Raw genomic sequence first — 243793 nt, forward strand, 5'->3', positions numbered from 1 at the left:
CACTCAAGATGACAAAGCAGGGCCTTCATGGTCAGCACTGCAAACCTGGGTGCAGAGCAAAGCCCAGGTCACGCTGGGAGCCCTGAGCAGCCCCGAGGGCATGAGAGGGTCAGGAGGACTGGGACAGAGCACCTCTTGGAGTTTGTTGGAAGGTCGTATTGCTTCTGGCATTCCCTCCACAAGGTGTCAACTTCCTCTGGCGTCTGCTCTCTGGTGATGGAAATCTGGAAGAGCAGATCCACGAGGAGACGGGGGGAATACTTTTTCAATGGCTCTGGGCACTGGAGCACCTGGAGAATCTCCCAAATCACCCTGGTTGCCTGCAAAAGATAAACCACCCGGACACAGCTCTCAGTGCCCAATGTCCATGTGAAAGAGCCCAGGTGTGGGAGGGAGAGGCCAGGGAAGACGCAGGGGCAGCCCCCAGCCTGGTGCCCCTGAACCCGCCCCTAAGCCAGGTTTCCAGCCCAGCGCCTGAGGCAGGGAGATGCAGTGCTCGGGGAGGATGGAGAGCTGCTGGAGAAGCAACCTGTGGGCAAGTCCAGTTCCAGAAACTCACAGCCAGGGCAAAGACATGTGGTGTTTTGTCCCCGCCGGAGGTGGACATGCTGAGCCATGGCCAGTTCTGCATCACACGGAGCAGCGCTGACAGCACCTTCGCCACTGTCCTTCCCGATGAGGTGATGGTCTTCCACAGGGTTGCAGCAGCTCTGTGGGGCCAGAGTTCTGTGTCAGGGGGGTGCTGGCCAAAGTGCCTTGAGGAGCAGGGAGGGACCACGGCAGCAGGATGGAAGCTGACATGGCAGGGCTGGGAAACAGAGGCTCCAGATGGTCCTGGAACTCTCCATCCCTCTGGCACACCATGTGGGACAGGATGGACAGGGTGATGCGCTCTGAAGGCTAGTAAGCCCCCAGCCGTGAAGGCAGGGAGGCCCTGTACCTGTCAGACGATGGGGCACAGCGCAGGAGGGTGAACACAACATCAGCAGGGTGTTCATCAGTCACCCTCAGAAACTCCGCCAGCAGCTTCTCTTCTGGAGTGGCGCTGGCTGTCAGTCTCTGGTGCACGTTCCTGACGAAGGCTGGCACCTGGAGGAGGCGTGGGGGAAGAGCTGCCAGCTTGCCCAGCTTCCCTGACAAGTGCTTCCCTTCCCACCACACTGTGCTGGCCTCAAAGGCTGAGAGGGCCCAGGGGAGCTGGCTTGAGGGGCCACAAGCCCCTGGAGTGGCTTGAGCCTTGGGTGCAGGCTGCTTACTTGCTCTGGACTGGAGACACCATTCTCCTCAACAATATCTGGAGTGGGAACATAATTCACACTCTCCCTGGGCACGAGGTCAGTGTCTGCAGTGCCCTCGGTCATTGCAGTGTCGGCCTCCGCAGTGAGATCGGGCGGTGCAGCACCAGAGTTTGTGGGTTCATCACTCAACGGGATGTCAGAGATTGCAGTGCCATCGATTGATGGGCTGTCAGTGTCTGTTGTAGCATCAGTCATAGCAGGGTCAGACTTTGTTGTGTGAACAGTCGATGGGGTGTCAGTGTCTGTTGTAGCATCAGTCATAGCAGGGTCAGACTTTGTTGTGTGAACAGTCGATGGGGTGTCAGTGTCTGTTGTAGCATCAGTCATAGCAGGGTCAGACTTTGCTGTGTGAACAATCGATGGGGTGTCAGTGTCTGTTGTAGCATCAGTCATAGCAGGGTCAGACTTTGTTGTGTGAACAATTGATGGGGTGTCAGTGTCTGTTGTAGCATCAGTCATAGCAGGGTCAGACTTTGTTGTGTGAACAATCGTCGGGGTATCAGAGTTTCCTGTGCCATCAGTCAGTGTGGTGGTGACATCAGGGTCTTCCTCGAGCTCAGTTGGGCTGGGGTCAGGCTGTGCCATGACCTCGGTTGGTCTGGTTGTGGTCCTTTTACGCCGAATGCCCAAGAATTTCAGAAAGGCCTGCAGAAGAACGGAGAGCAGGGAAGAGAGGGATGTGCCCTGGTGAGATCCGACAGTGGTGCCGGACTGAGCAGGGACAGCAGGTCCAGCCCAGGAGGCCGTGGCTGCAGGTACCTGTGCTGCCCTGCGGAAGCATCCACGGGCGCGGTCCTGTTCCTGTGTCCGGTCCTGGCCTGGATCTGGCAAAGAGCGAGCGCGGTCAGAGCTGAGGGGCTGCGGGACAGGCCAGAGAACACGGCCCAGCCCTGCGCTCCACAGGCAGGGCCAGCCCCGGCATGCCCAGTGCATGGAACTGCTGGGGGAGCAGTCCCGGGCCCTCTTCCCCCCTCCCTTTCCCTGGGCATGTCCACAGGGGACGGGGTGGGATGAGGCAGAGCCGGCTGCAACCACCAGCCCTGTGGCCCAGCTGTGCCACTCACCTTCCTGCAGGGGATGCAACTGCTCCATCTTCTCCGGGTGCTGGGTTGGGGCAGCTCCAGGGCCTTCCTTCTTCTTCCGAAAGGGCTTGAGCAGGCTCAGGCGTCTTCCCGCCATCCCACAGTCTGGCCTTGAAGGCACCTGCAAGAGAGAGACACCTCGGAAGATCTCCGGGTCACCAAGTCCGGCAGGCTGCCCTCGAGGCCACCTACCGCAGGGATTGGAGACTCCGGAAAATTTCCGGGTCCCCAATCCTGCGGTCTGGCCTCGAGGGCACCTGAAAGAGAGAAAAGCCTAACAAACGGTATGGGTCAGCAAGTCCTGCAGTCTGGGCTCAGGGGCACCTGAAAGACAGAAAAGCCTAGCAAACACTAGGGGTTATCAAGTCCTGCAGTGCGGCCTCAAGGGCAGCTGCCACAGGGATTGGGGACACCTCGCAAAAGCTCCGTGTCGCCAAGTCCCGCGGTCTGGCCTTGAGGACGCTCACACCACAGAAAATCCACCAAAATGCTCCGGTTCAGAAAGGAAGGAGTTGGCTGCACGGGGGCTCCGCACAGCACCACTCTGTTCCGTCTGTCCCGTTGCATGCTCCGAGGAGCACTGAGGCGTTGCCACCTCACCACCAGTGCTATGTCCTCACGTGTCACAAAGGGCCCTGTGACACCCTGCCCCGTGCCATCCCACCGTGTCACAAAGGGCCCTGTGACACCCTGCCACGTGCCCTGGGGACTCCCCCAGCCCGGCCAACCTGCCCCAAGCGGGAAGGAGTCCGTTCTCCAAAGCATCCAAGACAGCTGGACACAAACTTTAGGCACAGCTGAAAAACTAAGCAAACCCTCCCCTGCTGTGCCTGCCCACGGCAGCAGAAGGAGCCCCCTCGGCTGCCGAGGCAGCCACAGCGGGAAGGCCACGGGGCCTCCACACGAGCTGGCACGGGCTCCTTGGGAGAAGTGCCAGCTGGTGGCCCTCCCGAACACGGGGCTGTGACACACAGAAGGAACGTGGGGGCGAGGGCACCAGTGCTGCTCCCACCCCATTGCCCGGGGCTGCACCAAAATCAGCAGCTCTGGCAAGTCCTCGCCCAAGGAGACCTGCCACCGCCCCCAGTCCTGGCAGGGCTGGTGCCCGTCTCCTGCCCCACACAGCTGTGTCCCCGGGGCACTTCTCTGCCCCAGGGCAGCCAAAGCCAACGGGCACTGATGTCTGTGCTCTTGCAGGGGGCTGTTGGGAGCGGCAGCTGGAGCAATTGGTGGCCCTGCTCGGCAGCTGTCAGAAGGCAGAAACACTTTCTCCTTGTGGGAATGATTTTTTTCGGGCAAGTGATGAGCTGCAGCACAAAACTCCCCTCAGTTGCTGAGTTTTGCAGGAAGATTAGATTGGTTAGACATCCTGTCAAGTTTCCTCGTGTTATTTGGACTTTTTTTCTTGCATTCTGCAAAATAAAAGCTGCCCAGTCTGATGTTCAAAGCTCCAGGTTCTGCATGTCCAGCTGCGACTCCCAGCTGATAGCCAGGGCATTGGGGAAAGTGGAGGGGGCAGGGAGAACTCAGGGATGCAAACCTGTTCCCTGTCTCTGATTAAGGTGCCGGCCTCCTGAAGGAGCAGCCAAGACAAGTGCTGGCAGCAGACGTCTTTTGCCGGTTGCTGCTCCCACATGGACACAGGGCACACGTGTTGCCACGGGTCCAGAACACTTGATGCAAGAGCAATGGGGGGCCATGCATTGGCAGGGAATGGGCTCCAGCAAGCCCAAGGTAGGATCCTCTAGCAGCAAAACCTGAGCTTGTGAACTGGGCCGTCTTTGCAGCAGACAGCACAATGCTGACTTCCCTCCATCCTGCAACCTGAGCCAGAGGATGCCTTGGTTCAGCTTCTGCTGCTTCTTCCTTCTACTACAGAAAGGCCTGCGTTTTGAGTTCAGAATCCCTGGCCCCCTTGGTTGTGTGCCCACCCTCCTGCCCAGGCCTCCAGGCCTTCTGCCACAGGCATGGGAGATGCCCCCGGCCAGAGCAGCCGGCTGGCAGGGAACCGGGAGGCTGCCTGGGGGCTGCTTATGGCCTCTGCCCCCAGTTGCTCAGCCCTACCCACAGCCTGTCCCCTCAGGGCCTCCTCTGCCCAGCCTGTCCCCTCGCAGCCTCCTGCCACCCACCCCCTCACACATTCCCCTCGCTGCTTCCCACTCCCTTGTCCCGGCAGGGCCTCCGCAGCACCTCAGCCCTTCGGGGCCTCCCAGCGCCCCGTCCCCTCAGGCTCTCCCCCAGCCCTGAAGGAGCTCCACGGGAGCTGGCTCAGGAGGCACCTGCCAGCCCTCAGCAAGCCAGACAGCAACACACGGGCAGGCCACAGATGCTGCTTCCTGGCTGGCACAGGGCTTGTGGCCACCTCCCAGGACCAGCTTCTCAGGGAGCCCCACAGCTCCAGGCTCTGCCCATCCGCTCTGCTGCAAGTGTTGAGGCTCCAGCAGAACCCCCCAAGGCCAAGGGCCTTTGGGGCACTTTCCCCTTCCCCACTGCACCTTTGGGCAAGTGTTGCTGAGCACAAGGGCCCTTTTTCCCCTCTTCCCAGATGCCCCGATGACACCGGGCACCAAAACAAACTCTGTGTATGACAATATTTGTTTAATATTCCGTCACTGGGGTAGAAGGAAGGGCTTACAGAGAAGAGACGTCTTCCCATTAGGCTCTGGTGGCCCCAACAGACAGAGCTGCCTGCATCAACTCTCCACACAGCTACAGCAGCACAGGCACACACAGCCCCACAGAGAGGGCCAGGTACTCCATGCCCTGCAGAGCTGGTCTCGCAGCTGCTGGAACCTGGGGTAGGGAGCTCTAAGAATGTCAGTGTTTTCATGTGTGAGGTCTTGGTTCTTGTCCTCTGTCGTGGCTTGAAGGGCTGGAACAGAGAGAAACAGAGACAAGGTCAGAGCCCGGATCAGTGGGGACGCGAGGAGCCCCTCCTGCCAGGGCCATCCCACCCAGCTCTTGCTGTTGCCAGGAGGGAGCAGGGCCCAACGGGATCAGTCAGAAAGTGCTGGCCACCAAAACCCCCCGTGCCCCTGAAATCTCTCTCTGCTCTGTTGGTGCAGGGAGCAGAGCCCTGCACACTTGGGGCAGGATTGCAGCTCCCTGCTCAGGGTCTGTGCTCCTCTGACAGCCCCTATTGACACCCACACTCTACGAGTCTGCTGTAACTATTTCACAGTCTTTGCTGCCATCCAGCATCCTTTTTTGACAATTGCAGTTGCTGAAACACTTTAGCTTTTGGGTTTTAGTCCATAAATGAATCCTTTATTGTGCTGTATCTTTTTGCTTTGCAGCCTTTAATGCTGATTGGTTGCTTGTCAGTTTGAAGATATTTTCTATCTGTTCGCAAAATTTATGTTCAGTCCTCTTCATCTAGAAGTTATAAAATTCTCAGCAGTTTGAGCAAAAATCATAGAACCATAGAATCAACTGGGTTGGAAAAGACCTCTGAGATCATCAACTCCAACCCTTGATCCAACCCTGCCGTGGTTCCCAGCCCATGGCACTGATGCCACATCCAGTCTCAGCTTCAACACCTCCAGGGATGGGGACTCCACCCCTCCCTGGGCAGCCCATTCCAGTGGCTGATTACTCTGTCAGGAAAAAATTTCTTCCTAATATCCAACCTAACCCTCCCCTAGCACAGCTTAAGACCGAGCTCTCTTGTCCTACTGCTGATTCCTGGGAGAAGAGCCCGACCCCCACCTGGCTACAACCTCCTTTAAGGGAGTCACAGAGAGTGAGGAGGTCTCCCCTGAGCCTCCTCTTCTCCAGGCTGAGCCCTTCCAGCTCCCTCAGCCTCTCCTCACAGCACTTGTGCTCCAGTCCCTTCCCCAGCCTCGCTGCTCTCCTCTGGACCTGCTCCAATCCCTCCATGTCCTTCCTGAGCTGAGGGCCCAGAGCTGGACACAGCAAATGTAAGGTTATACTCATTGTTTGTCACATACATAACTTTAGCCTAAAAAAATTCTACATTAATTCTTTATTAACTATTTCTATTTAAGTGTTAGTAGAAAAATTTAAAAAAACTTATTCATACTGTACATGATTTAACAAACAATGTTTAACAGCCACCTTTCAGTTGTCCCATTTCCAAGTCTTGAAACTGGTTCTTCTTTGTTCTTGGATGGCTAATTTCTGTTTAATTTCTCCTTTTAAGCAATACAAAAACATACATCCTTTCCATCTGCAAACTGTGTGTCTTATCTTAAAGGTTATAGGATTCTCAGGCAGGTTTCTCAAGCAAGCAAAAGTATTAACAACATTATTCTCAGGCAAGTTTTTTTCAGACAAGCAAAAATTTTAGAGCATCAATCCCAGGCAGGGCTCTCAGGTAAACCAAGCAAAACTATTTAATAGTATTAACAACTTCTTCAAGAGTTGCTTTGCTTTTGCACTGCAGTGTAAAATATTCCTGCCTAGAAGGACTGTTTCAGAGCACTGAGACTGTTCAGGACAGATGTGAACACAGCTTTTGGTGTCTCCTTGCAGCAAGCATTTGGTGACTGACAAGTATTTTGAACTTCATTTTTTTTAGGATTAACACGCGATATCTCTGGAAAAGAATCCCTCCTTCCATCAGATCTGTAAGTACTGGATTTACAGCTGTGACACTGCAGAGAAGACATTCTTCTGGATGAACATTTGGGAGGGTTTTTGGTCACAACAGGCAAATGCTGAACATGGTGCAGTTTGGTCAATGGGACAGAGAATCTGACAGAGAGACTTGGAAGCACTCAGAGGTCCAAAGTGACCTTGTGTGGGCAGAAGGGAATTGCCTGAAATGATTCCTGTGTGCTCAAACACCAATTGTGAGAAATGAGAACTGTTGCCAAATTTGTGTAGGTTTTCCTGAAAGGATTTTAGGTATTGGGTGTAAATAAAAACCTCATGACAAAATCTTGTAATAACAAACTAAGTTGTTTGTAGTAGGGTTGTGTCTGTGATTGTATATTCTACATACTGGAATTTCATAAACCACATGGTTTGTTCTGTAACAGCAAAACAGACCATTAGTTACCCAGTTTTGTCAGACTTCTGAGCAGTAATTTAGGGAACTTGGCTTGGCATTTCAGAACCTTGTGACACTCATAAGAAGGTTTATCTGTTACCTGTGACTTGAGACAAACGTTTTAGAGACTGTGAAATGGTAACATGCAAATTCTTGCTACCAGAGGGCAGCACAGACTGCTAAGAAGCCTTCTTATTTGCCATAACAAATTCTCTGTAGCTTTAGAAACAACTGATTTTAGATGCCATTAGTAGTTTAACTCATTGTTTTCCTCAGTTTTTTTCCTGCTTCTGAACTGTTTGACACACAAGCCTATTGCAAGTGGAGAATGCCATCAGACGCAGGGTTTCCTGAAGTGGTTTATGTACTGGTGAGAGTACATAAGATCTGCATTTGGAAGTCAATGTGGTCTCTGAGGGGTTTTGTCCTGGCAGAGCAAGTTGTTGTCTCTGGCTGCTGAGTGAAATGGGTCAGTGGCTTGTGGGAAGGGAGGGGGAACTTTGGAAATGCTCACTTTGGGGCTGGTAGTGGTTTTCCAAAGGCGTCAGAATTGGGAAAATATCCTCAGATTTCCTACCTGTGGAGTTGAGTCTCTGTCTGCTCACAGTGTTTCTGTGTCCTCGGATGGCACCAGGAGATGAGCCCTTGGCCTGGTTTCTCAGGCTCAGACATCGATAGTTGCAGATGATTTTGCAGCTTTCCTTGGGCTTCCTGTGGAAGAGGCTGTGAAAGGTACGTGGCATCTCTTCCCTGAGTAGCTTTGGTACAGGTGAGTGAGATCAGAGAGCTCTAAGTGATGATTAATAAAAATGTGTATACAGATCCTGAGACTGTTATAAAGACAAGTGATGGGGCAGTGAATAGAAATCATGTCTTTGGATAATGGTCGTATTTTTGTAAATTATTTGCCATTACTTATTGTTTATTCTCCCCTTCTATATGTTAAAGCAACTCCATGGTGAGGGAAGAGTGAAAGGTGAAGCTAATTCTGTGTGCTATTGCTTTCCTGATGTTACTTGTTGAACTGCATGTCTAAATATAAGCATTTTAATAAGAAATTTATGTTGGAGTTATGGCACACAGGCAGTGAGCTGAGGTACTTTTCTACTGGCCTTAATGTGCCTCTTTATTTTGCATTTCTAGCAATCATATAAGGAAATGGTTCTTAAAAATGCACAAATGCCCTTCCCGGTGGGCTAGAGCAGGACTGGCCAGTAGACTTTGCAACTCGCACGGCGATGCCTAAAAAGCCAGGTAGGGGGAGCTGTTATTTCATGAAACACCGAGGGCAGCCTTTTCGAGGAATTGGGTGTTAGTTTTGAATTAAAACTGCACAGAATTCTGTTAGGTGTGTTTTGGAGGCTAATGCTGCTTATAAGCATGGGACAGGTATAAAATGTAAGGAAGTACAAAATGGTGGGTTTGGTTTGGACTTCGGAGTGGTTTGGATTAAACTACATCCTCACGTGAACTTTTTTAAACAAAAGCTGTCAGGAGATGTTGTGATTGCTCTGCTCCTCTGCTGCTGGCTCTGACTCAGTGGCACATAAGCTGGATGATCTGCAATGATATGTCTTAATCTAAGAAAGATGAGTAAAAAAATATAGCATTTTGAACCTGAGAATTCTTTCAGGAGAATTAGAGCATTTTTGGGCAGGGATTTAGTGAATCCTTGTGTTCTGAGGAGCCCCAGTGGTTGGTATAATTTCCTTTGCTTTTAAAATTTATTCTGCTGGATCTTATCTTTACTGTCGTGGTGTTGATACCAGAATCTCTGTTCCTGCAAAGCTTGGGCTGCAGAAATACTTGGCTTTTTTTTTTTTTTTTTTTTTTTTTTTTTTTTTTTTTTTTTTCTAAAGCTTTGTCTGTATCTGGCTGAGGCAAAAATAAATGTTAAGCTATGGAAGCAGGATGGAATGACTGGTGTTAAGCTGCTCTGTGCAGCTCTGGAAGAAGGAGCCAAATTCCAGCATATCTAAAAGGGCCAGATGTATTAGACTAAGAATTGGAAGAGGTGCTGATCACCTCATGGAATCACAGGTTGGTTTGGGTTGGAAGGGACCATGAAGACCATCAGGACTCTGGCATCCGAATTCACAGCAAAGAGCACGTCCAGAAGCACCTCCTCACCCTCCTGCATGTCATGAGTGTCTTCCACGGCACCACCCGGCCTCTTTGGGAACGGGAACGGCTGCTGGGAGCTCTGGCAGCAGCACCTGGAGAGCAGGTAAAAAGAGCCGTGGGATTGGTTTGGCTGCTGCTGGATCTGGTTTTCTCTCTTCCAGATGTCCCTCTGATTGATCTATTTCACAGTGGGTTCCTAGGGCACATTGGTGGGTGATTCCAAGAATTTGAAAATAGTGGGAAAGCAGTGGGACAACATGTGAACTTGATCCATTTCTAGTAATTCCAACCTTCTCCCGCAACACAGTGCTGGGGAAACCTGGTTAAAGAGTAAGGATGCAGAGGAACAAGTGATCTAAAACCCCCTGGCTCTCTGTCAGAGCAAACCTGGTCATTCCAGTGGATCTCCCTTCGAAACTGTGAGATCATAGGGTTTTCCAGGAAACAATATCAAGGACAGAGGTGAGGTCATAGGCTTCCAATTCTAATGATTTGATGGATATAGGAATGATTCTTCCACATTTTACACTCTCCTTTTTCTTCCTGGAATAATTTTAAAATGATTCCTTTAACAAACCATCTAAATTTGAGAATTTAAATTTGAGAGGAAACAATGCAAAACAAAAGGCAGGGAGAGCTCACAGAATCCTCATGGAATACTGGAGTGGTTTGGGTTGGAGGGGACCCTGAGGATCATCTCGTGCCACCCCCTGCCATGGGCAGGGACACCTTCCACTAGCCCAGGTTGCTCCAAGCCCATTCCAACCTGGCCTTGGACACTTCCAGGGATGGGGCAGCCACAGCTTCTCTGGGCAACCTGTGCCAGGGTGTCCTCACCCTCCCAGGGAAGAGTCAGAATACACCAAATCCAGCCCTTTGCAAAGGAGGAAACTCCTGGGTACCTGGGCAGACTCTGCTCAGTCCCACAGGGACCCACTCTGTCCATCCCGCCTGCAGAGCCCTTGGCATGGATTTGTGGGAGCACCTCAGGCTTCAGGGACAGCACATGGAATCCAGCCCCACTCCAGCACCCCGAGCTCAGTGCCTCACCCCCTGCGGAGGTAGGGCATGATTTCTGGAATTATTTCATTGTGTCTGAAAGAGATGAAAGTGTAATTGAAACAGAGGAGCAGTTGATCGCTGTGAATTCTGCTCCAGGGGCTACATCCCAAACATCACAAGAGTTGGAGACCTTTGGGAGATGCTGGACATAGAGATCATCCCTGAATGCCCCTGAGCTTGTTGCCTCTCATGAGGATTTATCCAGCTGCCAGGATGATTGCCCTGCCAGGTATCTTGTTACTCCATCATCTCACCATAAACAGTCCTCCCACTGCTCAGGCATGAGCCAGACCAGCCCTGCAGCCATCCCTGCTGCCTGCTCTGAGATGCAGGTCTCAGCAGGGAGTTAGTTCCCATACAACGGCTTTTCCTTCAGCCCACGAGCATCTAATTTGATCCAGGGGCTTGCAGAGCACAGAGCTGGCAAAACTCGACGAGCAGATGTTTTCTGAGGAGGCCTGTGCTCCTCTGTGGCCCAGAGAGGAGGATGTCAGTGGCAGCCCCGCTCAGGGATGCAGATCAGTGCAGAGATCAGTGAGAACACGCTGCTGTCAGCAAGAGCCACGTACACGTTGTACTCTGTGCATCACTGCACGTTCCTGCTCCACCAAAGCCTCCCCCTGCAGTGCAGAGGGGCAGGTCCTGTGACTGAATTCATCCTTTGCAGCCACACAAATCCTTCGGTGTCACTCTCAGCAGGTTGCTCTGCCCCTTGAGCTGGGGGCACCAGCTGGTATTTTCATGCCCGTTAAGTGCCAGGCTTGGGAGCTTTGCAAGGCTGTTGTGGCACCTGGGTTCACCACGGCCCAAAGACTGGACCATGAGCTGCCATGGAGCAAGGCCTCCTCCTTGGTCTGGGCATCATGTGAATTCCCTGTCAGAGCTCACCTTCTAGGGTGTGGACCAAAACTGGGGGGGAAAGGGAAATTTGGAAAAGCTGATGGACTGCCTAGGCCCTCGATGCTGCAGCCTGGGCTGTGTCTTTGAAGGATACAGCCTTTTCCATGGTGCATTAAGGCAGACAAACCTTCCTTAAGAGTCAAAAAAGGACCACATTCACCCAATATATAGCAAAATAATTTTCTGGCTGGTAGTAAACTTACCTTGAAACCAGCACAGCAAGGACGGTTTCGAATAGGCACCCAAAATAAGCATCTTAAATACGTAGCAAAGGTGGCCTTGCCATGAGGCTTCCTCAAAGCCAGGCACTTCCACATCCCTGGAAGTGTTCAAGGCCAGGTTGGAGGAGGCTTGGAGCAACCTGGTCTAGTGGAAGGTGTCCCTGCCATGGCAGGGGGCGGAACTGGATGGGCTTCCTTCCAACCCAGGCCATTCTATGATTCTAAAATAAGGACAAGCTGGCAGTAACTCACCAAACACCTCTCCTCGTTGCTCATACCTCTACATTTTCCTTGGAAATGAAACAAAAGCCGGCAAGGTCCATCTCCCCGTGGTGCCTGTCACCACCTCCCTGCCAAAGCTGTTCCTGTGCTGACAGCAGGTGTCAAGAGAAGACACATCCTCCGTGTGAGATGCTGCTGACATGAGAACCCACAAAACAAAAACATGTGTCACCCGTGGCTGGGCTGGACTTAGGTCCTTCTACTTCAAGAACAGTAAGTCTGATGCATTGAGGAATCAAAGCTGCTGTGCCAGAGGACAAAAAACAAATCTCCCAAAGAATTAGATTGCTCTGAAGGCAGGGAGGAAGCCTAACCCAGATTAACTGTGACCTGAGAGAGGAAACCAGTGAAAGAAATGCTGGTGTTGGTGGATGGTGCTTAAGGGCTGCTTGGCATCCCTCTCCTCTCTGCTTGGAGGACCAGAGACCCCTAAGTGTTAGATAAAACAGGGAAAACCACACACAGAGTAAAGCAAGACAATCCAAGGTTTGGGACCCAGCCCTGAAGAGGAAGAGGAGCTGGCTGGTGGGCAGGCTGAGCCCCACAAGTGCTGATGCACACTGGTGCAGCCCACGGAGGTAAAGCTGGGCTTTGAGCTGGAGCATCAGTTATCTTGGATACAGGACCTTGTCCTGGCATGTGGCTGCCTGGCTGGGCAGCAGCAGTTTGTCAGAGGGACAGGATGGCGAAGGTCACGTTTATTTGGAGGGGCTTGGATGAGACATGCTGCACCTGGACTCGCTCACAGGAGGGTAAAACACCCCCTTGTGAAAGCTGATCAGGCTCGATGCACTCAAAAGCTCTGGTGTCTGAGCTTTGCAGGGCAGGTTCAGATGAAAGGAACACCCTTGGGGTGACAGTGCAGAGGGCCTGTTCACAGCTGGTTTGGGAGCAAGGAGTTAGGACAGACCATCATCCACTGTGAACTCATCCTGTCCGTGTACTTCCTCTCTAGGAGCAGTGATGTGCCAGCCCAGGGGGAAGGGGTCAGCATATGGACCTCAGGGAGCTAGAACACGTCCAGTCAGGCTTTGCTGGCACTCAGGCTCACTCCTCCCAAGTTTTACTCCCACAGACACTCAGACCCATAAAGACCATCCCTGTTCCAGCTTACTTGGAGCTGACAGGTGACTTGCTGCTCGGTAGCACAGGAATTTTTTAGGGACAAGCACACTGTTGTTCCGCCTTGGGGAAATGAAGTGATTTTCACGTGTTCCCACTGCAGGATGAATGAATGAGACATTTGACAAAGGACACATTCGTAAGGCTGGCAAGCCTGCTGGCTCTGGGTTTTATATGGAGAGCTGAAGGCTGTTTTTCCACTCATTTCTGCCATGAGTGGTTGAAAAGGGTGATAAACAGCAACAGTCACCAGGCAAAGCCATCCCCACCTCTTCCTACCCCAGCACAGGTTGATCTTTCACATCCAGGGACATCCCCAGCCTGAGGGGCTGCAGCAGGATCCCGGCACCACGAGAGCTGCAGGTTCTGGTTGCCCAAAGAGATGCCTAAAGGTGGGGAAAGGTTCATTTTCGCAGAGGTTTCCCATTAACTGCGAGATGCTTCCAGCAGCAGCAGGAAGGATAACAACCTCCTGAGCCTCCACAACCAATGTTTGCTCCCCAAAGCTGAGCTACAGGACAAAGAAAGACTCAGCTTCTCCTTTGGCTCTGTAAAACCAGGCTGGCTTCCTCAGCAAAAAACCCAAACAAAACCAAACCAAAACCAACCAAACAACAAACTCACGAAACTTACAAACTTCAGCAAAACATCATCATATTCCCCAGGAAAATAATTTGCTAGTGCTTTTTTTTACCCCTTTTACCCCAGTTGTAAGCAGGAGCTTGCATCTGGTCACGTGAGCAGCTTTAGCAGATGAAATTGGTTTTTTTTCCTCACACTTGAAAATAACTTCAATACCAAATTAGGGTGTCTCACTTTCTTACTGGTTTGTATTTGACTGTGTGGGAATAACCTGGCAGTACCAAGGAACTGATGTTTGCTTAAAGAAAAACTCTCCAATAGAGCTCTCCTGCAGAAAAATCCATTGCTCTGAAAATTGCCTAGGCCAAGTTCAGCTGTGTTTCTAGATGGATTTGGGCAAAACCCTTGGCTTCCAAAGGAGCTCCAGCCATTTACAGGGGGAAAATCCAGCAGCTCCCATATGATGCCTCATCAGCTGTACCCAACACAGTGAACAGCACGGTGGAAACAAAACAGTTTTACCTCCTTGTTAGAAACTCGGGGTCTCCAGGCGCCTCAGACAAACAAACACCTCAAGCACAAGTTGTTCCATATGCTCAGTGTAAATCCTGGAGAAGCCCCTGAGGAATAAATACATACTGGCCACATACATGCTATTTCCTGGTATTTTTTTTTAGTACTAACTCCAAACAAAACAGCCACAATGTGGAGATGCTGTTTATATCAGCTCCCCATCAACTGACAGGATGTTTATAAAGGAGAGAGCAGCATTACATAGCACAGACCCCTGTGCCCACCCAGTGGGACTCCCATGGCTCCAGGGAGACCTCAGAGCCCTTCCAGTGCCTAAAGGGGCTCCAAGAGAGCTGCAGAGGGACTTGGGAACAAGGGATGGAGGGACAGGACAAGGGGGAATGGCTTTAAACTGACAAAGGCTGGGGTTAGATGGGATATTTGGAAGGAATTCTTCCCTGTGAGGGGGAAGATGGGGAGGCCCAGGCACAGGTTGCCCAGAGAAGCTGTGGCTACCCCATCCCTGGAAATGTCCAAGGCCAGGTTGGAATGGGCTTGGAGCAACCTGGGCTAGCGGAAGGTGTCCCTGTCCATGGGAAGGGGTTGGAATGAAATGAGCTTTAAGGTCTCTTCCAACCCAAACCATTCTGTGCTCCTATGGAAAGAGATGGAGTAGGGATTCAACTCCTCAAATCCATGTGCTCACCTTGAGCAGAATGCAGGGTTTCCCCCTCTTTAATTCAGAGCTCTATCAAATCAGGAGAGTGGCCCAGTTTTCACAGCTGAATCAAGCCTATTCAACTTTGCTCCAAAGATTAAAAAGCAGCAACATTTTGGACAGATCACCTGGCAGGATGCCCACAGGGTATTTCAGTATCCAGCATTGCTGCTCTCTGGGCTCCTTCTCACCCTACCCACAAGCAAAAGATCTCACGGCAAACTCTGTTTATCACATAAAAACCCACATGGGCAAGATAAAGTATTTTTTTTCTTATTTCTTTAATAGGGAACCCTAACAAGAACATTCCCCTGTGGCCTGGGATATATGGCACATCAATAGAGAACTCTATATTTCCAGGGCTCTCCTCTCACTTTAATCATAACACACGATTTTTTGCTCTTTGCCACTGGTGCACAATGACCACAGGTTTCCAATGAAGAGGCTGCAGCAAATTCTCAGGTCTTTTTTTCCCCTCCATATCTTCCTGACTAACACAGCACTCATTCATGGGTATAAATAATTCCCTATAATTCCTTTTTGAGAACAAATAATTCCCTATAATTCCTCTTCGGCTCGTCTGCCGTTACATCATCCTGTCCGCGTGGGCAGTGAGTATTTCTGGCTTCTCCCTGACTCCAGCTCTTTTCAAGCCACCTCACCTCTCTCCCTGTAATTAGTAACAGGCTTTTCCATCACAAAACTTGGAAATTTCATTGAACTGTTGAAATTCAGCCCATTTCAAACAGCTCTTATGCAGTACAGGACTTCCAAGTTGCCACAGGACTTGGAGGCCATTTAAAAGATTTTTTTTTTATCCTCTTGTGCAAGGCTTGACCTGGAAGACTCCACAACAAGAAAACAGGAGCAACCCAAAACAACGGCTGGCAAGGTCTGTGTTGGCCCAAAACACGTCTTGTGCTCCCTGAATTATCTTTTATTCTGGAGAAGAGCGTAGTTGTCTTTCACAGAAGGGGAACATCACGGTTCACATCACAGTTTACTGACCTAGAAGATGCACGTTGTGTGAGAGGGGGTAATTCCACATTATTTACATATTTGACAGTAGTTTGTTCCCTGTAATCACAGAAACTGAAAATCCCTTCAAGCAGAAGGGCTTTTTGCAGATGCAGTTGGTCAGGGCTCCAAGTTTCACCTTTTGAATTATGATCTCTCCTACAGGCCGTGGATTAAGACTGTATATATACACTCAGACTGTATATACACACAACCTGGGGCGGGCTTGCTTTTGTTGCTGAGATTTTTAAGAGAGGAAAAGAAATCCCATAGAACCATAAAATCAAAAAATGGTTTGGGTTGGAAGGGAACTGAAAGTCCATCTTGTTCCATCCCCCTGCCATGGCAGGGACACCTGCCACTAGCCCAGGTCGCTCCAAGCCCCGTCCAGCCTGGCCTTGGACACTTCCAGGGATGGGAAGGAGGTTTTGTAGAGGTGTTTTAACATTTTGGCCAGTGCTGCTGGATGGAAAAGGCAGAGCTCTTATCTTTCCTTACTTCCCACTCTGACCTGCCCATCCAGAGATGCTCTTGCCCTTTTCCCTGGCTGTTTCAAAGCCTGGAGTGGTATCGAATGCAACACAAATATATCAAGAAATATTTGCACAGAGGCAGACAGACAAACAGAAAGAGAAGGAGAAAAGCAGAACCAGGAAAAGCTTCAGGAAAATATTTCCTGGACCACTTCCTAACTGGGGTGCTGGTGGAGTGGGAAGCAATTGGATAAAAGCAACAACAAATAGTCTGAAACTAATGAAAACCATCTATTGCGAGCGAAATTAAAATGCAATTTGCAGCCCTGCCCTCGTTCCTGCAGAGCAGCTCTTTGCACTGATTTGCAAGCAGAGAAATAGGGGTGTGAAGGCCCCAGCTGGACCCCACATCTCCAGTCCACTGTGCGGATGCCCAGCCGGGGATGGAAAAGTAACAGAGCAACCCTTGGTTTTGGTGGTACTCCCTGATTTCAGAGTGAGCAGCAGCCCCACCTTGCAGAGGCAGTTTTCACTTGAGGGGAAAAAGATGAATTTGGGTTTGGTGGCTGCCCAAGGGGTCCCTGGAGGAAAAGCCAGCAGATGGTGCTCAAGGATGGAGCCACGGTGGGATGCTCCTGGGTGTCCCCATGCACAGGAACCTGGAGCCAGCCCCCCTGAGCCTGTGTGAATCACACGGGGGAAATCCACAGAGCTGCTTAAATCAGGGGTAGAAACGGCCCAGCTGAAGCATGTCAGCAAAGAACTGCAAAGCTTCACCACTCTCTGCCAGTTCCACTGAAGACTTTTTATGAGGGGCTCAAGCTGGGACCCGTATTCTGGGGATGGGAGGACACCAAGGTCCCCTTTGCATCCAGGCAAGGATGTAGCACACATGGCTTCTTTTTTTTTTTTTTTTTTGTGGGTAGAAAGAGAATTCCTCAAAACCCTTCTGACTCATAGCATTAATCACGTCTAGTTATTACACCAGGGAGAAAATCTTGCTAAACTTAATCCCAGCTGCCTCTACAAATTACCAATGTGATGTGATTCAGTCTTTTACTAATTATCAGAAGGTTTTTTGGTGTCTGGGGCTGGAAAGTAGTCTGTTCCTGCAGATGTCACCCCCTCTCCCCGGGTGTCACTCACCCCCAGAATGTCACAGCAGCCACAGAAGGGACCTGCCTGGGTTCCCTGTCGCTGCCAGGATGGACAGGGAGCGCTTTTCCGGGGGTCACCAACACAAACATGGAGGGAACTGCTAAAGGAAGGATTGGAAAGGATCGTGAGCGAAAGGGGAAAAAAGTAACCCCACCCCAAAATGCCCTGAGCATCCTGGCTGGCTGCTCCCCAACTGTGTGCCAGTGACAAAGCCCCTTTTTGGAAAGGAAAACCTCTCAGCTCGGTTATTACAGCCATAAAGGCAGTCAGATGGGAATTGAACAGCTCTTACAGCCTCATTAATTATTGGAGCACTGGTAAAAGTCATTTCAATATTAAAACCATATTAAGACAAAGAAAAAAAAGGAACAAATGCTAACACCACAACAAGAAATTAATCTAACTTCCAAGTTAAATATGTTCTTAATCGAGCTGCGATAGGCACTCAACACATGTGCACACTTTACTAGTACTGTTGCATTATTTACCTGGAATCCTCTATCTTGGCTGTTTTCACTATGGTTCTGAGGGTGCCTGGAACTTTCCCATGGTTTGTTCTTCTGGGTTTTTTTCAGTCAAACAAAAATGTTTCCCTGTGCTCCTCCATTGCCAAAGGTGCTTCTGAAGTAAAGGCAACAAAGATCCCAGCTGCTATTGAACTAATATGACCAGACCATACTGGTTACCACTGGTGGTGGCAAACTGGAACCACTGGACCCCATTTGGTGGATGTAATTCTTCATACAGGTAACAGCACCCACAGTCGTGAGCTGCTGCTTTACTGGGATGCTGGTGCTGCTGAATCACAGAATGGCCTGTGTTGGAAGGGACCTTAAGCACCATCTCACTCCCAGCCCCTGCCATGGGCAGGGACACCTTCCACTAGACCAGGTTAATCTAGAGCCTGTCCAGCCTGGCCTTGAACACTTCCAGGGGTGGGGCAGCCCACCTGGGCTCTCTGCCTGACATCCAAAATCACCTGGAAAAGCCCTTGGTTTGGATGCTTCTGCTGACATAACGCACCTCCATCGTACGTATTTTATCCTCCAGCAGCTCTCTCTCAACCACTCTGAGTGAAAATAAAAATTTTAAAAATTAAAATAAAATAAAAATAGGCTGCTTGTCAGTGCTTGGCAGCCGCTCCCATTCCCACCACCCCTGTTCGGCACCCACCGACTGACCCCCAGTGAGGAGCTTTAGCTCCCTTCTGCCAGGCACGTCTGTTATTTGGGAACACCCTGTCTTTGAGCTTCAGCCTGACAGATTTGGGGGGGGGACATGACACCCTGCTTGCTTTGAGGCTCGAGGCTGGGGAGGTTCACTCTGGATCCCACTGCGAGGTCGACGTTCAGTCTCTGCCAGCACCAAGACAAGCACCATTTCTAGAACAAGCTGTTGCATCACTCCAAGGGCTCAGCACTTTCCTGAAACATTCCAGCTATTTCTTTATGGGGCTGGTCTTGTGAACAGGACAAAACCAAGAGCAAACATCATAAATCCCTATTTGAAAGGAGAATTTGACTATTTGATTCCAGGGAGTCCATCTCTGTTCCAGCCTTATATGGAACCAAACAAGAGCACGAGATAAGAATTAATGTTTCCATACCACTCTTTCTTGAAAAAAACCACCAAAAACCCACTCCAGGCTGAAATGTTTGACTTTGGCCAGTGATCTGCTCTCGCTAAAGGCAGAGGAATAAAATTAGTCCCAAATTTAATAGGCTCTGCCAAATAAAAAGTTAAAGGTATTTTTTCACATTATATAAGTTTAAAAACTTTCAGACTCGATTTGTTGCCTTTTAAACTTTTCCTTTAAACCTATATGTATTTTAAAATATGTATCCTTATGCTGAGGAACTACCTTTTATTTATAAGTTATGCTGTAACATAAATCCCCCACTTCTTCCTCCGCATCTGGGTAGGTAAAAAGCTCCTGCTGTTTTCAGTAGGAAACAGCAGATTTCAATAGGAAACTGTACGAAGAGACTCTCTCCCGCTGTGTAGATGCTCGTGACTGTTCAGGGGAAGAGGCTGAGCTTCTCGCAGCCTCGAGCATCTCGGAACGGCGCTTCATACCTTAGTATGGTCCTTGGCACGTCCTGGCTCCTGCAAATATCCAAACCTAGCCCTTCCTGACCAAAAGGCATAGTTTAATCGACTCCTTCCATTCCACAGGGCCTTTGTTTTGTTTCGTTTTTTTCTTTTTTTTTATACGTTTCTTCTCACAGATAAGGGGGAAGCACTTCGGATACCGCATGGCCAGCGCGGGAAGGGGAAGCCGCACAGTGCGGAGGCGTCCCCCGAGGCCGGCCGGGGGGGGCAGTGGGGACTGTGTGTGATGAGCAGCTCTGACCTCAGCCCCAGGAACGCCAGCACCAACCATCTGGATCCCATTTGCGGCGCCGGCTGGCCCGGCCCCCCGGCACTGCCGCGCCCGCCACCTCCCCCGGCCCGGCCGCGCTCAGACTCACGGCAGCCGCCGCGGAGGGACCAGCGCATCCCGTCCCGCATCCCGCCGGTGCCCGCACCCCACGGAGCCAGGCAGGCAGCCACCGGGAAGGCTGAGCAGCACCGCATGCCATGAAGCAAGGGTGAGAGGCGCTTCGGAGCAGAAAATCCTGGAATAAGCAACTTTTTTTTGGAGGTTTGCTCAGGGGTAAGTGTTGCTTTCTGCGCGGGAGCCCTTAGCCTGGGCTATAGCCCCAGCCAGCTGCTGTGCCATTTCCCCCCTTCCTCAGTGGGGTGTTAGTACTTGGGGAGTTTTCAAGGAATTTTGGACAAAACCCATTCCCAGGTTTGCATCAGTGTTGGAAAAGTGGAGGTGCGGGTGGGGGGGAGGGCGATTCTGCCGGCTTACTACCCTGGGAGTCTCCTCCCGGAGCCGCTGCACCGCAGTTGTACAGGGACGCTCCTGTCCCTGCCGCTGCAGGTGAATGAATCCATTCGAAAGAACTCAGCAGAGTACTTCCCCTGCTATTACAGGATGGTTTTTGCCTTTGATACCTCGAAATCACTGCAGCAGCAGTCTGATGGGATCAGAGCAGGATGACATGGGAAGCAGTGCCCCAAGGAGGGCATGTAATATTTAGGGGAGCTGCTTAGGCACAAGGAGCATGAATGGGACCCTGCAAGGAGTGTGGCTAAGGTGGTGTCTCAGTGCCTCTTTCCTGCTCCCAGGGCTCGGGGGGTGTTTGATAGCCACCCTCACCCCTCCTGTCCCAAGGTGAGGCAGGATGAACCTGGCAGAGATGCTGATCAGCCCATCTGTGCTGCTCGAGTCCTGCTGCCAGGCATGTCCCCATGGCTCTGGGGTGGGCCAGCGTGTGGCTCCAAGAATAATCCTCATCCTCCTGTGGTCATCCCCAGAGAGGGAAATGAGCCAAACAGCCTTTCCCCTGAGGGAACGGGCTCTCCAGCCTTGCCGTCACCTCCTGTCTCCACAGCTCCCGTCCACACTCCCTCCCGCCTTCCCCAGCCCTCCTGCCCCGTAGCCCCAGTTGCCCTCGGCTCCCTGGGGCTTTGACACAGCAATGCTCTTGCTGAGGGGGCGGCTCTGACTAATGCTGGAGACACCCTGCCACCGTCCCGCTGGGCTCAGCAAAGCCCTCCCTTCCCAGCTGGAGCCTGGAGCAACAAATGGTTGCGGCCAAACTGGTTTCCTGACCAAGAACGGGGGCCAGAACTGGCTGGAGCAGAGGTAGCCAAAGTGCCTCTGGTTCCAGCGGGTGTACTGGGAAACTCTCAGCTCATTTCTGGTTGCTGTGATGATTCATGTGTGCTCTCAGGGGAGGAATCCTGCATTTTTCAAACTTCTGGCTTTACCCCATTACTTACTGGTTTAAGGGGAAAAAAAAAGTCAGTGCTTGTGGTCGGATAATTACTGTGCTTACATAGTGCTGCTTCTGGGGCACAACCACCCAGTTTAGGAGGTTTGTGGAGGACAGACAGATGTCTCCAGCCTGAGTTTGTTGCAGGGAGCTGGGGGATTCCTTCAAGGCCGTGTAGGAATGCAGTGGCAGAGGAGAGACTCTGCACTTCCCTGGCACCATCCCTTAAGTCACCGGTATCAGAGTTCAGGGAAACAGACTTTTCATCCCCAAACTTACACGTTCATTCCGTCCTGCTCTTTGCAGAGAGGTTGACTGTGACCGGGACTGTGATGGCATTTTTAGGACAGGAGTGGAGGGCTTTGTGCTTGTTGCCACCACATTGCCATTCATTCATTCATTCCCTTTCCGTTTTCCAGCACTCTTCCCAGTCCCTCTTTCTGGTTTTTCAAACATCTCTACCATTTTCCATTCAAATGCATTAACTTGCCCTGACTTCAGGGTGAGCTAAACCAGCCCCTGCTTTACTCCCACATGCCAAAGGCGGGGGGAGGCGGGGGGAGTTCCTCCTCTACTTTTGCTACGTGCCTGTCCAGGAACAGAGGGAAGGGAAGGGAACATCTTATTCCTTCCATTAGTACAAACTGTGGTAACTGCACAGCCTTGCCAGTCTTGGACTGTATTCCCCCCAGCCTGGATGCGCTGGATTTCCAGGGGTGAGGCTGTGCCTGTGCTGGGCGTGCACGGCAGAGGGTGGCAGTGCGTGCCTGGTCTCCGCTGTGAATCACAGCCAGCCTTACCCCTCCGCGTGCCCATCACTTTTTCCACGTTTTTAAGTGCTCTGTGTTCCACATTAAGCAGCCGATTTGTTTGGGTGGAGAGGCTCCGGGAGGCTTCAGTTACTATACATAAAGAGTCATTGATCTTTGAGGGAGTTTCCTCTTCTTTTTTAGCAAATACTCCCTTTCCCCTTATTAACGACTCTATTTTAGTCTCAGCCTTAGGATGAAGAAAACAACTAGATTTTAACCCAGCAGCATGCTTAGAAGGACAAAAATGAGTATATGATTCATATCAAACACAGCCAGGGAACTAGCCTGGATAGGATATAAACACAGCCTAACACTGTCACTTTGCTGAATTGGAGCTCACAAGGTTTGCAAAAGCAGGAAAATTTTCCACTTTTTCAGGCTTGTTTGCTCTTAATATTCAGGTGTACCTTTGTAGGAGCCCAACAAGCCTCACCTTCCCAGTGCCACATGGCAGCAACCTTCATGGAAACACTTCAAAAGAGCCCATACAGATTTAAATGGCTCCACCTGTAGCCATGAATAAATCCAGGATCTGTCCTATTCAAGCTCATCCTGAGCCTCTAGAAGTAGTTTTGCTTCTCCTGAATGCTGTGGAGTCAGGTGGGATTCGGTGCTCTGTGATGAAGAGGCAGCCAGGCATGGGACACTTATGTCCCTTGGAAAGGTAACCCAGCTGTTTCACATGGAAAAACCCTGGCATTTAGCCTCACATGTGCCCAAATCACTGCTAGGAGTGGCTTTTGGCTAACAATTTGCCCAGCTGAGAGAAATTTAACAGGGTATTTATCCAGGCAAGAGAGGAGCATGCCATCTGTGCCTCTAAGGCTCCATATCAGGAGTTCAGATTTCTCCTCCCTGCTTGCTCCACAGCGTGACCAGATGCATATCCCACTGCTGGGGGTGCAAACAGCTGTTCTGGGTGGCTGGCACTCACTTTCAAGCCACTGGCAAGGCTTACAGCAGCCTCTTGTCTTCACTGCCAGTTCCTATGGATGTGGATACAGCAGACAACAGGCAAGCCAAGGGGATTTGAGGCCAAGCAGTTTGGTTAGGAAACAGGGTGATGATGAGATCCCCACAAAGCAAATTGAGATGAAAGCAGAAACAACTTGGTTTTGACTCTGACATCCCACGAGACAGACTTTTAGAGGGGTCTGGAGGATGCTCACAGCATCTCATCTCTTGTACCATCTCTGGGATGATGCTTTGCCCTCCCTCATCTCCTTTCAGGAAACCTGTTGGGACCCAGTTGCAAATCCACCTCTTTCTCTCAGTACAACATGATGCACCCTCTGTGCACAAGGAATTTAAGAGATGACATTGTTTCTCAGGTTTTTACTCCATATATTCTTTGGGGATGCTCTAGGGCTGGGCAGGAAAACTGGAGCCCATGTACCACGATTTGAGGCAGTGAGGCATCCCTGGCTGTGACAGGTGGCAAAGCTGCACGAGACCAAGCCCAAACCCAGGCCATTTGCCCCCAGAAAAGCACACCAGTTATAGCTCTGCCTACCATGCTTGCTTTGGGTCCTCTGCCCTTTCCCAGAGGCTGCTCAGCTCTGCACAGCATGAATGTGTCGCTGGGAGGGGGAGACAATGGGAACAAATGTCCCAAATACAATGTCAGTATGGTTTGGACCTTAGAGACCATCTCATTCCACCCTCTGCCATGGGCAGGGACACCTTCCACTAGCCCAGGCTGCTCCAAGCCCCATCCAACCTGGCCTTGGACACTCCCAGGGATGGGGCAGCCACAGCTTCTTTGGGTAACCTGTGCCAGGGCCTCCCCACCCTCCCAGGGAAGGATTTCTTGCCAATATCCCATCTAACCCTGCCCTCTGGCAGTGGGAATCCATTCCCCCTTGTCCTGTCACTCCAGGCCCTTATGAAAATATTAGTCACTGATTTTGGATTTCCTGCTTATCACATGCCAAGAGTCAGCTCTGTCCACCTCAGCCCTTTAACCTTAATAAAAAAAGTATCAAACTACAAAATGCCGGGACAGAAAACCCCTCTGACAGCTTATTACTTTCTCTTAAGAGTCCAGCATGACAGATAATATCAGTACCTGAAGCACTGCCCAGCTGAGAATTCAGATTTAAGAGGGATTTTGCAACATTAGTTATTCCCTCTGCATGCTGTTGCACCTATCTATATCCCTGCATGACACACATCACATTCCCATAGATGCTTCCCCACCTTCCCAAAGCCAGGCAGCCCAGCTCAGAGGCAGATAGAATGAACCAAAGTGGTATGCAACAGCTGCAGTAATTTTTCCCTGCCTTTTATGTTTTGCTTTCTAAGTCTTCTCATCTGCTTTGCACTCTTACAGATTTTCTTTTAAATATACTCTAGTGAAAAAAAACAAAAACAAAAAACCACATACACAGGCAGATGATTGCTTAGAAAGTGAATTTGAAACATTCCCTCGAGGGAAAATAAAGGAAAAAAAGATGTAAAATGTCGAATTTTATGCACAGAGAAATATGTAATATGCAAAAAATAGCTGCTGGGGAAAATATTTAAGGAAATCACTTCATTGTGTCAGGGATAGAAATGATTGCTTTTTGAGAGCATTATTAGGAACAGATGTATTTCTTCTGATGGAGGACATATTGTAATATTAAGAGGTCAGCACACACTATATAAACTCCAAACACACATAAAACCTTCAGATTATTTAAGTCTAACAAGGAGTTAGTGTTTTAGCACATGAATCATGAAGAAACTGGCTCCCCACGTTTTGGTGCTAGTTCTTAACAGTTCAGGAAAACTCTTTCCTTTCCTAAAGACACTCAGCAGCCAGTTTTTTCAGCTTATTTCTCCAACCTGCAGTGTTTATATCAAATGCTTCACCAGAGCTTTCACCCCCTCCCAGGACTGCAAGGGACTTTTCATTTAAAAAATGAAACAAATCCACCATCAAATCGCCTTACTCAAGATATAATATTGAAAATCCAAAAACCCAGGAGAATAAAGTTGCAAAACAGATACCTGCCATAAGAGTGGATGGCTTTGCATGATGCTGAAGCTCATCTCTTGTTGATGAACAAGTCCCTCTGCTTTCACGGGACTATGATGTGACCACGATGGAGGTCACTGAGAAAGCTGGAAATAGATCTGGAGGCCTCCTAAAGGCAAAAATGGGAAAGGAGGTGATTAAAAAGTGTAGCCAATTTATTATTGCTTGGGAAAGGCATTGTATTTCCCAGTCAGGGAGAAGAAATAAAAGCTCACTCTGGGTGTTGGTTTGGTGCACTGTGTTACTGTGTTATCCAGGTTCCTCTCATGGTGCCCGTGGGCTGTGGGAAGGTCACAGGGGATCCCATAGGCAGGGGGGATTTTGTAGCATCAGGGAGTTTCTCTTTTCCCTTCTGCTGCATTTCATGGCTGTAAACAGGCTCTGTGCAGCTGCTCAGTGCAAAAACCCCAAAGCTCCCAAATGTTTGCTTCAGTCCTGTCATTTGTTAGCTGGCAAGACATTAATTATCACTGGTTTATCCTGATGCTCTGCTCGTCCCCAGCTGCTGCTGGGACAGGCTGCCAGCATTCTAATACACAGGATGATAACATAACTTCCTAGGTTCTGGAAAAGAAATATGAGCACTTTGACAGCATACATTATTTTAATGGGCTGTTTTTCCTTTGCATGAATTTTAGTTCGTATTTTTCATTCATTGCTAGCAGCATTTTAAATCTGTGGCATCCCAGTCTAAAGGGGAAGGGAGCACCCAAGATTCTTGGATGCTCAGGGTTGAAAGGAAAGACAAAAGTCAGAGGGTCCACAAAAGCTTACACAGTTTTATTGGTAAATTACACACTTGGCATGGAAATTGGTCTGTCAGACCCTGATCTCTGACACACACATTAGCCTCCTTATCTTAGAACCACAGAATCGTAGAATATCCCGAGTTGGAAGGGACCCACAAAGATCATGGAAGTCCAACTCCTGGCTCTGCATGGGCCACCCCAACAATCCCACCATGTGCCTGAGAGCTCTTCTCGGCTTCTACCCACTCCCAATGGGTGCTGCAAGGCAAACCCCTCTCCAAAAACATGCAGCTCTTCCCTAAACCTCTTCTGCCCCGAGGGGAGATGCTCCAATGGGGTCGGATGGGTGGTTGTCGTGAGCTCAGTGCTTTTTTGCAAATCTCAGCTCTGGGACCTACAGAACTTTCTGTATTTGTGTGCTCAGGGGTCAAACCCCGTGGCTAATCCTGCATCCATGGGGAAGCAGAGGTTTTCCCTCTCCATGTGTCCTTTGGGTGAAACTAGTTTTTCCAAGAGCAAGCTGTCCATCGGGGAAACGGTCCAGCAGAGCAGGTTTGCTCCCAGTGGAGGCATTGGGAGGTTGGGCTTGGAGTGGAACAGCCAGGAGGATGGACCAGTGCCAGCTCACAAATGTGATTTTTTAATTTATTTGTGAATGACAGCGATACCTCTGGGCTGCAGCAGCTGCCTCTGTGGATTGAGGGATTGCCAATAACAGGGAAGACTTGCTGTGTCTTAACTCACATTGTGTGCTAACTGCTGGCTCTGGGTGCCTGTCAAATGTCTCTCCATCTGGCATCATTACTGTTGTTATTATTATCATTATAATTATTATTCACAAATGTGGGGGGAAAGGTAGAAGGTAGCTTTTTCCAAACTCATAAATGCCAGTGTCAGGATCAAGTCAGGTTTTGGGAAAGCAGGTGGAAGTTGTCCCCTCCCTTCCACTAACCTGCCCTATGATAACCCTGAGGAGTGTTTCTTCAATGAAAGTGGGATTAGCTGCTTATTTTTCCAAATTCCCAGCTCTTGGTTCCATTTCCAGCCATGCCAGCAATGGCCATCAGTGTAATTACCATGGCTTTCCTCTTCCCCCTAGCCCTCTGAGGCTCTCGTATTGGTCATAACTCCCTGGATTGATGGAATTGGCAAGGATGGTATTAAGAAAATTGAATTACCTTTTTTTTTTTTATGGTGATGACCTGGTTAACAGTTTGATGTATTTGAGTCACTTTTGGCTGATTTGAGTAATTGAGCTCCTTTTGTGGAATGAAAAGTATTAAATCACTGTGTTCCCTTTTGGGAGGATATTTTCTCAGTTAAGCAAGCCTTGCTGTTTTCTGCTCCGTATGCTTGGAAATGAAGATTAAATAATAAATTGGTCATCTCCATGACAACAGAAACACGGCTTTCCTGACAGAGACATTGTTTCAGAAGGCTTGCCAGGTGGATCACAGATACCAAACTTGCTTAAATTATATTTTTGGCTCCAAGAGATAAAATATTATTCCTGGGGCCTTTCCAAAATACGATCAGCCAGCACAGGCTATTCCACCACCAGGGCTGTGAGCCTGGGGGAGTCCAAGGCCTTTTTGCTGTACAGCCAGATCATGTGGTTCAGTTGGGTCTGGAGTATTTAAATTTCCATTTGTACATTTGGGACAGCTGAAAAGGTGAGCTGAGGCTAAGCGAGAGGTTCAGGGCAATTACTGTGGTGTTTAGAAAAAATAAAATAAGAAATGGCAACAGCAAGAGGGAACATCTTGGCCAAGATGTTTCAGCTGGTCATCCGTGGGTGAGGAGGGCAGGTGAGAGGCAATGACATATTTTGATGGTAGAAATGTAGGCTCAGCAATTTCCCGTGTATTGGGTATTACCTGGGACAGCACAGGCAAGAGGAAAGTCATCTCAGTCCACAGGGGTGATTAAATGTCAATTATGTGAGTGAGGATTCCTCTTGCAAAGGGTTGCTTGCTATGAAGTAGACTGTCCAGCAGTAAAATATTTTCTCTCCTGCCAAAATGCCACAAAAGCCTTGTAAGACCACATGGTTTCGGCTTTTCTATCTCATGCCTCATCCGTGCCTGGCCAGCACTGCTGCTGTTTCTCACTCTCCCTGTTTTTCTCCCTTAGGTCTCACACTGGGTGCTTTGAAACAGAGAGAATAAAAGGAAAGCTCAGATAAAAGACCAAAATGAGGAAACACCGACATTTGCCCTTTGTGGCAATGTTTTGTCTCCTACTCCCAGGATTTTGCTCGGTTCGTGCCCAGCAGCAGGCAGGTAAGACCAGACTGCTTCCCCTGACTTTGGCCCTGTACAAACGAGCCACTAGCTCACCCTGTTTGTTTCTTAACATGCATGTCGATGGTATGTCGTGGATTGATGACCTTCTGCTCCGCAGCTCCCACCTCGCTGAGGGTCCCTGAGGCCCCAGACCTTGCCAGTGCGCACGGTGCCCTCCCGAGCATGTCGCTGGCCCGTGCCGTGCCTTTGAGGATGCTCTGCGGGGGACTGGGCTGTGGGGTGTGCACCCAGGGTGGCCCCGAGAGGGTTTTTTCATGTGGGCAGAGCTGTTCTGCCCTCCTTGCATGTGTAGGAGGGCTTTTAGCAGTGAGAAGAGCACTGCCACTGACCTGCAGGGAGGCTGCTTTAAGAGGAGGTGCTGGTGCCTTTTGGGACCAGAGCTGGTGTCACTGTGGGGGGTGTTAACAGCAGGAAAAATATGGAAAACTCATGCCAGCACCCAGGCTGCTTAAACCAAGGAGCCCTTCCTTCCCTGAGAACCACCACAGAGCCAGCAAAGCCCTGAGTCAGCAAAAAACGTGCAGGAGACCATGGGCAGCTAGAAGTGGAATGAGCCTAAATTCACATGTGGAGCTGCCAGCGTCTTTGTCTGGCTCAGGGCTGGTGTCCAAACCTGTGAGGGGAGGGGAGAAGCACCTCAGCTCCCCCTCCCTGGGAAGGGTAGGTGGCATGCTGTCCCCTCCTGTCCCCCAGCACTGCAGTGTCAGGGTGCTGACGGCTGCCTGGTTGTTCTCCAGCGCTTCTCCTTTTGCTGCGGGCAATGAGGGGAAGCTCAGCTTCACTGTCACCGTGCGGAAGGGGCTGTTGGTTGTTTGTTGGTTGTTTGGGTGAGGAGGAGGAGGTGGAGGAGACGTGCTTGTGCTGATCGTAGAAAATCCTAAACCCCCATCTGTTTTTTTAAAGCTGTCAAAACCGTTGCCGTGGCTGATATAATATTTCTAGTGGATTCCTCCTGGAGCGTTGGGAAGGAACATTTCCAACTTGTTCGAGAGTTTCTGTATGATGTTGTAAAAGCTTTAGATGTGGGAGGAAATGATTTTCGCTTTGCCCTGGTCCAGTTCAGCGGAAACCCCCACACAGAGTTCCAGTTAAATACCTACCCCTCTACCCGAGACGTCCTGTCCCATATTGCCAACATGTCTTACGCGGGGGGAGGCACCAAGCCTGGAAAAGGATTAGAGTACCTAATCGAGAACCATCTCACTAAAGCTGCTGGAAGCAGAGCCAGTGAAGGCGTCCCCCAGGTTATTATAGTGTTAACGGACGGACGGCCCCGGGATGATGTGGCTCTGCCATCATCTGTCCTTAAATCGACCCGTGTAAACATGTTTGCGGTCGGCGTGCAGGATGCAGTGGAAGGGCAGCTAAAGGAAATAGAGAGCGAACGCTTCGATACGCACCGTTTCAACCTAGAGAATTTTACTGCTCTCCACGGCATAGTTGGGGACTTAGTGGCAAGTGTCCGCTCATCCATGACTCCAGAAAAGGCTGGGGCTAAAGGACTGGTTAAAGACATCACAGGTAATGGCTGGCTGGTGGTATCTGCTGGCATTGTGCTGTTTGAAGCCTTTGTAGGGGCAAGACTGAGATGGACGTTCAGAGGTTTAAAAATAAAGGTTTGAAGCATGTGGCCCAGTGTTTGTAGCTACCGAGCGTGCCATTGTTTGCAGACCAAGCTGGCATCCTTGCCAGAGCTGCTGGGAGTTAGCACAGGAGTCCTTGGATGAGCAGCAGCACGTTGTGCCCGTCCTTTGGCCCCCATGGTATGGAAATGCAAATGCAGGGAGCTCTGCAGAGTTATTAAATTGCCCCATGCTATTCACACCAAAGGCAGGGAAATAGGGGATGAACACACCAGACCTGATGGTGAACCTGACTGAAAACCCTCTGGAGACCAGTAAGGTCCCTGCTGATTGCGGGGATACCATGCAGGATGTCACCTTGCAGCTAGTGGGGGGGAGACAGGCAATGTGCCACTCCAGGAAGTCACATTCTTGGCTGAAGACAGCAAAAGAAGTTGGGTGGAGAACTTCTCTGCTGAAAGCCCCAACCCTGAGCTGGCCCTTAGCCCCTCTCCTCATGCACTTGGAGAAGGTGTGTGGTTGGAGAGTCACAGGAATGCCTTCTCTACAAGGCACTGGCTTCCACCTGCTGCAGTGCTGGACCCTTCCCTGAAACCTCCCTCCAGGCCACGTTGGCTCCAACGGATCTGCACTGACCACAAGACAGGGGCCCAATTTTCATGGAAAAAAAATGAGACAGTCTCCCTCTGTCCCTCCTCTGTTTATGAAATTCCAGCATGGGAAGGGCCTTCTGAGCAGCTTTGTTGTGTTTCAAAACAGAAGTCCTGGAGATCAAACCTTTCTTTTTATTCCTGAGACTCCATCTGAAGGTCAATAGCTTGTGGGGTTACGTAAGGCAACGGGAGCGTGATGAGGCAGCGTAACATTAATCTCCCTGTGTTGTCTTGCCTATTAACCCTCACGCCAGCCCCACTGGGTGCTCTCCATCTCTGCATGACACCGAGCAACACCAAAAGGCTGTGCTCATGTGTGTTTTTATTGTGCAAAGCACTTGACAGGGCAACTATCCAGGCCACGTGAAAGCCACAGGGGAGTAGCTGCCCCAGAAAGATGACAAAAGGCTCACCAGTGCTAAGAAAATGATATCAATATACATGGAAAATGGATGTTACACCCAACCTGATGACAGCACTGCAGCGGCTGTTGAGCATCTTCGCCATGAAGGAGCCCAGTGATTCCTTTCTGAAATCAATAAGGAATTGGTCTGTGGCAGCTGGCTGTCCTCCTCTGGGCCATGCCACAGTGTGGAGTCACAGACATTTCTTTAAAAGCATTAGAACCAAAATCCTACTTCGAGTAAATCATGAATTTCCAAGTTTGTTTCTACTCAAAGATATTTTTTGCAAGTATTTCCTTCCCGTCCTATAACGCAAAATTAAAAAATCCTACTATTGTAGTTTTGCCCCCGTGTGACTTCCACGGGCGATACACAGAGTATCACTAAACATGGGAAAAGTTGTTACAGGTCCTAAACCTTGGATGACAGTAGATTGAAAAGCATGGTACAAATAACTGTTTGCATAAGAGTTCAAGAAGTCATTTATTGAGCTGATAACTCCAAGTGGCAATAACACGCATAAAAGTGCCATGGATGTTAAGTTAGAAATGAGCCCTAAGAGGAAGTGGAAATGTAATAAAATCCCAGTCCCATAGTGGTTGCTGTAGAGAGAACCAAAAGTGTTGGTCTGTGGCAGTCCCCAGAGCTGACTCATGTAAGTACAACAGTCAGCCCCAAGTTTGCCCTGATGGATTTGTTAAAGCTGAGCTGTCTGTCTCATCTGACCTTCCTTGCTTAGTTGTGTAACCAGCATGCTTTTATTTGTTCTCCACACCGGCTTGTTCCATAAATGTGCACTGAAATACAAGGTTTTTTTACAGTGATGACAAATTATCCAACCCATCTGTTTCATATCTATTTTCTCTCTGGTGGGAGCTGGTGTGATGGCTCCCATTAGTGGCTGAAATCTTGCTCCTCAAAAGAGATAAGCAGCCCTGGGCACAACCACTTTGAGATTTCCCTTTCATTTGTATGATGAAGTAGGACGTGTACATCCCAACTGATAATGGCACAGTAAAGACAGACCTAAGCAACCCTAAATTTTGTCTCCAGGGAGAAATAAATCCTGGAGCTCTTTGCTGAACCCTGTTGAAGTTCTCCAAGCCAACACTGGCTACTGAGTTGGCCCAGGGGAGTGATGGTGCCCTGGAGTCCTTGTTGCTGGAATTGCACCATTATTTGAATCTCTGGAGGGCATTGCAGTGTATGAAAACATTTACAGAAGAACGATCAAACAGGCAATAAATAAACAAACAAATAAATTACTGGCACTGCTGGTTAATAGCAAAGACCTGAGGTTTATTCCTGGCCCTGCCAAACTCCATGTCAGTTTTTCTACTGGTTTCACCTTTGGCTTTCAAAAGTTGAGAGCTGATTGATATTTCTAAATGCTGCTTGTCATTCATTTGCAAATAGTCTGAAATTTGAGTTCTTCACAAGATTGGAGATCCAATAGCATGGAAATATCCAACCATTCTTTAGGGGTATTCTTCACCCCTTCTTTTTTTCCATGCACACAGCTCTTGGTGATGTTGATGGTAAAATTAGTTGAGCAAAAGGAGTAAGGGCAGACACCAGGGCATTTTGGGTCTGCTTTGGTAAGTCTCACAGCAGAAATGCTCCCCCTCGGCACCATGTTCATGCCATATACAAGCTCTGTTTGGTGTGTGTATATTTTCAGCAAATGCTTGTGATCATCTGGGTATGGTCACAACAAATAGAGTTGGATAATTGTGTCATGACTGATTTCATCACCCTTTTTTAACCTGATTCTGCATTCTTTGATTGAATATCCAGAGTCCATAGGACCAGATATCAGACCAGACTCCTCTTGCAATAATCAATCTTGTGCATAATATTTAAAGCGAGACAATTTTTGCATGGCCCGGGTTGAGAATTGTATGGGTCCACCTTGCTGGACAAATAACACCGGTTGGATGCTGGCAGCTGGTCAAAGAGTTACAGTGCAAGAAAAGCAACCAAAACCTTTTCAATTGTTTCTAACAAATGCATTTCAAATAATAGTCCTTCATGGTGGGAGAAGCCAGTATATTCAGCCGCTGTGTTTAACCAGAAAAGAGCAGAATTGTGACAGAGAGGCTGAAATGTTCCATGAATCCAGTAAATCCTGGCTGTTCAGCTTCCAAAAAATAAGAGACTGTGATGATAAAACTCCCAGTGAATATTACTGTCCTCACCTGCCATCTTTGGTGTGAATTGTCACCAAAATCCACCTTTTTCTTGTGGCTCTGTCTAAACATTTGGACAGTACTGGTGGAATGGATCTTGGTTTCCCAAATTTTTATTTTGCCAAGTTTTCTCCTTGTGTGCCAGCACTGCTGACCCCTGCGTAAGTACAGCCACTGGCTCAGGTTGTGTCCACTGAAGCCCTCTCTTGATGGGTCGTGGATGCTACTGGGAAGGGGCTGGGAGCCTATATTCAATCAGAATGCAGAACTAAGAGGCAAACGTCACCTCCTCAGTGATCACGTGTTTTGTTTTCTCATTTTTGTGTTTCTTACTGGTTTTCCAAGAAACATGTCAGAACACTGTACAACCGCATGTAATCACCCATTTTAATGCTTTCACCTTTTGCATTTCTTTTTTTTAAAGCTCAAGAATCTGCTGACCTTATTTTCCTTATTGATGGATCAAACAACATCGGAAGTGTCAATTTTCAAGCCATACGTGATTTCCTTGTAAATTTGATTGAAAGCCTCAGAGTTGGAGTTCAGCAGATACACATTGGGGTGGTGCAGTATAGTGATCAACCCAGAACCGAGTTCGCTTTGAACAGCTACTCCACAAAAGCGGATGTTCTGGATGCCGTGAAGGCACTCGGCTTCCGCGGTGGCGAGGAAGCGAACACCGGTGCAGCACTGGAGTTTGTGGTGGAGAACCTCTTCACCCAGGCGGGAGGCAGCAGGATAGAGGAAGCGGTGCCTCAGATTTTAGTGCTGATAAGTGGTGGAGAGTCTAGTGATGATATCCGAGAGGGCTTGTTAGCGGTGAAGCAAGCTGGTGTGTTTTCATTTAGCATTGGGGTCCTGAATGCTGACAGTGCAGAGCTGCAGCAGATTGCTACTGATGGAAGCTTCGCATATACTGCCCTGGATATCCGTAACCTTGATGCTCTTCGAGAATTGTTACTGCCCAACATTGTTGGAGTGGCCCAAAGACTCATTTTGTTAGCGGCCCCAACCATTGTGACTGAAGGTATGTATGCCTTTCTAGACCATTGCATTTCCATGAATCGATGAATGAATGAGCTTTTGCACACTTTGCAAACATATTTAGCTCTTTAATTATCTAAAGAATTTTTTTTTCAATTCATCCTTCTTGTCTGGTTATGGACAAACCACGGGAAAGACAAATAGTCCTGTGGCTAATGTGCAGAAACTCGTTGGACCAGTGGGTTATCTTTCAAAAACCATGAGGTTTTGTTGCAATAAATCACATGAAATGGTGTTTTAAAGGACAGAAATGGAGTATAAAAAAAGAGTATAAAAAGGCTCATATAATCCTTATTGGGGTATCTAAACACCATGGGAATAAACACTGCAGCACTGTCAGCTGTGAAACATTTATGTCATGTGAGCTTACATTGTATGTCAGTTGAAAGTGTCACGAGAATAAAATGTGGCTGGGGAAGCTAACAGGGATGTTAGTGGATCCCTGTTTACCAGCGTTGAAGTTATCAGCTTGCTAAAACAGTAAAATTCCATACCTCTTGGGAGCTGTGGGCTGTCCTTGGGAAAAGGGTGAAATTCCTGCACTGTTAACTTTGTTAAAAGGCAAGCAGCCCTTAGTGCTTCTGAAGTGAAATCTCTACCTGGCTGACATACATTTCCCTTTGATCCATTAGCTGAGAAAGTTTACAGCTTTCCACAAGGCCACGGGACATCAAAATGCAGGTGTCAATGTTCCACTTAGGTCACTTTGTCACCCTTAAGCCCCATTGACATTATTTCTGGACTAGCATTAGGTTGGGTGCAGTAGAATAAAGAATACCTGGATTTACTGAGCAAGTAGGTGATTACGAGTTTCTCACCTTCTGGTCTTAGGACTAGTTTAAATTCACTGATGGAGAGGTTTTATGAAAGACACAATATGTCATATTTCAGAGGCCCCTGGAAAGGGCCAGGCTGGAGTTTCTGCACTTCATTAACAGGATGCTTAATGCAAACAACACTTTTGGGATCCCGTTGCCAGTCTGTAGTTCTGTACACACTGTTCCTCATGATGTATGTTGACTTATAAAACTGCATTCCAGATGTCTTCACTGATCTATGTCTAAACATGATTGCTGTCCCATGGCTCAAATCAAAGGGAGGAATTTGCCTAAAAGATCATTTTATGACCTTGGCTTGATTATTCCAGGAAAGACCGTAAAGAGCTTTTCTTGTAGCATCCTACAAGCACCATATTTAGCTAAGTAAGATGAAGTCAGCATGTCTAGCTAAAATGTGCACACCAGGACCCCTGCAAACCTCTCTTTCCTCCCCTCTGATTTTTAACAGTTCGAATGGTGAGATTAAAAATGTGGGTACATTTGGTTTCATCTGCACTTGCCTATTTCTCCCTGAGAATGCCAGCTCATTCGTGGGAGGTGCTACAGCAGCACTGGCTCGTGCAATTACATAGAGATGGATATGCTAAATGGAGGAGTTGCTATTTTCAAAGGAGCTTTAGGGAATGTCCTATCTCTAGCAACCATGGAAATCAATTTTGACTGCTCTGCTTGGTTTGCATCAGCATCTTGGAAGCCTGGAACGTAAAACACTGGTTTGGGAGACGCCACAGCCTGAAGTGGGTGCCAAACCCATTGGGGTGCCACGTGTTCCTGTGAAATACTAAAGTCACCTTAAGCTCTCTGGCTGTGCACTCATCCTCCTGGGATAAATGGGTACCTCAAAGTGACTTTCTGCCTCTCTTCTCCTCCGTCCTTCAACTACTGGGGGAGCCTGGATGATTAAATTAGATGAGGTGCTTCACCAAAGGTAGCTGAGATGGCAATGAGGGGGGAACTATGCAGGGCTGGCTTTGATGCTGACACCCTCTTACATTCCCAGCTTTTGGAGTCACAGATGCAATGCTTTGATCCCAAATCCTTTGAAATTCTTGGGAGACTTGCCATCAGCTTTACAGAGCTTTGGATTAAACACTAGGAGATGTGTACAGCCTTGCTTAAAGGCTTTTGCTCTAATTGTATCCACTGACATTAACATCATATGTTGTTTCTTCCTCTGGGTTTTGGTTTTGGTTCTTGCATTCCTCTAAGGAATCACAGTGCAGGATTTGAGACCTGCAAGAGGAATGAGTAGTGGAGGGAGCTCTTCCTTCCTGACCTCCCAGATCTTTCTAGAGCCCCTTTGATGTTTTCCCCAAACCTCTATATAAAGTCAAAAGCTTCCAGGGTCTCCATTTTTGGGTTTCTAGCTGCTGACAAGCTAAGGACATGCTTTGGACTCTCTTCTGGGTGATGCAAAGCAGAGATTTCGACCCTTGTTATCAATTTGAAAAGTTTCCTGTTTTCAGCCCTCTCCTCCTTGGAGTAACTGATGAGGAAAAAAACCTGGCTGGAGGGATGAATGTCGGAAGTCACGGCTCTGGGAAAGGGATCATAGAAACAAATGCTCATTGCTTTGTGAGTAGCTCTGTTCTGACAGCCTGGGCAGCCAAATGCAGCTCACTGACAACTCACATGAGACTGTGGCTCAGGGAGGGCACCACCACAATCACTTCAGGCTTGTTCTTATCATTTTGTGTCTGACAGCACCACGGTGGGCAATTTTAAACTTCATTTTTTGATAATTGGTCCTTAATGAAACTCTTTCCAGCACGACTCTGGGAGAGGCTTTTGCAAAGGCTTAGGCTTGCTGGTGGAGGCAGGTCTCTCGGGGTCTGAGGGCAGAGGGGCAGCCGAATCACAGGGCTCATGCCAGCTCTAAATCACTCCTTAGGGTAGCCCAGCCTCAGGCACTCACCCCTACTGAGAAACCTGACAGCCACCAGCCTTTGGGAGCACTGCTGTCCGTGGCCAGCTGGTGTGTGGCCAAGGAGGACTGCAGCCAAAGCTTTGTTCTCTGCTGAAATCCAAAGTAAACAGCCTCCAGGCAGTGGAGCCCTGACAGGCTGAGGGGGTGCCCTTCTGCATCCCAGCAGGGCAAGGCAGTGTTTGCTACCGCTTGCCCTGAGGGATGTGAGGTCCCAAACATGCCAGGTCTCCTCTTCCCCCAGGCTCTGTACTGGTCATAGCAGTGAGCCTGGGAGGTGATGGACCTGCCTCCTTGAATATTGACTCCATCTCAGGAGCTCTTATGTAGGTAGGTGATTTAAGGACCCCCCAGGTCCATAACATAATGAGTCATAGTACTCAGCATAACTTGGAAGCAGCACAGGGTTTCCTCTTTGACATCAATGGCATGAAATCAGGGACATGATAATGTGAGTGGGGTCATCTAAAAGATGGTATTAAGATCAGGCCCCGTGATGATCATGTAGAATGCTGTTATCATAATGATATTGGTCTTGCTAATATTTACCTTTTTTAAAATATATTTGCTGTGTTAAATATGATGATGCTTTGGTTCTAATGCTGCACAACAGGGGTTTTTTCCTCCCTAATTATCCTCCTTTAAACTTAGCCAGGGCACTGGAATGCTCTTCCATGATTGGGCTAGCTGTGCCAAGAAAAATCCTTACTTGTTTTTGTTAGATAAGGAATAAAATGTAGGATTTGAAGACCCGAAATCAGGTACGTTAAATGGAGACCGTTCTTTACTTGTGTCATTGGTCTTTGGAACTAATCCTTTTGAGATGCTGAAGCATGATTCAGATGGTTTCACTGCAGATGGAGGGAGCATCAGCTGCTTATTTTATCTCCTGTGCCAGCTAAATGCCAAGATTTCTCTTCACTGTTTGACTTTCATCCTTTGCTTTGATATGTACAGACATTTTAATATTAAAGTGTGTAAACAACAACATTTTTGCCACTCTTCAGCTCTTCTGTGTTTTAGAAAGGGGAAACATTCAAATTTATTATTAGCCCTCTGTTAGAACCTAAAAAGCAATTATGTTTTGAAAGCAGGACCCTTTTAAAGGTATCGAGATTAACAGTACTTCAAGCCAACATTGCTGCACTGTTGATATAGAAATGATGCTGAGTGTGGTGAAGACTTCTGCTAACATGATGTTCATGTGTTACTTGCAGTTATTGAAGTGAACAAGAAGGATATAGTCTTCCTGATAGATGGCTCAACTGCTCTGGGGGCTGCCCCCTTTAACGCAATTCGCGATTTCGTTGCCAAAATTGTCCAGAGGCTGGAGGTTGGACCCGACCTGATCCAAGTGGCAGTGGCGCAGTACGCAGACACGGTGAAGCCAGAGTTCTATTTTAACACCCACCAGACCAGAAAGGATGTGATGACTAATGTGAGGAGGATGAAGCTCATGGGTGGCACGACACTCAACACTGGCTCAGCGCTGGACTTCGTGAGGACCAACTTCTTCACCAGTGCTGCTGGGTGCAGGGTGGAGGAGGGGGTGCTCCCCATGCTGGTGCTCATCACTGGGGGTAAGTCCAGGGATGCTGTTGACCAAGCGGCAGCAGAGATGAAAAGGAACCGGATAGTGACCCTCGCTGTGGGGTCGAGAAACGCCGACCTGGCAGAACTTCAAGAAATTGCCCATGAGAGAGATTTTGTGTTCAACCCAGAGGACTTCCGCCTTCAGTTCATGCAAGCCATTCTACCTCAGGTGCTGTCGCCTATCCGGACACTCTCAGGAGGACTGATTGTCCAAGAACCACCCTCAGGTAATTAATTGCCTTTTTCTAATTAAGGAAATATGGTTTTTACGTTTGTCAACTCTTATTCTATGCCATGTGGAGATAATGGGGGAAAAAAAGCATCAAACACATGTTCCAGCATGGTTAAATGTTGTCTCTCTGTTTAGTAAGTGGATGAACAGGTTGGTGAACTTGGTAGTGTGGTTGTTGTTACAGCTTTATCACCCCTTCCTGAAGATTTTTGTCCCTTTTCATGTTTGTCACCAAGGCCTGGATGTGGAAGATGTGCTTTACTAGTTAGGTACCAAAATTGTTCAACAGAGGCTTTTGCCCTCACTTAGGGTTTGTGTAACCTATTAATGGGACACATGGGGAATGTTAAAATCTCTCCTCAGTTTGAGAATCATTGGTGGTGGGTATTTGCTCAGGAACATAGAAGTTTCTTCGGAGTGTGAAGAACATAAGCCCATTTGTTCATGGAGATGTCCAGAGAAAGCTACCCTGATGCTGTTGGACTGAGACTCACCCTTTAAGAATATATTTACAGTTCCCTTATCATTTACTAAGCTCAAGCCCTAAGAGGTGTAATTGAGAATGCTGCAGTGTTGTTTTTCATTTAGTCAGTTTAGAAGATGATCCAAAGCCCCGTGGAGCCAGTGGGTTCTTTTTAGTTGGTTTTGCCATTGACACCAGTAGACTTTGGAAGCAATCCAACTGCGAGGGTCATGTCTTTTGAGGGAGTCTCCCCTGCACTTCAAGAGATGTTCTGGGTGCAGAGAGATTTTATACCAAATTTCTCAGGATTTCTTCCCCTAGAGAAGCTTGAGGTTGAATCCATGCTGCACTAGGTCAGATTTGAACATTGCATTCCTGTCTCATGGCATTAAAAAACCAGGACTTCTTCCAGCTCCCAGTAAGGTCAATAGTGAGGTTCCCGTTGGCTTAGTGGCTGTTGAACCGTGTCCATATTTTTTCTACTTTATAAAGTAATTTAAAATTATAAACCAAGTGCAAAAGAAATGGAATGTTTGGAAAGAGCCCATAAAGAATTAAAGCCTATGGCTGATCTACATACAGAGCAGACATTTTGAGATCAGTTTACCAATATTTGTCCTTAATTAAGATGAATATCACAGGACTTATCATTTAATAAGCTTTGTTTCAGAGTGTGTTTCCTGCTAATACCGTTTTGCATGGCTATACACCAAATCTTGCATTTTTATTTTTCAACGTAAATTAAAAATGTTCCTATATATCCCTGTTCAAAGCTCATTTTTGTGCAGCTTCTCTTTTTTCCAGTCTTTTTTTCTACTGTTCTCACAGCTATTCACATACATAATAAGCAAGGGATCAGATCCTACTCCTTTAAATTATTAATAGCAGTAAGAAAACTGATTTTGACACTGGGCACTTCCATTTTAACTGGATATTGTCTCGCCCTGAGCCTTGAATGGCACTTTTCTGGGAAAAATTAAAAATACAGGAAGCCAAGACAATCTGTAAAATCTGAGAACAGTTCCTGTATTCTAAACAGTCAGGTTTTTTCCCCTTTTGTTTTCAATATGTCAGTATTTATGTATTTTATATACAGGACAGCATGCTTACAGGGACAAGGCAAGCTAGAGATATGGATGAATATAGTCATAAACACTTTCAATAGAAAGATAATGGGCAGAATTAGCAATGGGCATAAATAAATTTTGAATAACTCTTTGGAGGAAGGCATCCAGGAGGGATGAATTAGATGAGTTGTCAGTTCTATGAGATCTTGTTTAAAATTTTGGTGTTTTGGTCTGTGATCTAGACATGATGTGTTTAGAGCAAAAAAAGCACAGGGTGATAATCCTGTGGTTTCTTGGGGTGTAGATCTGTGTGCTGGGGCACAGATGCCAGAGATACAGCCCGGGGAGGATTTAACCCTAAAAACAAACCGAGAACTGGCTGGTTACTGCCCAAAGTGGGAAATTTCTCCTCCTTCGCCAGCCCACAAATGGATGTCTGTAACTGCCAACATTAAAGTGCATTAAATGCAGAGGTCAGAAGGCAGGTGTCCTCAGGCAGCCACTGCATTGTCATCTGAACCGGCTTCTCTGAGCCTTAGCAAAAGTTATTTGTAATACCCACTCAAAACACCAACCAGTTTGGCTACTTGGCACAACTGTTTCCCCATGCAGGTGGAGCCTGACTCTGCCCCACGGACCAGCCACTGCAGGACTGTGGAAGTCACTGAGGGACAGGACATATCTCTCCACCTCTAGGGATGCACGGGAGCATCCCTGTGGAATGCTCAGTAAGGGGGTGCTAGCACTGGTGCCAGAAAGCCATATAATTCCCTAAAGCTTTGCTGGGAAGCCCCAGGTCTATGTGTGGTGACTTCCAGATGAGCAAGGTGTCTGTAGGTGTAATTTGATGTTGCTCCACCAGAATCAACCAAACTGCTTTCTGCTGGTTAAGGATCTGCCTCAGAGCACACAACTCTGGCATCAGCAGCCATTGGAAATATCTGCCACGGGAGAGGCTGTTGATAAACCCGATATTCAGAAGAGTTTTCAGTACGAGTTAGAATCCTTCCCTGCCCCATTCAGTCATTTCCATCAAGGTCCTCATTTCCTCTGTGCTGATCACACCCTTGCTCTTCTCTCTCTGTCCTAACCAGGTTTACATGCGTGTACGGCGTATGCTGCATGCACACATGAGAAAAAATTTCCGTTTTTGTTTTCTGTGATGTCTCATGTTGTTTTCTGTGCTCTACTGCAGTTCAAGTAACCAAAAGGGATATCATCTTTCTTTTGGATGGATCACTCAACGTTGGAAATGCCAACTTCCCCTTTGTGCGGGACTTTGTTGCCACCCTAGTTAACGACCTTGATGTCGGCAGTGACAAAATCCGAGTTGGCTTAGTGCAATTTAGCGACACTCCCCAAACCGAGTTTTCCCTATACTCCTACCAAACCAAATCAGACATAATTCAACGTATGGGGCAGCTGAGGCCCAAGGGGGGGTCAGTGCTGAACACTGGCTCTGCACTGAACTTTGTGCTTTCGAACCACTTCACGGAAGCTGGTGGGAGCAGAATAAATGAACAAGTGCCACAGGTCCTAGTCCTGGTGACGGCAGGGAGGTCTGCAGATCCCTTCTTGCAAGTTTCCAATGAATTAGCTCGAGCCGGAGTGCTGACTTTTGCTGTTGGCGTTAGGAGTGCGGATAAGGCAGAGCTTGAACAGATTGCCTTTAATCCAAGAATGGTGTATTTTATGGATGATTTCAGTGGTCTGCCAGCTTTACCCCAGGAATTAAATAAACCTATAACAACATATGTTAGTGGAGGTGTGGAAGAGGTTCCACTCGCCCCAACAGGTAATACCTACCTTCCTTCATGTTGACTGCATTAAGTTATTCTTGTTTAAGTTAATTTCTTCTTTCCAATGTACACTTTGACATCTGTCCAAGCCCTGAGTCATCAAAGTGGTTATAGCTGTGCTTAAATAGGTGATCTTTAAGGTCCCTTCCAACCTAAACCATTCTATGAGTCTATGAATACATGGCTTGACACTAGCAGCTCTTCATTTTGTTCAAGTCACTGCTACCATGCTTTAAAAGCACAGTTTTGCGCTTTTTGGTAGGTCAGGACCAAAGGAGGATCCGAGTGAGTCTATGCCCACCAGTCACTGCCTCAGGTGCTCCCTTTCTGTTGCCATAATAGTGCCACAACCTGTAAATGCATCACGTGCACTAAATCAGGCAATGGGAGCACGAGCTTTTGGCCGCAAGGACTGGTGTGGAAAGGTTAAAGTCACACCAAAAGCACAGAGGAGCAGAGGTACAGGTACAGGAGGCCAAATCCATTCCCAGAACCACTTGGTCAAAGTGATGTTACCAGGCTGTTACAGAGGCTGGATTTGACTCCCTATATTCAAAGTTATCCTCCAACGTTAAACCCAAAAGCTGTTGGCAGGTTTAACCCTTTTTAAACAGGTATTTTCTCACTAATTCCATTATTGTGGCTGTGTGCTTATGAAGACATAAGAACAACAAGGATTGGTTAGTATGGAAAGACATCAAGATTATTATGAAAGATGTTAAGACACACAGATACGAGATGCTTGGGTTTATCTTGGGTATTCAATGAGATTAAAAGGGCATCAAATGGAAACAGGTAAAAGTTTTTTTCTCCTCTGAAAGTTATAACTCACCTACGGATTTAGATGTTCCTTGTGATGCAAATGGGAGAAGGTACAGAAAATGCTTTGTGTATGTGTGTATGAACTAATCTCTATTTGTTTTCTACTGAGCCTTTAAATAGAAAAAACCCCCCAACACTGCTGTTTTACTTCATGCTTGTATTATTGACATATTGCTAGACCTTAAACATCACTGGATCAGCCAATTTATGACATGATCTGATGTGATACAATGTGTGGTATGTCTGTCTGGTGCCTGAATTTATTGGATCTTAGGATAGGGGTGTTCTTGCTTAACTTTCTTTCTCAGATAAATAAGTCAAAGGGGCTGTTTAATCCTGTAGACTTTGAATACTTTGGTAAATGAGAATATTGAAAGTTTGAAACCCAGCTGACTTGTAGAGAAGTTTCTAGGTTGCTGTGTAAGGAGAAAAATGCCTTCATATCTCTTTTCCCCCTCTTTTCATTTGTGAATTTATTCTAGAAAGCAAGAAAGATATTTTATTCCTGATTGATGGCTCAGCCAACCTCTTGGGTAGCTTTCCTGCCGTCCGGGATTTTGTACACAAAGTCATTTCTGACCTGAACGTGGGTGCTGATGCCACACGAGTAGCAGTAGCTCAATTCAGTGACACCATCCAAGTTGAATTTGACTTTGCCGAATACACGTCTAAGCAAGATATGCTTCTCAAAGTGAAAAGGATGAAGATTAAAACTGGGAAGCAACTGAACATTGGAGCTGCACTTGATGAAACTATAAGGAGGCTGTTCGTCAAGGAAGCTGGAAGCAGGATCGAAGAAGGGGTTCCTCAGTTTTTGGTCCTCCTCGCTGCTGGGAGATCAACTGACGATGTGGAGGAACCATCAGATGTTCTGAAGCAAGCTGGAGTTGTGAGCTTTGCTATCAAAGCCAAAAATGCCGACCTTGTGGAGCTGGAAAGGATCGTTTCTGCCCCTCAATTCATTGTGAACGTCGAGTCCCTGTCTCGGATTTCAGAGTTTCAGCCAAACGTAGTGAACCTGTTGAAAACTGTCCAGCTTCAGCCAACAGGTATAGGGAGCCCTGGGGTTTCCAAGAAGCTGAAAGAAATTACTTACCTGCCCCATCTCAATTGGCAGCTGAGGCATTTGGGTCTGGTGGTGTTTGAAACAATTATGTAGAAACTGCTATTGCACTTAGATTTTCCTCTCCTCAGACCCTGATCCAGCAAAGTATTAAGGTTCAAATTGAATTTTAAAGATAAGTAAGGAAAATGCCTTTTGTTCAGCTGGAAGAGCTGCAGTTGGTGCTGTTACATGGGTACAAAACTGAAATAAGAAGGAGTCATTGCCTCAGAGACAGTGCGGTAATTGATGTACAGTGCTGGGCAAGGGCTAGAAGAAGCAGATACAGGCTTGTCTTGATTTCTTTTTCCATCCTCCCTTTTCTGGAGGAGTGGTAGTGTGTAAGGAGCACTGCAGAGCACTGGATTCACTCTTGCTCTGTTGTTTCTTACAGGATACGATGGCAGTTTATAGATTTTGTTCCTACGCACCAATAAATAAGATGCTCTCAGCTCTATTATGGTTGAAGCTCAGTAGATGAGATGGATTAATTGAAGAATATTAAAAAAAAGAATCATAAAGAGGATCACACTGCCACAATTATAAATTCAGTCTGTGGTGCTGGAAATTATGAATGTACAGCTGTGTGATTTCCTGAGGCAGCCCTAATTTGAGCATTACCTTGTCTTCGAATAGGGGGTGGAGACAAGGAAAAGTGTAATAACATCCACATCATCTCTTCATAAAAGTCCTGAGCAGATGGACTTAGAATCATAGAAACATAAAAAAGAAATAGGGCTGGAAGGGACCTCAAAGTGCCATCTGCTACATGCCCTTGCCCCCAACAGGATCTTCTTGTCCAGAACCAGCTGACATTGGTCTAATCTGTTCTGGAAACCCTCTGGTGGAGATTTCCCAGCCTCCATAATCAATCTGTTCAATCCCTTTGATCTATATCAATAAACATTTTCCCTTAATGTCAAACTTCTGCCTCCTTAGTCACAGTTTAAGCCTTTTACATCTCCTTGAACTCGAGAAGGATACAGATGTCAGCTCGCTCCCATGTTTTGTGTGCCATGCATGTCTTGTCTCTGTCTTCATGTCACCAGCTCTGTACCCAGCTCATTCAATCTACCCTGGTAGGCCTTGTAGATCTTATTCTGCATTTTTACCCTTTCCTCTCCAACATCAGCCTGCTCCAAATGACCAGAGTGCAACAATCGCATCCCCTGGTCATCTCTTGCCCCACCCTTTCCATGCAGATTCATTACCCCTCTCATATTTGTGCAGTTTCTGCCTCAACAAAGACTTGTGCAGCTAGTGCTCTTGAATTCCACCCTCCCTTTTCAAACCATTTGTGTCGTGTCAAGATCATTTTGAATCCCTTGGACCACCAAGGATAATTGGGCTATTAGCTCACTGATAGCTGCATCCACCCACTTTTCCTAGTATTCTTGGCTAAAAGAGAGACACTTTGTTAGAGTGTCCATATTTTTTTCTTCTTTATCCACTATCTAGACACTTTTAATAGGACTTTTTCCTGCTCCTGAATTTTAGAGGAAGTATATGAAATTGGGACACACCAGGCAACATCTGTTCCCTCTTCCCACCTATATTAATGTTCTAGTCCTAGACATTAATCCACCAGGTTTCCAACAGTCCTCTTAAATAATAAATTTGATCTGAAGTCTGCATTAAGAATTCAACTGCCCTTGTTATTTCTTTATAGGTCTAGCATTCATAAAGCAGATATTTAAGATTTTCTTCAGAGAGACAGATCATGTTCCTGCCAAGATATTTTGGGAATGCTGTCCAGCAGTTGGTGTGTTTGAGAACCAGGGATGTTTTCTGCTTGGTTAAGCCAAAGCTTTGCAATTCTGCTGATCAGTAGCAGAATCCATCAATAATTCTCTGATCTTTGACAATTCATGGTCTTGGAGGTTTTTCTATTTTTTTTTTTTTTTTTTTTTTAAATAAAGAATCTTTGGTCACAATTAACTTTTCTTTTTTCCTGCCTGAAAATAGTAAAAAAAAAAAAATACACCAAGCAAAAAAAACCCAAAACAAACAAACAACAAACTCCTGCCCCCCCCCCCTCCCCAGTATCTAACATTTTAGAAGATAATTTCAGCATTTTCAGCTGGATGTCCTTTCCAGCTATTTCTTATTTTTATTCTGGGCATGTGCAGAAGTATTTATTTCTAAGTCCAGTGGTGCCTCAGAAAAGCTCTTCTCTCCCTCTCTTCACCATCTCCCCATGAGCACTCCCTGCAATATGTCATTTCATCCAGAGACTCAGAGTTTGCTGCGAGAAAAATATTCCTGATGCCCCAGACTCCTCCTGCGTAGTGCAAAGCCAAATATCAACTTCCCAGCTCCCTTGGGAGCAGATGGCTTCTCCCAGCCTCAGGTAGGAGATGGCACCCAGAGTCCCTTTGCATCCTATTTCCTATGAATCTATGATTCTATGACCCGTGGGTAAGGCATGGCATCCACTGCACTGTGGTTTCCACCAACTTCCACCCATCTGCCTCTTCACCAGGGATTGCATCTGATGGCAAAGGAACTGAACCACTTGTCCTGACACCTCGCTTTCTCCTCCCCGAGCTTTTGTACTCCTTTGGTTCAATGTACGCAGAGAATATTAATCACTGCAAAACAGCATCTCACTTATTCCCCCCTCCCCTTACTTGTCTCAAACAGTAGTTGAGAGAGGTGAGAAGAAGGATGTGGTGTTTCTAATCGATGGCTCGGATGGTGTCAGAAGAGGTTTCCCTTTACTGAAGACGTTTGTCCAAAGAGTTATTGAAAGCCTGGACATCGGTCGTGACAAGGTCCGTGTCGCTGTCGTACAGTACAGCAACATCATACAACCTGAGTTCTTGCTCGACACCCACGAGGAGAAAGCAGATCTCATCAGTGCCATCCAGGAGCTGAAGGTTATGGGAGGATCTCCTCTGAACACTGGAGCAGCCCTCGACTATCTCATCAGGAATGTGTTCACGGTGTCGAGTGGCAGCAGGATAGCAGAGGGCGTCCCACAGTTCCTGATTCTGCTGACTGCTGACCGGTCCCAGGACGACGTGAGGAGGCCCTCAGTGGTCCTGAAGACGAGTGGCACAGTGCCCTTCGGCATTGGGATTGGAAATGCTGACCTCACAGAACTGCAGACTATTTCCTTCGTACCGGATTTTGCAATCTCTGTTCCCGACTTCAGCCAGCTGGATTCGGTGCAGCAGGTCGTCTCGAACAGAGTCATCCGGCTGACCAAGAAAGAGATAGAGTCACTTGCCCCTGATCTGGTTTTTACATCTCCCAGCCCAGGTGAGAAGATGTTTGTGTCTGCACCAAGAGCCAGCAGCAAAATATGATGTTTAGTAACATCATGGTTGCAACACAAACCGAGAAAAGCAAAGATGGTCACGGCTAAGACTCCCAGTCAATCTTGGTCTCACTGTTGGTGCACTACTTAGGGTTGTTAGAAGCTCTGTAATTAAGCTGAGCCACCTTTAAGTCCAGTCTCTCAAGGTGGTCCACGATATATCCACATGGAAGACCCAAAAAGTGAATGCTATTTCCTTAATCTTATTTTAAATGGATGGATTTTAAATCCATGCTATTCCTTCTGGAGTGGAAATTGCATCATTTAGATGCTACAGGAACACTATCACACTGCTATAAATCAAGGTCAGCTCTCTGCTATATGTAAGACATGCTGATTTTTCTTATATTTGCCACCCTCATTCACCAGGGGAAGGGAAATTTGAAGTGGGCAACGGGAAAAGGATCAGATCTTCCATTTCTGTTCTCAGAATGAAATACAGCCAGTGTATGCCTGAGAGAAGAGTAACCCAGATCAGTCCCTTAGCAGCTCACCATCCTACTCTGTCTGTTCCTAAGCCAGACCACCTTCCTCTATCTTCATTTATCAGTGAGATATACTTTGATAATTCAAGCTCTGACCTGAATTACCACTGCAAAAAATACTTAATTAGGAATCAAAAAGTCATCCTGGAAAGGCAGAAGCTGAGAGAATAATAGGATAGAAGCTTTCCTAGAGGACAAACCCAAAGAAAGTGGGGTAGTTCTGAGTGTAAAACCATCCCAGGCTGCCTAGCAACCTGCCCTGAGTAAGGACTATCACCAGGATATGTTTCCTTGGGTGGACATCCCACAAGGAGTTATTGTTCCAAGTGTCCCCTGCTCCCTCTTGCTTCCTTTGCTCTGGAAGTTGCTATTCTTGCTCCCTGGGGATGTGCCTAGCAGACTGGCCCTGTCTCTGTCTTGGACCCACAGCTGCCTGCTGGGGCTCCCAGGAGGTAATCACAGGCAACGAGACAAGGAGCATCCTCCCCATGGCCAAAGGCAGTGGTGTAGATGACGAGCTTAGCTGCTTTCCATGAGCAATGCTTGGTGCACCTCCTGACCACTGCCTTCTCTCCCGCAGCGGGTGTGAGGAGGGACGTTGTGTTCATGGTAGACGGCTCCCGCTACGCCGCCCAGGAGTTCTACCTCATCCGCGACCTCATCGGGAGGATAGTGAACAACCTGGACGTGGGCATTGACACCACCAGGATCTCGGTGGTCCAGTTCAGCGAGCATCCCCACGTGGAGTTCCTGCTCAACACCCACTCCACCAAGGACGAGGTGCAGAGTGCTGTGAGGCAGCTGCGGTCCAAGGGTGGCCAGCAGGTGAACGTGGGGGAGGCCCTTGAGTTTGTGGCAAAGACCATCTTCACCCGGCCCTCCGGGAGCCGCATAGAGGAGGGTGTCCCTCAGTTTTTGATCATCCTCTCTTCCCGCAAGTCCGACGATGACTTCGAGAATCCATCGCTCCAAGTCAAACAAGTGGGGGTGGCACCTATGATGATAGCAAAGAATGTGGATACTGAGGAGATGGTACAGATTTCCCTTAGTCCTGATTATGTATTCCAAGTCTCCAGCTTCCAGGAACTGCCCAGCCTCGAGCAGAAGCTGCTGACTCCTATTGAAACCCTGACTGTGGACCAAATCAGGCAGCTGCTGGGAGATGTGCAACCCCCCATAGGTAAGGTGCTGTCAGGACTGGCTGTCTCCAAGTTGCTACTCAAGTAAATGTTGCCCGAAAAAGCCTTCCCTTAAGCTGAGGTTTTCCTTAGACAAAAGCAAATGTGCAGCACATGTACAGTCTTGGAAGGAAACTTCCAGATAGGTGGAAATTCTACTCAAGTTCCTAAAGTACATTATAACTTATAATTTTCAAGTCAATACATTGCTATTTCGGTTTTCAATTCAAATTCTGCAGTGTGTACAGTTGCCTATTCCCATCTAGCAGCTCTCTAGGAAACAGACATAAAGCTGGAAACATTGACAAGTCCAGATTAGAGCATTAATGAACAAAACAGATAAGGCTCTAAGTGATGCCTGCTTCAAAGATCAGGCAGACTGTTAGCACACACATGCCCACTTGCACACAAGCCCTTCTGGAGAGGGCCCCCAGAACACCATGACTAAAGTTGGCTAAAATATGTTGTGTGGCTTTACCTCCCACGAGAGCAGATAGCGCAGAAATCCTCCAGTAAAGCTTTAGCAAAGGCTTTGGCACACCAATAATTTCCTCTCTTCTTGCTTCCCCGCAGATATTTCTGGTGAGGAAAAGGACGTTGTCTTCCTCATTGACAGCTCGGACAGCGTTAGGCCTGAGGGGCTTGCTCACATTCGGGATTTCATCAGCAGGATTGTTCAGCAGCTGGAAGTGGGGCCAAACAAAGTGCGAATCGGGGTGGTACAGTTCAGCAATAATGTCTTTCCTGAGTTCTACCTGAAGACCCACAAGTCCAAAAATGCCGTCCTGCAAGCCATCCGCCGTTTGAGGCTTAGAGGGGGCTCCCCCCTGAACGCTGGCAAAGCCCTGGACTACGTGGTGAAGAACTACTTCATCAAGTCTGCGGGGAGCAGGATAGAAGATGGAGTGCCCCAGCACCTCGTCGTCATCCTCGGAGACCGGTCCCAGGATGACGTGAACAGACCTGCTAATGTGATCACCTCAACAAACATCAAACCCCTGGGTGTTGGAGCCAGGAATGTGGACAGGGACCAGCTGCAGATCATTACCAACGATCCTGAGCGTGTGCTTGTGGTACAGGACTTCACAGGACTCTCAACTTTAGAAAAGAGGGTTCAGAGGATTCTTGAAGAGCTTCCAATACCTACAACAGAAACACCTGGACCATTCTTACCTGGTAAGGCTGCTATTCTTCCTGTAGACTTTTCTGAACAGAGCACAGATTGTATCTGTACAATGTGAAAATGATTCTATGATTACACCTTTTGATTCCCATCCCTTTAGTCACATTGATAAAAAGAACACTTTGAAACACATCTTGCTGAGCGTAGGAAAGAATGGAATTAAATTAGAAATGAGATAAGGGTGTCTATCACAAAAACAAGTAATGCTGTATGAAGTGTTATACAAAATCTTTCTTCTTGTGTGGATGTAAAATCCTGCCAAGGGTTGATGAAACTAAAGTGGTAGAAAGGAGAGAGAAACTTCACCTTGCAAAGTGATGCTTCACAAAGCACTAAGCCACTTAAATATTATAGATGCTGCAAACAATTGTTAACAACTGTGTTTGCTTTGTGATTTTTTCAGGAGGTAAAAAGCAGGCTGACATTGTGTTTTTGCTGGATGGCTCCATCAATCTGGGGAGAGATAACTTCCAAGAAGTTCTTCAGTTTGTCTACTCTGTGGTGGACGCCATTTATAGGGATGGGGACTCTATCCAGGTAGGACTGGCCCAGTACAACTCAGATGTCACCGACGAGTTTTTCCTCAAGGACTACTCCACCAAACCTCAGATTTTAGATGCGATCAACAAAGTCATCTACAAAGGCGGGCGAGTGGCAAACACTGGTGCAGCCATCAAGCACATCCAGGAAAGACACTTTGTGAAGGAGGCCGGCAGCCGAATCGACCAGAGGGTGCCCCAGATCGCCTTCATCGTCACGGGTGGGACGTCTACGGATGACGGGCCAAGGGCCTCCCAGGAAATCACGCAGAAAGGCGTAAAGGTGTTCGCAGTGGGCGTGAGAAACATTGACCTGAAGGAAGTCAGCATGTTGGCCAGTGAGAGTGCCATGAGCTTCAGAGCATCCACAGCCCAGGAGCTGTCTGAGCTCAATGAGCAGGTCCTGGTCACACTGGAAGCCGCTATGGAGGAGACACTGTGCCCGGGAGTAGCAGAGGTGACAAGAGGTAAGCACAATTCTTTTGTAATGTGCTGAGATCATTCCCAAGGGTGGCTTTAAATATCCAAAGTATTTTGATGGACTTATCCATTCTGCTCTTGTGCTTTGCCTACAGCCTGAGGCGCAGCATGGGCTCATTCCTCCTTCATGAGTGTGGTGGGGGACTGCAAACCTTTGGTACAAGAGCTGCTTGTTTGTGTGTGTAACATGGTGTAGTATCACCACAGAGGTGCCATCGTGCTGAAATTCATTTCAGATGTGACAATCAGGCACTAAATCACTGGCTTCCTATCACTGTCTCGAAGGGAGTCCTCTATTTAGCTGCCTTTGGACTAAGTCTCACCTCCTTTCTCCCAGATGTGTAGGGACATGATAACAGTATCATCTTAACAGACAAACTTATTCCGTGCCAAAATGAAAAGTGATGGTCCTTGTTTTGCCCTTGGTGTCTATTACAAGCTAATTGGACTTCTTGGCCATTCGGGCATACAGAGTGTGCTGGAAATCACAGAATCATAGAATTCTAAAATGGTTTGGGTTGGAAGGGACCCCAAAGATCATATAGTTCCAACCTCCCTGTCATAGGACACATTCTGGTAGATGAGGTTGCTCCAAGCATCATCCAACCTGGCCTCGAACAGTTCCAGAAATGGGGCAAACTGTGCCAGTGCCTCACCAGGAAGAATTTCTTCCCAATATCCCATCTAACCCTACCCTCTGGCAGTGGGAAGCCGTTCCCCCTTGCCCTGTCACTCCATGCCCTTGCCCAAAGTCCTTCTCCAGCTCTCTCATAAACCCTTTAGGCACTGGAGGGGGAAAACAATTTTTCTTACCAGACTGTCCAGGGTGCCCACTGGATCTCACAACAAGTACATGAGGGAAAGCCAGCGCGTGAGTGGTTGTAGATTAAGGCAGAATTGCCTTAAGAGGGAATCCCATGATTCGGCTGCTTCAGAAGCCACGCAGGGGAATTGCGGTGAGTAAGTGAGCTGGTATTGCTGTCAGATCTGACTCCCAGCAGCTGGTTTTACTTACTACATTACAGCCAGTCCTACTCCCAGCGTGACTGAACACAGCTCAGCCCTCTGGCATTGAGCAGAGGCGTCACCTGAACTGCTGGAGAAGCTGGAGAGTCACAGCAGCCCTGAGCTGAGCAGCAGCTCCAGCTGAGAATGAAAACTGAGTGCAGGGAAAAGCAAACCACTGCTGGTGGTAACCAGGAGCGCTTCCCAAGTGCAGCACCAGTGGGACTAATATCAAAGAGAATTCAAATACCTCCCTGTTTGAAAGCCTATGTAGGAGAGGAAGATGTTAAATCCTGAGGAAAGGCATCCAGCAGCCTGATTTCCCCATGCTCCAGACCAACGGGCAGCTTGGTGGCTGCAGGGTGATTCCACACCCCCACTAAATATTCCAGCAGAAAGGCAGACTGTGCGTCACCTTGTTGGCTTGGGCTGAGCATCTTCAAATCGTGTTTCTTCTCTAATTCCCAGCTGTCTCATATAAATCCTAGCTACACCTTTCAGGGATTTGGGATCAGTTACCTGGTTGTCACCTCCCTCTGCATCCCTGAGGCTGGAGGACTGTCACTTCAAGCACAGGCAAAGGGTATAGGTACACTGTGCAAGTACTGACAGGTTTTCATGCAGTGGAAAAAAAGGAGCAGTCTTGGCTGCCTGGTGAAAATGAAAATTTCTCTTGGACTTGGTTTAGGCAGCTCCTCCCAATGAAAAGAAAAAAGAAAAAAACTTAAAATTAATAAAAGGCAAATTTTTTTCAGGTTATCATTGCTATGATGAAAGGAAATAGAAGGCGCTTGTGTATCAAGTGCTGGCAGTTCTTGATGCAGAATGTCTTCACTAATGACTAAAAGAGTGACTAAAAAAGCCATTACTTGAAAAACAATCATCACATTGCTCAGTGATGCTCTTCTCTCTCTCTGCATTTCCCTTTCAGATTGTGACTTGGATGTGATACTTGGCTTTGATGTCACGGATGTTGGGCCCGGCCAAAATATATTCAATTCCCAGAGAGGTCTGGAGTCCCGGGTCGAGTCCGTGCTGAACAGGATAACGCAGATGCAGAGGATCAGCTGCACTGGCAACCAGGCACCCAACGTCAGGGTGGCCATCATGGCCCAGGCACAGGGGGGACCCGTGGAGGGACTGGACTTCTCCGAGTACCAGCCCGAGCTGTTCGAGCGGTTCCGGGACATGCGCGGTCGCGGGCCCTACCTCCTCACGGCGGACACGCTGAGATCCTACCTCAGCAAGTTCAGATCCTCGCCCTCCGGCAGCGCCAAGGTGAGTCAAATCCAAGGCCACTGGGGGGGGTGTTGGCCAGGGAAGCTGGCTTCTGGTGTATTTAAAAAAAAAAAAAAAAAGGCGACTGTAAACTCATAACGATTTTTTAAAAATTATTCGTTAAATAAGTAAATTTATTCACCATAAATTCAGTCACCTAAACCCTGCCTGTTTCCTGCGCTCCCACTTCATTGTCAGGGTCCTGTCCTGACAGTTGATTGAGCATCGCTGCAGCCAGTGCCCGTGACCACTGCCTGGCTGCAAACTATTGCTCTCCAGATATTTCCCTGATCGTGCTCTAGCAACAAACACCTGCATGAGACAATGTGCGGGAACCTGGCACAGAAGTCCCTGGAAAAAACATGGCCTGGAAAAGGCATAGCAGTTCCCCCATCTCCTCTCAGACGAAGCATCCCCTGGAAAAAAGGCCCTTCAGGTTGCACTTTGATTGTGTTTCTGAAACTTTCTGATATAAACTTATTTCTCTCCCAGGTCATAATCCATTTTACTGATGGTGCAGATGACCCAATAAGTCAGCTGGAAGCTGCTTCATCTACTTTGCATGCAGAAGGTAAACCTTTTACTCTTCAAGGCAGCGATTACAGTCCATGTTTACATGTGACCCATCTTGCCCCCATTTCTCATGAATCCACTGGCTTTGGGCAGTAAGGAATAAGGATTTCATGAGTTCTACAGGCACGGGCTGTTCTTCACTGCCTTACTGTGATATTTAGCTGCCTGCAGCCACCTAAGCACGTGGGTAACTCGCACTGAATGTGCCCGTTCTCAGTCAAATAAGCTCCTTTTGCAATCAGAGAGGTGGATAAGGATGTGTCATCACCAGGGAGGGTGTGCAGGCTCTGCAGAGCACCTGGCCCCATCCCAAAGCCCCCTCTGCTTCCCCCCTCTCAGGTGTCAGCGCTCTCATCTTCGTCGGGCTGGACCGAGTGAGCAATTTTGACAGAGTGATGCAGCTGGAGTTCGGCCGTGGGTTCACCTACAACAGACCTCTCAGAGTTAATCTGCTGGACCTGGATTTCGAGCTGGCAGAGCAGCTCGTAAGTAACTTGGCACAGGCAGCGCTGCCTTGTAATGCTGGAGGGAAGCCCATGGCTGGATCTCCTGCAGGGCTGAACCGTGGCTGAATTACACCCTCTTGGCTCTGCTCCTCCCCCCTCCCTACCTCACGTCAGCTCTTCTTACAGATGCCACAGCAAACAAAGGGAAGAGCAGATCATGGCACTGCCTGGTCTCCTACTGCTCCAGACGAGTGGGATGGGATAAGACACCATCAAAAGCTGCCGTGCCAAAAATCTGCTCTCTGCCTATATTTATACCGTTGGGGTTTTTAACCTTATGGTAGTGCCCTTCATACCTGGCCAGTGTTAGAGCTTCTTGCAGAAGCACTGCTTTCTAGGTTTCTTTCCCCAAGTTGATTCTGTTTAGTTAGTTTCTACTTAATATTTATGTAATCCGAAAAAGCAAACAAACAGTAAGTCACTGTATTTCAGACACGCTTTTGACAGACAAAGGAGTTATCCTTTAAGATCCCTGTCAATCCAACCCATTCCATGATTCTTTCAAGATTTACTGCTCTCCCCTATACATAGACCCTCTTGAGTCTGTTAGGCTATTTGCTCTCAACCTTGGAATGTCCAGTTCCCCCCAATTTCTCATCTGCTACCAGCATGGTTGAGGTCCTTTTGCAGTAGATTTAATAAGATTGGGCTTAACCACTGATCCCTGTGGTAATCTTGCTAAGCCCTTCTCCGCACATCAAAGTGCAGCCACTTGGGAGTGAACCTTGGGTTTTGGGATAAAAGCTAGTCTTCAGCCCATCCCCAAGTAATTCAGCCTAGGAAAACACTTCCAAAATGTAAATGTGCAAAGCTGGCAGGAAACATTTGCAGCCAGCAATGTACTTGGCAATGAAAGTGATTTTTTTTTTTTCTTTCCATCGGATGATGCAAATACCAGCTGCAATTTCTCTGGGCCCATATCTTTCTTTTGAATTTTTTTTTCTCTTTACTATATACTCACAAATGGTTCTCAGCCTGCATGTTGCTGGTGAGCTACTCACTGCCACAACTTTCTTGTGGCCTATTCCACAACCTGGATTGGTTTCTTTGGAGCTGAGATTTCTCTCTTCAGTGACAGGCACTGCTCTGGGGACTGATCTCCTAGTAAATGCACTCTGTGAATTCTGCCCCACACGGTTCCCATCTAAACCCTCCTTCTGATGTCCAAAATATAGTGTTGGCTTCTTCTTGCTAACCATGTAACCTAACCAGTCTGCCAACACACACCTCCCTCTCTTGCTGTTGGGGGTGTTTCAAGGCAGAGGGACCCCAAAATGCTGCTGGGTCAATGTTATGTTTGTCACAGGAGCAGTCCCACAGCCTTGCAGGAGTTATGGGGCTCTGCCAAGTTTCTTACATCTTCATGTTGTGTCCTGTGTTGTTTGCTGCAGGACAACATTGCAGAGAGGACGTGCTGCAAGGTCCCGTGCAAGTGTTCAGGACAGAGAGGGGACAGAGGTTTGCCAGGCCGCATAGGACCAAAGGTAGGTCATTTCATCTGGGGATAAAGGGTCCCTGTGCAAGGGACCCCGGTGGTGATGGTGAGCGATGGGCAGGTTGTAGTGGGTGGTGTTAACGAGGGGATCATCTCCACTCACAGTGGGTGATGTTAACGAGGGGATCATCCCTCATTTTAAAACTGACCCTGGGCCATGCATGGGGGTTGAGAGCTGCTCTTCTTCCCTTTCCTCACAGCCTCTGTGTTGTAAAACATCCAAGAGGGCAGGGAGAAGTGGCTGGAAGGAGGAGGCGAAGCATCTTGTGGAACGATTTTGGGACATCAAAAGGAGATGGTTTCTCTCATTAGCTTGTTTACTCAGATGACCAAGTAGCTGCTTGGTGCAAATCTAGGGAAATCTGGAATATCAATCACAGAACCATGAAAGAAATGCATAATCCTCTCTGTTGTCTTCTAGGGTGTCACAGGTGATCTTGGATATGGGGGCTATCCTGGTGATGAAGGAGGACCGGTGAGTGGTTGTCCCTGCTCAAGCAGGGACCTCACTATAGCAAAGCATTTAGAGGCTTTTCCACTAAATATTTTCTGCTGGGGATGTGGGTGTGGATTAGAAGAGACAGAAAGCAGAACTTTGAGGTCCCCCCTCCCAATAGCCTGAGTAGCAACTCAGGTCCTAGCTGCTCCTGGGATAAAGTCAGTCAGGAGCTTCTTGAGAGCTAGAGAAGCATGATGGGGGGAAGAACTCCCATTACTTGATGTGATCCAGGTCTGTGCTGTTTCTCCAAGGCAAATAAAATCCCCAGCTTCATCAAAGCTGCAGCCTATGCCAAAGTTTTCCAGCAGCTGAAAGGTTTGAGGTAGTCCAAGGATGGAACCAAGAGGGGTGTTTCCATCACATGGCAGACAACATGAGTCCCATGACTTCTTACTAGCACTGCTTCATCCAAACTCCTCATGAATCCCACGTCAGCCCTGTAACAAACATCCCCGAGGCATCACTCCCGGGAGGTGAAGCCGAGGCCAATGGCACAGGCTGGGGCCAAGTGCTGCAGTGAGACACTGCGTGCAAGGCAGTGTTCTCCTGGGGCCTGGAGGTCAGGGTGGGATTAGACGCCTGTGCAGAGCTCTGGGGGTTTCATCTTGTAATTTTATTTTTGAAAGAGAAGTTTTATAAAGCTCTTTCATAGCTGAGAGTTTGGGAAGGATGTTTCTCTCCCAGTGACAAAGACTTGCAGTTGGTCCCCACGTGAGGAAAGTTGCGGGCAGGAGATGGTGGGGTGATCAGGCAAAACCTGATGTTCCATTTGCTCCTGTGCCTCCAAGCCACCTCCTGTGGCAGTTAGCCACAGAAACTCGCTTAGCAGGCAAACCCTGACCATTGCTTTTTCCCCTGCATGCAACAGGGTGAGCGTGGACCACCGGGTGTGAACGGGACACAAGGTTTCCAGGGATGTCCCGGGCACAGAGGAACGAAGGTATGTGTGGCACCAACCTGCACGGAGCAGACCCAGAGTCCAGTGGGTGGGAGTCCACCAAGGGCAACTCCTGCTGCTTTAGAAGGTCACACAACAGCTGCCATGTCCACTCCAGTGGTGATGTCCACCTGGCCAAGCACCGAGGCTTTCAACACGAGTCGTGGCTTTAGTGTTGCTGTGAAGAGCAAAAAGGAAGCCCAGAGACACCCAGGCTCAATCTAAGACAAGGCTGATCTATTATCTGCAGTCTGGCTCTGGGGGGAAGAGATGAATCTGTTCTTAACACCAAAACATGGCTCAGAGCTGGGACAGTGTATGGATGGAGACAAGTGAGCCATGGCTGTGGCTTTAAAGAGGAATGTTGAGCTAATTGTTCAGAACAGCAGCCAGAAAAGGTGGGGAAACATATAATATTTATGGGAAATATTCAGTGAAATTAAGGGGATGTTTCCTACCATTTGCTCTGACCACAAGATCCTCTGTCAGGGAGAAAAAGAATGCATGAACCAAGCCCATTAGTTGCAGCTGAGATACTGAGTCTCTTTAAAAATCTGTCCAGCCTTGTCAAAGGCACCAGGACTGGCTCTAGATTAATATAAAAATGGATGCAGGGAGAAAAAAAAGTCAGTGGAGAAAGGGTTGTGGCTAAGGAGTGAGCTATTTTACTGGATCAGCTGGATTAACCCCACAATCCACATATTTTATCTTGGCACAAGCCTTGAGGAGGCAGCTGAAGAAAAATATTGGCATAAGAGGAAATAGGCAATGCCCTGGTCCTGGCTCTGGGTCTGCCACCAAGCCCAGCTCTCCTTTCTCCACCACTTCCCACAGCAATGAACTGGACAAAAATGGAGTAACTCCCTTTTCTGATCTCTTTAGGGTTCTCGGGGATTCCCAGGAGAGAAGGTAGGGAGCTATTTCCTCATGCCATGGCGGTGAGCATGAATGTATGGACACATCAGGATCCCCCTCCCTGTTCCCTTTTCCCTCAGTGAGCATTTGCCCTTTGCCTCTCTTCCACAGGGTGAACTGGGAGAAATGGGCCTGGATGGTATTGATGGAGAAGAGGTCAGTCATTTTAATTGCTTTACTCCTTATAACAAGATGCTTCAGTGAAGTGTTTAAGGAGCACTTTGGAAGTGGCAAATATGCTAAAATATTTTTCTTTTTTTAGGGAGACAAGGGTTTGCCCGGCTCCTCTGGAGAGAAGGGATACCCCGGCAGGAGGGTAGGCTTTAATCACAGTGGGGCTAAGGGATGGTGTCAAGGTGGATTTGAGCCAGGGGAGGGGAGAAAGCCATCACGCTGCCCTCAGGGCTGAGGGCCTGGGCAGAGATGCTTTTGACAGGCAAGGGCTGCTCTCCCAACCCTCTGTGTCTTCCTGCAGGGTGATAAGGGAGTTAAAGGTGAACGAGGAGAGCGAGGTGACCGCGGGGTCCGTGGAGATCCGGTAAATACTGCTGAGACATCTGCTTGATTTTCCACCCACTTCCCACCACTCCTGGGGGTCATCAGCTCAGGCTTATTAAATGGTGCTTGACAATGGCAGGTCCAGTGACAGAGCAGGAACTGGGAGGTGACATGTGGGCACCACATGCCTCTTGATACCAACCTGTCAATCACTGTTTCACTATATTAAAATCCCCCTTCCTCCCCTTCTTTGGTATTATTATTTCTCCCTTGAAAAGCTGTGTCTGACTGAAAACAGCAATAATACTTCATCTATTTCAGTCAAAAAAAGAAAAAAAAAAGAAAAGTTGGTCCTGAGCTCTAGCAGAGCAGTTTATGATGCCTGATTTTCATGTCCCACTTACACAGATGTTTCTCATTGCTCTGTTGCTTTCAGGGAGATTCGGGAGCTGATAACACTCAACGGGGCTCCAGGGGCCAAAAGGGTGAAATTGGACCAATGGTAAAATTTCTTTGCTGTCTTGTGTTGTTTTTTGGTTTTTACAATAGGATGGGAAAGAGAAAGTATGAAAAAAGGGTACTGTCAAAACTGTGCAGGTTTCTTAAACTCATCATGCCTTGTCAGATGGAATGGGGTTTTTTCCACTAGAAAATGCTTCTGGTTTGCAACTTTCTCTGTGAAGATGTCAGTTTAGAAAATGTTTTGTGTAAAAGGTGCCTTTTCAAAAAAAATTGTTATTTTACAATGTCTTTTTTGATATTTTCACTGAAAACAACTTTGCAAATGGAAATTAACTTCATATGTTCTTGTAGGTCATATACAGAAATGGAGAACTGTTTAGATGATACCAAATCTGAACTTTCTGATTCACCTGAAACATTGGAAAAAAAACCCCAAAACACACTCTCCTTGGAAACTTTCAAAAATCATGTTTTAAAATCAGCTCAGAATAAAAATGCATCTTAAAATGTCAGAAGGGAGTTCCCAAAGAATGGGGATGTCAGATTGTGCTGGCTCAGAAACTTGATCGAAAGTCTCTGTGACTTGATAGAAGGATTCTCACCAATGCAGGACTATTAAGTAATGTGTGAGAACATGAAAGGATCCAATTTTTGAGCTGAACATATTTTCCCAGTGCCTGCTCATCTCAGGGCTCTCACCTGAGTTTTGTTTTTCCCTTAGGGAGAACCAGGACCGCCAGGGCTCAAGGGCCAAGACGGTGGAGTCGGGAGGAAGGTGAGCTGCCAGACCCCCAGTCAGCAGGGGCCAAGCTTAGATTGACCAAAACTTTTTCCCTCCTGCCCTTCCATGTACTTTGTTTCACAACCATCAGGGATGCAACCACAAAAACCAACAAAGCAAAAAAAAAAACAAACCACCCAAGCTCAAGAAGAAAAAACCTGGGGGGCTTCCCTGCTTGTTGTAGGGATTTTAAAGGTTTACCCCTGAATTTATTCCCATGCAAATAACTCAGTGCTCAGATCAGTGGAGCTACAACTGATTTCTATGTAAGGCCAGGCTGGACGGGGCTTGGAGAAACATGGCAGGGGGAGTGGAATTAGGGTCTTGAAGGTCCCTTCTGACCCAAACCATTCCATGATCCTGTGATATGCATCTGCATTTGGCTGCTGGTTTTGAAAAGGCAAAAACCAAACTGGAGCTGGTGTGACTGGAACATCTGGAGATGCCTTCCCTGCTCCCATCCCAGGGATGGTGACACACTCCTGCATACATGAGGGAGCAACACACTTATGTGGTGGAGTGTTGGGGGATGTGAGGAGGGAGAAAACATGCCAAAGTTTGATTAGAGACAGCTGGCCATCCAGATTTCTCTCTCCCTCTCTCCCCCGTAGTTTAAACAATTCAAATTTAATTTTGGACTCAGAGCAGCATAGATACGTGGACATAAAAGTGATAGAGAACCGTGTGGTTACATACTCCAGTAACAAGCCTCATTGTTTCTCCATTCCAGGGTATGACAGGACGAAGGGGACAGATAGGGGTTAAGGTAAGTGGTGATGGGGACAGCACCTTGGGCTCCTGCCACACCATGGACCATGCAGCCACAGCACCCAAAGACATGTGCCAAGAGATGGGCCCTCTCTGCCTGCTCTCTCCCCCAGATTTCCCTGCTCCTCCTGCTCAGGCTCATCTCCATGTATGCTTCTAGCTGGACTGGGTGCAGAACCAGCCATTCTGGGGCTGCCTGTCCTCTGCAGCATTCCCTGGTCAGATGTTTTGTCTCCATGTGCTGCTGGAGCAGTGTAACAGGGTCAAAGCATAAAGGAGGTTGATGCCCATTGATTGTAGGGGGGCAAATTACCCCACCCATGCTGTGCTTATTCTCTGCTATAACTATATTCTGAAAAAAGAGCCAAACCAAGAAAAGAAACAAACACCACCCCCCCCCAAAAAAAAAATCTGTTCTTCCCTGCTCTTTGTGCAGTTGTAAATGCCCTGAGATCTCCTTTCCCTTTGCATGATGTTGACCATGTCCCCCCATGCCAACCTGCACTGTGCTGTTCTGTACTTCCAGGGCACCGCGGGCGCTCCCGGTCAGGCAGGACCGGCTGGAGAACAAGGCATGCGAGGGCCTCAGGTCAGTGAGTCTGCAGCAGAGCAAATGTCTTGCCTCATGGTACTGCTGTGTTGTTTCATCACAACCACTCACCCAAAGAGTCTCATCAGCAGGGACTGTCAGGGTTTGGGTATTTTTGGGTGTGCTGTGGCCAGGCTGTGCTTCCCAGGGACATCAAGCCTGGAACATTCACACCACCCAACATGTGATGAGTTTACAAACTATCTCTCAGGCGCTGCAGCATTTTCTTTCTTTGGAGTCTTGGTGTGTTTCTGTCTGTGTGTGTTGACAGTGTCTCTTTTCTCTCCGTGCAGGGTCCACCTGGCCAGCTTGGCACACCAGGCATAAGAGGAGAGCAGGGTGTTCCTGGACCCAGGGTAAGCCTGCTGCTGCTTCTCAGACATTGACCCAACTATATCCTTGTTGAACTAACAAGATTCAGCCAATGTGTCTTTCTATTCCCTAGGGCTCCAACTCTGTTCCACTCTCTTATAACACACTCTTCCAGCATGATTCTCCTCTCAACTTACGCTAAAGATTTCTTGATCAAGAGTTATAGAAGAAAAAAGTTAAAAGCAACCACAGAGGGGTCAGGACTTCAGCGTTTGGCCTGTTATGGTTTGCCATTTTAGTTCAAAAACACCCCTGAGTGACTGGCAGGGCATCTTCTGTGACCTTTCACCCTCTGAAGCCAGAGCATAACCATCTCACATGCTTCCTGGGGGGCCCCATGTATTTATTTCTCTCTCCTACTACATGGACATAAAGCCAGACAATCCTGCATTTCCCCATGATTTTTCCCCTCCTGTTTTCCAGGGGGGGTTCTCTAAGGACAATATGAGGTTGCTGCTGACATTTTTGTTGAACTGAGCTGGACATCCAGCTCTTCCCAGCTATGTATTGGACTTCTGAATTTCCTAAGGTGTTTTGAGAGGCACCAGCCCTACTAGTCAATACACGATTTCTGTCGTCACCTCATTCCCTGGTTTCTGGCACTCAAGTTTTCTTGACAACATGCCTCTCCCCATTTCCATTCCAGGCTGGTGGTGGACCTCCAGGAACCCCAGGAGAGCGCGGCAGGATCGGTCCCTTGGGACAGAAGGTATGTCTTCATGAGCACTTGGCATCAGCAACCAAAACAGCATTGAAAGCTTCTGGATTTTGCATGAGCTTAAAAAAATATATGAGACGAACCTCTTGGGCTTGTCCAGTGTGGAGTGAAGCAAGGTCAGTGCTCTGGTTGCCTCATTAGGCTCCTGTTTCATCAAACAGAGAGGCAAAAGTAATCAAGTAACTGGGCAGATTTTCAGATGATGCTCACATGGGAAGGTTGTTGTGCTGGATCTCTCTAGACCCTCCACATGATTTTATCTTTCCTGAAATCACTAAAGGTCCCACTAAAGAGCAAGAATTTGGCAGAATTGCTGGCTGTGTAGGTCCAGCCGTGCCTCTCTGCCACAAGGACCAGTGCAGACTGGTCTATGTAAAGAAACCAGTGCTGATGGGGTGGGAAAGGCTCAGAGCTGCCTGGAGTTCCAGCACATGCTTTAACAGATGCTCCTGTTCACAGGGTGAGCCTGGAAACCCGGGACTCAAAGGGCCGAATGGACAGCCAGGCCCACGAGGAGAGATGGTAAGTGTGGCCACGCCCTCACACCTTTGAGGACACTTAAAGAAGAGTTTCTCAAAGGCCTGTACTTGAGTGGGTTCTTTCTATTGATGCTGTTGGACCTGTGGGGTTTCAGCTATTTATATATGACTTCATATTAACAACTTTGGCTTTCCAATTTTAGGGTGATGACGGACGAGATGGAATTGGTGGCCCAGGTCCTAAAGGCAGAAAGGTAGGTGTATGCTCAGCATGCCCAACTCCTTAACAAAGACAAGGAAGTTGCCAAGGTCTCCAGTGCAGATGGAGAAGGGCATTTTGTAAAACAGATTCAAATAAACCCTTCTGTTGTTTCAGGGAGAACGCGGCTTCATAGGCTACCCGGGGCCCAAGGTAGGGTGCAACCCATGAGCTTTGCATTCCTTTTCCAAGGAATGTAGCCATGATCCTGCAGATTTAGAGCTATAATTTGTGTTTTTCCTCAACCAGGGTGGACCTGGTGACCGTGGTGTTGCTGGAGGCCCCGGCCCAAAAGGAAACAGAGGCCGCAGAGTAAGTTGGATCATGACACAGCTTTCCCCTTCTGCATGAACACCCTGAAAAGATGTACACATCTTTTCCCCCAAGTGCTCCTGGCAATCCTGCAGACGTTCACAGGTAGAACTTCTCTTTGTCTCTAGGGAGATGCAGGAGAACCTGGGGCACCTGGTCAGAAAGGAGAGATTGGATATCCTGGGCCATCGGTAAGTGTTCATGGCATTGCTAATGGAGCCTCTGGCTTCACCCTCAAAGAGAACCCTGACTGAGAAATGTGGTGGTCCCTATTGGTGCCAGGCATTGAAAAATAAGCCCATCACCTCCTCCTCCTGATTTCAAGTTGGGCAAATACCTCTTTATTTGTCTTGGATGTGACTCTAAATTTCTAACTAGCTGTTTATCACTGATAAATATTTACCCATCCTCAAACCGAAGGAAAAATTCAAGAGACACATTCTTACCAGGCACTAGGATTTCCCCATGGCAATATGCCCCTTAAAATTCCTTCTAGGACATTCTCAGCTCCTTATCATTTATCACCCCACACAGGATATGGTCCATGACCAAACCTGGCTAGCACAGAGCATCCTAAAAAGGCCAAGATGACTTGAACTTAGAGCATTATAAATTATAGAAACAAAAAGTCATAAAATGGTCTGGGTTGTAAAGGACTTTAAAGGTCATCTAGTTCAAATCCCCCTTTTGGGTTTGATCTCAGCTATGTTTACTCCCCACATGGGAAAGCACTTCCCCCTGTGCTGGAAACACAGATGAAAACAGACAGATTTTCCCTTGGCTTCTGCATAACCTGTAGTTAAATAATTATTCTGACAGTGTTCACGTGGCACCCTGAAAATACACACTACTCTGAATTTATTTATTTATTTTTTTAAACAGGGGCTTAAGGGCGATAAAGGAGAATCCAGAGATGTAAGTGTGGCATAATTTCTCTTGTTTTGAAATACTCTTTGGTTGGCTGTGTGACATATCTCCTTTTTCCCCCTTCCTCCCTCTCTTTTATTTTGTGAAGCACTGTGCGCTTGTGCGGAACATCAAAGACAAATGCCGTGAGTACATCAGTGCTCTGCTAAGTCCCTTTCTCTACCCTTCTTTGCCCATCATGTTACATGACTGGCACTGACCATGCTGCTTTTTCCCTCCATCTTTTCCACAGCTTGCTGCTATGGTAAGTCACATTCAGCCCTTTAAACCCCAGGGTGACCGTGTGCCAGAATTGTTGCCCTTCCCACATGCATGGTATGAATGATTTACCCCTGCTGAGGATGTGGTCCTTGCACCCTGACAGCTGTTTGAGGCTTGATTTGTTCCCAATGCACATTCCTGGCAGGTCCCAAGGAGTGCCCTGTGTTCCCAACCGAGCTTGCCTTTGCTATCGACACCTCCTCGGGCGTGGGCAGGGAAGTTTTTAACAGGATGAAGCAAACTGTGCTCAGAGTCGTCAACAACTTAACCATCGCTGAGAGCAACTGTCCTCGGGGTGCTCGGGTGGCTTTGGTCACCTACAACAACGAGGTCACCACAGAGATCCGCTTTGCTGATGCCAGGAAGAAATCCAGCCTCCTCCAGCAGATCCAAAACTTCCAGGCAACCCTGACCACAAAGCCACGCAGCCTGGAGACTGCCATGTCCTTCGTGGCCAGGAATACCTTCAAACGTGCCCGAAGTGGCTTCCTTATGAGGAAGGTGGCTGTCTTTTTCAGCAACGGGGACACGAGAGCCTCCCCGCAGCTCAACGACGCCGTGCTGAAACTCTACGATGCTGGGGTCATACCTGTGTTCCTCACCAGCAGGCAGGATGCCGTTCTCAGCAGAGCTCTGGAGGTTTGGGGTCATTCACCCTTTCTTTCCTTTTCTGCTCATGACCTCAGTCTGGTTTGTGGGGGAGACTGATGGCATTGGATCCTACCGGCAGTGAAGGGCTGGCTTCCACAGGCCTCTCAAGTGCTTCAGCACTGAGAAAGCATTGCTGGCAAAACTCATCATAGCATGTCTACTGGGAGAGAAATCCTAATTCCACAATCACCACAGCACGTGCTGTGAAACGCTACTGAGGTTATCATGAGTCATTTGTATTCCAGACCATGGCTCCAGGGTGCCAGGTGTGGTATGAAACAGAAGGAAGGAGTCTCCATAGTGAGAAAGGTCTGGCAGAAAAGGCAAAGGGTGGGAAGACTGGAAGTACATTAGCATAGTTGGCAGAGGGAGAGTGGACATGCAGAGATTTAAAGCCACAAAAAAGCCCCAGACGAGCACACTGAGCACTGGTTCAAGCACTTGATCCTTTTCTTGGAGTTTGTGACTCTAAACTAGTCCCACTAACACACGTCAGGGCCATGAGGCTCCTTCAAATGGGATCCACCAAGGCCACTGTGCTGAGCAGAGAATCTCTCAGAGTTGTGCATTGCCTTCCCTTAGTCTGAGCTGAAAACAGGAGAAGGCAGCATTGCTAACCCTGTGTTTCTGTTTCCATCTACCAGATCAACAACACAGCAGTTGGCCATGCCATTGTTCTTCCAGCCAGCGGCAGTCAGCTGAATGAAACTATCCAAAGGCTCTTGACTTGTCACATTTGTCTGGGTAAGGCATCCAATTTCTCCTCTAGACAGTGCTAAATCCTTCTGGTCACACAGCAGTCAGTTGTAAGTGGTGCAGAAGCGAAGCCCAGCTGGGAGTCAGTCCCTTTGTTGATGAAGAAAAGGGATTCATGTTCTTGGGTTGAGCAAAAAACATTGGCACTGTGAATGAGGCACCTGGGGTTCTCAACTTTGTAAAGAGAAGCTCCTTTTTAGTCTGGTTCCCACTTTTAGCAGCTCAAATACTGGTAGCAAAATGCTCTCAAAGATGGCCTTCTGCCATTTATGACAGAGTGCTTCAGAGATCCTCTTGGACACAGGAGCATGTAAAAATTCTAAGTGCATAACTAAATGTGTTGTGGTGTGAAATGAATTTGGTATCAAGTAATGGACCAGCCAATGTCCATGGCTTGATAGTATTTCATATGATACAAGAGATTTTTACAAAGATAAAAGAGGGTGATTTTTAGCTCCTTCAGGTGAAACCTACTATATTTCTTCCTTAGATGTGTGTGACCCCAATCCAATCTGTGGTGCTGTTACCCAGAGACTTGGATTCAGAGACAGAAGGGCAGCCCCAACAGATGTTGACACTGACATAGCCTTCATCATGGATAGCTCAGAGTCCACCACACCTCTGCAGTTCAGCGAGATGAAGAAGTACATTTCCCACCTTGTAAGTAACCTGGAAATCAGCTCGGAGCCAAAAGTATCCCAGCACCACGCAAGAGTGGCAGTTCTCCAGCAAGCTCCTTACGAACACGAAACCAACTCAAGCTTCCCACCAGTAAAAACTGAGTTCTCACTAACAGATTATGGATCCAAAGAGAAGATCATTAACTACCTTCACAACCAAATGACCCAGCTGCACGGCACGAGGGCTCTGGGCAGTGCAATTGAACACACAATAGCTCATGTTTTCGAGAGTGCACCAAACCGTCGGGATCTCAGAGTCATAGTCCTGATGATGACAGGCAAAGTGAACAAACAAGAACTTGAGTACCTGCAGAGGGTTGTCACCAATGCAAAATGCAAAGGGTACTTCTTTGTTGTCCTGGGCATCGGCAGGAAGGTGGATGCCAAGAATATCTACAGCCTAGCCAGTGAGCCAAGTGACGTGTTCTTCAAGCTGGTCGATAAACCAGCAGAGCTTCACGAAGAGCCCTTACTGCGTTTTGGCAGACTGCTGCCATCTTTTATCAGAAGTAAGTCTAACATCCTGCAGCCAAAGTGTTATGAAAGGGGCAGCTCAGAGGGGTTAATCTCACAGGTCTGGTCTACCTGCCTGTTGATGGCGGGGGGTGGCTCTAGCATGGCCATATCTTTGGGCAGTGGGGCCCACTGAAATTAGTCTCTTTTTATATCTTCTGTACTGTTTGGTGCATTTATGGCTGCTCATAGGTTTACCTAGTTGAGTAAGTCTGGGTTTTGTTCACTTTGGACTCTCCATCCCATCCCATCCCACATTGGCTCACCAAGTAGAGTTTGTACTTCTGTCTGCTTTGACTTGGTCTCCATGGGCTCACCTGTGGGATCTGACCTCATTCTGCATGGCTTGCCACTCACATCTGCAATATATCCCATAGGGTCTGGTCCTGCTGAGGCTCTTGGCCCTTTGCAGTCTGCCAGCACTTCCTTGGAGCTCCTTGAACACCCAGCAAATCTTTCTTCCCAGTATCAGCATAAATAACATGTCTAGCAGGCACTTGTATGGCTCAGGCTGAGATCTGGAGTTGCTGCATGCAGACTTAAGGACCAGATGGATAGGATTCTTTGCTCAGGGATAAACAATGCTGCTGAGTTTGGGATGTGCAGACTATGCCTTGAATATTTGCATCTCAGCTTAGCTGGAGACCCCAGGCTGGATCTCCAGCAGCTAGGGATCCTAAACACACCCAGCCAGCAAGGACAAGAAATGGACCTTCTCTAGGAAAGCTAGTTTTTCTCTAGGAAAACTAGCTTTTAGCAACAATTCCTGAAAATTAGACTAGTGGGCTGATAAACCACTGACTTAGGAATGTCTTGCACTAAATAGAAAGCAAATATCTGGAAATAAATGTTTAGGTTTTCTCAGTTTGCTTTTTCCATTAACTGCATACAGCAGCCCTGGAAACTTCTAACTCTTGAAAAAACATCATCTGTGTGGCTGGAAGTGCCTTGTTACAAGAAGTCTGTTTACACCTGACAAAGACACACAGCCCTCTGGTATCTTGTAGCTATGGCTCTCATGTTTGTAAACTGGAATAACAAATCTCCCAGCCCAGGGTGCTGCAGCAGCCATACCAAACATCAAGAGATATTCCATAGCAAGCAAGAAGAGAGAAGTTGGGGTTTTTTTAAATGAATAAGAAATATATGTAATGCATTGCTGGTGGGTAACCACCATCCTCAACACCAGTGTTTAATGTCTCTCTCTGTCTCCAGGTGACTTTGCTTTCTACCTGTCTCCAGAGATAAGGAAACAGTGTGAGTGGCTCCAGAATGACCAGCAAGCCAGGAGCCAGCACCCCGTGCACACCGGGCAGAAAGCAGTGTAAGTACTGGTTTGTCTGCCAGACAATAAGTGTTGCTTTTTGTCTCCCTCTTTATCTCAGAGAGAAGCCTTCACTTCACAGTTCCTGTTTGGAAAAAGAAAGAAAAAGCAACTTCAATACCAACAATCAGGATTATCTTTTAATTAATATAATTTTAATAATATTTTAATTAATTTTAATAGCTCCCTTAGTGCTGCGTCAAAAGAGCAATAGAGATATCTGACAGAGGGGGTAGACAAGTACACACATAATTTTCAATTTTGGTTCAATTTCATATTTATATATGTATAAAAATATGAAAGACATATATACTCCTTTGATTGCGTAAATCAGGAATTCCAGAAATTACAATTAATTTGGGGGTTTCTACTTAACACATTATTTTCAGAGGCTGGGCTGCCCTGGATTATCTGATATAGAGATTCCATCACAGAATGCATCCTAGTATTTTCTGAAGAGAAGTGAAGGCTTGTGTCACCATGACTCCCTGCTGGCACAGAGCTGTGCTGGCTTTAGAAGGTTGAGCCCCTTGAAATTAGGCATGTTACAGACCTGTCTACTGAATCACAGAACAGTTTGGGTTGGAAGGAACCTGAAAGCTCATCGAGTTCCAAGCCCCTGCCATGGGCAGGGACACCTTCCACTAGACCAGATTGCTCTGAGCCCTGTCCAAGCTGACCTTGAAACACTTGGAACACTCTTACGTGTGTAAAGTTGGTGCATAGATAGACCTGTGCCCTGAGTGACGAGCAGTGCTCTGCAGCACTTTTCAATGCTTGGTTGTGGGCAAACCTAAAGCTGGCAAAGACTATTGACCTTGCGTGGGTTCTTGCCAGTGTTTTTTATGTCCTGTCCTCTCTGCTTCCAAAATCTTGCTCACAAAAAGAAGAGCCATCTCAGCTGCTTTTGCTTCGGCAGGTATGTGGCACCCAACGCGACCCTGAGCCGGACCCTCAGTGCCAGCACCACGCTCAGCGCGACCATCAAGCCAGCGGCGAGCCCCCGTGCCAGAACCACCACTGCCAGCACCACGGCCCAGAGCAGAGCCAGCGAGCAGAGCACGGCCAGTGCCGTGCTGCCAGCGAACGCCACCGCTCCGAGCGCAGCCAGCACCACCGCCCACGCCAAGGCCACCGCCCGCGCCAACGCCACGGCCGGCGGCAGGAGGAGACAGGGTGGTACGTGAGCAGCTCTCCCCACGCCAGCACTGCCTCCCCCTCGGCTGTGCCACTGGGGCTGTGGCTGTTCTTCCTCCCTGGGAGGATCACACCTACGGGAAATGTCAGTAAGAGGCCAGATTTCGTGCTTGCAGAAACAAGTTTTTAGGTGCAAACCTGGAGATCTGCACTGGGGGGTTGACTTGTCAACTTGTGTTGAGAATTTTGTACAAAAATGATTGGGGGAGAGGCTGACCACAGGCAGCCTTATGTTCTTCTTATGTTCTTCATAAGAAGAACATCTAAACCTGGGACAATCCATCCAGCAACAGGGAACTTCTCCTTCTAGTGTGGCCCTTTTGCTTTCTCTGATTTCCTCACAGCATTACCCCTTGGCCAAGCTTCACTATTTATGGTGATTCACACAATGGCATTGTTTGAACTCTGTCAGCTAATGAAAATAATTATTTCATCACTGAATCAGCGTGGAGACCTCTTTGGGAACTCTAAAGCTCTTTCATGTGAGCACAGTTCATGTAAAAGAGACTTCCCACGTATTTTTGCAAGGGGGGTACAGGCAGATCTGTAGTAGCTGAGCAAGTAACAAGAACATGTGTCAAAGCACAGGGATGCTTATCCAGTCACTGAAGGCATGTCTCTGCATAAATAATGAATAAAAAGCAATATATAAAAGAAATCAGCTTTTGCAAGGTTAATGCTTTCAATAAGCTTGAGGAGAACAAATATTGCTGGGTGTTTCTTGCTCTGCTGCTGCTTTCAGCAGCATTTATAAAAGTCTCATTCAGTATTCTGTCAGAGCAGGAAAACCTCTCCCTAATAGCTTCTTTGATCTGTCTAAGGTTGTGTTAAGCTTATCATCCCTGGAAGTGTTGCATGAGTCTTGGAGTGACCTGGCAGAGCGAAAGATGTCCCTCTCCAGAAGGGGGTTGGAATGAGATGGCCTTCAAGGTCCCTTCCAACCCAAACCATTCTGTGATTCCAGGTTCAAGCTTAGGCAGGCTTGGCTTGAAGGTCTTCAGCAGCTGTGAATCCATTGCACCCTAGAGAAGGATCTGACTGGACACATTTATAGTTGTTGGGAAAGTGCTGGGAATTTCAGGCTGTGTAAATCTTGTGAAAAAGAAAAAAAAAACAAACTTTGATTTGCTAGATTGCAACAGATGATTAGAAATAAATAAATCATCTAGGCTATGGAAAACAAAGCCCCTCTGCAGTGTGCTGGGTTGAGCACCTGAGATAGCAAAGTCCCAGCCTTGGTTTCACATGCCTTGGCTGTCAGTGGACTAGGAAGAAGATCCTGCAGCACTGAGGCACTTTTTCCCTGAGACCTTTCCTCCCTCATTCATTGTTTGTTCTGATTTTGCCTTGCAGCAAAGACCCACGACCTCCAGATCACGGATGTCACTGAGAGCAGTGCCAGGCTGCGCTGGGCCAGCCCCGAGCCACACCAGGCCAGCGCCTTCGACATCACTGTCACCTTGGCACACGACCACTCCCTCGTGCAGAAGCAAAACCTGACTGGCACCGAACACGTGATCCGAGGACTCAGAAGTGGACAAAAATACATCGCCGTTGTTACCGGCTACCAGAAATCCCAGCCCAGAGTAACCTACACAGGGACATTCAGCACCAGTGAGTACCTCTTAAAAACACCTTTTTTTTTTCCCATTAAATTGACACAAAAAAATGGGGATAAAAATAAGTAAGGGACAGGGAATCAGTTGGTAGCAACAACCCCAGCCCTGGCAATGCTCAGTTGTGTTACTGCATGTCTGCAGTCCTCTAGACCAGCAGCAGGTTATGAGATGGGGCAAATGTGTTTCTTTGAAAAATGCAAGTTAAACTTCAGTGGGCTTGAATTGACACAGACTGTGGGATAATTAAAGGCAGTCCCAGAGTGGAGTTTGTTTGTACGTGCTGGAGGGTTTGTACAATGGTGCAAAAGGTCCTGGTGGGGGTCCAGACAGCACTGCTGCAATTAATAAGAGTCAAACTGGTAAATTCAGTCCAGCCTGATTGCAAAATAAGCAAGAAAAGCTGCTTCTCCAATTGCCATTTCCATATGCTCCTGTCTACTTCCCATACTATCCAAAAAAACCACAAAGAAGAGATTAAATGGAGGGTTTAGTCCTTTGGGGATCTAAACTCCATGTGTACAGATCTCATGTGAACCTCACCAACCTGAGCCCTCTGGCATGACCAAAAGTTGCTGCTTAAGATACAGTCAGGTTTTTTTGATGCAGTTTGGCAGAGAGGTGACTTGGCTTGGTGGTATGAAGTTTGTGCTGGTTGTGCCAGTGCTGTGTCTGGCTGCTTCTGGCACGTCAGATCCAGTTTCAGTGCCCACAGAGAGCCTTTCCTTTGGCTTCGGTGGGTTTGGACCAGTCTCTTACCTTCACAAGCAATAAACATGCCCACAAAAATGTGGAGAAAAGACATCAGTGTGGAGAAGTAACATTTGCAAGTGCTGAGTTGGAGCTCCTGATGCCTAGGGAAGCTGCATTTCCCATAGAATAAATTTTGAATGGGAACAAATTGAGCAGGCAGTGGTGACACCACATTAGCCCACAAGCTGTGACCTGGATACTGAATAGCATTGTCACCTTACCCACAATCATGCTGTCCACTAAAGAAAAGCAAATCCAGCCCTTCCTGTGGCTGCAGCCCCTTGCTACACTCCAGACCCGTGGGAGATAAACCACAGGAAGGGTCATGATGCAGTGGGGTGCAGCCATGCAGGGCACATTGCAGTATGAACCGTGTTCTTCCCATCACAAGGATTTTCTCCCCCTGTGACAATCCCTAGTGTAGTTCCTAGTGGAAAGGGAGGCGTGATGGGAGGAGTGTGGTCCAGGAGAGCCGTGGAATGCACAAACAGTTCTCGAGGGAACAAGAGAGGACCCATCATGGATTTGCTTGCCTGGAGGATGCCATTTTTATTCTGTTGTCTCTAAGGCCAGAAGAGCAAAGTTAAACTGGCTAAAGAGAGGCCACATGCAGCTCCTGAGCCCCCACCCAGTGAATGCTGTGGGGTGAGAGGGACCCTCCCCAGCGGTCATGTGGGGCCCTGAGGATACTCTTTGGGATGACCCCTAAGGATGAGCTGGGTTGTGCAGCAGAGCCGCTGGCCGGGAGGGAAGGGAAGCCCTCCAGGCACAGCTGGGCGGTTGTGGATGACTCATCCCATCAGCTGCCTCCAATAAACATTGCTGAAATGTATGTGTCCGGTAAACAGACCCAGACCTGACTCCTGCAACTCGTGTGCATCCCCTGCGCCGGAGCTGGGGCCAGGCAGTTTGTTTGTGGCTGAGCTGAGGGCGCTGCTGCAGATGCCCTTCCCTTTGGCTGACCCCCTGCTCCTTCTCCACAGAGGCCTCAGCGCAGACCAAGGTGTCTCTGGCCAACATGATGCTCAACACCGAGCCACTGGAAGGGCCTGACAATGGTGAGTATGGTGGGAGAGCTGGGCTGGGGGGCTCTGGCAGGACCCCACTGAGAGCCAGTCTTCTCCTTGCCTGCTCCTAAATCCGTCCTGTCTCAAAGTCCTCTCAGGACCAGAGGATCTGTGAGTCCTTTGCTTTGCAGAGCCAACAGATCGTGACCTAGATGACATCCTGGGCCATGTGGGTATGAGCCCTGTATGGGGTCTCTGCCCCATGAGGGATCCAGAAAGCCCTGAAGTTGCTGTGGTCTTCATGGGGAACTCAAACCTGGTCCTGTTCCTATAATAAGGATGGGTGATGAGCCACGACCCAAGTGCTGGCCACTCTTCAGGGACAAATTGTGTCCCATGGCCTCCCTGGCATGTGTAGATGAAGGTGTGGATACAGAACATCACCTGATGCTTGCTCATTCCCTCCTTCCTCATGTGGGGCAAAAAACAGGTCTCAGCCTCTTGTTTTGTCACACAGCTCCCAGTAGGGGCTTGGCCAGACTGGACAGGGCTTGGAGCAGCCTGATCTAGTGGAAAGTGTCCCTGCCCATGGCAGGGGGTGGAACTGGATGACCTTTAAGATCCCTTCCAACCCAAAGTGTTCTATGATTCTATGCCCAACAGCCAGAGATTGCCAGGAGTCACATTTGCATAAATTAGACTAACTGGTAGCCTCCCTCCAGTGTCACCCATCTGCCCATCCCCTGCTGCTCTGCCATGGGTGGTGTATGTAGTAAACTGCTAAATGAGTGAGCTGTCAGCTCCTACTCTGTGGTTGATCCCATTAACCTGTGTTAATAACCCGCAATCACTGTAGCTGTTAATCGTCATTTCATCGCTTTGGTTGACATAAAGCTCATTATATCAGCACTATTACACTCAGTTGTACCATCAATGCCAGGCTGCAACTCTTCCTCCAAGGACCTGGAAGGGCTCTCGGCCTTCATCAAGCAGCACATCCAACCATGGAACTGTTGTCCAAAATGCATCCCATGTTTTTCTTTAAACATTTTGCTTGCACTGTGGCTCATTTTCTTCCTGCGGAGATGCTGCTGCTCAGTGTGCTCAGGCAAGAGTTGTGAAGCTGCTGTCGAGCTCTGGCTGCTGCTCGTGCTGAGTGGGACGGACATGGACCTCACACCTGGCTGGTGGCACCACTGGAGGGGCCGGGGGCTTGTGCCAGGCAGGGACCATCTCATTTCTGCCTTCCTGCATGACCCATCATCCCACCCTTCCCGTATGTTCCCGCTCTCCTTTGGTCCCTCTCCCTGGCACTGACATCCCCTCAGAAGCCTTGTCCCCACCCTCGTGGCTTCATTTAAGCTGTTGTGTGCCAGCCCTTTGGAAATAAGGTTTGTAGGCTCTTCCTTCTCGAAGCAAGATGGATGTGCTCGCCCTGTGCTTCCACACAAACCTCTCATTCTCAGCTCCTCTTGATGACCCACTTGCAGCAAACTCCACTGCCTGAGGATTTATGTAGCTGACCATTTGGGGGAAATATTCCCCAAGGATGTTAATATGAAGGTTTTCACCAGGCTGAAGACTTTAAAGAGGGCAGGGAATTTGGGAAGGGTTTAGCCGAGTGTCTGTGCAACAGGAGAGACCCACATGCAAATCTTCTGACAGATGTTGGAGGAAACCCCAAATTCTGCCCTCCTTATATAGGTAAAATAGCATGGGTGGACTAGCATTGCTAATAAAACTCTAGGGTATGGACCTAAATTATCTATTTTGGGGCCAGGAAAGCAGCATATGTTTAAATCTGCACTAAGCCTTCAAGTCCACCAGGTGCAGCTTGCTGTCAGAGATAAACACACTTAAAGATTCAAAGTTGCAGCCAAGACAAACAGCTTTGAGAATAGATGGGGGGGAGTTGTGTGAGGGCTCAATCCTGAGTGCACCAGCAGGGAGTAAGGGGCTCCCACCACGCTGCTCCAATTTGGAGTTTGGATGCATGACAAAATCAAGAGCGAGGAGAGGTAAGCTGGAGGCTGAGGGAGGTTTGCATCCAGCAAGAGAAATCACATGAGAAGGAAATGCCACCAGTCCTGTACTGGGCTTTGTTTTCCTTTTTTTTCTTTTCAATCTCTTTGCTTTTTCAGCTTGTAACCCTTTCAGAGTCACTTAACCTTTGCACCTTTTGACATGCAGATTGGCCAGACCCTTGCTTGCTGGACTTTGACATGGGCATGCAGTGCAAGGACTATCAGGTTGTGTGGTTCTTTGACTACAAACACAAGTTCTGCAGCCAGGGTTGGTATGGTGGCTGCGGAGGTAATGCCAATAGATTTGAGGCCGAAGCTGAGTGCATTAGCAAATGCTTAAAGCCACGTAAGTACCACATGGGGATTAATCCTTCTGTATTTTATCCTGTTGTCGAATGATATTTGGATTGGAGAGAAAACATCGTTTAAATCCTAACCCATGCTCTTTTTCCTCCAGCAGCAGCTGAGAAAGCCATGCAGCAGCATGAGAACAGATTATCGTCAGGTAACACCCAAAAATACCATCAATAATCACAAACCAAGCAAATCCATTCTCTCACCTTGACCATTTCACAGCATGTCCTAGCCTGCCCGGGCTACCACCAATAATACAGACTTAGTTTTCACTTGCTCCCTGACAAGACCATGCCCAACCATCTGCTTTGCATGAGCAAGTCACCTTTGCATGTGTGTTGTCACAGCAAGACATGCTTTGTTTGCACAACATGACTGCAAATCACGGCTCTGTGGCAAAACTACTCGGTAGATTTTGTGCAAAACGTGGGGTTGGTGAACTGGAGCTTGGAACGGGCCCAAACCAGTTTCTGTTTTCATTGCGTGACCGGCCAATGCCACCACTCTGCTGAGATGCAGAGAGTTCCAAACATTTTGCTGCCAGTAACCAGAACACTTGATGGGAAGTGACTCCAAGAGACTCAGGCCTTGCAGGCAGATGTTTTCATTTTGCACCAAAAGATAAAAATCAAGATTGAGGGAGGAGCATGCGGGAAAATGGCAATGACCTCCTCTCCTCAAGGAGCTTCTAAGGTTAAGGGGTTGTGTTTGCAAACCTCTTCAAGACCTGGGAAGGGAGTAGAGACTTCCAGTCACCACTGTGGTGGTTGAGCAAGGTTGAGATGGGAACCTGATCCTAGCAAAGCCTCCTTATCATAGCAGCCTCCCCCTCCCAGTGGTGTTTCAGGGCCCTCTGCAGAGATGGGAGGAAAACCAAGGAGTGAAGACAGCTCCAGTACCTAATAGCAGGGCATTAGTCCTTGAGGGGTCATGGCAAATTAAGGACCTCTCCCACCTTTTTGATTTTCTTAAGTTTATTTTAGTCTCCTTAAAAGGAGGTTGGGAATTTTAGGCTTGGTAATTTTTGTCACTGGCAGCCCAAGTCCAGCTGTGGTTTCCCCTAAAGAAATGTGCAGGCAAGTAAGGAAGAGGCCACCACCAGCCATGGAGATGTCTGGAGTGGAAAAAGGAGATTTGAAGGCGCTTTGGGGATTCAGATGGGCATCATGAATCCCTTGGCTGCAGTTTGAGGAGTTTTCAGCCAGAGGAAGCAGCATACAGCCTGTACAGCAGAAACCCATATCTTCCAACCTAGAGCAGGACTGCACCCTCACAGAGCAGGGAAGCCCCACTGGTGTGGTTTTCTCCAGAGAGCCCTGTTTTTACCAGCCCCAGCCCATGGGCCAGCCCCTTCTGATCATCGTCACATGCCTTGATGGTGTTTCCAGCAACTGTTGTTGAGGCTAAAATGGTATTTCATCAACTTGGCACCGTTCTGCCCCAGGCAGTTAGTCAAGAAAAGCAGCTGAGGGGCCCTGGAGGGACGCTCGTGTCTCTGCCCGCCACGTTCCACTCACCACTTTATCCTCTTCTCTTTTTCTGAAAAACCAGAGCTTGAATCCACCACAGAAAAAGAGACACAGGATTCACGTGCAGCTCAGCTTTAAGATGCTGGGCACTGGGTTGGGCTCTCAGTTCAGCCCATACCAGGCACAACACTGAGAAATGAGTTCTTTCTCAAACCTTAGGGTTCTTGGGGTACAAAAATATGCACAGACCCACCTTCCATTTGAAACCTTTTAAAAGCTGTGATAACCTTTATTTATTGACTTTATATACATATATATATTTCATGTGTAGATGTGGCACTTGGTGGTGTAGTGGTGGACTTGGCAGTGCTGGGGAATGGTTGCACTCAAGGGCTTTTCCAACCTGGATGGTTCTATGATTCATTTATTATTATTTTAATTTTTTACCATGTGCCACTGAGGAGCCCAGGCACATTTACTCCATGGGGTGAATTAAAACCCTGTCTTGCCATGGCTCTCCCCATCTTTTGAACTTGCCAAAGCCCAGCCACAGCTTAAAACACATTTTAACTCCTTAGTTCTTGCTCTCCATCAATTATTTGAAATTTTTGGAGAAGCTTTTTCTTTCATTTCAAACTGAAAGAGGAGAAATTTAGGTTAGATATATAGAAGAAATAAATTCCTGTGAGGGTGGGGAGGCCCTGGCACAGGTTACCCAGAGCAGCTGTGGCTGCCCCTGGATCCCTGGAAGTGTCCAAGGCCAGGTTGGACGGGGCTTGGAGCAACCTGGGCTAGTGGAAGGTGTCCCTGCCCATGGCAGGGAGTGGGATTGGATGAGCTTTAAGTTTGCAACCTAAACCATTCTGGGATTCTGGGGTTCACTGTGTTTTGGGCTTGGGGTTTTTGGTAGGTTTCAGTTGAAATGCCCTCCAGGGGTTGAGCCACACTCGTAGTGATGTGAAACTGGAGAGTGGCACAAGCCACTCATGGGAATATGACAGCAGACAAACTGAAGATTAAAACTTAAGTGAATTTTCCACAGGTTTCCTGAAGCTAGTTCTGCCTCTGAAGTGGTGGTTGAATTTCCCTGTGCATCTGCTGATTCTGAAGGCTGACTCCACCTTCCAAAGGGATGAAGAGGGGAGGGGAAGTTGGGTTGCCTGGACCCCATTCTACAGAGAAAAACTGTATTATACTTCCTGAATGTTTTGGTTACTGGTTGGATTTGATTCCTGTGCAGGGTTTGGGGTAGAGTAATTTCTGTGTTCACATCTGCTGGATTTCAGAGTTTTGGAATGTGTGGAAGAAGGGAGATGAGCTTAGGGGAAAAAGAAATCTGAATATAAAAAAGGCCAAGAGCCTGCCAAAGGCATGGGGAGGCTTTTGGCTGTAGGAGCCCAAAAGCAAAGCTGAACTGGAAGGTCATACCTGAGGATGGGGGGGGTGCAAGGTCTGTGACATTCCGGACATTTCCTGTCCATCCCAGGAGCATCCCAGCCTCGCTGCAGCATTCCTGAGCTCTGAGCAGCTGCCAGCACCAGCTACAATTTCCTTTAAAGTGAACCTGCTGCCCAGGGTCCACTGCCTGACCTACTTTCCAGCTGGGATTTCAGGGATACTCCTCTGCGCCCTTCTTCCTATTAAAATGTTAGAGGGGTTTTGTACACCTTTGCTTTCAGCAGGCACTAAAGAAACTTGCTGGCAAATGCATCTATGTATATATTCACCCTCTATCTATATAGTCTTTCCTATATTCTTTTGTGTAGCAGAGTCCAGGTAAGATCTTACAGATCCTTGCAAAATGCTTTTCCTTATTGCTTGGGACAGGTTGAGTTAACTCTGCTTTTGGGGTGGGAAAAAAAAGGAAAGAAGGTAAAGGCTTTTTTTTTTCTTAAAAAATGGTCCTGGTTGCAAACACCCCTCTAGCAAGAGGAACTCACACTTTGTCTGTTGTGACTCCTCCTCATCCAGGATGGGTATAACCTGCTGAGCAGAGGTGGCACGAGCTCCTGCTGCACCCCTGTGTGCAAGGGAGGTTTCTGACATGGTAAATTAATGGCTAATATCAGATTTCATTTTATTTTTTTAGAAGTTATTTGGAAATTTCATTTTAACACATCCAAGGGCTTTGTTATTTTATTCCCCGCTCACCCAGCAAGGGATGCAGGAAAAAGTGGGCAGTGTGTGGTAGATCCAGGAGCATCTTCACATGGAAGATTTCTCTTTTCAGAGGAAGGCAGGCATTTTAACAGGAAAATGATGGTGCCAATACATTTTCCCTTACAGCCCAGCCAGTCCTCTCCCAGATCTGAGACCTGCCAATCACTTCCTGCAGATCCAGGGGATTTGCAGGCAACTGCTGCTGTGCAGTGCCCTTCCTTCATCTCATCATCACTCCATGGATACATGGCAGCAACATGGATGAGGGCTTTGGATCAGGGCTGATGATTTCCAGGGAAAGACCTTCTCTTTGCAAGGAAAGAGATGGGATTTAGTCACAGAAGACTTGCAAAGTCAATGCCGTGGTTGCCCTGCCTGAGCTTGCATGCCAGCCCTGCTCACAGGCATTTCTCTGCCGTGCAAACGTGGCCAGGAGAGGCTGCGCTTCACCCGGGAGTGCTGTTGCTGACCACTCTTGCTCCTGCTTTTGTCTGCAGCCGTGGATATCTGCTGGCTGCAGAAGGACGTGGGGACCTGCAGGGACTTTGTGCTGATGTGGTACCACGACCCCAACACCAGGAGCTGCGCCCGGTTCTGGTACGGTGGCTGCGGCGGCAACGAGAACAGATTTCATACGCAGAAAGAATGTGAAAATTTTTGCATCTCTGGTAAGAAGGGGTCAGCCAAATCCCTGGCATTCTCAATCCCTCGCGTGGCTGTTGTGGGGTTGCTCGCGATGCCGGACTCCTCAGCAAGCCCTGGCAATTAACTCAATTACCTTCCCCCAGTATCCTGCATGGAATAACCTTATTTATTTCCTCTTTCTCCATCAAACCCCTTTCAGGGAACATCAACTCTGGTGTGATGACGACGATAAAAACATAGAGCCCGGGGCTGGCCAACACATACCTCTGAGACAGCCAGGAGCATCACCATTGCCACCTTGCCCCTATAGAAGCTAAGGGTATAGACGACCTTGCACTGTAATATTTCATGCTTTTAACTTCCAAGCAAACCCTGAAGGAAGGGGTTTGCTGCATGACCTATCAATATGGTGCTAAACTGTTTGTGGACTGAGTGCTACACATGCCAGGGTTATATTGTATAGCTTCAAAATTGCCAAATATTTACCTAATTGCAGACTGTTATTGTCTTTCAACGTGTCTCTAAATTACCCTTTTTATCCTGATTTCGGCAATTTGCCTGTCTAAGGCACCATAAAAATGAGTAAAAAAAAAAGAATCATAATAATTTCACTGCAACTTGCTACCTGCTTGCTTTGAACCTTCTCATAACTGAGTGTACCTTTACAGGAGAAGCCTTTGTGTAAGAGAGCGGCTGATTCAGATAAACAAGTGGTTCCATTTTCACTCTTCTTCTTTTATTGTTTTTCTCCTTTTGCTGGATTAGATCTCAAACTAGATCTCTTGTATACATTTGTTACACATGTGGCCAACCGAACTAGCAAGGAAAAGGAAGCAAAGTTTCCGAATGCAAATGCACTGCTGGGACCAAGGCCTCAGTTAACAAATTTTTAAATTGTGGTGTAGGATGCCTCTGGCATTCTTCTGATGTTGTATGTTTTATAAAATACGAAGCAAAGCAATCTGGGGAGGGGGGAGCGGTGGGTGGGAGAGGGATTTTATTTTTATTGTGAATTCCGTGTCAGGAAGTCTATACAAAGAACTTTTAAATAAAGTCTAATGGAGGTTTTGAGAAACTCATGGGTTTGTCTTTGTTAAAGCCACAGTGGGTATCAGTGGAGTAGTTTTCCAGGGTTTGGAAAGCAGTTATTTGCTGGGAAATCCCCCTGTCCCTTAAAGGCAAGATGGATGTGGTGTGGATATTCAGGGGAGCATCACTGAGATGCTGCTGGTAACCTGGAGTTTTCCAGCTTGGCAAAAGATGGAAACCGAGATGCCTTGGTTGTGAAATCTCCATCCGGGAAGAATTTAAACTCAGCTGGACATGGCATGGAGCAACTTGGCCTCAGCTGGCTTTGAGCAGGGTGTTGGACTTGGATGTCCCTGCAACCTCTGTGATTCAATGACCCCATAAGTATTTTCATCTGTCTCCTTTGCTGTCCACAGCCATGATTTTGACCTTTGGCTATTCCTGTCCTTATCTGAGCTCAGCCAAGGAAGCCAAAATTCACAGAAACAATGCACATTTCCCTGCCTCTCTAAAAATCCCCCCTGAAAAGCATGAAGCAGATGAATGTGACTGCCCCAGGTCACGGGGAAGCTCTGGGCTCTGGGGCTGATGTTCCTCAATGTTCTTCAAGCCCCCATTGTGGTCTGCAGGTGGGGGTGGATAACATTTCCCATTTCCTGCTGGAGGTGCCTGGAAGGAAGAAGTGAGCCTTGCAGGCACATGCCATGGAGAGGGCAACTGAACGCCAAAAGCAGGGCAGGCCCAAGGGAGAGGGCATTGACTTCTGGAGAACTGGGTAGCATTGGTTAAATTTTGGGAAGGAGACCCAGAGCTTCTTACAGTTTAGGTCTTATCCAGTGTTTTCCTCCATGGGTCAGGGTGGAACTGTCACAAGGAGAAGGCAACTTGATGCTCTCCCGCTCCACATTTTGAGGTGATACTTTCTGAAGCACTTCAGGTGGGTCTCCAAGGACCACGACAAGAGACATTCCACGTGTGTTTTATACGATGCCTTTGGAAGCACCTCCCCAACAGGATGATTTGCCCTCCATAGCACCATTTACAAGACTGAATTTAGCTGGTCCAATGCCTCAGGCTCCTTGTTCAATGCTGCACATGATCAACAGGATTCCGAGAGCCTCACCTGGACTTGTCCAGCTGAGTGGGGCTGCAGGTCCCTATGGATCTGCAATCCAACAGGTGGGACAAGGAGAGCTCGCAGGGCTGCTCTGGGCTTTGTCCCCGTGGGGCTATACAGTTTTAGGCACCCCATTCTTGGCATGCAGAGCAGCCCAGATCCCAAAACCTCCCGTCAGTACTAAGCCACTTGAGTGGGGATAGGGCACAGCAGGACAACGCTCGGCTGGGGATGAGCCGAGCCATGGCAGCGGCACTTGGGAAACTGCACTGTTTATTTGGCACCCTGTCCGAGCACATCACAAGGGCTTCATTAAAAAAGAGGGGAATGGGTGAATGTTATTTATTTATTCTTGTAACCGGGTCTTGCAGCGGCTGCTCCCGGCTGCGGCTGCTCCCGAGGACACCGCGGTCCGCCCTGCCTCTCACCGTGAATGGAGCCGTGCTCCAAACCCCCTTTTCTGCTCTCACGGGGGATAAAAGCTGCACTGAGGTTAAAGTGATCCTTCCCTTCGTCCTCCCACTCCTCTGCAGCACGGGAGAGGTTTCCCAGTGCCTGTGCCGCCTCCGTTTCCCGGGAAAGTTGCTTTCAATGAACCGTGCAGACCTCCGGGATGCGAAGGCGCAGCCCGGGCTTTCACAACTTGCCGGGCGGGGGAAGGAGGAGGAGGCTTGGGAAGGGGGCCCCTCATTCCCTCCCATGCCTGGGGCGTTGCATCGCCTCTCCCGAGCCTTTTAAGGAAGCACGTTACGCCCCGGGCCCCAGGCCAGCGGCCACGAGGGGCTACACATGGAAGTCATCTGCAGCTGGGAGCGCATCTGCCAGCGTGGCTGCGGGACCAGACCGGGAGTAAAAATAGCTCAGCGCGCTCTGCTCCCGGCTGCTCATGGGGAGCCCCGAGATCCACGCCCTGCTGCTTTTGGGGTGGCCTTAGAACCCCCTCTAAGCAGGATTTCTTATGCAGACATCCTGTCTAAACTTCCTGCATCAAAAGTGGCATTGCTTCACCCCTGCCCAGGGGTGGGACAGCAAAGACACAAAAGTCAGACTCCAGCCTCGAATTTCCCTGCGAGCTGAGGGCAGGTTGAGGAATAAAAGAGCTTCTCTGGAATTGCTCTAAATCCCCGGAGTTTTACAGGAACGGGTCAGGGAAACCTTCGCAAGGCTGATGGAGGTTGAGTTGACCCTGACTTGGAGACCTGCATAAAGTCCAAGTGAGCCTTGAATTTAATGCTTTGTCTTCAAATCTGTGTTAATTGTGTCCCAGTCATAGAATCATAAAATGGCCTGGGTTGGAAGGAACCTTTAAAATTAACTCGTTCCACCCCCTTCCACCAGCCCAGGTTGCTCCAAGCCCCATCCAACCTGGCCTTGGACACTACTAGAGATGGAGCAGCCATAGCTTCTCTGTGCCAGGGCCTCCCCACCCTCACAGGGAAGGATTTTTTCCTAACACCCAATCTAAACCTACTCTCTGTCAGTTTGAAGCCATCACCCCATGTCCTGTCCCTTCACGGTCTTGTAAATAGTCTCCCTCCATCTTTTTTGTGAGGTCCCTTCAGGTACTGAAGGGAGATGGGTGAATTACAATCAGCAGAGCCAGCAGCCCTTCTTTTACTAGTGACCCTTGTCATGGAGTATTTCACAGTAAGGTTGCCCAGAAGAAGCCACAAAATCCTACATCCCCTCCTGCACCCACACCTCCTCCCTAGAGGGAGTTAAACATTGAAAGCAGACCCTTAAATTTAAGACATCATCAGCATTTAATGCTTGGTTTGGTGCCCTTAATGCTGTAGCTTTGCCTCTCCTTGTAAAGGTCTCCCAAGAAGGCCAGGATTAAATGCAAAGTGGCTTTGACACATTTTATTAGCCAGTATTAAATTTATTACATCAGTAAAGGAAGCCAGTCTAACAGTCCATAGATGTACACATGTACCTGCCTATCCTGTATCCTTCCAGTTAAAGAGGGTTTTTCAGCAATGCCCTACATGGCAAGTGTTGACATTGCAAGGTCAAGAGTTGAAGGAAAAGGATGTCTTCCACGCTGGGTGTTCCTGGAAATTAGGACTGTATCCAAGTGCTTCAGCATAGATGCAGATAAACTTAAAGCAGTTGAGCCTGGAGAAAAGGATCTTCATATAACTGGGGCAGAAATATGGGCATTTTCTTGGCCAGGGGGTCTTCTGTGTGGCCACCACCCTACCCTTGGCCCTTCCTTCTGCTTGTGAAATGGAAGTGCTACATCTCCCAACCCTAAAATCACTAAACTTCTGAGTAACAATAAGCTGGGAGAAAAGGATTTGAAAGATCCTAGATTTTCTAGGTGCTCATTTGCTTTTTGCTTGTGTTTTATAGCCTCATAAGCTCTTCAGGGCAGAGTGGTTTCCCCCTGGGAGCAGCATCTGGCTGCACGAGCAAGCACCATGCCTGCCATCTGAGCCGACCCGAGCCCAGTATCCTGGGTGGCTTTAAATCCTGGGATCATTTTAAATCCATGATAATTTCTCAGCCCTTGCCCAGCAGCTGTGGATCACTCACAAAATGGCAAGAGGGAGCTTGCTGGAAGCACAGCCTTCCCAAAAGCAAAGCCCGTGGCTAAATCGGCCGTGGCGGGACAAACAGCCACGGGAATGGCCGGGACTGTGCTCCAGCTGTGGGATGATTTATGGGACAGCAGGAGCGCGGCTCTTCCTCGGCTGAACGGGGCAGATCCGAACCAGATGTCTAACCTTTATCTTGACTGCTGAGGAGACAGAGGAGCAGACAGGGGAGAGGGAAAGACGTTGGAGTTTCCATTAGCTGCCGCTCCGCTGCCTTCCAAAGCCAGCTCAGAAAGAAAAATGAACACCAGGAGCCAGGAAACTTTGCTTTGGTGAACTATATGTTTTGTTTCGCCCTCCGCTGCTATAGCAACCGCGCCGAAATAAAAGTGCGGCCGGCTGGGGTGACCTCATCCTATTGCTCCACCAAAATCTGGTATTGTAAAGGTATAACTCGGGCACAGGATTGAGGACGTGCCCGCCGCTGTGCTCTCCAGGACAGTGGGGCTGGAAAGGGCAGGAATAGGAGGAACGAGGGCAAGAGGTTGAGGATTTTTCCCGCCTAGGGAGCAAGAGACATAGGGGGAGATGTGGGAGAGTGGTGGGTGCTGCCTTGTGCTCCCAGGGAAGGGGCAGCTTTTGGCCATAGGGGATGAAAAGCTTTTGGGAAGGCTCTGTTGGGGTGGGGGTGGGACAAAATGGGGAGTGCTGCGTCCAGCTCTGGGGTCCCCCAGCACAGGAAAGACATGGACCTGTTGGAGCGAGTCCAGAAGAGGTCACAGAGATGATCAGAGGGATGAAGCACCTCTGCTCTGAGGAAAGGCCAAGAGAATTGGGATTGTTCAGCCTGGAAAAGAGAAGGCTCCAGGGTGACCTAACTGCAGCCTTCCAGTACCTGAAGGGAGCTTGCAAGAAAGGTGGAGAGGGCATGGAATGACAGGACAGGGGGGAATGGCTTCAAACTGCCAGAGGGCAGGGTTAGATGAGATATTAGGAAGAAATACTTCCCTGGGAGGGTGGTAAGGCCCTGGCACAGGTTGCCCAGAGAAGCTGGGGCTTCTCCATCCCTGGAAGTGTCCAAGGCCAGGTTGGACGGGGCTTGGGGTAACCTGGGCTAGTGGAAGGTGTCCCTGCCCATGGCAGGGAATGGGACTGGATGAGTTTTGAGTCCCTTCCAACCCAAACCTAGGGATTCTCTGATTTCCAAACTCCTAGCTCCATGCCTTGCAGCCAAAGAAATACTCTAGGAATAACATCCAGCTCTCACTCATCGAAAATTAGCTTCCAAACCTGGGATGAAAGCACACCAGTGTGCTGCTGGGGATCCCCTCTGAGATGGGAGTGTCTCAATTTTAGGATATCCCAGTGGGCAAAGGCCAAATAAGCCATTGTTCTTGAAAAAAGGTAGAAATCATTTTAAAGTCTGTGAATTTTTATATATATATATATATATATATGTGTGTATATCTATATAATATATATTATATATTATATATAATATATTATATTATATAATTATATAACTATATAATTAATATAACTATATATAATATAATATTATATATTATATATTGTATATTATAATATATAATATTAAAGCTTATAAATAGGTTCTGCAAGATGGTGGGCATGGCCAATGAACTGAAGAGGAACCAAAGGCCTGGAAAAAAAGGTTGCTAGGGACAAAATCAGTAGTTTGTTATTTCTAAAATACCCCTCTAGCTTTCCAGCAGTGATTAATTCGGCAGATGGGGAGGTTGCGTTGGAGGTTAATGAAAAAAATGAGCATTGCATTAGACTGACTGGAATATTGCAGAGGGCATGACACAGCCTTTGGAAACAACTGGAGCACCGTGGCCACTCTTCTATGGCGTTTGGATTTCAGGCTCCCCTGCTGCTTCCCTGCTCCAGCCCTTAGGAGATCCTTATATTTACTGATGGCAAATCTCGGATGACAACGTTCCCACTGACTGTCTAGCAGCTAAAAGTTTAAGTGCCATTTGGAAAGGAAAGTTAAATGCTCTCACTCACTGCTCACACATTTTTTCCCAGAAATCTGGCAATTTTTGGGGCAGGAATGATTTTCTAAGGGAAAAAAAAAAAAAAGAAAAGATAATCAATGGTCTAAAAGGGAAGTTTTGCAGCAGGAAGATTAGTTACAATGAACTTGACCTTTCCCATCAAAACCCACAGCTCCACAGATCTCATGGCATTGCATTTTCCCCCAGTTCATTTTTTTTTTTTAAGGCTGCTAGAAGTGAGAAATGATTTTGGAAAAGCCAGAATCCTGCCCTGGGCGCTGTGCATGGCTCACTGGGTGAAACTCCAGCTTCCAGACTCCCAGCACTTGGAGTTACACAGGGTGGATTTTGGATAAACTGACTGACAGTTTGACACACAGCAAAAAGTTGCCAGATCCCAAAGCATTTTCCAAAATAATTATTCAAAATCCCCACCTGCATTGTACTCCTTCTTTTTCTCTGTGCTTTCTCATCCTTCATCCCTTTTCCTTGGGGTGCAAACCATGGGCAAAGGCACCACAGCTCTGCATCGTCCTCTGTGACCCCCAGCAATAGATGCAGGTGGTCCTGGGCTGGCAGAAGCATTATATTTAATGCTATTTCTCCCTCAGGATGGATTATTTAATGCTATTTCTCCCCCAGGATGGAGAAAGGCAGAGGGGCACCTCCAGAGCAGCCTGGAAGCTGCATCTCCTCTTCCTACCTTAAAAGCCTATAGGTTGTAGGTGTCAATCCAGGAATAAGGCAGCAGGTTGGCCAATGAGACACCTAAAAATGCAAATATTACCTTGGAAAACCACATTGGTCAAGCCCACGAGGTCTCTGAGGACAGCCACAGCTTCTCACACAGGTATAACACAGACTAAGCACCTTAGGGACCTCTGAACTCATGGCAGCTGCCATGAGTGACATTAGGTGACATCTCCAGATTGCCTGTAATTTTGGGAAACATGTGCTAATTGTCCTAGCAAGCAGAATTAGAATTATCTTCCCAAGAAAGGCTTTTTCTTTAAGTCAGCTGACTCAGAGCATTCTGTCAATGCAGCCCAAAGGGCCCCTTTATGCCCACTTCCCAGCAGGACGGGGTGGATCAGCTGGGTTTAACACCTAAATGCAAAAGCCTTGTCAAGTGCTAGAAAAATATCTACAGTTTGGAAGAGTTTAACAAGCTCTGAAGTACTCGGGATTAAAGCCAGCTTCATCCTGGAAGTGGGAGAGGAGCAAAGAAGGCAGGTGTCAATGCCTGAGAAGGGCACAGGCCCTCAGGGATGGGGTTAATCCCAGATTAAACACCTTGATGAGAAGACTGAGGAGAGACCTCATAAGAGGCTAAAACTTCCTCAGGAGGGGAAGTGAAGGGGCAGGCCCTAATCTCTGCTCTTTGTGAGCAGGGATGGGACCTGAGGGAATGGCTGGAGCTGTGTCAGGAAAGGTTTAGGTTGGATCTCAGGGAAAGGTTCTTCCCCCAGAGGGTGGTGGGGCACTGACCAGGCTCCCCAGGGTTTGGTTACGGCCCCAAGGCAGCCAGAGCTCCTGGAGTGTTTGGACAATGCCCTCAGGAACAGGGTGGGATTGTTGGGGTGTCCTGGGCAGGGCCAGGAGCTGGACTGGATGGTCCTTGTGGGTCCCTTCCAGCTCAGGTGGGGGCTACATCCAATTTTTAGTGGTTTTTTTTCCCCAATCTGAACAAAGCCATATCTGCCCTATTTTCCTGCCCCAGCTGCCTTGGGAAGGGATGTAGGCATACAGAAAAGGATAGTTACTCTTTCCACCTAGGGCTTGCATCACCCCACAGCTTCAGAAACCATCAACCATCACCTGCATATCTGCATTTAACAACCCAGGTCTTTTTTCACTTTTCCACAGCTTTTTTAATCCCTCATCCATTTGGCCCCCCTCTATTCAAACCCCCCACTTTGGAGACCCCAGTTCTGCCACAGACATTTGAGCCATTGCTGGACGGGGAAGACTGAAAACGGCACCTCGTTTCCACCCCTCCTCTTCTGCCACTGCAACAGGCAGAGCAGCTGGAATGCTGCATCCTTTTTCTAGTTTTTTTTGGGGGGGAATAAAAAGGCGTTTTTGTTTGCAGTCTGGAACCAAACTCATTGCAAAAGAGCAGCTGTACTCTGGTCAGCCCCGTGCATCGTCCCTGCAGCTGCGTTCCACCGCAGGGACATCTGATGCTGGTGGTCATGTAAAGATGGGCAGGAGAACATCCCCCTCACAAATTTCCTTTGGCAACCTGTGCCCGGGAGTGCTTAGCTCTGCTCTTTTCCAAGGGGACTTGAGGATTTCCCGAAGCAGCACTGTGCTGATCCCTGGATGCCCATGTTCCCAGCTCCCCTCCTTGCAGCGCGGGCTCAAAACTTTTTCCCAGATGGGTTTCCCTATCTGGGGGCAACTCATCCTGAATCACAGAATCTCAGATGGGTTTGGGGTGGAAGGGACCTTAAAAATCATCTCATTCCAACCCTCCTGCCAGAGGGTTTTGCTTTGCTACACGCTCCACAACTGTGCATCCTGCTGAATTCCTCCAGGCCTGTGAGAGGCTGCATGTGATGAGTTTCCCAGCCTCAGCAGCAGCATGGGAGGAGTTGCAGTTCCCAGGCACTGCCAAAATCCACTATCTCCCCATGAGTTTTCATCCCACCTTTGCTCCCTTGACATTTTCAGCAGGCAGGGAGAGGCCCAAGCCCTGTTTGTCAGCCCCCAACCTGCCAGAGGCACGAAGGAGCTGCAGGAACTTGGCGCAGCAGAACTTGAGCCTTCCCTCAGTTCTGGGATACCATGGGGGGAACAACCCTTTGGCAGGTACAGAGTAGAGAGGATGAGTAGCAAGGATTTATTTCTGCAGAAGATACATCTCCTAAATGACCACCTCTTCCTCCCCAGCCCCAGCTCCCTACACGTCTGTCTGCACCAGAAATCTCAGGAATTTCCACAGCACTGCTCTCAGGAAATCTCTGCATTTCTCACAGACATGGCCATGAAGGGACACCGATTGCAAAAGATGGTCCCAGCACGGGGGAAGTGAGAGTTCAGGAAAAAAAAAAAGAGACAAAAATCACAAGCAACAATTGCTCTTGGAAAAAGCAGTCAGAAGTTTGAAGCGTATCCAGACCACTGCTCTGGAAATCAAGTTGAAAAATCTTGTGACATCAGGCTCTCTTAGGGGGTTGCTGCTATTTCCCAGCTGTAAAACCCTGGGAATGTTGCTAGCAGCCCATGGTGGATTTAGAAGAGCTAGAAAGACAATGCTGCAGTGGCCAAGCAGCATCTTATAGAACCATTAAGGTTGGAAAAAGTCATTAAGGTTGGAAAAAGTCATTAAGACTGGAAAACACCTCCAAGATCATTAAGTCCAACCTGATCCCCCATCTTGTCAACTAGACCAGAGTCCAGTCATTCCTTGAACACCTCCAGGGATGGGGACTCCACCATGGGCAGCCCCTTCCAATGCCTGACCACCCTTTCAGCAAAGAAATTCTCCCTAATATCCAGCCTGACCCTGCCCTGGCACAGCTTCAGGCCTTTTCCTCTTGTTCTGTCCCTTGTCCCCAGCAAGCAAGGAGACTCCTCCTGTCAGGGAGTTCAGTGGTCATTGAACACATTGTGGCACCTCTGGCAGCTCAGTTTTGGAAAGCACAAATCACAAATAACTCTCCATAGGTAGCAAATCTCCATGGGTGTGTTCTGAAGGTCCAGCTGCATCCCGGTTTCACCCACCTCTGGCCTCAGAGAGCCTCAGTGGGAACTTTTGCTGTGAGACAAAATTGGCACCTCTGGACACCTGATTTCAGGCCAGGCATCTTGAAGGAGATAAATATTTGCATTTTTGAAACGAGCACACACTTATTCCAAGAAGTGTCGCTGGAAGTTTATGGATATATTAGCAAGTCATATGTAGATGGATAGAGATGGGTATCCCAAAGAAGGCAGCACAATCCTGAATTGGTCAGCGATTGTATCCCCTAGGAATAAGACCCAACTGCCCTATTTTGGAGGTTGGAAATGGAAAAAAAAAAGAAAAAAAGGAAATTTAACAATAAAATATATAAGAGGAGTTTGTCCTGCTTGCTGAGCAGTGGGAGATGATGGATACTCCACGGACATGGAGCAGCAAGAGAGGCACTGGGCTGTGGTTGAGCATCGTCTCCCTGCTTCCCACACAGATCCGGGACCCAGCCGTGAGCTGTGTGAGCTCATCGCTGGGGGGTGCCAGCCTGACCCAGGAGGGAAGGGAAGGAGAGGAAAGGCAGCACGAGGAATAGGAGGATCAAAAAGAAAAAAGGGTTGGGGTAAGAGAAAAGAAAAATGGAAAATATATGTGTATTTAAAAAACTAAACCGAAGGAAAGAGGAGAAAAGAAAGAGGGAAGGTAAAAAAGGAAAATGGGAAGTATACGTATATATGGAAAAGGAAAAAGGGGAAAAGATAAAGGAAAGAGGGAAAGGAGAAAAGGAAAAAGAAAAAGAAAAAATAAGGAAAAAAGGAAACAGACAAAAGGAAAAAGGAGAAAGACGAAAGAAAAAAAGGAAATAGGAAAAATAAAATAAAAAAAAAAAGAAAGAGAAAGAAAAAAAAAAAAAAAAAGAAAGAAAAAGCTTGAGGCTGTGTCCACATGGACCTACAGCAACTCATGGAAGGAACAAGAAGTGGGATGGGGACCAGGGCAGGGCCAAGGGAGTTTTTTCCTGCTGAAAACAGCCTCCCTGCCAGACCCAGAAACGGGGGGGGAAATCTTCTTAACTTCAATGCCTTTTGAGCCCACATGAAATGGAGCTTTGAGCTCTGTGTGTATTTAACACAGGTACAAACAGGGAACTCTCCTGGCCCAAGGGGCTGAAAAGGGGCTGGCTTTGGGATTTCACAGACCTCTTTGCTCTCCGTGAGACTGGCAGGGGGCAACAGCCACAGCACACACTCAGACAAGGAGGGGTGGAAGTAAATAACCCTCTCTGTGGAGAACCAAGTGTATTTTTGAAGACCCTGCTTGGCTGGTCTCCCCTCTGAGCTGGTTGAGACAAGGGGATGATTTGTGGCCACAAATCCCTGCGTGAGATTTGGAAGAGGTCCCTTGCTGACATTACAGCTGCTGTCTCCTGCTCTAAAGGCCAGGCTGGTAGAAAAAAAGGAGAACTTACTTCATCAACAGCCACAGCAACTTTAACACTCATGCAGTTGCCATCGTCTGCTCTGGTTCCTGCATGACTGGGATTGCACCATGGAGCAGGATCCCATGGGAAAGCCTGTGGGGCAACTCATCCCCTGCCTCTCCAACAATACAATTGCATTTTCCCAGGAAGGTTCTACAAATTCTGCAGAAATGTGCTTCAGCCACAGAGGAGCTCAGTTACAAAAACCCCATGTACTCACAGAATCACAGACTGGCTTGAGGTGGAAGGGACCTTCAAGATCATCTACTTCCAACCTCTGCCTTGGGTACTCAAGCCGTCCTCATCTCATCTCACCTCACAATAAGCCACTGATAAAGCCTCTTAACCATCCTCTGGGAATCGTAGAAGCACCTTCAAGGCAGCATTTTATTTGTACTGTCCCTGTGGGAGCCAGCTTGGAGCACACCCACAGGCTGGCTTGGGCAGAGCCTGGCGATGGAGGGGGGTTTGTACACCCAGAGTCAGCAAACTCTGCCAACAAAATTGATGATGCCATCACTGGGGGACTAAGAAGAACTCAGCCCTCGGGTAGCTACAGCCCACCTGCACTGTGACTTTTCTGGAATTATTTTGTTCGCAAGGCCAAGTGGATAAGGAGACTTTCCTCCCAGTGGCAAATCCAGCCCTGCTGACATCCTGAAGGATGTGAGAAGTGAGTGGGGTTCAAGCATGTTTTAAGCTGTTTCCCTTTAGAGTGGGAATCAGATGTGCTGTGGGGAGCTCGGGGTGGAGCAGGGGGCTGCTTCTCCATACAATCCCCCTGGGAATGCAATCCTACCCTAAAGTGGGAGATTGGCACCGAGATGGGGTCTTTCCATCCTTCTGCAGTAATGATCCTTCTCATTGCAGCCTTTCCCCACATTTTTTTAACCCCATGTTCTCACACCATCCCAGTCCTTAACCACTAAACAAGCCTTGATACTGGGTGTCCCTTGCAACCCTACGAACATGGCTAATTCCTCAGGACACAGCAAAAACAAGTCAATAACTCATCCAGCTCTCCAAGCCCTTGGCTTTGCCATTTTTCAGAAACTCAGGGGTGGATACTGGCTGATCCAAGGCAGAAATTCTAGTAATTTCCTCCAATTAGTATCTTTTTCCTTTACTTCACTGACACAATTTTCTGCAGAGAGCTTTACTGCATCATGAGGTGTCTCATGTTTTACAGGGACGGCCAAACACCTCCTTGAAACAGCAACTGACTGCCCAAGCTGGGCTCAAAGAAACTCAGTGCTTTCTAGTAATACTTTAATCTAATAATACCTTAATCTGGGAAAACTTCAAGCTTTGATTTAACTTTGCACCCTCTCATTTCCTGGGGAGTTTACTGGATGAGAAGACAAAACCACTCCTCCGTCCCCCAGTGGCACGGGGTTGGCTGAAAACGTGTCCCCAAAAGCTTTGCTATTTAGCTGCTTTCTCCATAATTTTTTTGGATGAAACAATATTTCTCAGAGAATAAAAGCCAGACGTGAGAGCCCGACATTCCTGGCAGCCACTTGGGGCAGGAAGCTGGCAGGTGACCCCACGCTGCTGGGCCACGCTGGAAAAAGTGTCCTTGTCCCACTTCTGATCCCATTCAGAGCTGAAAACCATGATCATCCCTCCCCTGAAAATCCAGATAGGAGAAAACAAGTTTCTCTATGAAACAGCTTAAAAGAAAGCAAATTAGTGAAAGTCTGAATACCCCACTTCTCACAGGGGCAGGAAAATTCCCAGAGCACAATGTTGAGCTGGCTGGCAACAAGGTTTCCCAGCTCCTTCCACACCATGGCCACATACAGGGAAAAACCAGCACCTAGGGATGTGTTACCAAGGCGTTTCCTGCTTTCCTTCTTCATTTTTAATAAAAGTTCATTATTTCTGGAGCATCCATCCTTTGCTGGGGTCAGCAAATGCACAGGGAGAGATGGACTTACTCAGTCTCACCCCTGATTCCTTATCATCCCGCTTTTCCAAACATCCAGCTCCTTCACTTCCATTATCATCCAACAGCATCCAGGATAAAAACACATTTATTTCCATAATTTTCCTGATGTTATTCTGGCAATCAGTAGGATAAAGACAAGAGACTCCAGGGGGGTGATGGTGGAGGGCAGATTTTGGGTGTGGGAGGAAATCCTGAGGTAAAAAAAAAAAAGCAGATTTAGGGGCTTGGGAGAAAATCCTGAGATTAAAGGGGCAGACTTTGAGGTTAAAAATGCAGATTTTTGGGTGTGGGGCACATTATGGGGTAAAAAAAGGTGGAATTGGGGGTGTGTGGGGAAATCCTGGGGTAAAAAACATGCGGGTTTTGCAGTCTGAGGTAGATTTTGGGGTGGGGGGGGAACTTCTGAAGTAAAAAGAAATAAATGCAGATTTGGGGGGGGAAAGAGCAAATTTTGGAGTGTGGGAGGAAATTTTGAGGTGAAAATGCAGACTCTGGAGGTGTGAGTCAGATTTTGAGGTGTTGAGAAACAATTCCGAGGTAAAAAATTCACATTTTGGGGTCCAAGGCAGATTCTGGGGTGAAAAGGCAGATTTTTGGGGACAGGGGGCGGGTGAAATCCTAAGGTTAAAAAATGCAAATTTGGGTGATCTGGGGCAGATTTGGGGGTAAAAAAAGCATATTTGTGGTTTGTGAGGAAATTTTGAGTTAAAAAATGCTGACTTTGGGATATGAGGCAGATTTTGGAGTGAAAAACTGCCGATTTGGGGATCTGAGGAAGATTTGGGCATTAAAAGAGATTTTGGGGTGCAAAGGGAAATTCTGAGATAAGAAGTGCAGATTTTGGGGTCTGGAGGCAGATTTGGGACTGAAAAGGGTAGATTTTGTGTAGAAGGTGCAGATTGTGGAGCCTGGAGGGATATTTTGAGGTGGGAAAGGCCAATCTGGGGTGAAAAAGGCAGACTTGGGGCTGGGGGATGAGGGCAGAGGTTTCTGGGCCAGCCCAGGAGAAAGGCTGCAAACGCCCTTTGCATCCACCCTTTGCTCTTGCTGTTGCTTCTGACCAGTGCTGGGAAGTGCTGCTGGGTGGTTTGTGTCCCACAGAGAGAAACATCTTTCTCCTGGATTTTTGCCTGAGGTTGCTCATTTTCATCTGATATGCAGAAATCCCTCCTATTTCAGATGCGAGACCTCGGTATTTTCTTCAGTCCTGAACCTCTCACATGATTGCACTGGCACAGAAGCCAGAAAAGTTTAGTCATGGCCTGTGTCCCTCCTGTGCCAAGGAGGACAGAGATGAAAACAACCGCTTTCAAAGACAGTTGATGGACTGAATCCCAGCCAAGAGCTAACGGGCTGGAGACACATTTGTCCCAGGAATCCTGTTAGCCACACACACACCTTCTCAGTCAAATAAAAGGAACCTCCCATTCCAAAAACCTGCAGTTTCAGGCCAAAGGATTGAACACAGGAAAAAAACACAAGTTGAAGACTTTGAAAAGAAGTTTGTGTTAGAGAGTATTTCCCACCTTTCTCAGTTTCCTTGAGCTCTGCCTCAAGGAAATGGCAATGATCCTCCCTTCTCACAGCACCTGATGCTGGAGACCTCAGATCCCTCTGGTCTCCTGCTCCATCCTTGCCACTGCCCCTAGGGAAGCTATTCTTCCACCTCTGCCTCAGCTCTTCCCAAATAAACTGAGTCAAACCTCAGGAAAATCCTGATGTTACCATAAATATAGGGGGGTTTAAGGAAGAACTCATGTCATCTTTCTTTAATTTATTCCCTTCAGTGTTAGGAGTTTCATACTGAATCTCATACTGAATTTGATATCTGTGAATCCTTCCCCAGGAAGGACTGGGAACTCCCTATGGGCTGGGATTTCAGGGCAGATCCCAGACCAGTGTATGAAAAGTGGATAGCTCCACAATCCCAGTGACTGCTGTGGCTTTCACTCTTGTTTTTATTTCTTCTGAAAGAAAGAACAAAGCAAAAGAAAAAGCCACTCAATGCTTCCCTTGTTTTTAAAGCAGAAACTCCTAGTTGGCCTGCTGACACTACCTGAACCTGTCTCTGCTGCATGTAGTGCTCAAAGGGGGCTGAAATGAAGTCTTGTCCCAGAGCAAGGGCAGCCGAAATTCAGGTTTCCGCACACCAAACTTCATTCCTCTGCCCTTCAGCTCCATGCCCAGGTCACTGTGCTGGAAGACACGGCTGCAAATGTCCATTGCATGGATCAGGGTAGGACTTTGCCCCTTTTTTTCTGCTGAAAAACTACACTGACTTTATGTAACGTGTATAAATCTATCCCTGGAGATACATAATGGGTTAATCCATAGAATGACTTCAGTAATCAGGATCAGATGTGCATGAATGACTCAACTAATGTGTTCATGGAACAAATATCCCTGTTCCTGATCCCTGGCCTTAAAATAAGTGGAACCATAAAGTGGAAGCAGTCATGTGGTCCCTCTTGGTCCTGACATCCCTACCTCTGCTCCTTACCTGCACCCTGCTAGAAGCAGCTCAGCTACATCTCTTCAGATTTGCTTGTATTTTGCTCACACATTCAGGACAGGAGTAAATGAGGGCTGTGCAACAGAACAGTGAAACTGGGTGATTTGCTAACTAGCTCTAATTTAGTTGGACATCCATACCTGACATGCCAGAGGACACATCTGTGTGGAAGCATGATGTGCAGCTTAGGCTGGGCTGGTGCCAGATTTGGCTCTGAAACTAAGCTGTGGAGAGAAGCCGTGGACCGGATGCAATTTCCATCAGTTCTGTAAAAACCTCGCTTCTGAAGACTTTTAAAGGTCTTGAAAATCTCCACTGAGCCATGTGGAGGGCCAGACTCTAGGAGGGGTATGAGGTGGGTGATAACAAGCAGGGCTGAGACCCTCGAAGGACTAACAAATATGAAAGGCCAAGCTGAGCTGGACTGTGGGGGCAAGCAGTGAAACTCCACATGATGCATCCCAAAAGAGAGGAGTTTTGCTCCAGAAAGCCAAGACAACAGGTCCACAGATACCATCAAGGAGCTTTTAGGAAGAAAATGTGTGGCAGAGAAAATTCTGAAGTGGTGAGGGGCTGGGCAAGTTGTAATGGGAAAGAACAAATGAATGTGGAAAAAAGTTCACTACAAAGTAAGAGCTTGCATTGGTCAAATGGCTAAAACTATGGGGAAACTCATATGGAAGGAGAAGCAATTCAAGTCCTTAGTCCTTAAATGGATAAAAATGCTCAGATACATTGGAAGCAACATCAGGACAAATGCTGTCCACAAGCTCTGGCAAGGCAGAGGCTGCACGATTAATGCACTGTGAGCAAGACACTGCCAGCTTCAAGGACATCTGGAAGGAACTAGTGTCCAGAGCTACTGCTAAACAAATGTGTTATCTGGCTAAATAACTTACCTGGAAACACCTTCATGATACAATCCTGCTGCAGCCATTTAAGGGGGAGAAAAAAAAAGAGGTAAAAATTGTCATAGAAGAACATGAGCAGCACCTCAGGTTTCAGGAAAGTCATGTTGCCCAAAGTCTTGGGGAAGGCTTAAATGGTGAGTGAAGTTAAAATTAAAATCAAAATAAACCTGCAATCTTAGGATCCCAAACAGAGAGAGGGAGGCTACCTGCTCCTCTGGATGGAATGATGGATCATTCCCAGAGTGAGGAGTCCCCTGGTATATTTGGGTTTCCTCCACTGTCACCTACCAGTCATTTTCCCCACACTGCATGAGTGGACCTTGACTGCTCTCCCCTTTCAAGGAACAGTCTTTTGCTGCTTAACTGTGCAAATAAATTCCAAATATAGGATTTTCCAAGTTCCAATTTTAATTTGTTGTTCTAACAACATGCCCGAAACATTTAAGCCCCAGGGAATCTGGGAGCAATATAAGCAGTAACAGACTAACCAGTAAAAAAAAGAAACAAAAAAAAACCCACCAAACAAAACAAAACAAAAACAACAAGAAGAACTAACCAACAAACAAACAAACAAAAACCCCACAGAACAGTGGCTTCTTTTCAAGGAAGATACACTATTTAGGTTTAAGTCAATTTACTGGCAGTTTCAGGTAAATTACAGGAATTTTATAGGGTGCAAAATGCCCTGATACTTGTCAGATATATGGCAAATAATGCTGTTCTCCTCAGCCAGGAACAAAATGTGAGGATATCTCCATTTTAGGAAGTGAGCTGTTATTTCACTTCTTCTGGCCAACAGAAGCCCTTGCACAACACACTTTACTGTCTCCAGTATTTTCAATTTTCAGCAGATCTCCCTGTTCCCTCTGTGTTCAGTCATGGTTCCTTAAAAACACTTAAAAAGAGAAAGGCAAGATATGAGGACTGATTCTGGTGGAAGGTGTCCCTGTCCAGGGTAGGGGGGTTGGAACTAAAATGATCTTTACAGTCCCTTCCAACCCAAACCATTCTGTGATTCTATGATTTCAGAACCATCTCCTTCATAGAGTGAAAAGATACTGTGCAAATGTGAAATACTGCTTCAAATCATTCACTGGCTGGTGACAAGGTTTTGATCTGAGCTGCATAACGAGCAACCACAAGAAGTTGTACAGAGAAACAGTCCCCCAACAAGGACACAGAATCCCACAGAAGGCTGAGGGACAGTGAATATCACAGGGGCAGGAGGAAATGTGAGTGCCAGTCGCAGCAGCTCCAAACGCAGAGATGTAAGAAGCAGGTAAACCACGTGCATGGCCAGTCCAGGTCAGCCCAGCCCCTTACATCTTCACCTCATCAAGGGTGATATGTCAGGCACTCATTTTATTGCACTTCTGCCTTGCAGTGCTTCTTCAGTGACAAATCACAATCGTTAAGGCTGGAAAAAACCTCCAAGATCGTCAAGTCCAACCATTAACCCAGCACAGCCACGTTCACCACTAAACCATGTGCCCAGGTGCCACATCCACACTCCTTTTGAGCACTTCCAGGGGTGGTGATTCCACCACATCTCTGGGCAGCCTGTTCCAGTGCTGGAATATTGGGTCTGGACAGAACTTGCCACCTTGCAGAGACCCCCCCAAGGGTGCTGCAGCACACAGCCCTGCTCCCCTGCACAGTCACAGCCCCACACAGACTTTCCTCAGGGACATCAGGAAAGCAGGGAGCTGTGACAAGGGTTTCTGCTTGCAGATATCACTTACCAAAACCTGGCTTCATGCCAGTGGCTGGACCAAGCTAACATCAGACCAGTAAACCAACCCCATGGGACAACAAATCTGGCAGAGCCTTCCTAACACACTGGATTAGTTGGGCTGTCCCAAGGCCATCGGTGCTTGGCCACACGCCAGCATTTGTCTCCAAAGGAGGCACCTCAGTGAAGAGTGGTAGCACAGCACATGTGGTATGATGGGACCATCAGAGAAGTACTGCCCTTCCTGCTCTCAACATGGAAAGAAAATCACTCCATCACCCAAAATGGTCCAGCAGCAGATCTGGCTTCCAGGCCAGCAGGACCACGAGGCGTTGGAAGATTTGTCCATCACTTAATGCACTGCCCCAGTGAGCTCCAGAGAGCCTGTGCTCAGCCCCAGGCCCGTAAGGAGGGAGGAATAAAGGGCTGGGAGCTCAGGGCTCAGTGCTGTTTGGAGGTAGGACATCCACATTTGGCCCAAAGCACTCTCAGAGCAGCTGCTTTGATCTCTCTGTGACTGCATTAATGTGCAGAGCAGAAATATCTGGCAGTCAGCTGGGACAACATACAGCACAGCTGGGGGCCCCAGAGGAATCTGAGGCTTTCTGAACTTCTGCAAACACTTCCTTCTTTTTTTTTTCTCCCATCCCTTTTCTTTTTTCCCTAAAAAGTGTGTTTCTTTTCCCAGGGAGAGATATCAAGCTCATGATGTAACAGCTAAAGTGATGGCTGTTCTTTAAGACAGTAGGGATGTGCAGTCACAGAAGTATGAAAAATTATGGGAAAAGTATCTTTAATAAATCAGCCTCCTCTCATCAGCATACAGAATTGATCTTTAAATCCAAAAACTGCCTTCAGATACACACATTAACCCCAAATCTCCAAACATCACTTGTATGTGCCGAGATAATTGTGCCTGGCTTAAAACAAGAAGTTTTACTTTTTTTACTCTGTTCTTGTACTGCATTGCAGAAGGAATTCTTCCCTGGGAGAGTGGAGAAGCCCTGGCACAGGTTGCCCAGAGAAGCTGTGGCTGCCCCTGGATCCCTGGAAGTGTCCAAGGCCAGGTTGGACAGGGCTTGGAGCAACCTGGGATAGAGAAAGGTGTGGTGGAAGGGGGTGGAACTGGATGAGCTTTCTGGTCCCCTCAAACCCAAACCATTCTATGATTCTATGATTTATTTTATGATTAAAGCACAAGTCACTGCTCAGCAGCTGGGCTACTACCAACCCACTGAGGTACCACTCGGCAGTGCAGAGACCCATAATGGGTGAATATATTTGCACTTCTGAGACTTGTCACAGTTATAACAGGTTTTTCCAGCATAACTGAAGACTCCCAAGTCTGGAGTTTCACAAACCAGGGAAGCTTCTACCTGTGCTTCCCTCACAGAGTAGGACTAGTGATACCAGTGTCCCTGGATGCTCATTTTCCGTGCATCTACCCCAGTGGCTGTTTTCTTTCCATCCTCACCCACTAAGCTGAGGAGTCTAAAAAGAACCTGGGCAAGCTCCTAATGCCCTTTACTTCTCTGTGCCTTGTGCTAGGCTGAGCTGAGGCTATGGTTCAGTATTTCTGAACACCCATTTCACACACTATCTGGCTTACAGAGTGCAAACCCTCCTGAAAAGAGAAATTAAGACAGTATAGAGTCCTTCAAAGGTCCTCCAAGTTAAATGCCCACCTAAGCTAGGTATGCAGGACTCTTTATCTGATGGAAAGAGAAAGAAGAAGCCTCACAGGGTGAGTCAATCTGTCCAAAGATAGGTGGGAGGGATGCATATTTCAGACAGCCTGCCATTCCCTTTGGAAGAAAAATCCCACTTTGCAATATTTTGCATTTTTCACCAACAACACAATAATTTCCAGATGACTTTTGTCCTTCTCTGCAACATCTCCAATGTGTTTGGGAGCTTTCTAGAAGAAAGGGCCTCTTATCCCCGTATGCTGTGAGTCATTTGGAGGAAAGGGAAAACCCTTGGAACATGGGGATGTAACTGGTTCACAGGGCTGCTTGGAAGTCTGAAAGAGCCGTAGGCGTCTGTGGGCATGGAAATCTCTGCAGGGGTTGGGGGAGGGCTGGGAACAGTGACCAGTTAGGGCCTGAGCCAAACCAGGGCAAGATTTTTGCTCGGTGAGTCTGATGACTGTGTCTGCTCACCAAGGGAGAAATCTGGCGAGTGTCACCAGAATGACAGATATGGAAAGTGTTGGCAAAAGGCACAGAGCCAACGGAGAAGGGAGAAGGTCCCCACAGACACTATCCCACGTCCTCTCTTCCCATCAGCCAGTACTTATTGGATATCCAACAGGCTGGGGCCAGCTTGGGGTTTCTGACATCCTCCTTTTCATCCCTAAAGAATACCACAGGCTCCTCTTAATTCAAAGCTCCCTCGATAGAAATTATAAGTTCAGGTTACATGGGAACCGCGGGACTGAGGTTTCAGGGCACCCAGAATCTTGCACACAACCTGTGTTTTGCCAGGCTGAAGGCCCACACAGCTGACACATTGTCCATGCTGAGGTATTTCAGTTAGAGGCAAGACTTGGAGAGAAAGCCAAACTATTTGGCTCAATAACCTTGCTGGAGGCCTGAAAAACCTGCAAATGGCCTCTGCAAGGTCACTTCTGGACACTGGGAGGAGAGAGGAAGTGGCAGGGAAGAGTGAGCATTACAGGATTGCTCTGGGTTTGCGGTCACATGAAAAACATCTTTGGCAAGAGATAAGCACATCTCTCCATAACCACTGGCAGTCCCCACACCAAGAAGCAGCTCAAGGCTACTGATACAAGAGGTGGAGAAAAAAAACACAGGGCTGGGTGGGCCATGTGAAATGAGATTTTCAGCCGTAGACATCTTCCTTACCTCCCATCCTGGTGAAAACAAGGGTGTGATGCCATCAGCAAAGGCTTCCCACAATGAGTTGCATTAAGATGGAAGAGGTCATTGCTGTTGGGTACAGCAATGCATGCAGCTCTTCCCATCAGCTAAGGCAGATGCTTCTCTTGGTGGTACCAATCTGAAAAGAGGACAGAGATACAGCTCATGAAAACCTCACAGAAGAGGGGAAGCCAGCCCAGTAGGTAAATTTTACCCCATTCCAAATGTCCAGGGCAGACATCCCAAAGGCAGGCAGCAGCTCTCCAGATAACCCTCACGTCTGGTGCTGCCATATGAAGTGTCTGAGGCATAAGTTTTCTGCAAGATGTGGTGTTTTGTGTACTGGCATCGTCTCAGTTATGTGACTGGCAGGGTGGAAAGTCAGCTAAAAGCACTGGGCCATGTGCAAAAGAAAGTAATAGCATGGATTTGCCTCTGGGGATCAAAAAAAACCCAACGAAACCCAGCAGATTCTAGAAACAGAGGTTCCTTGGGTAAAGATAGCCCTGGCCAGCTGATATCCTGTGCAAATCCTCGCCTCTTCCTCAGAATAAATACCTCTGTTTCTATTCAGAAGTGATATTTGAAGCTAAGAAACACCAAAAAAAGTCGAGGACTTAGGTATGGACTGACCTTCATCTCTGTGTGAAGCTTCAAAAGACCTTCACACCTCTCAAAAGGCTGCCAGGTGAAACTGGGCAGATTTCAGGTAGAATCAATTTTGACCAGCTGAAGTTCTTTTAAATCCACTGCATTTCCCTACTGCCCGAATGAGAGCATTTGTACTACCACAAGAACTGCCCAGTGTAAGTTTTTATTATGTGATAAATAAAACCAATGACAATTCATCTCCTGTTACAAATGATTCTGCTACTGACATGCTGAAGCTGTCACAAGTCTAGAGGTCACCAAAGGATTAAACATATGGGTTTGGCATTTATTTCTTTTGATGAAAAGGTATATTAAGAAAAAAAATAGTTGTTCCCAGATACATTTGGGAGCACTGGAAAGATGTGGGTAAGTGTTGCTATGCAATCCACTAGCATGAAGTAGTCCTTTGTGGCTCAAAGAACAATCTCCAGAGTTAAAACTAGTGTTTTTGTCAGGATAAATTCCTCATGCCTTTGAATAGGAGCTCCAAAGAGATGCAAAGGTCTATTTACTTACATCACTCGACCTCTTGTTTCTCCCGAGTTTTATTAACAGAACCCTGCTTCTATGGATTTACTTTGAACAGCACATCAAAAGCACTGTTAGTGTAGGAGTTAGAGCTACATTTGGTTGGAGAACCTTGTAACACGAATTGTTTCCTAGAAAGCTCAGAGAATGCTAAAAAAAACAGCCAAACAACATAAAGACAGGAGCTGACCTGGCCCAAACATTTGGTAGGTGAGACTTGAAGGAAGCAGCTCCCTGGCAAGCTGCAAGTTATCATGCTGTCTTAAAACAGACTGTTTATTCTAAGCCTGGGTAACCACAACATGAGGAAAAAGCTGGAGGATGGACTGTATTTCTTAATATAGAGAAAGGGCAAATCCTTTTCTAAAATCTTTCACTTTGGGATTTGCTTTACATGGAGCATCTAATGCTGCTGAACAAAGGCAAGACATCACAAAGCACAAACGTCAGACTGAAATGTCCCCAGAGCCCAGGATTTCCATGGGAATCTGGAATTTAAACTGGGGAAGCCTCAGGCAGGTTTCCCTGAATAGGGGAACGATTAGAACATTTTGAAAGCTCTACACCCTGCTGCAGGGGAGCTCTGTCTCCAGTCACCCCCTGTGTAAATCTGTCCTAGAGCACTGGCAGTGTTGAGAGTCCAGTGAGTAACTCCCTCTAATTCCTTCCAGGGAACTGAAGGCATGGCTCTGGGGCAGGCAGGAGTTGCTGTCTCCACTTCAAGCCAGACTCCACTGCACCAGATTCCTGCTTGGGCATTCCATAGATATTACAATCCCTACCCTCCCGTTGCAATCCGACTGGCCAGTCCTCACCATTCCATCCAGTTTCACCCCGATGGAGTGAAAAGGCTGCTGGCAGTGAAATCTGGATGTGCAAGGATACACTTATCTACCTGAGCAGGACCATCAAACCACAACAGGCTGCTTAAGCCCTTTATTACTCTCAAATTAAGCCCTTTATTACTCTCTTTTAAGTTTAGAATAACCCTGGTAAGCTTCTAATTCTGAGTAAATTCAGAAGTATGCATGTCCTAACCATTACTCTTGGGATAACCTTCAGAAAGTAAGAATTTTGGATGGCATGAAGCTGTTGAGAAAACAGTTTTACGCAGGATCATACCAAATAATTTCCTGTGATGCTACAGCTGAAAATACCACAAGTTTAAAAGAGAGGGAGGGAAAATTCTGTTTTCTCAAGGACACAGCACAGTTCTAAACAGGACAGAGTGGATGCTCCTGAAAGAGCTTTACAAGGTCTCTATAGAAGGCTGGGATCTGGAAAAAACATTGGCAAGACAGAATGGAAAACAGAGGTAGGACCTGTTGGAACTGCTGGGGGTCCTGATGCTGCGTGGGAGTTCTGGGACAAAGGTTTTATCACCCTTTAATTCCCTGCACCAGCTTTGGAAAATAATTGCTTTCTCCATTCCCAGGTTCTCCACATGTAAAATAGAAGGATTAACAATCTCTCTCTGACTCTGGGTGCTTTTGTAAGTCAAGTATATGTAATAACATATTATAAAATCAGTAATGTTAAATCACTGCAGGTTCTTATTGCCAGACCACATGGATCATGAAATAGGTTTACAAAGGAACTCTCATACCAGTGAAATGAATGCCTGCTTATCCCTACAAAAAGAATCACACTCAGGTGGGCTGGCAGGTGTAGTTTTTGTTCTCTGGAAAACCTCAATATTTTTGTATAAGCTCTTAGAAAGGCAAATTAAATAAAAATAGCATTGTGGAAATTAATTGGTGAATTACTTTAAAAAAACCCAAACAAACCACAAAAAAGCGCCCGAAACCCACCTGAAATATCAATGTAGTTTGTTCTAGCAATGCTGATTTCTTTTTCTGATAGCATAAAATCTCTTCTTCTTAATGATGTAGAGATAATTTGTTGCAATAACAGTAAAACAATAAATCAGACTATTAATATACTATAAAAATAGCATGGTCTATAGCATACTGAAGTCAGATTCTAATATAAGCATCTCCACCAAAAAGGCAAAGCAGCATAGAAAAACGAAATGTTTTGACAGTGTCAAAACAAAAACTGTTGCGTCAAAGCCTGGGAAACCCACGCCAGCCTAGGAAAATTAAGCTCCCTTTCCTGGCTGCAGATGAAACATCCAGACAATTTTATCACAAGCCTTTCTGTCTCCCGCTTGAGCCAGACTCCTGATAACTGATCCATGAATACAGCCTCGTCCTGCCTGTCCCAGAGAAGCCAATGGCTGATGTTGCTTGCCCGTTGCCAAACTACAGCAGCGCATCCCAGCTCTCCTCTGAGCACTCTCAGCTGCTTCACAGGCCAGGAAGGATTTGTTTACGAGTGTCTGACAGCAGCACTAAGTGGCCTTGCCCCATACAAGAGCTTCATTAAGGCTTCTGGGGGGATTAGATCCATGGGGCCCCCTGTGTTCCTGTTAGCCCCACTTCCTACTTGGAGACCAGCTCTTCCTAACCTCTGAAACACTCCTCAAAGAGGTAGCGTGAGTATCCCAAAGCAGAGTCATTCCACTCCCTTTGGATCAGATTTGCAGAAAGCAGATGAAATCCAAGGCAAACCCTTGAGCATTTCATGGGAACATTCCCAATGGCTCCAGCAGGGTTTCATTTGGATTTCTGGGCTACAGCCCAAAACACCAAGCTCTCCAGGTAAGTGATGGGTTTGAGTGCCAGGGTAAAACCTTGGAGATCCTTGGCTGCAGGTGGAGGCAATCCCTTCCCAGGGAAGGCACCAAGGAAAAGGTCACAGACCACTGCGATGTTTTTGCCTTTGTCATGCAAATCCAGCTCATCTCCCCAGCGCTCAACAGCCCGGACCAGCTGTGCAGCTTCCTCAGGCAAAACCGCTGGAAGCCGCTCCACTGTAATATTTCATAAAATCCTGCACCCTGCTCTGTGTCCTTGCATATGTATGGATAATATTTGTTTGCCCCACATGTCGTATGCTGCAGAAGTATTTTCTATTTCCTGGCAATCCTGGAAATCATTAATGACCTCAGAGCATAACAGATGGTCTTGCCCTGTTTGTAAAAAAAACAAAAATCACAAAAGGAGGAAAGTTTGCAGGATCTATTCAGAGTGTCCTATGGCCAAGCCCTGCTAGTGAGAGCCCAGCAGTCCAGAGGGACCCACTGTAGGCTGGGACACAACCTTCAGGGAGCTCCTTCTCAGAGCAGAGACTGTCCCAAGGCTTTTTGTAAATGCCTGGCTAATGTGTGCTGGGCAGCAACGCTACCAGACGTGTGGGAGAAGCTGCCCTGCTCCTCTCCAGCTCAGGCAGTGGGTTTGCATGAAGCTGAGCTTTCCTTCATGCTTTGACAGGTACAACACATGGTGTGCTTTCACACTGGGACAATTTGGAGATAGGATTTGACTGATGGGAAACCCAAAGGGGAAGACCTGGCTGGTCCTGAGAAGAGAGAGGAGGATGTGTGCTCGTTCTCTCACTGAAAGGGAGACCATGGGAGCAGCTACAGCCAGGACCAGGAGGTGGAACAACCTCTGTTCTAGAGAGCTGACAACCCAAACAGCTGAAGAGAAAAGTACTACCCCACTTAATTGCAGGAAAATTGAATCAGAGAGGAGTTTAAAAGGTAGGCTTCAGGTTGCATGGAAAAAACTCTGGCAGACCATGAGCTGAACTTACTGTCCTGAAAGAAACCCACATCCCAGCCCAGCCCTCCCTTCACACCATCTCTCTGACCCCCAGAACAACTCCTGCACTGGATCTGTCCTCCAAAGGGTGCCAGCAATCCTGGGGAAAGATTTTCCTGCTGGAGAAGAAATAAAGGGTGGGGTGGGATGAGACTGACTGTGAGGGAATTGGGATTATTTTTATCATTGTGGCGCTTCAGACTTTTTTTTGGTCTCTCTCCATTTTCAGCTTTGCAGATGAAGTAGAAACTACGGTTATCACCACTGAAACTTCTTTCTGGCACTTTGACTGCTGCCCTGGTTCTGACCCCTCTTAGAAGCAGAGCGGGGAAGAGAGAGGAGCCAGCAGCTGTGAGCAGCACAGCCGTGCAGCTTCCTGAGCTGCAGCCCGACAGCAGGCAGAAGTTAAGGGCCTCTCTTTCCTCTGTACCACTGCTGCAGGACTTACAAGGATGCAGTCATCCTCGGTCCTAACTTCTGGAGCAGATTAGCTCCTTTTCACCTCATTAAAACCTTTCTCAGACGGCCAGCTCATTTGAGAAGGCACCTAAAAGCAGCTAGATGAGCCTTCAGCACCCACATTTGAACAATCCTCCTGTTTGTTGTAGCGTTTCAAATTTTCAACAGCCCCTTTATTTCTGTTTCTCTTTTCTTTTGTAAGCAGTTTTCTGGGAGCAACAACCTCTCCCTTTGACCTCTCACATAACACTGGGGGCAGTGGGTGCTACGACTGCCCAAACTACTCAAGGAATTCAACAACAGAGCCAATGCCTGCTCTCCCAGATTCAGTCCTGCCTGTCAGAATTGTTGGTTGTTAGGATTGCTGTAACATTTGAAGGCCTCACCACAGAGCTTTTTTACCCCAGGGATGTCACATGGATTCAATCATCTCCCAGTAGCCACCCACAGCTCTCCCAACAGCTGCACAGAGAGAAAAATACCCGCAGCCGTGACTCAAAAAGCAATCACAGTTCAAAACTCTCAAAGTCTAAATTTCTCTGTCATTTGGGGCTTTTTTCCCAAGTCTGCTGACTGCCTGGGACTCTTCCCACTGATCTAAAAGGTCAGGGATTGGGTAAATACAATTAGGCAGGGACTGCATCCCCACTAACTGCTGAAAAGCATCTGTCTGCAAGGTGAACATCTTGCTCACCACATGCCACAGGATTAATTCTTGCTCTCCTTCTACTCCCCACCTTTCACAACACAGTCCTCTACCATGGCATTAAACTTCTCCATGAGTTTGTGGTAAAAAAGCCTCAGGAAGGTTTTTTGGTAGTAGCTTGGGGGGTTTGTTTGGGTTTGGGGATTTTGTTGGTTTTTTGGGTTTTTTTTGGGGGGGGGTGTTTTCTTGGGAAGGGGTTGTGGTTTTTGTTTGGGGGTTTTTTTGGTGGGTTTTGTTTGTTTTTTTCAATGGGAAAAGCCCTCTGCCAGCATTTCCCCACGATGCTTATGCCCCCTTGGAAAGCAGATTGGGGACTGTGATGCTCATGGTCCCCTTGGAAAGCAGATTGAGAGCCAACCAGCAAGAAGCTGGGTCTGAGTGGCAGGTCCTGTGGAGCTTGGGATCTCACCCAGGGAGCTGGGGAGGTCATCTCTGCCTTTGGCAATGACAGCAAAGAGAGTCTCAGGAGAGGTGATTTCAGCTCCTGGCTTGAACACAGGCCTCCTGCCTGACTTGGCCAACTCAGTCTTTTCCCCTTTAATCCAATATTTCTTTTGCTCTGCCTTGTCAATATGTATCACAAGTTTTATGGAGGAAGGGCAGGGTTAGACATGTGCTTTCTGGGCTTTGCTGAACCATGGTTGTGACTCCCAGGATCTGCTGGGTACAATCCCACTGTCTGCCTTCCTGGGAAGCTGTAAATGCCCTTTCAGCCCAAAGAGGACCCTGGCTCTGCTTAGTTTTCTGAAAACCAATTAGTTATTACAGATGTGCCTCAGCTATTAGCACATCATTAATCAACATATCACAAATAAAGAAGCTCTTTTGCTATTTCAGGGCACCCTCCAAGTAACTGTTCTAATTGTTGATAACTACTCTGCCTATATTGTGATGTGCTTTCTTGCTGTGCATTTTTGAATGCAGTTTTCTCCCACTCGCCTCATGATAAATACTGGTTTTTTTTCAGAAAAAGAACATGTGCTTTTATTAGAAAGGAATTTATCTACATCAGGGAAGGGTTTTCTTTCAGGTCTGGGATAAATTTTCTAGTTAGGCAAAGGGAGCACGTGCAGCCCTAACCTGAAGAGCAGCATAAATTTTGCTTTGTGCATCCAATGACACTGAGAAACACTTTAAAGAAGGTTTTCCAAACCCCACAAAGAGTTGGGACTGACTCAGATATTGTCTCTAGAGTGCCATTCTCTGCCCACGTTCTCATTTGGGAGAAAAACACGACCTTTCCAGGAATATTTCTGAGATAACTACTACTGTCATGGTACAGAAAAATCTTTTGTACAAGCAAAGCCCCATTTGGTTCCGATTAGCCTAAATTCTAACAGTGCAATCAAGGCACCATGGCCACTATGGTAAGCCAAGAGGTGCACCCAGAGAGCAGCCCTCAGCATTCCTTCAACGGGAGAAGCAGCCACCATAGAGGGACTTGGGCAGTTAAAAGAATTACAGCAGCTGGGGGGGGAGTTCAGATCTGTCTCCTGAGGGAGCTGGGGGGGCTCAGCCTGGAGAAAAGGAGACTCAGGGGGGACCTTTTTGCTCTTTCCCACTCCCTGACAGGAGGGGGGAGCTGGGGGGGTGTGTCAGGCTCTGCTTCCAGGGAACAAGGGACAGGAGGAGAGGGAACGGCCTCCAGCTGTGCCAGGGGAGGCTCAGGTTGGACATCAGGAGAATTTCTCCCTGGAAAGAGTGGTCAGGCCTTGGCAGGGGCTGTCCAGGGAGATTTGGAGTCCCCATCCCTGGAGGTGTCCAAGGAAGAACTGGACATGGCACTCAGTGCTCTGGGCTGGGGGACAAGGTGGGGACTGGGCACAGGGGGGACTCCATTGGCTGGGAGGGCTTTTCCAACCTCAGTGATTCTGTGATTCTTTACACTAACAGAGTGCAGGTTCAGACTAGATATTACAAAGCAATTCTTCCTTCTGAGGGTGGGGAGGCCCTGGCACAGGTTGCCCAGAGAAGCTGTGGCTGCCCCATCCCTGGAAGTGTCCAAGGCCAGGTTGGATGGGGCTTGGAGCAACCTGGGCTAGTGGAAGGTGTCCCTGCCCACGGCAGGGGGTGGAACAAGATGAGATTTCAGGTCCTGCCAACCCAAACCATTCTGTGATGGCTGTGTGACCTTACACCGAGCAAATCCTCCATCCTTCTTTTTGGAAAGATACATTGGGCTCGCCACTGTTCGAGCAGTGCCTCTCCTAGTTTTTCAGCTTTCTCCCCCACTTCAGTGCTAAATCTCTCATGATTAATTTCAGCTGTGACCTAGAAAAGAAGCAGACCTATATTCACTTTTTATGTATTCCTTTCCCTTCTCCTGAGCCAGCAGTCAAAGCTTTATGAGCTGATATTTTCCCCTCCCACCTCCCTCGTGCCCTGACTTTGCAATGAGTATTTGCCTCAGGATTTCACACACTCAGCCCTCAAGAGGTGCCTGGTCTCTTCCACTGTGCACATGATGCTGTCCAGGTTTGCACACTGTGATTCCCTAGGAAAGGGGAGCCAAGAATTGCATCTCAGCTGCTTATAGGAAATCGGTTCCCATCAGTTTTCCAGTGCACATCCCCAGAGAGTGAGTCAGGGCTTAAAAACCTACTCCAAAAACCAACAGACAGGAAACAGAAGAGTTTCTATTTAATGAAGCAAATACTCCTGAGACAAGCTGGGATGAGGAGGAGGAGGGAAGGGCCTTTCCAAGACTCTACCACGGAAAAGGAAGAACCCGTGGTGTTAACAGGGCTGCCTTTTGTCTCATTCCCTTATAATTTCTGCAAATTATTTTAATAGAGATGAACATAAGTGCCAGACAGAGCTGAAGGCTCTCTGGCAGCTTTGCTGCCTTCATATTTCTCTTTCTATCATCATAAACCCAAGAAAATCCAGATTTGCACCTTTTCAGCCATGTATACATTATTAACAGGACCTTTGGGATGCACTGCTTCTGCCATGAAAGCAAATGTCATCTTAAGAACAGTTAATTCTGCTGACTAGAAGGAAGTAACAGCACTTATTTTTGTTCCCTGGCAATACCTAAGCCTTTGAATGATATCAGATGGGCAAGAGTCAACAACCCAGCCTGAATAACGGGCTGCTCAGGCTGCCTATAAACAGATTTTAGTGTCCCTCTTTTATATAAAGCTACACACAGCCAAGGGGTCTGCTGGGGACTGACGCACACATGCCTAGAACAAGAGGGTATGGAAGTAGCTGTAAGTCCCTCTAATCCCTTCCTACCAGAAGAGCCACTGAAAACACAGCAGCCACCAGGATGCTTCAGCTCTCAGGGTGGCTGGGTGGTGCAGGAGCAGGAAACAGCAGTCAAATTCTTCATATCTCCTCAGCCTCAGCTGAAGAAAAGCCCCAAAGCAGATGGTAATTAAGCCCCAAATATTTGCATTAGATTGAAAATATGGTTATTTTTACCACACTGGCATGCAGAGCCAGGAACACAGACAGGGAGATGCAGCTCTGTGCTGCCTCCTTACACAGCTGGAGCCCTTCCATCTGGGAGATGGTGAGCTCCAATAAAGGTTGGCTTTAATGGGCTTTTCACTCAGACTGCAGTGCTTTTGTGAAGCCAGATGATGTTGAGGATACTGAATTGCTTTCATAAGCTACAGGAAAAAGCTGTATTAACTCTTTTTGAGAGGACACAACATTTTCTAGTTGAGACTCAAGGAACAGGCGCCAGGAGCAGTGGATTTGGAGTTCAGTCCTTCTCCAAGAACTGGGCCCACTCAAACACACCCATGACGCTCTGGCCTAGGTAGCAGCAAGGAGGTGGTATGACATCATACCCTGCTGGCTGTCCTTTCTCAAGCCAATGGAGAAGATAATTGTAGGCAGATGAGTCAACCTGGGCTGAAATCTGGTGGGAATTCTAACCCAGTAACCATTTAAGGTCTTATTGTTCAAAAAAATCACATAATTTTATGTCCCCTCATCACCTCCTTCTTGGTCTACTTACATTAGAAATATTTTGGGCAGGAATCACTCACTCCTTTTATCTGCCTGTTTAGGGCTTATCACATCAAGTCTGTCTCACATAGTGTCATTGAAAGAGGTGAAATCCCCAATTTCTTGATTAATAAAAATAGGATAAATGTAACCTACCCACTTCATTTTGGTCATATGTTAAATTTACAGCCTAATGACACCGAATTCAGGGACAGGATAGGAAGAAATTCTTCTCTATGAGGGTGGGGAGGCCCTGGCACAGGTTGCCCAGAGAAGCTGTGCCTGCCCCATCCCTGGAAGTGTCCAAGGCCAGGCTGGATGGAGCTTGGAACCACCTGGGCTAGTGGAAGCTGTCCCTGCCCATGGCAGGGGATGCAACAAGATGGTCTTTAAGGACCCTCCCGACCCAAACCACTCTATGGTTGTTACTGGTGATAATTTTAAGAGAAACTTGTTCCCCCTGAGACTAATGTTGCTATCTCTGCTTTAGAGCAGAAGCCTTTCAGAAAATGCCCTGATACTGCAGGACCAAGGCTCATTTAACTCAAGATCACACATTCATATATCTGAAAAGTCCATCTTTTGTTCAGATTATTTCTTTGATATCCATTTTACAGGATAAACAGAGGTAGGAACATTCAGGTGAGCTCACAGGAGCTCTGGGCTCCCATGTTGTGCATTGAAACACATGGGGAAAATTTTATGTTCCCTTGGGGCTCTTGTTTGGGATTTAATTTCTCGTGTTTAAAGAGAATTCAGGATGATGAGCGCTGAAAACTTGGCTTACTCTGTCAGATTTTACAAAAATCCTATTGTTGCTCTTACCTTGGATTCACAGAAATCGAGATCATCCACCCCTTATTTCCACAGAAGTGGAGTTCATAGGGTAAGTGCTTTGGAAAAGTCCTGCCTTACATCTCACAGCTGCTAAAGGTTTATGAAAACCTTGTCCCCTGTTGCAGGCCATAAGAGATGAGCTCGTAAGAGATGAGATGTTTGAAGAAATGTCCCACAGAACCTGGCAACAATGATGAGGAGGAGACTGAGACCATGTAATTAGGTTAAAATCTGCCCATTCCTCACCGTGCATTGAGGGTAACGAAGGTCCAGCTCACACCACAAGGCACAGCAGGGAGCAGAAGCTGTCAGGGAGTTTAATGGGACAGGATTTTGCAACATGCTACAAAAAATTCCCAGTCAGTGAGCCAACAGGAATCAATCTTTGTGTCACATACTGTATGTATTGGGGCAGGGTGCCCAGCTCAGCTGGGAGTCTAAGTTTGGTGACTGAGTCATCTCAACCTGTTAAATGGGATCCAAAGGTTTTCCCACTTGGTTTGAGGGAAATAGGCACACACATAACTCTGATGGCAAGGCAAATTTCCTTCTGTTGCAGCTCAGGCAGGGTCAGGCTGCACCACTGAATGTCAACATCTCTTTACATTTGTGCTTTTTTGCTGCCCACAGAATGAGTCTGAAAACCAAATAAGATTTTCCCCATGAGTCAATGTCAGCAATATCTGACAGACCTGCACAATGGTGAATGGCAGCTCAGTGAAACCCAGCTCAGTAAAACCCAGCTCTCAGAGGGCTGGGCATAGTTTTTGCACCCAGAATAGACCTGAGCCTTCCATGCAAAAGCAGAGTAATTGCTGCCTGAATATGCTGGGAAATTCCAGAGCAAACAGCAGCCACCCTAGAAAGGGGAAGCCCCACATTGTGGTCCAGTCGTAAAAAAGCTAAGAAGTCCTTTGGGAGGTGTGGTTGGCACAGAATTCCTCCCTCTTGTCAGCCCTTAGAACAGAGCTGAAATACAGGAGCACAGACCACTCGTGCAATAATATAATGTAACATCATCCATGCAGTAACAGTGCTCTGAGACACCATGGATAGCACACGTGCTCCCTCCTGGACCAGATTATCCCACCCTGCCATGGGACAGCCTCTCTCCTGTGATTCAGTGCTACAACCTTGCTGTCCTCCACACTTAGCCCTGACACTGGGCACTGCTTGTCCCTCAGTTATAAATTCAGAGACTAAGGCCAGATAGAAACATTACATTACCACAATCAAACACTGGTTTTAATCCAATTATCCTTTGTTATGCTTCTCTTTCCATCTTATTTTAAAGTCCACAAGGGGTGAGGAGTACCACTTGGAGAAAAGTGAAATGCAGTACAGTCTAAAGAGTCAAACCAAAAAAAAAAAAGTCAGTAGAAATGTCATCTCGTTTTAATCCAGAGCTAAAAATCTTTATCCTTCCAGAACATTATAAACACACTTTGGAAGCTGCTAATGACTGACTCTGAGACCCACAGACAGAAAGAAAGACGAGACAACGTCTTTTAAGTACTGAAGAAAGCCTAAATGAGGAAGTGGGAGACACGTCTGGAGGAGGAGGAAGACACACAGAGCTTTTAGGCACAGCCTGCTGAGAGAGTGGTATGTTTTTGACAAGGAAACTGTTTGTTTCTTTTGGGATCATAGCAACAGGACATCACGGACATGGTGTGCAAGCAAATAATGATTTTTCCAAGGAATACCTCTCTCCAAATAATCAATTTCTCATCTTAATGGAAAAAACCAAATCTATACAAACCTGCCAGGCCAGAGAGACAACACTATTCTCCTCCAGCACCTCTTCTGTTTTTCCAAAAACATTTCCCAGCTCTAATTCCAAGGTGGTGAGTCCTCTTATCCAGATAGTTGAGCAGCCTATTCTTGAGAAACACAAATCACAGATAAGGAGGTGACCCAGACAGTTCTCTGAAGGAGTAAAAACCCTGTGTTTGTTTGCTTTCAGCTGCTTCCTCCAGGCCATCCCCATGACTGCTGCTGGGAACTGATCCACCAGTCCTTGACCTGCTTCCAGCTCAGATATGAGCCACTCTCCCACAGCAGCTTTGCAGGTAGCAGCAACCTTTGCTCTGGTCTCCCTTACCTGTTACAGTCCAGCAGTCCCCCAAGCCTAGACTAAGATGGGAGAATTTCAAGAGAAATTTCAAGGGCTCTTCAAGATTTCAAGAATTTCAGGGGCTCTTCTCCAGCCCTTGGCTGGGTTCGGTTTCACAGAATCACGGGAGGGGTCAGGGTTGGAAGGGACCCCAGTGGGTCAATGGTCCAACCTCCCTGCTCAAACAGAGTCATCCTGGAGCACATTGCACAGGATTGCATCCAGATGGTTCTGGAGTACCCCCAGTGAGGTGTCACCAACTATCCTGAAGTGAGCTGATAGCAGAAAACATCCCAACGTGAAGAACGAAGTCACCAGCACCAGTGATGGCACTCCTGTATGTCTGTTTGCATCCCTCCTTTCTTTTCCAGCTCTTTTTGGCCTGGTGAACAGGAAGAAACAAATGTTATAGCTATCCCAATCTCTTTTCATGGAATCATTTCAAATGACTTCTTGAATCACTTCAAGGGCTTCTTTTGGAAGTACTTACAGAGGGGTAAATCCTGTTACAGACTAAACTGCTTGGACCCTGCTATGTGGGAAAACTGAGACTCACATTAATCGGCAGCTTAACTGAACTCTTCTGCTCAGCCTGGAAATACAGCTGCCTCAAGTGCAGCTGCGACACCTGAAAAATTTTAAGGCAGAGACATGGTAAAAAAAACCTGTAAAGAGCTGGAAATAAATAGACTCAGGTAGTGCCTGGGTTGAAAATCGCTGAAGGGCAAAAGGGTGTAAGGGGAAATCACAGAATCACAGGATGGTTTGAGACCATATTTTTCCGTCCCCTGCCATGGGCAGGCACACCTCACACTAGACCACGTTGCTCCAAGCCCCATCCAACGTGGCCTTGAACACTTCCAGGGATGGGGCAGACACAATCCACAACATATCAGATGTTAGGAAATAAAATTAAGAACATTATTGCTAATTTTATAGGCGATAAAGACTGTGGAGAGGTAAATTATAGTAAGTACGGGTCATTAATACACCACATGTTGAATTATTTTCTGCACTGGTGTTTTGCAGCAGAGCCAGGGTGAAGCTCTTTATCCTGGGACAACAGACACTAAGTGGTGCCTCAGGTTTTATCATTTATAATTATTTAGATGATTTATTATTAATATTATTATTTATTTATTCCCACATAGTAATTAAGAAACTGATGCCAATGAAGCCCAAGATGAGTGATGCCCTGAAAACTCAGGGCCACACACACTACTCTGTTTCTTTGCTCCCTGATACCTGAGGAAGCAAAAGATTGCTTTAAGTGCTCATTGAACAGAGGACGCTTTCCAGTTGACCTGCTTAATGCTCAGGATGGTTGTGAATCAATTGTAGAAGTACCAATTAGGTGCTGAAAAGTGCATATAATTAACATTCACAATTTAGGGACATTTCCCTAAAGCAATGTAATCTTAACAATATATTTGTATTCCACAGTATCAGTTTGATTCTTTCCTCATCTTCCATCCAAATTCAATACATACCTGGTTTAGTGGAGTAAGCCTGGATGATTGTGTTAGAAAGAGACTTCAAAAAGCTTTTGGTTGAGGGTTTCTGTAGTGTATCCAGATGCTTTCATGACTTCATGAACATCACAGAACTCATCCAGCCTCAACTCTGAATGCCTGTTCTTAACAACATAAAAACTTTGAGGAAATCAGCATCTTAAAGAGAATCTTGATTGCTCTTGGAATACAAATGGAGGCTTTTTCTTTAAGTTTCGAAACTTCACTTCTGAAAGAAACAGAATAGACATTTCTCAGTACATAAAAAAGTATTTTTCAAACTAAACATACTGATAAGAATGTGTTCAGGAAAGCAAAACACATGCAGAAGGACTTCAATGGCTGCAGTTACTTTGGGAAGGTAAATCCTTTGAGCCCATTTGTTCATCAACACAGCAACTTGCCACAAACTCTCCATCCTCATTCTCGTACTCAGATGATTTTGGAAAAAAACCTGAGTGCTATCCATTTCAAAGTGTCCTTTACTATTTAGGTACAATCACAGGAAAAAATACGACACTTTTGAATGTACAAAAATAATTTCAGTAATCACAAACATTACAGGAGCAGGTTGAAATGACTGACTACATTGCTATTGAAGAGAAAATATTTTGAAAGGGGGAGGGAGAGTTCATTTCTAAAGAATTTCAGAAGTCCAAGATAAAAACTATCTCTGGGTGGGGAAGAGCTTGATTAGGAAAACATTTTTTTAACTCTTATCCAGAGCATTACTCCAGTAGGATGCTCAAGTTTATGTTTGACCTTAAACACACGTTGTCACCGGGGCCAAAATCTCCCCTCTGCCCTGAGGGATGTGCTTAAATGCCATGATAAACTCAAAGGAAAGCTTCCTGGTTGGAATCTATCAGCCTGTTGACTCTGTCCCAGACCTTTACAGCATCCCTGTTCAGCTCCTTCACTGTGGCCCTGTGAAAGCTCAGCATTAACACTGGACAATCCTTATGGACTGCTGGCACCTTTTTCTTTCTTTTTTTTTTGGCTCAGGAACCAACCTCATTATTTGGCTTGATTTATTCAGCATTCCCACTGTGCAAGGCCAGGGAAGAATTGTGTTAGCTCTTTCTGCAACAACTCAGGGGGTCGTTGGTGTCCGAGTCCTGGCTGCTTTGGGACTCTGGCCCGTGTGGGATTACCGACTGGAATTTGGTGGGAGGCTGTATTTAATACCACCCTTCCCTCCAGAGAAATAGGAAGGCAGAGAATTTTTAAGGACCACAGGTGCTTTATAAACTCTTGCCACAACTGCAGGAGTGTAGACAGCAAGAAGACAGACAAATTAGCCAAAAAAGAAGGATTGATGTAGGCAGGGTGCCTGCAGTGCTGCACCCCTACTCTGTAACATGCAGAGCTTTGGGCAAGCATCACATCTCTGGACCAGCATCTACAGTGGCACTGCTGCCCTCTTCTGAGGGACCACTTACAAGAGACCCTGCAGGCACTGGACACCCTCACTGCCTTTGGTGCCAGAGGTACCAGTATGAGACAGGATCAGAGGCAGAACATGTCATACAGCTGGAGCTCTCACTGCTCATCTCCAAGGCCCCATATATCAACATAGAGACTCCAACCTCAGGGCTTTGGAGAACTAAATAGAAAGGGAAAGAAAGCAAGAAGTCAAAAGCATCCTGTCAGGACAACACCAGGGCTAAACATCCAAAAGAGAAAAAATCCTAAAAAAATCATAACCATGACACTGAGTCAGTAGGGATAGAAGTCACACGCATACATGGGCTCTACTTGCTCTTCCAGCACTCCTGAGATATAAAGCATCTTTCCTTCCCTTCTACCTGACCACCAGCAAACAGTGTTGCTAAAAGAGTAAGGGTCCTGTAGCAACTCAATCTATGCCAGATCTTTGCTGTCCTCTAGTGCTGTCACCAGCTTCTCCCAAGTCATTCCAAGCTAAACAGATGAGGATTTTTACTATCTTTTTACAATCTAGTTTTTCCATCTGAAAGAGGAGGATAACTGTATATAACTTTTTGCTCCACAGGGGCCACTGAAGGCATAGATATTAATGCTCAGAGATGCCCAGACATAAGACAGAGACTGACCCTCAGCCAAAAGTTACCCCAGTCAAAGGAGCATTTTCAGGGAATTTTGTGCTTTTAATCCCAAAACAGGGAAAAAAGAAACTGGCATCAGCAGTGACACACCAATGTAGCCTGATGTCATAGAAGAGACATCTCCCAGTGACAAAGTTTGTTCAATATTTTAAACAAATTTTAAATTGTGTTTAGTCTGGAAGTGATTATTTTGCTTATTCAGATTGATGTTTAACCACACACTGAAAATACGGTCAGGTGGCCCAGCTCCAACCCAGGAAAATGGATCACAGCACCATAACCAACAGTGCATTACACAGGACTGAATAATACAGATACACCATCATTAAAATCCCACAATTTAAACGCTGGAGACGAGGTTTTATAGTGGTAGGACAAGCATGATACATGTTCTCCTTTTTCAAATCCTGCAATGTTTCAGGATACATGGGAAAGCAGATGTTTTTAATAGTCTGAACCTTAAATAAGCTTATTCTTCCAAATCAACTGCATGCAGTCAGGAGTGAGACACTGCTGCACGAATGGTCAAAATGTTCCATCTGTCTTGACTCCAGTGGAAAATGTGTATTCTGACCAAAATAGAGATTTTCACAATAAAACTTATTTTTCCCTGAAGTGTCCAAGGCCAGGTTGGACGGGGCTTGGAGCAACCTGGGCTAGTGGAAGGTGTCCCTGCCCAAGGCAAGGGGGTAGAATGAGATGATCTTTAAGGTTCCTTCAAACCCAAACCATTCTGTGATTCTGTGATTCCACTGTCCTTATGCAGAGTAAGTCCATGGATACTGCTTGGCCATGCACCCACTGTGGTGTCATCTGAGGTGGCAGAACCAGGCCCAGACTAAGGGGAACCTATGGATGTCCTGTGCACTGACTTAAATATGCTTGAGAGACATCAGTCACACTGACAACTTGGAGAGGTTCAAGCAAACCTAAGGCTGCCAAAGAGGGTGTTCAGAAAGCAGGAGGAGAGAGCACATGCAAATCTAGAAGCAAAACTGGAGAGTAATAACCTCCAAGCTGTTACTTGGAAAGAAGAAAGAAAGTCCAGAGGACTCTTGGGAAGGATCTCAGGAAACACCATTTTACAGGCGGGACCACAAACATCTGACACAGGAAAGCTTTCAAAAGAAGTGTGGCGTGGGTTTAGACCAGAAACTATAAAGCACAGCTGCTCTAATCATCTTACTTTATTAAGAGAGAAGTGAGAGATGTCTGTTGGGAATATTGCTCCTTCTCATGGCCCAGAGGATGCAGGCTGAGGGGATGATCCTCCCCTCCCACTCAGCCCAGAAGGCAGCGACCCCTTGAGTTAAGCCAACAGAGTCATGTCAAGAGCAAGCAGAGAGGAAACCATTCCCAAATGCTACTCACATTACATTAGCTACCCATGGATCTCTCTGTCCACATTTTCCTCCATGCCATACCCCTGACACACCTGTCCCCTGCTCCCTGTGCCAGTCAAAAGCCCTGTCAGGGGAAGATTACAGAATCACAGACTGGTTTGGGTTGGAAAGGACTGTAAAGCCCATGTCATTCCAAGCCCCTGCCAGGGGCAGGGGCACCTTCCACTAGACCAGGTTGCTCATATATTGTTTGTTCTGTCTTCCTTGAGATCTTCCTGAAGGATTGGAGATTTGAACCCCACTGAAGGGGTTCAAACACACACAGTAGGAGCATGCAAGCAGCCCTCTGGATAGGCTACCACCTAATAATGGGAGGATGCTGTCTTCTCTGGGGGACCTCAGCCATAAGGTAAATCCTGTGCTCTGGGCTTGCCTTAACGGCTACAGCGAGGGACAGAGCCAGGCTGGGGAGGTTTGGGACCAGCTCTGCCACGGTTGCACCCAAATCCTTGAACACTGACCTCCTTTCCCAGCAGCAGCCGTGCTGGGCACATGCCATACCAGATGCAGGAGCTGTAGCAACATGGAAAGTTGTACTTCTGAGGTGAGGCAGCTCCTGAACAGGATGACTTGATGGGGATCTCAGTTTTGTATCCAGTAACCAAAGACTGTGGTCTAAGTGTTGTGGGCTGCTCGCTGGGGAACAACTGTGAATGCCCGCTCAGCCCTGCTCAGAGGAGTGTTTTCCAGGGATTTGTAGGAGCTGCACAGCTTAGGTGACACAGGACATCCCTACTCAGAAGTGCTGAGAGGACTCTTCATCATGGGGGCAATACCAGGTTAGAGACATGGCAGGAAGAGAGTAGTGAGCACTGACAGAGAGCAAATCCCATTTATCCCCTTTCACAGGTTCCCACTGAGCTGTCCAGTGCCACACATTAAATACGTGCTTCATTCAGCAGAGCAGCAGCTCAGCTCCCTGATTTCCTTAAGCCAGAGGATTTTATCTGGAGCAAACTTCAGCTGGGCTGCAAAGGCAGAGAGCACATGCAGCCCTCGGGGGCAGTCCACATCGGATGCAAGCAAGACAGATACCAGCAAGGCCTCTGCCTCCCAAACCTCAAGGAAGATGCAGTTGCATCATGTGAAATCCCTTTAAAGACATTCCCTAGCTTTCCTTCACAGTGACAGCAAGGAGGGAGGAACTGGCAGGGTCCCTGCTCCCAGCTGCATGCAACTAATCCACATGAATTTTTTTTCCACCTCGATTCCTGGGAACATTTGCCGTGCAAGAAGCCAAGCCTTCTACTGCTTCCAACTCCAAAGATGCTTCTTCTGCATCATCCATTTTCTACCAGCTGTTTGAGCTCACAACCAGAGTCAGACCAGTCAGAGCAAAGCTGCAGGACCCTGACTCCCTGACCCCCTGTTGGAGTACAGGCTGCCTCCTCCATCCCAGGTACTTTGGCTTTGCCCTCCTTCTTCTCCACACTGATCAATTCCTGCCTTTCTCTTGTGGGTACTTCCACTCACAAGCATCTGCCAGCTGCTCAGAGTTTCCCAGAAAAGCCCTGGCTTCCCTGAAAAGCCTGTCTCCAGCTCAGAAATGTGCTTCCCTGCCTACAGCACAGCAGCATGGGGAGTATCACCTCACCCTTGGGCAGCCAGAATTGCACAGCAAGACCTGTCCTTTCCCTCAGCAACAACATACACTATTGTAGGTACACTGGGTGCTGCCATAGGTAGAAGTGTCTTTGGACTTGGTCTGTCAGCCCTGCTTGGTGCCAAAGTAGATGATACCCACCAGGAACGGAACACTGGAATAGAGGTGAGGAACAAGGAGTCACCCTGTAACTCAAGCTATGAGCAGCTGGTTGAGCAAATGGAAAGGTGGACCCTCAAGAGATGTGGGATCTCTTCTCCACATTGCCATATGCCCCATGAAAGGGCTTCAGGAGAAATCATCTTTCTCAGGGCTTCCCTTTCCTCCACTCTCTTGTTGGCATTTCTCCTCTCTTTAGCCATCTTAGAGTAAGGACCTGGTTCTCACAGGGAGCAAGATCATAGAATCCTAGAGTGGCTTGGGTTGGAAGGGATCTTAAAGCTCATCTTGTCCCCCACCCCCTGCCATGGGCAGGGACACCTTCCACTAGCCCAGGTTGCTCCAAGCCCTGTCCAGCCTGGCCTTGGACACTTCCAGGGATGGGGCAGCCACAGCTTCTCTGGGCAACCTGTGCCAGGGCCTCCCCACCCTCACAGGGAAGAATTGTGTCTATATATCTAACCTAAATCTACCCTCTTTCAGTTTGAATCCATTCCCTCTTGTCCTGTCACTGCAGTTCCTGATGAAGAGTCCTTCTCTGACTTGGAAGATTGGTCTGAGGTCTCCACACAACCTTTTTCAGCCTGTCTCCACAGGGGAGGTGCTCCAGTCCCCTTAAAAACTTCATGGCCTCCTCTGGACTTGCTCCAACAGTTCCATGTCCTTCTTACATTGGGGGCATCAGACCTGTACACAGTATTCCAGGTGGATCTCACCTGAGCAGAGCAGGGGGGGAGAATCCCATGCTGCTGGGGATGCAGGTATCCAGTGGTTTCATTTCTACCAAGGTAAGCAAAGGTGACATGACAGGCAGACTCCTACCTACATGATTCAAAAACCAGGATAACAGACCAGTTCCCCTGTCTCCCAGATATTCACCCCATTTGCTAAATGAAACCTTAAGTACCAAGGCGTATTTTCCAGACTACAACCACTTTCCCCTGAATCCAAATAATAACAGTATGAATTATTTTTCTCCTCCCCCCCATGACTCCTGAATTCCCACGCCATAGCTCCTCATTAGGCCTGGTGTTAATTAGAATGGACTGTGAAGTTCACTACATCTGTGCAAAATAGTGGGGGTGGACAGACACATGATCTGAGCTCTTGTGAAACATCCAGGTCCCAAAAAATGACCCAAATAATGGTAATAGCTTCTTCAGTAATTTCTTTTGATATTTTTCTTCCCATGAAGTTCAGTAAAAAGAAAAATAGAGAGGAGCTTACAAAAAAGTAACCTCGAGCGCTTTGAGGAGGAGGGAGTTATTTTGCTCAAAAGCCTTTCATTAATAATCCCCTTAATAACAGGTTTTATTAGCTTGTAAACGTTTCCTTTTGCTCAATCATTTGATGGCATCCTTGGCAGCAACACCCCATAATTCTTCCTAGCGTGTGTGTCAGCCTGCTGTTTAAAGTTTAAATTAAAGCAAGGCTTGTGGTTGAGGCTCTAGTGCACAAAAAGGAAGGGAAAGCATCAGTCTTTAAAGTAACAGTGTTCCTATTAGCATGGTAGCTCCCTAGGACAGGAAAATCCTGGAATACCACCCTCTTAAGTAATGGATTCAAACTCTGAACCAAAGACTTTTCCATCCCTTCAGATCTGCATCCTCACCCACTCTTCCATTGAAAAATCCTAAGCACTGAAACAACTGTAAAATCAGGCAGAGAAGTAAATGTATCTGCCTCTAAAAGAGGGGCTGTAAAACAGGGCAATAAACAGAGCTGATTTCACAGAATTACACCAGAAAAGAGCAGTATGCAGTGCTTCTGGGAATCCTACCTGGAGTTCTTTGAATCATATCACAGTTTGGATAGAGAGGAAAAACAGTCTTTCTACCTGGATCCTGCTGACCTCTCTGGATCACAGAATACCAGAAAGATTTGGGTTGGAAAGGACCTGAAAGCTCATCCAGCTCCAGTCCCTGCCATGGGCAGGGACACCTCCTACTAGCCCAGGTTGCTCCAAGCCCTGTCCAACCTGGCCTTGGACACTTCCAGGGATGGGACAACCTGTGCCAGGGCCTCCCCATCCTCACAGGGAAGAGTTTTTTCCTAATGTCTCATCTAAACCTATTCTCTGTAAGTTTGATGTACTAAAACTGGTGAACTGCATCTCACACACTGGTCAGTTTGGTGCTTGGACTCTCTCTGGTCTCCCTAAGGCCCCACGGAAACTTCGTGGTGCAAACAAGAATGGAAGCTGTAGGACTTTGGACCAGCTCCTGATGTCTCTCACATTTCTCTCTTGGCTTGGCTACCATGGAGGATTCTGGAGAAAAGTGGCAGGACACTGAATTAATATTCTCAGCCAAAAAAATGAGTAGGAGGCCTGGCAAGTAAGTTTTCACTCTCCCCATGATTCACCAGGAAGTCAGACAAGGAATGTCTCCACCAGGAGAAAAATAGGCTCAGCTTAATGGCATCTTTAATGGTGACATATTTCTTTATGAACTGCCAGTTAGTTACTGGAACAACCTCAGCACAGAACAAGAGTGACTTCTAGTGCAGTCCAGGAATATGGCAAGTGTTATTGCTTGGCATTATCCCTACATGTGTTTGAGTTCATCAGCCTGTGCTGCCTAATGCAAACTAGGCTTGGTCTGAACTGCAAAGTGCCTGCAAAAGTGACAAGATGTGGTGGCCCTGGTGAAAGCAAAAGCCTTGTCTTGTTCCATCTTACAGACACGGAAAGCCAGGGCATCCCAAGTAACTTCATAAAGCAACAGTGCACACATGGCTGCTGGTGGCAACAAACTGGATTTCCTGAATGCAGACTTTTCAACTACAGTGGTGTAGTTACCTCACTGACCAGTTTGAGAGCTAGAGTGCTGCCTGCATGATATTCCTGAGGGAGGCTGAAGGATCTCCTCTCCACCTCCCTCACTGACCCTTCAGAGCCACTCTGGCACTCTCTCCAAATCTCTGCCCCTGGACCATGCTAGGAACAAGATGCCCAGATGCCAGATCTGACCCAGCAGAGCCATGCTTATGCTCTTAAATGTAGAAGAGTTTCTGTTTTCACCTGTTACTGCTTCACACTAACTTTGCCATTTTTGAACCTGACTAATGACATTCACACACAGCCTGGGCAAATTAATCTAGCCCTGCCCAAGCTGAGACCTGCAGGCTTCCATCGACATCCCACTGCGCTCAGAGAGGACTGTGTTACCAGCTCAGCAGAAAGCCATGGGACACCAGATGTTCCTGGCTGTGTGGAGCACTGATCCCTCTCTGGCTGCTGGGACACGAGACAATCCATCAGGAATTTTTAGTCACCTCCTTTGCTGTGTGACCAAATTTGTCTCACAGCATACATCATGTCACACAGGGTTCTGCTTCTATCTCTTGCCCAATGGTGACCTGGTGGAAGTCAGACAGATGACAACAGCCTGGTTGGTCTAAAACTTTTAAGAACCAGAGCCCCACCATGCCCAGCACCCTCTTTCAGAGTCCTGTTCTCTCTGCCTGTATTTTTTGTAGTTCTACACTGTCTTCAACTAATGGCAAGTAAAAACAAGCCCCCGGTCTGCTTCTACTGAAAGTGTTTTATATAAAACTGCAGACAGAGAGGAACAGAAAATGATAAAATTGAAATATCAGAGTGGGGGGAAAATAAATGGTTAATACGGTTCGTACGTGGTGCTGCCTTCGTGCAAACACGATGTCAGCTGAAAACTGCTGGCAAGTGAAACCAAGAGGGATGGATCTCAGCTGAACAGTATATATTCCCTGGGAAAGAGAACACAGAAGTTGCCCATAACTGCACATGGTTATCCTGTTTGTACAAGATCAAATTCTTTCCTGTGCACGTAGTAGCCTTTCCAGAATCACAGTCCATGACATCACCCAGTGCCAAACGCCTTCCTTGTGGCTCTGCTTTTAACACTGGAGCCCCCAAAACAACTGGAGAATATCACACACAGTCACTGTAGGTGAAACCCTGGGTGTCAACTCATCACGGAATCACAGAATGGTTTGGGTTGGAGGGGACCTTAAAGATCATCCTGTTCCCCACCCCCTGCCATGGCCAGGGACACATCCCGCTATCCCAGATTGCTCCAAGCCCCATCCAACCCAGGTCCTGAACCCTTCCAGGGATGGGGCAGCCACAGCTTCTCTGGGCAACCTGTGCCAGGGCCTCACCCTCCTCACAGAGAAGAACTTCTTCCTAATACCTGATCTCAACCTACTCTCTGAGTTTGAAGCCATTCCCCCTTTTTCTATCACTCCATGCCTTTCAGAAATTCTCTCTCTGTCTTTCTTGCAAGCTCCCTTCAGGTACTGGAAGGTCTTCACTTCTGCATGCCAGGATTTCACAGGGAGATTATCACATCCCATCCATTTAGGGATCCAATGAAGCCAGCCAGGTCATCCTCCAATAACCTTCCAAGAGGACCAGGCACCACGGAAACCTACTCAAAATGCTCCAAATTGCCCCAGTCAGGACCATTTCCCCACTCTGGCCTGAAGTGCCTTGGAGACGTGAGCATAAGTGATGGGAAAGTTTGATCAAGTTCTGATACCCGACTATTCAAAGCCCATCAGCAAACTCTGGTATGTTTACAGCCAGATATTCAAAGCCAGAAGGAAAACCACAAAGCACCGAGCCTTCAGCATGTTGATCTCTTCAGTCCCAAGCATCAACCTGCTGATCAGAATGCCTGAATATGTTCTTGAACTTTAGGTGCTCTCCACTGCAAACATACCCTGACATATCTTCTCCCTCCACAGAAAATATCCTTTGAATAACAGTTGGTTTGAATGCAGGGAAGAGACACTTCTGTCAGGGGCATAAGTTATTTAGAAATATTTCACTAGAACACTGGAGCAAATAGAGACCTCATTGAAAATGAGAATGCTCATAGGGAAGAGTGATTCCATATGAGTTTTAAGTTTCAAATTTCACAAAATGTTTTGCTGTAACATTTTTCAAGGGAAAAGTTCCAAGTTTAGAGCCTGAAATGGTTTCATTTAAAACAATGTTTCTTTCTTCTACAGATTTCTGTTTCCAAGCTGGGCTGTTGAAGATGGACTGAAATGTAAGACATTTTTCATGTCCTCAACAGGTCCAATAATATGCTTTTCTCTTTTTATTAGAGGTGTGATTTCTACCCCGTCAGATTCCAAATGGAAAAAGAGATACAGCTCATCTTTCTCATTCCTATTTAAAAAACTCTCCCCCACCCTGACACAGTGAAAAGAAAAAAGCCAAAATAGCTTGTTCTAGGTGTGTTTGTGCCTCTGTCTCCCAGACAAAAAAGCCCAGAGTGCCTCAGGCTTCCTAACTCAAGTGTATGACTTTGCCTGGAGCAGTGGAGCACATTCAGTTTGCAGAGCAGAGATTTAAGGCTAAAAAGAAGCTGGTTTGGTTTAGACAAAAGCTGCATCATTCACCCATGGCTCTGTTGAGTTCTCTGCTACCAGAAAAACTCCAGCAATCATTGGAAGACAGTCTCAAAGAGTTTCCTGCAATGTCCATAAGAAATGGCTTTAATACCACACCCAGCATAAGAACTTGCTGTATGTTCCAGGCTGCTGCCAAGACTCTGACTCTCCTTCCTGCATCTTTAGTTCCTGGGCAAAGCCATATTTCTAATCTGTACATAATGTTCAGCTTCATCTCTTGCAGTTTATGAACTTGAACACAAAGGCAATTCTCATTGCCACTGGAAGGAGTGAATCTCCCCTCATTCCCTGGAAAAGGAAAAACAGCATCTGCCAAGGCAGACACTCCAGCCTAAACTTTTTATATAACACAAGGAAAAACACCTCTATAACTTCCTTACAGTTGATGACAACAAAGTCATTGGAGACATGGGGTTTATTTCTAGCTCTGACACAGACACCTGATGTGAACTTGCACATTCTTGAAGACCTGCCTCTGGCTGAACCAGCTCTTTAAAATCTGAGTAACTCATCGCATTGAATAAATCTGTAAGAGACATAAAATGCTATTCTGTGCCTGAGAAAAAGTCAGAACCACATCCCGAAAATTCTCTGCAGCTCAGTGCTCAACAAAATAAGCATCTTGACTCTTTGTTTTCTAATGCCAAATTTATTTCCAAAACAAATGTTCCTAATCTTTAGTGCCAGCCTAACTTGTGAGTGGTTTATCACTGAGTCAGAGAGAAGCTGCCTCTCACCATGGTCAAGATTCAACCCAGCTAATGGCAGGCACTGAGCTCCTTGAGTCTGCTCGAGTCTTTACGTGCCTAATGAAGGGACAGACAATGTTGTAAGGCAGTTCAGATGTTGATAGAGCTGAGTCACCCCTTCTCTGTAACCTGAACATGCCAGACATGACTGTAAAGAAAATAGTAACCACTATTTTGGGGGCAAAAGCCAACTTTTCACATTCATCAATCACTAGAAAGCCACACTAGCCAGACTGTAAACTCACTGCTGTGCTTTATTAAAGACCTGAACGCAGCAGGAGCGCAAGAATGTTTCTATGCCTGAAGCCTCAGCCAGAGCCAGCCCAGCTAAATTTTCCATGGAAAGCTTTAGCTTGAGGGAGGAGAGCAGGGTGGAGGTGATAGTATCAGTCACTTAGTGACAAAGTCCTGCCTGGCATTGCCTCCTCAAGGAATGAGCCAGCTGCAGTCACTGCTGCCAACCTTCAACCTCATCAACCAACTGAAGGGGCCCTATTCATATCTGAGCAATACTTATTTTAGCCAGGAGATTCAGCCTTGGGAATCTCTTTGAGGACAAGATAAGCCTAGTGGGATTTGGCCAGTTAATGCCTATCCATATCACACGGTGTCCAAACACCAGCTCAAAGTACAGGACAAATATCCTTCCGTTACCCCTAGGAAGAAGAACAGGCAAGAGATTGCCCTTATTTCATGGATATGGGAAAAGAAAGAGAAGGACTGTGGCAAGAACACCACTCTTACTCTCCAACATAAGGGCAATCAATACCTGTACCTTCATGGTTAATGTTCCCATTATAGGGTGGTTTGCTTTCAACACTTCATATCAGCAAGAAAATCACAATCTTCTCCTTTCCAGGCTCTGCTAATATCCTAAAATCACAAGAGCTTTAGGTGTTGCCTGACACTCACACCCAGGTCCTTCAAATGCTCCATGCCAATAACAACACCATTACCTGACTCTTCTCTACACAGTGAGCTCATAAATATTTACAGAGAGAACAGAGTATCTGACTTGATAATCCCTATTTTCTGAGGTTGAGCTTCCAGCCCATGAAACATCATGGCTCAGACTGGTGCCATGTCCTGACATTGCCAGAATTGTCTGCCCCAGCAGAAGGGTTCAGATCCACCTTTGTAGCTCCAGGTTTGGTGTTTCCAGACTGGGGTCTCCACACGTTGCCTCCACCCTGGACCTTGTGCTGCTCCCTCAAATCTCAGCAGTACGAACAGCACCCAACTCATCCCCTTCGCTTCCCCAGGGGCCACAGAAGAAGCTGTGCTGAACAGTCTCACTTCTGATAGCCAGTTCTGTGCAGGGCAAGGAGACTTTCCTCTCAGAGCTGTCCTGCCTTTAAGAAGCCCAGATTTTAACCACTCACACAAGGAGTACAAACAGTACAATCTATTTCACTGAGTATAGTTTTGCCACTGTCTAAGAGTTCAGACAAATGATTGAGCAGGTCCTATCTGGCAACAACACACACAAAACCTAAAATCAAGCCATTTTAGAGTGTCTTACACATGCTTTTAGATGCTTAAAATAGGCCACAGTGCAACAAATCCCTGCCAGTAGCTAAGTGTAAGTAATTCTCCTTTTTGGCTTACTATCAAACATACATCCGATGAAAGATGAGCACAGTCCCACAGGAAGCTATCAGAGCTGAGAAAGCTCCTCAGGCACCCACTTGATTGATACTTCTTCTTGCCAAGCTGCAAGATACAGGCAAACTGATGGGTAACTCTGACATCTTTCTGCTGTCGCCCCTGTGTTGGTGTTGACAGCGGGAACAGGAGAGAACAGAAGTCACTGAGGTAACTCGAGTACCTGATGCGGGCACACACGTATTTACTGCTTCAGGTCAGCTGCCTGTCTTTTCAGAGAAGTCCTAGAGTCTCTCATGTCCTTTTCTTTATGCATGGCAACCTGCAGGACAGATGGAAAAGATTCTGGAGAAAAGGTGGTATTTGGTGTGAGTAAGAGTGAAAGTATTTTGGCTGGGAATGAGTGGGTATGCAAAGGCGTGGGAGTTGTGATTCATGAAATGCTTCCCTTCCCCAGCAGTTCCCCACCTTGCAAAGAGCAAGTTGCTGGCACTGGGGAGCAGGAACTCAGTGGCCAGGCATTTGGCAGGAATGTTTCTGGGTCAAGAGCCAAGGCTCGAGCTGCGTGTCAGCCAGAGCGTCTCCTCAGAGCAGCTCTGATGGAGCATCACCAGGAACAAAGTAACACCTCCTGAAACTCCTGCAAGGGAAGATAGAAAATTCAGCCAGCCCTCAATCCAAGAGGGCGTCAAATGCACAAGGATCACGTTTTCTCTCCGATTCCAAATAAAATCCCCAGTATAGGTACGTTGAACGGTCCCAAGGAGCAAATTCAGCAGTAGCTGGGCCTGAGAGATCACAAGCACTGGAAAACTGGAGTGCAAACTGAGCTGCAGTGACACAGGATTTCTCTCTCCCTGATGCCATGGGCTATTGCAGCTGTACCCTGTGCCCCTGATGTAACCCTAGAAATGATCTCTTCCAAGCACACTGGTGCTTGTGCTGACCTCTGCTCCCCTGCTGGGGAATGCATAGGCAAGGGGGATGCTCCGTGTGCTCCACACAGAGCCTAGATTTTAAACGCTGGAAACCTCCGAGCAGGGCTATCCTATCTGCCTCAAATACAGCCCAAGTACTCTCCTCTTGTGAAGACAACTTGAGGATGAGCACATCAATATTTTAATCAGACTCTCAGCAGTATTCAAGACCAGTGAAATGTTTAAAACTGGCACAGAGAACAAACCAGCAATGCCCCACATAATCAACATTGTCAACTCTTGGAATAGCCAATATTTTATTTCAAAATGCTGCTCTGCTCTGGGAATCATTTTGTTGAAAAAAAGAACAAATTTCAGGAAGGCCTGGGGAATAGGAACTAACAAGCCCAAAAGGTCTAGAAATAGAAAAGGCAGAAAAAGGAATTTTCTGTTTTTCGGTCTTTGATGTCCTGACTTAACTGTTCCTAAACCACAAGGGACCAATAATACTTACTTAAGACCTTGTTTGATTAGAAAAGTATCAAAAGCAATGCTAAAGTTAAAATATCAGGAGGCAGTGTTAATTGTTCCTAAAAGGAAACTTCAAGACTAGGCAAAAAAAAAAAAAAAAATCAGTTTCCTTATTAACTATGGCAGTTACCCCTGTAAGCATTAATAACTTTGCAGAACAGAACACAAAGCAGTGAAACCAAACAGTCTGGATAGGGAATGACATGATATGCACTACTTAGCATGGTTTCAGATGTAGTCAGATCTCAAAGTGTAGGCAAAACACAGACAAATCAGAAGTGCAAAGTTCTCTTGCCTGCCTTGGAAAGAAAATATGTAGCTGCTGCTCTACAAAGAAACAAGATTCCTGCAAAACAAGAGTTCACATCCATGCACAAGTACCAAGTTCCATTCTCTTCAGCCATTGGCAAAAGGACTAACCTTCCACGCTCAAATTAACATTTCCACTCTTCCAGTCCAGTCCACAAGTGGGAAAGCCACAGACTTACAGTCAAAACCAGAAATCATAGATTCATCTACAGAAATTACAGCTCCTGTCACCATGAAATTATCTGAGAACCAATTGATCTCTGGCATTCCAAGAAAAGGGGATGGTACCACTCTCTCCTGAGCCATGAAGGGCTGCTGTGCAGACAATTTTCCTTCCTGGTACTCTGGCAAAGCAAGTGCAAGAGCAATCACAGGACACTACTCTTAGCCAAAGTATTACTAATGCAAGTGTGCTGAGCAACCACAGGCCTATGTGGGTATGGATTTGTGGGTGGGCAGTTGCTGGAGGAAACATTCATCTCTGTGGGGTGGAAAGAGCAGCAAAAATGTCCTAAGGGCAGGGAAGATCAAACAGGAGTAAAAGTACTTATTCATTGCTTCTCTTGTTTGCTTCCATTTGTAGTTGAGCTGCTAAAGCCAGAAGAGAGATCTCAGAAGAAGAACCTTTTGTTTCTTCCCAACCACTGACAAAAAGGTTTGCTGAATAATAAAGTATTTATGTATAAAGTAGAGTTGAAATACCATTATGACCACGGATGGCTCAAATACAGCAGATGGAATTTGATGCTGGTGGAGAGAGCAGAGAGGGGATGGAGGTGGAGCCTTTCCTTCTCATGCCCTTGTAATTCGGAGGTCTGTGTGACATGGGAGACCTCCAAAAAGCAAACTCCTCCTCAACCTGACACAAGCAAAACCTCCAGCTGGATCTTGTGTGGCCTAGAAGGGCTGCTCACACATCTGAGATTCTGTCCTGGGCCTCCTTCCACAGCTCCTGGTTGTATACAATATAAAAAGCCAAAAATAGCTATCAAAACAAGATTTGGAAGCTTCCATATCCCAGGATAATATTTAACTAGTAGGTTAAAGAGAGCAGTGGCACCTTCTTTAATGAATTATGGGCTTTGTTTTTAGCTGAATATACTCAGAATGGCTAAGTGATCCGTTTAAGTGCTGGGGAAGAATTTAGTTCAGACAAGACACAAAACTTCAGCAGCCACCACCACCTGCTCCTCGTGACTGTGAGCAAACCTGCTGGTCATAAGGCACTTGGCAGTTTATTGGTCCAAAATATGAACATAAATAGAAGCATTAAATAAATCTCATCTCCCTGCCCTGTTCCCTCTGCTGTTGTTACACCACAGAAAGGCGAGAATAAGCCTGCCAGTGAATTCATCATAGTACCCATAAAATTGCTAGGAAACGGGCCTACTAAGACTGCCACAGTCACTGGCAATCAACCTTGGGGGTAGAAGGTTTAATCCTCTCTCCTCTGAAGCCACTGGGTGGATGACTCACAGTAGACTGGTGTTGAAGCTCCCAGTTTCTCTTCAAATTGAGCGGTTGAGGTTCCCACCGCTCCAGAAGCAAAGCAAAGCCAGAGCCAAACACCACACACTAATGGATTTTTCCACATGCTGAGACCCAAGAGTTTTAAGGGGCTGTGAGAGCTCCTAGAAATAGAAAGTTTCGTTACCTGCCTTGGAAAACTTTGCTCTGTGCTCTGCAGTACAGTCCTGCCCGTGTTTGTGAGGACACTTGAGGTCATGAATGAAAAACATCAATGCACATTTCTGCTCAATTCTGTGAGGCCTGTGAGGAAGGAGACAGGAGTGTTTAAAGCAGATTTGTAAAAAGAGTATCACACGATCCCTGTGACAGTCCTACCAGGGCAGAGTACCTCCCACAGAATAAGGTGGACAGAATATATTCAGCATATGACCAGCCTGACCAAAGGATTGCCACAACTCAGTGACTGCTGAACCTCTCCTCCCTGTGTCCCCAAATTAGTGCCTCATGTTGTAAATTTTAAGTGGTAGCACAGTTGGCAGCACACTGCAGACCTTTGTTTCACAGATTCCCAGATAACTGCTGCTTTTCTGCAAGCCCTTCTCAAGCAATAACAATAATTAAGTGCCTTTTATATAAGGTCTTTCATTCAACAGTCCCAAAGTGCTCAATAAATTTAACAAACCATTAATACTCAGCAGATGTATCACTTCACAGATTTAAAGAGGCCACATACTTCTCCAGGATCCTCCACATTCCCACAGATGGTAGGTACCATAACTACCATAAGTATCTATCAGTTTGCAGAGAAGTTGAATTAGGAGATGCCAAAGGCCACAGTGCATTTTGCTGATAACAAAAGGATTTAAACAGAGTTCCTGGCTCTTAACTTTGTTCCCAGGTGAGCAGAAAACCACCCTGCCTCCAGAAATTCACACCACTGTGTATCCAGAACACTGAATTGAAAAGCAAGGATGCATTCCCAGACTGCATGAAAACCCCACTAGTTAAAGTGAGCCAAGTCCAAGCAACAAGAATTTTTTCACTGGGACAACTTAAACTCACTAAAATTGAATTTAGTGGCCCAAGTAGGACATTGAGAGAAGTCCAATAGTCACCAAGGAACTGTAACCTTTCCCATACATGCCAATGGAGGGTAGAAGAGCAGAATTTCCCCTAACAAAACAAATCATGGAATATAATGCTTGAAAGAATAAGTCTTTCCACAACAGCTATGCCATCTTTATAATATCTAAATTAGACACCCATTAGCTCATAATATACCCAAAATGCACTCAGGCAGCTGGTGATGAGAGCCAACAGCACAAAATGAAGCATCCACATGATTGCCACTGATAACATGGATCCAGACAAAGAAGGACTTTGTCCTGCCTCCTGTCCATATCCCACGGCTGACACAAGCAGAGTGCAACTGCTCGAGGGTTGTACCTGTGTATGAGCCAGCAGCCAGAGCACAGCAGCAGCACCCAGGCTGCCCACATCATCTTCTCAGCTCTGCAGCCGCCTGCTGCTTTGACTTTCTGCACTGGTTGAGTGGTCAGGGCTGGGAATTGGGCATTCCTGCTCTTCCACAGGCTTCAGCAGATTGACCTAAGCAACATGAGAGCAGCCCTGCACAGAGGGATTGGGGGTGCTGGTGGGGGAGAGGCTGGACATGCCCCAGCCCAGAAACCCCTCATGCCCTGGGCTGGTCCCACAGCGTGGGCAGCAGGACAGGGGGGATCCTGCCCCTCTGCCCCCTCAGCTGAGACCCCCCTGCAGAGCTGCCTTCAGCCCTGGGGAACAACAGCACAGGGACATGGAGCTGCTGGAGAGAGTCCAGAGGAGTCACCAAGATGCTCCCAGGGCTGGAGTCCCTCTGCTCTGGAGCCAGGCTGGGAGAGCTGGGATTGTTCAGCCTGGAGAAGAGAAGGCTCCAGGGAGACCTTGGAGCCCCTTTCAGGGCCTAAAGGGGCTCCAGGAGAGCTGGAGAGGGACTTGGGACAAGGGATGGAGGGACAGGACAAGGGGGAATGGCTTCCCACTGCCACAGGACAGGGTGAGATGGGATATTGGGAAGGAATTGTTGGCTGTGAAGGTGGGGAGGCCCTGGCACAGGTTGTCCCAAAAAGCTGTCGCTGCCCCATTCCTAGAAGTGTTCAAGGCCAGGTTGAATGGGGCTCAGAGGAACTTAATCTAGTGGAAGGTGTCCCTGCCCATGGTAGGGGGTTGAAATTATATAGTCTTTAAGGTCCTTTCCAATCCAGGCCATTCTAGAACTCTATGAACCCAGCATCTCTGGAAGCATGAAAGCCTTCTCTGTGAGCCTGCACCTGTGGAGTTATTCCTGGCATGAAATATTCTGACAGACAGTAGCCAGACTTCAAGATTCCAGCTAGTTAGCTGGTGTATAACTAGGCCATGCTTCTAACTCATCAACGTGGCATCACCCGGAACATCCTAATATTCAGTGGCCAAACGATCAGGTTCCACTGTCCCAACAACTTACCTCCCCATCTGCAAAACCACAGTAGCTGAGCATCTGCGCCCAGGCTGCACAAAACATCAGGAACAGGCTTTGGCTGAGGCACAGCTCACACAATTATCAACTGTGAGGGTGTGCAAGAGCAGCAGTGATTCCTCCAGCTGTGTCTGAGCCCCAGTGTAAAGCAAAACTTTTCTTATTCTTTCTTAGTCATAGAATCGTAGAATATCCTGAGTTGGAAGAGACCCACAAGGATCACTGAGTCCAATTTAACACTTCTTGACAGTTTGTTTACCTTCTACTCCTACTATGCCACTGCTCCCAGAGGCAGTTCAAGCTCTGCCACTCTATTTGAATTATACTGTATTTGTTCCTCTTTCAGGCAAATAAAGAGGCATTTTCAGAAATCTCAGATAGTTTGAGACCATGGCACAAGAGTCATAGTAATATAAACTGCAACTTAACTGTGTATCCCCATTCATAGCTGTAATAATTAGAGGTCTGAGTGGGTTTTGCCTAAAGTTTATCTACTTATGAAGAAAACTGCACCGGTCTAATACCACATCACAATCACTTTGTAAGACATCATACAATAAAGTCTGGTCCTTAACTATTGCACCTTCTGCTGGACACAGTGAGAATATTCACATCCTCTCCTAAGCTTCCTCGCCTCTAATTGTCTGATCTACTTCTCCTGTTGATATCTTACACTCTGGATTTGAAACCGAAGTGGGAACCATAGTTATTGGAAGTGCTTCCTTCTCTATTTTCTGCCAAGCATACCTTGGATAACTGATCAGCAATGCAACCAGCTGACAGAACAACCAAAGGGAGACATTGCCAAGCTCTTCTCAGCTGAATTAGACTAACAGAGAACAAGTAACCTGGACTGTATTTAGAAAGTCACAAGTCCACTGCTTGGCCTGACTGTGGGTGAGAAGAAGGCCCATCCAAGGTGACACCCAATTCTTCTCAGCTGAAATAAACTGAATTTCTACCAATGGGAGCCAGGTTTCACAGGCTACAACAGGGAAAGCATTCACTGGACAGAGACTGTGTGAGCACACATAAGAGACAAGACTGGAGCCCATTTTTCATCATGTGGAAATGTAACAGCTTTTTACTCTGTTTCATGAGTCAGTGTTCCCAACGGAAAGAGCACACACGTCATGGTTTGGCACTGCACCCCACTCCACTTCCTACCAGCCCCATCCCACGATGAATCCAGGACAGCCATTTGGTTAACCTCTTCAAGGAGGGGTTTGTGGCAGTGGTGGTCTCCAGGAGCAGGAGGGGTGGCAAGGGAGAGATGTATCTCTCCTTGCAGTCCATGCAGCATAAACCACCACTGTAAGGAAAACAAATGAGCCCAGGAAGCAGTTGGGAAACTGGAGAGAAAGGTCTCCTCCTGGCATGAGTCAAGCTCCAAAACAGGTCAAAGAGCTATTCTGGTTTGCAATGGGTACAAATTGTCCACCAGAACCTATGACAGTTTTCTCCCCACTGATTCATTCCCGAGTATGTCACTGGGCTAATGGACATAAGGATGCCGTGGCTGCTCCCACTCACTCAACGTGCAGGACACAGGGTTTTCAACAGAAGGTTGCCTTTCATGGTCCTTCATGTCTCACTAACATGGCAAAGTATCCCTGAGCTGCTAATCTGGGAGGGTTTCTATTTTGGCCACAATATGCATCTGGGAGGGCTGTAAAACTGTCGAAGTGCTCATGGCCTAATTAAAAAATAAAAATAAAAATCAAAGGAACCAGCTCTACGCTCAATCTCAAACCTAAGACAAGCCTTTGCTGAGTTAATAATCTTGCCAAGAGGTCTCTGGATCCATACTGCCTTATATTCTCTCAATCCTAAACTCCTTTCCCAGGGTCTTTTGGACAAATCCATCTCACCTGTTATCTCAGGTGCATCCTTCCATAGGGTCTAGAGCGATTAGACACACAAAAACATCACATATCACATGTGAGGGAAGTGCTCCAAACTATGGGACTTCTTAACATTTCCTTTTCTGCCTCTTTCCCCCAGTCACACTCATGTTGTGAATATACTACTAAATATCACAGTTTATCCTCAAAGTCCCAATCTCTTTGCCTTTGTCTACAAAAATTATTACATTTTATGGGTTTTAGTTAATTTGGGCTGCCTGAATAAACAATTTTCCAGGCCAAAATATTAAAACTATAAAGCCATAAACGTGATAACTTGATTTTCCCCAAATTATTCCTCCTGCTGACTGATTGTGGTGCTATAGAGCTGACCACTCCACACATGACAGTGCACATTCTGCAGTAGCAAGGGCTGATATCAACTCCACCAGCAAACACAGAATATAAACAGCAAAAAACCCAGTAGGTTTCAAACATTAATGGTGAAGGACACCAAATTCTATTACATATACTACAGGGACAAGAAGCTACAAGTTGTTAAGGGATTTCCAGCTACATCTGTGATATACAAGAAAAGTCCTCAAGTAACTCTGAGTAGGAAGACCTCTTTTTGAATCAAAAGCTTTGGTTTTTAAGTCACCCCTCCCACTGCATGACTGCTGCCCAAGAAGGCTATTACTTGGAAAAGCATCATTTGAAATTGTGTGGGATACACCACAACCAGAATAAAGTGGTCCTGCAGTGTGCTGTTAAAGTGATCAGCCTAGATATGCTGGTATTTCTGGAATTCAGCCACTAAGCGGTAAATTTAATCATTTAGTAGAATCTAACTTCTGTGTTAGGTGCCTAGAGACAGCATGAAATTTAGAAGGGAAAGCAGTACTGCTTTCTTCATCATATAAAATTTACTGAGAGAAATAAATTTGAATTTAAGGTTAAACATGTCCATACCTGTTTATTTTTAACTTCCCCCTCTCTGCTTTACACAGAGAGTTTCCTATGCTTTACAGTCTTGTTCTCAGTGGCTTCCTAACAGAGCCTGCAAAATTCCTTATCACAGTTCTCCTCTTCCCATCTGGCCAGATGTGTTCTCCAGAGGTTGTGCTGGAGTTCAGGTGGGATCCTTGTCCCTTCTGAAGTCAGTGGAAGGTTTTCCCTGGGCTTCTATGGGAACAGGACTCCATCTTTTGTCACATGCTCTCCAAGATGCAACAAGATGCTCTCTAGGATGTCACATCCTGGAGATGTTCCTATTATCTGGACTCAAAAATCTAAATGGTGAAGCCAACTCCCAGTTCCCATGCTCTTCCCAAAAAGAGGTGCAAAATGAAGCACATCTATCACAAATGTCATAGCTTAAGTAAACAATGGATCTTTTTTTCTAAAGTGTAGGTATGCTGGGCATCCAAATAGCTAAATATATAATCCTTAATTCCTGCCTGGAAGGAATAGGATTTGTCTTATATTCATGCATAAATCAGGACATGGCTCCTTATACTTACCTTGACTGTTTTAACGTGGGGGTTTTAAAAAAAAAAAAAAAAAAGCTTTGAGCTAATGTTTCCTTGACATTTATTTATCATAGCCTAGATCCTTGAAAAAGAGACTGGAGTAAATCCATGCTTTCAACAGCACACATCTTACAAAAGCCTGGGAACTCTTAACTGTGGGAAAAATGACAAGGCTTCAAGATGACTCATCATTATTTGCAAAGATGTTGGAAGAAACTGGGGAACAAAGACTAATTAATGTATTTCGCACTCTTCCATAGATTTCCATCTGCTCTGCCCCACTTTCTGAAGGCCTCAGCACACACAGAAATGTTTCTCTGCCTGCAAAGAGGCTGCATGGGCAGGACTGGGGCTGCTCTCAGGCCTGCCCTCTAGACTATTTACAAGAGCTTGTAGTCCAGGACAAGGGGGAATGGCTTCACACTGACAGAGGGCAGGGGGGCTGGAACCAGATGAGCTTTGAGGTCCCTTCCAATCCAAACCGTTCTAGATTCCAGTGAAATCAAAGCAGTCTGAGGTCGCCTGGGGAGGCGGGGAATGCCCACCCTTCTGGTACAGGCAGTGCAACCAAGGATCCTTAGTGCTTTCCAGGTAAGGCACCAGGGCACACCTGGGGCCACAGCCTCCCTCTTTGAACTCTTAAACACAGCCCCTTGCTAAATGCAGGGCATTCCCACCGTAACTGTGTCTTTCTGCTCTCAGGACACGGGCACAGCAACCTGGCAAACAACTGAAGGGCAGGACACTGGAGCCAGAGGCAGGAGTCCTCCACTGGAGCACACACCCTCAGCCCCCCCCAGTGACCCTGCAACTCACATCTGACAGCTCTGTGCACTTTACCAGTCAGTGCCATACAAGATAAAGCTCCTTAGCTGAGTGCTGGAAAGGAGCAAGGATGTTTTTCGGTGCTGCTGGATCTGGAGAAGCAGGCACAAGTGCAGATTGACGTGCACCTTATTAGCTGGTCTTCAAGACCTTCTTTGGAATACTACTAACCCCTTGCTCTCAAAGGAATTCACCAGACATACCTGGAGGATCTCCCAACTTCTTCAGACAAATCAGCTCTGCAATGACCTTCCTCCAGCCTAGTATTCTGAGTACTAACTATGGAAGACAGGTAAGTTGAAAATAAACTGGAAATTCTTTCTAAATGTCTTTTTCTTGAGACTATAAGAACATTTTTGCAAATGCTGCAAAGAGTCATGTTCTAGTGAAGAATGCTTCATTAAAAGCTCTTAGGAGACCAACAAAGACCTGAAAATTGGATAAGTACAATTTACAGTAAGAATTTTCTAAAAAGGGAAAGAACTTTTCCCTCAGCTTGATCAGGGTTCCACATCCTCCCCAGCTTGTCAGCTCTGGAGCAGTGTCTCACAGGGAGGACATCCAACACCCTGGAACTTTCTCTTCCCTAATGAAAGTTAGGGAATGAAGTTTCTTATTAAAAAAAAAATAAAAAAAAATAAAAATCGTAGTAACAGCTTTGTACCTTTCTATGGAAAAAACCAAAACAGTCCCAGCGGACTAAACCAAGAATCTGCTCATCTGTCACTTCTAATGACAAAAAACTGCCAACATTGGAACTTATAATTTCAGAGTCAATATTACTGCTCATCTTTGCAGGAGATGGAAGAAAAAAAATCCATGTTATTTGCTACAGCAGAGCCCACAGGGCCCTTGTTTTGAAGTGTTACTTAGTCAGTTCTACTAACCTTATCCACACTTAAAGTCACTGTATCTTGATCCAAATCAGCTTGAAGTCAGAAGGCTTGTAACTGATACAGTGGGAACTGAATGAAACCCTGGAGAGAGAAACTGAATGGGAAACGGGTTTTAAAGAGAGACCTCTTGCCCCCAAGGCGAGACAGTCCTAGGAAACTACAGTAACACATTGTTCTTGTTGAGCCTTTTGCCAAGGCCAAGAGATTTAAAACAAACATTCCTCTAAGACAGCAAAGGCAAAGATTTCCATTTTTCCCCCAGACATTAGCTCAGCTGCAGTATCCTATTGACTTTCTGCTATCTCTGCAGAGTATTTCCGGCTTCAGCTGGTGGCACAGAAGACATGAAAACTTCCATTTTGCAGTTTGTCTGAAAATGAAACCCCTAAGGCTCTATGTGAAACAGTTACTCACAAGACAAAAGGTTTCGAACCTCTCAAACACCCACTTGGCTCTTGCATTACATTGTGAGGAATTATCTTCATTTAGAAAAATTGAAAGACTTCTAAGTTCATGAGAACAAAAAGAGGGTTTTCACCAACACAGTGAGAACAAAATCTCCACGTAAATACAAAAAGATTTCTCAGAACAGAAGTAAAAGCCATGCAGATTTGAGAGCACAAATATTTCCTATTTCTCAAGAAAAACAAGTGTTCAACATGCTAACTCTGAACAAGACAAGCAGTGAAGCTGCTCTCCAAAGAACTCCAGAAATACTGAATATTCATTTTGCTGACATGAGTCTCACAAAGCATAGAAAAAAATCTCACAGGACCCTGCCTTCCTATCTTCACAAGAACAGGGACAATCTGAGCAAATGACATTTCCCTATGCTAGGGAACCAAGCTTAGGTCTTGCTTCTGTAAGTAAACTGCATTCCCAGAGCCACACTATAAGGTACTGATCTGCTGTTCAGTCTTTTTCCACTCAACATGTTTTCATTTCTCATTCAAGTCAAGATCTCCCTCTGCTTCCCCAAGCTGGGCATTGTTTTCTTTCAAATCAGCATCTCTTCTTGCTGTGTGAATGCCCAGGCTGAAGGACAGATGAGGACTCAGAAAGATCTGGCTGCCTGTAAAATTTTTCAGAGGAAAGACTAAGTCAGGTGCTTGTGGTAAACTCACCATCTCCAGACAAAATATTTGAGGACCTGTGTAACAGTTTGTTAGGATACATGCCCGGAATAAAGACGAGTGCAACAAACATTCAAACACACAAAGTATCTTTTTATTACAGTGAGAATAATAATAAACTTAGCAAAGAGAATCAAAAAAAAAAAAAGAACACAAAATAACTACCTTATCAGGTGGCATTAAAACAAATACTACTAACAGCATTTAATACAGTATAATATTAACTAGTAAAAAGGGAATTAAAGGGATACCAAAAAAGGATCTTAACACAATATTACGGATAACTATTAACACGATATCGGTTAGTAAAAAGGGAAATTAAAGGGAAATACTATGGACAACTTATTTATGTAACAATATTCAAAAATAAAAGAGGAATTAAAGGGACACTAAAAGGGATATTAAAAAATTTGCCTTCTCAGTTGCTTCCTATCAATAAACTGTGCTTACCCACACAGACAGGCCAGGGCTACCAGGACCTGCAGCAGCCAAACCCCGCCTGTTCATCACCTGATAGCAACAGTCCGTGCATGCCCTGCTGTAGGGCAAGGGGTCAGTGACCCCTGCCCACATCATCTTCCTCTCACCATCATCTTCCTCACCCCTATGTATGCCCTCTACCATTGTGTTTCAAGGGTAGATGTATTATCTTGCAGTATGTAGCAAAACCAAGGAAGAACTCACCTCTGATAACAGGGGATATCAGGCTGACTTACTAAAAAGCACAATGGACCTTACAGTTAACTTGTGCCATAAAGTTGCACTGTACCATACTCTAGCTGGTTTCACATCCTAATATGATTTCTTTCTCACGCCTCTATGCTCCATTGATCATCGAATTCAAAAGTACCCCCCTTACAACCTGTTCTCCACGGAGCTAAACATAAGTATTCTGAAAAAGGGCTGCTTGAGGGAACAGGTGGAATTTTGAACAAAACAAACAATCCTGACCATGAGGATACAGACTCCCCTATGTCTTCCCTCTTCAGGTTCACAAACTGCACCATGACTTTTCTCTTTTAGCAGCATGTGTGGGAAATAGGGCCTAGAAAAAAAAAGTACCTTTGCAGAGAACGGAGTGGCTCGTTACAGGGATGAGCTGCAACTCCTAAAACTGCCATTTCAACCGCTGTTCCAACTGCCATGACATCTACCAGCCAATCAGACGCTGTGGTCACAGCTTTTACCTTACCAGGTATGATTGTCTGTTGGTGTTGGGTTATAAAAGCAGTGCTGAGACTCCAATAAACTTGTCTCAGCTTCACCCCCCTGAGTCTGTGCCTCAGTGTGCCACAGCATGCAGGTGAAACAGTGAACTCTCTACCACCACTAAATATCTTCTTGCTCCCTTGGCTCTTTTACATTGCAGATCCTCAGAAAGTCTTGTCAGCTTGCAAATCCCACCCATGCCTTCCTGCAAATCCTTTCCATCCATGTCTTCACATCCAAGAAATAAAAAGATTAGAAAAGGGTCTGCTGTTGTGCTTATACTGATCATTGTCATCACTCAGCTTGTTCACAGTAAAGGAGGTGTCCAAAAAGGGAGAGCAATAATCCATAACAGTTTGTCTGCACAAATAACTTTGTAAGAGAGATTTTGCCTGCTGATAGCATGTGTGGTAAAGTCACAGCCCCACAAATGAAGTTTGAAGGATCTGGAGTGTTACAGAGTGTTAGGCCATTTCCCGTGAGAGAGTGGAGCTATTAGATAGTTCCCATGGACACAGCCTTGAGCTGTGTGGCTAAGTGCAGGTGCTGCATTCCTAGATGTTGTTGTAAGAATATGTTTGTGTTGTGTATGGGAAAGTAGAGGTGGGAGAACTGAATAAAAAAGCTGCCTGCTGCGCTGAGCGGGCAGACATCCCTTTGTCTCACCATCCTCGTGTGTGTCGTCTGTCCTTCTTCCCCCCTTCAAGCCAAGGCCCTTCGACGGATACCCAACGACATTGGTGCCCCGTGTGGACCAGAAGAAAAGAAAAAAGACTGTCGAGTATTGTCTGGGTCGTAGGGGTATCACGGCCGGAGGCAGGTGAGAGCTGCAGGGGGAGGTGCAGCAGGGTCTCGGTGCTCAGGAGCTGTATAGCAGCGGGGTGCGCTGCAGGACCCGGGTCTGATTTTCTCTACACCTGCACACGAGTGTTTCTGCCGCACTTGGAAGGCACGAGTTGCCTGGGTGCCTGGGTGCCTTTGGCACTTGTCAGGCGCAGGTGGGCTCCTGAGAATTTTTCTAAGTCACCATGGGGCAGACCATGTGTGCAAACGACAGGCGTGTGTTTATCGCCTGGAAAGCTTTGTTACGGCGTTTTGGTGTTAGACCGACGAAGCTAAGTTGTGTCGCTTGTTACTTTTGTGTCTTCGGACTGAGAGGGAGGCTGCTTTGCCTGGGAGGACATTAGAGTGCTAAAGAAGAGGGGCCGGGCGGAGCCGAAGGGAGCCGAAGTGGGATCGGACGTTGCGGAGCGGGGCCGGGACCAGCCGAGCGGCCCCGCCAAAATGGACGCACTGCCAGAGACTCGGCAGCACTTGTCCAAGATGATCAAGGACAGCTACGGCGTGAATGTGCTGCTGATGGCCCGGGAGACGATTTTGTGAACATAGTGGCTGAATTCCACCTTAAGGAGCTTTCTACGTCTCCTCAGGACGGTGCCGCGCTTGTGTTCCCGGCGCCGGGTGCCTTCGCAGCCGTGTCTGGTCCGCCCGCTGTGGGTGCCTGCGGAGCGGCCCCGGGTCCGGCTTCGGCGCCGCCGAGTCCATCTGTGCCCGCGCAGCCCTGCTGCGGCCCCGACGGCCGCGGCTCTGGGTGCCAGCAGACTGGTCGCAGCTGCCGGCCCCGGCCCCGGCCCCGGCCCCGGCTCGGAGCGGTACACCCGCGCATGCGCCGGCGGCGGCCCTCGGTAAGGGCGGCCGCGGGCCGCGGCGCGGCGGGCGGCGTGGGGGTCTGTTTTCCCCTTCGCTGCCGACAGCCATGGTCCCGAGCGGTGTTGCGCGGGGTAGCGGGCCGGTAGTGGCGGCCGCGGTGTCAGACGGTGCAGTGGGGGGGCTGTCTGTGTTCTCCCCTGTTTTACACCGCCCCCCCCAAACCCCCCTCCCCCCCCGGAACGTATCCATCTGCAGCCGTTCCTTCCCTCCTGTATATCATTCTTTCTCAGCAGACCATGTAGATAAGTTGCGACATAAGGAGAGCAAAGGCAATTTGACTTTTCTTTCTGATTTTTCTCCGAAAGACCCAATATCTATTCCCCCTCCTCCCCCTCCCTCCCTCCCTCTCCCCAGTCCTCCGACAAGTGCTGGTGAAAGCTCCCTTAATGAAGCAATACTTGCTTTCAGGGGGGCCGAGTGCTCGAGAGAAACAGGAGACGCAGGGGGGGCAGAGGGCGGGAAGAGGTGAAGAAGGGAGGACAAAATGCAGCAGTGGTTCTGTTGCCGTTATGACAAATAGAGTGTCCTTGCTCTATGAAAAAGGTTGAAAATTTTCAAGGTAACATCCTGTCCGTTCCCGTCGTATTTGTCTTTTGCATGGGGAGCTGTATAAGATTTACAAGTTAATATTAGCAAATATGCCTTAAATTCCCTTTAAGTTACGAGACTGATGAGAACTACACAGCCAATAACTGCTTGAACTCTGTGTGTGACTGAGGAGTGTGTTTGAGGTGGCCACCTGAATGCATGACTGGAAAAAGATTGTGTTAAAGAGAAAAGCTATATGAATGTGTAACTGTGTAAACTTCAAATACTTTCTGCTGGTGTCAAGATTTTAGAGATGTGTAACATGATTCTGTTGAACCATAGTGACTCCTTATTCTGAATGGTATATGAATTCTTCCAATTCCCACCATGAGTAATTCCACTCTTATGAAAACTGGTGTGGTTTTAGTTGTTTCAAGACTAGCCCTGTTTGGCTAGCCATATGATTAGGACTGAAGTTAAATAAGAGGTTTTTACACAAATTTGGTGTTCTATTTCAGCCTTGTTTCAGAGGTTTATAGAGGTTAAATCTCAGGTGGAGCCTTTCCTCTGGTGCTGTTCTTTTTTCATGTGTCATGCTGCCCATGAGCTGTAGCTGTGTGGGCTGTGCAGGAGGCAGGGTCGTTTGAGCTTTTCTGTGTTTTCCAGGGTTTAAATCAAGGGTTATTGATGTTGCTGCCCTGCTTGATCAGCCTGTTGCGGGGGGGCCCTGCAGCCTGTCAGGGCCATCCTGCGTCCTTTCTCAGAAGCATCAACAGCGTTACAGATAGTGTGTCTCTAGGCCTCCTGATTGGAGACCAGAGTACACCAGTTATGTTGATCAGTGTGGCCAGGGCTGCGATGTCGTTTCAGGGAGTCCTTGTGTCTTCTTTTTGGGGCTTCTTTCATGTGGCAGCTGGTGGTAATATTCATCATAAAACAGCTAGTCCTTCATCCTTGGGATGTGCCCTGCCTATGGCAGCTATGTTTTCAGAAAAATGTCCTCAATGCTTGTGACTGCTGCTTGTTCTGTACCAGACGTATTGATCACATAATCTGACTGGTGGATGTTTAGCATTGTATGAAGGCAGCGTGGGTTAAGTGCCTTGTTAATCAGCCATTCTAGTAGCACAATTGCAGGATTTTGGGATTTTTTGTTCATGTTGCAGTCATTGATGCTAACTGTACGAGACAGATTTGTGCTATGGTCTCCACACCTTATCCTTCAGTGACAATTCCTAAAGGGACACGAATAGCTCAATTTGTATCTTTTCTGAGTTGTGTTCCCAAGTAGAGCCTTGTAAGCATCGGGATGGAGGATTTGTTTCTACTGATACACCACAAGTCGTTTGGTCAGTGCCAATCTCTGCACAACGTCCACAGCTGACCTGCGCTCTCTACGATACTCGAAGCTTGCTGTCTGTTGTCCAGGCGGACGAACTTCTGCATTCGGGACCTGATGTAACTATCATTGCACGGACATCCTGGCCGGCCTCCTGGCCTGTGGTCACACCAGAGGTTTGGGTTGTGAGACTGGGAGGTACTGCTCAGAGTTTTCTTTTAGAACATACAGATCCTGCGTGATTTCAGCAGTGGCTCATACCTACAGAACAGCTATTGGCTCTACAATAGCTTGTTACAGACCAGCTTGATGTTGATCACGTTGAACCATCTCAGAATCCTTTAATCACCCCTGTCTTTGCGATGAAGAAAAAATCTGTGAAGTGAAGACTGTTGTATGATCTCAGATGGGTGGGGCGGTCATGGTTACCATGTCAGCATTGGTTTATTGACCCCTTCTATGCTTTCTGCTGAATAACCCATTGCTATTATTAATTTGACAGGTTGCTTTTTCACAATCCGGTTAGACCCCAGTTATAGAGAAGAAAGAATCACATTTTCAGTTCCATCTATTGATCGTGCAGAACCTTACAAGTGTTATACATAGAAAACCCTCTCCCAGGAAATGAAGATATTCCTATAATTTGTCAGTGGTTTATGATTCCAACATTGTCTCCTGTAATTTTCTGACTGTCTTTTGTTGTCATTATATAGGTAATATTTTTGCTGGCTGTGGCTACCGAGGATCAGTTGGGTGTGTTGGAAGCTGAAACCAGAAAGAGTCTACAATCCTTTGGCCTACTAGTTGCTCCTGAGAAGGTGCAACGAGAGGAACCTTGGAAGTATTTAGGGTTCAAAATTACATGGAAGACAGTTATTCCTCAGCCAGTTCAATTGGATATTAATGTCAAAACTCAACCTGACATACAAAAGTTGTTAGGGTCTTTCAATTGGATTAGGTCCTATTTGGAAATGGCAAACACCCAGCTGGCACCTCTATTTGACCTACTCAAATATTCTGACGATCCTCAGGAACCAAGGGAACTGACTAAAAGAGCAGTTCAAGCCATCCAGCAAGTAGAGCAGGTTTTATATTCTAAATTAGTTTCATGAATTGATCATTGCTAAATTGTCTAATTTTTTATTTTTGCAGATCACAGTGTTCCTTTTGGAGCATTGGTACAGTGGTTTGACCATTGGTCTGATCTACTGCACATCATAGAGTGGCTATTTTTTGCCTTATCAGGCTCAAAAAACTGCTCCTGGATTGTTTGAGCTCATAGCTCAAATCATTATTGAGGTTAGAAAAAGGTGTGTACAGTGTTCTGGCAGAAATCCAGCACGCATTGTTGTACCTGTACAATCTCGTTACTTTCAGTGGTGCCTTGAAAACACATGTGACTTGCAAGCTGCTTTAGCTGGGTTCCACACCCAAATTTCTTATCGTTTACCCTCACATTCCCTTCTTAAGATTTTTTTTTAGGAAAATTCCAATTGGATGAAAACACTATGCAGCACAGAGCCCCTTGATGGCCTTACGGTCTTTGCAGACGGCTCGAGGAAGACAAGTGAAGCTGCGGTAGCGTGGAAAGCAGAATGTGGATGACAACATCAAATTGTTCATCAAGAGGGTTCTCCTCAAATTATGGGATGTTGAGCTGTAACTCTTGCTTCTCAGTTATTTCCTATTCGGTCTTTAAATGTTATTACTGATTCTGCATATGTTGTTAATTTATTACAGCAACTCTATCAGGCGGTGTTGCATTGTCCATCTCCAGGTCTTATTTTTCAAGTTTTGTTTGAGCTCTAGAGAACTTTTTTGCAGAGGCCTGTTCCTTATTTTGTGCTACATGTTTGTAGTCATACCTCTTTGCCAGGTTTCTTCACAGAGGGTAATGTCCGGGCAGATGCTTTTGTTTTTGCTGTTGCTTTGAGGCTTGTTCCTAACATTCACCAGCAAGCTGTCTTGTCTTGTTATTTTTTTTTATTATCAAGGTGCAGAAGCTTTCAGATGTCAATTTGGCTTGACTCATTCTATTGCTTGCTTAATTGTTGCCTCCTGTCTAGCCTGTCATGATGCCTATACTCTTGTCCAGAGTGTCATGATGCCTATACTCCTGTCTAGACTGTCATGATGCCTATGCTCTTGTCCAGATTGTCATAATGCCTATACTCCTGTCTATTTTGGTACTAACCCTTGAGGCCTTAAGGCCTTACAGATGTGGCAATTGGATGACACTCATGTCAATGAATTTGGTAATTTAAAGCATGTCCATGTGTCCACTGACACGTTTTCCCATGTGGCAGTTACTAATGCACACACCAAAAAAAGAAAAAAAAAAAAAAAAAAGTCATGGTGTCATTAAACACTTCTGTTGTGCTTTTGACACATCCGGAGCACCCACTGAAGTGTGGATGAACAATAAGCTGTCCTATGTCTGTAAATCTGTCCAAAATTTCTTTGCTTTGTGGAGGATCACTCATGTTACAGCTATTTCACATTCTTCTACAGGACACATTATTGTGGAGAGAGTGTATGGTGCCCTGAAGCATTTGCTTCAAAACAGAAAGGGGGAATGAGGGGATAACCCCCTCAGTCTCTAGGCTAGACAAAGCTCTGTATGTCTCAAACCTTTTGACCTTCTCTGGCGATTGTCTTTATTTACCTTCTTTTAGAGTTTCAAGAAAAATATGCTGTGCTTGGCAAAAAGCCTCTTCCAAACTGATAATCTTGTGATTCCTGTGAGAGCTGAGGACAGAGCACAGCATGCAGATGCAGAACTTGTCTCTGGTCAATGGTCTGATCCACATGACTTGATAACTTGGGGAAAGGGATATGTTTGTCTCTACAGATAATAGTCCTTGCTGAATACCTGCGCGGTATGTACGTCCTGCTGTTAGTCCTGGAAGTCGTCAGTGCAGTTCCTGACCCGTCAAAGTTCACTCCATGGCATAGTTGGAATATCTGGGTGACTCTAATGAAAGAACTGAATCACACGACCTTTTGTGCATCACTGGCGTATCCAGAGCAGCCATTTCACACCTGTCTTGTTGGTGTTCCTCTGAGTGACATGGAAGCATCTCTCCTGGTGCAGGATGTCGTCCGACGGCATGACTTATTGAAACGGGACTGTCATACTGTGCGCGGGTGTCGTGATCATGTTGATAGCTAGGATGATGTATTGTCTGTTAACACTCCACTCAAAAGTTAGGTATTTTAGAGTCACTGTTTGTAAAAGACTGTGTGTATTTTAATCATCGTGTAGGTTATGACATAGAATGAACACGTGGTGAGTCTATGGTGCGGGATGTGTTCCCTGAACTGTCTTTCTGTAGAAGTGGTTCCTTCTGGTGTCGGTAAGAATCCAACTTGGGGTGCTCTGGCGCTGGATGCACCTTGTCGACTCCCTAAAGGAGTGTTTCTTCTGTGTGAAGATAGAATCTAGCCAGGAATCCCTGCACAGCCATTAGGGGGGCCTTGTACATCTAAAAAGTTGGTGGTTGTGGTTGTGTCGCTGATGCTGCCTTGTTTAGTATCACTCCTGCAAAGGGCCCTGCAGGATGCGATGCGAGATAGGAAAGGGATCGGGCACTGCAAGAAGGGCTCGAGACACAGTAGAGATCTCGTGAGGCAATGCCAATTTATTTAAGGAGCTCAGGGACTTAAATAGGGTAGGTCTGAGGGGAGGATTCAGAACTGGGGAGGAGCATGGGATTGACAGTTTGGGAGAGAGGGTGATTGGATAACTGGGCAATAAGGGGAGGAGTTTGGGTGTAACTATGGGAAGGAACCAATAACAGCTACCTCTGCACTGCAGCAAACTTCAACCAATGGCAGGCAGAGGAGCGGGAAAACAGGGAAAAAGGCGGGAAAATTCTGAGGGGATGAGGGAGACAATATGGAGGGTGAAAATTTAAAAACAGCAACTGGGGTACAAACAACAGTATAACAATACAATAACAAACGGGGAACAACTGGGGATAACTGTCCATTTCAGGGTAATGTCAAATCCGGTGTGGTAAGGTAAAGTCCAGTGAAATAAGGTCTTGTCCGGTGTGAAAGGTGTCACTCAGGGCTGTAAATCTTTCGCCAGGTTTGAAATTCTTCCCACTCTGCCCTGCGTTCCCCAACATCTCCCCCTTCTTTGTTTGATTGAGCAGCAACGATGTTAGCAGTGACTGATGATATCAGCATTTTTCTTAGAAAAAGAATCAAACAAGGTAAAACAGTACATAACGAAACTAAACCAAAGAGGGAAATGAGACATATAACGATAAGTTTTCGGGTCCAACTGGGTAAATTTGGTAGTTTTATCCAATCAAAGAGGTCATCGAGTCCCTCGCCTTTGTCTTGATGAATTTCTCGGACCAGGCTCTTGAGCTGGTTAATACTTTGGTGTATGGATTCGGCATGGTCCGAAAAATTCATACAACACATGCCTTCGAACTCCTGGCACCCGTGACCGTGTGCCAGGAGGAGGAAATCTATGGCCGCTCGATTTTGCAAACTCACCTCCTTTAATTTCTGAGTGTCCGCCAGCAGGCCCTCAATCGCTTGGGTTGTCGCATTCGCTTCCTTGGTTAACCAGCACCCAAGGTGCGTAAGCAGAGAGAGGGCATGTGCTGTCCCTATCCCAGGGATAGGGAAGGACGCTCAGAAATTCTTCACCCTGGACCAGATGTGGATGTTCGAATCACAGTCCTCTGGGAAGGGCAGAGGAGTGGGCCAATATTGTGGCTTTCCAACATTCACATGTGGTGCAGGGAGGGAATTTTGGAGCCGAATCGGTGAAGGGGTTTCAGATCGAGTTTTAGGGGCGGCTGACTTGGACCCGGGGAATCGAAGGGGTGCTCCCATTGAGAATGAAAGGGACTTCTTGACTCGGGTTTTTGGGAAGACGAATTGGTTTTGTAATTGGAATTTCGCCGGGTTGAACAAGGCTAGTTTTCCTATTGTGCAGGGTCCTCCCTCGGGGTAGGCTCTAATGCCTGGCCATGCCCGATCCCCGCACAATAGGAAATATCCCTTTGGGAGTTTCATGTTCCTAGGAACATGTTCAGTAGGGATAGTTGTAACCATTGAGCCATTGCACCACGGCGAGGTGGATTCACGGTAAAGGGGACTGTTAGCGGTAACGTTATGGGGTGTAAATAAAACAGGTTGGGTGTAACGATGAAAGATAACACAAGCTGTAGTAGGGAGCGAACCTAACAAATCAATTTCTTGGAACGGAATGTCAATGAAATTAAGTGCTGCGATTGTCTGGGCAAGGTTAGGGGAATTGAGTGGGACGGCTCCCTTGTTTCGAGTTTGGGACACGAAGGAGTCCCATTCCGTAGGGGTGATGGGAATCCCTACGAGACAGGTGCGGAATGGGCTCCCTGCGCTGGCCAAGGCCAGGCACAAGGTGTCCATGCCGGTAGCCTTAGCCAGCGTTACCCACAGGTTCTCTCCTGGCTGGCTCATCCACTCCCGCAGAGGTGTCGCGTTGCTGAGAGGGACAAGCCCCAGGATGACTACGCTGAAGATGACGAAGGAGCGAGGCGGGAACATGTCGGTTCTGGTGCAGTTCGGTCTTGGTAGATCTTCACTCTCCTGGCCGGGACCCACTTTGGTCCGTCTGGACCTGAAATACACGCGTAGCCCTTCCCCCATGTTATCAAGGGGAAAGGGCCCGCCCATGTCTCGGTCAGCAGGTCCCGGTACAAGATTTTAGCTTTCTGAGAGTTTGAACTTACAGGGCTTGCTCCGAAATGACGATCTGCTGGACTTCTGTCTGTGTGGGTGTCCTGTTCCTCCAGCATGTTCAAAAAATTTATAACATACATAATTTTGTCTAATTTTTCCTGGGGGGACAGGCCAATACTCCCCCTTTTTTGTTTTTTCAGCAAATTTTTAATGTTTTGGTGGGCACGCTCCACTATACCCTGTCCTGTGGGATTGTGAGGGATCCCGGTGGTATGGTGTACTCCCCACTGTTCAAAGAACCGTTTCGTGTCCGCAGACACATAGGAGGGTCCGTTGTCTGTTTTTATTTGTTTCGGAACGCCCATCCTCGCGAATGCGGACAGAAAGTGTCTTTTCACATCACGGCTTTTCTCACCAGCATGCGCGGTGGCTACAATCATCTTTGAAAAGGTATCAATGGATACATGTACATATTTTAATTTGCCAAATTCAGGGACGTGCGTAACATCTGATTGCCAGATTTCTAATGCCGAGAGTCCCCTCGGGTTGGTCCCCTCCGGAACGACTGGCGTGACAGTCTGGCAATCAGGGCACGTTTTCAAAATTTCCCTGGCTTGTGATAATTTAAGGCCAAATTGTTTCTGCAGCGATCGCGCATTCTGGTGGAAGAACTCGTGGGATATTTTTGCTTGCTGGTACAAATTGGGAGTAACTACCATACCTGCCAGATGGTCGGCAAGCTGGTTTCCCTCCGCCACAGGACCGGGTAGAGCGGTGTGTGACCTGGTGTGGACAATAAAAAAGCCGAATTGTCTGTTCTGGATCAAAGACAATAATTTGGTCAGCAGTTCAAATAAGCTCCGATTAGATACATCTTTTAGGTAAGAATTTTCAATACGCTTGACCACACCAACAACGTAGGCCGAATCTGAGACAATGTTAATTGGTTCACCACTGAAAATTTGGAAAGCCCGCACAACTGCTGAAAGCTCCACAATTTGGGGAGAACGTTCTACTTTGTGTATATCATATTGCCAATTGTCATTTTCTCGCCAGATTATCACCGCATTGCCAGTTCTCCCAGAGCCATCGGTAAATATGGTTTTGGCCTTTTTTATAGGTAAATCTGATTGAACAATTTTTAATTTTAACGGAATTTTAATCAACCTTTGAATAAATGGGCATGCCGGGAGATGTAACCGAATTTCTCCCAGGTAGCCTTCGATGGCAATCTGGAAATCGATGGAAGTTTGCAGCAGTTGGTCTAGATGCTCAGAAGTCAGCGGAAGGTAAATAAAATTTGGTTCCTCACCGCTGAGCTCTAAGCACCTAGTGCGGCCTTTGAATATTACTTTGCCAATCATCTCTGAGACGGTGGTGATCGTCTTGCCGAATTGGTGTGGGAGGAACATCCACTCCCACAGACAGAAGTCCTTTTGATCGTTAGTGAATTGGCCTAGAAGGCCAAGGGGTTGTCTCTCTTCTCTGATAATTATCAAGGAGGATGGCAGTCCCTCCATCCTCCTATATGACTGTCTTTCTTCTATTTTCTTTTCGACAATGGATAAGGTTTCAATCGCCTCTGGTGTTAAATGGCGGGGGGAGGACAGGTCAGCGTCTCCTCGAAGCAGCTCAAACAGTGGGTGCAGATCCCCGGTTGTGATCCCCAGCACAGGTCGGATCCAATTGATCGCACCCAGTAGTTTCTGGAGGTCATTTAATGTTTGGACTTTCTTGTTAATTTCAATTGCTTGAGGCCGAATAGTTCTCTCCGTGATTTTGAGCCCAAGATACCTCCAAGGTGTTTCCCTTTGAACTTTTTCAGGGGATATTTCCAATCCGTTATCTTTTAGAGCCAGAATGGTTGAATTTAATGTTTCATCTACAGCCAATTGAGATTTGGCACAAATCAAAACATCATCCATATAATGGAAGATGATTGATTGTGGATGCTTTTGCCGAATTGGACGCAACACCTCTGCCACAAACATCTGGCAGAGTGTTGGGGAATTTTTCATCCCCTGGGGAAGCACCTTCCACTGGAACCTGCGGTGGGGTTCGCAAACGTTGATGGCTGGGACAGAAAATGCAAATCTAACCGAATCAGCCGAATTTAAGTATATCTGGAAAAAGCAGTCCTTGATGTCAATGACCACTAGGGGCCATTCAGCAGGGAGCATGGATGGTGAAGGCATTCCCTGCTGGAGGGCTCCCATTGGTTCAAGGACTTCGTTTACTTTGCGCAGGTCCTGGAGAAATCTCCAGGAACCTGAGGCTTTTTGAATGACAAACACTGGAGTGTTCCAGGGACTGGTGGAAGACTCCAGGTGTCCTTTGGCCAATTCTTGATTTACTAAGTCATTGAGAATTTGCAGCTTTTTGCGGGGTAGGGGCCACTGATCAACCCAAACTGGCACATCAGTTTTCCAGCTCAGTTTGGGGAGCTGCTTCACTTCAGTGACCCCTCCTAAAAATTTTCTTCTGGAGACAGGGTTCTCAACGAGAGCTCCCACTGCCCCATCGCGTCCCGTCCCCACAATGTGATTGGTATGTTCAGAATATAAGGTTGGAGGGACGCTGGTCTGCCCTCCGGCCCATAGACAGTGAGTACCTCTTTGCTCCGGACTGGGTACTGTGTCCCCCCCATGCCGCTAACTTGCACGTAAGCGGTCTGTGCAGGCCATCCGTGCGGCCAATCTTTGGAGGCGATTATGGTCACATCTGCTCCCGTGTCCAAGAGACCCTCCACTTTGACTCGCTGCGGGCGTCTGGGCTGCGAATAATAAATTAGACAAGTTAACAGAGGGCGAGAGGACTCAACGGTGGTGGACCACAAAACTTCTTTGTTGTTCTTCCTTCTCTGCTCCTCGTCAATAGACAACACACGCAGCAAGTCATCCATGGAGATCATCTTGGCCACGGGAGAATGGTCCTCCAGCTGCACAGGGGGGGTATGGACATACAAACAAACAGCGATGTTAGTGTTCGTGAGCCCAGTCAGGAGAGTGGGTACCACCATTACTCCCCTATCCACTGCCGAAAAGTGAGAGGTAACTAAATAAGTGGCATCAGGGTCAACCGCTTTTGACGGCTCGACCCTGGCGAGTTGTTCGTAAGAGCTAAGGTGAAGGGAGGGGTGCACGACCGACAGGATCACCCAGGGGAGTGGAACGCATTGATCTGCCACCGGGACCGGGTCAGGGAGCGGCCGTCGAGTTACGGGGTGGCTGGACGCGATGACTGGCGCAGAATTGAGCGCACGTGGGGGGCAACTTGTGTCATCGCGCTCCCCCGAGCGCTCAGCTCCCCGTTTCCCGACGGCCCACACTCACTCGACCGGAGGTCCGGCATTGATGAGAAGGTCACCCTTTTCTGTAACCTAGGTGAACGGCGCGGAGGGAGAGGTTCACCACTGATGTTGGTAAGGGACCGGCAGCTGGAAGTCCAGTGCCGTCCCTTCCCGCGCCTGCGACATAGCGTATTTGGTAAATTAGGTGTCGATTGGGACAACCTTGGACAGTGCTTTTTGAAGTGTCCTTTCTCCCCACACTCAAAGCAATGGTTGGGACCTGAAAATGCGGCAGCCATTAGACGCGCTTTATGGGAGTTTGACCCGATGTTTTTGCACGCTTCAATCATATCCAATAGAGTGGGATCTTTCAAGAGCTTAAGCGCTCTTTGGCAGTCCTCATTAGCCTTTTCGATGACCAATTTCCTAAATAAAATTTCCTGGCATTCTTTTTGAGGGACCTGCCTGGCAATAGCCTCTTTTAACCGAGTTATGAATTCAGTAAACGGTTCTTTTACGCCTTGATCAATCATTGTAAAGGAGGGGGTCGGCACGTATGCGTCGGCCACCTTCTTTAAGGCATCTAGTGCCAATTCTTTGGATTTATCTAGCAATTTAGGATCTAATCTAGCTTGATCCCCTCTACGCGTGTAGTCACCCTCACCATAAAGCATGTCAATGGCTTGCCGTGGGGGAATACCTCGTCTCTCCATCCGGTCATTCACCCAGGTTACGATCCGCTTTTTCCACTCTGTTTCAAAAGCTGAGGCCTGTACGGTCGTTAACAACCCTCCCATCACACCCCGTATATCAAAGGGAATCAACGTATATACCAAGAAAAAAGACTCTAACAATCCGAGGGTAAAGGGGGCGCCCAACCCGTACTCCTATAGCTTTCTTAATGTCTTTCAGCATAGGGTACAAGACAGGGCGCCACTCCGGTGGTTTGCCCTCTTCGTAGTACACTGGGAAGGCCTTTAAAAGTTCCGCATCCTTAGCGGATGCCGCTTCCTCCCGGAACTCTCTCCAGATGTCTGGAGCATCGGATGGTTCATCCGGGGAATATGGTGGCCAATGATAGTCAGAGGGAGGGTGCCGGCGGGCGGAGTAGGCCCCGGTGTCTTGGGCCTTATGGGCGCGGCCATCTTGCCGGATGTTGTCTCGGGCCTTTGCCCTAGCCCCGCCCACTGCACCCCGTGACTTCCGGGAGGGAGAGGGTTCCGGGGAGGAGTCCGGAGTGGCGGAAGATGGCGTGGAGGGAGGCGTGTCTGGGGAGGGGCTCCGCGCGCGCGTATATGGGGGCGGAGGCGGCGCTGTGGGTGGAGCTACAAGAGTCCGCCTCCGCTTTTTCCACTTCGACTTTTCCCACGCATCCCGGGGCCCCGCCTCCTCGACGCCATTTCGCGATCACCGCGATCCTCGTCTTCTCGCCCTCCCGCCATCTTGTGACTCGCTGTCCGTGTCCCTCCCGCCATCTTGTGGGTTAAAGCTGGTGTTCCTCTTGCCTCTCCCAGTGTCCATGTCCGAATGGAAAGTGTCCGTGTCCGTGTGTTTAATGTCCTTATCCGTGTCCTTGTCTGTGTACGATTTATTTTCTTCTGCCGACTTGGAGGATGCAGCTTCTTGGATGTTATTGTTGTCATTCTTATTCATCATCTGGTGCTGAAGCACCATCAGAATAAGCCTCCAGGCGATAAGCGCCTCCTTTGCGAGCCGGTCACCCCTGCCGCTCTCTCGCCAAAGTTGAAATCCAATGGCTTGCCATTTATCGAACGTGGTGTTATCGTTAACTTGATGACCGTGACGGTCAAGCCATCTGGCGAGGGCTTTCGCCGATTTCTTATCTAAAGGGTGACCGTGCTCGATAACAAAATCCTTGAGGCGGCGATAAACGTATTTCTGGGAGGTGGAGAGTGTGAGTCCCATGCTGTTAATTGGGTTTCTCAACACTCCCAGGTGTTATTCCTCCCTTTCGAATTTAAATTATTGGGGTGAGGTGTGGGGTGGAGGTGTCGGGAATGTCCCCTGCAGCTCACCTGTCTCGGCGTGCGACCCGTGCGACTTGAGAAGCCCACAGTCGTCGGCTTTGCAGGGGAGGGCCGGCGGAGCAATCCCCTCTCCTGGGGATGCCTGAGCTCAAGCGAAGGCACAGGAGTTCCCTTGATGCAAGAGACCTCTACTGTGCCCCACGTTGGGTGCCACTTGCCACGACCCGTGGGGATAGGAAAGGGATCGGGCACTGCAAGAAGGGCTCGAGACACAGTAGAGATCTCGTGAGGCAATGCCAATTTATTTAAGGAGCTCAGGGACTTAAATAGGGTAGGTCTGAGGGGAGGATTCAGAACTGGGGAGGAGCATGGGATTGACAGTTTGGGAGAGAGGGTGATTGGATAACTGGGCAATAAGGGGAGGAGTTTGGGTGTAACTATGGGAAGGAACCAATAACAGCTACCTCTGCACTGCAGCAAACTTCAACCAATGGCAGGCAGAGGAGCGGGAAAACAGGGAAAAAGGCGGGAAAATTCTGAGGGGATGAGGGAGACAATATGGAGGGTGAAAATTTAAAAACAGCAACTGGGGTACAAACAACAGTATAACAATACAATAACAAACGGGGAACAACTGGGGATAACTGTCCATTTCAGGGTAATGTCAAATCCGGTGTGGTAAGGTAAAGTCCAGTGAAATAAGGTCTTGTCCGGTGTGAAAGGTGTCACTCAGGGCTGTAAATCTTTCGCCAGGTTTGAAATTCTTCCCACTCTGCCCTGCGTTCCCCAACAGCGAGCGGCCTTTGTGGCACAATTACAGACAGGGGGAATTGTGGGGTAAAGTCACAGCCCCACAAATGAAGTTTGAAGGATTTGGAGTGTTACAGAGTGTTGGGCCATTTCCTGTGAGAGAGTGGAGCTATTAGATAGTTCCCATGGACACAGCCTTGAGCTGTGTGGCTAAGTGCAGGTGCTGCATTCCTAGATGTTGTTGTAAGAATATGTTTGTGTTGTGTATGGGAAAGTAGAGGTGGGAGAACTGAATAAAAAAGCTGCCTGCTGCGCTGAGCGGGCAGACATCCCTTTGTCTCACCATCCTCGTGTGTGTCGTCTGTCCTTCTTCCCCCCTTCAAGCCGAGGCCCTTCGATGGATACCCAACGACAATAGCAATCCTTCAGTCCACACAAAAAAAAAATCACTGCTCGTGGGACAAAGAGCCACCACAGAACCTTCTTCTGTTCCTATATCAAATAAACAAAAATGGGACTGGCCGGTCATCTGTGGTCTCTTATTATGAGAGCACCTACACTCACTCAGATCCCAAAGGGAAGAAAAGAGTTGTGTTGTATCCTGAGGAGGAATAAACTGCTTGGGATCAAAAAAACCCATAAAATCACACAACCAGTGGCTTACCTCTTCTTCTGGCATGCACCATTTTCCACATCAATTTCAGCGGCACTGATTGTGTCACTGTACATCTACAGAACACACACTTACAGCTCTACCATTAAAATAAGTTCTCAGTAGATTTCACTGCTGAGGGAGAAAAGCCTCATTAACCACATTACATATCAAGCCTGCTTCCACTGACTAGGTTTGGTTGTTGCTGGTTCTGCCTTCTTTCTCCTCTTTGCTCATAAACGGGGCCATCTTTGCAGCAGACGCCAAAGGACTTGCCTCCATCCCTGAACATCACCCTAGGAGGCCCTGTTTCAGCTTCTTCTGCTTCTTCCTTCCACTCCAGAAAGGCCTACATTTCGAGTTCAGAAGCCCATGCCTCCTGTGTTTTTAAGGTGCCTGCCTGGAGGAGAGGTTGAGCAGCTGCACCCCAAGGCTCCTGTGCCATGGCAGTCTCTAAGGATGGCCCCAGGGCCTTGGGACACCTGAGCGTGGAAGGGGAGTCTGCCTTCAGGCACGGCCATGGAAGTCAGTCAGGACGACAGGCTGCCCCTGAAGCTGCCAAGTGTTGCTGTGAGGCCGGGCAGTCAATAGAAAGGCCTCGTGGCCCCTTTTCCTGAAGCCTTTGGCCAAAGCCGGTGCAGTTGTGCCCACAGCATGCCCGCTTTTGGCATGCTGGCCAGTGTGGGTGCCTCAGTCAATTGTGGAAAGAACGACGTGACAAACTCAAGAGGTTCCAGCAGAGTGGTGATTAGCTCAGAGCTATCGCAATTTATTGGGGGGGGGGGGTAGCTCTATTTAAGGGGTAGGTAGGGAAGGTTCTGGAAAACAGGGAGGAGCATGGGACTGACAGGGGTGATAACAACTGGTGAAGGAAGGAGAGAACATGGGATGAGCAAGGCCCAATGAGGGAAACAGCTGCAATGCAGCAAACTTGGACCAATAGGAAAATGGGGATTAAACATGAGGGGGAAAATACAATAAAACTTGAAAAAAACAGGGTACAACCATTTTAACACAGGCACTAACAATATTAAAACTGCCTTCCTGGTCTAACTGTCTTTCTATGTCCAGCATCACAATGTTTCAGTTCCTGGCAGGTGTTCTGCCATCACTGTCTCTCTGAGCATCTCTTTCAACTGCTCTGGCCATCTTTGAAACTGTTTTTCTTCCTTCCATGTGCCTGCTGCCTGTGGGTGCCTGGCTGAGGAGGCCCAGGCGTTGTGGCTGCTGCTGCTCCTGTGCACAGCCTGCTGCTCTTGTCTGTGGCTTGGGTGGCAGTGACTGCACGGCCCGCCCGAGGAGCCCCGCGCCCTCCCCGTGCTGGCAGCAGCTCTGTGGGCCCAGAGCTCCGGCTCAGCAGGCTCTGGGACACAGCCCTGTGGGCTGGGCAGCCGCAGGGGCCCGGGCTGGCCCTCGGCCCTGCCTGTGCCCGTGCCCCTGCCCCTGGCCGGCACCCAAAAAAAGCTCCTGGGCCTCTGTGGATGACAAGATTTATTTAATATTCCTATGCTAGGAATATAGGAAGGGCTTGCGGAGAAGAGGCGTCTTCCCCACAGGCTCAGGTGGCCCCAACAGACAGAGTTGCCTGCATCAACTCTCTGCACAGCTACAGCAGCACAGGCACACACAGCCCCACACAGAAGGCCGGGTACTCCATGCCCTGCAGAGCTGGTCTTGGAGCTGCTGGAACCTGGGGTAGGGAGCTCTCTGTACAGCTCCAACAAAGGAGATGGTTTCAAGCGTCAGCTTGGAGACAGTGGGGCTGCTGTCATCTGTCATGGCCTGAAGGGCTGGAACAGAGAGGAACAGAGACAAGGTCAGAGTCTGGATCGGTGGGGACCCGAGGAGCCCCTCCTGCTAGGGCCATCCCACCCAGCTCTTGCTGTTGCCAGGAGGGAGCGAGGCCCAATGGGATCAGCCAGAAGGTGCTGGCCACCAATACCCCCTGTGCCCCTGAAATCTCTCTCTGCTCTGCCCGCACTGCCCCTTGTCCAGGCAGGGAGCAGAGCCCTGCGCAGCCAGGGCAGGATTGCAGCTCCCTGCCCAGGCTCTGTGCTCCCCTCACCAGCCCCACTGCCCTCACTCACCATCGATGATGAGCTGCAGCTCTTTGTACTGTCCCCTCAGGTACCTGCCGGCGATCCCTGGGAACACAGACCCTGTCAGGGCCCCAGCGGCACAGCTCCCCCCCGGCGGCGCTGCCGGCCCGGCCACGCACCCTCCTGCCCTGGCAGGGCTGAGCCCGGGGCCTTCCCGCCTCGGGACTCCCCAGGGCTGGGCTGGCACAGGGCGGCAGCCACCAGGGCACTCGGGGCTCCCCAGCACATCCCTGGGCCGCATCCTGCTGCCGCGGCAGCAGCCGGGGCTGGGGCCGAGCTGCAGCGGGGCGGGGAGGGACCTTGTGGCTCACCCATGAACTTGACGGCTGCCTCTCGCAGGGGCTGCTGTGGGCTCCACAGGTACGGCAGGGCCTGGTGCACGTACTTGGCCACTCTGCTCCGGTCCTTTTTCAGCTGCAGAGAGTGGAAGGGTTGGCTGGGGCTCTGCCCCTTGGCCGGGCGCTGCCTGCGCCCAGCACTGGCCTCCCCTGCCCGCACAGCCCTGAGGCGCGGGCAGCAGCCGCTGGGGCCGGCTTTGGAGGGAGCAGAGGGCTGGCTGCTCCCCGGCAGCCGCGGGGCCGCCCTGCCCCACAGCCCAGCTGGACCGGGGCTCCAGCGGCACCCTGGCTCGGGGGCAGAGCAGCCTGCAGAGGAGCCCGCACGCCCCAGCAAGGCAGTAGCGGGTGGGGCGCAGGCTGCTGTCCCGCGGGCGGCTGCAGCAGTGGGCAGGGGCACAGTGCCGGCCCCGCACTCTGGGCACCGGGGACTGCGGCTTTGGGGTCGTCCTTACCAAGCACTCGCCGAAACTCCATGGCTCCTCTGTGTTAACCAGGCGCCCAAGATCCCTCCTTTTCAGGAACCTGGTCACAGCCAGCAGTGCTTTCCGAGAGGCCTGCAGAGCAACAGAGACCAGGACATGGCACCGCAGCCCAGGGCACGGGACCCGTGTCCCTGGGCCAAGGCCAGGAGGAGGCTGGAGCCCAGAGCCCACAATGTGCCAGGCCAAGAGGCAGCCCAGCCCCCTCCCATGGGACACCAGAGCCCACGAGTCCTCACCTTTTTCACGACCGGGTTCTCATCGTGCCGGTGGAAGTAGAGCGGGAGCAGGCTCAGGCACACGTGTGGCTTCAGGGGTCTCTTTCCCGCTCTCTCTATCAGTTTCATCACACGTGTGAAGATGACCATAGAGCCCTCCCGCACACTGCTGTCATCCTGGTGAAAAGAAAGAGGAAAAGACCTCAGCACCAGCTTCTCCAGGCCCCACTAGGCACAGACCTGAAAATCCACAGGGCACAAAGTTTCCCAGCAGTACCCAGAGCTTGTAGGGGGGGCGAAGCTCTTACGTGGTCAAAGAGTGGCCGGAGCGCCTCAGCCAACTGCAGGCCGGTGGGGGTGGATATTAGAGGGTCTTTGCTGTGCACCCTCTTCTGCAGCTGTGTCCAGACAATGCTCCAGAGCACATTGTCGAGCACAGAGAGGGTCATCCAAACCGTATCTCTGTCCTCATCCCCCAGGAGCTGCACCAGGCTGTCCGACAGGCTCCAGATGCTCTTGTCCTGTGAGGAACACACGGCTGTGCTGTGAAGCCATGAATGGCTGCAGCCCCAGCCCCGCTCCGGCGGGGCAGCCCCACGTGCTGCCGCGGGGCCTGTGCCGAGGGACTCGGGCAGCTGAACAGGGAGGCAGCAGAGCTGGGAGCAGCTGCCACAGCTCCTGAAGCCCAGCCAAGCCCAAGTGACTGCACTCCCCATCCCCAGGATTCCAGCACAGCTTCAGCCAACTGCCCCTTCTCACCATCACGGGATCCTGGCTGAGCGCTATGAGGACTCTGAGCCCCAGCTGACGCCACTTTTTGTCTGTGCTCCCCAGGTTCCTTGAGAGGATCTCCAGGACTCTGTCACCGCATTCTCTGGTGTCCAGGCAGTCCAGGACCTGAAAGGCAGGGAGCAGTGATGGGGTGCCCGGCCGGCAGGAGCCCAGACCCGCACAGGGCTGGGCCCTCCAAGAGGCCAGAGAGGTGGAGGCAGCTTGGTGAGGCAGCATTCGCCATCAGGCTCACCTCCACAAGGAATGCCATAGCAGGGAGGTCCCAGCACGGCTCCTCCCTGCTCAGCAGCTCCAGCAGGTGGAGTGTGATGCGGGAACACAAGGGGCTGGAAACACGGCGCATCTCCCTGACAGGGGGAAAAAGGCACCACTGACCCCGAGCCCGGTGGGCAAACCTCTCCCAGGACAGACTCACAGGGCCCTGGTCTTTTCCCACCAACCCAGGAGGGATCGAGGGCACTCTGGGAGGCAGAAAGGACAAGCAGAAAGGACAGGGACAGCAGGGACAAGGGGGTCTCACCTGGCCAGCAGAGCCACTGCATAGCGGCGGCTGCGAGCATTGAGGAGCCTCGCCCAGCCACGATTGTGCTCCACTGAACGCACCACATCCTCACAGTGCAGGCAGCAGAGCAGGGCCTTCATGCTCAGCACTGCAAACCTGTGTGCAGAGCAAAGCCCAGGTCATGCTGGGAGCCCTGGGCCACCCCAAGGGCATGGGAGGGAGGGGAGGACTGGGATGGAGCACCTGTTGGGGTCAGTGGGAAGGTCGTGTTCCTCCCGGCATCCCCTCCAGAAGCTGTCGACCTCCTCGGACATCTGCTCTGTGGTGATGAAAACTTGGAAGAGCAGAGCCACGAGGAGATGGGGGGAATACTCCATCAATGGCCCTGGGCACTGGGGCTCCTGGACAATCGTCCACAATGCCAGAGTTGCCTGCAAAAGACAAACCACCCGGACACAGCGCTCAGTGCCCAGACTTCCATGTGGCAGGGCCCGAGCATGGGAGGGCTCCCCCTGCCAGGGGAGACTCGAGGGGAGCACCCGGCCTGGTGCCCCTGAACCTGCTGCTTGCCCACATTTCCAGCCCAGTGCCTGCAGGGAGATGGGCAGGGAGATGCCGTGCTGGGGGAGGATGGAGAGCTGCCAGAGAGGCAACCTGGGGGCAAGCAAAGGTTCCAGAAACTCACAGCCAGGGCAAAGACATTGGTGTTGTCCCCATCGGAGGTGCGGGTGCTGTGCCATGGCCAGTCCTCCATCACAGAGAGCAGCGTTGGCAGCACCTTCTCCAGGGTCGTTCCCGATGAGGCGATGGTCCTCCACATGACTGCAGCAGCTCTGTGGAGTCAGAGCTCTGTGTCAGGGGGCTCTCGAGCACAGCGCCCTGACCTGGGCAGCTGCAGGGGCCGGGTGACAGAGCCACTGTGCTTTTAGGGGCAGGGGATGATGGGCTCTAAAGGCTGGTGAGCCCTCAAGGCAGGTGGGGCCCGTACCTGTCACATGAGGGGGCACAGCGCAGGAGGCTGATGGCGACATCCGCGGGGTGTGCCTGGGTCAGTGCTAGAAGGGTGTTATCCAGCACGTGCCCAGCAGACACATTGGCAGTCAGCCACCAGTGGATGGACCTCACCACAGCTGGCACCTGGAGGGGACGCAGGAGAGAGTTGGCAAGCTGCCAGAGGGAGCAATTCCCCACCTTCCCCCAAAAAGTGCTTCCCTTCCCACCACACTGTGCTGGCCTCAAAGGCTAAGGGGCCCAGCAGACCCAGCTTGAGGGCCCACACAGTCCCTGCCCACAGGCTGCTTACTTGAGCAGAGACAACTTCCTCATCAAGAAAGGCCAAACTGGGAACATCGGGCAGGCTCTGAATGGGTGTCCTGTCAGTGTCTGCGATGCCCTCAGTCGTTGGACTGTGAGCCTTGGCCTTGAGCTCAGTTGGAATGGGCTCAGGCTGTGCCATGGCCTTGGTTGGTGAGGTCCTGGCCTTTCTACACCGAATGGGCTTGGCTTTCCGCACCCTCTGCAGGAGAACGAAGGGCAGGGAAGAGAGGGATGTGCCATGGACAGCTCCAACAGCAGTGCCAGGTGGAGCAGGGACAGCAGGCCCAGCCCAGGAGGCCGTGGCTGCAGGTACCTGATCAGCTCTGCGGAAGCGGCCACGGGCACGGTCCTGTGTCCGGTCCCGGCCTGGATCTGGTAAAGAGCGAGCGTGGTCAGAGCTGAGGGGCTGCGGGACAGGCCGGAGAACACAGCCCAGCCCTGCGCTCCACAGGCAGGGCCAGCACCGGCATGCCCAGTGCATAGATCAGCCCCTTCTTCCCCCCTCCCCTTTCCTGGGCATGTCCACAGGAGATGGGATGAGATGAGGCCCATCTGGCTGCAGCCACCAGCCCTGGGGCCCAGCTCTGCCACTCACCCTCTTGCAGGGGCTGGAACTGCTCCACCTCCTCAGGGTGCTGTGCCGGGGGTACTCCAGAGCTTTCTTCCTCCTTCTTCACCCAGGCCAGCTTGGGAACCCTGGGGGGTCTCCGCTCCATGCCTCTGTTGGGCTTTATGGCGACCTGCAGGAGAGGTGGCACAGAAAAGCTTTGGGTCACCTAAAAAGTACCCTGAAGGTACCTGCAACAGAGGAACCTTGGGAATGCTCTGGGTCATCAAGTCCCACAGTCTGGCCTGGAGGGGACATGGGGCAGTTCAAGAACTGCCAGAGGGAGCAACTCGCCCACTTTCCCCAGGAAGTGCTTCCTTTCCCACCACAGTGTGCTGGCCTCAAAGGCTGAAGGGGACCAGCAAGCCCAGCTTGAGGGCCACAAAATCCCTTCTCGAAGGCTGCTTACTTGACTAAAGACAACTCCTTCGTCAAGAAAGGCCAGACTGGGAGCATTGGGCAGATGCTGAATGGGTGTGATGTCAGTATCTGCGATGCCCTCAGTCCCTGGGGCATCAGCCTTGGTCTTGAGCACAGTTGGGCTGGGCTCAGGCTGTGCCGTGGCCTTGGTTGGTGACATCCGGGCCTTTCTATGCCAAACAGGCTTGGATTTCCGCACTCTCTGCAGGACAACAAAGGGCAGGGAAGAGAGGGATGTGCCCTGGTGAGCTCCGACAGTGGTGCCAGGCTGAACAGGGACAGCAGGCCCAGCCCAGGAGGTCGTGGCTGCAGGTACCTGATCAGCTCTGTGGAAGCGGCCACGGGCATGGTCCTGATCAGGGTTCTGGTCCCATCCTGGATCTGGCAAAGAGCGAGAGCGGTCAGAGCTGAGGGGCTGCGGGACAGGTCGGAGAACACGGCCCAGCCTTGCGCTCCACAGGCAGGGCCAGCCCCAGGATGCCCAGTGCATGGATCAGCCCTGGGCCCTCTTCCCCCTTCCCTTTCCCAGGACATGTCCATAGGACATGGGATGGGAGGAGACCTGGTCAGGTGCAGCCACCAGCCCTGTGGCCCAGCTCTGCCACTCACCCTCCTGCAGGGGCTGGAACTGCTCCACCTTCTCAGGGTGCTCTGCTGGGGTAGCCACAGGGCTTTCCTCCTCCTCCTTTTCCACCCATGCCAGCTTGGGCACCCTGGGGGGTCTCTGCTCCATGTCGCTGTTGGGCTTCAAGGCTACCTGCAGGAGAGGTGGAACAGAAGAGCTCTGGGTCACCATGTCCAGCAGAAGTGCCTTGAAGGCTCTTGCAACAGAGGAGACTTAAGAATGCTCTGGGTCATCAAGTCCCACAGTCTGGCCTGTAGAGGACACGGGGCAGTTGGAGAGTTGCAGAAGGAGAAACCTGCCGACTTTCCCCAAGAAGTGCTTCCCTTCCCACCACACTGTGGCGGCCTCAAAGGCTGAGGGGCCCAGCAGACAGAGCTTGAGGGCCCACACAGTCCCTGCCCACAGGCTGCTTACTTGAGCAGAGACAGCTCCCTCATCAAGAAAGGCCGGACTGGGAGCATTGGGCAGGCACTGAACGGGTGTCCTGTCAGTGTCTGCGATGCCCTCAGACATTGCACCATCAGCCTTGGTCTTCAGCTCATTTGGGCTGGGCCCAGGCTGTGCCATGGCCTTGGTTGGTGAGGTCCTGGCCTTTCTTCGTTGAACTGGAATGGATTTCTGCTCTCTCTGCAAGAGAACAAAGGGCAGGGAAGAGAGGGATGTGCCATGGTGAGCTCTGACAGTGGTGCCAGGCTGAGTAGGGACAGCAGGCCCAGCCCAGGAGGCCGTGGCTGCAGGTACCTGATCAGCTCTGTGGAAGCGTCTACGGGCACGGTCCTGCTCCTGTGTCCAGTCCCGTCCTGGATCTGGCAAAGAGCGAGCGTGGTCAGAGCTGAGGGGCTGCGGGACAGGCCGGAGAACACGGCCCAGTCCTGTGCTCCACAGGCATGGCCAGCCCTGGGATGCCCAGTGCATGGAGCTGCCGGGGGAACAGTACCGGGCCCTCTTCCCCCCTCCCTTTCCCTGGCCATGTCCACAGGAAATGGGATGGCAAGAGGCCCATCTGGCTGCAGCCACCAGCCCTGTGGCCCAGCTTTGCCACTCACCTTCCTGCAGGGGCTGGAACTGCTCCACCTCCTCAGGGTGCTGTGCCAGGGGTACTCCAGAGCTTTCCTCCTCCTTCTTCACCCAGGCCAGCTTGGGCACCCTGGGGGGTCTCTGCTCCATGCCTCTCTCTGGTTTTATGGCGACCTGCAGGAGAGGTGGCACAGAAAAGCTCTGGGTCACCTAAGAAGTACCTTGAAGGCAGGTGCAACAAAGGAGTCTTGGGAATGCTCTGGGTCATCAAATCCCACAGTCTGGCCTGGAGGGGACATGGGGCAGTTCAAGAACTGCCAGAGGGAGCAACTTGCCCACTTTCCCCCGAGAAGTGTTTCCCTTCCCACCACACTGTGTTGCCCTCAAGGATGGAGGATGAAGGGGCCCATCAGACCCAGCTTGAGGGCCCACACAATCTCTGCCCACAGGTTGCTTACTTGAGCAGAGACGAGTCCCTCAGCAAGAAATTCCACACTGGGATCATCGGACAGGCACTGAGCGGGTGTTGTGTCAGTGTCTGCGATGCCCTCAGTCCTTCGGGGGTCAGCCTTGGCCTTGAGCACAGCTGGGTCAGCGTCAGGCTGTGCCATGACCTTCGTTGGTAAGGCACTGGCCTTTCTACACCCAACAGGCTTGGATTTCCGCATTCTCTGCAGGAGAATGAAGGGCAGGGAAGAGAGGGATATGCCATCGTGAGCTCTGACAGAGGTACCAGGCTGAGCAGGGACAGCAGGCCCAGCCCAGGAGGCCGTGGCTGCAGGTACCTCATCAGCTCTGCAGAAGCGGCCATGGGCACAGTCCTGTTCCTGTGTCCGGTCCCATCCTGGATCTGGCAAAGAGCGAGCGTGGTCAGAGCTGAGGGGCTGCGGGACAGGCCGGAGAACACGGCCCAGCCCTGCGCTCCACAGGCAGGGCCAGCCCCAGCATGCCCAGTGCATGGATCAGCCCTGGGCCTTCTTCCCCCCTCCCCTTTCCTGGGCATGTCCACAGGAGATGGGATGGGAAGAGGCCCATCTGGCTGCAGCCACCAGCCCTGTGGCCCAGCTCTGCCACTCACCCTCCTGCAGGGGCTGGAACTGCTCCACCACCTCAGGGTGCTCTGCTGGTGTAGCCACAGGGCCTTCCTCCTCCTTCTTCACCAAGGTCACCTTGGGCATGCTAGGAGGTCTCTGCTCCATGCCTCTGTTGGGCTTCAAGGCTACCTGCAGGAGACATGGCATGGAAAACTCTGGGTCACCATGTCCTGCAGAAGTGCCTTGAAGGCTCTTGCAACAGAGGAGACTTAAGAATGCTCTGGGTCATCAAGTCCCACAGTCTGGCCTGGAGGGGACATGGCGCAGTTGGAGAGTTGCAGAAGGAGAAACCTGCCGACTTTCCCCAAGAAGTGCTTCCCTTCCCACCACACTGTGGCGGCCTCAAAGGCTGAGGGGCCCAGCAGACAGAGCTTGAGGGCCCACACAGTCCCTGCCCACAGGCTGCTTACTTGAGCAGAGGCAACTCCCTCCTCGGGAACATCCACACTGGGATCATCAGGCAGGCACTGAAAGGGTGTTGTGTCAGTGTCTGCGATGTCCTCAGTCTCTGGGGTGTCAGCCTTGCCCTTGAACTTTGTCAGGTTGGGGCCAGGCTGTGCGATGACCTTGGTTGGTGAGGTCCTGGCCTTTCTACGCTGAACGGGCTTGGATTTCCGCACCCTCTGCAGGAGAAAGGTAGGAAGAGAGGGATGTGCCATGGTGAGCTCTGACAGTGGTGCCAGGTGGAGCAGGGACAGCAGGCCCAGCCCAGGAGGCCGTGGCTGCAGGTACCTGATCAGCTCTGCGGAAGCGGCCCCGGGCACGGTCCTGCTCCTGTGTCCGGTCCCGTCCTGGATGTGGCAAAGAGCGAGCGCGGTCAGAGCTGAGGGGCTGCGGGACAGGCCGCAGAACACGGCCCAGCCCTGCGCTCCACAGGCAGGGCCAGCCCCGGCATGACCAGTGCATGGAGCTGCCGGGGGATCAGCCCTGGCCCATCTTACCGCCTCCTATTCCCTGGCCATGTCCACAGGAGATGGGATGAGATGAGGCCCATCTGGCTGCAGCCACCAGCCCTGTGGCCCAACTCTGCCACTCACCCTCCTGCAGGGGCTGGAACTGCTCCACCTCCTCAGGGTGCTGTGCCGGGGGTACTCCAGGGCTTTCCTCCTCCTTCTTCACCCATGTCAGCTTGGGCACCCTGCGGGGTCTCTGCTCCATGCCTCTCTCTTGCTCCACGGCTACCTGCAGGAGATGTGGCACAGAAGAGCTCTGGGTCACCTAAGAAATACCTTGAAGGCACCTGCAACAAAGGAGCTTTGGGAATGCTCTGGATCATCAAGTCCCACAGTCTGGCCTGGAGGGGACATGGGGCAGTTGGAGAGCTGCCAGAGGGAGCAATTGCTCACTTTCCCCAGAGAAGTGTTTCCCTTCCCACCACACTGTGCTGGCCTCAAAAGGCTGAGGGGGACCAGCACACCCAGCTTGAAGGCCCACACAATCACTGCCCACAGGCTGCTTACTTCCACAGAGATAACTCCTTCATCAAGGACCTCCAGACTGAGAGCATCAGGCAGGCACTGAACGGGTGTGCTCTCAGTGTCTGCGATGCCCTCAGTCATTGCACCGTCAGCCTCTGTGGTGAGCTCAGGCAGGGCGGTGTTGGATTTTGTCCCGTTGTCGGTCACCACGCTGTCACAGTTTGCTGTGCCGTCAGTCAATACGGTGCCGACTTCAGGGTGTGCCTTGAGCTCACTCGGCGTGGGGTCAGGCTGTGCCGTGACCTCGGCTGGTGTGATCCTGTACTGTCCACGCCGAACACCCACGAATTTCAGAAAGGCCTGCAGAAGAACAGAGAGCAGGGAAGAGAGGGATGTGCCCTGGAGAGCTCCAACAGCGGTGCCAGGCTGAGCAGGGACAGCAGGCCCAGCCCAGGAGGCCGTGGCTGCAGGTACCTGTGCTGCCCTGCAGAAGCGGCCACGGGCACGGTCCTGCTCCTGTGTCCGGTCCTGGCCTGGATCTGGCAAAGAGTGAGCGCATTCAGAGCTGAGGGAGTGTGGGACAGGCCGGAGAACACGGCCCAGCCCTGTGCTCCACAGGCAGGGCCAGCCCCGGCATGCCCAGTGCATGGAACGGCCGGGGGATCAGCCCCGAGCCCTCCTTCCCCCTCCCTTTCCCTGGCCATGTCCACAGGAGATGGGATGGCAAGAGGCCCATCTGGCTGCAGCCACCAGCCGTGTGGCCCAGCTGTACCACTCACCCTCCTGCAGGGGCTGGAACTGCTCCACCTCCTCAGGCTGCTGTGCTGGGGCAGGCCCAGGGTCTTCCTTCTTTTTCTTCCTCCTCAGCAGCCTGGTCACACTGAAGCGTCTCTCTGCCATCCTACAGTCGGGCCTCGAGGGCACCTGCTGCAGGGATTGGAGACGCCAGGGAAAAGCTCCGGGGCACGAAGCCCCAGAGAGTGGCCTCAAGGGCACCTGCCGCAGGGCCTGGAGACTCCTCGCCAAAGCTCCGGGTCAACAAGTCCTGCGGTCTGGCCTCGAGGGCACCTGAAAGGCAGAAAAGCCTACGAAACACAAGTCCTGCAGTGCGGCCTCAAGGGCAGATGCCGCAGGGATTGGGGACACCTCGCAAAAGCTCCGTGTCGCCAAGTCCCGCGGTCTGGCCTCGAGGACGCTCGCACCACAAACACCACCAAAACGCTCCGGGTTAGCAAGGAACGAGTTGGCTGCACGGGGGCTCCGCACAGCACCGCTCTGTCCCGTCCGTCCCGTCGCACGCTCCGAGGAGCACTGAGGCGTTGCCACCTCACCACCAGTGCTATGTCCTCACGTGTCACAAAGGGCCCTGTGACACCCTGCCCCGTGCCATCCCACCGTGTCACAAAGGGCCCTGTGACACCCTGCCACGTGCCCTGGGAACTCCCCCAGCCCGGCCAACCTGCCTCAGGTCGGAAGGAGTCTGTTCTCCAAAGCATCCGAGACAGCTGGACACGAACTTTAGGCACAGCTGAAAAACTAAGCAAACCCTCCCCTGCTGTGCCTGCCCACGGCAGCAGAAGGAGCCCCCTCGGCTGCCGAGGCAGCCGCAGCGGGAAAGGCCACGGGGCCTCCACACGAGCTGGCACGGGCTCCTTGGGAGAAGTGCCGGCTGGTGGCCCTCCCGAACACGGGGCTGTGACTCACAGAAGGAATGTGAGGGCAAGGGCACCAATGCTGCTCCCACCCCATTGCCCAGGGCTGCACCAAAATCAGCAGCTCTGGCAAGTCCTCGCCCAAGGAGACCTGCCACCGCCCCCAGTCCTGGCAGGGCCGGTGCCTGTCTCCTGCCCCACACAGCTGTGTCCCCGGGGCACTTCTCTGCCCCAGGGCAGCCAAAGCCAACGGGCACTGATGTCTGCGCTCTTGCAGGGGGCTGTCGGGAGCAGCAGCTGGAGCAATTGGTGGCCGTGCTCGGCAGCTGTCAGCAGGCAGAAGTTGTTGCTCCTTCCAGGAATGATTTTTCCATGGAAGTGATGACCTGCAGCACAATAACATCTTTGCTGAGAAAGCACAGAAGAATCTGGCATTTAATAATCCTAAATTCAAGAAATCAGGAATGCACGTTACTTTTCATTGCTCTACACAAGTAGTTTAAAGCAAGTTGCAAACTCCCCAGGTTAATTGGCATGACCTGAGAATGTAACATATCTGGAAGTTTGCTTCCCATTCCAAATCGGCAACTCTTTTGTCTTAACAGGGTCCACTGAGAGTGAATTGCAAAAAAGAAACACTAAACAGAGAGAAAAAAAAAAAAAGAATTGGGCATTGTTTGGTTTTCAAACACTTTTCTGTTAAGGGCTAATGATATAATAATTCTTTTAAGGTATAAAAGATCTCAAGGAATGGAAGTTCCCACAGTGTTGCAAAAGCAACCCAAGCAAATAAGGATATTTCAAAAAGCACTTATCTGTACCAGAGAGAGGATTAGTAAATGGCCAATAAAGTACAGCTCTCCCCTCTTCTGCCCTGCATGACAGCCAGCACCAGTAATAAAAATAGAAAAGTCATAGATATTCTTTCTGCCCTTCAACTTGCCACCTTCCCCTCTTCACGGCCTCAGCTGCAGCCTTCTGGCAAGTCAAGCAAACAATTCTCTCTTACACATCTTAAAAACGAACATTCCACTGTAGCCAAAAATTTGGAAGTGATACCTCCAATCCCTGTCCACATTTCCCCCTGAAAGCCCCTCCTCTCTCTCATTCTCAGCCCCTGTTCTTCACCTCTGCCTGCACCACTCTTTGCACCTGCTCCTGCAGCAACGTCCCCGGAGCCAGTCTCTCCTCCTTTTCTAATACCATCACAAAAGGGTCATCCTCTTTTCTTTCTCTCTGCAAAAACAAGAATAGTCTGAACAGGATCCTGGCCTGTAGAAAGCAGAAGAAACTTGTCTCTGTAATAATAACTCAAAAGCCAACAGGCACTTGTAGAAGATGCACGACTACACAGCCTGACCACTGAAAAGCAAAACTCGTATTAACGCAAAGCTGTTCTCAAACTAAGCATTTTCCTTCACCAAAAGCTACTTCTTATAAATGCTGATATAATACACAAAATACAAGCAAAGCACACCTACCCTGCACAGAAGTTACTATTTGTCTCGACAATCTGACATACTTGGGGCCTTTTAAAGTTAGCAGCAGAGAGACATGGTTAATTTGCACTGTCCAAATTGTACTTCACCTTCAAAAAGACAATGATTATAGTTGCATTAAGACCTCATATCTGCTTAAACAGCCAATAATTTCAGACTTTTCCAGGGGACAGCTGGAAAGAACTAGATAAAACTTTACAATGCATAGTTTAATGAGATGTTTAATGTACTTTATATACACTTTCGGTAAGAAGATTGAACTTAACTTCATTTTCCTTCAGACAACTCTGGTGCTTCCTCCGGGGCGAAAACCCATCGGCCCTACTGCTTAATCCCTTCATGGACACAGTACCGAGGGTGGCTGCAAACAAACGTTTAATACACATCGAACAGTCTGAATTCGCAACAAACACACAACTGACCACAGGCATCCCTGTATATGCACACTCTTATTAACACACACTCACTAATTCCAGGGCCAGAGGATTTAGAGAAGCTCACTCGACACACAAGTTGATCAATGTTCAGCAGCTTTTCTTTTTATTGACAGCACTGGAGAAGTATTGGGGATAATCCTCCATAAATGCTTCCCATGGAATTACAAAACCAAAATTATATGTTATATTTGCAAAGGTCATTGCACATTCATGTTAAATCCCACCTTTCTAAGTCCTTTGTTTCTGGTCCATAAAAATCCTTTGTATGATGTATCCTTTTCATCTTCAATGAATTATTTCCCAACCTTGAATGTCCAATGCTGATTGCGTACTTGTCAGTTGAAGAGATGTATCCTATCTACTTGCAGAAGTTCTTTTTCCAGTCTGTCTTTACTTGCGTATCTCTTATGGAAAAGTTAAAAAATTCTCAGCAAGTTAAGCAAAAATGCAAGGTACTTATTACATTAGAAGTGTACATGACTTTGGCCTAAAATATCTCTACATTAGTTCTTTATTAACTATTTTCTATTGAAGTGTTACTGTATTAAAATATTAAAAATTAGAACTTCAAAGGAAAAACTTGTCCATACTAAGAAATCCAGGCTTAACTGGGAGCATACACGATTTAGCAGCTTTTTCAATGTACAGTATTTAACGACTCCCTTTCACTTATCAAGTCCCACGGTCTGTCCTGGAGGGGCAGTTGGAGAGCTGCCTAGAGAGAGAGCAACCTGCCCAGTTTCCCCCAAGAAGTGCTTCCCTTCCCACCACACTGGGCCAGCCTGGCCACACTCCATCCTGCCCAGGGATGCCGCAGGGCTGAGTTGGGCAAATACACAGCACGTTTTATAGAAGAAAGCAATGAACTGAAAGCACAATCTTCACATCCAAGGTATACGACTGATGCGGGAAAAATAATTTCTAGAAAGGAAACTTATCTCAAGAATTTATGATGGGCGCTAACTGCCATGGGAGACAATGAAAGCCTGGCCCTTTGGAAACTTTTTAGCAGGAAAACACCGATATTATCACATGGAAACAAGTAACACGGCTATTGGTAGTGCTGTCTGCCTCAGGATCGTGTAATGCACGGCACAGTACAGTTAGGTCATGAGATGCAGGAAGGGAAGAGCAGTAACCTTTCTGATAATACAACGAGGATATAAATATCCTAAGGATACAAAGCTATTAGAGAGCATCCAAAGAAGGGCCCCGAAGATGAGGAAAAGGACAAGAGGGGAAGCAGTATGAGGAACAGTTGAGGCCAACTGGCTTGTTCAGCCTGGGGAAGAGGAGACTGAAGTCAGACGTCACCAGGGTCTGCAGCTTCCTCGCTGGGAAGTGGAGGGACAGCTCTGATCTCTGCTCTCTGTGAGCAGGGACAGGACCCGAGGGAAAGGCTGGAGCTGTGTCAGGGCAGGTTTACGATGGATCTCAGGAAAAGGTTCTTCCCCCAGAGCGTGCTGGGGCACTGAACAGTCTCCCCAGGGCAGTGGGCACAGCCCCAAAGCTACCACAGCTCAAGGAATGTTTGGACAACACTCCCAGGGACGGGATGAGATTGTTGGGGTGCCCTGGGCAGGGCCAGGAGTTGGACTGGATGGTCCTTGTGGATAGCCTCCAATTCTGGGCATTCTGTAATTCTATGATTCCTAGACACTGGGAATGAAGATGGATACAATGCTTTGCCAGGAAAATAAAAGCCATTTGAAGTGCCTTGAGGTGGTTGTGCACCCAGCTATACTGCACAAAATGAGACAAAATTCAGCTGCTCCTTTAGACAGAAAGCACAAAGAGCCATCTCCCCACATGAAGCAGCACAATATCAAAAGCTCGCCCACAAGCTCTTCTCCATCTCCAAATGCAAACATCAGCAAACAGATGCTTGCTAAAGTCAAATGAATTGCAAGGCTCCCAGGATACAAATTCCCAAACAAGCCAGGCCTTTGGAAACACTTCGTAGATGAATAAAAGTCTCTGCCGTATAGGGTTGTAATAGCTGAGCTTCTACACTGCTGCACAGTCCAGGGAGAGCAGGGAGAACTCCACAGTGTTCATGTACAGCTCAAAAGGTGGATACAGGGTTGGACCAAAGGCTTTCCACAGGGGGATGATGCTAAAATGCACTGTATTCTGGCACGTCAGTATTGCAGACCTCAGCAGGTCTGACAGACAGAGCATGCAAAGAACAACCTACATCTGGCTATGACACAGAGGAATGGGAAGGGACATTGATTCCTTATGACAAGCAATTAGTGGCTAAAGGAAACCCAAGAACAGGCCCCTTTGAGTGAAATGGAAAAGCAAAGTGATTTTGGCAACAGCAGCAGAACTCTCAGAATTAGGAGTGCTTTGTAACAGCAGCTGACAAGGACTAATTGCTGCCACCGGACTTGGGGGAAGATGAGAAAAAGGAGAGTTTGGGTAACATGGGAGTCCTGCAAGTACATAAACAGTCATCCCATGCTTTACCATCACCTTGCAACAAGCACAGAGGGCTGTTTTGTCAAAAAAAGTAAAAATAGCAAGAAAATCGTAGTGACTCCTGCCAAGACACTGCCGCTCTGGTGGAGCAGTTCCCTCCTGCTTGGTGGTTACTGCCAGCTCAGAGAAATCACTCTTCGGGAACTGGTACCTGTGTGAGCAACAGAAGGAACGTCAGAGCAGAGCCCCCAGCCCACCTCAGTGCTTTGCTTTCCTCCTCCTGACATCAGCTCTGATAACTGGATGCCTTGTGCAGCACTCGGGCTCAAAGAGCTCATTGCAGCCCCCATCCAGCACACGGTGTCTTGGTGGAGAAGCAGAGACTAATTATCAGAAGTGACAGCTAAAGAAACACCTGCAGGCAAAGCACCTGTACAGGCCAATCTTCTCTGGCAGGGTGGGGAGGCCCTGGCCCAGGTTGCCCAGAGAAGTTGGGGCTGCCCCATCCCTGGAAGTGTCCAAGGCCAGGTTGGACAGGGCTCGGAGCAACCTGGGCTACTGGAAGGTGTCCCTGCCCATGGCAGGGGGTGGGACTGCATGGGCTTAAAGAAACAGAAATGAGGAAGAGAATTTGGCTCATATTCCTTTTCTAATATTAGACAATACAAATACAAGCATCAATAAATAATACTAACTCTTCTTCCAGAGGCACACCCCTTTGACATTACAAACACTTATAGAACTTATTCAAGCCAAAGAATGGATTTCAAGAGGGCTTACTCTGCTCAGGTAGCTGCTCTTGGATTTCAGCTGCATTCATTTGATTTTGCTAGAAATCTCTTTCAGAAGGCCTTTCAAATCAGAGAGCTCCACAAAAAAAGAAAAGAAAAAAAAAGGTTATTTATGTGAAGTCAATCTAGCTCAAAGAAAGCAATGCTCATGAGTCATGTGAGTAACAAGAAATTGCCTCTCCAAATGTTACACTAAATGCAACAGTGCTTGAAAGGACACTTTCCATTAGAGTCTTCATCAGGGCAATTAATGCAGTGAGCCCTGATGCAGATGTATTTCAGCTGGTTAACAAGAACAGAAGCACAATATGGATATTACTTTTCAGTAGAGAATTAAGGTTATCACATCTCCTTTCAGTTTCAAGAAGAGCATCACTAGCCACAGGCTCACTCACCATTTCCATTTCAGTCTGGAAAGCAAGCTATTATTTTGCAGTCTAAATTATCTGACAGCAATCAAAAGATTTATTTTGAAGTATTATGTGGGTCTTTTTCCGCTTGGACTTCTAAGAAGTCTGTTCTGCATGCTACAGCAACTCCCTGCTTCAGAGGTCACATACACAATTCAATCAAGCCTCAGAAAATACCCCTTGGGAAGGTCTTTTCAGTATCACGGTCATAAAAATTACACCTGTATGACAATTCTGATAATGATGTGCTCTCTAGTAGACTGGTAGCTTTACATTGCTTAATTACTTCATGCCTTCAGCACTAGAAGCTAAATCTGACAGACATGTTTGGGAAGGGGACACTTAATTACTTAATCACTATAAACTTTCTTTGTAGTCATGATTAGATGCACTGCCAAGTGTATCCTTTCATAAGCCATTGCTTCTTTTGTTATTCTCTGTGTTCCTTAAATCCATCCTCATTCCCAGGCCAAAACAGACTGGCAAAACAGTGGCCCATCACCTGCTTTACCAGAGACAATCACACTTCCCAGAGCAATTTGAAGCACAAGTACCTTTGCATCCAGTTGTCTAAATCGATGCACCATCCTGAAAGCAGAAGGAGAACACAGAGGAAAAGGCTGAGTGCAGGTATTAAGAGAAACCTTTGCTAACCACCACACTCCCCCCCAGTGCTCCATCCTCCCAAGGAGGTGGAGCTGCAAGTGATTGACATTGCTTTTATGACAAGTAAATGAACTAAAATATGAACTACTATTAATAGGATGCTGTTCCATTTTCCTTCTCAAGACACTTCTGCTTCCAATACAAAAGCTACTTTTTGGGCATTTGTTTGGCTTCTTATGCAATGCTGGGTTACCTCTGGGTAGTCTTAACTTAAACACTTATCTGTGGACAGCAATGTCCATGTGCAGGGGCACGGAAGAGTCTGGTCTGTCTTGCTCATTCTGATCAGCTCTTCCCTGCCATTTGATTTAGGGAAATACTCAAGCTGCTGGAAGTTAGCAACCAAGTTAAGCCATCACACAGAGCAGGTTACTGTTCTGTTTTCTAGCTTTATTTATGGTTTTTTTTTTTCCTCTTAGACTATTACTCTGAAAACACTGAGACAGATCCCAAAGATAGTGTGTCACGAGCTGGCAGTCACCAGCACAGTCCAAGACCCCAGACTTCCAATACCATCATTGCAAAGAGCATACTCCTCTCCCCAGAGGTCTTTCCTACTCATGCTACTAAGCACAGATCTCCATACAGATTAATGCTGTGGGAATGTTTGATATTCCAGGTGTAATGCTAAATATTCTCTGCTAACTGTATCACAGAATTATTTAGGTTGGAAAAGATCATCGAGGTCAATCCTTAACCCAGCACTGCCAAGGCCACCATCAGACCATGTCCCTAAGTGCCACATCCACATGGCTTTTATATCCCCCCAGGGATGGGGACTCCACCAGTGCTCTGGGCAGCTGTGCCAGGGCTGGACAACCCTTTCAGTGAAGAAATTCTTCCTAATACCCAACCTGAACTTCTAATGTTACAAGAATAGTCAGCAATAGCACTGCTTTCCACAATGAGATCTCAAAACACCACAGGAAGACATTTTCTTCTCTGCAGCACATAAAAAAAGCCACCATTTCACTTAAAAAATTAAAAATAAAAAGCACATTTACTTATTTACTTATTTACTAATGAGTTTATTTACTTACTCATTAGTTTGTAAACATTTAGAGCTGCTGAAAACTTGCTTTCACTAGAAATATTCAACAGAAAATTAAGAGAAGGAAGACAAAGAAGGGCAGACGTACTCTTCTGATGAATCATTTGCTTTGGTATTGATTTTGACAAGGTAATTCTCCTTCATGACAGCTTCCCATGCCAGAATTTCATTGTCCTCATTTCTTGAGCCTGAGAAATGTATTAGAAAAAAAAAAAAGGTAAATTTGTCTCTCCGATGCTAAGATGCAAAAAGGCTGGGTCAGTGCTTGCACTCAGAGGTCGATGATTCCCTTCACATCCTGAGCACTCACAGCCCCACTTCCCTCTTCCCCTCCTGTTCACTCCTGGCAACCAGAGTTGGCTAAAAAGAAAAAATATGGAGTTTAAACAAAAAACAAACAAACAAACAAACAAAAACAGCAAAACAAAAACACCAAAAAACAAACAAACAAACAAAACAAAACAAAAAAAAAAGAAAACCACCACACTTACAAGCTCCAAAAGTCCTTCTGGATTTTTTTGGAGTCTTAGTTAACACAGGTACCACTCCTTCAACAGGTATAGGACATTCCAGAAGCTTCCTATGTGGATTTGAGCTTTCCGTTTGTTTCCACACTATCCCAATTGGAATGTTAAGAGTGAAATATGTTAAGAATCATGACTTTTCATTGAACTTTTCATATTTCAAAAAGATGAAGCACTGTCTTCTCTAAAAAGTGCCTCCGGGTTATGCTGTAAATTCAACAGTGACACAGAGCAACCCACTTGGAGGCAGGAAAGTCCTCCAGGATAATACTCCAGCATTTAGTCCTGTTCCATTTGGACAGCACAAACCACATGGGTTTTAATACAAAAATAAAATTAACTGAGACAAAAGAAGTCCAGAGCTGGAAAATGGCTGAAGTTTCATTTCCTCCAACCTCACCCAGCCCCTAGCTGTTCTCCCAGATATCGACAAGCATTCAAACACCCAAATCCCAACCATTTCCATAAGAGTTAAGTGGGGAAGGCAGGATTTGGCAGCAGTCTAGACATTAATGTGCTCTCTCCGTGCAGGTCTCAGCTCCTGTCATCAGCAAAACCCCGATGACATTCTGGCTCTAATTAACTCTTCCGTTTGCTTTCAGAACTGCAACATCAACTGTGCATCCTTTGAGCAGAAATATCTGCCATCAAACAACCTCCCCTGCAAGGAAACCACCCAGTGATTTGGGCAGCCAAAATGATTTAGTCAGTGCTAAGGAACTTCATATCCCAAAGCAGGCTCTTCCTCCTCAACTAATAACAAATCCAGCCTGCGCTGCAGGGAACAGGCAGGTTGCTGATGGGTAGGAATAAGCCTGTCAATTAATTCGACTTATCCTCTCCCAGCTGCTTCTGAATGGCACTTATGAAGAAAAAAGAAAACACTCCATTTCTTGGGGGAAAAAGCTTGTTAAAACAGTTCCTATCTGTGCTTCTGACAGAGGAAATGCGGGAGAAATAGCTAAAGGACTGACTCGCCACATTTTTGAGGTCCTTTGCCCATTTGGCCACATCCAGAGGGCCAGGAAACTCTTTATTCTCTTTCTGTCACTCTCTAGCAAACAGAACAAATTAAAAGAAACACAAAACCACAACCCTGCAGAGCTGGAAAGCAGCACAGGCAGCCCTAAACTGATAGGATGAATCTGAAGTCTTCATTGATTTACACAGGAGGTAATTCTCCCTCGAAATGGCTTGGACAAGAAAGCACTGGATAACTCTGACTTGAAGATTTGAATCTTACCCAAGAGATTTTCAGCAACACAGTGGGTTTGCTTATGAAAGACAACATGAATGAGTTGCTTCTCCTTTCCAGCACAACCAGCTCCTCCAAGGTCTACAGTGCCATTGGAAATTTCCCAGCAAACGACCAACTGCCTAGATCAGGTACAGAATGCCAAGGAGGAACTGCAATGCACCTGCCACAGAGATGACTTCTGGGCAATAATAAGGACAAATCCAACTCACAACAAATGGATGGCTCTTTGCTTTCCTTCTTACAGCAGCACTTGAAACATTTCCTCATCACCATGAACATGTAGGCAAAGATGACGAAAGGGAAGGGGATAGTCAGGCGACTGCAGTATTCCTGGACCAGGAAGTAACGCTGGAACTTCCACACCTGGTCATTGTTCTCTTGCACTGATCCAACTGTGTAACTAATGGGTGAAGAAAGAGAAAATACCCCCAGGATTAGATATTCAAAGAGCTCCATCAGAGCCAAGGAATACAGCACGTCTGTGCTGCACCAGGGCAGGGTTTTATAAAGCCACGGAATCCCAGACTGGTTTGAGTGGGAAGGGACCTTAAAGCTCATCCAGTGCCACCCCCTGCCATGGGCAGGGACACCTTCCACCAGCCCAGGTTGCTCCAAGCCCCATCCAACCTGGCCTTGGACACTTCCAGGGCTGGGGCAGCCACAGCTTCTCTGGGCAACCTGTGCCAGGGCCTCCCCACCCTCACAGGGAAGAATTCTTTCCCACTATCCCATCTAACCTGCCCTCTGGCAGTGGGAAGCCATTCCCCCTTGTCCTGTCCCTCCATGCCTTGTCCCCAGTCCCTCTCCAGCTCTCCCGGAGCCCCTTTAGGCCCTGCAAGGGGCTCTCAGGTCTCCCTGGAGCCTTCTCTTCTCCAGGGGAACCCCCCCAGCTCTCCCAGCCTGGCTCCAGAGCAGAGGGGCTCCAGCCCTGGGAGCATCTCCATGGCCTCCTCTGAACTTGCTTCAGCAGCTCCACATTCTTCTGCTGGGGGGCCCAGTCATCCTGGAGCTGATAATTTTTACTGACTAGGAGGTTATTTACTTCATTTTTCCTTTTTAGAGAGAAACTTGCAAACGTGAGGAACTAAGACAGTAGAAGGAAAAACCCTGAAGTTACAAATAAACTGGGAAAAATAGGATGAGGGAGAAAATACTCCATGTACTTTTACTATCTCAGCTTTAGGCAATTTTCTTCCAGCCTAGACATGTGAGAACAGGATGCTTCCTCACAAGATACTGTGTCTCATTAATTCATCAGCTAAGTTGTTGGGGAAAAAAGAAAAAAAAAAAAAAGACTAAAAATAGAACATTTACCAAAAAATGAAAAAGTCCTGAGATTTTTAGTAGAGGCACTACAGACACTCCAGAATGGATCAAACCTACTGCACTAAGCACTGTATGATCCCAGCAATGCAACAACCACGGGAGCAAACAGCTCACAGGCTGCCTGACCTTTCAGTGTGACATTAAGTGGCAGAAGAATGCTCTCAAAATGTCTGTGCTGAGATCCCAATGGACCTTTCCTGAGATAAGCCAAAACCTTCCCTGCTGGAAATTCTCTTTTGGTTTAGAAGATAAATACAAATGGCAAAAACTAGGGTTTTTTTTTACTGGCATAACAGTATGAAGTAGAGCACTTACCACTAGGTGCTGTTAAAGTGAGTGTTCTAACAAATATCAAAGGTTTCTAAGGTAGACCTGGAATATTGCTAGACTTTATTAATGTGAGTGGCTTCACCCTTTCTAAGGAGCATAAGCACTGTTGTCTGTCACCAGGTCCTTGCAGGTTAGGAAAACACATAGATGTGCTACACTGGTCCTGGCTGCATTGCCAAAAATCACATTTCTGACTGTCTTTAGAGTCCAGCTCAAACTAGGGAGAAAGGTTCATTGCTGAGGGGAGCACAGATCCTAAAGCTGGGGGGTGTTCTCAACTCACCACACTCACACATCTCATCCCAGGCCAGGAAACATTGGCAGTGTCATTCAGAAAGGAGATCCTCTTGAGGAACACCAAGAGTCCTCAGCAGCTCCTGTAAATACTCTTGTTGCCAAAGCAAATCCCTGCCAAGATCATCACTGTCAAGGTACCATCAGAACACAAAAATAAACCTAGTGGTCCTCGAGAATGATGCCCAGGGTTGTGGTGCTTTAGTTATGTTGTAAGGGAGTGTAAAGCAGAAAAGGAACAGGGCTGGGAAGTGGAACAGAGCCACAGCACCAATCCAACTACATGCTCAAGTGAGACCAGAGGGCCACACACTCCCCAAGTCTGAAATGAAGGACTTCCCATGATTAACTAAACTGTGTCAGAGCCTGCAGTGGAAACAACAAAGATTTCTGGAAGAAGCTGAGGCAAATGTTCCCTGCTCTTGCCAGTCTAGAGGTGATGGCCCTTTTCAAGACAAAGTCCTTTTACACATCCCAAGGGGAGGGGGCCCACTGCCTGTGGTCTAAGTCTGAACAATAAAGAGCAGGCCCACCAGAGCAGTAACAGGCCCACGCTCACCACACAGCAGTTCTGGTTAAGAAAACCAGGGTCCTAAAAAGATGGTGATAACTCATTTATTCAGTCTAGTGAGGTCAGCTGAGCAGAAACTCACACTTGGTAAGGCACTGACCCAGGTATCACCCCCTGTGTGAACCACGGAGGTTTGTACCAAGCCACTGTGCACAGGACAGGCAGCAATCCCTCCCCAGGACACTGCACCAGCTTCCATCAGGCTGCTGTGAGAAATGCAGAGCCCAAGGGCTGGCTTCCTGCTGTTTTCCAGGACTCCATTCCCTCTCCCAGACATATACTGGTCCAGAGATCCCAAGGAAGCCATCGCTCCTTTATTACGTACCCGAACATGGCCACTAGCAGGTTCACGAGGAGGATGTTGGTTGAGAGCATGTAAATGCAGACAAGGGGAATGGTGATCCACTCGGGAAAGCGGGGCTGGTTGTTGGCATCCAGCTCCACACACAGGGGCTTGGACTCGTTCCCAGAAAAGGTGCAGCGGTCAAAGTTGTAGGTGGTACCTCAGAGGGTGAGAGGGGAGAGCAAACTGTGAGTCCCCCCTCCTCCTCTTTCTGCTGGGCTCTGCTCTGACCACAGTTAGTGTGGCCTCCTCCCTCCCTGCCTTCCCATCAGACCTGGAGGCAAAGGGTCAACACGCAGGTCAACACAGGCCTGGACAACCTCTGGAAGGACAGAGCCTTCCACCCACCCAGCAGAGACCCCCCCAGAGGATAATTACCATCCACATCATCAGGGTATTGGCCAAACATGGCCAGGTAGGGCTCGTAGATGACCGACCGGAAGATCCACTCCCAGCGGTGCTCGTTCTTCCTCAGGATGCCTTGCCTGGCCACTCCAAAGGCCACCATCCACACAGCAAAGAGGAAGAGGAAGAAGAAGACGTCTATCATCTGAAAAAGGACAACAAGCATCAGTGCCCCACCATACGTCTGTTCCAAGCCACGCGTGGCTTTTTGCTCCCACTTTCACCAACACACAGCCACAAATAACTGACCATTCCCACTCAGGGAACTTCAAAAAATGGATAGCAAACCATAAAGGCACAGCATGTTTTCAAACGCAGGATATCCCCCTGGCACCAGACAGGCTCCACAAGAGTCAGAATCACATACAAGGGCTGTGGCTGCAGCCTCTGGAGTCCCGTGTCAGGTGAAAGCAGCCACTCTTCCTGGAAACACCCCTCTGGATGGCTTAAACCAGCATTTATAGCCCATACACCCTGGCTAACAGTTTCTTGAATTTCTAGCTCTTAACAATGCACAGAGAACTGAAGGCTGGTAATACTCCAGTTGAGCTTCCCCATTTACTACAGATCCACCTCCAGATCTGCCCTCCCACTAGCCCCAAGCATCCTTGTTATCAGACTTCCTCAAAACTACTGTATCAGAGACTCCTCACCACCCTCTTCTCCAGGCACTTGTGTGATGGATGCAGTGGAAGACCAAAATCCTCTTCCTGTACCATTCAGCATCACTGTGTTGTTTGGGGAACACCCATGTGGGCAACAGGAGTGATGGGATACACCACTGAAACATCTGAGACATGGAAGCTACCAGGAACAAAATCTCCTCTTCTGTTCTTCAGCTTGATCCTTATTCTTTCCCTTGGCACAGAAAAAACCCCTGCTCTTAATTACATCCCATTTAAACCTCAATATATCCTGTTCAGCAGAGCTAATTTGCTGCCATCACCAGAACACAGTGATTTCACTCTTGAGGGGAAAAAAAAAAACAAAATGAAAGGTGTTGCATTTATTTAGACTCTCTTGAATAGCTGCCAGAATCTTACCATCCTCTGCAGCATAATAATTTTGGGTCCTAGATTCCTGCTAACTGTGAAAATATGGATCAGCCTCAGAGTAAAAACTATGTAGTCCAAACAGAAAATGACTCTCCCGGAATACCAAGAGCTTTCATCAGAGTGAAGCCTGACGGAGACAGTAAAAGAAAACGAAGACAGGTGTTGGGTGAAACATGCAGAAATCAGGTAGAAACACAGGGAAACATTGAAATGGAGAGTGAAGAGTGAGTTAATTGGAAAGCAGAGCCCTCTCCCACATGACGACAGAAGTGTTTAATGCACACCTTGTTTACACCCTTCCAGCCTTCCCCGAATCATCCCTGCAGCTCCTCTTACATTCAAAACTGGTAACAGCAAAGAAATTTGTACCTTTAGCTACTCCCACAGCCCTCCAAAACCACCACAGTGCAACGACCCCTCTGCTGCACTGAGGTACCAGCAATAACCTACAGCTGAATGAACAATTAGCCTGGAAAAAGTGTTTGCATCATTTCTTTACCATGGTTGTTAACTCATCCCATCATGTAAGACAGCTTCTGGGAGATAACGACACTCTTAGACTGTTGGAGGGACAGTCACCGTCCCCTTAAATACAGCACACTGAAGCTCAAAGAGTCCAGACTGCCAGACTAAGTAGTCAGAAACAGAAGCCAGGGAAAGTCCCAAAGATCTCCTGACTTTTTTTTTTTTAAGACTTGGCAGTATTTGGGGCCTTCATAAAGAACAGGGAGTTTCACAAACACATTGTTCCCCAAAATCTCATTGCACGTACTCAAAACCCACAAAGGAAGCAAAGCCGTAACACAGCCACAAGAAAAGGTACCACTCACCTGAACACAATCCCTGCTATGAAGTAGAAGATTGCCAGTGTATCCATAACATTCCATGGATCTGAGAAATACTTACTGCCATTCATGTACCACTGGGAAGGAAAAAGAACAGAAAGTAACCCCCAAACAACACAATTTCCTTGCCTAATTTTTATTTGGTCACGCAATAGGTGCACCGGAGTTCAGATTGCTTTTAATTTCCCCAGTAAGAGGGGGTTTAATATATCCAGTAATGCCAGAAATTACTGGCCATCTGTTTTCAGAATCTGGGTGTGACCCATTAAGAGCAATGAAACACTGGGGGGACACAGGGGGGTCACTTAAGGGTAGCTGATGAATTCTGGCTTCTCTTCTTTCACAGAGGTCGTTCAGGAACCTGTCCCTGGCTACATGCACATGCTTTGGATCAAAGATGCAGAATGAATTTATTCCTTTCATGACCTGACTCTCCATTTTTGACTTGCAAGTCTAGTGAGAATCTCTGCCCATTCCCAGACTAACTGGCACTGCAGCCTGGATCCAAAGTTTCTGCAAGAACCAACATCCTGAATCAGTTCAGAGATGACTCATGAGAAAAGAAGTTTAATCAGGAGAAAGCTCTGCCAGGCCTATAGAAATAAACTGTGTCCCTGATCATAATTCCTTTTAATTTTTATTGAAATGATCAAAGTTTAAGAGAGTAGTGGTCAGTGAATCTAACTGGCATATCCAAAGAAAGTGATTCTGCTCTCAGTACCATTATAGGACACAGAGATCAAGGGGAGTGTTCTCCTAGGTGGAAAAGAAGCAGTAAGTAGAAAGCCCCACTTTACTATTCCAATTGCATTTCCTTCACGTGATGGGATGCACAGCTAAAATGGACAGGGTGGCAGCTGCCAGGGTGCCAGGCTCAGGAAATACCTTCAAAATTCATGCCAGGCAGTATTTCATCATCTCAGGGGACACACAGCCCTGTCTTACTACTTAAGGCACCAAAGGCTGAGCACTGAGTGGGGACAGCACGTCTCACACCCGTGACATCAGGTTGTCTCTGCCCAGCAACTTCCTAAATCAAACAGAACAACCGAGACTGCGGTGTAGGTCAGTCCTCAAATTCCAAGCAGTTCCCACTGCTGGGGCTTCACATGCATGGAGGTTCTGCCCAAACTCCTCCTCTGTCTGAGAAAATGGAGCTTTCCTGCACACCCCACCAGTCTACCCACTCACCTGGCTGGAGGCTAAATCCATGCGGCTACAGGTACAGCAGGGAAAAGGCCCCTCCAATCTCACTATGGCCATGACAGCTCTAAACGGGACATGAGAGAGCAGCTCCAGCCAGTTACTCATCTCTGGGACCAGCAGAACTGAAAACAGGGCTGAGCCAGTGGCTCACGGTTCAGATACGGTTCAGTTCTCCTGCTTTAAGTCTGGAACCATGTCTAGTAGCTGTCACTTCCACAGCCACCTCACTCTCCAACCAGAGGGTTGATTTCTCCCCAAAACTGATTATCCAACTGCTGCAGCTACAGTGGGAACCCAGCCAACATTACTCTTACTTTTCCTTGGATGTGAAAACAAAATTTGGCACGTCCCTAGCTTTTTTTTTTTCTTTTAAATATTAAGGACACAGATACTATTTTGATGCAGAGTTAGACTAATCCACACACAATGTATCTTGGAGGAAGCCAGGGAGAAATTTCCCTGAGAAGCTCAGAGGATTGAAACACTTTTCTGTGTTCTGCTCCTTGGTAGAACAGCTTTGAAGTCAGGACACTGGCTTGAGATAACTAAACCTTCACCAAAGTCTCTGTTTTAGCTGCTTCCGCTCCCACAGCCAAATAGGCCACCAGTTACTAACAGGATTACTGAGATCTGCAGCTGTTCTACCTGCTCAGGGTGGCAAGAAAAAGGGACATTGGTATGAATTTAAGGTTTCTATCCCTAAGGTATTTCCCCAGGACTTTTGCTGGGTACACACAGGAAGTGCAAGGACAGGTCCAGAGACACCAGAACCTAAATCAGCAGAAACAAACACTCCATTAGTGTTTTCATTGCAAAAGAGTCTTGTACTTCTCCCCCACTTTCCTTAGCAAGTAAACTTGACATAAACAAGGTTCCACCTTAACTATTAAAAAGGGAAAAGACCACAATAACATCAACATCAGAAACGTCATCTGAGCTCATGTAAAAAGTGTTATTGCAGGGTGGGAGGATCCAGATCACCCACAAACACTCATGCCTTACAGGAGTCAGGAAACAGCACTGCACCAAACCACACACCCACCCACTGCTCTTCTGATTTCCCCTGCATGTTCCCACTGCTCTGAACACTGACTGGCAGAGACCAGCTTGCCCAAAACCCAACCATGTCATGTGTCCCCTTACATATGAATTGAGAAGATACCAGTATGTGGCTGGCTATAAAGGCTGTCCTGCATGCTGTTCCCATACCACAGCTAATCTGGTCCTACATCAAACTAGTAACAACTGTACAGATGATTAAAAGCTAAACAGAAATACGTAAAGGGGTGGGATGTGGAGAAGGGAAGCTGGGATCACTTGATCCAGAGGTATGCACCCGGATAAATGTGCTAAATCTAACCCTTTATTCTCAACTGCTTTGGCAAGCCAAGCATTCCTGAGAAATACCTGCACTGGCATCGGCTTACCCACACACTCCTCCTGGTGCATGGACACTGCAGCTACTGGGGCACAAGTAGAAATTAAATATCAGAGGAAAAAAAAAATATTCATTGAGCCTTGAGCTGCCTGAACACCCCCCCACACCCCCCAGAAATCCCCCTGTCCCTGAGCACCAGCCTGTGCTGCCTTACACTACTCGGAGGGGGAAAACCACAGGCCTTGGCTCTAACACTGAACACTTGGGTTGCAAGCGCTGCCTACTTGTCTCACTTCATCACAAAGCAGAATGAAGACCAGCACGTAGAGGATGATCTCCAGGGCAGTGGGTTCCTTCTGGAAATCCATAAGCAACACGTAGGCAAAGAGCAACAGGAAAGCGATGTAGAAGATGACATTCCAGGAGAAGACCACGAAGGGGGAGGTGAAGAAAGACACGTAATACAAGAAGAGTTTCTTACTCCTCTCCACAGGCTTTTTTCTGAGGGATTAAAAGAGGGAAAAGGTCTCAAAGCACAGCTTTTATGCCTGGGAACACTTGTGTTCTTCAAAGCAAAAATGAGAAAGGTGCAAAGTCTAGCACGGGATGTTACTTTAGAGGTGAAGCCATCCTGCATCCACTGACCTCAGGCACTCCAGGAAACTGGTACATCTTCCAGGCCAGGCTGGAGGGCCTTGGAGCAACCTGGTCTAGTGGAAGGTGTCCCTGCCCATGGCAGGAGGTGAAATGAGATGGGCTTTAAGGTCCCTTCCCATCCAAACCAGTCTGGGATTTTGCAATCTTAACTCCAAGATCAGAATGAAGACAAGCTGTTAAAAGCTCATTCAGGTTTTTAATATCTTTGAGACTGACTGAACACTAGAACAGGTTTTTCAGGGGGGCTGTGGAGTCTCTGACCCTGCAGATACTCAAAACCCAACTGGACACAGTCCTGGGCAACCTGCTCCAGCTGACCCAGTTTGAGCACAGGGTTGGACTGGGTGATCTTCCAGCCTGAACTGCCCTAGGATTCTACAATTAATTGACTTGCTTGCTTTCTGCTAATGAGAAGCCAGTTAATTACCTGAATGAGATGAAACCACAGCCTATTAAAGGGAAAAAGAACAGGCACAGTATGATCTTCCAGTTCTTAGTGTCTCTTGAAATCTCTCCGTACCACTGCTTGGAAAGGAAATTCTGCAGGGAGGAAGAAAACATTCTCATTAGTTCTAACAGCAATAAAACAACCTAGAAGTGCTATTAAAAAATATTTGATTTAGTAAAAAAAAAACACCAAACTTTGAGTTTTCATCAAAATACTTGAGATTTCTGTTTCAACAATAAAGAAAGCTTTCTGCATCAGTAACCATGTGCCGGGTCCTTAGTCCAGCCATTCTCCATCTCTGTGATGAGGAGTTAAAAGTGAGGCTGAGAGCAGGACTGGACCTGATTGATAAGACACATATAAATCATGACCTTTTATGTAATGCCCATCCACACCAGGCATTAAATCCACACTGCGCACACACAGAACTGTGCCAAGGCAGAAATCACTTCAGGCAGTCTCTACCCTCCAGCTCATTAGGATTTACAACTTTAAATCAAGATTCTTCCCTCCTGACTTAGCACTTGTGGGTAAATCAGCCACCTCCTATTTCTACAGGAGAAGCCACACCCACAGTCAGGTCCCAGGAGTTACAGCCACCTGAACACCTCCTGTGCACTGCCATTACCTGCACACCTGGCTGGGCAATGAACTGCTGGTCTCTGGCTTCCACTGCCAGTTCCAGACAGTTGCTCTCTCCCCAGGCTTCACAGGAATAAGTCAGCAGCTGCTCAGCCAGATCTTCGTCGCTGCTGTAGCACTCGGTGAACAGCTCTGCAGGGAAGAGGCAGCCCCACACTGAGATCCAGCTTCCATTTCCCACCAACTTGGGTGCAACTGTCTTCAGTATAACATTTGTAGTATCAGAGCGTGCAGACACAAGAACTCCTTTCACATTTTCACCACTGTAGAATGACGTGTGCATTGCTTTACAACCCCACTTGCACATGTTTAGAACTCATGTGTGGACGGAAAACTGTAACACTAAATTAGCTCACACAAGAGACAACATTAGGTTGAGATCTGCACTAAAAAACAGAGTAAAAAATACAACCTTCTCCTTGGTATGTCTACCTATTTCATCTTCTTTTCTTAAATTCCATTTGGCACTGATCTAATGAATTACAGTCACTCCCATATTAAGGGTTGGAAAAGGTCAGAATCCGATACTTTTTCACTGGGAAATGCTTTGTTCACCCATTCACTCCTCAGTGTCTTGTTAAATCAGACCTGAGGGATGTAGGTACTTGCAAGAAAGTCTATTTAAGCAGGTTTTGCCCTGTGGAGTAGGAGATACTTTCTGGTAACGAGCAAAATATTTTCAGTGCGGCCTTGTGTCACTCCTTATAGAATCACAGAACCATATAGGTTGGAAAAGACCTCTAAGATCATTGACTCCAATCGTTAGCACAACACTGCCAAGCCCACCAACAAACCATGTCCCCTATTGCCATAAAACAATATCCATCCTTGGAGACTTTCAAGATGTGGCTAAACAAGGTCATGACTGAACTGATCTAGTCCTGTGGTACCACCACCTCAATGAGAAGGTTGGACTGGAGGCCTCCAGAAGCTCTTCCAGCAACATTTCTATGGTCTCCTATTCAACCTTCATATTTTTCCTACTCAGCTACTTCCTATCACCCCCTTTACCTGTCCCCTGCTCTGACTCAGGGTGGTGACACACCATTTTCTGCACCAGGCAAGACAACAAGGCCATAACCCCTAATCAAGCCCCAGAGGCAACACTGTGTTGTATCTCCCCCCAGTTTTAGGAGCCAAGATCCTGCACCACAGGATCCTGTCATCTTGGAATAAGGAAGGGATATGATTTTGCAGTTCAGAATTTAGGAATCCAATATACTATTTACCTGCAATTTATTCTCATTTCCCAAAAGTGCTCCTGCAAATTTGAAGGGTGGCTTTTCCCAACCTGAATATTACACCAGTGCTCATGTGGAAAGCTTCTCTTTCTCCATATTCTCCCCCCTGTTTGTGGGCACCCATCTTCAGCCTTGCCATTAGAGTAAAGCAGCTTTTATTACTCCACAAAAGAAATTCTCTACCCCAAAAAAACCCACCCCTCAACACCCACTTTTGGAGGTAAGCTGTTCAGACAGGACACACAGTTTCTACTGAGAATAGACAGTGTAGAAGAGATTTCCAAGCAGCAGAAACACGTGTTGAGACTAAAGAAAAATATTTAATGTTGGATATCTAGTTTTCAATTCCCTGATCTCTGACCCCTCCTACTAAATTTCTAAAGAACTTAGAGAGAAGGCACTTACCCACTGCTCTTGTCTCATACTCATTAGCGAGTTCCTCAGACTCACCAGCAGCATTTATATCATTCTTCACCTTGGCCAAGCTTTTCAGGAGCTTGCTGGCCCCAAGGGCTGCCAAAGTGCAGCCTCTGGTCTGTGGAGAGAGAGTGTCAAATCATGCAAGTCCCTCTGTGAAGAAAACATGGTCATAGAACCATAGGACCAGAGTGGTTTGGGTTGCAAAGGACCTTAATGACCATCTCATCCCAACCCCCTGCCATGGGCAGGGTCACCTTCCACTAGACCAGGTGGTCTGTGATTCTGTGATCATTAAATATGCTGTCTAATCCAAATCAGAAATGGATTTCAATCGAACACCTGGAACCAGAACCCACCCATGTTGTGGAATGGGTGGGAACTCAGCATCCAAGCTTGAGCACAGACGAGGACATACAACTGGCTTGGCCTGCTGACTCACACATGACCCTAAGAAATGACCACACCAAACTCAAAATGGGCAATATTAAACCAACTTAGAGTCACCTAGCAATTATGTCTTCTGGTTTTGTGTCTGAAGATGGATCCAGAGCCTTCAGAGACCTCTAAACCAAAGACAGAGAACCCCTGTAAGGGGGGAATACCGGAGAATTCCGGAGAATTCAACTTACTTGCTCCCAAATGACTTTAGACAACTCTTTCTTGTTCTGAAGGACTGACCAAATAAACAGAGCTTGTAATGGGTGCCTTGTGATAGGACACTCCTCCTGAAAGAGAGAGCAACAATCCCTCAGACCTAAGTTCACCAAACTGTTCTCAAGTGGAACAAATCCAAGCCTGCCACTCTCTTGTTTTCGCATTGTCTTCCTTTTACAGCCAGCCCACCGACCCTCTCTCTCAGCTCTCTGCCACTTGTCACACACTGCTGTGAGTTAGGTTATATTTGGTATTTATAATAAAGCCTTAAATCAGTCTCCCTGTTTTCCCAAAGGTGGCATTAAAGGACATTTGAGTCAAAGTCACTTCCTGCATTAACCAATGCAGTTGAGATAACCTCATTCCCAGTGGGATTCCCCACTTACTGAGAGGTGTATCTCCATCTCATCCTTGCTGTTTTTGTAATCCCTCTTGACCCCTCTTCGGAAGTCCTCAACCATCTTCCACACGAAGGTGAGGAGGGCATCGTTGTAGGAGTTCTTGGCAATCTGCAGGTTCTTGAACACCAGGCTGCTGAAGTTGTTGGTGTACAGCTCTCTCAGGACCTCTGTGGTGAGGAACTTGCGCAGATTCAAGCCGTTTTCCAGGAACAGACGGACAAATTTGGGCCTGTCCTTCACTAGAGCTGTGAACATCACGTCCTGTAGGTCAGCAGACTAGGAGGAAATGGGAAAGCAATATTAGGGAGCATGTGAGCCCTGTAAAGCTCACCTAAGGCCTGAGACGTGGCTTACTCACCTTTTCACCAGAACCAGCTTTTTTCTGCATGGAATTGCCTTTGTTGGATGGCCCAGAGCACTTTTGGCATGGGCAGATCACCTTTGCAAACAGTGACCATAGAATCATAGAATCCACAGAATAGGACATCCTGAGCTGGAAGGGACCCTCGAGGATTGAGTCCAACCCTTAGCTCTGTCCAGGACACCCCAAGAATCCCATGCTGCACCTGAGAGCATTGTCCAAACGCTCCTTGAGCTCTGGCAGCCTTGGGATGCCCCTCTTCCCACAGCCCCCTGTCCCACTCCCTGTACTCACACAGGAGGGGTTTGTACCTCCCAGTTCCGGTCGTTGGTGAAGATCTCATCGCTGGCCAGGTCCAGCTGGTTCCACTCCAGCAGCAGCTTCAGCTGCCCATTCCAGTTATCCCTGTCGTGTTCGTTGGTGCTGAAAGCTGCAGAGGGGGAACAACCTCTAGGTAAAGACCAGAGAGCTTCCTGGCATGATTATCTCTTCTTCTCATGCCACCTGACAGGACTCCTTCCAAGTGTCTTTCCCATCTTCCTGAAAGGCTTTCAGAGGATGCTGGAGGCTCAGAGACATACATATGGTCCAACACAAGCCACAGAAGAGCTGCCAGGAACACTCGTAACCAAAATCAACACAAGTGTCGTGCAGGACACAAGGAGTCTCATTCAGGTTCCTCAGTGTCCTGCAAAAGGATTCCCAATGGGGTTCTACCAGCATCCCCAGAGCTCTCCTAAATCACTTCCCAATTACTTGGCTTGGATCTCACCCACAAGTAACAGATCCCACAATGTTGCTGTAGCCTGCCCACACCACTCCAGATGAAGACAAGCTCTACCCTGTGGCAGGAGCGTAGAGAGATGGCACTGCTCTAAGGAAAACTGTTCTAGAAAATAAATAACCATCTTTTCCCACTTATTTTAAAAACCCAAACAAACTCCAATCAGGAAAAACAATTACTTGCCTTTGTACAGAGCAAAGGAAATGGCATTGCTCACAATTTCATCTCCGGCTTCTTCTATTTTGATCACTGTCAGTAAATGAGGGTTCTCAAGGACTTCTTTGATCTACAAAAAGAAAAAGTTCCATTTCAAAGCAATCAAGGCTGTCTAGTAGTTGATCTCCTAGAGCATTTTAAAAAGAAATTTCCCACCACATTGTGGCAAAGCTGCTTCTCATCAGTCTCGTTTCCACCAATAGTTAAAATTTAAATAAGTCCAAATACAAATAATGAGATTTATTTTAAAGTCACCGAAGCACAAGATTAATTATCCTCTGAATATACAGCAAATAACTGATTCCCCTATGCAGAATAAAAAGATATAATCTCAGTAATTAGAAGCTACTTATAAAGTAAAAAAGGAGATTGTGAAGCACAAGTTTCAACAAATGTCAAACAATTTGTTAGAGACCAGTCTCTACTTCCTCGTGCTTTGTCAAAAACGGAGATAATTTCTCACATAATGAAGCTTTATGGAGTTACTTCCATTCTAGCACACAGAAAACAAAGAATCTTGGCCACTCCTGACTGTTGGAGTAGTGCTTTAGGAAGAATTTGTAACGGGATAACTGGAAACTGTTTTCTGCCTAAAAGGTAACTCCTTCTCAAAGGCAGTTTCAATGCTGAAAGCAGCCTCAGATTTTTCAGGAGCTGCACTTTCTTCTGTCCCTATTAAGGAGGGCAGAAGCGTAAGAACAGGTCCACCTGAGGGTCAGGTAACCAGAGGTACAAGAGGTTCCTGAGACTGGGCCAAGCAACCCAAAGCAGCAGGTGCTTTCCTCACTTCTCCAGTCTTCCCAGCCTCCAGAAAACACTTGTAATAAACAGTTACACATGGCATCACAATGGTGACTACCTCCTAAAGGCTCTGCCTCTGGTCCAAGAGGCAAAAAAAGGGCAAAAGAAGAATGTTTTGGTGTATATTCAGTGTTGTGTCTTCAACTGCATTCCATGTACACAGAGCCAGTAAATCAACCTAACAGAGTCACAGTGGAGATGTGGTGAAACACTGTCCCAGTAAGCCTCTAGCCCTAAACATCTCACTCCTGGTGGGAAATGCCTCCTGCCCCATGGCTTTCTTCCTGCATGCCTTAATAAAGGAGTTTAGGGAAGAAATGACAGAATTCTGAAGTAGAATCACTGCAATTTGAAAGTCTGTGCAGCAGCAGCAATAACCCTTTCTCTCTGAGCAATTCTGGAACTGCAACACCAACCAGCTCATCAGCCAAGAGACGCATCCAGCAGCCAGTGCTTCAGAGGAATCACAAGCATCCAGGAGCAGACAGTCACAAAACATCTGGCCTTAGCTCTCCTGGGTCTAGACATGTGCTGACTTTCCAAAAGATTGGGGCCCCCCACCTCCCTGTATCCTGATCCCTGAGAGAGTTTGGAATTTTCCTTTTTTTTAAATCCCCATGGAGATAACATGGCAAGGAGCCCTGCACATCCCACAGGTATCACCAGATATCCCCGGACCCCTCTACCCTTTTCCCGCTTTCAGCTCCCACAGTCCCACTCACCCACTTGATCCAGCTTTCAGTCTCCTCTTCCGAGAGCCTGGAGATGGTGCGGGGCAGGAACCTGAGCAAGCTCTCCTTGACACAGGAGGAAGCAGGAGTGCCTTCTGCCTCCACCAAGCTCGCAATGACATCGGCGATCCGGCCAGAGCCTTCCACCACCACACAGGGAATCTTACTCTTGATGGCCACGTTGATGGACTAAGGAGGCAGAGAGGGAGAGGGGATCACCTGGAGCATGACTGTGTTATTAGAGCCTGCTATTGAGTAAGAAAGCCTGGAGAGCAACAGAAACCCACAGTCCAGAAGAGTATTTTTATTACTGTCCACTCATACATTATCAATGACAAGTCTTTAAAACACCACCCATCTAATGACAGAAATCCCACAGAAACTGAGGGGCAGACATCACCATCTGCCAGATTTTCATAGAGTCACAGGATGCTTTGAGTTGGGAGGGACCCTGAAGACCACCTCGTTCCAACTCCTGCCATGGGCAGGGACAACCTTCCACTAGATCAGGTTGCTCAGCTTTTGAGTTGATGGGCAAATCAGGACAACTGACAAGTGGAAATGGCATTCAGGTCACATAACACTGGCCAGCTCCAGTCACTGCTGGTTATGGCACAGCACTGCTCAGGTAACACCACAGCTGAGAGCAAGAGCTCTGGATTTACGTGCAGCAGCGTTTACAGAGCGCTGCTTCTGTAGCACCAACAGAACATCGAACTCTGATGTTACTGCAAGTCTCCAAGCAGCCACTTGCGTGATTTCTCACACAGCAATGCTGTACATGGACCAACAGCAAGATAAAAAACTTGTTGAAATCACGATGGAAGGACCCTTACCCCTGTTGCAAAGACCACAACAGCAAACATTGATTTCATTTGCGTCACTACACTGAAAACAGACTCACTGTCTGCCAGCAAACTGTACAAGGGGAGTCCATGCAAGTTATCATCAAGCACTGGAAAGACACATTAGCAATGAGACAGTTTTCTGAGAATTAAAAAAAAAAAAAATAAATCAACTTGTAGTCATCAAAACCACAGGCAAGTTCCTCCTGTCAGGTGGGGAGCAGGTCTGTGACAAAGGCAAGGTGTTTTTTCTTACCAACTACATCAGAGTGGTTTTCTAAAGAAGGGTTCAGCTAAAGTGCATGTTTTACACCACAGGGAGTTTAAAACAGAAGCTTGGAACAGTTTTATTTCTCCTCTGCTAAAGCTGATTCTTGTCATCACTCACAGAAGCTGAGAAAGAGGGAGCCTTTCCCTGCCAGCACTGCTAAGTTTGAGGCCTGGCTAGGCCAGACCCCCACAGCATGGAGCCTCCTGTGTCATTTGGGCTGATCACAGACCCAATTTACTCCTTCAGAAAAGGTCTTCACCTACAAATGAGCAAGAAGGCAGGCACAGGTGTCTCAGTGCACTTAGTGCCACTGAGAAATAGAAGTCAGGACAAGAGGACACGGCCTCACGTTGCACCAGGGGAGGATGAGGCCGGACATTAGGAACACATTCTTCACTGAAAGGGTTGTGAAGCACTGGAACAGGCTGCTTAGGGAAGTGGCAGAGTCACCATCCCTGGAAGTTTTCAAAACTGCACGTGAGGATGTGGTTTGGTGGTGAACACGATGGTGCTACATTGTTGGACTTGATGATCTCAGAGGTCTCTTCCAACCTTAATAATACTGTGATTCTATTAAATAGCCAAGAGACTGGCATGGGTACTTAACTGAATCATCATCCAGTTACTTTCCAGAGGAACCTCTTGCTAGGAATGATGCATTTGATTTAACAAGGCTTTCACTCATTCTGACTAGCCACTAAGTCTGTGTTACATGTCATTGCTTAACAGTGGGTCTGAGGTCTCTTTATAACATATGTGTAATTCCATGGCACATAGAGTCAGTTCCTTCAGTGATGGCCAAATCCTCTCTTTAAACATCAGCAATTCAGAGCTAAAAGAAGATGGACACATTCAACACATCTTTTTGAGCACAGCTTTCCCCTAAAACCTGAATGGATCCTTCATTTCATCTCAGAACCTCTGAATAACGCTCTGCATCCATATTCCCCTACAACCTATCTGTGGGAAAGCAAAAATTAAACATGTGAATGGAACCAGAACACCCAGGAAACGTACAGGAAGGGCTGGGATAACTGAAATTTCTCACAGTGGTTCAGACTAATTGATTAACATCAGCAGTGAAGTGGTAGCACACCTGCCAAGCAAAATAGCTTGATTAACTTCAATATGAACAGGAGAATAGAAAAGATCACCTCTTCAAACAAAAAAAAAATCATAAATATCACTCTGCTTCAATTTTGCTTTCTTCACGGGAAATAAGTAAAAGAAATAAACTTACTTTCAAAGTCTCTTTCCCTCCACCTTGGGCAAAACACACAATTGGAATCTTCCCACCATAATTAGATTCTGTGAAACAGGCCAAAAGTAAAACGAAGGACAAGGATTAAATCTATTAATGCAGAACAACTTCTTTTTTCTGAGTACAAGGAAAGAATTTCCAAGCAGTTCATGCAAAAACTAGTTTGACGTTGATTTTGCCACAGTTATTAACAGCTTTTCCTGTTTTTAAGGAAAACTCAGTTTTGACTAACATTCTGCATAGCTGGCTTCAGACACGCTTCTCCAGCAGAAGCTTTTTCCTGCTAGAAATCAAATTTTTTTCCTCCAAAACTTGATTTTATTGTATTTTCCTACTGCTTTGACCATTTTGAGTCTCAGTGAAAGGTGAGCTCAGAGGATTGTATCTTGAACTTGGGATAAGAACATTTTCAGTTGTAAAGGAAAGCTAAGAATCCCGTAACTCTAGGAGCTACTGTTCGAGAGACATTCCAAAAAAACCCCAACCCCAAACAACAACCCCCCCCCAAAAAAAAACTCTTTAACTAAGAATTTCCTGCCAAGGCCTTTGATTTTTTTTTTTGTCTCATTTCAGTAAAGAAGGGGGTGAAAGACAAATTCTTTAGGAGCAGGTTGCAGATGGCTCAATCACCCTCACACATAAACATTTTGGGAAAAGCCTAATTTCAGCTCCTGCGTAGTTGTGCTTCAGCTACCCAGAATTCAGTGCCAGGTGGGATGTGTGTAGAAGGGTCAGCTTCCAATAGGAGGTGAGGGAAGGACTGTGTGGCTGGAATGGAGCATTTGTTGTGACATCAAGACAGCAATATGAGGGGAGGTGTTGATCTGAAAAGGTCTGGCAGCTCCTGAGAGCGCTCAAGATGCATCACAGCAACACACACACACACACACACACACACCCCTTCCAGCTCAGCATCCACAGGATGCTGCCACCACTTCGTCATTCCCAGGAAATCGCTGTGCATCCCCCCCACAGCATGCAAGGATGAGCAGAAGGAGGTCTGCACCCCGAACCCCACACGAACCTGGGATAACCCGCTCCGAAATGTACTTCTCCAGCTGGGTCCGTACTTTGGCCTCCGTGGTCGGGTGCCCGTGGGTGCCGTTGTCCACCAGCAGGAGATGGGTGTGGTTGTTATCCAGGCAATACAGCGGGTCTCTCTTGAGGTCATCCATGATGTAGTGGGCCAAGTAGTTTCCCTAGAAGCACAAGTACAGTGTTGAGAGAGACCCAGGGACAGGGAACACAGAGACCTCCCAGGACAAGGACACACCTCGCTGGGAGGGTGGTGAGGTCCTGGCACAGGTTGCCCAGAGAAGCTGTGGCTGCCCCATCCTTGAAGTGTCCAAGACCAGGCTGGATGGGGCTTAGAGCAACCTGAGCTAGTGGAAGGTGTCTCTGCCCATGGCAGGGCATGGAACAAGATGGGCTTTAAGACCCTTCCAACCCAAACCATTGTATGATTCTATGACAAGCCATGACAGCTGAACCCCAAGCCACCAGCTGTTGCTCATTAGTTGGGAGTCCAAATTTCCTGACTCAGGACATGCTCACTGGCAGTACCAACAGCAGCAGAAGGCAGTGAGAGAAAGTAGCACAGGAGCACAGCATAAATATTTGCAGAGAAAGTTTTTCTTTACAAGAGCTGCCTGATTTGTGATGATCCTCCCGTAACTCCACCTCAGCCAACAGAACAGTCAAAGTTATTTGCAACAGTTTAGTCCTTTCAGAGAGGCAGTTAAATTCACGCTTCCTTCAGCCACCAAAAACATTGCATCTGTGGCATACTTAGTTTCACAGAATCACAGAATTCGCCAAATTGGAAGGGACCCGCAAAGATTATCGAGTCCAACTCCTGGCCCTGCACAGGACCATCCCCAAGACTCACATCATTTCGACACCTCACAGAATTTTTTAGGTTGGAAGAGACCCTCCTGAGATCATCTAGTTCAACCCTCGAACATCTGTGGAGCCCTCAACAAACTGATCTGCTGTTATTTATCTAGTGGGACGGTTTTTTAGACATGTTCTGTAATATCTAGTGGACAAGAGACAAGGGGAGCTATGCAAAGTTGGATGACAGTATCAATGAAGATCCTTAACAACAGCAGCAGCAGGTACAACCTGTCTAAGCCAGGGGGAATCCCCACTCTGGGTGAGTGCATAGGGATTTTCCTGGAGCTAGAATAACCATGGAAGAGGTCATTCCCTAATGCAACACCAGATAAGGAATTAGGGCTGCTGAACCTCCACACAGACGTGCTCAAATCTGGCACAGCTGAAATCCTCCTCACCAGGCCTGAGGTTTGTGACTGTCTTGGACACTTCAGTTCCTCCTGTTCTGGGAAGAGCACCTGATGTTTTGAGGCCAAGCCTCCTCTTTCTTTTCCCACCGCCCCATCCACATGACACTTGGGGGGACATGGTTAGGTGGTGAACACAGTGGCTGTGCTGGGCTGGTGGTTGGACTTGATAAAGGTCTATTCCAACCTTAACAGCTCCCCGATCCCCGCTCCTTACGTCGCTGTCGGCGGCGCGGATGAGGGTGTCCCGGTTGGAAATCATGCCCCAGGCCGCTATGCCAATGGCCACCACGTTCTCCTCGGAGCTGCGACTGATGGTGTTGTCTCTGACCACCTCCCCAATGTACTTCATCAGCCCGTAGTGAGTGCCCCCAGTGAAAATCCAGGCCCCTGCAACAACACCCAGTGACCCGGGGGAACGCAGGGAAACGCCCGCGCTCCCCCTGCCTTCAGACACAACCACCCAACCCCCTCTCACAACCTTAGAGGAGGTGCTTGTTTTTCAATTAAATGCAAAAGATGTGCTACACGACTCACCTTATGCTACCCCGGGCACCCCATGACTAACTCTCGACCCTGTTACTTCCAAACCACGGAGTCACACGTGTCCCAAACGCACCAGCCAGCCAGAAGCAAACAGAAAGCTCTGCTTTCCTCCTCACCCTTTGAGCTGCTGCCTCTCCGACACTATCCTGCAGCGATCGACCATTGGCACAAAAGCAGGTCCTTACCCTTGGACTGGGCGATGTAGATCAACCTGCTGAATATCTTGCGCATCCGGGGCTTGAGCGCGAAGTTCTTGGCTCCCCCAGTGACAGAGATGACGAGGTTTGGGGTTTTCAGGTGCCAGTGCTGGGTCATGAGGTCGTAGAGTGTTTCGGAGTCTGTGTCGCACGACAGGCGGATATACTTGGGTGAGAGGAGAGAGAGAACAAACACAGCAGGATAACCAAATATCCCAGTCCCGTCCGGGGACAGAGTGGGGATCGCGATTTCTTCTCTAGTGCACGGCCTCATTCCAACAGTCAGCAGGGATGAGGTGAAGTGAGGATGAAATCCTTGTTTCCTCCTCCAAAACACCTTTATCCTTCCCCTGCAACCAGGCACCCAACCCACCTTCTTCTAGAGAAGGCAAAAGCACTGACCCCGGGGTTCAGAGGAACACTGCAGGGATGAGCACACCACCAGCATGACAATTTCAACTGTAACAATGCTATTTATAGCTTACATCACAAATCAGTGCAAGCACCATTGCAAGGGAACTAATAATAGTGACAGTTGTGTTTTGATTTAATTTAATGAACTACAAATTCCAGGCTCCATGTGCGTGGTGCCCCTGTCACAACACACACCCATAGCAGCGTTTCAAGTATGACACAAAACTGTATCAAACATGTAGTACAGCTTGAACTCTGGCTTTGTCTTGCTTTGTTATTCAAGAGCCCCTTCACAAAGGACTTTTGGCAGACAGCCACGGCTACACAGCCCATATGGGGGATGAAAGGGAGCAGCTCAGACCTGAATCATGGAGGATCTTGTACAGATTGCCCAGTATTTACAGGAGAGCAAAACCAAAGGATTCGTTTGAGGAAGAGAAGTCCCTGAGATGCTGAACTTGAATGAAAGAACATATGCCTGTGTTCCAAGACAGGTTCCCAGGAGGAGTGAAGGCATTTGGCTCAGAACAGAACATCACAGAGGGTGACTGGCAGGCTGCAGCACCTACACAGGAGAGCTAAGGGCCTCCCTCAGCTTCTGCTCTGAGAAGCTTCAGCCACATAAAGCTTTGGGTGTTTTTCAGGAGAGGGTCCCCCCTAGGAGAGTGGAGGCTACCAGTATATTTAACTGGTGAGCCAGTAAACTACACCCAAGGCAAACCTCACCAGAGCCCCTCGGCTGAGCCACTTCCCTTCTCCACAGCGCAACGGTGCCATCTCCTGGTGCTGCTGGATCCTGCTCCTGACCATGGCCACGATTCAGAGAAGCCTTCTGGGGACTGACAGCTCCCAGAACATAAAACACAGCAACAGTGATGTCCCTGGGTGTTACAGGGTTCGAGCAGCACAGCAGGAACAAGGAGCTCAAAAGCAGGACTTACTGAGGGCAGAGATTTTTATAGAATCCAGGATAGTTTGGGTTGGAAGGGACCTGAAAGCACATCTCGTTCCATCCCCCTGCCATGGGCAGGGACACCTTCCACTAGCCCAGGTTGCTCTAAGCCCCGTCCAACCTGGTCTTGGACACTTCCAGGGATGGGGCAGCCACAGTTTCTCTGGGCAACCTGTGCCAGGGCCTCCCCACCCTCACAGCCAACAATTCCTTCCCACTATCCCATCTAACCCTGCCCTCTGGCAGTGGGAAGCCATTCCCCCTTGTACTGTCACCCCAGGCCCTTGTCCCCAGTCCCTCTCCAGCTCTCCTGGAGCCCCTTTAGGCCCTGAAAGGGGCTCCAAGGTCTCCCTGGAGCCTTCTCTTCTCCAGGCTGAACAATCCCAGCTCTCTCAGCCTGTCCTGAAACCTGTTTATGGGTATGTGGACATCTGATTTCTGATCAGAATTTTTTAGGACTCATCTCTCCTAAAAAGCACCAGTCAGGCTATAAAACTTCCCATCCCTCACTGATCATTGACAGCAATTCTTAGGTCACCTTGGGGTTGAAATTCTGCCCACTGTGCATGAGATCAACAAGAAATACTTTGCAGTCTCTAAGAGTAGCAGGTGCCTTGCTAGGTAGGGAATGAAAACAGCGTATGTGACTCCAGCCAACGTGCTGATGGGATGGATTTGGAGACAAAAGCCTTGAACAAAGTATGCTCTGAAACGTGCACAGTGGCCTTGAGAGTCCTCATGAAACAACTGTGGGCACACAAACTGATTTCTGAGGTTGGAAGGGGGGACACAACCTAAGGAAAGAACATTTAAGCTTTGAGAACTCTGAAATACTGCAATAGGGCGGCACGTTTCTTCTTCCAGTAAAGTCACACAGCAGCTTACAACACAGTATTGAAACTAAAATATGCATATCAAGAAACATTTGAAGTATTCAGCTCTGTCTAAGCGTGATTCAAAACTCTCAGTCTTATTTCCCACTGAAATGCCTCCTATTTCTGCTACTTTGCATAAAACAAACCCAATTAATTTACACAGTGGGCTCTGATTTTCCTCATTTATTTTGAGTGTCTCAAGCAAGCTGCACTGGTGGGAAGTATCAGTCTTTTAGGAGGCAGATGAGCTCAGCCATATGTGATCCTCATGCAGTATCAGCATAAATCATGACAAACAGCAACACCAGCTCCTTTCTCCTTTCCACCCCTCTCACTCCCTTCCATTGTCTCCACTCCAAGCAAAAACGCAGAGGAAAAAAACAGCAATCAGAATAAAACCTCTCAAGTTCCACTGATTTCTTGCATCCCTCCAAAATTTACTGTTACTGTTGGATCTCCACCCTGGGAAATACTCCACATTCAACTGTTTATAGGCCTGACCAAGCTGGTCCATGTGGATGTAAAGTAATACTAGAGCATCACCCTCATTCACCCCTTCTCCTGCCATGCCCAGCAACAGATAACTTCTTTATTTCTTTTCACTCCCATCACCAGCCTAGGAAACAAATAGCATGGAAGAAGTTATTCTTTATTACCTTTTCTCAGGGCTCGAGAAACCAGCTTGTCTCCTTTGCAGCCTAACTCCTTCCATCAGGCTAAAACCCACTTCACCTTCCTTGCTTTCCTGGGGCTTCCATTGGCATCCAACAGCGGCCTCATGGGTACCCTAATACACTCACTTACCTTGCCTCTTTTTCCCAAGTTTTCAAACTGAATGTCCCCAAAGGCATCAGTAGGAAGCTCCTTTGTGTGCTTCTTGTAGTTCCATTTCTCACTGGTGTTAACCTGAGTGCCCTCTATGTGTTGGTTTTCAGGGTATCCACATTTACATAAGTTTCCCCTGAAAAAGAGGGAATAGCCAGGAAATCACAGTTATCCTGAGCACAGAGAAGTGAGCTCTGGCAGCAAGGAAAGCAACAGGCAGAGCTACAGAACCAGTTGTAGCTACTGGGATTTGCCACCTGACAAAGCACCTAATCCTGCTTCCTTCCCCATAACCTGCTTCTGCCCAGCACTGGGAAGTGGTTGTGCAGGACTAGTTGGGAAAGCTAGGAGAACTTTTCCTAGGAAAAGCTGCACCACCATCTGTGAAATGCTCTGCACATCCCTGCTCCCTTGGAGGGCACGGACAAGGGGGCATTGCCTCTCCCCTTCAGAGGCTTCCTGCACTCTGCTCCAAATCAAACCAGCTCACCTTAAAAATATACAGACAAAAATAAACCAGCAAGTTCTGAAACCCTTTCCCTGTGGGCTTGGAGGAAGAGAAGCTGGGAGGAACCAGCTCCTCCATCCTTCCTTGGTCCTTTGCCAGACATCCCATTTTAGGTGGCAGAGGAGAACCCTAAGTAAGACTTTCTGAAATAAGACTAATTTCCCTTGCTCTCTCCGAGGCATTTTTCCTCCCAGCTTCAGACAGAATGGGGTTAGAGAGCCCTGAGAGCTCTGTATTAGGACTTCTACAGCTGCATCAGTTTGATCACTTTTCTCTTGAGACTACAAAAAACCCAAAAAACCCATGAAAGCAAAGTTATGGTCCCCAACTTTGCATTGCACAGGTACCTGTGGCTGAAAATGGAGCCAGGATAATATCCTGTCTTAAGAGAACATCAGCCTGAGCAAAACCTAGGGATTGTCTGTCTTTGCTGTAAAGGCTTGTGTATGAAATTTGTGATTTGGTTTTAAAAGGAAAACTTCAATTATGCAAACCTCTGATACATACATACACTGTTACAGACCAATAGTAGTACTGCATCCTTAAAAAGACCTACACATTGCTACAGTTATGCTTCAAATAGGGTATTTGATATTAAACCCCGTGACAAAGCTGCTGGAAGGTCAGACCCATAGTTTTGCATCAAGTTGTTTATGGAGTAACTCAGAGGAACCAGACCAAGGTGTGGTTGCACTGCTGAATTCACTTCTCAACAAAAAAAAGCCAGCAGTTTACTCCCTGCCTTAGAAGACAAACACCCTCAGCTCCCGGCCCCCCAGCCTTGCAAAACAATTGAAAAGTACCTCCTTACATTGACTTGGAGTCTTTTGTAAAAAAGACACATTCTCTCTTCTTAAAGTTTTCTTGGATGAAGTTGGCCAAATCCTGGAAAATAATTTTTTAAAGTTTCTTTCTGATAACTCACAAAACACAAGAAACCTCAGTAGCAGCATAGTCAGTTTAAATCAAGATACTACTTAAAACAGTACAGCAAACACTGGTTCTTCCCAAGAGTAAAAAAATAAAAGGAAAAAAAAAAAGACAACGTTTTCCAGGGTAGAGGCAATTTTAATTCAACACATTAAGATCCCCGAAGGAGACCTGAACAACTTCAAGTCATGCTTTACGGGAGCTCAGTGGAATACAAAGCCTCTCCAGCTTGTTTAACCATTAACTCTCCTATTAACCTTGAAACTCCAGGAGCCCAGGGGAAGCTTTCACACTTGGGGAATGCAAATTCATCCCTAACCTGCCTCTGCAAGCTACCAAAGCAAAGAGAAATTTCTCACTTGCTGATAAAGGGTTGGGGGTTGTTTGTTTTCAGGCACTGCTTGGATTTGCAAGGCAAGATTTAGCTCAGGACAAAGAGGGAAGACACAGTCAAGTTTTTACCAATTTGACACAACACCTGTGGGTAAACGGCAACTAGAGGAAGCTATTCCAAGTGGAAAAAAACATGAGAAGTATAATATCCAAAACAAAGAAAATTGAAAGGAACTTATTTAACCAGTAGAAGTCACAACGGTGCAAGACCAAAAAGATAAAAGGGAGGGGGAGGCACTTGCTAAAGCCCCAAGAATCAGCCATTAGGCCTCTTGCAAGCCGGTCAGGAGCAGGGAATCTGTCAGACAATTGCTGCCATCAGCAAATCATTCAGGCATAAAGGGGTGTTTAACGTAATTCTGTGTTGTCTGCCTTGGCCAGCAAGCTGCTCAGGAGGTCGGCGTGGTTCCTTGGACAGATTTATCTCTCTGAAACACGAGAAAAGATTTAAAACCAGGAGGGACTAAGGATGAACAATAGTTACAGGGATCAAAAGGAATGCAGTACCTCCTTAAGAGATTCACCATGTCAGCAAAATCACTGCTCCTGCTCCAAGGGCACTGGCTGGGAAAACCTCTCCACAAAGGGAGAAGTGACAAACTCATCGTCCTGCTCCTGACACGACCCAAGTCACAGCCACAGCGTCCCACTCCCCGGACAGCAGAGGTCCCAGGTACTCACGGCATCGCTGCAGGCCACGTCTATGCTGCGGGACATGCTGGAATATAGGAGCCTGGAATTCTCAAAATTGCCATTCCTTCGGTGCCTCATGCTGCCCATGGAAACCTGGAGGAGCACGGCAGAGGGGGGGACGGAGGAGCAGATTTCTATCACCAGACACCAGCAAGGACACTTGGTGCCCTGGGAAGGCAAGGCAGAGGTTATTTCAATCCAGCACACAGAATTAGTCAGTACATCAATCCTTAAAACACAAAACATTCCAAACCAATCCTTTCTGTTATTTCATACCTCAAAGAGACTTCCTTCTTTCTTTCCCCACTCCAAAAGAACACCAAGGCAACATCCTTTGAGAGAGGAACACACCTTATATGCCACCCCACTCAATTCATGCCCAAATCTCAACTCTGTCTCTGATGGGAAGCTCAGGACTTGGCTGTTCAGGGCTCGTGCACCTGAGTAGTACCTAATCCAGTGTATTTACAAATGAAAGGGATTTTCGGGTACATTTGGAGTACAAAGATAACAAACTGCGGTGTTGAAGCACCTGGCCCAGCAGTGACCCAGGAGCTTCCAGCAGCACCTGAGTAGCGATCCCACAGGTCTGTCCAGCCTGCAACAACCACAGTCAACACGTGCAGTCCTAAGAGTGAGTGGACTGGATACTGGATCCAAGAGTTAGGAAGTCACCCTTGGGAGCAAATTGATTTCAGGTGCCCTCTAAAACACATCCCTGTATTAAACTCACCGTCTTTGAAGGAGCATCACTGCACTTGCAGCAAAGCACAGAACAAGGCTGTACTTATTCTACTGCAAATACTTCCATTCCCTTCATGCTGCTTTCCGAATAATACTGGAAAAAGCCTTTTCCTGAAAGGAAAGCTGCCAGCCAGCTTACATGGAGAACTCAAGAGTCCACTTGTCCTTCCAACACTGTTTTCTCTCCTGCCTTTACCTCTGGCTGTGTGCTCTGGAGTGATCCTGCCACTGCATGGCACAAAGCATCTCTCCCAGACACAGAAATACTCATCCTGCCGCCCTGCTGAGCCATCCCCCTGCAAATACATAACTTCTGAGAGCCAAGAACCGGCAAGTGTGAAACAATTTCCTTAGGGCACCTGACACAGCGGGAATGGCTCAGGCTGTGGAAGCTGCAGTTGTAAATAAGATGATGGGAGTGTGATGTGGGCAACCCCCAAAGCAGAAAGAAAAGGCAAGATTACACATAACGACATATATTTATATTTTACAGTTATTTTAAAAATCCTTTGAAAATCATGTTGTGCTGAGGGGGAGCATGACTGACTCGTTTACTGTGCATGGTAGAAGCCCTCACCTACTTCCTCCAAATTCTGCAGCATGCCTGGGATCTCCATCATTGCTAAGTGATGGGAAAAACCCCTCTTCTTCCTTCCCAGCTTCTGCACAGGATAGGAGTTATTTAAACCCAAGAAAAGGCAAAAAGTTGAAAGTGAAGAGATGGATGGCTGGGCCCAGAGAAGCTCCAACCCGGCAATGAAGCATCGTGGAGACAAAGACATGAAAAAAACACCTTGTCAGGCACAGTTTGCAAGAAACCCCAGGAAACTGGGACTTGGCAGCTGATAGGGATGGAAATCTGAGGTTGGAGGATACTGGCAACTGTGCACTGGGAGACATATTTCCTAATAACCCAGAAAGCAATTCTTATCATTTCATATGATTAATGTTCAGTATAAAGATGTTTTCAAAGCTGTAATTCCAGATAAAAGCTCCGTGGAGGGAAATTACGTTTTGGTCGTGATCTATGGAACTTATTTATTGACAGTTTTACTTGCGTTGCTGGTTTGTTTAATAAGTTTAACACCAGGAAACTGACTACGGACAGAACCGTACAGAGAAGATTAAAAGGAAAGGGTATTAAATTATTAATTCCAAAGACTACAGGATTTCAAGTTTGCCTCGCTGCAGAATTGATAAGAATGAACGTGCTGCAAATAAAAAAGTATGAGATAGCAAAGAAGCCTTGAAGACGTGGGATTTAATTTTAAATTCAAGTTCTGAAAAGCATCACTGATAGCTCAGTGTTTGGCTGGTATCAGGGAGCGACGCCCATTAACCCCACAAGTGTTAGAGATAACAGAGCAATTACACACATCTTAAAAGATGTGACAAAGCTGCAGCCCACAGAACAGGCAAACAGTTCATTTTCTATCACATTTCCAACCCACTGAATTAAATGTATAAGATATTTAACGCATTAAAGCATCACTTTATAAAGTAACACATATTGAGAGTAATAGCCACTAGATAAACACCAGAATAATCCTCTAAAACGTAAAGGCTAATACTATGACTTCCACAGCACTTGAAGGAGCATATTCCAAGGAAATCTTCAGCTTGGAGGTGACTAAAAAGAAAGAGAAGTAACAAAAAACAGCTAGTTCTAAAGAGACTTTTAAATAGGCTTTTAAAAACTTGTCCGCAACTGAAAAAGCAACACCAGCCTCCATTCCCAGGCAGCTTCCAGATAAATGGAACCACTATTTGCGTTTAACATAATCCCACAACTGGCTTTGTGTGAAAGCTCTCAGAAAGCAGAGGATGTTGCCAAACTCCAGCTGCAACGCTACCCCAAATCCAGCAAATTCAAAGTCTCTACTCATAAGGACAGAAAACAAACCAATGTCTAATCACGTACCACAGACTTACCAAAGCCTCCAGGACATGCCCCAGCAATCCTACTGCAGTCATGGCTCCAGGAGGCAGGTTTTGATATACTTCAGCTGGCAAAGCCCCACCTTTATCTGTGCCACGCCTTCCTTTTGAGGGAGGGAGGGACCGGGAGCAACGAACGGCAGGATTGCTCACCAATTAGTAACAGAAGCCGCCTAATTGCAGCGGGCTGCAGGAGGTGAGAGCTGCAGGTTATTTGTGAGAGCAGCAGTGTTGCTGTCCCACCTGCTGCCCATGCACTGCAGCTCCATGTCAGCAACAGCACTACTAAAAAGCCAGAGGTATAAGAAAATGCTTGGGGGAACAAAGAATTAGATTTTAAGGCAGCAGAAGATAGTGGAGCACTTGTAAAATCAACACCTAATTTTCTACAAGGTTGTTGAAGCACTGGTGAATGCAACAGAGGATTATACAAGTGATGTTTTGACCCAAAAAAATATTAGTCAGTGTCTTAATTTTCTGTTTGACACTCAGCTGGTTTTCTCCGCCTTTAAGTTAAAGCTTTTCACTTTGGTAAGAGCAATTCCTATTGCAGTGATATTCAGTGAGTCCTTGGAGAGACATTATCCCCAGTCCACTGCCCTTTCAGAAAGCAGAGCTATACCATGTGCTGCTGGAGAACCTTCTACAGCCCCGTTTGAACCACCCAGTTTGAACCCACTTTAGGCCAGGTTGGACGGGGCTTGGAGCAACCTGGGCTAGTGGAAGGTGTCCCTGCCCATGGCAGGGGGTGGGACTCGGTGATGTTTAAGATTCCCTCCAACCAAAACCATTCCTGGATTCTAAGTCTCAGAGTGATCTTTCCTTCTGTGATGGAGTGTAGGTTTATTATCCCAAATCTCACATTACCTTGGCATATACACATCTCCATTTGCATGAGTTATCACTTAGGGGCTTCACTTCACACGGCAGCATCCAAGAGCTCCCTACCACGTGGGGGTGTTCAGCCCAAAGTTCACATCCAGGTGATCCCCTGCCCCTAAGGAATGCACAGAAAACAGGTACCAAAGACAAGCAGGTAAACCTGAGAGGGATCTAAATGGCTCCTGTGCATCCTCTGGCCCCCTGTTTCCCAAGAGCAGAGTTTTCATGGACAGCAGCATGTTCCTGTCCATGTGGTCATGCATCAACATCCCTGAAGTGCTGAACGTGAATCTTGACTGTGCTTTACACCTGCAGCAAGTCCCTCAGCAGCTGTCCTGGGAACCAGCCCGACAACAGATCGCAAGAAAAGAAACTACTGAGTGCAGGGATGGGGAACTCAATGATCCCCTTAAAACCATAGCTGCAGAGCTGGGCAACAAGCCCTTCTGCCTGGTCCTCTTAGACAGAGCAGACTGGAGAGCAGACAGATTTTTGGGGCCACTTAATTGTTCTCAAGTGCAGCAAATCCCCACGTACCTCAAGCAAGAAACCGGGCACCCCAAGCATAATTCAGAAATGCTCTCTGAACGTGTCAGGAAGTTTTTAGGGCCAAGATAATCAATATTTTCCAAAGACAAGAGCTCCTCCATGGGCAATAATTCCCACTTGCCAGCATTCCTGCATTCTTGGTCTGAGAATACATATACAGATATTCCAAATCTACAGTAATATGCTAATATTTGCTGTATTCCAGCAAATCAGGTCCGACTGTAGCAGAGAGATTTCAGTGAGAATTTGCCAAACTGCACAGCATTTCCTGTCTTCTCTAATTCACAGAAGTTATATTACTCTGGTTTTGGACTAAAAAGAGGTATTTGTGAACAATCAAATGGAGTTGTTATGGATCCTGGCCCAAGAGCTGTTTCTATGATGAGTGAAGTAAAAGCTGTCGTCCTCAGCATCAGCACTGTTGTTATTGACGCAGGAATCAAAATGGAGCAAGCACTTTTATTACAAAGAAATGGAAATTCATGTAGATATAAAAGCATTTTCCATTGTACTGAGAGCAGAGAAGAAACTGTAAGGAAGAAAGATGCTTCTGCATGTGAATAAACCTTATGATCATTTTTTAAAAAGCATAAAGCCAGAAAGCAGATTTAAGGAAAATGGTGCCTGAAGAGCTACAGGGATTTAAGCCCTGCTGCCCCCACTGTGCAGAAAAATAGGTCCAATAGGATTTAATTCCATGGCTGGTAGAAAATCACCTTCTATCCCAGGACCTCTGATAGCTTGAGAGGGGTTTTTTGTGGGTGAAGGCAGAATTGATGGTGCCCCTGTGAAGTTAAATGATATCATACAATTCCAAGGTGGTTGGGGTTGGAAGGCACCTGAAAGCTTATCCAGTTCTACCCCCTGCCATGGACAGGGACACCTTCCACTAGCCCAGGTTGCTCCAACCTGGCCTTGGACACTTCCAGGGATGGGGCAGCCACAGCTTCTCTGGGCAACCTGTGCCAGGGCCTCCCCACCCTCCCAGGGAACAATTTCTTCCCAATATCAAACCTAAATCTCTCCTTTTTAGTTTAAAACCATTTCCCCTTGTTCTTTCACTATCTGCCTTTGTAATACATATTCATTCTCTTGTAAAATTTATTTTGGGGGAGAGTTTTGTGGGTTTTGTTTTTTAAACTACATTAGTCTCAGTTCAGCACACCAAGGAAAATTCTTAATGCCAAGGAGACTGTCACGGGCTGACAGCATTAAAGTCACCACTACTCACCAAAAAACCCTTTTTTAGGAACAAGGCTGTTTTGGCTAAGCTTTGAGCCACACATTTTATAACAGCCTGGTCTAGTGGATGTCAAGTGGAAGGTGTCCCTGCCCATGGCAGGGGTTGCAATGAGATGAGCTTTAAGGTCCCTTCCAACCCAAACCATCCGGGGATTCTGTGATTATTAGCCCACTGTTTCAAGACACCTTACTGGAAATTTCTGTACAGGGTTTCAAAGCTCAGGCTCCACAGAAGCCGTTGGTTAATCTTTTGATGGATCAGATGGGCAAGAAAGTGAAATACTTCCTCTGTTGAGTGCTAATCACCACCATTCCCTTGGCTAAATTCTCCCCGTGGATCACCAGAGAGACCAAAGTGTCAAACACTGTCGTAGAACAGCCAGACTAATTACAGAAGCTCAAACAAAGTATTCCATGGAGATTCACAAAGATCATTCCCATCCCAGAAATCCCTCTGGATTTCTTTTCCTTTGGCTGCAAGCTGTTAACACTGCTCCTGTTTCTGAGCAGGACACAGGCACTGATGCAGCTGCAAACAGAATTCCACTTGCTGTGTGTGACCTGCTGTCATGGTTTGAGAATTCAAACCACTACACCTGCCTGCTGTATCCCATTTATTGCTCAGGTAACAATCCACTTCTCTTTTCACCCAAACTGCACAAACTCCCCTTGAACAGGGGAACAGCTCCTCACCCTTTTCATGTTGTGATTCTGGATCTGTAACCCCTGGGGAGAACTGTTCTGTCACATTTCCAATTGAGACACTCCATTTCTCAACAGCATTAGAAGCAGAGGAGGAAGCAATTATTAAATGGCAACTATGAGATAATACTTGAGCACTTCCATCCTCAAAAGCACCTTGAACATAATGAACACAAAAAACAGAGAGAGAAACAGAGAACTTTTGCCATTTCAACTCCATGCCCTTTGTCTCTCTACCTCACCTGGCTCCTTAAATGCTCAACTTTGCTGAGACCAACTGGCAAGTTCCCTGTTTGTGTCTTTTACAATTTCCCAGCCCTGGACAAGAATATCTGAAGCTGCTACATAGATGGCAGGTCAATAGTCTAGCAGTGGCAGGTCAATATTCTGGCAACAGGCACCCCCCAAAAGCATTAAGAGAGAGCAAAGGAAACTTAAAGAAGAGGATAAGGATAAACTTCCCCCAGCTTTGTGTTTCTTGGGGTTTTTTGGCAATGAGAGATCTGACTCCTATTTCTGTGTGTGTGGACCACTGGGATGCACATACCAGCCACCAGAGTAAGGCTCTGATAATACAGTCAATTTGTTGCCTTAATTTTGGGTTATATTAAAGCTCAGTAAAATGAGGAGCAACAGAAGGGATTCACTGCAAGAAAGGTCAATAAAACTATTCACACTATAGCAGAGTCCTGTCTGAAAAGCACAGGTGTGGTAAGTCCCTTCACGATACAACTCTGGCAACAAAAACACAGCAGAACTTTCTGAAAACCCAAACCATCTTAGAAAAGCCTAAAGAGCACAGTTCTGTGAACAGGCAACACTTGGACTCCTCAGCTTTTCCTGTATTCGGGAAGGCAGGTGCACTGCTGGGGATAAACCAAGTTTCACAAAAAGATCCCGGTGCCAGTGATCCCTCTACTCTTGGTGAATGGAAACCCTTTTAAAATGGCATATTTCTGGGTGGCTGCTCAAGTCACAGGGATTTCAGATTCATTACTGATAGCAATTTTGTAATTTTTAGCCATTTGCCTGAAGATGAAACAGAACGTTCCGTCAAGCCTACAATGACACACTAAGGGGCACAGCAGAGGGAACACACTCTACTGCAAAATGGCAATATTTTGGTAACTCCTGATATTTGAACTGTTCAAAAAAAAGGATTATTGATGGAATTTAAGACTATTTGAAGCACTTCTTACTAATCTGAGTGTGGAGCTACTCTCGCCGAAAGAGGACAGTCTCCTGGACAAATAGAAGTATGACCTTGCTAAGATAAAGTCCTGCTATTATGGGACCTCGAACCAGAGCAGAGAGCTCTGGTTCAGCCCTCTCTCATCACCCATCCTGCTGTCCACAAGCATTTTAAACCCTATTTAACAATTTACGTTCCTAAATGCAGACACTTGGATTTCCTCTAAGTGTGAGAGTGCATTGCATTTGAAGAACAATGAAGTCATGCCCATGGCATGTCAGCCCAGAAAGCTTTAAAAGTGCATTTTGGTGTGAAATATTAATAGGTATGAACAGAACACTGGCAGATTCTTTCTGTAAAAGCCCTAAAAATAATTTTAAAAGAAATCCACCAAAAATAATTACATAATTTTCAGCTTATCAATGTTGAGTGACTAGAAATTGGTCACCTCGGGCTTTTATGCACTTAATTTGATGGAAGTGTTCTGAGGAAGTTTCATCAAGCTTTAAAAATGACGAGGGGAGAGGAAAAGCTTTGGATGCTTGAGATCAGGTTAAAAAAAACCAAAACCCAAACTAAAAGGAACGTGAAGCCTCTAGTCAACACACTAGAGCTGGAGACTCACTCCCACCAGTTTCAATGCACATCTTAGCTCCAGCTCCATGAGTTTCTCAGAATTGACCTGGAATTAAAATAAAAATGTGCATTAACACAGAATGATCCAACTGATGACAATCACAGGGAAGTGACAGGATTGACACAGCAATTCTTGAAGATATGGACTCAGAAAGGAAAATTGTGAAAACTAAAAAACCTCAAATTTTAAAGTAGCAATAAATTCTCTTCACATTTGCACCAAATCTAAGGTTCATCAAAACCACCTTCCTTAAAAGGTGTGTGGGGGGGTTAAATATATCTGAATATACACAGAATATTTAAGAAAAATATCAAGCAAAACACTTCAGTCTCACTGAACTGAGACAATGCGTAATATTCCTATTCCTATTTTGCATGCCTAAGATCATATACAGAAATCAAAGCAAAGTGGCACAAAGACAAGTGGTAACACCAAAGAAAATGCTCTCCAACTGTAGTTTAATCCAAAGAAACTGCTCCAGTGAAGAAGTACATCTGCTTTTACAGAGCCATGGTATTAAAACACAGTGTCAAATTCATCCAATATTCAAATGAACGTATGCTCGGGACTGTTTCAGCCCCCCTTCTCTGGGAACTGGGTGTAGCACACACACCTTGCACATTTACTCCAGTTTCACATCCCTACATGGGGTAACAGTGTGTCAACATCCTCCATAAAAGGGTGCAGTTAATCAGATATCCAAATGTATCTTGGGTAAAATGCCTTTAAAATCCATGGAAATCAGAGTCATGTAATGGGAAGGTACCTGGAGAGATCCAAGTCAGTCAGAACTAAACTCCACATAGTTCAATAGCTCAAAGGATATCAATCCCATAACCTGTCCAGACCCTTTTCTGATGTTCAAACATCTGAGGATGTTTGAACATCCTCAGGCTGATTTTTTTTCTACTATCAGAGAATCCCAGAGTGGTTTGGGTTGGAAGGGACCTTAAAGTTCATCTTGTCGTGGTCAGGGACACCTTCCAGCAAAAAGACTGGTTGCTTCCTACTTGAGATTTCCTTTAATCCAGCTTGTATCCACTGCCCCATTCCCACGCACCTCTGAGAAGCTTGGATCCATTTCCTCTCCACCTTCCCATGTCAGGCAGTTGCAGATACCATTAAGATCCCACAGCACCTTCTTATCTCAACCTCTTGTCGTGCACTGGGGTGGGGGAAATACATGGTTCAGGTTGGAAGGGACCTTAAATATCACAGAGGGGGATTCTCTCCAACACAGCCCAGGCCAGCATTGGCCTCTTGCTGCCAGGGAACTGTGCTGACACATATTCAACTTCATCCCACAGATCCAGTTAATGACATTTTTATTAACCCAGGACAGGCTTTACCAGGGAGGGGACCAAAAACATGTAGTCAGGCAATTACAAACCACTAGCTGAGCTAGGAACAAACCTGGCAGCTCCTGGGAATGTGCTGCCAGTTCCCAATCCCTGAGCAGGTCGACCAGAGGTAACTTGTCCAAGTCCTGTTTGCTTTCTGTTTGTTTTCCTGCTGCCACAGAAGAAAAAGGGACAGCAATCATCAATCCCTTGGACGTAATGTTAAGAAAGTACCAGGAGAAGTGTTTAGCTGGAAATGAGGGTAGAAACCAAAATCAGCTGTGACAGTCACCCCAGATCACTCTGAGTGAGTTGTTTTCTAAAAACAGAGTGATGAGAGGCCAAGGACACCCTCATGTATTGAAATAAAGCTGGATTCATTAAAACTTGCTGAAACAGGGAGCAATGACAGAATAGATGTCAGGGAATGCAGAGACAACAAACAGAACACAACAACCACTGCCAAATTCACAGGAAAAAATAAAATAGCCACACTTCAGGCTTGAGGTGGGAAAGTTTCAGTGCTCTTCACACAGAAGACCCGACTCCTTGAGGCCTCAAATGCTTTGTATTACTTAGTACTTTGTTCTCAGCACAGCTGCTGCTGGAAAGTCAGTTGGAGAAAAGTAGGAGGGTGGGGGGAAACTGCTTCCAAGAAATTTAGCTCAGGTCAGTCAGCAAGAACTGCCCCCCTCCCACCCCCCTCCCAAGGGAGGAACGTTCAGAAAAAGTTTTGAGCTAAAAAGAGTCTTTGAAAAAGAAGCACTAAAGGCAACATTAATAGACAGAGGCAGCAGCTCTGACAAGAATTTCAGCACATAGGGAGAGGCAAGGAGGAAGAGAGGGAATCAGTGGAAAAAAGTCCCCTGGAGGCTGAGGTCAGACGGATTAAGGCACTGTTTCAGTCAATATCCGCTGAAAACCATAGCTGAAAGCAAACAAACACCAAATATACTTTTTCAGAGTCTTACAAGGAAAAGACTCTCATAGAAAATGTATGAAGAAGCTTCAAAGTAATTATAGGTTAGCAAAGGTATATTTCTTTCATTGACCATTATTTTAATTAATAATTAATCAGCTGCTGCTGTCAAGCCCATGTGCTTAAAAACACTAAGCAGTGTGTTCTTTATAAGGGGCAGTTTATCAATTTGATTTTATGTCCATCACGCAACATTAAAATGAGAGACAAGTGATTTAGAGTAAACCATGAAGTTGATCCACTCACTTATACATTTCATTGCTGTCCCAAGCCCATGAGAAGTGGGTGTCTGGGGAGGTGGGGGGGTTGGATCGACTTTAAGGGGAAGAACAGCACGAGCCCAAGGTCAGGCCCAAAGAGAAGGTGCACGATTTACTGCAGTTACACTTCTGGAGAGCTTCTGCTGTTTCCCAGACATCCCCAGATTTCACAGCCAGGAGTGGAGGATACAGAGCAGCACTTGCACCAAAGCTGGAGTCTCTCCCTGCAGACACAACCAGCAGCAAAGAGGGGACCAGACACACCCCTCCTGCTCCCCCTGCCCCAACAGATACCACTGATGTGGACACTAAATGGCTCTAGAGCTCATTAGCATTGCATACAAAATACACTTTTCTTGTGAGGTTGGTACTTTCTCCAAGCCTGGTCCCACTTGCCTTTCTTCCAGTACATCCTCAGCACATCAGCAGCACAAAGCATCCACTCATCCTTTCTCCAAGACGCTTAATTCACAAGGTTGAAGACCACTCAAAGGCCCAAGACCAGAAGTGTAGGTGAGAGGGTGAGAATGTTTAATCCAGGAAGGTTGACTGGGGACCCTGTCAGCTGGGAACTCAAGGGAAAAAGGGGGAAACCATAAAAAAACCCCAACAAAACCACTGTGATAACACTGATAAGGGACAAACCTCACCAGAGCCACCAAGTGATGGGCTGCCCAGAGACCACAGGCACCAGTGCCAGCAAGGTCAGCAGGAGGCAGAAATGGTAAAAAAAAAAAAAAAGGATATTAAAGCCAGCTTCAACTACCTAGATCACAAATGCATATCCCATCTGCTAGTAATTTTTTGCATCTCAAAAGGAGTCTCAAGCATGTCAGCACCATTCAGCTTTTCTCACTGCAAGTGGCAGTATTAGAAAGATCTGTTCTAAACTTCCCCATCATCCCCAACTCTCCAGCTTCTCCCTCCTACCAGATGGCTGAAAACACAAAAGTAAAGCATGTGTTTGAAACTGCTGCTCCCTAATTTAGGGGGGAACACATTCTTCATCAATTGAAAAAAAATAATGAAAACATTTATGATTTCCAGCTTCTCTGAAGCTGCAGAGAAAGGTTTTCACTCTGACAGCTTGGCCTGGAATCTGCAGGCAGCAACATTTAAGAAGCAATTTGAAACTGCAAGAGCACTTTTGGGGAAAGTGTCTCAAATGTCAGACAGATCTATTAAAACAGCTCTTGACAGACTAATCTATAAGCCTTTCTCTTCTAGTGTGAGATTTGTATCGATTTTTAAAATAGCAATCCCATTACTACACATTAACAGCATGGATAAACATCTCTCCGAGTATTTAGGATTGCAACAGGACAAAGAGAGAATATGAGGGCAGTAATTTTCCATCACATAGAAAGTGAGGTTAAATGGAGAAAGGACCAGCTTAACACTTGGTGTCTGAAAATCAAATCCATCTCTAAAGCAAGTTTTCAGCACAGCAAGGGCTCTGCTGACCTTTTTTGTTGCCCAAATCCACTCCATACATCTCTGATCCACTCCCAGCAGTCAGCTCCAAATCCCTCACTCACCACACTGCCTCTCCCACTGCCCACCATGGAAAATCCCCTTCTCAGGTGTCCAATTTTCACAATTTTAGGGGTAATTGAGGAAAACCAGGAGCAAGTGCACATACTCATGTGGCTCAATCAGCATGAATGCAGAAAACAGACTCATCTCAGAGATCTTCCAACCTAAATGATTCTGTGAGAAGAGACAGAATAGAAATGGGAGAGGCAGCATTTCTTTTCACAGCAGTTTGGATTCCCAGATTGAGAGAGACCAGCTCCTCCCCTCCCCGAGCCCATCAGCTGCTCTACAGACCTGTCCCCTCATGAGAACCTGTAAGGCTGAGCAGATTCCCACTGTCACAGCCCAGATACACCAGTGCTACTGCACTAAATCCTGCCGTTCTCCAGCCCAGAGGTTCCTTGAGCTCAGCAGGCTGCTGTGTGCATTGCTCTGACCAGAGATCAGGAAATCACAGGAGGGTTTGGGTTGGAAGGCACCTTAAAGATCATCTCCTCCAGTCCCACCCCCTGCCATGGGCAGGGACACCTTCCACTAGCCCAGGTTGCTCCAACTTGGCCTTGGACACTTCCAGGGATGGGGCAGCCACAGCTTCTCTGGGCAGCCTGTGCCAGGGCCTCATCACCCTCACAGGGAAGGATTCCTTCCCAATATGCAACATAAACCTTCCCTCTGGCAGTAGGAAGCCATTCCCCCTTCTCCTGTCACTCCAGGCCCTTCTAAATAGTCCCTCTCTCTCGTTCTTTCAGGCTCCCTTCAGGTCCTGGAAGGGCCAATTTGGTCACACCAAAGCTTCTCTTCTCCAGGCTGAACAATCCCAATTCCCTCAGCCTTTCCTTTTGTCTCCACCAGATGCCAGAGTCATGCAACAACCAGTGACCTTGCTTATATCCTGGATCCCAGGTATGGAATAAGCTACAGGAATTTCCAGGTTGCCCTCTCAAAACCCAGTGTTTTTGCCTCTCACACAGACTTGCCCCAGCTCACACACATTTAGGAGCTCATTTCCAAATGAAGCTTCACAACCACAGTTTGTGTTATCTCCAAACACGACCTGTGGACCTTCCTGGCCATCAGCACTCTGGACAACAGCAGCATGCTCAGAGGGGCACAGCACCTCTTCAACTCATCCAAGTTTTTGGTCTTTCAACTACCAAAAGTGATCCATCCCAGAATCACACGCGGAACCTGAGCCTCCCACCCACTGCCACCACTTATTGTGCACCATCTCAGTGGGGAGGAGCAGCCACGGGCTTCAGGCAGGCAGAAAGCTGGTTTTTTCCTAGTGTAGGGTGCACAACAGTAGTTTGGAGTTCACACCTCAACCTCTAGAAAGCCAGGCTTGGAGCAGAATAGCTGTGCTGCACCAGGCCTGAGGCAAAACCAGTGTCACACCCCCCCCTTCCCATCACCATCAATTACACAAACTGCAAGCCAACATTTTCCCACCAGGATGAAAAAAAAAGCTGCTATTCCTGATGTCCTTTCCCAGCTGAACATGGAGCAAACTCTGCAAGCACGAGGAAGACACCTAAGGAGGTGATGTCACCCACTGAGCCCCAGGCAGTCCCGGCTCCTACAAGCCTGCTGCCTCCAGGCACATTTCTTTTCCATGTGCTGTTCCCTCTCTTCTGCCTCAGACAACCCCTGCTCACATCCTGCAATTGCTTTTTCCAAGTCCCTTCTTACAGAAAGAGTCACAAGAATGGACCTAATTGTTGCTCCAGCTTCTCTTAGGTGGCAAATAGCCCTGAATTAGGCTGGAGATGGCTTCACACGTGGACATCCTGCCTGGCACAGCTCCAGAACCTCCCATCTTGTTCCTGCACAGTTTAGTAACCAGTGATAGTAGTGGACCTTGGACCACATCCACCTGGAGTGGCTGGGTCACCTCAGAAACAGGACACCTGACCAAAGGGACAGCCCACACAACATAGCACCATGCTCAGAAAGAGAAAGGGAATCTTTGGGTCTTTTCTGTTTTGTTCCCCACTCTGCTAGGGGTGAGAGGGAGTCAGAGGTAGTCCCATGAGAGAGCATCCCAGGGCTCCCAGGGCTCCCAGGTCTTCCATGCTCTCTGAAGAGGTCACCCAGCATCCAAGAGCCCAGGTGTTACCTGGCACCTGCTGGTTGCAAAGGGCAGAGCCTTGACCTTCTTCAGACTCTGAAGTGCAGAAATCTACTGATAGAACTCAGACATTTCAGCTAATCTTTCCATTAGGGCCCAGCTACGCAAACCCCCAAAACTTAGGGCCAGAGGAATATCAATTTGCTTTTTAAATGGATTCTGTGCCCTTAAGGCTGCAGAATATAATGGAAACAACAACAACAAAAAAAACCCAAAAAAACCTCAAGCAGGTCATGTACTAGAAAGGTGATAAAACCCACACCATTAAAGCAGAGATTTAAAGGCAGGTGCATTTTTCTCTACAAATCTGATCCTGCTGCAAAATATCCGCGGCTGTTACAGAAGTTCACATTAACCCATCAGCTCCATCAAAGAAGGTTTCCATGGGCTTTGCCAAGAAAAGAGACAAGTTTAAAGAACAAAAGTAAAGAGAAAAAGGACGAACATTCTATTTCCACAGTTACTCTTGCAGAGCCAGTGGAACGGAACAGCACAAAAATGCCCAGGAAAGTGCTTGCTGTGCAAGCTCACTGCCACACAGAGCCAAGGGCTGCTGCCCTTTAGCAAACACCTGGTGTCCATTATTTGGGTTGTGCTACACCCCTCCCTGGCCTGGAGAGGGCAAAGGGAAGAGGAGGCTGTCCCACCCCATGTCAATACCTGATAAAAGCCTGAGCTGCTTCCTGCAGAGTATCCCCAGCACAGCACACCAAGTATACTGCAGGCATAGCAAGACCAATGCACAAAACGTGTTTTCCTGCCCCCCACTTACCTACTCACCTGTATTCCCACATGTTGGGAATTCCTGGCTGGCAGCCAGGCTGAGGTCTGCTCCAGCTGCTGAGGAGCCCCACATCTGCTCCGAGAAACTCCGGGACAACAGCAGGATACACCAGAGAGAGAAACACCATCCGGGGCAAATAAAAGGTATAAACAGCTTCTGGGAGGAGCAATTGGGTGTCATAAAAGAGACCCAGGTCAGCTGGAACAGAGAACAGTCTTACTCAGGTAAAACTTTTCTTGACGCTATTTCTCAACAGAGTAACACTACCCAGAAACTGCCTTTTTAACTGAGAGCCCAAACTGTTTTCAAATATCAATATAAAAAAAAAACCCCACAATTCTTTCAAACTCAAACCAACATGAAGAGGAAAAAGAGTTTGAGTGTTGGGGGGTTTTTTCCAAACAAGAACCATGCTTTAAAATACCATTTTGTATTCGAAGATCCAGACTCCTTTCTGCCACTAGATGTCCCACAAGTAAGAGGAGAATCCAGATGGAAGTGCTGTGAGCTAATTTGGATTTTTATTCGAGCTGCTTTGAACTCTTAAGTTATTATTCAACTCTGTAAAAGCTTTCTCAGATTTTGATAAAAATCAGCAAAAGATTCTTTCTGTATTGATATGCTCATTTCACTGTCATTTTTGTGGCGTATTAGATGTTAATCCCATATTCAGGTTGTTTCTGTGCTTTAGTTCTGTAAGTTTGAACAATAATACAACTCCAGCAGGGAAGCACTCTAGGGAAGGTATTTCTCCCGTGGCGACACGTCTGTTGATGTTTACTTCAACATTAAAATAAACTGTCAGGGGCTAGAACTGTAAGGTATCACTTAAAAACTACTTATTACGGCTAACATTCTGAGGAGAAAATAGTACAGATAATTTTATGTCCTGTTAGATGCTGGGAACTGTGGATGGTGGAGCATCAAAGAAGGCACCAAGCCATGTGCTGAGTGCTGAGCAGACCCCATGCATGTAAGATATGGTCCCATTGCAGTTATTTGAGGTGGAATAAGATTTTCTTACAAGAAAATAACTTCTTCTTGTTTCTACAGTTGGCCAGAAGTGACAGCTGCATGAGAACTCCTTGCTGCACCATGAGATTTGACCCTCCCCTGGCACAGCTGGAGGCCGTTCCCTCTCCTCCTGTCCCTTGTTCCCTGGGAGCAGAGCCCCCCCCTCCTGTCAGGGAGTTGCAGAGCCAGAAGATCCCCCCTGAGCCTCCTTTTCTCCAGGCTGAGCCCCCCCCAGCTCCCTGAGCTGCTCTCATAGGACTGGCTCTAGACCTTCCACCAGTCCTCCACCTTCCTTTTGTTGCTCCTCTAAGTCCCTGCTCGATGACTTGGCTTCCTTCCATGGGACTGGAAAGCTCTGAAGCCTGACTTGAACTGTCAGCCTGTCAGAAGGTGACAGGATTACATCCACCACTGGCACAGCCCTGTATGCAACAGATATTTCCTGCTACAAGGAGGCCATGATTTCAGCCCAGTGTGGACACCAACCATTTGAGAGCCATATAAATAAACCCTGTTTTTATTTTGCAGAACAGTTTCCTGACTTTCTGTTACCACTCATGTCTCGGCACACAAGCCCCATAAATAAACTAAGGCAGGGAATGTTTTATTCATGATCACAAAGCCCAGCTGAGTTCTGAGAAAGCTTATTGTTGCTTTTAAGGTGTCTCATCTCCAGGCATGGAGCTGTGCAGTGCAGCACATGGGAAGTGTCACAAGTCCCCAGCATAACAAGCTCGGCAGAAGATACACAGCCAGTGTGTGAGAAGGGGCTTCTGTGATCTATTGTCAGGTTGGAATTTGGTCTCAGCTCTGATCTGTGCATTCTGGCTGCTTGATCTAATTATGAGAAGTGACTAGCTAAGGATTAATATGAGAAAGGGGCCAGGGAAGTGACTTTGGCCCAGGAGTCAGCTGACAGATGCCAAATTACACAGCACAATTCCCTTGGTAAGCCTGGGTTTATTTCTGCGACAATTCCCCTCAGCCACAGCAGATCAACAACTCAACAGCACCTGCAGCTCAGGAGCTTTGCCCTCAGGACTGCCAAAACACAGCTAAGCTCAGAGAAATCCTCAGCTTCACTCAAAGGGGTGCTGACCTGTGGAAGCCACAGAGGAGGCTGCCTGTTGGATTTGTCCCTGCTTTTTCAAGGGATACTGAAATGTATTCACTCGAATGTGCAAAGTCAGAAACTGGGATTTGTTGCTTGATCAATACCTGTCCATGAAAACACTTCCTGTTCTTACAGACTGGGGGAGCAAACATTCCAGGCAGCATCAGCACAGGGGAAAATCAGTGAACAGGAAGCTGGAAGGAAGAGGCTGGTGAAGTGCAGAGCCACAAAACCCAGCTCACCAGCAGGACCCCCATGGCACCAATAGCCCCTGGCCACCCTGAGCAGCCTCCTCAGAGGCCTCTACCTGCAGTCCTGCCCAGAGGATCCCTTCCAGCTCCATGCTGGGCACCCAGTCCTGGGCTGAGATAGAGGAGAGATAGGGCTGGGGTCAGGTCTATCTCTCAGGTGACCCCTTGGACTCTTTCTGCAACCTTCCCACAGCCCCTGCTGCTCCTGTCTGGACCCCTGGATGGATCCTGGTCCACCCCCTCATTTGGAGCGAGGCTTCCCATTGACCCTTTTACTGCCCTCAGCTCTGCTGCTGCATCCTCATGGGCCTGAGGAAAAGAGGGAAAGGTTTCAAATGCCAAACACCACCAGGACCATGGTTTTAAGGCATTTAGTGGCTGATTGCACAGGACACTGGCAGCTGTATTTAACAGCCTTCAGTGCCTTGACTGCTCAGAATTTTCACAGGCACAACACCTGTGGAATCAGCCTTCAGGGAAGTCAGGCTTCCAAAGGACAGGAAAGATGTTTCACTTTGCTATCAGCACTTGGAAGTCCCTGTTAAGCACTTCTATTAAGGCCCTCAAGCTTTAATTTATTGTACAATTCTGCTATAGCAGCTTTTGGTATCCTGCTGCCTCCCCTTCCTGATGCTCCTGCCCTTTGGAGAGCCACAGCAGTCCTGCTGGGACTCAGCTGGAGGCAGGATTTGGCCCCGTTTCACCCCCACAGGCACCCCCCAGGTGACTGCAGCAGCTCCCTGCTGACATGCAGACCTGTTCACTCCCCAAACATCCCTCTGGAGGGTCTGCACAGGTGTCACCAACCACTGCCCTTGGACACATCTCATGCTCTCAGAAGTCACTTTGTAGTTGCTGTTCCAAAGCCAATGGACATGGGACAGCCAGACACAGAGCCAGTCCTGGGAGCAGCCTGTTCATCCAAATTCCCCCTGGCACCGTGTGAGAGCAAGAGACAAGGCACTGGCCAACATGTGGAGCTCCAACACCAGGCTGCAGGACAGCTCCTTGAAAACCGGCTGGGTTTGTTTGAACTGTTTGTAAGCACTGGATCAGACACAATAAACACACTGCATTCGGTATTAAGAGGAGACTGAACAGGTCTTTCAATTATGCCTCCCCTGCAAGCTGGCAGTGAATACTTTGATAAACATTCTAAAGGTTGTACCAACACAATCTGATGGAACACAAATCGGAAAAAAACATGTACTTGGCACTATTACTTCCTTATGAATTAGGACAAGAGGACCACAGATTGCTAGTTGGACTCTTTGAATAGTGTTATTTATATTAAGTGCTCCAGTTCCCAAAGTGTTTTACACACACTTAACTCTCACCACACACATACACTCATATTTTAACGAATAATTTCTTCAATAGATTATTCTCCCTTTTAAGACAGCACTGTCAGGGAAGGTCACTGGTTTGGTAGTCCTTAAGCTTAATTCCCTTTAACCCACCAGTCCCAAGTCTTATTTTTCCTATTTGGCTGAAGGTGGAGCTGTCGGGGTGCATGTGCTGACTCGCCTGTGAAAGCAGATGGTGCTTTCCTTCCCCAACAGAGACAAAGGCATTCCCAGAGCAATGAAAACCCTTTCACACTGCCATCCTCTGGCAAAATATGCATTTGCAATATTAATGATAGTTATTTTTGTCCTGTGGCGCACTCAGCCCTAGAAGAATAGTGGGAATCTTTTCCTAGTTCTTGACAAATCTTTATGGGAAAAGATGCAGCAAGTCTTATTAAAATAGAAAGAGGGGTGTTTCCCCCATCCAAGTGCATCTTTTTGTACTATTTTTAGAAAGATAAACATACAGTTATCTATTCAGATACATACACTTATACCAGGATATAAGGCCAACACTATTAGAATGTATGCTTTCCAAGCTCAAGAAGCTACGGGGGGGGGGGGGGGGAAGAGGTCAAAGCAGACTTAACACAGTTGGCTTTTGGGATGTCTGACTAGAGCCAGACACTGGATGACTGATCATGGCTGGAGGTCTGTCCTGTACAAGAATGAGAAGCAACTAAGGACCTGCCAGAAATTTTTGGTACTTTCATGGTTACCTAAGTACCTGGACTCAAAGAAGATCCTGGCATTGCTGGCTGAAGTTACAGCTCTAATCCAGGTCATCAGCAGGAAACTACAGGTTTTACCTGTGGCAAACAAAGAAAGCAATTCCTCAATCACAAACACAAAACACCGTGGGTTTCTGTCAAGCCAGTACAGCAAACGTACATTCCCAGTATCCCTTCTTCCTCCTATCCAATCTAAGGCTGGTTTAAATATCCCTGCGGAGCCCTCATGTTCAGAAATCCCAGCAGGCACTGCTTTAATGAAGATAAAAGTTACCCCAGGACTGTGTCCAGCCCATTCTCTCTGCTATGGGCCTCAGCCACAGCATGAAAACAGAGCAAAGAAACAAACTGCCCAGTGCCATGAGGGTGCAGTGAGAGCTGTACAAGCGACTCCCACAGGGCCATCAGCCAAATAATCCTCCACAGCAAACAACAAGCACACACAGACCTCACCTAGGATTAAAAGCTTGGCTTTAAGTAAAGGTGATAACCCAGGTGTCACGGGGCAACAGTGCATGAACTGGAGATGATGTGATCCAAAAGGCTGATGGAAAGGTGATGCAGGGATTGCTCTCTCATTAACTCTCTGGTCTCAGTGCCAGAATTCAGGAGCAGTCTGTTGGCACTCCCCTCGACCCCTCCAGGCTGGCAGCCTGTTGCCAAGGCTCACAAAGAGCAGCTCCAGGAGCCTGGAACAACTGAAAGCCACAAGATGTGCAGTTTACAATGCCAGTCACACTGTGACAGCAGTGTCACCCCCTTCTGCTCAGGTCTGGTGCAGGAGGAACAATTCACCTTCTCCTTGCCATCAAATCTCAATACAGAGCCTAATGATTCCCCAGGCTTCTGGTTCCCATATGATCCCATCTGCAAATACAGCTCTAATCCCAGCATCCACACACCAGCTAAAGCCTGGGGACTACTCAGGGAAGCCTAGACCCCCACACTTAGTGTCTAGCACCCACTTGCAAATTCAGCTGCACTCAGGAGCTGAGACCTTAATCTGGCATTTCACTCTGCTGCCTTTGCCTGGGTAGTTTTCCTATTACTGTTGTGAATGGCACCTGGGCTCCTCCATAATTAACAGCAGCATAATGCCTACTGAGTGCTTCTAATTTCCTAGGCTGCTTTTTCATGCAAGTGAAAAAAATGTAAGCAGACATGAGCACGGGAGAGGCACAACCCCACACGCTGCTGGGGGAGCAATCATGAGTTCCTGCTTTAAGCAGAGACCAGAAAAGATGAGACTCTCCACCAAAACAGCATAAAAAAGGAAGAACGAACTGGTATCAGGGGATTTCTTTGCACTGAAAGGTCAGTCCATCCTCCCATGGTAAGAGAGCACGAGCCTCCAGTTTTGAGACTGAGATACAGAGACTTAAAATGAACTGAGCTACAGACACATGTCCCACAAGTATCAGATGTCCTGTCTGTCATCTTCTGCCCCACAAATGCCCCCCCCCCAGCATTGTCCAGTGTCTAACACTCATCCAGGCACTGCAGCAACTCCTGTTCCTCCAAATTAAAAGAAAAAACCCAAGTGATTCAACCTCCCAGCCTTAGGGTTGTTCTCTCCCCCAAGTACTGCATACAAATCCTCCCATGAAATTATCTCTTCTTAGTCTCCCTCCTCCTGAGCCTCTTTCATAAGCCATTCACTTATCACAATCCTTTCCATCTTTGTTTTTTTTGGTCCACCTTTTCTCCCTTCCCCCCTCCCCTTTTTTTTTCTTACATGAGAAAAAAGTTCTTATGTAGAGCTGAGGCTTCAGCAGTGCAGCTGCATTTAACTAAGGATTTGGAATTCTGCAAGATGCCCTGGGTTGCTGTGGACAGCATACCAACCAAGCCTCCAAAAAGCTACAGGAAGAGTCACCCACAGCCCCTGGATATCACTGCCTCAGGTCATTCCCACCTACCAGCTGCTGTAGCTGATGTCCTGATGGAGAGGTGATTTTCAGTCTGCCTGGGAAAGGGAAGCAGCTACTGCTGTGTGTTTATCTTTTGGCAAATGCTCGTTCCCTTCAGTCTCCAACAGCCTCCTTTTAACTTCCCTGATAACGAGCACGTTGTTTACAGCAAACATTCACACAGAAGAGCGGCTTAGCCGAGGTCAGGCTCTGGGAGATGTTCCTTAGCACAGCTGAAAGCAGCTGAAGGGATGCACAGCAGGTAATTCTGCCTGTTTTTCTCTAGTATCAAAGAAGCACTATGGAACTATAGATTTTTACATGCAAGGTTCCGTGTTGTTCCCTGTGAGTTTTACCTGAACATCCCCCTCTTTCTCCTACTTTCCATTAGCTCCTAATGCTAAGCACAATATCACAGAATCTCAGAATGGTTTGGGTTGGAAGGCACCTTAAAGCCCCTCTTGTTCCATCCCCTGCCATGGGGAGGGACACCTCCCACTAGCCCAGGTTGCTCCAAACCCTGTCCAACCTGGCCTTGGACACTCCCAGGGATGGGGCAGCCACAGCTTCTCTGGGCACCTGATACAATCCCCATCCAGCACAGCATATCTCTCTGGTTGGTTCAGGTCAGGTGTCCTGGTTGTGCCCTGTCCCTGTTCCTCACCGAGCACAGCTCAGCATTAGCCAAAACACTGCTGTCTTATCAACACTGCCTCAGTCACAAATCCCAAACAGCACCATACAGGCTGCTGGCAAGATAATTAACTGTCCCATCCAAACTAGTACAGTAAGACAAGCATCATTACCTTCCTTTTATATCCTTTAAAAGAAGCCAGTCTAGTCCCACCATTAATTTTATATTGAAATCCTGAGCTTTCCAAATGAATATTGGTACAACAGCAGTCTGAAAGAAATCCATTTCAGAAAACAATTATTTAAAAAAACCCCAACACAGTAGTCTTTAGCACTGATTTTTCAAGTTCAATGCAGCTGCAGCAGGAGTTTCCCTGCATGGCAGTGCTTCTGTGCTGCCCCTTTGGGAATCAGCCTGTCCCTGAAGAATTGACACAGCAGTAGGGACCAGCAACAGCCACCTTCCTCACCCAGGGGAGGTTCAGTAACCAAAAACAATGAGCATTTAGTGCAGTGTCAGCCCTCAGTGGCCTGAGCAGCCCCACCTGGGACCTCTACCCACAGACCAGGACGTCCTCTCAAAGCAGGACACAGTCCTGGTTACAGCAAAGGAGTGCCTGTCTCCAGCACATCTCCTGGATGAATCTCTCAGACTCACATTGTCTCCTCACCTCCAGCCCTGGCTCTGGCCCCATCTCCAGACCATCCTAAACAAAACCCTTCACTTTGCCACAGGCAGTGATGCCTGGACTAAAGCATCCTTTCCATCTGATAAACTCTGGTCCATCTCCACACATGTTGTTTAGAGGCTGATGGGGCCAAAAGCCAGGATTGCTTCTTAAGCAAAGGGTTGTAAAAGACTGGAATGTGCTGCCCAGGGCAGTGGAGTTGCCATCACGGAAAGTGTTCAAAACACAGGTGGATGTGGCCCTTGATGACATGATTAGTGGCCAACAGGGTGGCAGTTGTGTGCTGATGGTTGCACTTAGTGATCTTAAAGGTTTTTTCCCACCTTAATGACTCATTCTCAGGCACACTTCCCGGGAAGTGCTCTAGCTCTTGAAGGGAACAGAGTGAGGTTGTGTTCACTTGCCTTGGTAGGACCATCTTACTGCTGAACTCTCCAGCTCAGTGATCCATCTCCCCTGAGACACTCTGGTGCCACAGCCAGCTAAATCCCTGGAGCAGTGCTCCTCCTGGCCAGGATCAGCTGGCAGGCAGCCTGCCAGCCTAGCAGGGATTTACCTTCATGCCTTTCCATCCCACTAATGGAAGAGTTGTGAAATCAGAGAGGACGTGCCAGGGATGGCTCCAACAGGTTCAGTTCGAGGCTCGTCCAAGGATCTCTGGCATCAGGCAGAGGAGGGGATTTCAATCATTACAGTGAAGCAGAGCCCACTCCAACGGGACTCTTTCACCCCCCAAACCTTATCACAAGAGCTCTTTAACTATACACCCCTCCTTCTCCAGCAGGCTGGATACCCCCATGCACTGCAGACCAAACTTAAGCCAAATTAAATTCTGTCATGAGTAAAAGTAGCCACAAAATTAACCCCCTTCAAACAGCATCACTGTTCAATATGTTCCTCCCTGCTCCTCAGCAGCTTTCTCCCAGTGAATATCCATGTCTGGGGCCCTCCTGGCTTTAACAAACAGATACAGCCTTGAAGCAAGGCCACTGCACAGCACCCACCCCTGGGAAGAGGATGGAAGGACAAACAGCATGTGACAGGTATCCCTCAGTCACGTCAGGTGTCGCTGGGAGGGCACAGGGACACTGCAGCAGCCACACAGCCAAGGAATGTGTGAAACGAGCAGCTTTGCTGCTCCTTTCCTTCCCCAGCTGCACAAGACACATCGGGATCTCCAGGACTCTGCAACAAAGATCAGGAACATCGCTGCCTGAGCAATTACAGAGACCCCCCAAAGTGAAAATGTATCTTCAGCCACTGCGTTCACATGACACCGAATGTTCAACCAGGTAATTAGAGCTTAATCTTTGACGTGGCAGGGAAAACAATCCCCCTCCCTGCCAAGCTAACAGGCTTCCTCAGCCAAACACACCTGAAACTCTTAATTGCGGTTTCAAAGTGCTGAGGGCACAGGTTTAGCCGCTCCCCTCCAGGCTGGGAAGTGCTGGCATACCTTTTTTCGCCATTAAGTGTCTACATTTACAAACAAATCCAAGGCAGAGCCCCAGCACCTGCTGTTTGATGCCTTTCACTGGAGTCAAACAGAGGAACCACAGGGTATTAGCGCCGTGGTTTAACAAAGCCCAGCTACAAACCAGCTGACACGCTGCTGTCGGCACACTCCTCACACTTCAGAGGGGGAAGCACAGTTATTCTTGTAGAATGAAAAACATACAACATACTAGAGATAGACTTGAGTGAGGACTGAAGATAAAAAAGAGGACTACAGCTTAAGGGAAACTGGCACCCAGCTGGGGAACAGCCTGGACCTTCCTGCCATGCTCCACACCACCATAACACAGCTCAGCATCTCATGGGGTTCGATTTGTGTCCATAGAATCCCACACTGGTTTGGGTTGGAAGGGACCTTAAAGCCCATCCAGTCCCACCCCCTGCCACGGGCAGGGACACCTTTCACTGGCCCAGGTTGCTCCAAGCCCCGTCCAACCTGTCCTTGGACACTTCCAGGGATCCAGGGGCAGCCACAACTTCTCTGGGCAACCTGTGCCAGGGCCTTCCCACCCTCAGAGTCAAGAATTCCTTCCCAATATCCCATCCAATCCCACCCTCTGGCAGTTTAAAAACATCACCCCTTGTCACTATCTGCCCATTTACTTTGGAAACACTACAAGTTGAAACCTCCTGTCAACATTCCAAGCTCACACACCATCCTATCCCAGTAGGCCCAGATTCGTCACACAGATCGGTCTGTGCTTGTTCTCACCTTGTTTGCCCCACAGGTGCCATTATCTTTGTTCTCCTTCACTGTCCCCCCCTCCCCATTTTAGCCAGTTTTTTCAAAGCTTTAGTTAAACAGTATCACACAGAACCATCAAATCACCAAGGTTGGGAAAGACCTCCATGATCATCAAGCCTTGAGGAGAACAAGTCATCACCTATGCCAAGGTGCCTTGAATTCAGAACTGCCAATGAAGCATTGCCAGAAGCCACTTCAGAAAGGTTTTCCCTGTAGAAAGATGTTTTCTTCTCCACTGAGATCAGCCTAAGCTTTCTGGTCCAGAACAACAATTCCCACCTGGAAAGAAGCTTACTTTCCTGGTCTCAAATCCCAAGCCAGGGCTGTTCAACTAGTCCTGAAAGAGAACCAATCCCTTTGTGTATCCACCTGTACTGCCTCCAGCATCCCCTTGCAATGTAACACCAGAGTAGATTCTCTGCTTCCCTTATCCTCTGCCTTCCTTAGAAATCCAATTAAAGTTTTTCTTTGTACATCCCAGGAACACCAAATGAAAGTCACAACAAATCTGTATGAGCAACCACTTGCATTTCCTTCTAATCCTTTGTTTTATTCTGACCCTTGTGGAGGACATTTGTCACCAGATGGACACCACTGCCCAAACAGCTTGTCCAGCTGGCAGCAGGGCCTCCCTCACAGCTCCCCAGGAGAAGAGTGAAAACATCTCAAATCCCTTCCACTTCAGCACACCAACGCTTTCTGCTATGCTAAACATTTACACTTGGTAAGAGAGAGGAATCCAGGTGGGAATCCTGCACAAACACAGGACAGGAGTTCCCCAGCACTTCAGCTGTGAGCTCAAGGAGGAGCAAGAGGCAGAGCCCAGACTGGAAGCAAGTTCTCATATTTTGTCACTGTCCAAGCCACTAAAAACTAAACCTGATGCAAGACCACCCAGCAGAGCAGTGTCCCAGCTCCTCCAGAATGCCACTGGCTCAAGTCATTCCACCAAAAGCAGTTAGTTGTTATTACTACTAGAGAGTGACAAAACAGACTAAAGAGCTTGGTAGAGTTGTCATATCCATGTGCTCTGGCTCAAGTGAGGAGCTCAGTCTCCTATGGAAAAATACATTAAGACTGACAGCTCGTTCCTATTCACAGGAAGAGATCCAGCTTAAATCCTAAGAACTGAGTTTACTGACACAGGCTACAACAGATCCAGCTACTGCCTGTGCTGAAGTACAAATTCATTGGGTATGATCAGTGCTGAGCACAGGATGGCCAGAACAGAGCTTGGCTTTCCCCTTTATTCCTCCCCTTCTTTCCCCACCTTATTTTCCCCCTTATAGCCACATATCAGAGTCCCACTGAACACTCCATCCCCTTTCTGCAGGCTAAGGGATCGTGTCCAATATATAACAGGGAAAGGCTTTCGTGTCTAAAAGCAGATCAAAAGTCTCTCCTTCTCTCTGGCTTGGGCACAGCACTACTCAGAACTCACTGTCCCTGCCTCGTTTATTAACCATTAGTGCCAGCTTGGCCACCATTATTTATAACAATTCAGGCCCATAAAAGTTAAGAAAAGGGTTTATGCTTGCCTGGGTGCAGAGGTTAAGTGATACAGTACTGAGCCCTGCTCAAAACACATCTGACACAGGGCTTAAAGTATTTCAGCACTGAACTCCAAATCTGAGCTGTGCCAGTGCTGGCCAAATCCTCCTAAGCCAGCTGGAAGTCAGCCTCTAGGTTTAGCAAAGGGTTAGTGAGGCTTCACAAAATAATGGCCATAAGTTTAACTGAACAAAACATATGGACTTAAAAAACCAGCACAAAATAATCCAATAATTACATCCCAGCAGGGAAAGATGTAATTTAATTCTGTTTGCACTGCTGAGAAATGAAAGCCTCAGCCTTTCTTGTTGACCTGATGATTCTGATTTAAAATCCACTTAGTGAATACAATTAGTGAGACTACTGGGCACACTGGATGAGGTTTGATCAATACTTGCAACTTGTAATCAAGTGCTTGTACCCAGTTATTTGGGCCAATTCAATGATATGCCTGATATCACATTGTCAGCTAAGGAAAATTGTTTGGTATTTAGACAAAAAATCTAAGAGCTAGGAGTCATTTGGGCTATAGTGAAATGGAGTACCTCCTCTTGTTGGGTTCATGGTGCTCATTGCAGGTATGGACAGGTGTCACTTCAGTGCCTAAAGGGGCTCCAGGAGAGCTGAGAGGGTCTTTGGACAAGGGCCTGGAGGGACAGGACAAGGGGGAATGGCTTCCCACTGCCAGAGGGCAGGTTAGATGGGATAGTGGGAAAGAATTCTTCCCTGTGAGGGTGGGGAGGCCCTGGCACAGGTTGCCCAGAGAAGCTGTGGCTGCCCCAGCCCTGGAAGTGTCCAAGGCCAGGTTGGAGCAACCGGGGCTAGTGGAAGGTGTCCCTGCCCATGGCAGGGAGTGGCACTGGATGATCTTTAAGGTCCCTTCCAACCCAAACTATCCTGTGATTCTCTAAGCACAGTAACTGCATGCTGTGCAACCTGATTAAAGTGCAGCTGCTTTTGCTGACAAATCCTGTACCTCAGCTCACAAATGCTGTGTTATTTCTTATTTTTGTAAGTCTCTTATTTAGATATATAGCTTGAGGATAATGCTTTTTGTTGAAGGATTTATTTTGAGCTCATCTTTCCTATTCTCAGTTAAAGAAAAAAATACTCCTGTAATTCTAATTGAGCTACATTAACCTCAAATTTTAAACCGCTTCAGATCACTATTCTTCAACAAGCATGTCATTAACACAGAGGTAACATGAGACTTTTCCATGGGATCATAGAATGGCTTGGTTTGGAAGGGACCTTAAAGCCCATCTCGTTCCACCCCCTGCCATGGGCAGGGACACCTTCCCCTTTTGTTTTCTGTCAGCCTGAAAAAAGCCCTACTCAGTTAAATTATGTTGTAAACGTTTCCCAAAAAGGTTCAATCATTTTTGAGAGCAAGAGGAAGCAAATAACAAACCCACCCTCTCTTAGTGTAGGTTTACACACTTATCCTGCTTCAAAACCAACTCACCTCCAGGGAGCAAATCCCTGGGAATGGAGCAAGACCTCATTTTCAAATTCACTCCATCAGCAGCTTCTGTTCTGCGCTCATAAAACAGAAACAGTTTTGGGGCAAAATAGATACCCAAGCTCCTTAGTTTTTCAATGATTTCTGAGTAGCACTTGCAGACTCATCAGCTGGGTGCCACATGAATTGCAAATGACTGGGGGAAGGTGAGGGGGGAGGAATATAAATCCTGTTTCAAAGGTGTTCAGCCTCAATCCCCACTGAAGGCTTACAAAAATTGTTTGATTCAGCTGCACATGACCTATTTAATATGTTAATATTTGGGACCAGAATGGAGGTGGTATCACAGCTGATAGACACCCCTTTATCCCAAATATGAAGGGGGCTCTTCAGATGCTTAAAACAAAGTTTCTTTTCTGTATTTTACATCAGGCAAAAGCAGGGATTACAAAAGTAGTAAGGCCAGATTGTTCTCTGTGGCTGAATCTCTTGTAGAAAGGCAAAGATACTCCCTCTATGCCAGGGCAGTACCTGAGCACTTACTGGGAAAGTGATCACACAGTAAGGAATTTCCTGGCACAGATTCCCAGGAAGGTTCAGCTTTGAAGTGCAGCCTCCTTGCTGCAGAGATGCTGATGGATAACTATGTTAGTGAGGACCACAGAGCACACACCAGGCAACAGAGGCACCAGGAGACACAGGCCTGACTCAGACTCCTCACCCTGCAGAGAAGGAACTTTGTGCAAACACATATGTGGAAGAGTCATTCCAGCCCACAGTGAACAGCTGTCCAGGAACAACTGGGGAGGGCTCACAGAACCATCATCTCCAACACAAGCACAGCAGACACAGACAGGCCTAGGACACCCATAAAATCAGGCCACCCAGGTTCTCTGCCTAATGCTAAGAGTCCCCATGGAGCCTTATCTTCCCAATTATTTCACTGCAAACCACCACACTCAGATTCCAAGGGTCAGATTTTAAGTCATGCCAACACTGATTACATTGGACCACCAGCTTCTTCCTGAAAGAAACCTGCAGGAAGTTTTAGATCCTAAGAAAGCAATCAAGGCAAACATTGCAACTGTGGAGATATAACTGCATCACTTCCATAGGGAAGGCATCCAGGAATAATTTCCCAAGGTGCAGTCCTGCAGCTGCACACTATTACACTGATATCAACTACAGCAACATGCAATTAAGAGGAGTAGAGGTAAAAAAAAAAAAGCTCTTCCTTAATAGATTCACACGGATATTATTTACAAATTATGTGGAAAGTTTATAAAAATAACTTGTATAAGTGAATTTGGGAAAGCTTGATCCTCTTACTGGAGGCAGGAGGTGGAATGATAACAAACAGCAGGATGCAAGGAACAAAATGAGCACAAGTGCAAAGCCAACAGCTGTTTGTTTCTTGCTCCTCTCCCCTCTATTTCTCTTCCCAGGACAGAAGATCGAGCTCATACCGTAAACAGAAAATGCTGAATGACAGAAAGGAGCACCACAGGCTGGAGCCCTATCCCAGGACAGCTGACCAGAACAGCCAGGCCCCTGCAATCACTCCAGCATTCCCAATCCTCTCTGAAGACATTGCTGTTCACAGCACAGCACTTACTACAGCAAATATGTTGTGGGAAGGCTGCTGTTGAAATCAAGTCTTCAGTCTCAGAGGGAACAGACAAATGATTGATTGGGAAATGCTATCTACCCCCTCTTCCCACCAGTTTCACCCTTGGGTGAAAAAAAAAATCCCTTTTTCCCTCGGCTTGAGCCCACCGGTGAGTGGATCATCTGGTGTTAAATAGCTGCTGTTCTCTGCCACTCCCACACAGACTGACAATCACAGCACAGAAAAGTCACTGCAGAACCTGTGACTGTCCCACCACTGGCAGAACACCCAGTCCTCAAAGCCAGAGACGAACAGAGATGATCCCTTCTCCGAGAAAAGGACACGGAACCACAGGTGCCAGGTGTTGGCACAGGCTCAGTGTTCTTCACCTGAAAGGCGCTGTTTGAGTCACTTCTGGTAACCAGCTGTAATTAATTGCGGCCAATACAGACCCCAGCGAGCGAAATGAGCCCTCCTAGCAGCATTTCACACTTCAGACCGGTAGCTTAGCAACAGGGGTAGAAGAGGAGTGAAAAACCGGAGATTATTGGTTTATTCAAGTATTGGGGAAGAGCCTCACGTGTTAACTGGTTGTTAACTGGGGAAAAAAAATAAACTCTTTCCTCATAGTTTCTAAATGGGGAGTGGGGGCAAAAATTTAGTTTGTTATTATGCTACTCTATTTATAATTGGCAATAAATTAATCTTCCCAAAGCCAGGTCTGTTTTGCCCATGGCTGATGGATCTCCCTGCTCTTATCTGGACCCACAAGGTTTTTCACCTTGTTTTCTTTCTCCCCTTTCCTGCTCAGGGCAGAGAGTGACTGGCTTGGTGGGCAGCTGGTGGCCAGCCAAGGTTCATCCAGCCCAGGTGGAAAGGAGGCTGCAGCAGATCAGAAATCAGATATTTTGCCTGGTGATCAGCTTGGAGGAAGTCGGCTGGGACATTGGTTTATCAGCAAAATGGGCACTGCTCCTACATCTGTAAGGGATTACCTGCCTCTCCTCAAAGGGCAGCTCATTGCACAAGAGAAGAGTTCGGCTAAACATAAAAAAGCAGCTGCTTCCCCAGCCCTGGGGCAAGTCCTCGGCTGTGTTGGCAGCTCAGCATCCTACAGGGCTCATCTCCTGCAAGACTTGTACAGGAGATGCTGGGTTAGCAAAGTGCAGAGCTGTGCTGTGCCAACAGGGACAGACCAGTTGTGTGTGTCTCCCGGGCAGAACCCCACGCCAGGAAGCAAGTCTCAAAAAAAAATGAAAAGGATTAAAAGGAAAGGATAAAGGTACTTAAGCCTTGCTGTTTCATTTATAACAGACAAAAATCAGGGGACAGGGAAGATGGAAAACAGCGAGTAACTGGCCCGGCAAGGGTAAAATGCAGGAAAATAGTGTGCAAGGATCCCTGGCTATCAACTACCCTGCTCCAAACAGCCACCAGGACACTGAGCGTGGGACTTACATGTCATTGTCTGCCTGGTGTCTGAGCTGAGAATAAAAACTTACCAAAAATGCTCAGCTGCAGCTAACTCTGAGCAAAGCCACTGCCCTGGCAGTGCAGTGTCAGAGCAATTCCGTGTGTTTGTGATGAGCCCTTTGTCCTCTTCACAGCCAGTTTCACCCTTTGTGCAGAGCAGTGAACCAAAGCCAACAGACAAATTTAATGCAGGATGAAAATGTGTTTGCCTGCGTGGTTTAGTCAGACCTCATTGCATCATGTTTGGTTCCACTGGAGACAGAAGGATGCACTTGAGCTCCGTCCAGTCACTTCAGTTTTGCTAAATTTGGGAATACATGGCAAGAGTAGCATTTGTGCATCAGCACAGGCACAAACCCGGAGATTTATTTTTCCTGATACAGCTTTCATTGGTACAATATGTGCCACAGAAATACAGAAGGATGAAAATAATCTTAATTCCAGGAATTGTGCTACTCAGAAAGCCTTTCTCAGGCAATGTACAATCACCCATCATACAGTCCTTGCTGCACAAGGTCTTGCCAAGTGGGTGCCTCTCCTCTTTGAGCTTATTTCCTCAGCCAGGGACCTCTGGGACTGATTTCCTCTGCTATCACCAGGGCAGCAAGGACAAGCACTGCTGTTTTAGTGTTTTAGCATTTAGACACAGCCTTCAGGGGTTTTTTGTTGTCTCTACAATGGAGCCCAACTCTCTGAAAACACCTCAAAAAGAAATGCACACCCAGTGACAAAGCAGAGGATCTGTCACAAAACGTGTTAGAGAAGGGGAGTTGGGCAAATAGTAAGTTATGAGTAAACATCCCAGATCAAAGGAAACCAAACCACCCACTACAAACACCTTTGAATTGTGAACCAGCTTTAATGATACCTAAGTTATTGTGCTGCCAAACTTCCATCTGCAAGCAACTGGATGCTACAGTGCTCAGCACACTCAGCCATCAGTAGCTCTTCATCCACATCATCTGTGTTCAAGTTTGCAGTGCTACAAACCCTCACACTTTTTACAGTAAAAGATTCAAAACCTTTTGTTGCCCCTCTGGGGTCATGACCTGTTTGTGAAAGTAACTAATACAAAGGTCATCTCCAGAGATGTTATGTCCTCTTAGGGTAAATTTGATTTTTGGAAGTGCCCCAGCAAAGCTACTGGAGGGGGAAGGATTGCAAAGTCACTACTCCTCTGTGCACAGTGAGGTGCTAACACTGAACTCAACCTCCATCCTTTCAACAACAGGATTCCTGACCAGTCCTTTCTTTAAGCAGCACACACTGAGCACCTCAAAACACACACTGGTACCAAAACACTCCTAGAAGTCCTTCAGCCTGTTTGTCAGTACCACAGAAGCCCAGAATTGGGTTGGAAGGGACCTTAAAGATCTTCCAGTCCCACCCTGCCATGGGCAGGGACACCTCCCACCAGCCCAGGTTGCTCCAAGCCCCGTCCAACCTGGCCTTGGACACTTCCAGGGATCCAGGGGCAGCCACAGCTTCTCTGGGCAACCTGTGCCAGGGCCTCCCCACCCTGACAGGGAAGGATTCCTTCCCAATAACCCATCTAAATCTACCCTTCTTCAGCTTGAAGCTATTCCTCCTTGTCCTACCATGATGCCCAATGCATTTCTGCACTAGCAAATTTTGCAAGCATGATGAGGATCATTAAATACCTCACCACAAGCAACCAGTGTAATTCCCAGAATATTGTCTGGATGATGAAGTAGCATTATTACAGGAGACCTTAAACACAGGGAAATTAAAACACTGGACGGCTGTGAGAAACTCCTGTCATTAAAGGGCTTAGCAAGAACATCTATAGCACTTCTAAAATATGCTTACATGCCATAAATCACTGCCCCACAATGATACATGCACATTATATTCATAACAGCATAATTACAAGGCAATTACCATACAGCAGTAATTAAGGGGAAACCCTGTGTGCCATCCAAGGCAGCTACTTTGAAAGGGACTAAATATACAAGGAAAATATAATTAAGCAACAGAAGGTGAGTTGTTTCCTGATGATAATTACATTACTGGCTGTATTTTCAAGTAGGTCACTCCTAAAACAGACCAGTTCAGGGGAAGCTGAACTTGGGCAGGATTTTGACAGCCACATGAATCCTGGGGCCCAGGTGGCCATGGACTTACCAATCTCATTTGTTAAAAGCTTTAATGGCAAGTAGGTTTTGCCCCTTGGCAGACTTTTGGGCAGCTGCCTAATTTCTGTAATGGCCTAACACAGACCTCAGCCAAAAGCAGGAGTCATTCCACATGGCTGAAGAAAACATTCAGCCCAGGAGAGTTCAACAGTACATGTGATTTTTTTCAGCTGAAGCAAAAGCTAATGGAGGTGAGAGGTGGCTACCTTTCTACACCTGGCAAATAAAATGTATTGAGGAGTAACCCATCAGCAGGAGGAGAAGAGGTGTAGGAAAGTGTGTGTGCAGGGCTCAGGGTGGGTTTAAACACAGCTTGAGCTGTGAGGACCTGCTCACTGGGGACACAGAGCCTGTCTGGGGAGCACAGCTGAGCTCTCCAGCACTGGCATCAGAGGCACTGAAGAATTTAAGGACTCCACTTGGGACAACTCTCTTAAATGCCTTGGACTCCACTGAGCCTGGAGGTGGGGGAATGCAGTAATGAACCCGATTTCTCAGGTCATTCCTATTACAGAAGCATTTTAACCTCTTTGGAGAAGCTGCAGCAACTGGTGAACTCCAAAGCTGAGCCTACAGCTCTATGGCTGGAGAGGGCTGACTGCTATTTTTATACATGTTTTCCTGGGAAAAGCCATCATTTTACAAACAAGTTCAGCTAGAGCAATCATTGTATATTCATTCCCTGCTCTCTCAGAGGACACAGCTTCCAGGATCCTTCCCAAGAACAGCTCCAGCAAAGCACAGATGGATGGCTCTGGATTTGCCCTTCCCCAGGCTGTCCAAGGCAGTGAGTTATCAAACACTAGTTGTTCTCTTCACTGTTATCACCTAATGGGTCACAGATGGCACAAAACATTATGGCATCCTGAATTTTGTGCGCCTTCATGCTGTTGTTTGTTCAAAAAAATTAATCTCAAAGGCTGCCAACCCCTGTCTTGCTCAGAATCACCTTTTCACCTTCTCACCATCTGCTGTCAGACCTCGAGGGCGAGTCAATCCGAGTCCCAGTCTCAGCTGCAACTCACTGGGTTGCATCAAATTCGAAATCCTCCAGCACAAAATGTACCTCATTGCCACTGACACCTCCAGGAGAGGCAGCTCTTCACTCTCCTACCCACCACTTCCAGGAACACTGCAAAGAGAACATGTTGCAGAGGTCTGTGTCCCTGGCCTGAGTCCACCTGCCATAAAGCTTAATCCATTAAAGTCTTTAAATTACAGTGGAAAACGTCCATTATCCCCTGCATGTTCCACCCAGCCTGCCCTTGTTTGCTTTCCATGGCATCACAGGAATACAAAGCCACAAGAAACATCCCAAACATCCAGTCCAGACTCACCTGATCCACTGGCTCCTGAAAAGCTCATCAGGCAAGCTCAGTTATTCCCCATTTCTCATTTAGTACCTCTTTGCTAGCACAGAAGACCCATCTCATTTATTTTGGGCCTCTGCAACTTGAAGAGCCACTTCAAATTCCCCTCTAGCCTCCAATACTTTTTTCATGCCAGTTAGACCAAAAAGAAACATTTGTTGCATGCTAAATCAACAGAAAAAGGGGTGAAAGAAGAGATCTCAGCCCAGATTTCAGCACTGAACATGTCTTACATGGCCTTTTCTGTACAAAAAGCCCAGATAAACCCAAAAATCTGATTATGTAGATTATTCTCTCACGTCACACTCTGAGACTCTTATGCATTTCAAGGCTTCCAACATGCCTTTCAGAGACTAAGGCTTGCATGAGTCCCTTGAGGGAGAGCCAGGAAGGAGGGGGGAAAAAATGTGGATTTATCCTATCATTCAGCAACCACCACAACCCCAGCAGGAAGCTGGGGGAGCCTGGCATCCTGCCATAAGACAGAGCCCAAAGAAAGCTGCTCTGCTTTTAAGCCAGCCACGTGGAAATTAAGCCTGAAACTGCAGTATGGTGAAAGCTGCTCTCTCAGCCCTGTTGCTCTACTCTTAGAGCAGACCTGCTACACCCAGCTCCGAGGGGCCGGGGCAGGGCAGTGTGTGTGGGCTCCTTGTGCCTGCTGAGAAATCCCCCTGAACAGCAAGTCTGCCTGAAAATAGAGCTGATCACCCAAAAGGGAAACACGTGAAGCTGCAGCCAGCCTAAGCAGCAGCATCACCTCCCCTGGATCCTGCAGGTGACACCTGAAGGACGGGGCCATCCGGGAGCACCTGGACAAGCTCCAGCAGTGGGTCCGTGGGAATCTCAGGAGGTTTAATGAGGCCAAAAGCTTTAACCAGGTGCTGAACCTGGGTCAGGACAACCCCGGGATTAATCCAGGCTGGGGATGAACAGAAGGACTTGGGGGTGCTGGTAGGTGAGAGGACAAGGACAGCTTGACAGAGGGCAGGGTTAGATGGGATAGTGGGAAGAAATTCTTCCCTGTGAGGGCAGGGAGGCCCTGGCACAGGTTGCCCAGAGAAGCTGTGGCTGCCCCATCCCTGGAAGTGTCCAAGGCCAGGTTGGGCGGGGCTTGGAGCAACCTGGGCCAGTGAAAGGTGTCCCTGCCCATGGCAGGGGGTGGAATGGGATGGGTTTTAAGGTCCCTCCCAACCCATTACATGTGTGCTCCTCACTGCTCTCCAGCTGGCAGCTTCCCTGGTCTGCATTCAAGCTCCCAAGACCAGCTCTTAGAGCCTTCTCAGGTCTTACCAACTGGTCATTAGTACCCTTGGGACAGCTGAAAAAACAGGTCCCTTCTCCCAAAGTGATGTGACACTCAGCAGCTTCACCAACACAGCAAAGGCCCAGTACCCTTGCACTTCTAAACACCAGCCTTGTCTTTCTCCAGCCCTCAGTAAAAACATGGGAAACTGGTTTAGCCCTTTCTTACTAAGGACTTAGCAGTACTTGGCTGGCAGAATGAAATTAAGAGGCACATGAAATTCTGAAAATCCTTGGAAGAAAATTTTGTCTTTTCTAACGAGTCACTGGTCTGTTACCACTGCCAAAGGAAGGAAAGGGTGAGCCAAGTGCTGCTGTTACCCAGGACTACCCAAATAGCCGTGGGTTTGGTAACCAAGAGGAGATCCAGCTGCACTGGAGGGGCTGCACTGCAGCACAGCAAAACCCAGCCCTGTTTGAACAGCCACTCAACCCCAGCCCCATTACCACCTCAAATCTCAGGTAAAAGCCATGTCTCTGTGGTTAGGTGCTGGCTGGGGCACAGGACCCCACACTGGGAACCTACTTCAAGCACTGTGGAAAAGCTGAGCCAGGCACTTCTGTGCTCCACCTTCTTGTGGTTCAAGGGGAGGGAGAAATAACTCGCTTCCTGGAAGGTGAGAGCCATTACCAGCTGCGGGGACTGACTGCACCCACAGCAGTGTGACAGAGCGGGACTGCAGAGTAGCTACTGCACTACCCTGAAAGACGTGAACGTTTCCCCCCATTTCCTATACTTTTGTTCATACTTTCAACTCCCTCCAGTCCTTCAAAGTTGCAGTTGAGTCACTTGTGGCAGTGAAAAAATGACCTGAGCCTGAATATTTTTGCACAGTGCCTTTAAGACTGATTTGTTTACCTGAAGCTGCTTAAACTATGCAGAGTTCAACTCGAATTTGTTAGACTTGGCTAAAAGCCACTCTGTTCGCTATTGAAAGCAGGAGTGCTATAGAAAGTAAATGCCATCCTATTGTCTCCACAGTTCTGCTAATCTCTTACAAAAAACAAAAAAGTTAAATAAAGAAAGAAATTGTATTTCCCAGTTACTTTCATACAGTGACATACTGTAACACCCCGGCTACACTAAGGATTAAAACACTATTGCCAGGGACGATTTAGAGCACCGTTGCACAATCAAAATAGGAGCACGATGAAACAGGAGGATCGTGCCTAGAGGATTCTCACACACCTGTTTATTACTCTTTGTTTCCTGCGAAGGGAAGAGATCTCAGGGTGTCCTCCGGGTTTCACAGCCCCTCGTTTATGAAAGGCTCGTGCTTTAAGCAGCATTTGGCACTGATTTCACTCGCTTCCTCCTCATCCCCCTTGCTTTTTCCCTTTGATTGTTACTCCAGACTGAAAGGAGTGCAATCCCTGCCTTTTCCCGGAGTGTGTTCGCTGTTCAGACTGCCCGGCCCTCCCCCCTACTCAGCCCTTGCTCCGCGGAGCATCCCCCGCACCGCGATCCAAGCGCCGGGCTCTTTGCTGCTGCTTCCCACGCCGCGGGCTGCTATTGCATCTCCCCGGCCGGCTCCTCCTCTCCTCTTCTCGCTCCCGTCCCTCTTTACATTCACTTCAAGGCCAGCTTCCCTTCCTTGCTGCTGGGCTCACACAGCTGGGAGTGCAGTAAAGCAGGGGGAGGGAGCGGAGCAGGGAGCTTTTATTCAGCGATGCTTCCTTGACCAAGCAGCCGCTTTGAAGCCCCAAGGTCCAATTTCAGCTGCTGAAGTTGCCAGTAATAAAAAACAGCTGAATATAACACTGCTTTCAAATGGCAGGTTTGAGATAAGGGGACTCCACGGTTAAAGCTCTTCAGCTGAAACCTGATTGGAATCTGTAAACACGTT

General features: G+C 47.7%; 4 protein-coding genes and 2 long non-coding RNA genes across 18 annotated transcripts in view; 1 reads left to right on the forward strand and 5 right to left on the reverse strand.

The window, feature by feature from the left end:
- The window catches only part of LOC135416929 (uncharacterized), a 7119-nt gene extending 3253 nt beyond the window's left edge, over positions 1 to 3866 (reverse strand). Inside the window, exons 1-7 of the mRNA XM_064660275.1 lie at positions 2363 to 3866; positions 2058 to 2122; positions 1257 to 1943; positions 941 to 1089; positions 560 to 710; positions 133 to 320; positions 1 to 45 (exon numbers count right to left, since the gene is read on the reverse strand). The exon at positions 1 to 45 is cut by the window's left edge and continues 93 nt beyond it. Of these exons, the coding sequence (XP_064516345.1) occupies positions 1 to 45; positions 133 to 320; positions 560 to 710; positions 941 to 1089; positions 1257 to 1943; positions 2058 to 2122; positions 2363 to 2477 (1400 nt within the window). The 5' untranslated portion in view covers positions 2478 to 3866. The remainder of the gene's footprint in view (positions 46 to 132; positions 321 to 559; positions 711 to 940; positions 1090 to 1256; positions 1944 to 2057; positions 2123 to 2362) is intronic.
- Positions 3867 to 19192: 15326 nt separating this feature from the next.
- COL6A3 (collagen type VI alpha 3 chain) lies at positions 19193 to 81041 on the forward strand. Of its 10 annotated transcripts, XM_064660266.1 has the most exons (45): positions 19487 to 20222; positions 28110 to 28258; positions 29186 to 29803; positions 33536 to 34138; positions 38136 to 38738; positions 41469 to 42068; positions 43377 to 43943; positions 46640 to 47260; positions 48384 to 48983; positions 49555 to 50157; positions 50568 to 51170; positions 53120 to 53466; positions 53959 to 54037; positions 54379 to 54524; positions 55937 to 56029; positions 56462 to 56515; positions 57408 to 57479; positions 58359 to 58385; positions 58503 to 58547; positions 58654 to 58707; positions 58867 to 58929; positions 59326 to 59391; positions 60073 to 60126; positions 60863 to 60898; positions 61427 to 61489; positions 61783 to 61845; positions 62508 to 62570; positions 63039 to 63101; positions 63262 to 63312; positions 63435 to 63470; positions 63567 to 63629; positions 63758 to 63820; positions 64512 to 64544; positions 64645 to 64693; positions 64963 to 65456; positions 66113 to 66212; positions 66715 to 67413; positions 68633 to 68741; positions 69661 to 69920; positions 71292 to 71552; positions 73291 to 73365; positions 75505 to 75684; positions 75796 to 75843; positions 79819 to 79989; positions 80166 to 81041. In XM_064660266.1, the coding sequence occupies exons 2-45, from the start codon at positions 28171 to 28173 to the stop codon at positions 80204 to 80206; spliced, it is 9627 nt and encodes a 3208-aa protein (XP_064516336.1). In that variant the 5' UTR covers positions 19487 to 20222; positions 28110 to 28170; the 3' UTR covers positions 80207 to 81041. The 10 variants fall into 10 exon arrangements, with proteins under 10 accessions (XP_064516335.1, XP_064516336.1, XP_064516327.1 ...); XM_064660257.1 differs by lacking the exon at positions 29186 to 29803 and having other exon boundaries at positions 19489 to 20222; XM_064660258.1 differs by lacking the exon at positions 29186 to 29803 and having other exon boundaries at positions 19489 to 20222; positions 75799 to 75843.
- A 16727-nt stretch (positions 81042 to 97768) lies between these two features.
- On the reverse strand, positions 97769 to 115373 carry LOC135416930 (uncharacterized). The gene is made up of 4 exons (XR_010431816.1): positions 115239 to 115373; positions 114395 to 115130; positions 109969 to 110103; positions 97769 to 98101 (listed from the first exon to the last, which is right to left on the reverse strand). It is a non-coding gene; the product is annotated as an uncharacterized LOC135416930 (long non-coding RNA).
- A 12220-nt stretch (positions 115374 to 127593) lies between these two features.
- Positions 127594 to 142853, reverse strand: LOC135416925 (uncharacterized). The gene is made up of 3 exons (XR_010431814.1): positions 142309 to 142853; positions 129740 to 129911; positions 127594 to 129593 (listed from the first exon to the last, which is right to left on the reverse strand). It is a non-coding gene; the product is annotated as an uncharacterized LOC135416925 (long non-coding RNA).
- Positions 142854 to 159877: 17024 nt separating this feature from the next.
- LOC135416926 (uncharacterized) lies at positions 159878 to 170934 on the reverse strand. Its single transcript, XM_064660267.1, has 30 exons — positions 170105 to 170934; positions 169800 to 169864; positions 169368 to 169685; positions 168945 to 169089; positions 168640 to 168698; positions 168318 to 168530; positions 167892 to 168036; positions 167599 to 167663; positions 167272 to 167484; positions 166843 to 166987; positions 166538 to 166602; positions 166211 to 166423; positions 165781 to 165928; positions 165488 to 165552; positions 165161 to 165373; positions 164740 to 164884; positions 164458 to 164516; positions 164131 to 164343; positions 163816 to 163964; positions 163513 to 163660; positions 163071 to 163258; positions 162846 to 162983; positions 162558 to 162672; positions 162293 to 162430; positions 161842 to 162054; positions 161555 to 161710; positions 161289 to 161390; positions 160810 to 160912; positions 160487 to 160543; positions 159878 to 160189 (listed from the first exon to the last, which is right to left on the reverse strand). The coding sequence occupies exons 1-30, from the start codon at positions 170223 to 170225 to the stop codon at positions 159990 to 159992; spliced, it is 4317 nt and encodes a 1438-aa protein (XP_064516337.1). The 5' UTR covers positions 170226 to 170934; the 3' UTR covers positions 159878 to 159989.
- Positions 170935 to 172993: 2059 nt separating this feature from the next.
- On the reverse strand, positions 172994 to 243429 carry TRPM8 (transient receptor potential cation channel subfamily M member 8). Of its 4 annotated transcripts, none has more exons than XM_064660271.1 (26): positions 243136 to 243429; positions 206148 to 206327; positions 204955 to 205028; positions 203615 to 203771; positions 200558 to 200735; positions 200044 to 200216; positions 198548 to 198722; positions 197503 to 197570; positions 195138 to 195335; positions 193582 to 193684; positions 192926 to 193044; positions 192239 to 192529; positions 191828 to 191923; positions 191184 to 191313; positions 189524 to 189669; positions 188875 to 188987; positions 188075 to 188291; positions 185192 to 185283; positions 184350 to 184488; positions 183280 to 183451; positions 182884 to 183061; positions 180247 to 180437; positions 178344 to 178443; positions 177093 to 177126; positions 176118 to 176204; positions 172994 to 175548 (listed from the first exon to the last, which is right to left on the reverse strand). In XM_064660271.1, exons 2-25 carry the CDS (start codon positions 206244 to 206246, stop codon positions 176154 to 176156), a joined length of 3294 nt encoding a protein of 1097 aa, XP_064516341.1. In that variant the 5' UTR covers positions 206247 to 206327; positions 243136 to 243429; the 3' UTR covers positions 172994 to 175548; positions 176118 to 176153. The 4 variants fall into 4 exon arrangements, 3 of the variants coding, with proteins under 3 accessions (XP_064516341.1, XP_064516339.1, XP_064516338.1); XM_064660269.1 differs by lacking the exon at positions 243136 to 243429 and adding an exon at positions 208836 to 209034 and having other exon boundaries at positions 188084 to 188291; XM_064660268.1 differs by lacking the exon at positions 243136 to 243429 and adding an exon at positions 208836 to 209034.
- Between the last annotated feature and the right edge of the window lie 364 nt (positions 243430 to 243793).

The sequence above is a fragment of the Pseudopipra pipra genome, chromosome 7, assembly GCF_036250125.1.
Source record: "Pseudopipra pipra isolate bDixPip1 chromosome 7, bDixPip1.hap1, whole genome shotgun sequence".
Taxonomy (NCBI): domain Eukaryota; kingdom Metazoa; phylum Chordata; class Aves; order Passeriformes; family Pipridae; genus Pseudopipra; species Pseudopipra pipra.

Bases quoted from the DNA above. Each gene is read 5' to 3' on its own strand.
- COL6A3 (XM_064660266.1), top strand. From the start codon at position 28,171: ATGAGGAAACACCGACATTTGCCCTTTGTGGCAATGTTTTGTCTCCTA. The intron at 48,984-49,554 runs GTAAGGTGCTGT...GCTTCCCCGCAG, and splicing joins AGATGTGCAACCCCCCATAG to ATATTTCTGGTGAGGAAAAG. The intron at 69,921-71,291 runs GTACGTGAGCAG...TTTGCCTTGCAG, and splicing joins CGGCAGGAGGAGACAGGGTG to CAAAGACCCACGACCTCCAG.
- LOC135416926 (XM_064660267.1), bottom strand. From the start codon at position 170,225: ATGGCAGAGAGACGCTTCAGTGTGACCAGGCTGCTGAGGAGGAAGAAA. The intron at 166,988-167,271 runs GTAAGCAACCTG...CCTCTCCTGCAG, and splicing joins AGGGACTCGTCTCTGCTCAA to GTCGCCATAAAACCAGAGAG. The intron at 163,259-163,512 runs GTGAGTTTCTGG...TGTCTTTTGCAG, and splicing joins CCAATGTCTTTGCCCTGGCT to GCAACTCTGGCATTGTGGAC.
- TRPM8 (XM_064660268.1), bottom strand. From the start codon at position 208,877: ATGACTGCAGTAGGATTGCTGGGGCATGTCCTGGAGGCTTTG. The intron at 188,988-189,523 runs GTAATGGCAGTG...TCCTCCCTGCAG, and splicing joins TTGCCCAGCCAGGTGTGCAG to AATTTCCTTTCCAAGCAGTG. The intron at 188,292-188,874 runs GTAATTAACTGG...TTAATCCCTCAG, and splicing joins TGTGGTTTCATCTCATTCAG to AAAAAAGCCTGTGGAGAGGA.